This window comes from Mus caroli, unplaced genomic scaffold, assembly GCF_978045245.1.
Source record: "Mus caroli unplaced genomic scaffold, Mus_caroli_1 scaffold_20, whole genome shotgun sequence".
In the NCBI taxonomy this organism is placed as follows: domain Eukaryota; kingdom Metazoa; phylum Chordata; class Mammalia; order Rodentia; family Muridae; genus Mus; species Mus caroli.
Window position 1 is genome coordinate 9,192,501 of NW_028227275.1, and position 247,500 is coordinate 9,440,000.

The window sequence follows — 247,500 nt, forward strand, 5'->3', positions numbered from 1 at the left end:
AGCAAAACTCAAGCTTTCTGTGGTTCACTTTGGTTTTAGTTTGTCACTTGATAGATATTTTATCTACAACACATTTTATGAATAAAATGACATTCTTTTAACATTTCTCATTTAGCATACAGTTTTATTTTTCACCTTCATTAAAGCCTTACCTCACAGTTACTTTGGTGAACATATGCTTTTATTGCTCTCCAGCAAACATGTAGGGATACATACACACACACACACACACACACACACACACACACACACACTACACACTTCCAAGGTTCAATGAAGGAGTGCTCTGAAATGCTGTTCTCTGAGCATGACATGACCATGAATGAGTGCATGAATTCACAGCATCTCTGGTTACCTACACAAGATCAAGCATGACATTATAGCATCCTGAGCCCTAATCATAGCTGAGGATCTACAGGACTGTCTGTATCTGTATCTGTATCTGTATCTGTATCTGTATCTGTATCTGTATCTGTATCTGTATCTGTATCTATATCTGTATCTGTATCTATCTATTAATTTATATGTATATGTAAATATTAAATATAAGTTCATATGTATGAAAATATATGCATATATGAGTATATTAATATATGCATATATATGGGTATATTCATTAATTCTACTATTTGGTTTTTCTAAAGAACCCTACTAATACTTCCACCAACACATTTGCCTCCCAATTTTTCCTAATTTTATGTCTTTCTAATTGATTCTAATTACTGATGTTCATATGCATCACAGATATATAATATAAACATATAATATATATTTATATATGATATATGTATGCATGTATGTATGTATGTATTATGTATGTATTCTAGGTACAGTTATTCAGTGGCTCAGCTTCTTAACCCATCCAGTGTGTTTAATTCCTCAACCCTTACACTGCTGTGAAAATTAAATGGAATAATGGTTACAAACAGTAACTTACACCCAGAAATAACTGTATACATTGTAAATGAATGAATTCCCCTTCAGGAGATGCTGAAGACATGTCCCTCTTTTTTTTTTTTCTTCTTTCCCATCTATTCTTTTTTTGTCTTTTTTTCTTGTTTGATTTATTTTTATTTTTTATTAGATATTTTCTTTATTTACATTTCAAATGTTATCCCCCTTTCCTGGTTTCCCCTTTGAAAACCCCCTATTACCTCTCCCCTACCCTGTTCATCAGTCCACCTACTCCAGCTTCTTGGCCCTGACATTCCCCTATACTAGGGCATAGAAACTTCACAGGACCAAGGGCCTCTCGTCCCATCCATTTTTAACCACTCCAGAAAAAAGCTAGACACTTCTTTGCTGTTTGTAGGTACAAAGCATGGTGATGCGTTGTGTGACACCACTGATTCTTTGCTTCCTTTATCTTTCAATCTGTGCTTTGGGAAATCAGTGCATTTTTACCAGTTTACTTTGCAGAAATTGCAACATTCTTGTGAAATGTTGGCTTTTTCAATCATGAATTGTTATTCTAACATTTCTGGCAGCAGTACAGCCTCCTCCAATCCAAGTGAATTCCAGTTCCTCTACTGACATATCTAGTTCTGATGTGCTTAGGCCTCGTATTCAGCACTCTGGTATTTCATGCAACACGTATCTGTAATTACTGCTTTGACTACAGTGATGCTCCAGTTTTGGGAGCACTGTTTCTAGTTTTTAAAATGGGTCTGTGTCTTCCCTCAGGTGGAAATGGGAGCATTCATGAATCATTTATTAAGTCAAGGCCTCCCCAGTCTGCCCCTCAAGCACCACTGCAGTTAGGAATCATCAGCTGATGAGGAGAGAAGTGATTAGGAGGCTGAGGGGTCATAACGATGAAACCACAGGGCTCCCTTTTATGTGAAGGAGCCGACTATAGACAGCTGGGAATGGATGGGAAAGGAGGGATGAGGGAAAGCCCTTCCGAGCCTAAAGGGGTGTGAAGTAGCAGGAGGAAGTAAGTTAAACGATGCAGAAGAGAATTGAAAACTTTGCCACAGGGTCTTCCAATAATGGAAGGTTATCAGTGCAGTCTTAGATATTACTCTTGAATTTTCCAGAAAACAAATCACAAAGACTAGAGTGTAAATAGATTTACTTCCAATGGGTCAGGGGTTTCTCTCGAGGATCCCTCAGGCTACCTTCTCCCTGAGGGCCTGGTAAGAGTCAATGAGATCTAAGAAGCACCTATTCAGCTCTTTATAAACATATCCCACAGTTCTTCACTTTATACATTTTTTAAAATTAGACTCTTTTTGACTTAAATTGTAAGCATGAACACTGAAAAATGTAGTGCATAGTTCTCTATGCACTCACCCAACTTACCTTTCAACACTTCAAATTTTATACTCTATTTATGACAGAGTATTTTATACTCTATTTATACTCTATTTAAGACAGTATCTGTAGTACAATCCTCCTAAATATTTCTTTTTTTTTTTTCCTTTTTGGGTTAGTGTCAGGATTTCACACACTTGTTTCCCTGCATCCCTATGCTTCAGTTATATTTGAAAGTTCTTACAACTCCTTATTTTAGAAGACATGGGCCGTTCTTAGAAGTGCTGACAGGCAAGTATTCTGTGGGAAAGATCTCAAGGTGGGTGTGCCTCAGGTCTTTCTCACTGTTGAACCAGAGCTGTCTATTGTGGGCAAAAGCATGGAAAGAGAGGGTCCCAATCTTGCCATGTCATATTAGGATGCATATGCATGTTGAGAAGAGCATCAAATCCTATAACCTATGTTACAACAAAAATTGTCTTACTAGGTAATAATAAATAGACTATTGGTGTGTTCAACTTTTAATGGTTCAATTCAAGTTCTATTTCATAAACTACTCTATCATATATAGTTACCTGATTGAGAGGCCAATCCAGCAAGTGCTTTGTGTCTGACATCATCTGCTTTTCTGTGCAGCGCAGGTTCCTTTCTGATTCCTGCTTATCACTGTGGCCCGAGGGGGTATTGATAGTTTTCACTCTGTGAACGCTGTTCTTTCAGGAACTTCATTGTCTTTGTCCCCTTATGAGATTATAAAATCTTCCCAGTTTGAAATGATCTGGGTTTGGAAGCAAGGAGATAAGGGTGGTATCCAATTGTACCATCACCTGTTAGTGCCCGTTACCCTTGACGAAGCGTCCAATTATGTGAGTCTATTCAGTACTGTGTGAGGGACCTCGAATGGCATGGAGTGAATGATCCCAGCTGCTTCAAGGGAGAAGTTCTCATCTTTGAATAGATGACAAAAGGAGCCTTTTGATAACATTTAAGCAGTGAAGGCTCTGATTTCAAAGGCAAAGATAGTGGACTTTTGAAAAACCCAGCCTCCAAACCTCAATTACATGCACTGAATAGTCAAGAACTCCACTTTCAAATCTCACAAGCTTTCAAGAAATCGAGGCCATGAAGTAGCTATTGATTCATAAAGTGAAAGTTGAAAAACTGTCTCAGTAAGTGAGAGAAAGTGGTATAATGAGGTAGTTTAGTGGCTTCACATTTTCCCTCTGTCCTTTAACACAGCTGTTCTTAGCCACAAACAGGATACTTTAATTCAGACAATACACATTTAAGAGATAGCAGGGCACATATACAGTTCCTTGAGCAACGAAATCTCATATCGTTTCATTAGCTGTATGATGCATGGATGGGAACATTTGTGAAGAAACAATATCATTTAAGGGCTGTTTTAAGTGTTAAACATTTCAACATTAGTCTGGGTGTAAGAGTGCTTACTTTATATGGGAGAGTGTTAGGAGGTACATATTCTATAGTGCTGTTTTCACTGGAAGTATTTAATGGATATCTGATGATTTTTTTGTTGTTGTTGTTCAACACCCTCCCTCCATTTATTGTTAACAATATTCATGGTTGTCATTTGAGGAACAGATTCCTTCCAGTCTCTGTGTCTCAGTTAAATTGTCTGTTCTAAAGGACTTGAAAATATGACTAATTGGTTGGCTGCAAGTATCAACACCAATGCTGGTACAGATGCTCACAGCCAACCATCAGATTGAGTGCGGGGACCCAGTTTGGGGAGCTGGGGAAGCACTGGAGAAACAGAGGAGGATTGCAACCCCATAGAAAGAACAATGTTGGCTGGCCTAACCACCCAGTGCTCCCAGAGGCTAGACCACCCACCAAAGAGTGTACATGGAGGGATCCATGGCTCCAGATACAGATGTAGCAGAAGATAGTCCTGTCTGATATCAATGGAGAGACCCTTGGTCCTGTGGAGGTTTGATGCAACAGATAATGTGGAGGTTTGATGCAACAGGATAATGGTGAAGCGGTGGAGTGGGAGTGGGTAGATGGGATTGTAGAGTGGTAACTGGGACAGAGGATATCATCTGAGATGTAAATGAATGGAATGATTAATAGAAAATTTACAAAAATTAAAATATGACAAATTAATGTTGTCTGACTCATATAAGAATTTAAATATTAGATAACATGACACAAAAGTACAGGTAACACATGTCCCAGCTCCATGATATCTGTCTGGTCTCTTACTACTGTCTCTGGAATTGTCCTATCTCTGCCTCACTCATTTTTAGATCCCTAACCTCTTCCCTGATAATGACCTCTATGAAAGGCAGGTGGAAGCTCATAGCTTCAAAATCGTTTTATGTGTCTGGTTCTTTTAGTCATGTATAGGAACATCATTGACCTTTTAATATTTCAGAACATCTATAGAACATTAGGAGCTATTCAAACCCTGTACACATAGGGACAACCTTGTTTTCCCATTGTCTTTGACTTAAATCATTTCACCTCTTAGCCTTTCACACTTAAGATTTTCTTGCTTGAGTTCAATATCTATTCAGATAATGATCCTATGCCAAAATCTATAAGCAGAAGGAATGAAGACAGCTGTATATTGTGACTATATTTTACTAACTTTAGCAACCTCCCTGAAGAGACTTGGCCTTTCTTTATATTTAGTATTATTGCATCTCCTTACTCCCTCTATACCCCCCTCTCTCTCTCACACACACCTTTGTATGTATGTGTGTGTATCTCTGTCTCTGTCCTCTGAGAGAGAGAGAGAGAGAGAGAGAGAGAGAGAGAGAGAGAGAGAGAAAGAGAGAGAATGGCAACTTTACTTTAGAAGTTGCTTCTCTCCTTCCACCCCAGAGTTTGCAGAGGATTAAACTCTGGTCATCAATCTTGATGATAAACAACTTTATCCTCTAATTTGATTAGCATGAAGACTCCATCTTTGGTGGTCTTTTCTGATGACAGCTATATAGATGATAGATAGACAGACAGACAAATAGATAGATAGATAGATAGATAGATAGATAGATAGATAGATAGATAGATAGATAGATGCATAATACATATGTGGTTCATTCAGAATTTATATAATTGACTCTACTAAGCTTTATAGAATGCCTCAATGTTAAATGTTGTTTTATACGCAGTGATTAAAATTGAAAAACAAAAATCCTTGCTAGTAAGAAGATTTTAATTAGAAGAGATATATAACTGAAATATTGACAGTTAAAATTATTTTCAAATAAATATTAATGCATGGACCTTTAATTAATATTAATTATTGTTCATTTCAGGAAAGGTTTTCCTGACCTTCGGTAATCCCATTTCAGACTTCAATCTAGCAGCAATTACATACACAGACCACAGTTCAGTCCTTTCTTTAAATTTTATATTGCATATACATGACTTTTGGGTCTCACTAGTTTTCAAGGCAGACATCAATATTTCTTTACTTTATTAAAATATCTTTATGTTTTGGTATACACACTTGTGGTAGTTTGAATATGTTTGGCCTAGGGAGTGGCCTACAGTGTTTTTCCACTAAGTAAAATCTACACAGGGTAAAAAAAAATGGGGGGGGGGAGTCCTGAAAACGTATCTTTACCTGACAGGTGTCACTCAATCTGCTTGTTGATAATACTCAAGGGGCTAGAACTTTTTATAAAGTTCCCCTATAATGGTTGATAGGCAGCTAGTTTTTCAAGATTTCATGGTTGTAAGCATGTCCTGTTTTAAAATCTGTTTCAGAGCAGGTGAGAAAGGGTTATAGATAGAGCAATTTAAAATAAATTTGTAGTTCTAGTATGAATCAGGCTTTTTCATGAATAAATTATATTGGCTGTTGCAAGCATTTATTTATTTATTTCACCATCTTAAAAAGTTTGGCTTCTGGTAATAGTTACCAGTGATTTTTTTTTCACTCTTGGGAAGGAATTTTTTTTTCATAGATCCTTATTCAACTCAATTTGATTCATATCTGGATCATGAGGCTTAATTTTAAAACTCCAAAGTCACCTTGACCAAGGGTTGAGACATTTGTTAGCACACCTGCAAGGCTTCTAGGATACTTAGTATAATAGAGTCATCTCTCAGTCTTATAAAATAACAGCATCTTTTATTGCTAGTTTTCTGATTCCTTTCATCTTTTCTGAAGCCCAGTAAAATTAAACCATTCTATAGCTCCATTAGAAGGGGGAAAAGTGCCATTGGGTAAATCATTGATTAAGAATATGATAAAAGATATCTATCTATCTGTCATCAATCTCTCATCTATTTATATCTTTATTTAAATGTAACTATTTATATATTATAAAATAACCATTAATTTATATTGTAAAACAGCAATTGGAAATAAATGATGCTATAGTAACTAATGAGAAAATTGTTTCTACACAGGAAACTATAGGCTGTGTCCACCATATTTTATGTAAATTTAGCTACATTAGAGAATGTGACTGTTAATGAGCTTCTGAGATGAATAATGCTAGATTTAAAAAAATCTTCATTAAAAACCCATCAAGCTGCATGCTCCTGTGTTGGTAATTACACCCTAATATATACTATTTGTTATGGTAACGTTACCTTCATTACCCTGTTTGTAACTATGAAAATCTGTGGAAAACTAGAGCTTGACTGCTAGTTAATTATTGGAAACCTAAATTAACATAACATACTATATTCCAAGGTAACATTGAGTTTAGTTGGTTCTCAAGACCCATTGTTTTCATGAACTACTTATGCCAGTGAGAAAGGATTTAAAGCAAGATTACAAAGACTATTCTTTAGCCAGGGCTTGCTTTCACTGTTCATACACTGAGCAAATAAGTATGAAAAACAATGAAACTACCACTAGTACAAAAAGGCACAGGTGTGTCTGAGCAGGGTTGGTTTTGCAACGCTTCTGGAAGGATTTTATAAAATTGGGTAAACCAAATGAAACGAAACATCAAGAGAGCACTAAAACGTGTGAGTCCCTTGTGCATTTAGCTCATTGTTGCTTCTCCAGCTCTTGACAACAGTTGCTTTGCCATTTTAGTTTATTAGGAAGTGCGTACAAATTCTGCAAGCAGAGTGGATATTTATTTTAAAACGCATCTTTTCTTCAGTCAAAAAAAAAAAAAACATTTAGAACTAGTTTCCTTACTAAAAAGCTTAAGAAAATTATCAGACAAGATCAAAACATATAAAGAAAAGAGATAATAAAATATCTTAAATACATCTGCAACCTATATTTGAACTTAGTACAAAATATACAGTGATATATTACTTGGCCTGCCATCATGTTTAAAAGTAACATTTTATTTTATTTATTTATTTTTTCAAGACAGGTTTCTCTGTATAGCCCTGGCTCTCCTGGGACTCACTCTGTAGACCAGACCCTCCCCTCCCCCTCTCCCTCTCCCTCTCTGTCTCACTCCATCCCTCTCTCTCTCTGCTCTTTTAAGTCACCCCTCTTACCTGTGCATTCCTTTGAGAGTTTGCTGTGTCCTACCTCTGACTTATTCTTTCAAATCTTTCTTATTCATTACTCTGTCTGCCCTTCAATTAGACAGTACTTTCAAACACCACTGCATCTTTCCAGCACTGTACAATCTAACCTTGACTACGTTGTTTGGAATGAAAGGTGTATACTAAGGGCAAGTCTGTATTCTAGCCAGAAGGATTAAAGGTGTATAGCATGTCTGCATTCCAGCCGGATCACACAGACCTCAATGGTCTTTGAATGTATTTCCTTGCCAGAGCTTCTGTGTTGCTGAATTAAATTACTCTAGAATAATGTTTAATCATTAGTGAGTCTCAAATGACTTCTGTAGCTTGGGGTTGCAAGAAATTTATAATTATACTCACTACACTCTTAGAAAAATTATTATAATAGATTTAAAACATTCGTGGGGAAGACCTTAGCTCTCATAGCTACAATCTTGTTTAATTTTTCTACACTAGCACCATTGTTTCCCTACAAGAAAGCTTGTACTAGACATGATCATTCTCATGTGCAAATAATAAACAAAACTTAAATTGAATTTTGGCACTTAGATTATTTCAACAATATTGAACCCCATTAACTCTCCATATTGGTGTAAACTATAACAGATAGATCTATTTTTATAAACTTTGGCCAGTCATTCTGTTTTTAGGTCTCTTTTGGTCTCTCTGGGTTTCTCTCTCTCTCTCTCTTTCAAAATTGCCATAATTATTTTCCTAGATGAATCACTAGAAGAATCTAGACTTTAATGGGTTTCTATATTGGGTTTATTCCACTTGGTGGGTTATTTACCTGGCCCCCATAGACATGTTCTCCATGGCTATGGACATGAATTTTATTATTGTCTCAGCCAAACAAATGCTATGTTCTATCGTTTTCTCCATCATTGTTATCATGCCAAAGCATGAGTAATTTCTAGCTTAACTAAACTTCCCTGTCATTGACATGTGTAGTCAAAAACAAAAAAAAAAAAAGAGTAGGTTTAATCCATTTTTTGTTTGTTTGTTTGCTACCAACACAGAACATTGGGGAATATTAAACAACATGGATTTATTTATCATAGTTGTGGAGAATGTGATGGCCAAGATCAGTTTAAAATCAGTTTATCTTATTTACATAAGTTACCCAGTCCTTCTATTGTCCATACTGTTAATATCTTTGTTTTATCCCTTCTCTTACTTCAGATTACTGAAATTTATTCAAATTACTTCTAAGCTAGGACCTTATCCATCCCCTCCATACTGATAGAGAATGGTATTAATGTGTAAATAGAATTCTCTTGGCCACTTGATCAAAAATATTTTAACACAAATTTTACTAATGCACATGCCAACAAGTCCTGCATGTCAGGAGAGCCAAATTTTTTTGTGTGTGCCAAAAGAGACCAATTTTCCAGCTTTATCAACTACATGAAGTAATCTCTCAGCACAAAAGTTCAAGTAGGGACTCATACCTGTGTATTTCTGCTCATACAGTCGTTTTTGTTGAATTCATTCCTGCTTCTGGTTTAGTATAATGTTCTTCTTGCATGCCCATGTTGTAGAAAATGGCAAGACTCTCTTTCTTTATAATGATGGAGTGCTCTTGCACTATGTATATACACTGTATCTTTCCCTACTCACAGACGGAAACATCATTGACTCTACATCTTTGTATTGCGAACACAGCTTCAAAGAACAAAAATGAATAAAAAGCTCCTTGAGAAAGTGTTATTGCTTTTGGGTCTACACTTAAAATGGAATTGTTATGTCATGTTCAGGTTTTACTATTTTTGGTAATATGAGATACTTTCCTGTAATTAAAACAGACACGTATTCATGTAAGTCATATTAAATTAGCCTCTGAACATCTAAAATACTCATTTAATACCTTGTCTAGAACATCCCAATTAGTAATTAATATTTCTACACTGAATCTAGGCACAGCACAGTCAGGTGTGCTCTGAATGGGCTGGTGCATTGTGCCACGCCCCACAGCTTCACATTCCCTCAGCATTTAGGACTCTTTGTGAGTTTCAATCTACTCTATATCAAATAGATAGGTGGCACAACCAAATGCTATTCCTGGCTAGTCCCCCAACAGGGAGCTCAAGCTCCTTCCAGGGCAAAGACAAGGTAACCATGACACGCTGGGTTAGGACAGGGTGGTGCCACAGTAACTGCAACTAAGTTGTGACAATGCAAGGTTAACTGATTTTAACTGGTTGCAATGAAGTAAAGAAAATTGACATTTAGAATGTTGTTAATGTATTTTCTTCATTGGCTGAAAAGCAATAGAGGTTTCTAAAGACCTTCTGTAGATGCATATCAATCTTAATTTCTCATACAGAGGCTTGCTGGAGAATCTAGCAAGCCAGTTCCCAAGTGTGCAGGTGCATATGGGTGTATGGACCCAGCTCCACATACAGCCATCACCTTATACCACAGTGCCTAGCAAAGGCTTCTGTGCACTAATTTCTAAGTGAATGTGCATTAATTTCTAAGGAATAAAACACATTGAGGAAGTCACCATGGGCAGTGTGCCACAGGGAACTGCTACACTATCTTGGTTTTCAAGTACAAGTCTAATTCATTGTATCATGTCAACGATGCTAGGGGTGCAAGTTTTCTCTGCCCATGTTGTGGACCAAACTTTCAAAGGAGAGAAAATGTAAATTTTATGAGTTTGAGGAGAAGAGACCCAGTCAGGAGGGTGCTGGAAATGGATGCTGTTGGTCAACCACCATGCATATGCCTTGAAGGTCTCCCAGTGTGCCTGGAGAGTGCTGACCAGCCTCATAGAAGAACTGCCAGGGAGAGATTGAAAATGAGACTGTGTGTCTCCCAGGAGCCTTTCCCTTGCATTGTGCTGTCATGTTTCTTCCTATTATGATGTCTCTGAAGACAGGATGGAAGTAAGAAAGCCCAGCCCTGGTCTCATAGAGCTCAGAACAAAGGCTGTGAGCTCCTGAATGTCTTCCTTTATAAAGAATTTATTTATTTATTTATTTATTTACACTCCATATTTTATCCCCCATCCTTCCACATCCCATATCTCCTCCCCACCCATTCCTGTCTCCACATGGATGTCTCCACTCCTCACCCCACTTGACCTCTAAACTCCCTGGGGCCTCCAATCTCTTCAGAGTTAGGCACATCATCTCTGAATAAACATAGTCCTCTGCCGTATGTGTGTTGGGGGCCTCATTGCTGCTGCTGTATGCTGTCTGTTTGGTGGTCCAGTGTTTGAGAGATCTTGGGGGTCCAGATTAATTGAGTCTGCTGGTGCTCCTACAGGGTCACCCTCTTCCTCAGTTTCTTTCAGCCTTTCCCTAATTCAACAACAGGGGTCAGCATCTTTTGTCCATTGGTTGGGTGCAAATATCTGCATCTGACTCTTTCAGCTACTTGATGGGTCTTCCAAGTGCTGTCATGCCAGGTCCTTTTTTGTGAGCTCTCCATAGCCTCAGTAATTGTGTCAGGCCTTGGACTCTCCCTTTGAGCTGGACCCCACTTTGGGCCTGTCACTGGATCTTCTTTTCCTCAAGCTCCTCTCTACTTCCATCTTGGTAATTCTTTCTGACAGGAACAATTATGGATCAGAGTTGTGACTGTGGGATGACTCCCCTCTCCATCATTTGATGCCCTGTGTTTCTGCTGGAGGTAAGCTCTATAAGTCCCCTCTCCCTTCTGATGGGCATTTCATCTCAGGTCCCTCCCTTTGAGTCTTGAGAGTCTCTCACCCCCCCCCCAGGTTTCTGGTAAATTCTGGAGGGGTCCCCCAACCTCCTATCTCCCCAGGTTGCCTCTTCCATTCTTTCTGCTGGCCTTCAGGACTTTTGTCCTTTTCCCTCACCCAACTAAAATGACACATGCTGTAAGATTAAGAATTGATAAATGGGACCTCATGAAACTAGAAAGCTTCTGTAAGGCAAAGGACATAGTCAATAAGGCAATTTGGCAACCCACAGATTGGGAGAAAAAATCTTTACTAACACCATATACAATAGAGGGCTAATATCCAAAATATATAAAGAACTCAAGAAGCTAATCACCAAAAAAACAAACATCCCAATCAAAAAATGGAGTATAGAACTAAACCGAAATTTCACAACTGAGGAATCTCAAATGGCTGAGAAGCACCTAAAGAAATGTTCTAAGACCTTAGTGATCAGAGAAATGAAAATCAAAATGACTCTGAGATTCCACCTTATACAAATCAGAATGCCTAAGATCAAAACCTCAGGGAGACAACACATGTTGGAGAGGATATAGAGAAAGAAGAACATTCCTACATTGCTGGTGGGATTGCAAACTGGTACAACCACTCTGGAAATCAATCTGGAGGTTCCTCAGAAAACTGGAAATAGATCTACCTGGAGACCCAGCTATAAGACTCTTGGGAATATATCCAAAAGATGTCCCACCATGCTGCAGGGGCAGTTGTTCCACTGTGTTCATAATGGCCTTATTTGTGATAGCCAGAAGCTGGAAACAACCCAGATGTCCCACAACAGAAGAATGGATACAGAAAATGTGCTCCATTTACACAATGGAATACTATTCAGCTATTAAGAAGGAAGACATCCTGAGTTTTGCACACAAATGGATGGAACTAGAAAATAACATCCTGAGTGAAGTAACTCAGACCCAAAAGGACATGCATGGTATCTGCTCATTACTAAATGGATGATAGCCAATAAATAAATAAATAAATAAAACGAACCTAATACCGAAGTTACAGTCCACAGAACTCAAAAAGGTCAACAAGCTAAATGTCTTCTTAAGGCTATATTCTACTCATTCTGTGTCTAACTCCAGAAGTCAAGCCTTCTTCATCTGTATCTCAATGTGTTCTTCCAATCAGGAAAGGTGCTGAAAGTTTTTCTTTAGCCATGCTGGAAAGACCAGTTCCTCTGAGCAGCCAAGAATTCTAGTCCCATATAGCAATTCAGCTGCCACAGCAGCAGACTAGAATTATCTTCATTTGGGTGAGATACACAATAAAGTAAATTCATTGCTGAGGAGAAGGTGCCAATGTGGTAAGCAGCTGCCCTGTATTCTCTCTCATTAAGCTAGAAAGGGAAACCCTTAACTAGCAATGCCCTGCAGTAAACGTCTCTGGTGCTTCTCGCTAGAGGATTTTCAAGTGGGTCAAGTTTTGTTCACGCTCCAGCACAAAATGAAAACCATCTGCAGGAAAATTCACCCACTGAAGCCAGCGCCAGTAGAGGCACTTCACCAGATTCCTGCTGCTTCTGTGAAAAGAGCAAACTACTAATGCTTCCAGTCTTCTACAAAGTCACTGCAAAGTAAATGTGACTCACTCAGACTCCTAAGGGCAGGAGCCTCATGGCAACAATGAGAGGGGAATAAACCACTCTTTCATGGTCATTATTATATAGAGAACAAGTTTCAGCTGTATCGAAACCTGCATAGCCAGTGGAAGAAAAGCTTTTTACATTCTCTGATCACCCTGTGCCCCACCCTCTTCCCTACCTCTCATTACTTATACACATCGATTCCTTTGAATACCAATTCTGCCTGGGAATTTCTAGTACCATCTTGTTCTCCCTGTGTGTATGAATTATAGTCTTTTGGTAGGAAATTCACATGTTGGTAACAGTTCAGCTCTTCCAAGCACTAATTTAGCAAGATACCCTTTTGACAGATTTCCACAAGATTCAAGGAGATGCAAATTGTCTAATTGTGTGGTCTGCCACCTTGGGGACCCATCAGAATCTTCAGGAGATGCACATATATGAAATTCATGCCTGAGTGGTCCTAGGAAACATGAAATCTACCAGCTGTGTCCTTGAAGCTGAGAATCACTATTTTATCTCCATAAATGAAGAAATCTCTAATAGCCAAGGCAATAGTCTGGGATGCAGTGAGCTGTTATCAGGCAGTCTTCTGAAGTAGTATCATTTCCAATAAGGATTTGTACCCATCACCTCAGGGGAATCAAAGACAGAACCTTCTCTCATGTCTGTGAGGCTTCTCTTGTCTTGGTTAATTACCTTATATTTCTCCATTGAGCAGTCATATTCTAGACAGCAGGACTTGTTTGTTTGCTTGTTTTTTTTTTAATTTATTTTATTTATTTACTTTTGTGTGTGTGTGTGTGTGGTTTAAAGAACCTTTCTTAATTTTATTTATTTACATTTCAAAAGTTACCCTCTTTCTCATTTTCTCCTCTGCAAATCCCCTATCCCATACCCTCATACTCTCCTTCTATGAGGGTGCCCTCCTACCAATTACTTACCCACTCCTTCTTCACTGTCTCAGCTTTTCTCTACACTGGGGCATCATGTCTTCACAGGACCAAGGGCCTCCCCTCACATTGATGCCAGATAAGGCCCCTTCAGCTCCTTCCATCCTTTCCCTAACTCCTCCATTGTGGTCCCTGTGCTCAGTCTGATGGTTGGCTGGGAGCCTCTGCATCTGCATTGGTCAGAATCTAACAGAACCTCTCAGGGGATGGTTATATCAGGATCCTGTCAGCAAGCACTTCTTGGCATCAGTAATAGTGTCTGGACACAGACAACAGGACGCTTATACCTCCATATCTGTTGTTCTTTATATAGACACTGTGAAGACATGGTTCTAGGACCTTCATTGCAAATAGCATTCAAGATAGCTCTCTTAACTAATCTTTGCTACATGGTAATAAAATTATAAATATAATCTATGAATCTTCTAAATGAAATAAAGACTAGAATTATTTGCTATGAAGTATTTATGGGCCTGGAATGCAGAGCAATATTTTAGTTTATATTATGAAAAGAAAGCCAGATCTTCTGAGCTGATGCCAACTGAGTTTAAATGAAAGTACAGAGTGGCTGACCCTAGACCACTAACCTAACAAGATCCCTTATGTTACAACATTAGAGTATTGAACGTATCTCTAGACTCCCAGGTTATATATCCATCACTCACCAGTTTCTCTCAATCTTACTATTGTTATTTTATATTGGAATTAACTGATTTGTTTTTATCAAGGCTGTCATTTTTTATCAAAGATGTAGAAAAAACATAACAGGAATTCTAGAGGTTGTTATAAATTACAAAATGACTTAAAATTGTTGAAACAATTTCTCTACAAATAAAGGAATTGAAGTGCATCTCAGTAAAAATACTCCTTGCATTCTTTAGCAAAATTTAGCAAGACTTGGAAGGAAAGGTCTGTTTTTGAAGAAGTTAATTATTACACTTTTAAAATAAAAAGCAGAACCATAAGAATATTACCCACCCCCTTTTCCAACATCAAAATGTATAAAGAAAATAATCAAAGGTAATAACAAATTTAAGTAAAAATATTCAAAAGTCTAAGATTTGGGGTGCTGCGGACTGGACTCAGTCGGCTTCTCAACTCAAGGGAAAATCAGGGTCTCGGTACTTAGGTGGGCAACAGGTCGATGAAAAAAATGACAGACACTTTAACAGAGAGAGTGCTGTTTCTGAATGTAATTTCTCAAAGGGAGCATCAGACTTATATTACAGAAGAAAATAAGGAAGTTACGTGCCACTTCAGCCAAGGTACATTGAGGCTACCTGATTCTTAATGACTCTTTCCACAAAACAGAAGAATGCATACATAAAGACTGACAGGAACTAGGCAATGTCACAACTGAGACAAAGTCAGCCCTATCTAAGGTCAGCTATATTCTTAGAAGCCAGGTGTGAGGTCGGTATGCTCCTGGGGCAGGGACTTTCACTCCCAAGCCATAGTTCTAATTATGATTTATTGTTTAGCCCACCACCAGCCAGCTCTTAGTAAATACCTAACTATGCTATTCTTCTGGGCTAGTGAAAAATGTACTAGGGAGTTCTGTTTTTGCTAGCTGTTTCATGAATAATGCAATACTCTAGTTTCTCCTTAAATCACAGCCCAATCTTCATCCTAAACCATTTTAAATTCCTGTATATGGGAATGACTTGGCTGTTATTCAAAGTGATTTTGTGGGGGACTTTCTTCTATTAAGTAATGTAGTCTGCAATACATAACTATAATAAGAATTCTAGGTTCCCCAATCCCGCCTAGACTAGTCTGTGCAGGTGAGAGTGTGGACTAGAGAAGCTAACAGCTTCTGGGATAGGCAGAAGCCACAGAGCTTCTGAGGCAGACCCCATTTCAGGCTGCAGACATCCGGGTACCTTCCCTGTCAGAGGAGAGATGTGTACCCCCACCCGGGAGGGCTTTGCCAGAGCACCTGGGGTAGCCATCTTGGTTCCTGGATCCCCCTGAGACTAGTCTGTGTAAGTGAGAGTGTGGACTACAGAAGCTAACAGCTTCTGGATCAGGCCCTGTTTTGGGCCTTCATCTTCTTCCAGGAGACAGGTCTGAATGCCAGATATCTGAGCACCTTCCCTGCAAGAGGAGAGCTTGCCTGCAGACAGTGCTTTAACCACTGAAACTCAGGAGAGGGCTAATCTCAAAGGGCTGCTGATAGAGACTAACAGAATCACAAGAGGAACAAGTTCTAACCACAGACAGCTATAACAACTAACTCCAGAGATTACCAAATGTCAAAAGGCAAACTTAAAAATCTTACTAACAGAAACCAAGACCACTCACCATCATCAGAAACCAGCACTCCCACCTCAGCCAGTCCTGGGCACCCCAACACACCTGAAAAGCTAGACCTGCATTTAAAAGCATATCTCATGATGATGGTAGAGGATATCAAAAAGGACTTTAATAACTCACTTAAAGAAATAGAGGAGAACACTGCTAAAGAGTTACAAGTCCTTAAAGAAAAACAGGAAAACACTACAAAACAGGTAGAAGTCCTTAAAGAAAAACAAGAAAACACATCCAAACAGGTGATGGAAATGAACAAAACAATACTAGACCTAAAAAGGAAAGTAGACACAATAAAGAAAACCCAAAGTGAGGCAACGCTGGAGATAGAAACCCTAGGAAGGAAATCAACAACAGAATACAATAGATGGAAGAGAGAATCTCAGGTGCAGGAGATTCCATAGAGAATACCGGCACAACAATAAAAGAAAATGCAAAAAGATCCTAACTCAAAACATCCAGGAAATCCAGGACACAATAAGACCAAACCTACAGATAATAGGAGTAGATGAGAATGAAGATTTTTAACTGAAAGGGCCAGCAAATATCTTCAACAAAATTATAGAAGAAAACTTCCCAAACCTAAAGAAAGAGATGCCCATGAACATACAAGAAGCCTACAGAACTCCAAATAGACTGGACCAGAAAAGAAACTCCTCCCGACACATATTAATCAGAACAACAAATGCACTAAATAAAGATAGAATATTAAAAGCAGTAAGTGAAAAAGGTCAATTAACATATAAAGGCAGGCCTATCAGAATTACACCAGATTTTTCACCAGAGACTATGAAAGCCAGACAATCCTGGACAGATGTTATACAGACACTAAGAAAACACAAATGCCAACCCAGGCTACTATACCCAGCCAAACTTTTAATTACCATAGATGGAAAAAACAAAGTATTCCATGACAAAACCAAATTCACACATTATCTTTCCACGAATCCAGCCCTTCAAAGGATAATAACAGAAAAAAAAATACAAGGATGGAAACCACACCCTAGAAAAAGCAAGAAAGTAATCTTTCAATAAACCTAAAAGAAGACAGCCACAAGAACAGAATGCCAATTCTAAGAACAAAAATAATAGGAAGAAACAATTACTTTTCCTTAATATCAATGGACTTAATTCCCCAATAAAAAGACATAGACTAAATGACTGGCTACACAAACAGGACCAACATTTTGCTGCTTACAGGAAATGCATCTCAGGGAAAAAGACAGACACTACCTCAGAATGAAAGGCTAGAAAACAATGTTCTAAGCAAATGGTCTGAAGAAACAAGCTGGAGTAGCCATTCTAATATCTAATAAAATCGACTTCCAAACCAAAGTTATCAAAAAAGACAAGGAGGGGCACTTCATACTCACCAAAGGTAAAATCTTCCAAGAGGAACTCTGAATTCTGAATATTTATGCTCTAAATGCAAGGGCAACCACATTCATTAAAGACACTTTAGTAAAGCTCAGAGCACACATTGCACCTCACACAATAATAGTGGGAGACTTCAACACATCACTTTCATCAATGGACAGATCATGGAAACAGAAACTAAACAGGGACATAGTGAAACTAACAGAAGTTATGAAACAAATGGATTTAACAGATATCTACAGAACATTTTATCTTAAAACAAAAGGATATACCTTCTTCTCAGCACCTCATGGTACCTTCTCCAAAATTGACCATATAATTGGTCACAAAACAGGGCTCAACAGATACAAAAATATTGAAATTGTCCCATGCATCCTATCAGATCACCATGGACTAAGGATGATCTTCAATAACAACATAAATAATAGAAAGCCAATATTCACGTGGAAACTGAACAACAGTCTCCTCAACAATACCTTGGTCAAGGAAGGAATAAAGAAAGAAATTAAAGACTTTGTAGAGTTTAATGAAAATGAAGCCACAACATACCCAAACTTATGGGATACAATGAAAGCATTTCTAAGAGGAAAACTCATAGCACTGAGTGCCTCCAAAAAGAAACTACAGAGAGCACACACTAGTATCTTTAGAACACACCTAAAAGCTCTAGAACAAAAGGAAGCAAATTCACCTGAGAGGAGTAGACATCAGGAAATAAACTCAGGGGTGAAATCAACTGAGTGGAAACAAGAACTATTCAAAAAATCAACAAAAGGAGAAGCTGGTTCTTTGAGAAAATCAACAAGATAGATAAACCCTTAGCCAGACTCACTAGGGGGTACAGGGACAGCATCCTAATTAACAAAATCAGAAATGAAAAGTGAGACATAACAACAGTTCCTGAAGAAATTCAAAACACAATCAGATCCTTCTACAATAGGCTGTACTCAACAAAACTGGAAAACCTGGATGGAATGGACAAATTTCTAGACAGATACCAGGTAACAAATTTAAATCAGGATCATGTTAATGATTTAAACAGTCCTATATCCCCTAAAACTATAGAATCAGTCATTAATAGTCTCCCAACCAAAAAAGTCCAGAACCAGATGGGTTCTGTCAGACCTTCAAAGAAGATTCAGTTCTGCACAAACTATTCCACAAATTAGAAGCAGAAGGTACTCTACTCAATTCATTCTATGAAGCCACAATTACTCTGATATCTAAACCACAGAAAGATCCAACAAAGATAGAGAATTTCAGACCAGTTCCCCTTATGAATATCTTTACAAAAATACTCAATAAAATTCTCGCTAACCAAATCCAAGAACACATCAAAACAATCATCCATCTTGACCAATTAGGTTTCATTCCAGGGATGCAGGGATGGTTTAATATATGAAAATTCATCAACGTAATCCACTATATAAACAAACTCAAAGACAAAAACCACATGATCATCTCTTTAGATGCAGACAAAGCATTTGACAAAATCCAACACCCATTCATGATAAAAGACTTGGAAAGATCAGGAATTCAAGGCCCATACCTAAGCATGATAAAGGCAATCTACAGCAAACCTGTAGCTAACAACAAAGTAAATGGTGAGACACTGGAAGCAATCCCAATAAAATCAGGGACTAGACAAGGGTGCCCACAATATCAACATTGTACTTGAAGTCCTAGCCAGAGCAATTCTACAACAAAAGGAGATCAAGGGGATAAAAATTGGAAAGGAAGAAGTCAAAATATCACTTTATGCTGATGATATGATAGTATATATAAGTGACCCTAAAAATTCCACCAGAGAACTCCTAAACCTAAAAAAAAGCTTCAATGAAGTAGCTGGATATAAAATTAACTCAAACAGGTCAATGGCCTTTACACAAAGGACAAACAGGCTGAGAAAGAAATTAGCGAAACAATACCCTTCTCAATAGTCACAAATAATGTAAAATACCTTGGTGTGACTCTAACTAAGGAAGTAGAAGATCTGTATGATAAGAATTTCAAGTCTCTGAAGAAAGAAATTAAGAAGATCCCAGAAGATGGAAAGATCTCCCATGCTCATGGATTGGCAGGATCAATATATAAAAGTGGCTATCTTGCCAAAATCAATCTACAGATTCAATGCAATCTCCATCAATTTCCAACTCAATTCTTCAAGGAATTAGAAAGGGCAATCTGCAAATTCATCTAGAATAACAAAAAAACTAGGGTAGCAAAAACTCTTCTCAAGGATAAAAGAACCTCTGGTGGAATCACCATGCCTGCCCTAAAGCTGTACTACAGAGTAATTGTGATTAAAAACTGCATGGTGCTGGTATAGCTACAGACAAGTAGACCAATGGAATAGAATTGAAGACCCAGAAATGAACCCACACACCTATGATCACTTGATCTTTGACAAGGGAGCTAAAACCATCCAGTGGAAAAAGACAGCATTTTCAACAAATGGTGCTGGCACAACTGGTGGTTCATGTAGAAGAATGTGAACTGATCCATTCCTCTCCTTGTACTAAGTTAAAATCTAATTGGATCAAGGAACTCCACATAAAACCAGAGACAGTGAAACTTATAGAGGAGAAAGTGGTGAAAAGCCTTGAAGATATGAGCACAGGGGAAAAATTCTTGAATAGAACAGCAATGGCTTGTGCTGTAAGATTGAAAATCTACAAATGGGACCTCATAAGATTGCAATGATTCTGTAAGGCAAAAGACACTGTCATAAGACAAAAAGGTCACCAACAGATTGGGAAAGGATCTTTACCTATTCTAAATCAGATAGGGGACTATTATCCAATATATATAAAGAACTCAAAAAGGTGGACTCCAGAAAATCAAATAACCCCATTAAAAATGGGGCTCAGAGCTAAACAAAGAATTCTCACCTGAGGAATACCGAATGGCTGAGAAGCACCTGAAAAAATGTTCAGCATCCTTAATCATCAGGGGAATGCAAATCAAAACAACCCTGAGATTCCACCTCACACCAGTCAGAATGGCTAAGATCAAAAATTCAGGTGACAGCAGATGCTGGAGAAAGAGGAACACTCCTCCATTGTTGGTAGGATTGCAAGCTTGTACAACCACTCTGGAAATCAGTCTGGTGGTTCCTCAGAAAATTGGACATAGTACTACCGGAGGATCCCGCAATACCTCTCCTGCGCAATTATCCAGAAGATGTTCCAACCGGTAAGAAGGATACATGCTCCACTATGTTCATAGCAGCCTTATTTATAATAGCCAGAAGCTGGAAAGAACCCAGATACCCCTCATCAGAGGATTTAATACAGAAAATGTGGTACATTTAAACAATGGAGTACTATTCAGCTTTTAAAAAGAATGAATTTATGAAATTCCTAGGCAAATGGATGGACCTAGAGGGCATCATCATGAGTGAGGTAACCCAATCACAAAAGAACTCACACAATATGTACTCACTGATAAGTGGATATTAGCCCAGAAACTTAGAATGACCATGATATAAGATACAATTTGCAAAACACAATAAACTTTGTCCCTTCTTAGAATTGGGAACAAAACACCCATGGAAGGAGTTACAGAGACAAAGTTTGGAGCTGTGATGAAAGGATGGACCATCTAGAGGCTGCCATACCCGGGGATCTATCCCATAATCAGCCTCCAAACTCTGACACCATTGTATACACTAGCAAGATTTTGCTGAAAGTAACCTGATATAGCTGTCTCTTGTGAGGCTATGCTGGGGCCTAGCAAACACAGAAGTGGAGGCTCACAGTCAGCTATTGGATGGAACATAGAGTCCCCAATGGATGAGCTAGAGAAAGTACCCAAGGAGCTCAAGGGATCTGCAACCCTATAGGTGCAACAACAATATGAACTAACTAGTACCCCCTGGAGCTCATGTCTCTAGCTGCATATGTATCAGAAGTTGGCCTAGTCAGCCATCAGTGGAAAGAGAGGACCATTGGTCTTCAAACTTTATATGCCCCAGTACAGGGGAACGCCAGGGCCAAGAAGTGGAAGTGTATGGGTAGGGGAGTTGGGGGGGGGAGGTTGTGGGGGACTTTTGGGATAGCATTGGAAATGTAAATGAAGAAAATACCTAATAAAAATAATAATAATAAAAAATCAACAAAAACCAAAAACTTTCAGAAGAAATAAGCAGCATCCATAATTCTGTACCCTTCCCTAATCAATGTTAGCAAGTCTTTAGCTAAGCCTTTGGTGTTTTGCATTTGTTTTAAAAATAAACTTTGGATCCAAAAAAAAAAAAAAGGAATTCTAAACTTACTTTGCTAAGCTTGCCCTGAAATTTTCAACTCTTTGTAGTAGATAGTAATGCCTGATTTCTTACACCATCTCTCTTTCAATACTGGAGGCAATTCGTCTGAATAGGTAACATTCTTACTGAATTCCAAGTTCAGAGTTGGCTCAAGGACTGCCTAGGATATTGGTGAAGGCCATGAAGCAAAACCTTTAACCTAATTTAGGTATTTGTCAAATTATTCCTTCGAGGTACCTATAATAAAACAATACTGAAAGAATGCACACACTATTTCAAGGACAAATCTGAAATGCATCTGTTTATGGGGTGCCAGAACCTTTCCAGGAGACAAGTTTCTGTGAAACTTTATGTCTTGGGACTGCAGCCAAGCTTTTGGGCCTGCCACACAGTTTTTACTGGAGTGGGTGTGGCACTGGGGGACAAAAATAAATATAATTTATGTGTGAAACAGTTGTGAATACTTCTGTCTAGCTTGGCAAGCATTTCTTTTCTCCTCAATGAAAGTAGTTTGTGGAGTTCACAATCGGAGCCTTCTTCAAACCATAGTGAGAATAGACATCAGGTCTCAGATTCACAGAGCCAGCTACAGATTCACAGAGTCAGCCACAGATGACACGGAGCCAGCTGCAAATTCACAGAGCCAGCCCCAGGAGCTGGAAGGGTTCTAGTCACAGAAGTTTACTTGCTTTCTCTTCTGCTAAGTAATGTTGTCCATCTTGCTATTTGTCAGCTTCCTGGTTTGAAAGTGGCTGCTCCTTACCTTGGACTGTTATAGGGACAGCTCTCATTACAGAAACAGCTCTACCTGGTGTTGGGCCCCTACAATCCCAAAAGGTAATGCAGTCACAGCAGCAGAACTGTTCAATAGGATGAAAGAAGTAGCATACCCATGATGGAGTATGCTTAGAGTCTTAACATGAACTCATCTCCAGGAAGCCTCGCACTGCTGTAGACCAGGCTGCCATTCAGACCATCTGAAAAGTTCTACAGAGGCCACTCATTTCATGTAAACAACATTAACATCACCAGGTTTGGCCACAAACGCCATTCTCTTATGAAGAGCTCAGTGAAGCAGAGAAGAAATGTCAGTGTTTTGATTATTTTCCTTTTAGTTTGATGTTGGAGAAGCTACGAGGCAAAGCTTTCCAGTTAGTTTGTTTCAGTGAAGACTTAAGTGTAAGAGAGAAAAGCCATTTGCAAAACTGACTGGGCTTTTGTGACTTTTCTAGTAAAGAGAGCATGTGTGTATGCATGAATGGAATCCTTAATTCAGTTTTGGCAGAAAAAAAATAAGAGTTCCTATTAAAAAGAAAGAAAGCTGTTTTTATTTAATACAAATTAACTCAAAATTATCACCTGGAAAATTAGTAGTTATAGTGTCTGTGTCTTTGAATGGAAAGTCATTTTTTATTAGATATTTTCTTTAAATACATTTCAAGTCATGGCATATCTAGTGGTCTTCTTCCTTGAGTGAGGCATTCCCTAAAGTAGATCTCCCTATCTCTGTGTACCTGTGTGTCAGTATGTCTCTATCTCTGACTTTGACACACACACACACACACACACACACACACACACACACACAAACAAACAAACAAAAAAAAAAAAACAAAACCAACCAACCAAATAACAATGATAAAAACATACAGAAGATGTCAACCAAACCACAGCCATGGGAACTGGAGAAGGACAGAAGAAAGCGACTTGATTTCTCATTGGCATGTGATATGGAGTAGATTCTCTGGAGGTACTTAGTTGTGTAGAATGAAGAGGTAGAAGGACTTGTGAGATTGCTCCCACTGAAGCACTGGGTCAGGTCCTGCTCGACATCCTCCAACCAGTACACAACAAGTCTAAACTTAGCCAACTATGTTTTGATGCTCACCAACTTTACCTCCACACTCTGGTGGCCACCTTGGCAAGGAACAGGATTTTTGCGGATGTTGAAGAGTTTGTTTTGACTATAGAGTTAGTGATTCTCTTCCTTGAGTTCCTGTACCAGGGGCACATGAACAGGAGCCACGTGACTGACTCCTGAGCAAAGCACTGGAGACACTTGACATGAGGCAAATACATTTTGTTCTTGTTGTTTGTTTGCTTTATTTTATTTGTTTTTAACTGCTCATCTAAATTTTAACAAAATTAAAAAAAATCTAATATACTGTTTGCCTCTACTTTTTTTTTTTCCTATTGCCTCCCCCAGTACCAACCCATTGTACTTTTATATAATTAAAGGGTCTAACCATAACTTTTCTTAGGAGTGCATATTCTGTGGTGTAAGCAGAATGACTTACTTTTCTTCTACAACTCTTACTTCATTCTGCCTGGAACTATCCGGGCACCAAAGGAAAAGCAGGGAGTCCTTTGAAGACCACAGGCAGATATATTTGATAAACCTTAGCAATGTATAAATATGATATTCACAGAGCTGAGTTCCAAAGAAGTGAAATGAATCTCTCTCAGAGAGAGTCACTTCTAGCAAAAGCCAGGGGTTTCTTTTGTTACAAGTGACAAGGGACATGAAAATGAATAAGTCAGATGAAAGGGAAAAAATTGAAACAGAGTAGCGTCACAGATTCTGAAAATGGGGCTATCATTCCTGAACAGGGACAATAAGGAATTTAAGTAGGAAAAAAAAACCCTCAATAATTGAAATAAGATGTGACTTGTTAGAGAGGATCAAGGAGACCCACGTTTTCTCAGACGATGGTTATTTTTTTCCCCTCTAACAAAGAAAAAGGTCATTCTTGAGGCATGGAGATATAGAGATAAATCGTGCTCGACATAGTCCATTGTCAGAATCACAAGTGATGAAAAACGGGAAGTAACCAGCAGCGATGAACGGAGTAAGAAAGCGCTTAATTCTGAGCCTTGGTCATCAGGTGGGTGGATTGGAACTAGCTTTGAAATATAGAGCTACATGAGACCAGACACGTCCTCAGCGTCATGCTCAAAGGTCTTTGAGCAACCAATAAAGAAGCCATTCTGACCATTTGTGTGGCATTTGAACCATAGCAGTGAAGTTTGAGAGATCATGAGGGTGTAAGTAGAGCTTAGCTCAAAGTCTAACTCACAATGCACAAAACAATGCTGACTTTCTCCCAGCGAGTTGCTTATACCAGCGATTGCAAGGTAGTAGGAAAGTACCTTCCTTCCCACCTGTGGGCATGGATCAGGTGCAGTTTCCACCATCTCTGTGAATTGAGTTAGTGTTATAATTTATTTACAGGGTTTTTTTTTCTTTCTTTTCTTTTTATTGGATATTTTCTTTATTTACATTTTAAATGTTATCCCCTTTCCGGGTCCCTCTCTGAAACAGCCTATCCCATTCCCCTACACCCTGTTTCTATGTGAGTGCTCACCTACCCACCCACTCCTTCCTCACCACCTGGCATTTCACAACACTGGATCATCAAGCCTTCACAGGACCAAGAGGCTCTTCTCCCATTCATCCTCTGCTACATATGCAGGTAGAGCCATGGGTCCCTCCATGTGTACTCTTTGGTTGGTGGCTTAGTCCCTGGGAGCTCTGGGGGTTCTGGGTGGTTGGTATTGTTTTTCTACCTATGGGGTTGCAAACCCCTTCAGCTCCTTCAGTCTTTTCTCTAACTCCTTTATTGCAGACCCTGTGCTCAGGTCAATGGTTGGCTGTGAGCATCCACCTCTATATTTGTCAAGCTTTGGCAGAGCCTCTCAGAAGACAGCCATATCAGGCTCCTGTTAGCAGATGGATCCCCAAGTGGGGCAGTCTTTGGATGGCCTTTCCTTCAGTCTCTACTCCACACTTTGTATTTCCTCCCGTGAGTATTTTGTTCCCATTTCTAAGAAGAACCGAAGCATCCACACTTTGGTCTTCCTTCTTCTTAAGCTTCATGTGGTCTGTGAATTGTATCTTGGGTATTCTGAGCTTTTGGTCTAATATTCACTTATTAGTGAGTAAATACCATGTGTGTTCTTTTTGTGACTGAGTTACCACACTCAGGATGATATTTTCTAGTTCTATCCATTTGCCTAAGAATTTCATGAAGTCATTGTTTTTAATAGCTGAGTAGTACTCCATTGTGTAAATGTACCACCTTTTCTGTACCCATTCCTCTATTGAAGGACATCTGGGTTCTTTCCAGCTTCTGGCTAGAATAATTAAGGCTGTTATGAAGATAGTGGAGCATGTGTCCTTGTTATATGTTGGAGCATCTTTTGGTTATATGCCCAAAAGTGGTATAGCTGGGTCCTCAGGTAATACTATGCCTAGTTTTCTGAGGAACTGCCAGACTGATTTCCAGAGTGGTTGTACAAGCTTCCAATCCAACCAACAACAGAGAAGTGTTACTCTTTCTCCACATCCTTGCCAGCATCTGCTGTCACCTGAGTTTTTGATGGTGGCCATTCTGACTGGTGTGAGGTGGAATCTCAGGGTTGTTTTGATTTGCATTTCCCTGATGCTAAATAGGGTTTCCAAGAATAGCACAAGGGTGGTGGTAACGTCTAAGGCTTGAAGATAGAAATGAGGGGAAGGGTTTCTGCTCTGTTTTCTCTAAAGTTATATCAGGTATCATTGTATAGCACCAAAGACACCCTCTAAAAGTAACATTTAATCACAGCTTAAATCATTTGAGATATTCTGTGCTGGGCTGTGTTTCTCATACAGAAATGCTCATTCCTCCATTTGTCTTTCACCAAAGAAATTTTGATTTTGGAATTAAAAGGCTTCTTTCAAATGAAAATATATCTACTTTGATACCTGTTCATTAACTCAGCTGTATAAGATGGGATAAATTAAATGACAGTTCAGGTCCTGTGACACATTGGTTTATAAAGAACTACTGTACTCTTTCTCCATTTTTTTTTTTTTGCTAATCTTCTAATACGCAGTTTTAAAAATTTTAATTTCAGTATCACTTTTGAAAAAAAAAAGAATGACTGCTTTTCTTTGCCATTCCATGTTAATGACTCAGTTCCCCAGGTTCTGTTTTCTCATTGTTCAGTACTGTATCATGACAGACATTTGATGGCAGTGTAAGTTATCGTGATGTTTCTAATGATTATTCCAGATTCTCCTGGAAAGTCTGTCACCTCCCCTCTGTTGAAAATTCTCAAATAAAAATGGGGGGGGGGAGCAGCAGACTGCAGCAGTGTTCTGATAGATTTGACTGGAGACATGGAGGACTCTCACAGCACACATATGAAATAACGTATTTCATCTCTACCTAAAATTAATGATAAACAGTCACAGTAGACTGGAACAGGGGCATTATATATGCCCAGGAGTCCCAGTGGGTTTGGGAGTACTTGGCTCTGCCCTGCTGAGTATTGTGCATTCCTGTCAACACATGCAATACAGGTTGGTTATGTAAGTGAGACACAAGAAAGGTGAACCAACAAAGATGTCTGAGGAAGTTTTCTGTAGAAAGTAGGGTTCCATGGAAGTTCTTACAAACTTTGAAAAGATTTATTCTTAAAAAGTTAAAATATCTTCCCCTCTGGGACACTAATATGATTCTCTGTCAAAGTAAGAAGAAAAAAAAAGCTTCATGAATATAGAAACCATAGGAAGTTGATAGAGCTTGTAGGACCAGAGAATGTCAGTACTTAGTAGTCACACCCATGACAGATGTACGCTACAACAATAAGCTTGTATAAGGCCAGGCTTGTTGGTGATCAATCCTGAATCTGGATGACATTTATGATGCTCTCTCCCTCCTTTCTGAACCACTGACTCACTGACTGGGGGAAGATGGTCATTTTGTCATACATCTACCCATTTATATGCCTACCAGGTTCCACTGGATAGTTATAAACCCATAGTCACAAAGATGGCCCTAGTAAAACTCAGTAGGTCACGAAATAAAACAAAAAGGTATGTGTTGCAGGAGGGGTTTACAGTAACCAGTATGCGTCATGTACTTCTATGTAACTATCAAAGAAGGACCTAAATAATATTTGTCTACTAAAGTACATTTTTTCCTGAAACATTTCTAACAATTTCTATTCAAAATTTTAGAAATACAATAGAAAGGAAAAGGAAAAAGAAGAAACAAGTACACGCTGAAATTTGGAGTAAACATATATCAAATTTTAAATACTTAAAATGTATATTTCCAAATAGTCAATCTAAAGGGTGTTAATGTCCGTGTATACATGATGGTGCTGCTGATGACGACAATGGTGATGATGATGGTGATGATGGTGATGATGATTAGCACGGGACCTAACTTAGAGGCCTGATTTTTTATTATTAATGTATTTATTTACATTTCAAAAGTTGTCCCCCTTTCCCTAGAGATAGCATAGTTGAACATGTATTTTACATATATTAATCTTAGTTTTTAAGGTAAACCTATAAGTAGAATGCTAATAGCAATGGGTATTTATGTAAGAATAAAGTATTTCTCTGGGCTGGAGAGATGGTCCAGTAGTTAAGAGCACTGGCTGCTCTTATAGAGGACCCAGGTTCAGTTTTCAGCACCCACAGAGCTACTCATTTATTTCTCCAGTTCTATGAGATGAGAAACCTTCTTCTGGCTTTTTGTGAGCAGCAGACATTCACATAGTAAACATATACACATGTAGGCAAAACTGTCCTACAGATTAAAAATGAATATATCTTTTTAAAAAGAAAATCAGAAAGTACTTCTTAAGGAGGTATAGTAACTTGATTAAAGTTATCTTGTGAATAAACAAGTTACTGAAACTGAGATTTAAACTCATAGTAGACTAATTGCACACCTCAAAAATGCAGAAGCAGACCATCAACTAGTAAAGTTCTCTGAGTGGATGTTGAGAGTCATAGCAGCAAAAAATGCTATCTCAGTTGTGAATACAGAAATGTAAGGGCAAGTGTAGGGCAGCATGCTGCCTGAACTCCTACATCTGTTCTAGAATAAGTGTAATATAGCCTAGGCTAGAATTGGGCTCACTATAGACTCCAAGCTTGTCAAAGAGGGTCTTGAACTTCTGATTCTCCTACTTGCTCTTCTACTTCCTGGGAGTGCAGGCACATGCCACTACACTAAGGTTACAAACCAGAGAATTTAAATGTAGCTTTTTCTCCAGGTAACACCTTACAGCTTGATGTCTATATTTTATCCTCCTTTATGCTTGATCATTTATGAAAACTTATGTGGCTCACAGACTATTCATCTCTAATTTGAACATTCACTCACTGGGTTTGATCTCCTTTCCAGCCTTACCTCTAGAACTCACTCCAGATGTGCAATTCTTCTCTTTACTTTGTAAAAATTCCATCTTTTTTTTGTTTTGAGCAATGTTTTCATGTCAGATTCTAGTCTTTTTAGCTGAAATAGACCATGTCATATTCAAACTTTTAAATTTTTTAATATAGTTTATTTATTTTATATATTAAAATCATCTTTCAAAGATAGAAGTGTTAAATATTTTAACATACCAACACTTGCAGATATGTACCTAAGCTTTCAAAAATGGAATTATAAAATAGAAGATAACTTTGTGATTCATATTTAGTGCCTAAAATACATTTTGCATAGTGTAAACATTGATTTTTAGAAAGACGGACAAAAAAACATTTACACTTCTATGTGTCAGAAAGCAGATATTACCTTTTCATGGGAAAATTTTGAGTGAACATCATTATGAAATATAAAATTATCTAGTGCAGATCAAGGAACATAGAGGAGAAATATAAAATTATTTTGCAGAGCCCTCTTATATTTGGAATGTCTCCAATGCAGATTACTAGGCTCAGTGTTCAATGGATTGTTTTGTTTTGCTAAGAGAGAAATCAAGCTCATAAAAAATAGGTGGTAGTAGTTAGTTCTAAAAGGCTGGAACTTTAAAGGGTCATAGTCACAGTTTTTGCAAAGTCATCTTTAGGATAGAAATACCCCATACACTTCTAAAACACTTTTCCAGAATAATCCCCTTTTATTCCCTATTTGACAAAAATAAATAAATAAATAAATAAATAAATAAATAAATAGTCTGAATTCATCACAGATTAAATAAAAGTATTTCCAACCCTTGAATGTCTTGTAGTTAGATTGGTAATTTAATCATATTTTGTCATAGTGGCATACCAGGTGACAGTTTGGTGACTAGTCCTAGGGGTGAGGAAGCGATGAAGAAAGGACTAGAAACTGATGACTATTGCAATAACATGGGAAGGAATTAAGGGGGAATTGACTAAGGATAGAAGTGAGATGAGAGGGAGTGAGAGTCAAAAGGTATTTCCAAGATGCATATGATAGGATGTAGTAATTAATTGATTAGTTTTAATGAATCAGGCAATGATACATTTCTAGATTGATAATAGAAGAATTTAAATCTCCCATGCTTGGTCTACTGGTTTAGACTGCAATTAGGCTCTCTTTCACTTCTTAGCTCTGATTTTCAATGATATTTCTTAGAGCAATGTTTATGGTTTAATGTTTAAAATGCCTTAAATTCATCATCCACTAAATTTTTATTGCTGGCTATAACCATTCTTCACATGAGTTTGATGCTACTTTTGGAATACAATGCTCTGTTGAAGAACAATGGTTACAATTCATTTTTCATTGGCTGCTTATATATTCACATTTATGATAAGTGAGAACACATTCTCCAGCTGAAGCTAGAGAAGTCGAGTTTGTAGAGAGTAGATTACTAAGTTAGAAAGGTATATACTAAAAGGATAATTTAGAATCAAAATTTATCAAAAAACAAGTAATCCAAAATGTTATTTAGGAGATTGAGATCACATTAGTTATAGAAACATATACTCATATACAATGGCAGCTCACTGTCTACCCAGACTATTATACCCAGCAAAACTATCAATTAAAATTAAAGGAAAAAGTAAAGCATTTCCACAATAAAAACAGATTAAAGGAATCTATAACTGTCAAGACAGCTTGATGAAAGAGACTAGAAGAACAGATACATCAATTTAAATAGAAAAAAGAAACAGCAACACATTTATGATCACAAGTAACAACTAGACAAGAGCAAGATAGGTAATCAAAACATAGATAGAAAATACCACAGAGTAAACAAGATGGATTTTTAAGGAAGACACTTGAACAATATTCAAAGGGGAATAAACTGTTGTAAAATAAATAGGATTCTGAGGTATATACAAAATAGCTTACAAGGACATCTGGGTTCAAGTTCCCTCAAGTATGGGTTATGCTTAGAACTCAGGAGATCCTAAAAAAATATCACAGGATCATGAGTAACAAAGTTTAACTTTATTTTCTAGCAGTAGGCTTATTTTCTAGCAGAATTTTAGTTGGGTACTTAGTATATCAAAACTGTGTGCTAACATGGCCAGGTTTTTCACACTAAGCATCCTTATGGTATGGGATTCCCTTACACATAGTCCATGGTGGTTGTCCTTCAATTCATGCCAACTCCTGTGTCAGTCATATGCAGATAAGAATACTGGACTGACCTTCATTTATGCAAACCTCTCAGCACATGTGTATTTTTCGCCATTCACCTGTTAACACCTGAGATCTGTTCTCTCTATTGCTCTTGTCTATTGACAAGAAAACTGATATATTTTAGTGCTTTAGATATTGGGGAGAAAATGACTTTCTGTGAGTGATAAAGAGGCAAATGTAACAGGATAGAGGTCATTCTAGTTGATGCTGAAGAAAACTCAGTCAGCATGATTGGGTATCCTGTGGATCTGATGAGCCCAAGTGAACAGCTATTTTATGTGGGAAGGTATACTAGTTATTTTCCTTACTGCTGTAGTAGAACACCTTTATTTTTTATTGGATGTTTTATTTATTTACATTTCAAATGTTATCCCCTTTACTGATTTCTCCCCTAGAAACCCCCTCTCCCATCCCCTTCCTCCTGCTTCTGTGTGGGTGTGCCCCCACCCAGCCAGGCACTCCTGCCTCCCCACTCTCCCATTCCCCTACACTGTGGCATTGAGCCTTCACAGGACTAAGGGCCTCTTCTCCCCTTGATGCCTGACAAAGCCATCCTCTGCTACATATACTGCTGGAGCCATGGTTCCCTCCATGTGTACTCTTTGGTTGATAGTTTAGAGCCTGGGAGCTCCAGTTGGTTGATATTGTTGTCCTTCCTATGGGGTTGCAAACCCCTTCAGCTCCTTCAGTCCTTTCTCTAACTCCTCCATTGGGGACCCCATGATCAATTCAAGAGTTGGCTGTGAGCATCTGCCTCTGTATATGTCAGGCTCTGGCAGAGCCTTTTCATGAGACTCCTGTCAGCATGCACTTCTTGGCATCCACAATGGTGTCTGCATTTGGTGACTGTATATAGGATGGATCCCCAGGTGAGCCAGTCTCTGTATGGCCTTTCCTTCATTCTGTGCTCCACACGTTGTCTCTGTATTACCTTTAAAAGGCAGTGTAAAGAAGAAGCGGACCATCCTGACCAAAGTTTGTGGACCATGGTGGAGAAGTGTATAATGGTGGAGAAGGGATGGAGCCACATCCTTCAAGTCCCTGATCCTATTGCAGTGCAGCAGCAAGCAAGGACTGCTATGATTAACCCACTTTTATTTACTTTTAAAATGTATTCTAGGACACCAGGCCATAGAAAGTGTGCCTATGAGTGTGTTTGATGTGAGGCATTAAGTCTCACTTAATTTAGAGACTCCCTCTTAGACATGCATAGAGTTTCTTTCTAGATTCTGTCAAGTTGATAATCCATATTCACCATCATAGGAAGATAACATTCAGCCTATCGTAACCAGGTAGTATCTTTATTTTTTTAAAAAAGAAAGTCTTGTGCTTAATGATCTAAATTAATGTAAAAGAAAACAGCAAAGCCTTTAGCAATAAATAAGATCAAGGAAAATCCAAGACGTGCAAGTGCCACAAGGGTCGTATGAATGCTTCAGGTCACCCCTGTTTTGCTATAATGCAAATAAATGAGATCTTTTCCAAAGAAGTCTGAAGTAATTATATCTCACTGAGCCACTTTCTTTCTCAGCTTTGGCAACAATTACTAGAAACTGTGCTCTAGTCCCTTCTATAGTCCATGCAAGAAGTGTTAGTCAGATCAGTGATTTAGGGGAATAAATTTTACCAAAGGCAATTTTCTCTGCTTGCAGCATGTCTTTTGTTAGCAATATTATGCTACAGTTGTTTAATGGTGGTTATTAGAGACAATGTTGCGTCTCCTGCCTGGTTTCTAGAAAATTGGTACCTAGAGTCTTTGGAAAATCATTTTCTGCTATAATGTTCCTCTTAATCCCTACTGTAGGGATTTCACACTAAGGTATTCAAAAGTGTGTTTGCAGCTCTTGGCATTATGGTTCATGCAACTACTATGTCCAATCCCTACCAGGAAGTTTGCCATCATTATTTAGATCAACTTTTGATTTTACTTTTATGTGGGAAATAAACACAGAAGAAACTGAACAACTTCTGAGACTCGATTCAATATTTTGATGGACACATGATTCTCCTTTACTTTAAACAAGAACATTATTTAAAAAAATGAAAATCTGCTATGCATCTAGAACCCTGCCTTATTCACAAGAGACAATACACAATAGAACTGATTTCTTTAAACATGTATTCATCTTGGTCCAGTCAAATAACTCAAGACATACATGTAATTGCCATGTCTACCTGATAATGTGAGTTAATCCTCCCAGACTCCTAGTAAGATAGAACTCACTCACAATTGTTGTCCTCTGATTTTCACACACACAAACACGCGTGCGCACACACACACACACACACACACACATGATATTTCAAATGGGAAAATTAATCATGAATACTTGAAGTAAAACCTGCTTGATTTTGTTTGATGCTATATGTCTTCGTGTTGCTTATTATAATTATATAATGTATTTGCATGGAGCAGTATGTCTTATTAATGTTCATTCATACAACAATACAAGATTTTGAAATTAACAATGTAGTGAATCATGTAAACCGTTGAAAAGTATCCTTTTGTCTCGTCTACACTCAGTAAATGGAATATGACATTTCTTCTTTTAAGTATTGTTGGAGACAATCTGAGCCTACATCCCCTTCAGGGACTTTGGCTTCATTGTTGGAACCTGAGTTCTCTCTAGTAGAGAGAACCATGTGGCAGTACACTGCACATATCAACCACTCCAGGTCAAGATTCATATATGCTCATCATGCTCAGAAAAAGTGGATTCACATATGATACAAAATTTAAAAACAGTATATAGTATAATTATGGAGAAGATTGAGTGAAATGCTCATCAATATAGGTTATCTTGGTATTTAAAATATGCAGAAATATTGTTATTTTGTCACTAATGTTTCTATTCTATGTAAACTGTGCAAGGTTTTTGAGGCAGACAACTTGTCAAATGTATTCCACTAACATAACATTCATTTGCTTTCCCCCCTCTACCAGTAGCTATAAATAACAATTCAGTTGTAAGCCTTTACACTAGTGGCTAGGTTTTCACTCAGTCAACTAATTATTCACTAATTTGTATGTGTGTGTGTGTGTGTATGGACAAGATAAACCAACAGAAGGAAAAGAGCCCAAGTGAAAGCACAAGAATCAGAGACACACTCATTTGCATATTCAGGAATCCCTTAAAAACACTATACTAGAAGCCATAATGTAAGTGCAGAAGACCTGTATAGACCAGCACTGGCGTGTGCTTATTGCTACAGTCTCTGTGGATTCATACGCAATTTGTTAATGTGAATTTAGCAGGGCATGTTTTTTCGTGGCCTGAATCCCCTCAGGCTCTTACACTCTTTCTGCTCCTCCTCTGTGGTATTTTCTGAGCTCTGAAGGCAGTGATTTGATGGAGACACACCACTTCGTGCTGAGTGTTCCAAGGTCTCTCACTCTCTAACTCTCCGGGTCTCCATACACTGTTTTTTGTTGCTAATTTTTTTGTTTGTTTGTTTTTGTTTTGTATTTATGCTTAGTTTGGAAAGATTGTTTGCCAATAATATCTTCTGTTTGTCTCTTTAATAAATTATTTTTCTAAACATTTCTATTTGTCCTTTGTAAATGTTGAATTAATCCTTTCCTTATGAAAACTGTGAATTCCAGTTTTTGTCTTTTGAGATTAATCAGCCTCCATTTCTCCAGTATGTTAGTTATGGTTACTCTCAATTACCCATTTGTTAATAAAAAATGAATCATTTGTGTATCTAATTAGAGTATATGAAAGAGTCAGTATCAGCTCAAGAACCCCAAGACTGTTCTCAGCACAAAGGTGATTTATTTGCTCCAGTGGAGCAGAGAGCAGGGAATGGAGACAAAGACAGGATGTAGAGGATGAGGGAGATGGAGAAGAGAACAAGGGTGAGTCATGGGAGTGGGATGCTTGAGGGTGAGGCTGCCTCTGGATAGAGAGGATACAGGCATGGTCCATAGGCAAATGACAGTTTTCAAAGGTAAAGGGGGAGCCCAATGCTAGGATAAGGTGTCTAATTTTAATTGGACATGTTAATTAAGATAGCCAAAAGGGGCTTTTGAATGTTGGACTTCAAAACTTTGATAGCTTACCTAGTAGTCACCCTCAGAAGAAGAAAGTGTCCAAATAATGGAAAAGACCTTGGGAAATGCCATCTAATGGTTTTTAGCAGGACAGAAGGAACTGGGGAGAAGGGCAAGGCCTGCCAGAGCCATGTTTGCCTTGCTTGCATTGGCAAGAGTCCTTTTGGTGTGTTTTAGTCATATTTTAATTGATCACTTCATTTTCATTTATTTTAACCTTGAGTTGTAAAATCAGTTGCTTATTAGAATGGTGTGTACATGTCTGGTTTGCATTTTCTATTTTGCCAGTTTAAGACAGGGTTTTACTCTGAAGCTTAGGTTGGCCTGAACTTCACTATGTAGCACAGACAACCCTACAACTAAAATTAATTTCGTTGCCTCAGCCTCCTGAGTATTAGGATTACAGTTACAATGCTGTGCTTTCTTTTTTTTTTAATTTAAAAGCAAGTATTATATATAAAATGTGTATCCTCTAGTTATCTTCCTCTGGAGACATTCCCTTGTCTCTGAAATATAGTGTGAGAACTTGTTCTTTTTTAAGAAATGTGGGATATATTGCAAGGATCATTGAATGTCTATCATCTCTAGTTTATCAGTAATTTTTAGTCTTATGAATAATCCTCTTCATTTGATTGATAACATAGCAAATTTTTGTCTTCTTAACCTTAAAAGACTGGAGGATGTTCAATTAACCTTTTCTGATATATTGACATTAATTTTCATTTTTGGACTCTTGGAGCTTCAACTCTGGTAAATATGCCAGTGGCAATATTAGATAAGTGTTAAAGGAAGGCTTCCTCTTCATAGTGCAAAACTGTTTTTGAAGCTTAGCAAAATTATAGTTCACTTTACTGTTAATGAGGCCCTGTGGCATTCCATGCATGAACCTTAGTTATACTTGTGAAATACTTAATATCATTTAGATTTCCCATGATTCAGTGATGTTATCTTGGGTACACATCACAACCAAAGATATGCTAGGTATTATTTCCCAAGATACTATGTCTGTTTGAGACACACTGGTTCTTAGGCAGAATAGATTTGCCTTCAGTGAAGGAAACAATAGGAATTATTCTTCATTATTTTATAGAAACCCTCAACCAGTGGTGGTGGCACACATCTTTGATCTCAGTACAGGGCAGATAGAGGCAGGTACCCACCTCCCTTCCCATTTGGATCTATACACTTTCTTTCTCTCCTTTGAAAGCAATAAGGCATATAATAATAATTAATAATAATAATAATAATAAACTACAATAAGTTTAATAAACAACAAAACCAAAAATTGGAATATAACATATACATACAGAAGGCAGATAAACAGACAGACAGACAGACACACATACATACACACACACCACAAAGAAGAAAAACCCAAAGAAAAAGCACAAAAATGTAAATAAATACAGACACACATACATTTGTTCTCCTAGAGATTCCATAAAAATTCAATATTGGAAACCATAATAAAAGACCCTGTAAAGCAGACAGAAGAATATACACCAACAATATCAACAAAACAACACTCAGACTTAACATTATGAGACAGAGAACCTCAAATCACCGTTAAGTTTGTTTTGAGTTGACCATGACAGTCCCTGGGTCTCCCATCATCCTCTATATTTTGATACAATTTGCATATTATAGAGTTTGTCTCTGCTGCCAGCATGTTGAATGGTCAGTGACTTCTCTGAATTATTATTCTAAGCATTCCTGGGGTGCAAAGGACTTTACTTCAAACCTAGGAAGCAGTGGACCCCATATCTGAAAACACATTTTTATCCTCATTAGTTTTTAAATGTTTGTCCAATGTGTTTATCTCGTTTATGCATATCCCTCTTCTAAATGTGAATCTTTTCCACTAAGCTTTGTTGTAAAGGTTGAAAATGCCTCAAATGTTTTCAGGCAAAGATGATATCGATGGCATTTTTCTTCCAGTTCTTTCCCATGTAACTATGGTTGATGACAACATTTATATATGGGAATCCAAGTCCTAGCAATTATTATTTCCATCTATTCTGCTCAGTCCTGATGTTGTGGCTCATTTTCAGTTACTGATTATGCTACCACTCTAGCCGGTCTCAAATAAGTCCCTTGCAGTATCTAGTGAGTCTTGTACCAGCCACTAGCAATAAAGAACTCTGTTTCTCGCCTCACATATTCCATTATAGATATAGATTTTCTTTCACAAAATTCTATCTAATCGTGTCACTTCCCTAGTTAAAACTTTTTCATGAATTCCATTTTATTTTAAGTGTGCTCCATGACATGAATGATCCATTTAACACCTGGTTGTCAGCTTCATTTTATTAGTTATTTATTAATTTCATACAATATATTTTGATCATATTGATGTGAGAGTTGGAAAGGACCAACTCTTTTCAGAACCAGTCCCATTTCTCTACACATAGAACTTTACATCATTAAAAAAAATGATGTCATTAGAAGTCAGTTTAATGCTGTTTCCTTTTAGCAGAACAATAGTGTGTAACCACACTCCAGTACTATGAATTTAGCCAGTAAGAATAAAGCATCTAGATGAATATCAGCTTGCTTTCTTTATTTTTCTGTATGAGGTGTCTTCACCCATAGGCCCTTACTATGAAGTTTGGAATAAATATCATTGGCTGTAGCTTGTAATATTTGAGTCTGTGGGATCTCACTGGCCAACTCCAAAAGAGTAACTCATTCCTGGTGCTTCTTTTTTGTTTGTTTGTTTGTTTGTTTGTTTTGTTTGGTAGCCTCTGATGCCTAGTAGAGGTATTTTTCCTTATGACAGAGTAACTTCATTTTAATCCATTAAATAACACACAATAAGTTATTGACCTATGTAGCATTTATATGTCCCTTTCAAAAGGTCTTTGGAACATGCTCCCCCCTCCCCATTTATACTTTTATCATGTCCTTATGCCCCATCACATTTTCCTTCTTCTATTCCATTATCCACCTTTCACTCAATATTCAATATTATATCCATAGAGTCAAATATGTAGAAAGCTAGATTCTGTCTTCTTTTTCACTCTCATTTATTTGAGTCAAGCAAATCCAGTTCATATAATCTAATTGCTAATCTGTCTTTAGAGACTATTAAATGTTTATTCTCTAGGTTTTTAATCATTGTTTTTGCTTGTCTCTGTGCTGTGTGTATTTGTTTATGTGATATGTGTACATGGATATCAAGGTACCCATGCATGTGCATGCATGTAAAGGCCAAAGGTATCATTTTCAGTCACCTTCAACTGTATATGTTTTAGACAAGATGGATCTCTCAATGAACCTGGGTCTCACTGTTTGGGTGGGTGGCTGACCAGTGAGCTCCAAGAATCTATAACCTATTTAGATTATGAACATGTATAACCAGAGACAGCTTCTTATGTGAGTGTACTAACTGAGGTCTAAATAGACAGCAAACACTTACAGACTGTGATTTCTCTCCAGGCCTATCATCATTATTTTAATGAAGTTAGGCTCATTTAACTCATACAATATCCTTCAGCATACATGGTGATGCAAAATGTGAATTTTGCTAAATGTACACTGCCATTTTATAAGAGTTGCCTTTCCCTGTATTATCTTTAGGCTGATTATAATCTCAAAGCCTTCTCCAAATTTACAACCATTTTCTTATAGCACAACTCTTATTTAATTAATATTTAAATTATACTAATTAATATTGCTCATATTTATATTTTATTCATTTTTATATCATAATTATATGGCTAACAACGATGACATAATTATTATACATTAAATTAATGGGTTTGAGAAATATGTGTGGTGATTTAAATATACTTGGCCCGTGGAAGTTGCACTATCAGAAAGTATGGCATTGTTGGAGTAGGCATGGCCTTGTTGGAGGAAGTTTGTCACTATGTTGGCAGGCTTTGAGGACTCCTGTATTCAAACTCCACCCAGTACAGAAAAGAGTCATCCCCTGGAAGCCTGCAGAAAAAAGTCTTCTCTCACACGCACTATTGTCTCACCAGCAAGAACACATGCGTGAGAAACCGGATCCTTCTGCAGCAACTTTATTACATCAGTTTCAACATGAAGAGGAAGACCCCAAGCACCAAAAAGGTGCTGCATATATACACCTTAGTGTGACGTATCCACACCTGATTGGCTGCTCTCCCAGAGCCTCATCAGCAAGCCCCGGGATGGGCCATGACTTGGCACGAAAAAACTCTTGCACATGCGCACATTGCTTGTTTACCAATTAGGCCACGCAGGCACAGCAGAAACCACTTCCCACATCTCCCCCTTTTTGTTTTATTAAAACGAGGCTGGTCTAGGCCTCTGCAGTTATGCCCATCTGCTGTGATCCCTGTTTTAGGTCGTTCCTCTAATGTCACAGCCTTACCTATACACCTGCGCAGCTTTTATGTTAGTTGTGGCTTATTTTTTGGCAGAGAGAATGTCTGTCTTAGATTGCCCCTTGCAGCAATGCCCCTTACCCATCCTTGGGAGACAAACAGCATTGATTTGATCCCTGTCTTAGGTTGGTGACATGCCCAGGGAGTCTTATCTGTCACTGACTACTTCTCTATCATGCCAAGTCACACTTGGGAAGATTGTACTCTCTGCATGCGGCAGGTGCATCAAAAGGCCAGGATGTTAATCTATGGCCAGATTTTGATTGCTACAAACAAGCCTCATGGGTGAAGGTAGAGGTCTGATCCCCAGTGTGCAAGCATAGGGGCTCTACACAAAACCATCCCTTGGGCTCATCACCCAGAGAGGTCTTGGCCAGCTCCCGTGTCGTTTTTCCTGGGGGAAGGAAACTAGGACACTGAACCTTCATGCAATCAGACGTGTCTTCCACAGGATGCCAACAGCAAGCTATCCTCTGTGCAGTGCTTAGCCTTGCAACCCATGGCATAACGCAGCATTATAGGTTGGTCTGTGCACGAGGAAAGTTGCCCGTCTCTGGATACCACAGTGCTATGTGACAATAACTGCTAGATGGCCTAGGGTGAACTCTACAAGCAAGGCCAGCCAGGTTTTAAAGAAAAATTTTAGTGGAGAAATCATGATCACCCTTTCACATGCAATGAGGAAACCTCAGCGATGTGCAAGGGCTGATCAATGATCATTGAGTCTCTCTCATCCCAGTGCAATGGATCCGCAGATCCATGGGATGCAAGAGTAGAGAACTCAGATGCTGAACCAAATTTTAGGGGAGGCCCCTTATTCAATGGCCACAAGTGCTTGAGTGATAACGACATTGTCAAGTTTCTGTTGAGATCTGAGTTTGCAAACCAACCATAGCATAAACACTATCCCACAACATAAGGCTGCGCCAAACAATATAGCCCCCATCCACTCCTTAAAATAATAAATTATTACAAAGACAAGCCAAGAGGTAAAATCTTCAAGGGTCACTGGTTCCACTCTGGTCCCATTGAGGTTCAGGATCTGTATCTGCAGCCGCGTCTGCAACCTTTCCAGCTCCTGTGACCAGTTCCCCTTCAGGTGATTCAATAGGTCTGTACTTTGGTCTCAATCATCAGGAGCAAGAGGATCATCTTGGGGCTCATCTTGCTCTTTCACGGTCCTTGTCAGTCGCATCGAGATCTGCAGCTGTTGTCGATGATCCTGAGGAAACACAAACAGACCCTCTCTCCGAAACCAATTGAGAGCACTTCTCTCTTACCTGATTCAGTGCCTCATTGTCTCTCTGGAGTTCTGCAACACTGTCAACACCGGTGGGCAATGATTTCCATGCCTTTATGGCAGCAGCTGAAACCTGAGCGTATGCTCCCAATTATAATTTGTCTGATTAGCTGCATATGGTCCCTGACCCATCAGCAGATCAAATGTCCAATCTCTCTGATCACCTTCAGCTGCGGCATTAGCCCTTGCTTGCATTTGAGAGGCGTCATACCATAAGGCTTTCCATTCTAAATACTGCCCCATATTGGTGAGCACAGCCTTTGCCACCATTTGCCAGTCTCCCGGAGTCATGGCCAAAGTAGCAAGTCTTTCAACTTGAGATAAAGTAAAATTGGCACTAACTCCATAATTACGGACCGACTCAGCAAGTTCTTTGATCTGTATGTGCTCCACAGACGTGTGAACGCGTCCTCTATCTGCTGCCTCAAAGATAGGAAACATCTGCTGTAATTTTTGCTGCTCGTCTCGAGGGATAAAAGAATCTGAGCCAAAATTTTCTGCATAAGGTGGAGGGGCGCTAGGGCTCGGAGACCGAACCATGCCCTGACTTAAACCACCATTTCCTTTTAACTTCCTCCTTGGCTTGCTATTTTTACCCTCATCAGGGTGGTATCTTTCTTCCCCATAGTGGGCTGCTTCTTCCTCTAAGTCTTCTTCCTCCGAGGGACTAAGTTCTTCACTTGAGCTTGAGCTATCAAGTCTTAAACCCTCAAGTTCTTTTAACGAATAAAGGTTCTTCCTCTCGGGGGACTCCTTCCCCTTCTCTTTTCTCTTCTCACCTTTATCTTTCCTCCTCTTTCTCTCTCCTTTCTTCTTTTTCTCTCCCAGGGTGTCCTTTCCCTTTTCTCTCTCTCTTCCCCGGATCCAGAATCCTTGGAAGGGCCTTGTTTCTTAGATATACCTTTTTTTCTTTGAGCTCTCAATCTTTTACCCTGCTCTGTTTCTGACATGCTGTCTTGAACCTCCTCCAGCACTCCCTGTCCTGCTTTCACTATAAGGAAAAAGATAAGTGCTACAAGAACAATTACAAAGGCTTCCATTGCCCCTTCTAATTGTAGAGAAAGACCAGAACCAAACATGCCTCTCAGAACCTTAAAAAACCAACCTGACTGCAGTTCTGAATCGGCCCCGCTAACGGAGGGTCTCCTCGGCACTGGCGATGGTAAGGCAATTCCCAATTCCCGGGTTTCGGCGCCAATTCTCACACGCACTATTGTCTCGCCAGCAAGAACACACGCTGAGAAACTGGATCCTTCTGCAGCAACTTTATTACATCAGTTTCAACATGAAGAGGAAGACCCCAAGCACCAAAAAGGTGCTGCGTATATACACCTTAGTGTGATATGTCCACACCTGATTGGCTGCTCTCCCAGAGCCTCATCAGCAAGCCCCGGGATGGGCCATGACTTGGCACGAAAAAACTCTTGCACATGCTCACATTGCTTGTTTACCAATTAGGCCACACAAGCACAGCAGAAACCGCTTCCCACAGTCTTCTCCTGTCTACCTTTAGATCCAGATGTAGAACTTTTGGCTCCTCCAGCACTAAGTCTGTCCACATGATGCTGTGCTTCTCACCATGATGATAATGGACTGAACCACTGACACTGTAAGACAGCCCCAACTAAATATTTGCCTTTATAAGAGTTGCCTTGGCCATAGTGTCTTTTCAAATCTATGGAACCCTAACTAGGGCACTAGGTTATGTTGTTTTTTACTTTTATATGATTTTTACTGTGTATTTTTGAAAATGTCATGCAATTATAAAATGTATTATGATTATTATAAATACCTATCATAAAAATTCCCTTCCATTTATATGATCCCTAACATCCATATGAATCTTTCATACTTAGGACTTTCTGTTGTTTTGTTCTATTGAAACTATGGTAATCTATGTGACCATAGGCTTGGAACAATCCACTGGAGACTGGTGACATTCTCTGAAGACACAAAATTAAAGATGATGACTGAATATCCAATCTTCCCCAAATCTTTTAGTAGCTAGTGGTTCAGCATGGAGAGGTAGGGCTCTGTGAGTCTTCTTAATCTATGGTTTACTATTGGCTGGTCAAGATTATATAGGCCTACGGGACTTCAAGAAATCACGAATGCTGTGACATTATCATTTTAGTTACTGTGCCAAGTCCAAAAGACTGTAATTCATAGCTCCTCTATATGGCACTTACATTTTTTCAATGGCTTCCTCAGTGTTCACTGAGCTGCAGATGTAGGTAGCATATATATCTGGTTTTCTGGTTAAAAACTCACTTATTCTTAACATAGGTTTTGTGCAATAAATACAATATAATTGGTTATGTAACATTTCATTATGAAGCTCATGGTTTCTGGTTGTCTCTGCTTTTGGAAACATACTCTAAGTTAAATATGTCACTATTATTGTAATGGTAGCTTCTCTCCCTTGGCTAAAATGAGGCATGCGGCTAAAATGGTGTATCAGGTCTGTAACCCAAACAACTCAGGGTCCTCAGAAAAGAAGATTACAAATTCAAGGCCATTTGTGTAACTGGTGAGACCCTATATTAAAAGGCAAAAGATAAAAAGGGTTGGGAATATAACTGAATGGCATGATATTTGCCTGTTATGTGTGAGGATCTGAGTTTGGTTGCTAATACCTTTAAATGATAAATAAAAAATAAAGTTCAAGGCTTACACAATAAAATCGTGTATTAATTAGCACTATAATTGACATAACTATCACATGATCAGGTACAGACAGTATTTTCAATATTTGCTCTAGTAAATGAACATGAGTTTATGCATTTAAAACTTGTGTATTATGAATTGGTGACTGCAAATGGTTTTAGAGTTACCATAAAAAGGCAATATTCTTCTTGAGGACATGATCATACAGACTTTGTTTCAGTTGGTCCTCTTCCTTTCTCTTCTCCTTTTAGCTGGCCTCCCTCAACCTCTAGCTTTTCTATACCCAGCCTCATACTCACTCTCATGATGACTCTGATCCTCAGTATACTACATTAAGAGGCTTATGCCTATTACTTCTATAGCTGCTCTGAAATTCTGCCACAAGTAGTTGTAATCTCAGAAGATCTAAGTTGGCATGATTAACAGAATAAGTTTTTCTGTGTTAGAGACCTATGAGGAAATAAAGCAAGATTTGTATAGCTTAGGTTATAGCTAGATTTCTGTTAACCTGATGCAAACTGTAGTCACCAAGAGGAGGAAACCATGATTGATAAAAGGCCTTCACAAGGTTGGACAAGCCTGTAGAGCATTTTCTTCATTAGTCATTGATGGTAAAGGGTCCAGTCCATTGTGATTAGTGACACCCCAGGGCTGATTGTTCTAGGTTATGTAAAAAAACTGGCAGAGCAAGCAATATGGAACAAGCCAGTAAACACCATCCCTCTGCATCAGCTCCTGCCTCCTGGACCAGCTTGACTTGAGTACTGTTTCTGATGCCTTTCCATAATGATCTGGAAGTTTAAGCCAAACAAATTCCTTCCTCCCAACTTGATTTTGATCATGGTGCTTTGCTGCAGCAATAGAAATCCTAACTAAGATAGCTTATAAACCTGTGGACTTTCATCTTCCCCAGGTTGTTTTTGGGAGGTCTGTTCAGTGACTCCCTTCTCCCTTCTTCCCTCCCTCCATTCCACCCCTCCCTACTCCCTCCCTGTCTCTTTATTCTTTATTCTTCCATTAATTAGGCCTTACTATGTAGCTCAGGCTAGCCTCAATCCTACTTCCACTTCTGGGGTGCTAGCACACATGTGCAGCACCATTCCTATAGATTAGGGTGCGTCTTAGCTAATGATTTTCTACAGGTTCAAGGTTCACCTGAAATTTTAAATGATACCCGGTCCTTAGCTGTATTTAGATAGTAGTCCATTAAGAAAGCTTATGAAATGTAATATTTTTATTTAGTACTAAGATTGGGTTGTTCTAATTATATTTTTTCTCCTTATTCATAATACATATATCATTTACATAAATACATGCAGTTTTTATGTCTTCAGTGTTTATTTTTTTCTGTTCATATCATACAATATTAGCTTAAACAAAACTAAAATTTCCCTAATGTCTAATTGGAAAGAATATAACTTCACCTTCTTTTTCTCAGTGTGCAATAGAAGGTTCAAATGAAAAACAGGCTTAGGGTTATGCAAGTATAGGGCAATTCTAGTTTGCATTGATAAATCTTCCAGGCAGAGCTCATTTATCAAAACTAATTTACTTAAATAAAAACTGCTTTGTGTGCTCATGTACTAGTTTGTTTATCCAGTCCTTAGTAAATAATTCATCAAACTCACATTTGTTTGAAATACAAAATAAAAAGGGCCTATAGTAAAAAGTGAAATAAAAAATCTCATTTTTAAGGAATAGTTGAGGAAAATATTATTGCAATTCATCGTCACATCTTTATTTCGGAGTTTAACTCTAATGTCCCCAAGTCTATTTCAAAATAGATGGGATAAGTCCAGTTGAATGGATATTTGGAAAATGAAATTGTTTCTCAGATCCATGACTTTTTCTTGAGTCATGAGGGCCTCCTGCCATTTTGTTATTATAACTCCTGTTTTATAAATGGTCGCATTTTTCCCCCTTGTACCTGGCCATCCTGCTTCTGCCAAGTCTCCCCATTGCTCATGAATAGAAAACCCTACTGACTTCATTTTAGAGTCTGACCCACTAGTTTTCACCTGAGTGTTTAGGACTAGACTTTAGAAAACTGAAAGAATTCTGCTTTCTTTTCTATAGGACACTCAAAGGAATTTGTAGTTTATATGATTTAGGATTTACACACAAACAATCAAAAGCTGAGAATGGACATAATGGACAGAAATAGGAAATTTTGGCATTCATCCCTCTGGGCTGTTTCTATGGTTGTTTCTGTAGATGCTGTCCCATCCATTATGTGGAGTTAAACATCTTCTCATTAGCCACAGTGCTCAGGTCACAGGCTACAGCAGTTCGGCTGCTGCTCATTTCTAGCACTGAAGTATTGCTCACTTGAGCAGGTGAATTTGGACAGGCAGGGAACCTTCTTCTGCCTCCACTTTTTCAGCTAAAAATACCCGTCATGCATAATGTTTTAATATAATCTAAAACTCTCAGACACTGTGAGCTAGGTGACAGGTAAACTTGCTAATTTTGTTTTACCCTACAAAGACAATGAAAGGACTTGGATTCCATCCTCTTGCTGCCATAAGAATGTTCCCAATCTTTCAACATATGAACCATCCATGAATGAGGGACCAAGCTTCTGATTTCAGAAACCCATCTCTGTGTACTCATTTCTCTATCCTATAACAGAGCACAGCTGCCATAAGTAGTAATAAGAGAACAATCTCCTCTGCACTGCTAACTTTGGCTCCAGAACTCACAGACAGCCCTGCTGAACCATCCTTGTTCTGTCTTGGACACTTCCACCCACCCTTCACTCTTTCTCTTTCCTTCTTGGGCTGAGTCACATTGTGGTCTGACTCAGTGAAGGCTCCTTGGCCTTCCCTGGCTCCGCCCCATCTCACTGAATACTTGCTTTTCCTTTCCTTTAACTCCTCATGATTATTCCTGTTGTGGCATCTGCTTAAGGAGGAGTAAGAAATGATCCCTAATCTAGTGTCTCATGCAGAATATACTGGGGCTTCTTACCTTAAGATCAAAACTTTCTCACTTTCTGAGGCACTTGTGTCTGGGACAAGATATTAAGTTTCCTCCACAAAATACGTGGAGTCTGGAATGATTCAAGGTACCATGATACCTTGTAGCAACTACGTGGCTACGAACTGGTGATCCAAACAACCCAACTTCCTGACACAATGGTTTGGTCAGCATTAAAGGTCCATTTCTTTGATTCTTTTTAAAATCCAGGACCTAGATGTTCTATAGAAAACAACGCCTAACTTTAAATCTTTGCCATGTTTCCATGCATCATTTTCCCTTAAAAAGATAAAAACTGAATCATCAACCATAGCCATTGTCCTGCTGCAAATAGACCGATTCCAAGGTCCGAGACATATTCTTACTTCTTCTGTCATTTTATACTACATCTGTGTGACCCTCATAACCTTGTGATCATTATCCTCAGCTGGCCACACATAGAGAAGCCAAGTGACAGCTGTGACCAGAGGCCAGCCCCTCCGAGAAGTCAGCTGTGTGGCTGTTAGGGCTTCTTCATTACATTATGCTAGTTTGATTGAGCGTCCAGTATGACGTAAGCTGATTGCAGTGGTGGCGATTAATCAATGCGTAGTTTTCATTTGCTTCCTGTTATCAACTGCCCTAAGGATGGAGCAACAGGAATCCTGGGAAGGCAGCATCATATGGCTCAGCGGTGAGAAGTAATGGATGAACAGACTTTTGCTTGTTTTTGTTTTCAAATATTTTCCTGAGCATCTCCCTAATGGATGATGATCTAATTGACAGTTTAGAAATGAATTTTAATTTTTGTAAATACTGTATCAGGATTGTGGATTTTAAAAAATATCCACCTCGTTTGCAAACAAAGTATCTGTGATTTGGTACAAAGTGATTTATCATAATAGGCTCAGTTATGTTTTATTTTATCCACATTTTTTAAACAATCCTTTAAAACTTCTAAATAATACTAGATAAGGAGTCGCATAGATTTTACTCTCTATCTTTAGGCTCTCTCTCTCTCTCTCTCTCACACACACACACCTTCTTTTTACACATTTTTGTGCCTTTTAGAGATGTAAAGACTTGAGACACTCTCTGCGCCACTGTTCCTGAGCCCTCAAATAATGTTAGAGTCTGACCATAGTTAAAAGCAAAGGCCTGGAGCAAGCTGATATCAAAGCCAAGGGCAGTTTTGAGTTATATATGATATTCCCTGCAAAGCAACTGGAAAGTTTAAGCCAAACAAATTCTAAGAAGTCTGATAAAGTCAAGAACCACTAAGGCACTGGAAACTAAAGGAGAGGCAGGAAAAACACTCTCAAACACTACTGCTAATGTTCACCCTGAAGTATGTACTATCAAGTCTTCCTATGGAAAATTACTGTACATATTGTAAAGATGTTGACAAACCTGTGTTTCCATGAATACGGGAGTGATTCCTCTCAGCTTTTACTGTGACACCCACTGCATTTCAATATTATTAAGGTTTGTTATTTTTAAGCCCTATACATGGTATAAATTATATTTGTAATTTCTTTGCTTTAAATTCCAAGTAAATCTAGGGCCAATTGTGAATATCTATCTGGGCTTTGTTTTTAGTTTTTATAATGTCTATCAATTGACTACCAATCATCTATTATCATTACTCATATACTATTTAAGATTCTTGTTTTACTTATATGTAACCAATCTCTCTCTTTTTTAATATTATTAATTTATTACTATAATATCTCAGACTGTTTGCTCTCTTTTTTTTTTTTTTTTTTTTTTTTGGTTTTTTTTTCGAGACAGGGTTTCTCTGTGTAGCCCTGGCTGTCCTGGAACTCACTTTGTAGACCAGGCTGGCCTCGAACTCAGAAATCCACCTGCCTCTGCCTCCCGAGTGCTGGGATTAAAGGCGTGCGCCACCACGCCCGGCTAGACTGTTTGCTCTCTTGGGTCTCCTTCTTTGGGGATTATTTTGAATTCTGTTCATGAACCTAGATATTCTTTAACGGAAGAGTGGATAAAGAAAATGTGGTACATTTACACAACGGGCTATTACTCAGCTGTTAGAAAAAATGGTATTGTGAAATTTGCAGGCAAATGGATGAAACTAGACAATAAACCATCCTGAGTGAGGTAATCCAGACCCAGAAAGACAAACGTGTTATGTACTCACTTGTAAGTTGGTATTAGCTGTTAAGTAAAGGACAATTGCACTAAACCCCGCAGAGAAGTGAAGTAACATGGTGGTGGTGGGGGGGGCTCTAGGGAGAGACACATGGGTCTCTCTAGGAAGGGAAAATAGAATAGACTTTGTGGATGGAATGGAGGTCTGTGAGAGTGGAACAGGTGGGACTAGCTGGGGAAGGGAGGAGAAAGGGAGAGAGTACTGGGAGAGACAACTTAGGTGGGCATTTAAGGGGTAGTGTGGAAAGCTAGAGCCCTGGAAACTTCCAGGAACCTATGAGGATGACTACAGGGAGGACTCCTAGCAGTGGAGGATATGGAGCCTGAAGCAGCCAGGCTGGGATGCCAACTGAGCCACAAAACCCACGACCTGCCTGCTACAGGCAATGAGGCATGGTAGGTTACAGCTTGTGGCTGTGGCCAACCAATGACTGGTCTAACTTGACGCCCAAGCCACAAGAGGGAGCAAATGTCCTACACTGCCTGGATATCCAGGAACCTGAAGCTGGATGGCTCAGAGACCTAGGGTAGAAGCCAAAAACAAACAAACAAACAAACAAACAGACAAACAAAAACAAACCCGCGTCATCAAAAAGGTCTCCTCTGGTAGCTGGTAGGAACAGAAACAGAGACTCTCACCCAAACAGTAGGCAGAGCTTGGGGAATCCTGGGGAAGAGGGGGAGGAAGGATTGTGGGAGCCAAAGGAATCTAGAACAGCAGGAGAAAATGGCCCACAGATTCAACCAAACTCAACAGGACTACTGTGAGCTCCCAGAAACCGAAGCAGCAACCATGGGGCCTGATGGGTCTGAATTAGGCCTTTGGCACACATGTTGTAGTTGAGCTTGAAAGTTTTGCTGCACTCAATAGGACTGACTTTTCCTCGGGCTTACAGAACCCTTTTACTCCTACTGAGTGGCATCATCCAGCCTTGATATGAAGGTGTGGGCCTAGTTTTATTAAATCTTGCTATGCTATGTTCAGTTGATATCACTGGGAGGCCGGCTCTTTTCTGAATGAAAATGGAGGGGCAGTGGAACTGGGAAGAGAGAGGAGGTGGGGGGTGGGGTGGGGAGAGGAGACCCGGGTCAGGATGTACTGTGTGAGAGAATAAAGAAGTAGAAAATGTTTTCATTTCTCCCACATACTGCTTTCTGCAAATGAAGACTCCAGTGCTGTCTCCTTTTGCACTGTTAATCTTCAGATTTTTCTGTCACCTTGTTATAGACAGGCATTACTTATTTTGTGGATTAGAAAAGGGTTATTGTTTTGAGCAATTTTTATATTTTATTTTTCTAAATCACCGAGTAGTTTTAGAAGAGATGGAAAGGGGACCCTTGGGCTACCTTCCTCTCTCATCTTGACTGCATTTCTTTTATGCATGGATTTTTCTGATCTCCGCAGAAAGAAGTGGTGAAAACGTGGGGGATTCAATCAATCAGATTGCAACCCAGTCTGTGGGTAGTGGGCACAGGCAGGATGAGCAGCTCAGCAAGCCTTTGAAACCAACACGCCTGTCTCTGGATGTGCAAAACCATAGACAAGAAAACCGGAGAGCCCCAGAAAGTGTGGCATGGAGAACCAGCCCTTCAAGAGATCACCGCCTGGGTTCAGGCTTGGTGAACTGTAGGAGGCTTATAACTGAAGGGTTTGAGTAGTGTCAGAAAGAACTTGCACAGCTGTTTTTGAACATAATTATCGGCAAGCAACAATGCTGCAATCCAGCCTGTTAACTACAAGAATTCAGAGAAAAATATTTCTGTGTCCACTCTCTCTTCTCTGTGATGCTGCAGCTCTTCTGCAGGTTGACACTCAGTGTGTCTTCAGAGACACACTATGGCTTCATTAAGGGTTTGTGAGGCATCTGTAGACTGTATTTCTTTCTTTCTTCTTCTTCTTTTTTTTTTAAATTGGATAGTTTATTTATTTACACTACAAATGTTATCCCCTTTCCAGGTCTCTCCTCCAGAAATGCCCTATCCCATCTCCCTTCCCCTGACTCTATGAGGGTGCTTTCCCACACACTCATCCACTCCTGCCTTCCTGCCCTAGCATTTCCCTTCACTGGGGTATCCATCCCACACGTGACCAAGGGCCGCTTCTTCCACTGATGTACAACAAGGCCATCCCCTGCCACATGCGCGGCTGGAGCCATGGGTTCCTCCATAAGTAATCTTTGGTTGGTGGTCAGAAGTCCCTGGGAGCTCTGTGGGGGGAGGGGCGGGGAAGGGGTCTGGCTGATTGACATTGTTGCTCCTCCCACTGGGCTGCAAACTCCCTCAGCTCCTTCAGTCCCTTCTCCAACTCCTCCATCTGGGATCCCGCACTCAGATCAATAGTTGGCTGCAAGCATCCTCCTCTGTATTTTTCAGAGCTTCTCAGGAGACAACCATGTCATGCTACAGCCAGCAAGCACTTCTTCCTGGCATCTGCAATAGCATTGGAGTTTGGCGACTGCATATAGGATGGATCCCCGGGTGGGGCAGTCTCTGGATGGCCTTTCATTCAGTCTCTGCTCCACACTTTGTCTCCATATTTCTTCCTGTGAGTACTTTGTTCCCCCTTCTAAGACGCACTGAAGCATCCACATATTTGCCTTCCTTCTTCTTGAGCTTCATGCAGTCTGTGAATTATATCTTGGGTATTCTGAGCTTTTGGGCTAATATCAACTTATCAGTGAGTATGTACCATGTGTATTCTTTGAGACTCGGTTACCTCATGCAGGATGATATTTTCTAGTTCCATCCATTTGCCTGCGGATTTCATGAAATCATTGTTTTTAATAGCCGAGTAATATTCCATTGTGTAAATGTACCACAGTTTCTATATTCATTCATCTGTTAAGGGACATCTGGGTTGTTTCCTGCTTGTGGCTGTTATAAATATGGCTGCCATGAACACAGTGGAGCATGTGTCTTTATTATATGTTGGAGCATCTTTTGGGTATATATGCCCAGGAGTGGTATAGCTGGGTCCTCAGGTAGTACTAAGTCTGATTTTCTGAGGAACTGCAAGACTATATTTCTTATGGCATACTTGGATAATACTTACTGTTTGCATACTGTAGAAGAAAGGAAAACTTTCTCTTATTCCTAAGAATACACTATAGTGTAGACTCTTGGAAGTTTTAAAATTTGTCTCTAATACAGGCATCTTTGAGAGGCTAATGATTTTCTTAATGATAAAGATATGAATTCCAATTTCCATTTGCATGGAATCCTAAATACTTTTGTGGTTTTTATTTTAAGAATTAACTATTATTTTATTAGCCAGTTTGAAAATTAAAGTCAATCCCTGTTGACTTTATTTTTTAATAATCCCTGTATTATTCATCACAATAAATGTTAATTTTAGTAAGGATATTCAGATTCACACAAATCTCTATTCAGTGCAATTTTTTTATTCATCCATAAAGAAGGATGAGATTTTACTTGAAGGGAAGTGAATTAACTTGAAAGCTGAAGTCATCATTTTAAGTAAAATAAATCACACTGAGAAAAACAAATATCATTATTTCTCTCTTATAAGAAGCATTTACATATATGAGTAAGTTGAGAATAGAAGAGTGCTCTGTAGGAGAAGGAAGAGATCTATATGGATTGCAGGGGGAAAGGATTGTCAAGGAGATGGTAGATAAGCATTGCTTATTTTCTCTCTGTTATTTATCTTTCTATCATCTAACTATCTTCTATTTAACATCTATGTATCTATGTATCTTTGTAACTATGTATCTATATATCTCTGTATCTATCTATGTATCTTTCTATCTATCTATGTTTCTATCATCTATCTATCTATCTATCTATCTATCTATCTATCTATCTATCCATCTATCTATCTTCCCATCCATCTATCTATCTTCCCATCCATCTATCTGAAAAAAGCAGCAGTAGAATTATTTGGGAAAGAAAATGAAATATCAAGTAGAAGAAGGAGGAAAGAAGAATAAGAGAGAGTAATAAAGAGATATATTTAATACCTATGATGCATATATATGAAAATGTCATAATAAAAGTTATTATTTTGTATGATAACTAAAACTTAATCTCTATAAAAAAGTTGGGGCTTTTGCACGAGAAAAGTAAATATATATATTTTCTGTAAGATTGTAAAGGTGAAGATAAAATTATATGGCTGTTATTCTAGTCAGGAGTAGCTCAGTAGAATACATTAGAAATCATATTTTCAATCATTAAAATAATTAAATCACACTTGATAAAAATCTTTGCAACTGTTAGAATTTTAGATGTTATAAATTCATCTTTACAAACAAGATATAAATGACTTCCTATAAAATTAAATGTTTTAGTTAGAGTTAAATGGCAGAGTGAGGGGGAGAGGGAAACTTGGTCTGGAATTTGGTGTGGGAAAAAAGACTGAAGCCCTGAGGGCCAGCAGAAAGAATGTAAACAGGCAATCTAGGAAATAGGAGGTTGGGGGTTAAACCTCCCTCCCCCCACTGGAATGCACCAGAGACCTGGGAGGTGAGAGACTCCCAGGATTCAAAAGGAAGGACCTTAGATGAAACACCTGACAGTAGGGAGAGGGAACTTATAGAGCCCACCTCCAGCAGGAAGACAGGAGATCCAGTGAGGTTTGGGGTTGCCAGCTCACAGTCACATCTCTGACCCATAATTGTTCCTGTCTAAAAGAATTACAGGGATTGAAATGAAGAGGAGCCTGAGGAAAAGAAGGTGCAGTGACAGGCCCAAAGTGGGATCCAGCTCAAGGGGAGGTCCCAAGGCCTGACACTATTACTGAGGCTATGGAGAACTCACAAAAAGGGATCTATGATGACTGCCCTCCAAAAGACCCAAAAAGCAGCTGAAAGAGTCAGATGCAGATATTTGCACCCAACCAATGGACAGAAACTTCTGACCCCTGTTGTTGAATTAGGGAAAAACTGAAAGAGGCTGAGGAGAAAGGTGATCCTGTAGGATGACCAGCAGTCTCAATTAATCTGGAACCCCAGGATCTCTCAAACACTGGACCACTAAACAGACAGCATACACCAGCTGATATGAGGCCCCCAACACACATACAGTAGAGGACTGCTGGGTCTGTGTTCATTCAGAGATAATGCACCTAACCCTCAAGAGACTGGAGGCCCCAGGGCACTCAGAGGGGTGTTGGGGTGGGGGCATCCACATGGAGACAGGGTGGGGTGGGGAGGAGGTATGAGATGTGGATCAGATGGAGTGTGGATAGTAGGGGTGGGGAATGGAATATGGAGTGTAATAAATAAATTAAAAATAAAATTAAATTACGACAAAATATTAAAAGTTTTACATTTATTAAAGACTCACCCAGGAAACCACCATTGGAATTTTCTGCATGATTTGAATTTTATCAGTTTGCTATCATAATTAAATTGGATACCTATTTTGTTCCTTCCTTTAGACTTACATAATATTCTCTTTTCTGTTTATTAAATCTCTCCACTTCTTTCTATTTTGTACATTAAAACATGTAATTTTAGTCTACAGTTTAAGGGTATGATCTACCATGACAGAGAAGGCCTAGCAACAGATTTGAGGCAGCAGATGAACATTAAGGAAACGGGGATAAATGGGCATATTCTACTAGATTCACTATTCCAGTTCACTCATCGTGGGAAAATTAGTACCTGCTGCAACCAGAGGGTGGATCTTCTTCTTTTGCATAATTTGCCCTAGAAACACAATTATTCCAAATCTTGTCAAATTGACAATGGTTAGTCATTCATTCCATTTAATTACTAAGAAGGAGAGGCCGTTCGTTCTGTGAAGGCTCAATGCCCGAGTGTAGGGGAATGCCAGGGTGGTGAGGTGGGAGTGGGTGGGGAGCTCACTCATAGAAACGGGAGTGGGGATGAAATAGGGGTTTTGTGGAAGGGAAATGGGAAAAAGGTATAACATTTAAAATGTAAATAAATAAAATAATCTAATTTTAGAAAAACAATGGTCTAGCTGTAAAATAATCTGGTATTTTTCAAAGAAAGAGAGCAGTCTTATCTGTCTCAAGAGTCCTCTGAGAAACTCTCCCTCATGTCCTCCCTCCTGAGGTGATTGGCTGAGGATGCCTCCAGGGAATTTTGCCCTTGTGCTTTGCTTTAGATAGCCTATGTGAGACTTCATTCTAAGCTCTAGAGAGAGAAGCATTGTTCTAGAATGATAATCCAGGAGTTAATGACTCTGATTAGATTAAAATTTCCAAATCATATTTAATTCACTATTGTTCTGTTTACTTTTGAATAGCTAATGCATTTTTATTATTCATAATTCAACAACTATAAAACATAGCATGAAAACTTGACAACTTCCCAGTTACCTCCAGTCTCATGATCCTATTGCCTTCCCTTGAAGAAATGTTATTATTTACTTTGTGTATTGTAGCCAATATTGTCTTCCCTTAACTTTTATAGAGTCACACATTAATACAATTTTATTTCTGTTAATAACATTTCCTGTAGATGACTTCATAAAATTATAGAACATTTTGTTATTTATAAAAATAAATATTTAGTAGTTCATTATAAATATTAATGGCAAAAATGATTGGCCTGAGATTTGGGCTGTTCTGAAGATATTTTTGTTGGATCCAACTATTTATTACAGTTTTTGCAGACATGCATTCGCACATGCACAGTACTCAAAGGTACATGAAATAATCAGCAAGCATTTTATTCACAAAGAGCATGGTACAAAATCATTCTACTTGCAAAGAACGAAAATGTGACCTCTGTTTTCAGAGGAAGCAATGATGGCATCGTGCCCCTGAAATGACTAAAATGTTAGATGAACTGATAAACTCTGGATTTCCTTCTTCATCTGGTAAGTGCTTACAGGCTTAAAGTCACAAACCTCAGATTTAATTTCAGAATTTCTTTGCTCATGGCTCAAGGGATTATGGCTTTTATCATGCAACGCCTCCAAACCATAGCTTCACACTTTGCTTACTTTGCAGTTATTTAAAGAGAGATGTTAGATTTACTATTGCTCTGGTACAGATATAAAATGGGGAAATTTTCAGCTATTCATCTTTCCTTATATCTATATCATGAAGCTATTTCATCATAGATACATTGCTGTGTGGTTAAGAGCAAGGAAATCTATCAAGAGAAGAGAATTTAATCAAAATAATCCATTGTCAAAAAATACAAAAGGAATTGCAACATCAGCAAAGCCATGTCAGAACTGACATTATTTTAACAGAAAATGTTAGTCACAGAAGACTGTGGTTCTTCGTTTAGATTCTGAAAATTCAAAAAAAAAAAAAAAAAGTCTGACTGTACTTACAAGATTAGAAGAAGCACAGGAAGATAAGAATGTGAGATTGTGCAAACTATTGATCCCGGCACTCATGGGGCTATGGTGGGAGGATAGCCAGTCTGAAGACAGAGACTCTTGTGCTACCTAGTACTTCTCATTAGTTCCAAGCTACAAAGGGAATCTCTGTCTCAAAACAAACAACATCAACAACAACCACCTGACAGCAACAACAAAAACAAGACAAGAAGAACTAAAATAACATTAAAAAGAAGACTATAGAAATAACTTTGAAACAATATGTATTTTGTATAATGGGAATATTCATGTAGCCAATGTGCCCTGCCAAAGTAATATGTGGTATGCCTGGATCCAACTCCAACATTCCAGTACTCAGGGAAAGCTGCAGTGGGTGGCATCAGCAGGGGCCAAAAAAATTAACTCTCTCTTGTTATTCAGGAACCGAAAGCTGATATCTTCTGGCAATGGTACATGGTTTGGTTTTCATATTTTGATTATCCTTCAATCTAGAAAAATATTGTCAAATTTTTCTAAATTATGAATATATATGTATTCTTTCAGCAGATAGACATATATAAGTTTTCATGTTTAAATTACAGCTGTCTAAAGTTATTTATTGCCATGCTGTTTATAGCAGGATAGACTGAAAACAGTCTTTAGTCCATCAGTGAGGTTTTGTTACACTCTATGGTTCATCTGATGTTAGCAATAAACATGATATCTTAAAACATAGTTTCCTTTGCATTGGCAAATGTCTGCGAGGTATGCACAGCTAGGTGAAATTTAATATACCCCAGGATGTTGCAAATGACGCTATCTTTTATAAAAAAAAGAAGAGATTTTTATTGGCGTGTTTCCAAGTGCATTAACATTTTTATAAGGTTACAAAGGAAAAGGCTGCAGTAGCCAAACTATGTTACACAAACACAAACTGGGCTGGGAAAAGATAGAGGACTGAGGTTTTAAACTGTATTTCATTAGCCGCCAGAATGCAAAATGATATCTAAAATCCAACTTGGGAGGCTCAGCTCTAGTGTACTCGTGATAAAACCTTGGAAGGACGAGGCTAAGGACATGTACATTCGTGCATCCCATGGCCAGCTTCAGGGAATATTCTCTATTTTTTAAAGGAAGTTGGGTTTTTTTGTTGTTGTTGTTTTGTTTTCGTTTGTTTGTTTGTTTTTGGTTGTTGTTGGTTTTTTTCAGCACTCCCAAAGAAAACTATAAAAATACCACCATTGTAATTATTCAAACTTGCCTATAAGGTGAACCCAGGGACCACCTTTCCCTGGTGCAGTCAGAGGCGCATCCAGGAAATTACCTCATTTATTATATCTTAGCTCACTAGTTCACACAGTACAAGGATTCCAGACATTGGGATCTGCAGAATTTATTCAGCAGTTAAGAGAACTTGTTTCCCTTGGAGAGGATCAGAGTTCAATTCTAAGCACCCATGTGATGACTCACAACCTTCTGAAACCTGAACTACTACCAAACATAATGAGGGGCTCTTCTGGCCTAAACAGGTGCCAGACATGCACACAGTTTACACACATACATGAAGGTAAGATAATTCTCATACAAATAAAAAACAATAATTATTAAAAAGAAAATGACATTTATTGATTTCTATAGGGCCACATGCCTACTGCAATTATTACGTTTTTTTCTAGTAATAGAAAGTCTTATGAAATTACAATAATCCCTTCAGTGATTTTTCTCAATATTTCTTTTCTACATAATAAATGTCCATTAAATAGAAATAGCATTTCTTGAAAATATCATATATTATAACCCAACCCAATAACTTTAGAAATGAGCTCTTTCCTCATATTTTCACAGCTATCTTTCACAACAGGCATTTTTGTTGTTGTTGTTGTTGTTTCAACTGAGTGTCAGTACTATGGTACTGAGAGCATATGGCTATACTTGAGTGGTTTGCACACTGTTTCTCAAGCCTTAAGCCTGAATGGAGCTGCAAAAACACATGAAAAATGTCCATAACTTAGACGAATTAAAGCAACCCGGGGAATGGAGATGTCATGGGGAACATTTGCTGTAGAACAGAAACTGAAAACAGGCTGCTGCCCTCCCTCTGCTCTCCAGCTCTGACCGCCTTCCCCAAGCTCAGTTTGGGAAGGGGAAATGCACAGCCATGCACACACCCTCCTGACACCCATCACAGGGCAGAAATCCCAAGCCAAGGGCTCATGTTGCTGCATATTCATGGATGCAAATCAGACCCCTCAGCTCCAGCACTTGGCTCTGAGATTTCAAATGTGGGCATTAGCAGAGTTTCCCATACGTTTCAATGAATATTCACCACGAGAAGCATGTCAAATAGATAGCCAGTGTATGTTGAGACTTTTCTCCCAGTCTATGTGGAAAATGGATGTTTCCGGTTAGAAGAAGTCCAACTTCCCATATAGAAGGCCTGTATTTTGGTCACCCCAATGATGTCCTAAGATATATATATATATATATATATATATATATATATATATATAGGACAGTGGCTACTACCGTAGTATACCCAAGTAGCAAACATAGTGCCCTGCTCCTTGTATCACGTATCTGCTGCTGTATTACAAATGGAGGTCAAAAATAGTAACAGGTTTCTCACAGAATAAGATATGACTAAAGAGTCACTTCTAGTTCTAGGTTCGACACAGCCCTATAGCTCGTGAACTATAAACAGTTCCCGACTTGGCTGAGAAGGAACCACTTTGTCGTTCACTCACATGATCACTGGGAGGTGTGAGTGTGTGTGTGTGTGTGTGTGTGTGTGTTGCCATCCAACTGAAACTCTCCTGTTTCCTAATGTGGTGGCACCATTATATGTTGTACTGGCTATTTTTGTGTCAACTTGACACAGCTGGAGTTATCACAGAGAAAGGAGCTTCAGTTGAGGAAATGCCTCCAAGAGATCCAACTGTAAGGCATTTTCTCAATCAGTGATCAAGGGGGAAAGGCCCCTTGTGGGTGGGACCATCTCTGGGCTGGTAGTCTTGGGTTCTATAAGAGAGTAGGCTGAGCAAACCAGGGAGGCAAGCCAGTAAAGAACATCCCTCCATGGCCTCTGCATCAGCTCCTGCTTTCTGACCTGCTTGAGTTCCAGTCCTGACTTCCTTGGGTGATGAACAGCAGTATGGAAGTGTAAGCCGAATAAACCCTTTCCTCCCCAACTTGCTTCTTGGTCATGATGTTTGTGCAGGAATAGAAACCCTGACTAAGACATATGTGAACTTAGATGGACATGAGAAAGTTGGTTCTTTCCCCTGCCATAGAAATATTGCTTTATTTATTTGTTTATTGTCAGCAGAATCTATGGTGAGGAAGAACCTACAGGGGAGAGTTCGACACAAAAGACAGTTATGCTTCCATGTACAGTTGCATATCTTGCTTATAATTTTCCTATTTTGGCAAACTAAAGACAAAAGATACATTTTTAGATTTTTCATTCCGGTCCTCTGCAGTAGTTGTAAATTTTTTTCTTTTTTACAAATAAAGCACTATTCTAAAATTTGAAAGGTTTATTGAATCACTACTTTGCTAGCTACTTTAAAATGTAATTTAGGAGCTGGAGAGATGGCAGCCGTTAAGAACACCAGCTGCTCTTCCATAGGATACAAATTTAATTCCCAGCACCCACATGGCAGATCACAACTGTTTGTATATCTAGTCTGAAGAAATCTGGCACCTTCTTCCAGCCTCCACAGGCATCAGTCACTTATGTTGTGCTACAAAGAGAGACAGACATGCAGATTTAAAGAGGAATAGGAACAGAGGTGTGCCATGATGCTCCAGAAGACAAAAATTATCAAATGTAAATATTGTGTCAAGTGTGGTATACCTCCCAATGAGTTGTCGGTCAGAGTCTCTGCTTAGGCACCGGAGTTCACCAACACAATAGAAGATATTGCCATTTCTCTTCATTATCCACCAGAATGAGATGGTAAGACCCTATTGATAAAGACAACAGGCTTAAGTTGTGCAATGTTTAGAAATTAACCCAAAACTGGCTTGGCATCTTCCTTTCTGCTGGAAAGTTTTCATATTGCCAGCGATGCTATGTAGGCTGCCATGGGAGAGAAACCTTACCAACAGTCCTACCCAGCAGTGGAGTCTGCATGCTAGAATACTGACTCACCAGGTGCACTGCCCAGTGGAGTAATAGTGGCATAGCTTTCCTAAGAGTAACCAGTCACTTTCTGATAGCAGTTGAAGCTTTCTCCACTTGAGAGAATTAATGCCAATTTTTGGAAGACTCATTGCGAGCGTATGACAGGGAGGATGTATAGGAATCAGAGGGAATGTAGTACTATTTTATTCCAAAATAGACATGTTGTCAAGCTGCTTATAACTAATACAACATTAATGAAGCTATTCTTAGCTGGTCAAGCAGCTGAGAATAAGTGACTATCAAATGCTCATCTGAAAGCAGCGTACACATGTTACCTCCCAACCTCAGTCCCAACGTTCATGAAACATCTCAGATGTTATAACCGAGACAGGGGGAGTTGTGACGTGAAACACTACCATCTAGAGAAAAAAAAAAGTCACACTATTATGGCAGTTATTCTACTTAATACAAGGAAGAGAAGCTGTGACTCCCTTCACGAGACTGGACCCATCAATACTGAAGCATGGGTAGAAGAAAGGCTTATGAGACTATAACCCTAGCTGTGGAGCGACTAGGATCTAATGAATGCTCAGGAGCAGGGACTTACTTTTCTTCCGTGGTATAGCTATTGGTAAGAAGCCTCGACTTCAGCCAGTTCTCCCATAATCATTCTCATTCAAGCATCTCTAACTAAACCTCAGGAGTTCTTTAAAAATGAAGGCATGAAATAGGAGAAGAATTTGTTGGGAAGGAAAATGGGTCCACAGGAAGTGTGTGTGTGAATTACCATCCCACTGAAATTCTCCTGTCTTAATGTAGTGTCACCATTATATGTGAACTTAGAGACGAGGACTCGGGAATGATGGGAATGTTGGTTCTTTCCCCTGTGATTGTAATAATCAGCGTTCACCTGAGTTCCCAAGCATAGACAGTGTGGCTCCACACCACTTCAGCAGACTCACTGTGTCCCGTTCATGTCCCTAAACCTCTCCTGAGCCCCACAACCTGGATGGCTGTAGGAAGTAACTTGAAACCAGCAAGAAACCTGGGCTGCTGACAAAGCCTTTGCATAACCAAATCAACTCAAAATTTTAACTTAAATGGTTTAGAATTATTATTTCTTACCCCAGTCTTACACAGCATAAAATTTCACACAATTTAATATTAAACTATGGACTTAAAAATGTTTTACCTCGGTCTGTATATAGCAAATCTGGTTAGTTTTGTTTTCTAGATAATCAGTGATATTTATTTATTTATTTATTTACTCACTCAGTGAAGCATACCAGTGAGTAATGAATTGTGAAAATCACCACTGACTACAAAGTCTAGTCTTTATAGTTACCTGTAGTTTGTTGTTAGCATCTTCTTCTTCTTCTTCTTCTTCTTCTTCTTCTTCTTCTTCTTCTTCTTCTTCTTCTTCTTCTTCTTCTTCTTCTCCTTTTTTAAGTTTGGGATCTCTGTATTGAATCTTCAGAAGGGATAATAGTCATTCTCAAGCATTCATTCTTTCTTAAAAAATGTAACATTCTCTCATACAATGCATACTTACCACAGTTTCCCCTCTCTCCAACTCCCTTCACTCCACCCATGTCCCCACTTGCCTTCCCTCTCTCTCAGATCCTCTTCTCTGTTTCCCTTCAGAAGAGAGCAGGCCTCAGGCCTCCCAGGGATGTTAACTGAACACAGGATAACAAATTCCAATAAGACTATGCACAAACCCTCATATCAAGGCTGGACCAGCCAACCCAGAAGGAAGAAAAGAGTACCAAGAACAGGCAAAAGAGTCAGAAGCACCCCCACTCCTGCTGTTAGGTGTTTCACAAAAACCACAAGCAAACAACCATGATATGTATGCAGAGCAGACCAGTGCAGGCTCTGTGGTTGCCACTTCAGTCTCTGTGAGCCCTTATGAGCTCTGCTTAGTGGGTTCTGTAAATCATGTTCTCCTGTGTCCTTGACTCCTCTGGCTCCTACAATTTCCTTCCCCCTTTTCTGCTGGGTTGCTGGAGCTCCCAAGGGAGTGTCCAGATGAAGATCTCCAATATAGGGTCTATTTTCCTTTAATGTTGGGCTGTGGGTCTCTCCATCTGTTCTCAGGAGCTGCTGAAAGAAGCTTTTCTTATGACAACTGGGCTAGACACCTATCTATAAATGTTCATTCTTAGTGAAAGTTCAGATTTCCATCAGACCCTAAAAACAATGTGGCCAGTTGTTTTCCTTTGATTAAAGTTAACCAGCTGTCTTCAACTAGACTCAGCAGGAATCTGGTAAAGACAGGATTAAAGTACATAAAAACGGGAAACTATATTGTCAATAGTGTCGTGTGCTTCCAGCAATTTGATAGTATTTTCAGGCATACCTTATAGGAATATTTATCTGAATTTCCTCTATTTCTGAACACCCTTAGTAGTTATGGTGGGTGCTGAGGACAGAATAAGGCCAAGACAAGACTCTTAGTGGCTGTGGCAGATAGGTAGGACAGAATAAAGCCAGCATAAGTACTTTCTTTTAGTAGAAGATTTAAGTTCTAGGCTTTTTCATGATGGAAAGTACTAAGGTAAAGATCTTCCTGAACTTTTTATCTTTGAAACTTTTATAAACAGACTTGGGGTCTGACTAACCTGCAAATAAGAGATGTTTCCCCGAACCTCTTCTGTGGATGATACTTTCAACCTACTCCAGTATTCCCTTAACATTCTCTTTTGGCCTGTCATGTTCCCTGCTTTGAAGATGAGAATTATATGGTTGTGAGTTCTTTTACATATTTTTATCCTGAGAAATATAAAAGAGAGGGAACGTCTAAGCAGCTGTCCCATTGCCTCATGGCCTGACACACTACAATACCGTACACTTTACTCCTTCGTGGAGGTCGGGAAAGGCAAACTAAATCTTCACTTTTTTTCTGATTTGTACCCTATTAACTATGGAAGAGTTTCTGGAAAAGCACCATTAGTGAGAACCATGTAATGTTTCAGAAAGACTGTAAGTCAGGGTTTCAGATTACTACCATTTAAACCCTCAAGTTGGGTTAACTAAATTAATCCAAATTCATTGTATTGCAGAGAACTGGAAGGCTGTATCATTCGATCACCTCTATATCCTCAGGGAGAGACAGGAATATTTCAAATCAAAAATTTTAGCTACTTCAATGTCATGACATTTGTCCTGTAACTTTCTCCCTCCCTCCCTCCCTCCTCCCTCCCTCTCTCTTATTCTCTCTCTCTCTTTCTCTCTCTCCCTTCCTTCCTCCCTTCCTTCCTTCCTCCCTCCCTCCCTCCCTCCCTCCCTCCCTCCCTCTCTCTCTCTCTCTCTCTCTCTCTTTCTTTCTTTCTTTCTTTCTTTCTTTCTTATCCATTTGTAATGATATATATTACTCTATACACAGAACAATTTTGTCTCTTAGGCTGACTTATCTTCTGGAAGTCTGTGATGTTATCTCTCATTTTATCCTGTTTTAGATTTGCTGCTTGAGATGAACACCCTGGGTCAGGCATCATGGTTAAAATGTAGTTTGAAGTAAAGATAAAATAAACTCAACTATAACGACTGAGATTTAACTAAACTCGACTATAACGACTGAGATTTAACTAAACTCGACTATAACCACTGAGATTTAACTAAACTCGACTATAACCACTGAGATTTAACTAAACTCGACTATAACCACTGAGATTTAACTAAACTCGACTATAACCACTGAGATTTTACTGGTTTCTTTGACAAGTCACTGAATTTCAATTAATTTTTTCCCATGCAAAATACTTCATGATTCTTTAGTCTCCATTATTCTATTTAAGGGAAACACTACCTCAACTTCTTTAAATGAATCTATATAATATTCCTGCTGTATTTCACCAACTGTTAAATAGGAGTTATTATTTATTACCTATGTCACAAGTATCCCAGGATACTGTTTTCACAGCTGTCTCATCCTTGCTGACTTAGAGTTAATAAAGTAGAGTCTAAGATCCAGCCTGTAGTCCTCCTGACAAACTGTACTCTGGGACAAGACTCTCCTCTTTCTTTTTTCAAATTCAAAGTGAATCAGACCTTTTTACAGATAATTGTATCAGAAACAAAAGAAACACTGTTACATTTCTGATTCACACCAGAATGAATCTACACAAATGCAGAGTTTGAGTCTTGGATAGATAGGTTGACATGCCTAAGATAATATACACAATGATTGGGTAATTCAGAATTAATATCTTGTCTGTAAGGATACACCAGCTTGCTTATTTCTGTTTTTCTCTAGCCATCAACTGTGGTTACACTGCAGAAATATTTTCTAAGGAAAAGCCTGTGTGGCTTCCCTTGGCTCTACAACATTTTGAAAACCTTGCTCCCACGGTTTGTGTTTTCATTGGTTTCTTGAGGGATTTATTTATTTCCTCCTTAAGGACCTCTATCATGATCATCAAGGCTGGTTTGAGGTTTTTCTTTTGTACTTCTGTGCTGCAGTACCCAGAGCCTGCTGTGGTCTAGTTTCTGGGCTCTAGTGGAGACATTGTTCTGTCCGTTATTGATGATATGTTTATGCTGACATCTAGGCATCTGTGTTTAGGAAGATTTCTTTATTTTTATCTAATTGCTCTTTGGATTCATGTTTTCCTAAGAAATTTGTGCTGTCTGCTAATTCTTTGTTAGACTGAGTACCTCCTTAGAGGCTGAATTCTGAATCTCAATCTTACAATTATTTTGACCTTTCATGTGTTCCTGAGTTTTTTGTTGTCTATAAAAAGCACAAATAGTTTCTGGTTCATTTTTTATAGATTTTCTATTTTCTGTCCACTCTGCTGTAGTCTAATATTAGAATTATGAGTATTCATATTTGCTTTTAAAAAGTCTTCCTTAAATATTACCCCATCTCTTTCAACTAATTTTCAGTTTAAATTTATATATTTCCTATCATGGGATAGAAGAAAGGAAATTTCTTGAGGGCAGCTTGCCTTATAGCATGATAATAAGTTATATATAAAATATATACTTGACAAAATCACCACAACTGTTTTTAGCATTTAATTGTAAAATGCAATGAACATCCCACTGTCAGTGTTACTAAGTAAAAAAATGACACATTTAGCGGTTCAGACTCTCTTCCAAAATAGCTTGAGATCATTGTCACTTGCTTTTAGTCTTAATATGGAAACAGTGCTATTCTTCATACATATCCCGTGCTGAAACATTAACTGTACAGGATTTGTGAGCAGCAGTCACATTTTAACAGTTGATCATTCTGAACCACAATGCTTGCTTCTCATGCTTTCCATGAACACATTCAGTTTTCAATACACACAGTTTTCCCATTATTTATACTGAACTATTTATAGCAACATTCTTCAGGCACTCATATTTCTGTTATAATTTAGGAACTTTATGAATAGAATGTGTATTTTTAACCACATAGCATCCATAACATTCCTTCAGAGCTCACCTTAAGGCCACATATGTTTTACCTGTCAGCTTTCATCTTTGTAATTTCTAGAGATTTTTTTTTCCTGCTAATGTATTTGTGTAGTTAGTCCTTTTATTATTTATTAACAAACCTGTCTCTGAGTATTTTCTTTATTTTGATTTCTCCTCATGATTCATATAAATACCTGGAATATGAGTCCAAAATGAGATATTGATGGCCACACCCAAGTCTATTTCTTTTTATATCTTCTAGTCAAACTAATATGTTATAGCTACTAAACCTTTGCTACAGCGTACATACTGAATTCAGCACAAGGCTGCCCATCAAGAATGATCGTCCTTCAATGCTCTTTGTTTCCAGAAATAACTCTGCTCCCTGGTCCACAGTTCCACAGATTTCTAGATTATTGCATATAGATATTTTCCATAAGATGACCTTTTATTCTTTGTATTATTTACTTTTGGTAACCCAGGGTTTTGCAAGGGCTCACCACTAACATACAGCCTCAGGTCTCATTGTGGCTTAATGTAACTTTATTAAGACCTATGGCCTATACAATATTGAAACACTCCAAAACAGTGTTTTTATTCACAAAATAGAGTTTTACTTACAAGTTTTAATTTAATCTTTGAAGACTTTTTGACTAGAGGAACATGGGACCTGAGTCTCAAAAAAAAAGAACTGTGGTTTAAAGGAGAGAATTCATTACACTCACAATTCTGGCAGTTGTTCACAGCTTAAATGATTCCTTCTGTTGATCACTGATTAAATCTACTTATGTCTACAATAATAGAAGTCTTAGGATGTATAGTTTTTTAAAGGTTCTTTTCTTTTTAATCCCTTGCTCCAACTTTCTCATAAATGACATTATACTAATATAAAAAAATTAATTTTCTTACTTTTTCTCTCACTGAGACATGAATTCAAATCAATACTTAGTTTTCCTGGGTATTGGCAGGGGAATCTTTGTAGTCATTCATTCTCAGATACACTCTACTGAACTGTATGTCTGTCCATCATTACTTTATTTCATTTCACTTTATTTTGTTTTTGTTTTTTGTTTTTTTTTTTTCAAGTCAGGGTTTCTCTCTGTAGCCTTGGCTGTCCTGGCACTCACTCTGCAGACTAGGCTGGCCTCAAACTCAGAAATCCACCTACCTCTGACTCCCAAGTGCTGGGATTAAAGGCATGTGCCACCACTGCCCGGCTGTCCATCATTTTAATATTTATTTGAGACAGTCTTGTTAAAGTTAATCAGACAGGCCTTCAACTTGCTTCCTTCTTGCTGCATCCTTCATAGAATCTGGGATTAGTGGCCTGCATCACTCTTTGTATGAACGAAAGAAATTACTTTTAAAGTCACCTACATTAAATGAATGTCAGCCATGAAATAAACGCAAGTTTATTTTTTCCAATATTTTATAGGTATTTTCTTCATTTACATTTCAAATGCTATCCAGAGAATCCCCACATTTGATTCAAAGTGTCTTCATTACTGCCCCATGATTGCTGACTTCTGGACTTCACATGTAACAAGTCCTCAAGTGGCCTTGTTTGTATGGGAGCATTTTAAGTTATCCTCTTGACTTTGGCATGGTGATTGTCATGGAATTTCCCTAAGCTACTGCTTTCAATACATACCTTCTGCATTATTTGACGTAACCTGCTATTTTCCTTATCTTTATTTATTGGTAATGATGATAAGCAACATTTATTGATCATTAACTATATCTTGGTAATTATGTTCTTTCATTGTGTTAATTAATTGTTACTAACCTATATTTGAGAGTTAATATCATTACCATCTTTTCATAGGCAATGAGATCAGTTTTGAGAGAGATTGAATGCTTTATTCACAGCTGCATAGAAGTTTGGGGGGAATGAAAATTTGGGTCTGTGCTTTTAAAATCTACCTGCACCAATAAAGCAAATAAACAGCACTTAATGACTGATTGAGTCATCCATATACATATAGTGATTTATGTTCAAACTTGTCTTATCCGTAGGGCAACTTGTGGGTTTCCACTTTAAAAGCCCTAGAATTAGAAGTCAACGAAGGAGTTTGAAGTTGAAGTTAAAACTCGTTATTTCACAGCTGATATGTACTTAATTGAGAGATGACTTTAAAATTACTTCATTTGATTGAACCTGGTGACATAGGCCAGTAATCCCAGAGACTGTGAAAAAGTAAGGTAAGCAAGTACAATACATAGTTTGCACACCTATGCAAGCACACAAATACAAACATAAACACATACACACACACACACACACACACACACACACACAGAGAGAGAGAGAGAAAGAGAGAGAGAGAGAGAGAGAGAAATTTTGCCCATGATCTAGTAATAATACCTCCACAAGTTTCATGAAGGCAACTGTTACTAAACCCAGCATGGCCACAAGAAATTGATAGGTAGGTAGGTAGGTAGGTAGGTAGGTAGGTAGATAGATAGATAGATAGATAGATAGATAGATAGATAGATAGTTATGTAGATAGATACATAGATATATAGACAGACAGATAAATGATAGATGACATATAGATGATAGATTGATAGACAGACAGTATTAAATAGAGTGTGATTTTTAGATAATAGGGTTTTTATTGGAAGTATGTGGTATAATAAAGGATAATAAAGGTGTATATACCAAAAATACTAACTTCTAACTTGCAATATAGAGTAAACATCTACAATGATGAATAGTCACAGTTATGAACATGTTAAATGTTTTGTGTTCTAATGTATTTACCCTTGGCTTTGCATCTTTGAGCGACAGCAGAATATGTTGAGGAGTAGAACAGAGGAGCACTGGTGACACTTTTACCACAGGGGAAGTCAACAGCTGTCTAATTAGATGGAGAATCCATTTAGTAGGAGAAAATGCATGCCCAGTACTATAAACCTAACCAACTGCTCAAAGAGTCAGAGACCACAGAGCAGAACTTACTACTGCCATTGGTAGAAAGCAATATAATTTCTAAATGCATAATAAATAATTATCTTTATATTATACCTGCATATAAATGCTACCCTTCCATAATTCCATAATGAAGCTCCTTTCTGAAGGAGACAGATACTACTACAGGAATTTACAATTAGTCAAAATGCAGAGAATAAGTGACTGACCATGAGGTACCCCATCCCAATTGGCACATCTACAACAATCAAATACAAACAAACATTGTCAATGAGATCATGTTTTCTTTTCTTTTTTTTTTTTTGTTTTGTTTTTGGTTTTGGTTTTTTCGAGACAGGGTTTCTCTGTATAGCCCTGGCTGTCCTGGAACTCACTCTGTAGACCAGGCTGGCCTCGAACTCAGAAATCTGCCTGCCTCTACCTCCGGAGTGCTGGGATTAAAGGTGTGTGCCACCACGCCCAGCTGAGATCATGTTTTCAAAGACTGGCTTTCCCCTTTTAAAAATAAATGCTAGACAAACAAATGAATTGTGTGACCTTGTTTTAGGATATGAGTTTCTCTGACTCTGAGTCGTATTTTCTAATTATTTTACCTGAGATACCATTCATATCTGATAATAATACAAGAAACTTGTTTTGTTGCCCAGAGGCTAAGCTCCCATTTTTCTCTAGCCTTCTCCTAAAACAAAACAATTTGGTGAAAATCTAGAAAGTCTAACTCAGACTTGCCCAAATTTGCAAATGATAGAGTAGATTGTCAGTCAAAACCTGGAGTCATGGAGCAGATGTCTCTGTGTTTTCCATTAGTGAGAACTAACAGCCTAGTGATAGTGCATTGTTTAACAGCTTAGACTTCAGAAAAAAACGTGGGGTTAACTCAGGCATACTCTATTACCTGCCACACAGGCAAGTCACTTTGCATGCAAAATGTGACAACACAATAATAATCACTCCCTGAGGCTGAAATAAAAATTACATATGGTTGAGTGCCTAAAACAATGTTTGACATGCACTAAGTCAGCCAGATTATGGCCCCAATGCTTTCCTGTTGTTAGATATGATTGACAGTAGCATTGACCTTAATGGTTCAATGTTTTCACATATGAAAGATTCCATTAAATCTCTATCATTCAGATATCCAGATAGCTCTTTTCTTGCTTTAAATTTTGGAATTGTGAGGTATTTGGGTTTTCCTAAGGTTTTGGTTTTAAATAAAATTGGCACATGATCTATAGTAGCTACCGTCTTCAATGTATCGATGGCTTCACAGGTTGTACTTTCGTTAGAATGGGGCCTCCAGCTAGGTAGAATCTGATAATAGATTCACACAGGATTCCAAGTCTCACAGAAACAGTGGCCTTTCACATTTTCTGTAAACAAGAATTCAAGTATTAGTTATGAAACCACAACACATCCCTCTTGTCTACTAGGATAATTTAATAAAACTTCTGATTAAATAAAATAGTCATGAATGAAATAAAGAGCTTTCCTTCTCAACTTCTTCTATGTGTCATTTAAATGGTAGAAGATACTGGTAGAATCAAGCCGGTACCCAGGCCTCATGGCTTGTCTGAGATTTGACTCCAGGATATGACCTTCCTTGATGGACTAAACCAGTTCCACTCTCTGTAAGCTTGGTGCAGAGGTGATGTATTAGAGATTAGAGTAGGAGAGATTATCACCTGCTTCTTGACAGACAGACCACTTGCTTGGGGAAAATCTAATATTGCATAAATGGCTATTTATTTAAGACATCCAGTGTATAAATAGACCATATAACCACAAGTGTCTAGCATCAAATAGTAAGAGTTAAGAGTATGTTAAGATGTCTTATGCATGAATCAAAACTGTCCATTATTTGACTCTGTTCTAAAGGTTCACAAAATCCATATGAATCTATTGCTCTGCCAATCCATTTTAAGCCCTGACTCCCCACAGACTCTCTTCCCTCAACTTTTGCCCATATAAATTTGTCCATACAAGGAGGCATAACTTCTGGTTTAATGCTATTTGCAGTCACCACATGTCAAGATCAGTAGGCTTTTCCTCCTTTAACAGTAATTGTATCAAATCTAAACTGTAGCTGGTTCTTTACTGAACAGTGGCTGGAAACAGCTAATCTGGATGAGAAAATATTCTCCTTCATTAGAGAGGACTTGATGAAACTTCCAAACACTCTGTGTCTCAACTTTCTCATATATTAAACAATAATATAACAATAATGATATAATTGTGAAAGTCCATATTGTTTTCAGGGCAAAATTATCTTTCCTTTGTGTGTTATTCCTTTTAATAATACAAGCTTATTTATTTGCAGACAAGAATTATAACTTATGTATCTGCAGAATCAGAACTATTAGCAATGGGTTAATATTAAATATTAGTTTAATCATTACATATGTACTCACTGTGAATATAATGTACAATAAATTAGTTTTTCTTTCTATTTTGCATCCTTAGGTGATCAGTAATGTTGACCACATAGTCTTTTAATAGTATATATTAATTACACAACGTTTTGTTGACATTTTCTATGTATGAATACTGTATTTTGATCATTTTTGCCCTCCATTATTCTCCCCCTTGTCTCCCTTCTGATCCCTTTGATTTCACTGCTATTGCATCTCCATCCTCCCACCCACCCTCATTATCTTCTTAAAAAGTCCCCTCTCTACTTCCATGTAATTTAAGATGCTTTTTTGATATTTTTGAACTAGAATTCTATTATTTCACTCTTACCCTACCCTTGTGTCCTCTAAATTCTTCTTATCTCCTTGAAGTTTCAGAAGCTACAGTCATGAACTCTCACCAACATGGCTGCTGAAACAGAAAAGCCAACATGGAAAGGAGAAAGCTTATAGCCTTTAATCCTAGACCAAGAATTACAGGTGAGTGAGCAATTCTGACAGGGAAATAGTTTTCCCAATGGAAGAACATTTCATGTTTTCTTTCGCTAAAATCTGGACTCCATATATGAAAGAAAACAGCCACTATTATTTTCAGCTAGCTATATATTTTATTTCACTTGGTAATCTCCAGTTCTACCAATTTTTTTTTTTTTGGCAAATGACATAATTTTATTCTTCACTGATGAATAGAATTCTGATGCTTATGTGTGCAATAATTCCTTATTCATTCACATATTTATGGACACCTAAAATTGTACAATGACTTGTGTACTATGACTTTTACCACAGTAAAAACTGATACGCAGTTCTCTGTGGTGCAAGTGTGATTCCTCTGGAAAACATTAAGATTTATATTATATAGTTTGTTCATATGGTTGGTTTATTTAAGGCTTTTAATGTATATTTTTTCTTTGATAATTTTATGCAGGTATAATGTGCATTTTGGTTGTGATTTCCACATGTCTCTATCGTTTCCTTCCTGTTTGCTTCTTTCATCTTTCCCAAAACGTCCCCTTTCTACAACTACGACCGAATCTGTCTTTTGTTCTTTTTCGTTTTGTTTTGAGATCACTGTTTAATCAGGATAATCTGTGTGACGATGAGTTTTGAAATATTTCTAGGAATTTCTGAACTAATTTCCACACTGACTGAGATAATTTACATTATCATCCCTGTGGTATAAATGTTCCTTTTCTTCCACATCCTCACCAATAGTTTTATTTTATTGGTTATTTTATTTATTTATATTTCACATCTTATCTCCCTTCCCAGTTAAACCCTCTATCCCCTCCCACACCCTCCCTGCTTCTATGAGGGTGCTCCTGAGCCCACTCACTCATTCCCACCTCACCACTCTAGTATCCCCCTGTGCTGGGGCATCAAGCCTCCACAGGAACAAGGGACTCTCCTTCCATTGATGCCAGATAAGGTAATCCTCTGCTACATATGCAGCTGGAGTCATGGTTCCCTCCATGTGTACTCATTGGTTGGTCATTTAGACCCTGGGAGCTCTGGTTGGTTGAAATTGTTATTCTTCCTGTGGGGTTGCTAACCCCTTCAGTTCCTTCAGTCTTTCCCCTAACTCCTCCATTGGGGTCCCCATATGCAGTCTGATGGTTGACTGCAAACATGCACATCTATATTGGTCAGGCTCTGACAGAACCTCTCAGGGGACAGCTGTACCAGGTTCCTTTTAGTAAGTTCTTCTTGGCATCAGCAATAGTGTCTTCATTTGGTGTCTGCAGGTGGGATGGATTCGTAGGTGGGAATGGGCTTTCCTTCAGTCTCTGCCCCACTCTTTGTCCCTGCCTCGCCAACAATTTTTAAATGTTATTCATTTTGACTGGAGTAAAATAAACTATTAATATCGCTTTGTTTTACATTTCCCTGATGGTTAGACATATTGAACATTTTTTCATATACTTATAGGGTGTCTGTACTTCTTCCTTTGAAAACTGTGTGTTCAATTTCAATTGACTTTTTCCATTGATTAGATTGTTGGTTCTCTGGGTATGTAATATTTCTGGATATTGTTATCCTGTCAGATAAATAATTGGTGAAGATTTCCTTGTTTTTTTTATAAGTTATGTATTTGGACTACATGAGTGCAGATTCAATGGAGATTGAGACAGAGACCCACAGAGAGAATATCCAAAAGGCTTTCCTAGAAGTTTGATATATAAACAAGGTAAGCACAACTCACACCTCACAGCTCCTATTGAGGTAGCTATCTTTATATCCACTCAATACCAAATATTGGATACATTTTGAAGCAGGAAGATTCTGATGTTGCTTATAAGATCAGAAACCCTGTGACTCTCATGCTTACTCTTTCCTTCAACTCCACTGCCACGCAAATCCCATCTGTGAAGTCTCAGGCCCTAAAAATCTTTCTGCTTTTCTGATTCACTGCAGCACAGAGCAGACCTCACCCAGAGATCAAAGAATGTACAGCTCTCACATACACGCCAAGCAATCCTTGTTGCAGTTTATGGTCTTACAACTAGGTCTGAGGACATATATGCCCCATCACTTTCCTCAGCTAAGCGAGAATCACCTCAGCTACTTCACTGAGGACTAAGTGTGCCTTCATGATGAGCTTGATGCAGAACCTAACTAAGATATGATAAGCGAAGCTGAGAGAACATCAAGCACAGATCCAATTTCTTTCTCAATGTGGGTGTGCCAAGAAATTTCAAACGTCAAACTAGGCTCTGATTCACCAGGATAATAGCTCCAATGCAAAAGCAAGAGTAAAATGAAAAGTTCACGTCTATTACATTGAAAAGAAAAGATAAATTGATGAAATTTTCAGGAGGATAGATGGAGCTAGAAAAACATTCTACTGGATGTCCTCCCTTATTTTGACATCATAGCTTTTAGATCTGTGTGCTTAACTTGAATTTTTGATTGAGACCAGGACACAAGGGAGGAAATGAAGCCTGGGGTCATATTGGTAGTAGGGTTGACAGGGAGGAAGCTGGGGCTGAGAGAAGAAATAAAGGAAAGAATGAGGAAGTATTAACCAAGACTTAGGAAATGTGGAAAAAGCTGTATGAAATCAACAATTATTAAAGCCCAAAAGTTAAGAATAGCAATGGAAGCAGTTCATGAGTGAATAATGCTCCTCTCCGAAGCCAAGTGGTCTTAAGTAGAAATCAAGTTTCCAAATATGAGATAACACAGAACTGTTTAATCAAGGAGGCCTCAGAGACATAAAAAAAAAAAAAATACAGCCTTTGCCATAGTTCTAGGTTGCCTTTTAGTTTTGCCGATGCCATGACACACTTTGAAAGGAGGAACTAGTTTTCTCAGTGAGAGAAGTACTGTGCAGTAAACTACAGGAGGAACAACAATCTCATCATATATAGGGGGCTATAGGCTCCATATACTGCACAATCTTGACACTAGACAAGATGTGCTCAGTGGTGCAAAGGTTGTATGACTGTTATTGGAGTCACAAGCTGTTCGTTTTTAGGTTTAGGCCTGCTCAACAAAAGGGAGTTGATAATGTTATATAAACCTGGTCAAAAATCTCAGAGCCAGAGATGTCCCAGACATTAGATGTAATCTAATACTGTTGTTTCTGTGAAAGGGCAGGTTGTTAAACTGCCTTTTAATCTTTAGGTTTTATCCACAGATGAGCGCTATTCTTCCTTAGTCCGATAATCTTTCTTTGGCAGTGGTTAATACAAAGAGGGGATATATATATATATATATATATATATATATATATATATATATATATTTATGTACAAAGACCATAACTGGTCAATGTGCTGAGAATAAGTGACTGTGGAGTGTTCAGTCTTAAAGTAGAAATCTATTATCACCATTTCAGACTTAAAGAACATTAGGGAATAAGAGATAGAATGACTGGGAGTGACTGTAATTCACGGAGGATGTAGAAGAATATTGGAAAGTGCTGCTGCCTTCTGGATATAACATTCTTGAATTCATAGCAACTGTGGTTTCTCATAGATCTGTATAAGATTGAGCCCTTCTATATTATTTCACAGGAGGAGATGGTATAGCCATGGGGTTTTCCAATGCCCTAGTAAATAATGCCTCACCAATGTCCATGGAGTCAGCTGTAACTAAGCCCAGCATGGCTCCCAGAAAAAATGTGTGTGTGTGTGTGTATGTGCCTATCATGTATAGATATCATATATCATACATATGATAGATAGAATGCTATTTCAGATAAAAGTTGTTTTATGGAAGTAGAGGGATAATAAAGGGTAACGGGGCAGCCGGGTGGTGGTGGAACATGCCTTTAATGCCAGCACTTAGGAGGCAGAGGCAGGCAGATTTCTGAGTTCGAGGCCAGCCTGGTCTACAAAGTGAGTTCCAGGACAGCCAGGGCTACACAGAGAAACCCTGTCTCGAAAAAAAAAAAAAAAGTAAAATGAAATGAAATGAAATTACATTAAAAATAAATAAATAAAGGGTAATGGGAGTGTATATGATGAAAACACTAAAATGTACATGTGTAAAATGGTTAAAAGATTAATGACAAGGAATTGTATGTCTCAAGACATTCTTTAAGAATTTTTTGGTTAATATAGTCAGTTGTTTATTGTATCATATTTTTGTTATACCATTCCTAATCCAACAGGGAAGCCTACTTTAGGCTTTATCAGTCAATTGGCTGGCTTGTAATTTACCTTGAAACTCTGACAACCATGTTAAATTATAATATTTTTTGAATATATAATTTCATTTTATTAGATGGTCACAAAGCTTGGCTCAAAAACCAGGTTTTAATTATTTGCTGTCCATTTTAAGAATTAAAACAATAAACTGCCTTATACGTTGTTAAATATAAATGTTTGCCAAGAGATAACGAGACAAATGATATAATTATATTATTATCTCAAAAATACTCTCCAAGATTTCCAAGGAAAAAATTATTCTAGAAAATTAGCTCAGAGTCAACGAAGTATCTGAAAATTTAGGAAGGCTCGAGTTTACTCAGTTCACTGTTCAGCTATTTTCCATTGTAAATAATCAGCCAAAGTATTCTTTATTATATAACTGGGATTTCAATGTATCTCCACAAATGTTGAAAAGTTTTGGACAAATTTAGAGCAAGTTTAGCTGAGTCACATAGTTTTATTTGGTACCAGATTAGGCAAGAACCAGGCAGCAAATCATTTGTGACTTAATTATCAGGTCATATTAAAACCTGGTAATTTAGTTGCAATTAAGGCTATCATAATTTATTTATGAAATGCCACTCTATACATTTACATTTGACAATCCATTTACTTTCAGCCTGGTACTATGTGTGCTCCATTAAATTATAAAGTGCTAGGTCATTAACCTGCAATTCCATTTGTGATCATGTTATTAAATTGCATCCTGTCCCCTCTCTAGTAGAGACCAAATTGTTAGATCATTTATCTGTAACTATTTAATTTCCCTCTGAACTTCCCAAAGCTCTTATTATTGCTAATTAAGCAGGTGTGACCTGTGCAAAAAGCATTTGGCACTCCTGGAACATCTGGCAGGGATCCAAAATCAGGTCAGGTCTCTTTAGCACTCTAATTTTCCTCTTATTTGCTTTTGGTCATTAGTGATGTTGGCAGCACAATACATGTTTTCATGTTCAGGATCATTAGGGCTTGAGGGACTTTAAAGAGAGTACTTGGCTCATGCCCACATGTAGCCTGGGCAGACTATGACAGTGAAGCTCTCCCTCTGTTGGAAGCCTAGAAGCCACCTAGCTCAGCATTAGATGAGCACCAGTATTCAGCTCAGTGCTGTGAATAAGTGGTATGGGATCTGTTGAGATAAATTTATTATGTAGAATTTTCTCACAGACTAAACCTAGATCCATGTTCCTGAAACACATGCACCCTTAGTCCAGAATAGCCATCTTTCATGTCTCATTGATTGTGTGCATCTGGCCCAGGGAATGGACAGTTCTTTGGGAGGTTATTCAGAAGTGAAGAATGGAGAAAAGAGGAGCTACTGTGTCTGTTACTCCTACTGATATATTAGCTCATACTGGACATGAGCTTTCTTAAGTGAAGCACAAGTAAGTTTTATTATAATGATATGATAGGTATGTTACTATAAATCAACCTTATCAGACATCAGGGCCCAGGAGAGAGAAATGCATTTCCTGAAGTTCACACTGTTCTTTAACTTGTTCCTAAAGGTCTGCAGAACTCCATGGTGCTTGTCATGATTCCTGCACCCTCTAGAACACCATTGGCACAGCTCTCCTTGCCCATAGGGCCAAGCATCTTGTCTGAGGCTTAAGTATGTTTGATGTTCCGTTTTGATGACTTTACTTTTTGTTGACTCTTCACTGACAGTCATTTTGTTTTAAATATAGGCTTAGATTTTTCAAAACCTACTTTAAAAAGGGTTCTTAAATTCTTCAACCTCCCTTCTAGCCCATCTACCAGAGGTAGGGGGAAAAGAAAGAGGGATTGTGAACCTGTATGCAAATAGTTACTTGGGGGAAAATCTAATCTTCATTGTTAGGATATCAGTAATCCAGGCCAAAACATCAAACACAAATCAGTAGCAGCAGCTTGATCCAGAAGAAACCACAAGGCTCTGCCAAATCTACAGGAGTCCACAGAAGGGGCAAGAAGAAGACAGAAGACTATGAGGAGTGTATCTCTCTATGAAGTCATGAGAAGCAAAGATCAGCAATGACCAGAAAACTGTTGCAAGGAGAACAAATGCAAGAGTCTCTTATTATGGTCTGTAGGGTTAGATTTATATTCTTTTTAAACTTCATGCACTGTCTCAAGCATCTGCTCTTTCTAAACAGCATGCACTCTCTCAATTATCCACTCCAGCAAAACACCATATGCCTTGTCTGCTTCAGCAAAGCAGCCTCTCACAGGTTTGTTTCAGCAAAACATTCTTTCATAGGGCAACTTCCAGAAAAATATCACATGGCACAACTGAAAGGTCAAAGCAATTAGAAATTTCCACTTCCATTAAAGTTTTATGCACTGAAGGGAGGACAGAACAGCCTTTTGGAAAATACAGTCGAATTTCAGACACCAGAAGCATGTGACCAAAGCTACCTCATACATATATTTATGTCCTAAAGATTTGTAAGTGGCACAGGGGAAAATTTCCTGATCAGAATACCAATAGCTTATACTCTAAGATCAAGAATTGACAAATGGGACCTCATAAAATTGCAAAGCTTCTGTAAGGCAAAGGACACTGTTAATAGGACAAAACGACAAACAACAAATTGGGAAACGATCTTTACCAGCCCTACATCCAATAGAGGGCTACTATCCAATATATAAAAAGAACTCAAGAAGTTAGACTCCAGAAAACCAAATAACCCTATTAAAATTAACTAGAAGCTGGAAAAAACCTAGATGTTTCTCAACAGAGCAATGGATACTTCAAACCTCCTTAGAAAGGGAAACAAAATACCCATGGGGGGCGTTACAGAGACAAAATGTGGATCAGAGACTGAAGGAGGGGCAATTCAGAGACTGACCCACCTGGGGGTCCATCACATATATAGTCACCAAAGCCAGACACTATTATGGATGCCAACAAGTACTTGCTGACAAGAGCCTGATATAGCTGTCTCCTGAGGGGCTATACCAGAGTCTGACAAATACAGAGGTGGATGCTCTCAGCCAACCATTGAACTTAGCACAGGGTCCTCAATGGGAGAAATAGAGAAAGGACCTAAGGAGCTGAAGGGGTTTGCAGCCCCATAGGGAGAACAACAATATAAACCAACCAGTACCCTCAGAGCTCCCAAGGATTAAACCACCAACCAAAAAGTACACATGGAGGGACCCATGGCTCCAGCCACATATGTAGCAGAGGATGGCCTAGTCAGTCATCAATGTGAGGAGAGGCCCTTGGTCCTGTGAAGAAAGCTCTAAGTCCCAGTGTAGGGGAATGCCAGGGACTGGAAGCCGGAGTGGGTGGGTTGGTGAGCAGAGGGAGGAAGAGATAGGGGATTTTCAGAGGGGAAACCAAGAAAGGGGATAACATTTGAAATGTAAATAAAGAAAATATCTAATAAAAAGGATGAGTAAGTGAATGAATAAAAACAGTAATCAAATAATTATACTATTGTTAAAGTATGTTTGTATTCTTGTACCTTTTCTACTTCTACTGGGACAACTTAAACTTGAGGGGCAGAGATTACAACTCCTTTAACATTCTAGAATCTTCTGTCACAACTGCAAGGATCTTCATACACTCATAATATTTTATACTGAAATGACAAATGGGTTCCATAAATAATGCACGTTATATAATGTATTATTTGAATTATCTTTCTAGAGCTTCTGATATATGCTATTTATCCATTTATTAACATCTTGACTTTATCACATTTTTGTTTTTTACATTACAAATCTCTGTCTTTTGAAATATAAGCTGATACATATTTAGGGTCTTTTTTGGTAATATCTCTCAAACATAGGTACTTTCAGATTTTATTGTGAAGTGAGATGGTTAAGATACACACATTTAAAATAATAGGCTATATTCATCTGAGTATTAAATATAGAGGAGATTTGTAAGCTATAGAAAGTTGTAATGAATCTGATTTTTGAACATTTGGTGTGGTTAGTTCTAAGACTACATTGATCTTTTAAAGTGTTTTTACTTTTTTCTTAGTGGAACAACACATTCTTAAAAATGTTCAGTCTTTAACTCTCTCTCTCTCTCTCTCTCTCTCTCTCTCTCTCTCTTTCTTGTTTAAGGTTTGATTGGTATTGTCGTCATAGCTAGTAACTCTAAGACATTTGTTCTAACACATACCAAGTTATTATCATATTAGTGGTAATATGGTAATATTTGAGATGACTTGCAGGAAATATACCTGCTTAACTTGATTTGCTTGATTCTAAGCTCATTCGTTATTAATTTTTTCTTCTTCATTCATTAAACACCAAGGAAAGTATCCTTTAAGAGAAGTTGAATATCAGAAGGCCACTATCTTTATAGGAGGCCTTTAGAAAGTATCATTATTATCCACATTTTACAAAGGGAGAAAACTTTAAAGGAAAGAAAAAGAAGAAAATTTGAAGAGATGTTTACTTTTATCAATGTAATTGTGTGTCACTACATTAAACTTCATATTCATGGCGATGTATGCTGGTATTCTTCATTTCTTTCAAAATTAGTACAATTTATCTTCATAATAATGAAAGCTCAATTTTGTACTAACGCAGTTGCCATCTGGTTCTATGATATTTTCTTTGTTTTTGATCTGTTCTTCCTTAATGGACTTGTAATGGAACTTCACTTGCATCTAATCGTTCATCTGAACATGGATTCCAGTTGTATAGTTTTCGAATTGACTCGGTTGATGAATTCCAGACATTCCAGAGAATGTGAATGTCATCCTCAGAGTAAGGTAAATTTCTGAGGTGTCCTAGTTTTACATCCAAAATAATAAAACAGATGATACAGTACTGTGTGTCAGGTTAGACATCAGGTAAACTAGTTATGAATGTCTCCAGGACACCCTTAGCTAGGAAACCATTCCAGTGACAGTCTACAGCCTGTACAGGAGCCTTATCATTGAACTCTAAGAGCATAATAGGCAGTGTATCATGGCCCAGATACACAGTGATGGGAACCCATTATGTGGTTTCTATGGGTGTACCCCCATGGATGTGCCTGATTTCAGACAATTTGTATTCTGTTCTGTGTTCTACTCCACACTGTTCTACATAAATACTCAAGTAAAGATGTTGACTATTCAGAGCAACTATAAACTTCTGATTCTCTAGCACACTCCTCATCTCTACACAGTCCCTCGTCACTGGCATAGCACGCCAAGTCAAGGGGCAGAAGGATGTTTCAGCTCTATGTAGAAACCCATTCTCTTAGCCACTCTACAGGTCATGAGTTCAAGTGTCATTTCTCCCTGACCTTATTCATAGAGGCTGAACATGCAATTTAGATCTATGACAAATACCACTCAAAATATCCCCAGGAATTGAAGTGAATGCCAAGCTTAAACATTTGTGCTTAGAAGAAACAAATGCAATTGAAGGAGCTTACACTAGATGCTCTTTTGCTAGTTCTAACAGACAATTTTTCTGATTTCCACTTAGCAAGTGAGTAAATAAATATATAAGAATATATTAGCACCTCTGTGAGGAAGGGAATGTTTTGCTGATGGGAAGACAGAGCTGTTTCCTTATCTTTATGTGAGGAATTGCCTCTGGAGAGATATGTACTACTCAGAATGGGGGCTTTTCTCATAAAGCATCCTTATGAGAGAAGAGAGGGTGAATTCTCAGGGAAGCATGAAAGCCACTGACACAGATGTATAACCCAAAGCTCAGGCAGCAGGTGACCTAGGATATCTACAAATGCAGCCCAGCACAAAAATCTCAAACATGTAAAACAGTAGCTGATATTTTGTTCATTTTATTATTTGTAATTAAAATATACTTACATAATTTGCCCTTTCCCTTTTCTCTCTCTCCTGCCATGTACCTATGTACCCATCTCTTCCATCTTTTCTCTCTCTTAAATTTATGGCCTCTGGCCTCTTTTTTTCTTTACTGGTGTGTGTGTGTGTGTGTGCTTGTGTAAACAGAATCTACTCTCTCATATAGTGTTACTTGTATGTATGTGGTTTCAGTAGTGGGTACTTGGCCTTACATGGGTTTGGGGATAGAATCTACCAGGTTCATGTAGCAGAATGATACCCAACTGCACTATGACCACTTCTAAAAAAAAAAAAAAAAAAAAAAAAAAAAAAAAAACCTCAATTGTATGGTTCTAGAGCAGCCTCTGTAGATATTCCCCTGTGGCAGAGTCAAATTTCTGGACACACCTGGGCTAATTGTTAACACTTAAGTCTGTTTTTTTTCCCTTTCTTTGGGTTTTAGAAACTGGAACACCATAGAATATATCTTGCCAATATTTAAATATCTATTATGGTATATATTATATTGCAGGAATAGAGTACATGTATTTGAAAAAAAAATTCAAGCTGGGTATGGTAGATCAAACTTCTACAATTCTATCACTGAGGAGTCTGGAATAGGAGAATTGTTCTGGTTTGTGGTCAACCTGGTGGTCTACCTAGTAAATTCCAGGCCATTATGAGATATAACATGAAGTCCTATTTCAAGAAAATAAGTAAATACATGACAAACAAACACTCTGAAATTTTATGTTAGGAATGTTCTTAAGAAATAGATTAAAAAACAAAGAAACAAACCTGGTGTACATTTAGGAACAGAAATAGAGCTGAGCAGTCTACACACAGTGTTCTTCATGGACTATAACAAAGAGGGAGATGGCAGTATTACTCTCATACGCAATGTAAGTTAGGTAAGTTGTCTAAATTCATGTGACTAATGAGGATTATTTTGATTTCATGGAGCCTCCTACATTTTCTTGTGTCAACAGTAACTTTAAGGGAACAATATAAAAAAGATAATTTCCCAGCATCCACAGTATTTAAGAGCATTATTATGAAAACATCCATTCCAATATTATGGGTATTAAATATCCCACATGCTGGGTAGCAGTATAATCAGAAACTTTAGGATGGAGAACAAGAGATTTTAAAGGTCAGCCAATCGAGATGCCTTCTATTATGGTTGCTGGTGGAGAAGAGTTTCATTCTGAGCACTAAAGCCAAGAAGAAAACATTTGCATGTTGTTTCGGTCTTTAAATTCATACACAATTAAAAATTTACCTCTGGATTCATGACTTACTAGTTTTCTTGAGTCTTAAATTCAATTTGTTTTAAAATACTATTTTTGAAGTTTGAAATTTCTTATTTAAAAGAACTGTTCTAAGAAAATGCCACCAGTGTTGATCTTTGGTTTCTTAGTGGAAAAGCATCCAGGCTGGGACTGGGAAGGCATGGTCCATTCTATCCCTCTCTGGACTGACTGTACATTCTTTTCCATCATAGTCTGCCATGCTGCTTTCTGAAGTTCCACACTGGAACTAAACTTTGAGCCACTACAGTTATTTCTTCCCCTCAGAGAAAAGATCTTGAGAAGTGTTCTGGTTGTTGTTTGTTTGTTTGGTTGGTTGGTTGGTTTTTTTGTTTGTTGCTCACTTTTCCCCCCTCTTTATGATGACTCCATTCATCCCCCTAGTTTAGGTCAATATCAGCCTCTAGACTTTCACAGTTGAATTTGGCTCTGTCAGAAATTATAAAAATATCCGTTCTATGAATTATTTGACAAACTTTGTTCAATGATAATGCCACGAGTATTAGGCTTCTAATGGCATGATTATTGAACAGTTCACAATAACCCATGCACATGCCTGACAGTGTCTAAACCCTTGGAATATGCTCCTTCAGGGGTTTGCCACTTTGCTCGTGTGTGTATGCCAGTAAAATGCAAACTATTTTTTGATTAGTCATGTTTTTATTGGATATTTTATTTATTTACATTTCAAATGTTAACCCCTTTCCCGATTTCCTCCCACAGAAACCCCCTATTCTATCTACCATCCTGCTTCTATGAGGGTGTGACTTCACCCACCCATCCATTCCTGCCTCCCCGCCCTCACTTTTCCCTACACTGGGTCATTGAGCCTTCACAGGACCAAGGGCCTCTTCTCCCATTGATGCCCATCCTCTGCTACACATGTGGCTGGAGCCATGGGTCCCTCCATGTGTACTCGTTGGTTGGTGATTTAGACCCTGGGAGCTCTGGTTGGTTGATATTGTTGTTCTTCCTATGGGGTTGCAAACCCCTTTAGCTGCTTCAGTCTTTTCTCTAACTCATTCATTGGGGACCCAGTGATAAGTTTAATGTTTGGCTATTATAATCTGCCTCTATATGTGTCAAGCTCTGGCAGAGCCTCTCAGGAGACAGTTATATCAAGCTCCTGTCAGCATGTACTTCTTGGCATCCACAATAGTGTCTGCATTTGGTGACTGTATATTAGATGGATCCCTGTTGGGGGGAGGTGGCAGTCTCTGTATGGCCTCTCCTTCAGTCTCTGCTTTACACTTTGTCTCCATATTTGATCTCATGACTATTTTATTCCCTCTTCTAAGAAGCACTAAAGCATCCACACATCTGTCTTCCTTCTTCTTGAGCTTCATGTGGTCTGTGAATTGTATCTTGGGTATTCTGAGCTTTTGGGCTAATATCCACTTATCAGTGAGTGCATACCATGTGTGTTCTTTTGTGATTGGGTTACCTCAATCAACATGATATTTTCTTGTTCCATCCATTTGCCGAAAATTTTCATGAAGTCATTGTTTTTAATAGCTGAGTAGTGCTTCATGGTGTAAATGTACCACATTTTCTGTACCCATTCCTCTGTTGCAGAACATTCCTCTGTTTAAGCTGGGTTCGTTCCAGCTTCTGGCTATTATAAATAAGGTTGCTGTGAACGTAGAAGAATATGTGTCCTTGTTATATGTTGGAGCATCTTTAGGGGATATGCCCAGAGTGGTATAGCTGGGTCCTCAGGAAATACTATGTCCAGTTTTCTGAGGAACTGACAGATTGATTTTCAGAGTAGTTGTAGCAGCTTGCAATCCCTCCAACAATGGAGGAGTGTTTCTCTTTCTCCTCATCCTCACCAGTATCTGCTGTCACCTGAATTTTTGATCTTAGCCATTCTGACTGGTGTGAGGTGGAATCTCAGGGTTGTTTTGATTTGCATTTCCCTGATGATTAAGGATGCTCAACATTTCTTTAGGTGCTTCTTGACCAGTTGAGTTTCCTCAGTTGAGAATTCTTTGTTTAGCTCTGCAAACTTCTTATTATGGACCATGAGTAGACTGACTTAAAATAAGAATGCAGAGACCCTCTGAAACAATGAAGGTTAGAGTTACATCATAAACATCCCTTTATTAGGCTTTAGGGGATTGCTGAGTTTCACGTTTTATCTTTTAAGAGAGCTTCAGCACATATGGTGTGTTTTCGTGATTAATTGCATTAGCTGTTTCATGATTCAGTGAAATCGTAATAACATTTCAGATGAACAATCATTTATTATCCAAGCAGAGAGGTGTAGCTTTCTTCTTCCAGTTTGTACTTGATCAATTTAGCAGAAAAACCTAACCTCATAATCTTTCAAGTTCAAATATCTTGGGAGAAGCTTAATTACAACTCATCAACTGCCTCAGCAAGGGATAATTTTACCCACACTAAAAAAATAAATAAATAAATAAATAAAAATATAGAGCATTCCATGTGACAAATGATGATTGTTTAGTAATTAATATATTTGCATAAAATTAGAAGTTGCAGGGGATTAAATAAATTCTAAGTTAAATTTGAGCTGATGTATAGTTAGGTTCATTTATTTAATTTGAGTCAGATGTTTATACATTGTGTTCAGTTCCTCTCTCTCTCTTTCTCTCTCTCTCTGTGTGTGTGTGTGTGTGTTTGTGTGTTAATCAGGTATTAGAGTTTAACAAACACCGCTGCTTTATTGTTAACAAAGTAGCCCAGAGCCAAAATAAAAGCAAAACACCCCAATACTGGTTCCAATACTGGTTATTTTAATTGGGAAAACGGGCGTAATTTTTTTTCTTTTATTTCGCTTACAGTTTTTTATGCAACATATTTTGATGCTTTACGTTTCTCCCCTGTCTTCCCAGATACTTCCCTCTTCTCCACTTTTCCTACTCACGCAGCTTCATCTTCTTTGTTCTCTTAAAAAAAAAAAAAAAAAAAAAAGAGTTAAACAAAAACCAAACGGAAGTGAAGAAAGAACCATGGGGTGTGCCTCAGAGTGCGATTAGATTATCACACTCAGGGACAGTCCTATGGGGCAGAACTCATTTTGCTCTTTCTCCGGCAGCTATTGCCAAAAGCTTCTTCGGGGTTGAGATCTGTGTCGACTTCGTCCGCGCAACGCTGGGATTTTATTTGGTTTGAACCTATGCCGGTCTTGTGTGTGCTGTTATAGTCTTTTCAACAGATAATTTTTCCTTACTTTCTCCTTTTCAGGCATGCATGCTCTGTCTGATACAGGCAAACATGGGGTCTTCTCCAGCACTAACATTTTATGTTACTGTTCCTGTGACCATCTCTCAGCTCCTAGGCTTGGATGAACTCGTCTCTAAAATACAAAGGCTGAGACGAATTCCTGGGTCTAGCCAAGAAGCCATAGTCCAGGTGGCAGCATAAGTGGATGCCCCATTTCCAGCTTCTGTGTCTCTCTAAAATTATCCCTGCTAATTGCTACCTCTTCAGGACTCTTGCTTAATGAACATCTGCAGAAGCCCACAGCACCGCGGGTCAACCAGCAGCCCTCCTGCAGACACTTGTTTCCTTCAGGAAGAGGCTTGCTTTGTGCTTTTCTCATAAGGCAGAGTTAATACTGTTGAAGCTTATTATAATCTCCAGGCAGTTCTAAAACGAAAAAGGCACTCTGCATCACTGAGAGCATTCAGGTGAATATCAACCTGGTGCATAATGAGTATGGCAAGCTACAAAATAACTGGAGCTAACAGAGGCTTGTCATTCACAACAGCATCCACTGTGCCTTGGCAGGTTGTGGGGGAGCAGACTGCGGGTCGTTCTCACCTGATCAGAATCACTTGGGTGTGGAGACCCATTTCTGTTCAAGGAAAAATAATTTGAAAGTCTTTTCGATAGCAGAGTGACACGTTATAGCAAGAGGTCTTCCTTTGCAGTCATTTTCAATTTGCTCAGTGGCTCTTTCTCTTCTGCATCGTATATATGAACGTGAAGGTCCTCTTATACAAGCCTACAACATAATCCAATCTGCATATTTTGTGTGATGAGTGACTCAGACTTTACAGGATAATTTTGACAACATACAATTTATATGTTAGGATTTAGATATTGATCTTAACACTGGCCAAACAAGAACTCAATTTTTCTGTTTTGTTGTTGTTGTTGTTTGTTTTTTTAACCTTAAATGTTGACAGTCCTCTAAATCACTGATAATAATATGTTAGCTCTATTGGAGTTTGGGCTCTCTCATATTCTCTGGGTGAAATTTTCATATATATACTTTAGTAATGAAATTTATCAGTATCTATCTTCTTGGAAAATGTGCAAATTTATTAAAAGGCTTTGGTTTTCTTTTTGTTTTTTTCTTTTTATTAGATATTTTCTTCATTCACATTTCAAATGCTATCCCGAAAGTTCCCTATACCCTCCCCCTGCCCTGCTCCCCAACCCACCTACTCCTACTTCCTGGCCCTGGCGTTCCCCTGCACGGGGGTGGGGGGGGGGGAGGCATACAATCTTCACAAGACCAAGAATCACACATCTAGAAAGTGTTCTTTTGAAGTACATTTACAGACGAATAGAATATGTAGAAAGATGTTTATTTTGCTGTTTGCTTGGGTATTAAAATGTCACTGATAGATACATTTAAAAATATTTAGATATCATCCCATTTAAGTTCCAAGGAGTGAAACTGTCATTGTTAACACTGACAATAAGAAGCCTTGGATGGTGACTGGCTGTTATATCTTATTTCCAGTTTTTTTTATAACCTTTATCCTCTTGCAATCAATAGAACAACTTGTGTGTCCACCAAAATTAAATGAGAAAGACTGTGTCTTCTTAGATACACAATAAGAAGTGAAGCGAATTATGAAAATCAGATGGCCTCCATGATGATGTACTTTTCTACATTTTAAACCTAGGGATGTATTTGTGTGGAAGTGTCTGTGTGCCCACGTGTCTCTGTTTTTGAGTAGGTTTACAGGTGTAGCATTTGTTCCCTGAGAGAGAGTAAGTATCCCCTTGGGCCATAGAAAATCCTGAAGAAATTCTTAAAGCTACCCTTTCCCCACCTGCTTCCTTCTTCCCTGTTTCTCACAGGGCAGGAAATTGTTCAGCTTGCTTCTCATTGTTTTCGTGTACAATATTCTTATAGTTTTACCTTGTATTACTGTTCTTATAATATCAAGCTTTATCAACACTGAATTCATATGAGATCCATACGTTGGGTCTTCATATTTCTCCTAGAGACCCATCAATTAAGTACTCAATATATCAACTAATGATGATGGCCAGAGACATCAAATGAGTTGTACAGTCATGTTTAAACACAAATCCTTCTGATTACTGAGTCCATTCTCATAACCATTAAGTTGTCTGACAATTGTAGTAATAATAGAATATAAAAACAGTGCCCACGGATGAAGTCCCTTCCCTTGCCCCAAATTCTGTATTCTAGAGATAAGGTATATAAGGGGGAAAGAAATATTTTGATATATCATCTTGGAAGTTATAAAACAAAACAAAAACAAACACCACCACCAAAAACCACTTTATTTCTTGGCTTTCCATGTTACCCAGGCAACTTCTTAGACAAGAGATCCAGCCTCATGAATGGAATGACTTCTCTCTCCTCAGGGTAGAGGTGTCTTCTGTTTCTGAAGATTCCAGTCTAGTTTCCCTCAAAAATCACAAGAGTAACAAAGTATTGCAAAGTATCTCACTGTTTGGCCAGCAGGCATCTATGCTCACAGATGGGACACTTAGTCTAGCTCTGCTGTTTCTCTTGTTCCAGGTTTGTGACATAAGGATTAATAGCTACAAAGTCATTCCTGCCTGTGATTAATGGTCTAGAGTCAGAAGAAGCAACACCTAAATCTGCACACATTGCTTTTTCCAGCTAGCGGGGCACTAATTGCATTTCTCACCTTTTGGGTCTAACTTTGGCCATTATTTATATAATATTGTGGGCCAGTTTAGTTTCTCAGCTCTGTGTTTAGATCTGTGATTTTTTGTAAATAATTGTGGTTAATAAGGATTAAAAAATGTGGATAGATCAAGTCAGGATATAAAAGAATTGAACTATAAATGTGCTGCAGGAAGATGCCTGGACCCCTTGCCTTGGTCAGATCACTAAAGGATCTTCACTGTCTAGACTTTCCCACTATATTTATGAGAGGTCTTGCTGTTTGCCTAGGGACAGTCTCAGATTTTTGTCCATGCTAAGGAGCCATGGCTAGAAAATTGTGTCCTGTGGTTATCCAAGGTGTGTAGAGAGAGTTGGAATTAGCTTCACAGCATTTTGGTATCATCACTCCAGAAAGTGGATCTTCTAAAAGAGGATTTATTCCATGGAGCACAGAGAGCCTCCTTGGGACATAGCAGAGGAAGCATACTTAGAGTCATTTTCTTATAGTAGGGAGGGGCTGCAGTGACATCCAAAGGCTTCTAGATATAAGATGGAGAAATGTAATACTGTGAAGAGATAAATGGCACCTGCTCGTGTTGTTCAGGCTATTTGTTGTTCTCAATGCTTTTATTTCTATCTCTGTTCATTTCTGTCTTGGAAAGATTTCTATAAAATGATGGATGTGCAAACTTTGTGCCTTCTATTGATGCCAGTTGATTACAGTCTTAGGCCTCTTTTCTCTTATACCACAAAAGTCTGAACTTTTGTGCAGACAGGTTAGGGAACTGAACATGCTATATGATAATGTCTTTGACTGGAGAGTCCCTCTTGAATATCTTCATGAATCTGTAAGCCTAATAAGCCTCAAGCTAGATGTTTACAGATCCAGAGAACAACAATTCTACAGTGGCTAATACAACTGAGTGATAATTTTCATATTAAAAAATCCCAAGAATTCAAGCCAAGAACGAAGTATGATGCCTCTACAAGAGAGCACATCTATATGTGGGAATTTACACATACACACACACACAGCACTCACAGTTATACACACATACACACAATTACACATACACACACACAGACACACACACAGACACACACACCCATCTTTCTTCAAACTACAAAATAGAATGGCCCAGTGTCTTCACTAGTTTGATCCTTTGACTTGTACTCCTGCCAAAGATAACACTAGTATAAATATATTCAAACATCATTTTTAAATCTTCAAATAGAACTACCTTCCAGTTGATTTTATTTGAATTGGGGAAAACAAGTACAACTTATGTGTGGGAGAGTTAGTCAATGATATTCTTGTTGCCACCTGCAGCCTTCTTATGAAAAAGTAGCCAACTGGCAATTAAGACGTTATGCAGGCAATAACCCAGTATCTGGTTATGTATTCACATTGCTGAAAATGACAGCATCCACCTCTCATCTGCCTTAGTCTTCATTTGGTTCACAGTAGCTATCTAGGCTCTCTGTCTCTCTCCCCAATTCCCTTCTTCAAATATTCCCTTTTTATATACAAGATTTCTAAAACAAAACAAAACAACACAACAGCAAAGGACCAGTGTTATGGGGGGTGGGTGCCAGGCTTTGGAGGTCAAGGCAAGGAAGAAAATAGAGCAGAACAGTCAAGAATCTTTTTAATTTCTTACTTATGAAGCAAACATCACATTAACTGAATCATTTCAGCCTTGGTTTGTTTATTTATATATGGAGATAAAGTAGTTTAAGATCAGAAATTTACCTTTTGTGGGTGTGGTCCATGCTGAAGGGTGACTAAGAACTGGTCTGTATTTGCTTCTGATTTTTTGAGGAAAATGAGACTTTCTCAGATTCCCTCAATAAACTAGACTGTTTGTAATCTAGTAAAAGGCCATGAGCTTTTCTATTGTGTTAAAAAAATATTGTCATTCACATGAAAGAAAAGGTCATCTAAAGAAATGAGAGGGCTGATTACCATTTTAAGAATATAGAAGTAAATTGGCTAATATTCTTTCTTATTATCAAACTACTCTGGGGATACTTTTATTATCTAGAGCTGAAGTCCATTACATAATAATTTTAGAATAGTTTCAGAAATAGTCAACAGTGCCACAAGTTCACATTATAATTTATACCTTATCAAGACATACCATAACCACTAGTTCATGGAATCCTTAAGGTTATATTCAATAATTTTCTTCATGAAAAAAAAAATAAAACAAGCAAACAAAAACCAAAGAGGGGTTGTGACTTAGCAGATGTTTCACTGACTCCTTCCTACTGCGATGCTCCTTCAGGTACTGAGTTTTATAGTACACCAACATCAGTGCTGACTCCGAATAGAAACCATATTGAAGTAACTTAAGAATTTTATGTTTATTTTGATAGCTTCAAATGAAAAATTTCTTGTTTATCCTTAAAAATAAAGACAAGTCATGTCTCTTTTTCTTTTTCATGTTTATTTACTTTCTTTCTTTTTTTTTTTTTTTTTTTTTTACAATCCAGATTTTCTTCCCCTCCAGACCCACTCTCTGACTGTTCCACATCCCATACCTACTCCCCACCACCCTGTCTAAAGGAGGATGCCCCCACCCCCCACCCCCACCCCCACCACACCAGACCTCTAAACTCCCTGGGGCCTCCAGTCTTTTGAGGATTAGGTGCATCTTCTCTGACTGATCTCAGACACAGCAGTCCTCTGCTGTATACGTGTTGGGAGCCTCATATCAGCTGGTGTATCCTGCCTGGTTGGTGATCTGAGAGATTTCCAGGGTCCAGCTTGAAACTGTTGGTTTTCCTACAGGGTTACCCTCATCCCCAACTTCTTCCAGTTTTTCTCTAATTCAACCACAAGGCTCAGCAGCTTCGGTCTATTGGTTGGGTGAAAATATCTACATGTGAATCTTTCCGTTGCTTGTTGGGTCTTTCAGAGGGCAGTCGTGATAGGTTCCTTTGTGTGAGCACTCTATAACCTCAGTGTAGGGACTTGGGACCTCCCCTTGAGCTGGTTCCCACTTTGGGCCTGTCACTGGACCTTCTTTCCTCATGCTCTTCTCCATTTCCATGCTTGCAGTTCTTTTAGACAGGAATAATTATGGGTCAGAGTTTTGACTTTGGGATGGCAATGCATCCCTCACTCAATGCCCTATCTTTCTGCTGGAGGTAGGCTCTACAGGTTCCCTCTCGTCACTGATGGGTATTTCATATAGAGTCTCTCACCTCCCAGTTCTCTGGTACATTCTGGAACCCCCCACCCCCAACATCCTACTTCCCAAGGTTGCCTGTTACCATTTTTTTCTGCTGGCCCTCAAGGCTTCAGTCCTTTCCCCCTACCCAATACCAAACCATGTTCCCCTCTCCCCCAACCCTGTCCCTTTTCCCTTCCAGATCCTTCCCTCCCTCCCTCCCTTCCTCCCTCCCTCCCTCCCTCCCTTCCTCCCTCCCTCCCACCTTCTCCCTCCAAAGTAGGACTGAGGTGTCCTCACTTGAGCCCTTCAGCTTTTTGACCTTTTGGAGTTCTGTGAACTGTATCTTGGGTATTCTGTATTTTTATTTTTATTTTTGGCTAATATCCACTTACTAGTCAATACATACCATCCATGCCCTTTTGTGTCTGACTTACCTCACTCAGGATGATATTTTCTAGTAATATTCATTTGCCTGCAAAACACAGGATGCCTTCCTTCTTAATAGCTGAGTAGTATTCCATGGTGTAAATGAACCACATTTCTGTGTCCACTCTTCTGTCATGGGACATCTGGGTTGTTTTCAACTTCTAGTGGCTACAAATAAGGCCACCATGAACATAGTGGAACATGTGCCCCTGTGGCATGGTAGGACATCTTTTGGATATATGCCCAAGAGTGGTATTGCTGTGTCTTCAGGTAGATCTATTTCCAATTTTCTGAGGAACCTCCAGATTGATTTCCAGAGTGGTTGTACCAGTTTGCAATCTCACCAGCAAGGGAGGAGTGCTTTCTTTCTCCACATCCTAGCCTACATGTGTTGTAATCTGAGGTTTTGTTCTTAGTCATTCTGATGGGTGTAAGGTAGAACCTCAGGGCCATTTTGATTTGCATTTCTATGGATTCATTATCTAGATTTTTATTTTAATTTCATCCCAAGTTGTATCTCTACAACCTAGGAAATATTTTCAGTATTATGTACAGTTGACAATCAGTTAAAAAAGAAATAAGTAACAGTTCAGATATGGCACTATAATGGGCTACAAGCAAAATACAGCAAAACTACTTTATCTAATTTTTAAAAGAATTGATGAATCTAAATTGCTACAAACTATTTAGTTTGCTTTATTCAAGTAATGAGTACTAATCTTTCCCCATGTTATCCTCTATGGTAGTCTCTAAGGTAATAATAGGTGTATTGTGTGTATCTGTGTTGCAGGAAGAGGGAAGAAGCAAGGAAGGACGGTTAAGAAAGGGAGGGAGGGAGGGAGGGAGGGAGGGAGGGAGGGAGAGAAAGAGAGAGAGAGAGAGAGAGAGAGAGAGAGAGAGAGAGAGAGAGAGAGAGAGAGAGAGAGAGAGAGAGAGAGAGAACTCCTTGGATAAAACTTCAAAACATTCATTTTCTGTTATCTAGTCCAGTCCATCAAAAGGTATGAGGAATAACACACTACTATATTTTAAGTGAAAATATAATTTCTGTATATTAATTTCCAATTCAAATAGTTTTAAAATGCTTAGAGAGACGAATTTGATTGTGCTGTCAGTTTGTACTGGTTAGTCTTTTTGTCAACTTAACACTAGAGTCCTCTGGGGAAAAAAGGAACATCAATTGTGAAAATGTTTTCAAAATAATTGGCCTGTAGCTACACCTGTAGGAGCATTTTCTTGATTAATGGTTGATGTGGGAGATCCCCCGGACAGGTAGTCCTAGGAGACATAAAGATGGTAGCTGAACTTGAGCCTGAAGAGTCAGTACTCAGTGGTTCTCCATGACCTAGGCTTTGGTTTCTAAGCAGGGGCTCTCTATGACCTCTGCTTTGGTTTCTGTCTAAAGGCTCCTTCCCTGTTTGATTTCCTTCCATAGTTTTTTCTCAATGATGGACTGTGACCAGGACATGTAAGCTAAATAAATTCTGTCTTTCCCACCTTTAAGTTGCTTTTGTTCATGATTGGTATTATAGCAATAGAAAGCAAGCTAGGACTCAAGTCTAGCCATAGATGTGAATTACTCTTAATGCATCTCTGTGAGATTAAGTAACACACGATATGTCTTTAAGGAGTCTCAGAAATAAAACAGAAGTTTGCCATTCTTGGATTGAAATTTTACCTTTTTTGGCATGTCACATGTGTTCAATGCCTTTTCTCCTTTTTTCTCTATTAAATTATCATGTATTTTTTCATGCAATATATACAGATTATATTTTTATTCTTCCAAATCCTTCCAGATCTTCCCACCTATCAACTGCATATTCTCCCCACTTCCTGAGACAAACAAATAAACAAACAAAAACAGCACAAAGGAAAATCAAAACAAACAAGCAGACAAAACAAAGCAAGAAGACAAAATATATGGAACCAAACTAAAAAGCACACATGAATATGGAGTCTGTTTTGTGTTAGCCAATTATTAGGAATGAGGATTCCCTCAAGTGTTGCTAATATTCTAAGTGACACTTTAATGAAGAAAAAAAAAAATCTTCCTTTTTCAGAAGGCATCAATTGAAACTAGCATCCTAGTTGGGGGTGGACCATTTTTTCCACTGTCCCTACCCTGTGCTTGGATTTTGTGTGCTTTGGATTTATACAGGTATTGAGTGTGCTGTCACAGTTTTGGTGATCTCATGTGTAAATCTTCCCCTTTGTACTTAGAACACAGGCTTTCTTTGTAGTCATCTACTCTGTCTGTACTTTTCAATCTTTTCACTTCTATCTCTGACTCTTGAAGGGAAGAAGATAGAACTAAGGCACACTCCATTAGCAGGAACCCATATGAGACAATGCTAAATGGCCAAGAATCTGAGACTGTATAGGTCATGAACTCTAAAGAAAAACCTACTACTATTATTCTGGCAAATAAATATAGAGATAAAATGACTTCCACTGACAGATTGCTAGTCTCAGACACATTGCTGTAGCATCATCAGACAAGATTCTTCTTTCACTAAATGCTGGTTAGCATAGAAACCCACAACTAGGAAATGTATAGAATGAGAGACTTTGCAACACTCAGCAGCATCGATTGATGTCTTTGTAATTGATGTCTTTCCTTTGTTATTCTTTATTTTCTAATTTCATGCACTCATATAATGTATGTTGATCACATACACTCTCCTTATCCCTCCTTATTCCCTCTCCTACTGGTGAACCCCCTTTTCCAAAAAGTTGACTTTAATTTGTCTTGCTTGTTTGAGCATACATGAGAAATAATATTTGGATTGTGGGCTAACAAAAGGTTTCACATGGAAGAAAATGTCTCCTTCTCTCCTGGTAGCCTCTAACTACCAAAGCACCATCAAGGGGTAGGGGGTGGAGTAACACCTTCCAAGCTCATCCTGTATCTATGATGCAAAATGTTAAGGGACCCAGTCCTTTGCAGATCTTGTGTCGGTAACCATAAATGGTATATGTCCGTGAGTGTAGCATTGATGATGTATTTGGCAAAGAGCATTTTGCAAGATTCCTCCTCATCATCTGGATCCTTTGTATTCTTTCTGCCCTCTTTTCTGTGATGTTTTTTTCTCTAAGCTTTAGATGGTGTCTAGTTTAGAACAGAATACTCAATAGTACTTTGCTCATTATTTTAACTAGCTATGGGTCCCTGCATTAACCCTCCACTTGCTGTAAAGGATGCTTCTCTGACCAAGACTAAGGACATCATTAATTTGTGGGTATAAAAGCAAATATTTAGAAGGTAGTTTTCAGTCCAGCTCTGCAGCAAACCATGGTAGACTGCTCCTTAGAGTGTGCAACCTCTCTAATATATTAGCAGGTGTGAGATTAGCTTCCCTGAAACGACATCTTCAAATCGAATCAGCAAGAAATTGGTTATCCCCATAGCAGTTGTGCCCGTGGGGAACCAGTGAGTCCACTCTGAGTAGCACATTTGTATCATAGGTCAAGGGTTTTGTAGCTGAAGAGGAAATTTATGAATTTTTTTCCAGGCAACAATCGTAAGAATTATAGTTGTTTTGCAATAATTTGTCAGTTAATTATAATATCTAGTGGCATTTTCTCTTTAAAACTGTGGATTTTGGCTCTTGGGGATGACTATTATTATTATTATCATTGTTATTATTATTATTGAATTCTATACAACTTGGTTATTACATGTGGCTTCTCAGCAGGTGACCATAATTACTTTATGATTTTAGGACCAAACATGATACTGAGAATGGAAAATAAAATACCTTAGTGTGTCTCTGAAGCTAATACTTACCTCATCATCAGCCTGTTTACTGCTTTAGAAATGCTCTTCCAGAGATGAACTGTTTTTTTTTTCTTCTGTAAAACACTGAGCTCCTCTCTCTTCTATGCCCTCATTTTCCTAAAATCACATTTCAGCCATTCTTAGGAGACTATTTCTTGTTGCTCAAGACTAAATTTATGCCATGGCTACAGCCGTGTGCTACACTGAAAGACAGAGGAAGTTCAGGGCTTCATGTTTTCCTCAGCATATCATTCTAGCAGCATTTCAAACCAACAAATTAATAGGCACCAACTGGTGTCATACTGCATTATTAAGCTTCAGTATCAATGATCTGGTAAATGTCTATAATATTTTTAGAAATAACTTCATCTCAATGTTTATATAAACCTTTTAAGCATTGTGATGTGTCAGCATAATTTTTCTTTGTAATATCAGTATTGTATTCATCACCACCATATAAAGAGAGAAAAAAATGTGTTCATGTTACCAGGCACTGACGTAAAGGACTGTGCTTTCCAAAGCATTTAATACATGTCCAATATTTATCTTTTTTATGCATGAATCTCTCTCTCTCTTTCTGTGTGTGTGTGTGTGTGTGTGTGTGTGTGTGTGTGAGAGAGAGAGAGAGAGAGAGAGAGAGAGAGAGAGAGAGAGAGAGAGAGAGAGAGAATGTGGCAATCAGAGGACAAGTTTTGGAGATGGTTCTCCTTCAGCAATGAGGTTGCTGTGGGTTGAACTCTGATTGCCAGGTTTGGCCATAGACACCCACTGGGCCATTCACCAGTCCTAGGTATAATTAATTCTTTCATTCACACACACACACACACACACTTGTAATACTTTAGCATCTCCATTTTACAGGTGTAACTCACAATAGGCAACTTGTGTACACTGACTCAAAGAATAGTCCCAGCCTGTCTGTCCTTTTTAATCTGTCTGAGGTCTTAGCCATGTGGTTCACATTTCTCATCTAAAGAATATCTGTTTAAAGTAAAGGTTTGGAATCTGTCCCAGATATCATTTAACTTCTCCCTGTGTCCTTGAGACATGCTTGAATTACCCTATAGAAAGTAGCACTAACCTTTTAATATCCAAATCCTTTTTGTTTCTCTTCTCCAAAAGACGATAACTACAGGGGAAGTGAAAGTATTTGTCCGACACATTTTGAGCCAGGTGTTTTATATGGTTTATTATTAAAGCTATCTTGAAAGGTAACATAATTTTACAGACGGTGTAAGTGGAGTTTAGAGGGATGAAGTAACTTTCCTAGGGTTGCTGTAAAACTTCAGAGGATGAGCAGAAACCACAGTCCCCCTAGCCACCAAGAATCCATTTCTACCACTGCTGTTAGCAGTTACTGATCGGAATAAAGACATAAGCAGAAACATGGGGTTGCAACTACATGAATGAAAAGCTTAGAAAGATAAAAAGATGGGCTAATGAGAGTGACTTGTTAGGTAGCTGGATAAAGGTAGGAGATGTGTGGAATGGTAGGTAGAGAGGTTGAAGCAAGAGAAGGAAGGGTTAGAAGGTATAGAATATTTCTTTTAATGTTTAGCTCATATTTTTTTTCCAGGAAGAGAACCTTGGAGTTGGGAGCAAGATGTACGACAGCACTGCTCATAATAGACAGACAAAGAATATTGCCCTCCTTGTTTTGCTCCCTGTATCATAGAGTGATGAGAAAATTGGGATCATTGGGAGAAGGCTGAAGCACACTATTGGTTTTCTCCTCTTTCTGTTATCACTGTTGCTGCTGCTGAACCTGTGTACATGACCAGCTGTTTTAAGTAAGTATATACTGCAACAAAAAATAAACATCAAGAAATAAAAGAAAAGTGTTAATCACATAGAGTTTTTCCATAGTCACTTATCTCCTTTAATATCATCTTTTGTTGTCATAATGTCTATTTAAACTTGTATTTGTGACATCCATTTTTTTCTCATAAGCAGTGGATTTAGTGAATTAGAGGAAATTTAGTTTAAAAAACTACTAGTCAAATGGGCTTCAATAATTGGTGGTAATGTTCATTTTACAACCTTAAGGTTTGGCTGTTATCTAAAACAGTGTGACTTTATCACTTCTTGATTTGGTGAACAAATTGTTATAGAACTGGCTTGTGCAAGAAAATAAAATGAAATAATTTGTCAAAAGACAAAATATGTTAAAAGTAACCTGAGACAGAGACAGGTCAAAAGGATAGCTGTTTCTGAAATTAAGTTGGGAGGAGACAGCAGTCTCACCTGTCAGAGAAACATATCTCATGAAACAGAAATTTAATAAGTATTTGCTAATATCCACTTATCAGTGAGTACATATTGTGTGAGTCCCTTTGTGATTGTGTTACCTCACTCAGGATGATGCCCTCCAGGTCCATCCATTTGCCTAGGAATTTCATAAATTCGTTCTTTTTAATAGCTGAGTAGTACTCCATTGTGTAAATATACCATAATTTCTGTATCCATTCCTCTGTTGAGGGGCATCTGGGTTCTTTCCAGCTTCTGGCTATTATAAATAAGGCTGCTATGAACATAGTGGAACATGTGTCCTTCTTACCGGTTGGAACATCTTCTGGATATATGCCCAGGAGAGGTATTGCTGGATCCTCCGGTAGTACTATGTCCAATTTTCTGAGGAATTGCCAGACTGATTTCCAGAGTGATTGTATAAGCTTGCAATCCCAGCAACAATGAAGGAGTGTTCCTCTTTCTCCACATCCTCACCAGCATCTGATGTCACCTGAATTTTTTATCTTAGCCATTCTGACTGCTAGAGAAAGTACCCAAGGAGCTAAAGGGATCTACAACCCTATAGGTGGAACAAAAATATGAACTAACCAGTACCCCCCCGCCCCCGCCCCAGAGCTCATGTCTCTAGCTGCATATGTATCAGAAAATGGCCTAGTCGGCCATCAGTGCAAAGAGAGGCCCATTGTTCATGCAAACTTTATATGCCTCAGTACAGGGGAATGCCAGGGTCAAGAAGTGGGAGTGGGTGGGTGGGGAGAGTAGGTGGGGGAGGGTGTGGGGGACTTTTGGGATCACATTGGAAATGTAAATAAAGAAAATACCTAATAAAAAAGAAAAAAGATAAAAAATAAATATTTTTCTCCATTTCCATCCCTGTAATTCTTTCAGGCAGGAACAATTATGGGTCAGAGTTGTGGCTATAGAATGGCAACCCCATCCTTCACTTGATGTCCCGTCTTCCTCCTGGAGGTGGGTTCTATAAGTTCTCTCTCTCTACTGTCGGGCATTTCATCTAAGCTCTCTCCCTTTGAGTCCTGAGAGGCCCCTGGTGCTTTCTCCAATCTTCCGAGGTTGCCGGTTTCCATTCTTTCTGCTAGCTCTCAGGGCTTCAGTCCTTTTTCCTCACCCAATACCAGATCAGGTTCCCCTCTCCCCCACTCCCAAATGCAGAGGAGCCCAAGGAAAAGAAGGTCCAGCAACAGGCCCAAAGTGGGATCCAGGTCATCAGACGTCCCAATGATTGACACTATTACTGAGGCTATGGAATGCTCACAAAAATGGACCTATCATGACTGACCTTTGAAAGACCCAACAAGCAGTTGAAAGAGTCAGATGAAGATATTTGCATCCAACCAATGGGCAGAAACAGCTGACCACAGTTGTTGAATTAGGGAAGGCTGAAAGAAGCTGAGGAGAAGGGCGATCCTGTAACAGGACCAGCAATCTTAATTAATCTGGACCTCTGAGATCTCTCAAACACTGGACCACCAAACAAGCAGAATACACCAAATGATATGAGGCCCCCAACACAGATACAGTAGAGGACTTCCGGGTCTGCGTTCATTCAAAGATGATGCACCTAACCTTCAAGAGACTGGAGGCCTCAGGGAGATTAGAGGTCAGGTGGGGTAGGGGTGGGAACATCTATATGGAGACAGGTGGGTGGGGAGAGGTACGGAGTGCTGAACAATCGAAGGGTGGATTAGGGTGGGGTGGAAAATATGGAGTATAAAAATTTAAGTTAATAAAAGATAAGTATTTGTTAAATAAGTAAACACATATATAAATATATCAAGAGTGGATAAAGAAATTTTTGGCAAAATAAAATAATCTAAACTTCACCACTGAATGCATGCTAGTGTATACTTGTGGGAAAACAAATACACTAGCTGGAACTATTTATTGATTATTCTATATTGTGTCTTTCTTTATATTTATTTTTAAAAATAACATTTTATTATTTATTTATTTTTATTTAGTCACTTTACATACTGATAACATACTGTACTCCCCTCTCTTCCCAGTCCCTACCTCACATAGATCCTCTCCCCACTGTCCCATCCCCTTCTTCTCTGAGAAGGTGGCAGCCTCCCTGGGTACTAACTCACCCTGACATGTCAAGGCCCTGTAGGACTAGGAATATCCTCTCCCCCTGAGGCCAGACAAGGTAGCCCAGTTAAGAGAATGAGATACATAGGCAGGCAACATAGTCAAAGACAGTTGTTGGGGGACCTGCATGAAAACCAAGCTGCACAAATCTTATACATGTGCTGTGAGATGTAGTCAGTCCAGCTCATGTATGCTCTTTGGTTGGTGGTTCTGTCTCTGAGAGCCAGAAATGCTCTAATTTAGTTGATTCTGTTGATCCTCTTGTGGACTCCCTATTCCCTCGGGGTACTTCAATCTTTCCTGAAACTCTTCCACAAGACTCTCAGAGCTCCATCCAATATTTGGCTGTAGTTCTCTGCATCTGTCTACAGCTGTTTCAATCAGAGGACAGTCATGCTAGGCTCCTGTCTGCAAGCATAACAGAGCATCATTGATAGTGTGAAGGATTAGTTCTTGTCCATAGGATAGGTCTTAATTTGGGCCAGTCATTGGTTGGCTATTCCCTCAGACTCTACTCCATCTTTGTTTCTACACTTCTTGTAGGTGGGTTGCATTTTGGGTTGAAGGTTTTGTGGAAGAGTTGGTGTTGTTTGTCCTCCACGTCCTCCAATGAGTCCTGCTTGGCTACAGGGGGTGGCCCCTTGAGGCTTCATATCCCCCACTGCCAGGAGTCTCAGCTAGATTAACTCTCATAGGCTTCCTGGAATCTCCCCAATTTCAGGTCTCTGCTCTACCCCTACAGATTTAGTTAATTCTTTCTGCCCTCTCTCCATGGCTCCCTCTATTCCTGATCATGCACCACACCCCAAGTGCATGTCCACAAGGACACCTGCTCAGCTAAAGTTACCATCTAAAAGCTGCATGCCCACTGTTACAAACAAGGAATGAAATCTCCAAGAAATTAAATAAATCAGCTAAAGATATAGTTGAATGTACGATAAATCAGGATTCAAGCATTCTTTCTTCATATATTTGTATTCCTCATAGACAAAGCTAAAACTAGAATATGGTAAGTGAACAAGGTACTCACTCAGATAATCCCATGTCTATTTCTGAGCTGAGTTTCCAGTTTCTTTACTGTTTCTCTGCATTGCTTTCTGTAGCATTTTATACTCACTGTTTTATCACACAGGGCTGTCTTGCCACTTACTTATCTACCTTCAGATAAGGGCTCAGTTTGAGAAAATAACACTGGAACAATCATAATTATTTCTACTGAAAACACCTCAGAAAGAGAATTACTTGGAAGGGAAGTTATTTTACCTTTAGAAGCAATGGAAATGCTTTTCTCATACTGGATTTCATTATACTGTGGACAGTGTGGACTCACATACTTTGCATGTGTTAGAATGGGATAGAAGAGCTCGAGACTCACCAGCAGGAAGCTAGGGAGCCATAGGCACACCGATTTGTATTTAGGGAATATTGCAAATGTACTAGCCATGTGAAACAATCTTTTTCTCCTATTTGGTAGAAGTTGAAATAGTATTGAAAAAATGAACTGCTTAACAGGATTGCAGTGACACTCTGCCCTCTGCCTTTTACTGATATAAGCTAAGAGATGTGGTGTTCTTATTCTTCAAGGAAATGCATTTTGGGATTAGAACTAAGGTGGCAGGGATATTTCAGTTGATAATGAATTTGCTGTAAAGTTCCAAAGCAAAGCAGGATGAAATAGTCTCCGTATAGCATAATTTGTGACTTTGTGTGATGATAAAAAATAAAAAGTTACACACATACACAGTCACACACACATGCACATGCACACACAGTCACACAGATACACACACATACACATAGTCACACACATAATCATACACCCACATACATGCACACACACAATCACACACCTAGTCACACACACAGAGTAACATAAACAGTCACACACACACATATGCACACACATGCACACACATGCACACACAGTCACACATACATCCACACACATAAAGTCACACACCTGCACACATGCACACACACATACACACACATGCACAGAAACACACGTACACACACAAACACAATTATATTTAATAAAGATAGAGAAAAGTTCCAGACTTTTCTTTTTACTCAGATGTTCTTTTTTCTTCACAAAATGTTTTCTTTTGAATCATTTGTTTTTGTTTTTATTCTACTAATGAGGTGTGTGTGTGTGTGTGTGTTTGTGTTGGTTTTAGATTTGAACATTTTGAGCAACATTCAACAAATTTCAACCTTAAGAAAAAATGCTGAGCTTTTTGTTTGTTTGGTTGGGTTTTTTTGAGACAGGGTTTCTCTGTGTAGCAACTGTGTGTTGTAGTTTTGGGTGTTTGCCCTGATGCTGGCTCATTCTCAAGTGAACAGGGTTTTTCTGAACAGAAAAAGTTTAAGCTGTCCCCAAAATTGTGTAATGCTGTGTGCTACAATTCCTGCCTCTTATGTACTGTCCCTTCATTTTGAGAGGTAGGATGTTTTTTGAAGAGACACAATACTGACATTCTTTGATTGCAGTATATTACTAAAGGTATTTTGTTGTGATTGGTTTTAATCTCCTGCTATGATGACTTTAAAAATTCAATTTTGTCATGATTCATAGGAGAGGCGATTTCATAAAATCCTCGAACATTCTCATGAAGTCTTAGAACCTAGTGCCATGGATTAGTAGGAGCTAGGATATTATGGGTTATTTTATGTGTCCAAATAATATTCTATCAAGGGCTTATGTCATAGATTTTATCTATATGCCAGTTGATAAGCATCTGGGTTATATCTACTTTTTATTATTATAAACAATGCCCTATGAATTTTGCAAGACTTTTTAAAATGTGGACAGATATTTTCATTTGTTTTGAGTATATATTTGTATGTAGCATGCTGGATTATATTCCCACCCACCCAGTTAAAATTTGAGTGATTCTCAAAGTATATTCTGTAGTGGCTACATTATTTTATAATCCTATAAATAATATACATGACTTCACAGTCATCGCCATTGTCTTGAAGTCTTACTTGGGGTGTGGTGTGTGTAAGTGTGTGTGTGTGTGGGGGGGGTTCAAGTGTCTTGAGATGTGTGCATAGACTAACATAGGATAATCCATATCATCTTTATCACTTTCCACTGTATTTTGGTGAGGTAAGGTTTTTCATGGAATCCAAGGACAAGCTAGTGGCTAAGAAGCCCTAGGAGTCTTCCTGTCTCTTTCAACTTCCTCTGGCAGTAAGGTCACATGCATTCATACCTATGCCCACATTTTATGTGTGTCCTGGGAATTTGAGTTCAGGTCTTTGTGTTTGCAAGAGCAAGTGCTCTTTATCCACTGAATCATTTCTACAGCCCCTCACAAATATATTTTTGTCTTAATTATAGCCATTCTAAGAGGTATACTATATAATCGCTCCCATTTCCCAGTCACAGTTATGAGAGTAAACCCTTAATATTCTTTACTTCTTATAATTTTCCTGATATAATTAATTCTCTTCTTATGGAAATTACATTCTAATTTTCTTCTCTGAGGTTATGATAAATCTTACTTTGCATATACTCAACACCAAACACATACTGAACATATGCTGTGGGCAATTATATTTCATTAAACTATCAGAGTCACCCAGTCTCTGCTGGCAGAAAAGCAAATTATAGTACTGGTCTATTCTCTGACAATACTGAATAATCTATGTAGATTTGAAACTTTATTTTAAAAACTGCAGTGCCCCTAGGACCCTTGATTTTTGTCAGGGATATCAAATTCTCTTTTACATGTGTGTTCTTAAATATCCTATTAGAAAGGGACTTATTTCTTCAGAAGCCTTAGCACATGACAAATATGTGCCAAATTCACTCAATCACACAGAAGCCATAGGGTAAGGCCAGTAAGAAGGAGGGTTTTAATACAACACAATTTAACTAATGAGATCTTACTCCATAAGCCCTAATCACTCAATGCTGGAGGGTACCTGTGGTGAGGTGGTAAGATGTGAAGGAGAGGGGGGAGGGAGTGAGGGAGGGAGAGGGGGAGAGGGAGAGGGAGAGGGAGAGGGAGAGAGAGAATATAATATTTATTGATATAGTCTATATAATGGATTGGGTTGAAAATTGCATCAGCAAGATGAAAGAAAAGCACATGAATTTGTTAGGCAGAAAATTGCCATTATTCACTTCATCAATGATGTCAAGTTAATTTTTCGTCCTGAAGGTTGGATGCAAGAGAACAGAAAAATCTTCCATAATATTTTCTCATTGTGTGCTCTTATTCTAGAAATGTTTAAAAAGCAGTATGAGCAAGACTATTTACTAAAATGCTACCATGGGGTTCATAGTTTGCAATTTTCAAAAACAACAACTGAGGGCTGCTGCACCTCATATATTATGCAAAACTGAGCTTTGAGCAAGATGGAGAAAAACAGAGGCAAACCCTATATTCCCAGCAGGCAAAGTATTCTTTGCCATTTTTAATCATAACGAAGCACACAGCCTAGTGGGACGAAAGTAAAGCATTTCTGAATGTCAAATAACATGTTCCCTCTGATTATTTTAGATTCCTTTGTTAGCATTTCTGATTCTTACAGAATAATTAAAGTTTACAAAGAACACATTAAGTGTCTACATGACTGTGGAGGTGTGGAACCAGAAGGAAATGGAGAACTAAGTTCCTAGCCAGATTTGGGAAGGTATGGCTGGAATCTGTGTTTGGGTAGCCATTTCTTTCCCCCTGTGTCTCTCTTTCATGCAGTTTTGTTTCATTTTTTAGGATACATGGATGCCCCACTCTTGCCTCCCAAGACTTGAACATTATTATATAAAAGGAGGGAGGGAGAGGGAGGAGAAAGAGAAGACACAAGTACTGAGAGAAGAGGAAATATTTCTAAGGGGATTGAGAGAATGAAGATGAATATGATCAAATACATTGCCTGAAATTCTAAAAGAACTACTAAAAACAACAAACAATTGAAAGGCATGCACTTTCTGTCTTGTCCTAACTAACGAGCGTTTAATAACACACCTTGGCTTTCTTCCTCAAGAGTAACTCATGGACAGACAACTAAGATAAATATCATCTAGGCTTCCTATGGTGTTTGCCTGTGCTGCCTGTTCACTTGGAGCGACTGGAGGGTGGTTTGGGCTGTGGAGTGTGATGAAGATGATTTCAGATTCAGAATTGAGGCAACAGGCTATGGGTTTGATAGATGCTAATTATTAGGCACTATGAAGTCTAGTCAATCCTTAACATATTACTTTAACTCATTAAGAGCCCATCAATACTTGTGACTAAACTGTCACATTGGAGCTGGTATGGTGGCACAAGCACTTGGGATCTGGTGAGTTTAAGATGAGCCTGAGTCCTATACTGAGTTAAATTTAAGGTTTGCTTTAGATACAATGCAGATACTTGGGGTTGTTTTATTTGTTTGGTTGGTTTGGGCTTGTTTTTTTTTTTTTTAATTCTCCTAATATTCTATGTCTTGCTTGGGGTTTTGCATAATTTGGGGATAACGCCTAAGGTCCCATGCATAAGGCAAGCATTCCATTATCCAAGCTGTCACCCAAGACCCTGGATTCAGCTTAAAATAAGGCCAAGAGGACAATAATGATACAAAGACAAATTTTTGAAGCTCTTGTTTTATTGATATATATATATATATATATATATATATATATATATATATATATACACACACACCTTTTATTAGGTGATGATTTTGGTTTGCCTACTTTTATCTATGATATAGTTTAAAATTATTTTGGTGTTGTTTGTTTTTAAATTTTTCATTTATTTACATCCCAAATGCTGTCTCCTTCTGGTTCCCCCTCAATGATTTCCTCCCCTTTTCCCCTCACCTTCTCCTCTGAGAGGGTGGGCCTCTCATGTGTATCTCCCAACCCTGGCTCATCAAGTCTCTGCAGGATTAGGCACATCCTCTCACACTGAGGCCAGGCAAGGCAGCCCTGTTGGGGAATGGATTCCACAGTCAGGATATAGCTTGAAAGACATCTCAGGCTCCTGTTGCTAGGGGACCCACATAGAGACTGAGCTATATATCTGTTACATATGTGCTGGGGGCCTGGTTCCAGATGGTATGTGTTCTTTGGTTGGTGGCTCAGTCTGTAATAGCTCCCAGGGTTCCAGGTTAGTTGACTCTGTTGGTCTTCCTGCACAGTTTCTATCACCTTCATGGCCTTCAATCCTTCCTCTAAGTCTTCCATAAGAGTCCTCGACCTCTATCCAATGTTTTTCTGTGGGTATCTGCATCTGTTTCAGTCAGCTGCTAGGCTGAGCCTCTTAGAAGTTATGCTAGGCTCCTGTCTGCAAGCATGGCAGAATATCATTAATAGTGTGAGTACAGTTCAGATACTTGTAACAGTGGATGAAAGAGGGGAATCTCATGAGTGTACACTTCAGAGACAGATTTCCCAGTCTTTGGCTATTGTTGAACTAATGTTTTCATTGAACAGATAAAAGAGATTCTGGAATCTGATACTTGCAAGGTATGTGTTTGTAGGTCTACTCTTTTGATCACAGACCCTGTTTAGCCTAGGGAAGATACAGTGTTCATCTTTGTTTCTAAGGACTAAATACCTGCCATTTTTCAGGAACTCAAATATCAAAATAACAAATCTAAGTGCCCAAATGAATGGATGAAATTAAGATGTATTCACACATGGCTTCTTGAAGGGGTGTTGTCTTTCCACACTGTGGTTCCATGATGGAGATCTATGAGGTTGTGTATTCACAGGCACTGAATTCTAGGTAAGGCAAACCTTTCTATTTTAAAGCAAAGTTTGTTGCATTCCTTACTTGTTTCCAGAATCTAGTTATCTTTCTCTCACTGACTCCCACTACCACATTTGTTCAGTTGTACTCCTTCCAACACAGGCCAAGTTCTTGACTTGTTTCTCTTTTGTGGTTTTACTTTGGAGAGCCCAGCTAACCATCTTCCTTTGTAAGAGAGCGTGCAAGATTACTGCACCATGTTGCGATTTACTTTTATTAGATATTTTCTTTATTTACATTTCAAATGTTATCCCATTTCCCAGCTTCCTCCTGGAAGCCTACTATCCCATCCCCCCCTACCCATGCTTCCCCCAACCTTCTGCCCACCCACTCCCACCTCCTTGCTCTCGAATTCCCCTACATTGGGGCATTGAGCCTTCACAGGGCCAAGGGCCTTTCCTCCCATTGATGCCTGACAAGGTCAACCTCTGCTACATATGCAGCTGGAGCCATGGGTCCCTCCATGTTTACTCCTTGGATGATGGTTTAGTCCCTGGAAGCTCGGGGGGGGGGGTGGTCTGGTTGGTTGATACTGTTGTTCTTCCAATGGGTTTGCAAACCCCCTTCAGCTCCTTCAGTCCTCTCTCTAACTTCTCCATTGGGGACCCTGTGATCAGTTCAATGGTTGGCTGTGAGCATCTGCCTCTGTATATGTCAGGCTCTGGCAAAGCCTCTCAGGAGACAGCTATATCAGGCTCTTGTTAGTATGTACTTCTTGGCATCTACACTAGTGTCTGGTTTTGGTGACTGCATCTGGGATGGATCCCCAGGTGGAGCAGTCTCTGGATGGCCTTTCCTTCAGTCTCTGCTCTACACTTTGTATTTTCTCCTGTGAGTATTTTGTTCCCCCTTCTAAGAAGGACCAAAGCACCCACACTTTGGTCTTCCTTCTTCTTGGACTTCATGTAGTCTGTGAATTGTATCTTGGACATTCCAAGCAATTTCTTAATAAAGCAATAGAAAAGCATTGCAGAAAAGGACACATGCATTACTCGTGGCTGGGGCCTTCAACTTCTACCTAAATCTTGAGTCAGTGAGGAAAAGTTCTTCCATGCTTGTCCCTGCAAGTGGTGCTCTCTACTGATAAAGCTATTGTCAGAGTTCAGGCTTAAGACTAGAAGGCTTAAGAGTCTAGAGACTGCCATATCCAGGGATCCATCCCATAATCAGCTTCCAAACGCTGACACCATTGCATACACTAGCAAGATTTTGCTGAAAGAACCCAGATGTAGCGGTCTCTTGTGAGACTATGCCGGGGCCTAGCAAACACAGAAGTGGATGCTCACAGTCAGCTATTGGATGGATCACAGGGCTCCCAATGGAGAAGCTAGAGAAAGTACCCAAGGAGTTAAAGGAATCTGCTACCCTATAGGGGGAACAACATTATGAACTAACCAGTACCCCGGAGCTCTTGTCTCTAGCTGCATATGTATCGAAAGATGGCCTAGTCGGCCATCACTGGAAAGAGAGGCCCATTGGACTTGCAAACTTTATATGCCACAATACAGGGGAATGCCAGGGCCAAAAGAATGGGAATGGGTGGGTAGGGAAGTGTGTGGGGGGTATGGGGGACTTTTGGGATAGCATTGGAAATGTAATTGAGGAAAATACGTAATAAAAAATATTAAAAATTAAAAAAAATAAAGAGTGGCTCTTCGTAGGTGAGCCTAGTATCCTGGAACCCAGCTCATATGCACACCAAGCATTCTGGAAACCTCATCTTGATAAATATAGTGCTTTTATAGGTCCCAGAGATTAGGATTCCTCAACCTGTGACATAACTGATATAGCAGCTTGCTTTGGTCCTTGACCTTGGCCACTGTACATATCCCTGAGCCCAGAGTCCCGAAATTCTCAGCAATAGAATTTGATATCATGGGCTGGAGAGATGACTCAGCAGTTAAGATCACTGACTGCTCTTCCAGAGGTCCTGAATTCAATTCCCAGCAACCACATGATGGCTCACAACCATCTGTAATGGGATCTTATGCCCTCCTGGTGTGTCTGAAGACAGCTACAATGACTCAGAACTGGACATGCCTCTGAAACTCAGTGATCAGAGTCTGTAGTATGCATTTTCTCTCTTCCCTGGACTTCATTTCTTCATACCCCCTCATGCAATCTCTAAATTCATCATTCTTTTGATTTTCAGTTTCCTCTTGGTCCTATGGCCCCTCTAATATATAGCTCCTCCCCAGAGTCAGTGACTGCTGCTCATTTTGCTATCAGTGCTACATCTGAGGCTATCAGTTGCAGGTCTTGTGGCACTACCTCCTTTGGACTGTCTGTGCACAGATCCTGTGTGTGGCAATTACCCCTTGACCTGCCAGCTGCTCAGAGCTGCTTCCTTTTCCAGTGTCAAGGCAACAGACACTTTGCTGCTCTTGAGATTCAGGCTTCTAGCCACTCTGTAATCACTAATGCCACTCCACTGCCCCTGCTTGATATGGCGACTGGGCAGGAATCTCTTCCTGGGCCTAATGATGAAACATTTAGCAACTCCCATCCAGTTCCCCACGTGTTCCCCCCAAGCCTTTGTTTAACTAGGAAGGGGTGTTTTTATCATTTCTTTGACCATGCATCTGAAGGTCTTTGTTTATAAAACTCACTGCAGTAGTCCAAGCAGGCTGTCTGGAAACTGTTGGAAAGCAGACTCATCCCAGCCTGGGTGGAGATCATCCGTGGGAAAGACTGGTATAGCTGGCTTGAAACAGTTCTCTCTGGAATAAAGCAAACACTCCAGAGGCTTTCCTGTGTCATCCTTCCAAAATGCCTGGTTCCTGGTAGAAGGGTGGTTCAACACAATGTTCGCTTAACATGCAGCCAGAATAACAAGGAATGCCCATCAGCTGCATTCACTAGTCAACACACTCCATTCCTCTGATAGTTCATCTTCACTGCTCACTGTAAAATGTTTTAGGTAACCATGGAAACGCACCTTGAGATGTATTTATAAAGATAGTGCTAGAAAGTTTTAAGTGATCAAGGAAGATCTACATGTTCTGTGAGCAGCACCAATGCATATGAGGGTACAATAGACTTTGAAAATACTGTTAGAAGTAAAATTTATTCTTACAATGTTAAGAATACTAAGAACATTAAATGCAGCTCATATGTTATGAGCTTATCTTATCTGAATCCATATAACATAATTAGCCAAAAACAGAATATAAAAATACAAAGTATAAATTTTAAAACAGCAAATGCCTTAAATTTGTGATTTGGTACTTACACACCTATGTACAAACATAAAGCAAAATATATGCTATATGCTATTTTTTTGTTGTTGAATAGCAATCACGATGCATCTGTACATCCCATTAGGTTAAGGTGCTAAGAAGGAACACTTCACTTTTAGTGGTTGACAGTTCTGTATAGGATGAACCAAAATGAAAATAAAATTATCTCCTTTGATTCAGACATTTATTAATAAGTAGGGTTGTGTATTTCTTCCCTATTGATTTCATTCTATTCAGATATACAGTGACAAACAATACCAATGGATTCCCTACATTCACAGAGATTTTATTCTACTTAGAGGGAGAACCAGGCCTGGGATGGGAAAATGAAGACATAAGCAAAGAGATAGAGGATTAAGAAATTTGTAATAGTGGAATTAATTTGGATTTTTAATCCGTAATGAGCTACAATCCAAAAACAAAAAACACAGGCTTTTGATCTGCATCTTGAGAAACAGCAGCATGGTGGTACATACCTTTAATCTCAGGAGACAAAGCCAAGCTTAGGCCGTGAGGGAGCTGGAAAACAGAAAGCTGGTAATAGAACAAGAAGACCATATTCTGTCATCAGCAAGCAGCAGATTTTGGCAGCTTCAGCCATGTGGCTCTGGCTTCAGAGTCAAAAATAGAAGAGACTACTGAAACAATTGATGGTGGTTCACTGGAGCTAAGCAATTAGTGGTGATTAAGAAGAGACCAGCACCACTGAAGTGAAATCTTCTGGAAGTATTTTCTGAGATCAGAAAGGAGCTGTGTGTTCTTTTTGTAGTTCTTTGTGTAGTTCTTCAACAACGTGGATGCCTAACAAGAGCTGAACAAGTACAAGGCCAACAAGGATCCTAATATGGAAGAGGAAAGTCTTTTAGGTCTCCACTTTTACACAAAGAATTCCAGGCAATACTGAGATAGCCAAGGTTGTCTCTTTTGCTGTAGCCAGACTTGTTAATATGAATCACCCAGGAGGTAATGGTTTTGAAGGTATGATTAGGTCATGGAGAGCAGCTGAGGTTTGGACTTGTGAGAGGCTAGGGAAGGCTACTGGTGAAGGTGCAACCTCAGTTTCAATTGATAGCCCAGGACTGAAGTGGCCATTCAAATAATTTGAGGCTTGGCACCATGAAGGGAGCCTATCAGAGGCTATTGGGGAAGCCTAGTTGCAGTGGAAGACTCTGGCACATTGGAGATACCAATACTGAGAGATAATCACCAAGAATGGCAGCAGCAGTGAAGTAGTCAGCCAGATTCTAGCGTATTACAAAGGACAGATCTGGAGAATCATTGGAGGATCTTTTCTGGATCCCAGACATTGGTACAAGAGGCTGTGAAGTTGAAGTTGTCTTGGAGACCCTAGGATATTAGAGATGCCAAAGTCATGGGATACCTGCTGAGAAATGTTGCTATCAGGAAGGGGAATGAGTCCAAGAGAAATACATGTTTAGTCATCAATACTGAAAGAAGTTGGACATCAGACATAGAGCTGCAGAGTATAGAGTTTGTTGGCTTTTGGACTTCCTTAAAACCAGCATTTTATCACTATGATGCTTTGGATTGGTAATGTAGATCCAGTAATGTTGGAGGTAAATGATCTTTTTGATGTTGATTGTATAGGGGATTACCGTTAAATGATCAGATGGATCTTAGAAAAGACTTTGAACTTTGGACTTGTAACATTGTTGAGACTTTTACAGGCTATGGGACTTTTGAATTTGTACTAAAAATATTTTGCATGGTGGTATGCCTGGGTATGGCCCTCATAGACTCATGTGTTTGAATAAGCCTATGTGGGCTACAGAGCAGAATGTGGTGATTTGAATATGTTTAGCTCAGGGAATGGCAGTATTAGGCGATGTGGCCTTGTCAGAGTAGGTGTGGCCTTTTGAGGAAGTGTGTCACTGTAGGCATGGGCTTTAATACCCTTGTCCTAGCTGCCTGGAATGCATTTAGCTCTGAATGCATTTGGCTCAAGATGTAGAACTCTCAGGTTCTTCTTCAATGCCAGACCTGCCTGGATGCTGCCATGCTTCCTGTCATGATATTAGACTGAACCTCTGAACCTGTAAGCCAGCCCAAATTAAATGTTGTCACTTGTAAGAGTTTCCTTGACTGTGGTGTCTTGTCTCAGGGATGGAAACCCTAACACACTACTCACTCTACTTCAATGTTCCCTAAGCTTTGAGCATAGAAGTTGTGTTGTGGATTATCTACTGGGGCTAGGCATCCCACAATCAGTTGTTCTCTCTGTGTTGACCTGTCATGGTTTTCCATAATGTTCTCCATCTGCTACAAAAGGAAGGTTCCTTGATGGAGAGTAAGAGCTATATTTATCTATATGGATACAGTGTCACATAAGTGTCACTGATAACCTTCAGGGACATCTTGCCATGTTGGTCATTGCTATAGATCATGGGTGTCACAGACATACTGGTTCCTTCCACCACTTTGGAAGTCTGTCTAGCACCTTCAGGTGCTATGAAAGCTGGTCCTCTGGAAAAATTCAACTTAGATCTCCTGCGTCTTCCGCAACAGGGACTTACTTTCAACCTCAGGGAGACTGCAGAGGTCAATGGCAATAGCCTGTAGTGAGTTGGGAACTCCTTGGGCTCCTTTGGCCAAAATCTTAAATGGGGTGGTTCTTATGTCCAGTAGTTGTTTTAAAGGTAACACTAAGAGTCCTTGTAAACCTCTTAAAGAATTATATTGGTTTTAGTTACCTGAAGTTACACATAACACATATAAATGAGTGAGTGAGTGTGTATGGGTGTGTGTGAAAAACACATTTAAATACCATTTTCCACTTGGGACAACAATGCTTCCCTCCAGCGCCATAAGCTAATATTTGTGTATTTTCTTTAGAGAAATAGCTGTTCAAGTAACTCCTCTGCTTTGTTTTGCTTTGCTTTTCCTATCCTTTCTTTTCTGTTCTGTTCTTCAGGTCTGACATTCTTTTTCTCCTTCTTTTTTTTTTTAATTTGTTTTTTTTTGTTTGTTTTTGTTTGTTTGTTTGTTTTTGTTTTTTGAGACAGGGTTTCTCTGTATAGTCCTGGCTGTCCTGGAACTCACTCTGTAGACCAGGCTGGCCTCGAACTCAGAAATCTGCCTGCCTCTGCCTCCCGAGTGCTGGGATCAAAGGTGTGCGCCACCACGCCCAGCTTACTTTGTTTTTAAATTCTTCTCCCATACAATACATTCTGATCTCAGCCTCCCTTCCCTCCACTCCCCCAAGTTTTCTCTCTACCTACCTTCTCCCTTAGATCCACTGCTCCTCTGTTTTCTTCAGAAAAACAAACAAACAAACAAGCAAACAAACAACAAACAAGAGCAGTCCTCCCAGTGTGATCAACTGAACACAATATGGCAAGATGGAATAAGACTAGGCACATTGTCATATCAAAGTTGACAATGGAACTCATTTGGGGGAAAAGAGTCCAAAGAGCAGGTGAAAGAATCCAAGACACCCCTGCTCCCACTGTTAGGAATGCCACAAACTACAGCATGTGTGCAGAGGGCCTAATGCAGACCCATGCAGCCTCTGAGATTGCCACTTCATGATCTGTGAGCCTCTATGAGTACTGCTTAGTTGACCCTGTGGGCTGTGTTCTCCTGGTGTCCTTTGTTCTGCTGGGAAGATCTTCTCCCTCTCCCACCAGGTTCCATTAGCTCCACCTAATGTTTGGCTCTGGGTCTCTGCCTCTGCTGCCAGAGGAAGCCTCTCTGATTGGGCTAGGCACTGAGCTATGACTTTTTGTTGTTTTTGTTTGTTTGTTTGTTTCTGTTTTGTGTTGTTGTATTGTGTTTGTTTTTTGTGGTCAGTCTTGTTTGATTATACCCTAAAGACTCTGGGCCATTCACATTCCTGTTCCTGGTCATTTAGGTAAAGTCAGGCATGAGTTCCCTCTTGTGTTGTAGGCCTCAAAGTAAACCAGTCACTGGCTGGCCACTCTTATAAGATCACTCGACTGTCCAAATAGGCCACATTTTCTTTATTATTCTTTGGTTGAGGGACATCTAAATAGTTTTCAGTTTCTGGCTATTATGAATAAAACCACTATGAACATAGCTGAGCAAGTTCTTATGGGAGGATTGAGTGTCTTTTGGGTATATGACTAAGAATGGTATAGCTGATTGCTTTTCAGTTGAGTATTTTATGGCTAAGTAATTGTATCACTTTACAGATATTCTAGATATTAAACTCTCATCACACACACACACACACATGCATGTGCATGAACTTTGCTTGTGAGTGCGGTTTTGTTTATTGAGTCTTCTGGTTTTGTTTTTTGGTGTCTTATACAAAAAATAATCATAATAATATGCAATTTTGTGTATTTTTCATTATATACAATTTTATGTATTTTTCATATTATATATTGCGTTTGGGGGAATCTTTTTACTAGGTATTCCAATGTTTGTGTCCATATGTTAGTAGCAAAGCTCTGATTTCACACTGGTTTGGGTGAATATCAAAAGCAGTTATTTCAGAGATGATCTTTATTCTTGTGTACCTTTAGATACTTAAAAACATGATAAGTGTATAAAGAAATAGAATAAAATAGTTTAATAAAAATAGTATGTTGACTATTGTGTCTTGTTTATGGTTTAAACACAGCCAAGAGTAAAACATGTCAATGTCAAATTCTATCTTTTATGTTTTAGTTTTTATTTGTTATAAATGAAATTCTTTGATGCACTTGAATTTTATCTTTGTTAAAGATGGGTCATCAGATTAAACTTATTACTTCAGCTTTTTCTGGAACATTTGTGTTTATAACTGAGTTCTTAAATTGGACTATCCTACAATCTGACGATATCAATTAAGATATTTTAAATGGCATGAATTAAATGTACTCTATTGATTGGTATGTTTATACTGGTAGGGAAAAAATAAAATTAATTAATCTTTAAGAAACAGTGCATATTTCCTAAAGTGCTGTGTGTTAATTAGTATATTGGGTAAAACTCCAAACTTAATATAAAATACTGCATATAGGTGATGGAATAAAGGAGGTTGATTGAATACAAAAATAGCCAGATTGAACCATGGTAAGAGAAATGTATTTAAAATTACTGAGTTCCATGCTGGATAGTCTTTCAGATGTTACAGCATCCAGGTATGTTATCCAGGATATACAGACAGTAGCAACTCAGAAAGATCTATGTTTGGAGGGTGATGTCCACCAAGGAGTAGGAATTGATCCTACACATTTTTTAACTTAGAGGACTTTATTAGATCAAATCAACACAACTCTAAATGTAAAGATCAAATTAAACTAATGGTTCCACTCAAATTTCAAATCTATGAACAAACTAAACATGATCAGTTTAGGCTATGGGGCTTATATTGAGTTGATATTAGATTAAAATAAAACATGGGAACAGGACAAAAGAAAAGCTAGTAGGTGTTTGTATTCATTTTACTTGTATTACATTGCTATAAAGAGAAACCATGATCATGATAAGTCTTGCAAAGGAAAGCATTAAATTGGGGACTGCTTAGCATTTCACAGATTCAATCCCTTGTCACCATAGTGGAGAACACTTGTGTGAAGGCAGGCATGCTTCCTTGAGAGTTTACATCTAGCTAGATCCATAGGCTGAAGGAAGGAGTGGGAAAGCCACTGGTCCTGGTTAAGCTTACTGAAACGTCAAAGCCCACTGCCAGTGACACACATTCCCTACCAAGGATATGCCTACTTCAATAAGGCCAAAGTTATTCATTTCTCTCAAGTAGTGCCATCCCTAATGTTCAAGCATTCATATATATGGAAGCCTTTGGAAGTAATTCCTGTTCAAAGCAGAACAGTGTTGTTACATGTAAAAGTAACTTTTATTCACCTGATGGAAGTGTTGTCTAAAAGGCTTACTGCTGAATGCAGTCACCCTTCTTAGTTCTTTCAGAACATTGGCTGACTGGCTCAACTCAGTTCCTCTGGCTTAGGACTTCCCTCCAGGCTAACTGGTTCAAACCAACTTCTCTTGGCTTCTGACTGAATTACTCTCCTCCTCAAACTAACTCTGGCAATTTCTTCTAATCTTCTGGATCCTTCTCATTCTCTGGTTCATTCTGTCTTCACCTGAAACCTTTCCCTGTAAAACTGGCTCCTCTCTTTGCACTTTGCTTTTAAGTCTCCTTTTTTTCCTGTCTATTATCATGAGAGATGGGTGTATCTTATATCTGACTTATTCTGTCAAATCTTTCTCTGATTCATCACTGTGTCTGCCCTTCAATTTGACTTCACTTTCAAACATGGATGCTTCTTTATACAAATTAACTCTACATTAATTGTTAAGGATTAAAGGTGTATACTAAGAATGTGTCTGTATTCCAGCCAGATCATACTGTAATCCAAGGAATCTCTGCATTCCATCAGGATTACATAGACTTAGAAGGTCTTTAGATGTGATCCCTTGTCAGGGCAGCCATATTGCTTAATTAAAATTTATTTTTATTAGATATTTTCTTTATTTATATTTCAAATATTATCCCCTTTCCTACTTTCCCATCCTAAAAAAAATCCCCTATCCTCTCTCCCCTCCCCCTACTCCCCAACCCACTAACTTCTGCTTCCTGACCCAGGCATTCCCCCATACTAGGGCATAGAATCTTCAGAGGACCAAGGGCCTCTCCTTCCATTGATGACTGACTAGGACATTCTCAGCTACATATGCAGTTAGAGCCATGAGTCCTACCATGTGTTTTCTTTGATTGGTGATTTAGTCCCAGGGAGCTCTGGGGTTACTGGTTAGTTCATAATGTTGTTTCTCCTAGGGGGCTGCAAACCCCTTCAGCTCCTTGGATACTTCCTCTGGCCTCCTTCATTGGGGACCCTGTGCTCTGTCTAATGGATGACTGTGAGCATCCACTTCTGTATTAGTCAGGCAGAGTCTCTCAGGAGACAGCTATATCAGTATCCTGACAGCAAGCTCTTGTTGGCATCTGCAGTAGTGTCTGGGTTTGGTGCTTATTTATGGGATGGATTCCCAGGTGGGGCAGTCTCTGGATGGTCATTCCTTCAGTCTCTGCTTCACACTTTGTCTTTGTAACTCCTTCCAAGGGGATTTTGTTCCCAATTCTAAGGAGGAAGGAAGTATCCACACTTTTGTCTTCCTTCTTGAGTTTCATGTGTTTTGCAAATTGTATCTTGGGTATTCTGAGCTTCTGAGTTAATATCCACTTATCCATGAGTGCATATCACATGTGTTCTTTTGTGATTGGGTTACCTCACTCAGGATGATATCGTGTCCAGATCCATCCATTTGCCTAAGAATTTCATGAATTCATTGTTTTTAATAGCTGAGTAGTACTCCACTGTGTACGTCTACCACATTTTCTGTATCCATTCCTCTGTTGAGGGTCATCTGGCTTCTTTCCAGCTTCTGGCTATTATAAATAAGGCTGCTATGAACATACGGTTATACATTTTATTTATTTCACCTACTTTTCTCGTTGTTATCATTATAATATGTGTATTATTTATATAATTAAATGAAAAAGACATTGGATGACTATGCGTGCCTGTAGCATCTAGTTTTAAAATGAACCCATGTTAAATTTGGCTATTGTGCTGGCAGGAGCAGTTTCTGCCCACCCCCATGGCTAGATCTATGTGGCCATCTTGCCTGGAGCTATCTTGCCTGGAGCTTCCACTTACATTTCTCAGGTCATCCACTCCCTGTGGCTGGCCTGCAAAATGCCAGCTCACTCAGTTCTCCTTAGCCCTGAAAAAAAAAAATGAAAACACTACAGACTTAAACGAGGCAGATGTATAATGGTAAATCACTAACCCCAAAATGCTCATGCACACAACTCAATAATATAATTACAAGCTGCACACTTAGATTAGACAAATATACCACTTTACTACTCTACTACCAAGCTATGAAATTCCTAGCTACTTGTGACTCCTCTATCTTCTCCTCCCTTCTTTCTCAGTCTCATCTGACCCTGTTCTTATCCCGTTGTCTTCCTGTTCTGTCCAGAAGATATGGCCTCCATATCTTTGCCCAGTGATTGGCTTTTTGTTGTCTTTATCAGCCAATCAAATAACTAAGGGAAATTCCCCTACACTTGCCTATATACAATTTTGTGATTATGGCCTCTAACTCTATAAATATCACAATTAGATCACTTGGCTGAGGCATGACGAGCCTGGTAGCTCAAGGGACAATATAGTTTAAACGCAAGGAGTTAAACATCAAGCAATACTAATAATAGTGATCATAATATACAATATTATATTTGAAAAAAGAAAGTATATCTGCTACTGTGTTCCCTGAGATAATATATGCCATGTCACTGTGAGACTATTACAAATACAAGTGATACAGGCTATGTTATATTTAATTCATCTCAATGAAAACTGGCTATCTTTATTCTCACCAGAAAACCAAATTATCAAAATTTTTCATCTTATGATTTGATACACCAAACATATTTACTTATCATCTATTTTCTCCACCTTCCAAATATGTCTAACTTATTTCTAATCATAAGATTAGATAATATTATAATCATGTCCATTATAGCAAAAGCCTACACACCACCAACTCAGATGAACTTAGTAGTAAAGATTAAGGAGGAAGCCATATTAATGAGATACGGAGTTTATACGCTCATTAAACTTGAGTGTATTGGAAAAAAACAACCATATGTTATGGATTGGTCACATATTATGGATGTAATCAATATAAATGTGGCAATTTAGTTAGTGAGTAATTAATAAATAATGTTCATTTTCATTTAAATATTTAAATCCTAGAGAAAATGCTGAAATCAATGATGGGAAGTAGATGGATCATTTAATTTATTTCTCAATTATAGCTGACATGTTAGTTACAAAATCCTCATGTCATATTTTTATGACCCGTTTTGCAACTGTGCTTACTGTTGTTATAAATAGATGCATCATATTGTCTTATTAGAGCAGCAATGGAAATTTTGTTAGAAAAACCACCCACATACTCTTCCAATGCAAATATCCTAAAAGGAATACAGGGGCAGATGTAATCCAACAAAAGAATCTGTCTACTTTTGGCTAAAGCCAACAACAAAGACGCAATCTGAGAAGTGGGTGACATCTAGCTTTTTCCGAGTATTGATTCTTGAGGTTATTAATAACTAACAAAGTCTTTCAAGCCTCTGTGTGTATGTGTCCCCAGCAACAATGAGAGCCACCAGCTCAGAAGCAAATGATCAGATTACTACCTCACTTTCTCTGACGTCTGCAGTTCCCCATGAGTAGAGGAGAAACATAAAATAACATATTATGTGCCTGTATTCATACTTTTAAAGATAGTAGTGGGTTTACTTTAAGAAAACACAGAGGTTGTTCTATTGATTTTCAGATGAATTTGTCCAACAACAGAGGTGACTTGAGCTCCTGTGTTTCTTATTTCTGTGGTAAGGGCTCGTGCCACCCACCAGTGTCCCAGTGTGGCAAGTGTTTTCAAACTTAGAAGAGTATATACAATGTTGTCGACATGTCTCTACCCATTTACTTCCCTTGGGTGTTGTAATCTTGACAATTTTCCACATTAATACTCTTTGGTCTATGCTTTTCTCTTTAAAATGCTCCAGATAATCTGAGTTTTATAAGCTGAAGGTATTCAGCATGGAGCCAGCCACATATAGGGAAAGCAGACACTGGAAACTGCGTGAATTGAACAACATGATTCGGGCTACTTAGAAAAGGTTTTGGGTTTCTCTGTGTGTTTATAATAGGTAAACGTAGTTTTCTGGGAGACAGTGTTTTGTGAGACATGACGAACACAAAATAATATACCATACACTGAAAGATGGTGAGCAGAGAAGAAAAGAGTCCCTTATGTAAGTGACTTCATTTGCAAAAGGGGCAAGCGATTAGTTTGAGCCTAAGGGGAAGAGGATGGGACGACTTCACAATGTAGTATTCTGCAGGTCTAGAGATTTCATCCCTGATATTTCATTATTTCCTGAGCACTAGTCAGCACCGAGAACAAAATAGACTTTAACATTAGATCTGTGAAGAAGGAAGTGGGACAAATCAATTGTGTTTTAAATTTAAAATAGTAAAGTATCTTAAGATGTTCATACCCACTGTCTTTGGTTGTTTGAAAATTAGAAAGTATTACATTTCAACTGTATGGGAGTGAGTCAAAAATATAAGTCCTTGATCTTATGACAAGGACCGGAACTAATTTCAGATTGAGTTTTATTTCCTGATTTTTCTTCGACAGTCCTTTGATTCAGTGTACATAGTTATCCATTGCACGCAGATCTCTTGGTGGAAGGTTATCAAGTACAATACTTCTGATGAAGGGACTATTACTGTAAGTATTCATAGCAAAACCTTTTATTTGCCACATGTAATTGTCATCTCTGATGCTTACTGATGGATAAGCTCACCCTTGCTAGTTCTTTCTGAGCTGTGGCTGGCTGGTTAAAATCCAGTGTTCTGGCTCACACTCCTCTCCAAGCTGACCGATTCAAACAGCTTCTTTCAGTTTCTCGCTGGACTGTTCTGCATGGAAAACCTGACGCTGAGTTTCATGAACTGAACACCACTGACTGCATGAACTGAACAGAACTGCATGAACACAACTGAACTCCATGGTATTGCCTGAACCTAACTGTACTATCCAACATTCCTGACTTGCTCTGTGCTGCCCTTTTTAGTTCTCTCTTTCCTGTGCTTTCCTGTGCTGTTCTAACAGTTGGTTGAATTGTATCCTGACTCATTCTCTCAAATCTTTCTCTGATCCTTAACTTTGCTCACCACTCAGGCATTACTCTCAAACATGGCCTCTTCCTTCTACAAAATAACCTTACTTTCATTGTTTGAGGTTACAGGGACCTACGAAGGGCATGTCTATATTCCAGCAAGAGGGATTAAAGATGTATGGTATGACAGCATTCCAGCCAGATCACATAGTTCTAGAAGTTCTTTGGATATGATCCCTTGTCAGAGCAGCTCCATATGCTGGATTAAAATTCCTCTACATGTTGGTTTCATTTGTATTCTATTTTGGTGATGAAAATCTTCTTTTAGCACTTATGGTTTTAGGAAGGCAATTTTGGCTTCAATGTGCATGTAAATATATGGCTAATTATTCAGCAAGTCCAAAATTATTCGAAGTGATTTAGGAGCACTCTTTATAGAAAGTAGGAGAATGGAATTATTTACGTGTAACCTGAAGAATAAATACAATAAAGAGTAAATAAACTGTTAGTAGCAGGGAGGCAGGGAGGTACTTTATTGAGAGAAAGCACAGAGGACTAGGAAGCCCATTTCACAACAGCCTTTCTGCATACATCGAGTCTTGTGATAACACAGCTCCCATCCTACTCAAACTCTGATCATACTTAAAAATGCACAATGGCACACGCCAGCTACCGTATTATGAAGGGAGAATGCTGACATTTTGCCCTTGGTGTTGATTTTGTTTTCTACTGCTGCATACATATTTAACCAGCAGACAAATTTAGAAGCTGCTTTTAACTTAATTTGCAACTTCCCAGTTTTAGTAGCTGAATATTTACAAATACATATTTAATTTTTGATCCTTATGTTTGAGTCATACTTATTACAAATCCTCTATTTTGATTCTTCTCCAACTTTAAACTCACAGCTATTATTTTTGTCTTAGTTTTAGAAATCAAAAAATCCATTTGTCAGACACATTTGATAGCATCCCATGTGATCCTCACATTGTGAATATTATTACATCTTTCTGGATCTAAATGAATCTTAAACCTCATTTAAACTAAAAAAATAAATTCTTAAGAATTATGTAAAATCAAAAGTCCACATAAAGAAATCAACTATAAAAAGTTTTCAATATCCATAATCATAATTTAATGTGTTTTAGAAAACATTCCATGTGATAGAATGCCATAGCATTTTTTAAAAGATGAAGGCATAGGTCCAAAATGATACAGCTAATTATAACTCCAAAATTCTGAATATCAATCTTCGTATTTTCTTTCCCATGTTTTACACTTTTGTCTTTATCATTAAGCCTGGTCTAAATATTGGCTTGAAAAGATATTCAGTAATGAAGTGCATTCTTTAGAAAGTGAATATAGCCTGCGTTCAGTGGTTAATTAGTAAATACTGCTTGCAAGGAGTAGGAAGCTGAAGCAAACACATGGGTTCTCTGCCATCAGAAGGTTCCCAGTCTGATAATGTCATGTAAATAGACAAGCTCCAGTGTTAACGTGTAAGCATTCTTAATGAGCATACAGGGTAAAGGGGGATTATAGATAACAATAGTGATTATCTCACTCACTCCAGGAGAATTAGTTAAGGCTTTACTGTTGGACTTTACAAGTTGCTGGATTTGAAAGATTAGTAAGGGATTACAGGGTGAATAGAGATAGCTGCTCATTTGTAGCAGGGAGAGAAGTAAGCTCTAAAGACAGTGTTGAAATTTTACCCATCCGCTGTAATAATAATGACCACAGTATTATGGTGTCTTATACTTAGTGATCTGATGGAGAATTACTTTATGAGGAGAGACTAAAGACACAAGAAAGGAATTATGATTGCAGCCTAGGTATTTGTTCTTTATTTAGTATGTAGTTTTACATCAAGGTAGCTATGATATTTCTTCACATAGGTAATGATTGTTATAGTAACAGTTAGTGATGGTGGTTACAATTTGGGATCCTATGGTGATTTAAAATATTAATCTCTACAAAGGACAACACATATGTGTGAGTGTCCTCTAGGAAAGGTCTGGACCAGTGCCAGCCAGGACTCAAATAGTTCAGCCCTTTAGGCAAAATGCAACAACCAGGCTTCTCTACAGGAGCAATCTGGCCAGGTCCTGAGGGGTTTTCCTGAAGGTCTTCCTCTTTGCCTGAGTCCATGCAATAAGGAGAAACTGGGAGAAGAGGCAGAGCAGCAACTGGGATTAAAAACCCTTCTTCCTTCCTTTTCCTGGGCTTGTTTTCCCTTCTGGGTTTGACACGCTTTCCAAAGATACCCTCCTCTTTACCTCACTTGCCTGTATAGAGCTAATTAAAGCCTACCTGGGCCTATATGAACTAATATCTTCAATCCAGTCTCAGCAAGTTGCAGTCCAGGGATGGAGCTTCCAGATAGGGACTAAATAAATTAACCACAGAGGAAGCGTCTGAGACCTAAAAGTTGGCTGCATGACTTGTGAGGTGTGGCACTGATTTAGGTTCCCATTGTCCTTGCCATTCTTTCCACTGAGATGACACTCTTCCGTTTCTGGCATGGAACATACTCCTTTCCTGGAGTACCCACTCTTCCTGCTCCACAGACCTGTCTGAGGCTTGCCTTTCCTGGTTGTGTTGTAGTAATTTTATGGGAGTATCTGCCCCACTCTAGTCTAGTTAGTATCCTTATAAATGATATAGAGACATCCGATTTTATTTTACTTTTATTTTTGGATATTTTCATAATTTACATTTTAAATATTATCCCCTTTCCCCATCTACAAACCACCTATTCCATTCCCCCTCCCCCTGCTTCTATGAGGGTGTTCCCCCACCCACCCACCCACTCCTACCTCCCTGCCCTAGCATTCCTCTACACTGGGGCATCAAACCTCCCAATGGTGCCTGACAAGGCCATTCTCTGTTACATATGGGGCTAGATTTTATTAATAAGCTTCGGACACTATGCTGGGCAGGTTCTGAGCTACTCTAACCTGATTATTAATGACCAGATAAATGCCCTGTTACTTGTCAACTGAATCTTGCTCTGGTCCATGTGTGTCCTTAAGGTGAGCCTCTCTTGGCTACGTGTTCATGGTCTATCTTTTTTTTTTTTTAATAGTCTTATGCAATAGCCAGCTTTATTCAGAGCATCAGACAATTTGTTCGTTGAAGGTAAAGACGAGCAAAATGAGTTCTCATGAGGAAAATGCACAACCACAAGGGCAAGCCACATGTGGTGGCCAAGCCACATGCAGCAAAAACATGTTTCCCATAGAGGTACATAAAAAATAACAATAGCCCATTGTAATGAATAGTCTGTAGTAAACTCACTCATGGCCACTATACCTGTGAGAGGCACGGAGTGTATTCCAAGAACCATTACATGTTTTTCAAAAAAACTGTGGTCATAAGACTCATGTTTTAGTTTCTTGGAGTTTTCTTACAAGCACTCAGAAATCTCCGCACATGACTCCATTCTTGAACCATGTTCTGACACATGAATATTTTTCTTAAATACTCTCATTTATTTTTTAAGGTCATGGTCTATCTTATATCATGGCAATCTCCATCCTCTTTGTTCCTTTGTTTTTCTTCTTGTGGTTCCTACCTGATATCCCCTACTTTAATCAAAGTCACACATTCCTCTCTCCCTTACCCAGTCACTGGCTCAAACCTTGTATCACCAATCAAAGATTATTGAGGAGCATTTCTTAGTGCACATTGGTCACTGAAATGATAATATCTGGACTGCAACCTGATTTTGGGATGCAGAACCCAGAATCTGAATTCACAGTGCAGAAGACCAACATGGTTGCACTGATTTCTGTGTTGTACTTCTGATAAACAGAAAACTAAAGAGAAAACACAATACAGGAGAATCGGTGCACCCTACAAACAGTAAGACATAACTGACATCTTTCAAGCATCAGCCAGCCCATTTAATGATGCAAGAGATATTAATTGGATGGGTTTTAGCCTAGAACAATAACAAAAGTATCAATAAATCTGAAGACGGAAATCATTCGTATTTCCTTACTTAACATAGGATACTTGAGACACGGAGCACAGCAAACCAGCCCTGTCATTCTGATGATCCACTGCAGGACCTACAGATCTACTTGAAATATTATTCTAGAGTCCAGTTAGCAGTGCCCATCAGTGGACAAAATACATGTTTCCCTTTAGAAATGGTCCAATCAACACCAGAGTGACCCACTGAATTTCCCACTGTAATTTCCAAGTTCTTTTCTGTTAAACTTTTTCCTGCCAGCTTTTACTGCCAAATTAGCTCACTCAGTCCACTAATAGGCTAAAATGAGTACCTTGTTTGAGAATTTTTTTTTCTATTCTTCTATTTAATCTATGAGATTAGGTGATTTTCTTCAGGTTTAAGGAAACAATGCTTGAGACATGAAGAACAGTTTGCAAGTCTTTCTGCATTCTTATGGAATAGGACGTGGAACTCATTTTAATACCACCCCTACAGAACTTAATTCCTTTAAAAAATTAGGCCTTTTACCAATGATTAATGAATCATGGAAGATAAAATGTATATGTTAAAATTAATCTTTTATTTTTGCATCCTCCTCCTGGGAGAAGTATTACAGGTTTTATATATATAGAAAAATTAGGCTTTTAACATGGTGGATACTATATATAATTTCTAGTGACTTTATAGTCAATGTTCTTCATTCCTATTGACCTGACTCCCTGAACTATTGCTTGTACATTATTTAAGAAATAATCATTACTGTGATTAAAGGAAATTTCTCACCCTTTCTAAATAATTGATGATAAAGAAACAGGGAGATATTTTTCATATTAAGGACAAATAGCTCCTTGTTAATGAAATGCTGTTGTATGATGTGTTTGTGACAATCAAAGCCCTACAGTTTAAATGGCACCCATTTTATAGCCATAAAAAGTAAGGTATAGAACCAATGTAACAATGAATATTAAAGTGTAGAATTAGTTAAAAAATATGAAAATACAAATTTGTCATATTCAAAGGATTATTCCCACTCTTAACTGCTCAGTACACAGAGACACATATCTATATTGCCATACTTACACACAAACACGCAACCCTATTCTACTCATATACACATAGACACACATGCTCTCTGCTGTACATATACACATAGACTTATATGTAATATTGCCACACAAATCTACACTGGCACACGTGTATATTGCTACACAGATACAGATAAAAGCATACAGATTTGTTGGAACATGTTAAATTAAGAAAACTTTAGGAGTATTCAAACTAAAGATAGGAGAGCTTGTCAGCCTAGAAGTAGATTTCTAGCAGAGATATTGATGAGAGAGTGGGTTTGAAAGCAGTGAAATATAAATATTCAAAACCTGACTAGGTATGTTAATTAACTATTAATTAATAATTAACTAATAATTAACTAACTAACTAATAATTAACTAATGCTCATTTAGTGAATAACTTTAAGATGCTACATATTCACTAAGTACATACAGATCATAGTATCTTAGTTAATAATATACATATGAATATAACTATATGTGTACTTGTTGATATATATATATATATATATATATATATATATATATATCACCTAGCCTAAGCAAATTCAAAACTACAAAGTTTTTCATCTTAAAGTGTTTTTTATGGTTTTATCTGTGGATTTGGGGTACAGGAAAAAATGTTTTGGTTTCATAATTACATTTCCACAGTAACTTGTAAAAATAAAGATAATTATAGGATTTAATAGAACCTATTATTTTCCTTAGCATAAACAGGTACTTAATTCATTGTTGAAAGCTTGTTGGGAAACTATTCCATTGACTCATAGCAGAGCTGTTCTCTAATATTAAAGATCTTTATGCACGGGCAAAATATATATTTCATATTTTTTATTTTAAAATGTAATTTCTAAGGATATTTCATTTTATATTTTTGATGAAGAAAGAAAGAAAGCCATCTATTTGTTTTACATGTCCAGTAAGCACCAATTTTTAGCAAACAGCACTGAAATTATCATAATATTGTATTCTACGTCACACTGTGATCAAGTACATATATAAGAATCTTTTAGGAGTCATTTTCTAGTTTTTCATGGAGAGTTTGTGTGTGTGTTTGTGAGTGAGTGTGTGTGTGTGTGTGTGTGTGTTATAGACAGAGAGTGAAAGAGAGAGAATAGAATATTTCTCTTACATCATGACATTCATCTTAGATTATTGTCAAAAACATTAGAGGAAAAATCTTATATGCCTTACATCACAAAAACGTCTGAGATTTTTTACATGGCTAAAATCCCCAAGGTAGAAAGATATGATAATTGTAATTTTATCCACACACCATGGTGTCATTATCATTAATTAAAAAATAAACCAGCCAACAAACAAACAAACAAACAAAAAAGAAATGCATTTTAGACCGAGTCCTGTTCAGGGGAACCTGTCAGGGTTTGTAGAAAATAGATTTGACTTACTAAGAAAAGAAGTTAAGTACTTCCTATAAAATACGGTTAAGCTCTTTTCTGAAAGCATTGACAAGAAGATAAAAGTACATTAATCAGTCCAGCTAATATTGCCACCCAGGCAAGGAATTATGACAGTTCAGACCAGCAAATTTAGGATTTGTATGAATGCCATAGATAGGTCCTAAAAGAATATATATTAGACATTGATTTTAAATATGAAGGAGTTAATAAAAATATAAAAAAAGAGAGTTAGAATGAAGAAAAAGAAAGGAATTTGATGTATTATAATCACAAAATAATAAAATAGTAGCAAAAAAAAATGAAAATACGGTTAAGCTTGATTGTAATGCAAGACAGAAGTGTTACCTACTTGACACAATAAAGGAAGAAAGCATTCATCTTGGCTTTGATCAATTTTCAGTATACTCTGTTTTTACAAAATTCTTCCTATTGGTGATCGTGAACAGGGCACCCTAGACAAACTCCAATCACTTCTGTATTGAAGAATAAAATTACCTTCCTTCTGAATATGTCATGTTTCCTTATGCTTCTCGAAGCACAAATACACTTTATCTCTCCTTGAAGGTTGAGTTTTATTTAATTTTTAATAGGAAATACATTCTTTAAGTGTTTAAATCTTTAGCTATTCCTCATTATTTTGTAGTTCCAGTCATAAATTTTGACTCTTTTCCAGTTGAGTCAATGTGAGTTACAGTAGCTAAAAATCTATTTTGTTTTTCGTATACATTTTAATAGAGATGTTTTACTGAGTTTCCTAATATAATAGGCATTGTGTGGGCTAGAAATGATTAAAGATACATAAAAGAAAACCAGGCATGAGTAGGAGCTAACTCCGTCATGACAAAGAAGTATGTGAGGAAAAATATAGATGGAGTGAGAGAGAGGCACTTTACACCAAGACCTCAGGCGAGGAGAAAGTGACATTTCCCACTATGACAAGGTGGGATCTTTTGGTCTCCAAATAAAGGCACTCATCCAAATTTGTATTTGATGTCTGGAATAGTTTTAAATAATTGTGGGCACTCTCTCCAAGTCATCAATATTTACTCCTGAGGTGCTTGGCCTTTCAGTGGTATAGTTAAGTGAAGTTTAGAATACGATCCAGGAGATATTGGTATAGTGTTGTGGCTTTGAAATGTGATTGAAAGTGAGAACATATAACAATAAAAGAGCAATTATTTTGAAATGATTGACTCAATTTTTAATATTAAAATTTGGTATAGGCACATGATTAGATATTAAATTGTAAGCACTGCCAAAAGTAAAATAATATAAAAATCCTGGGACCAAATAAAATGAGACATTGAAATGAATAATGAAAGGACTCATGGTTAATTTGAACAGGAGTTAGCCTAACAGTCAATTCAAGCTTTCTGTCTAGTATGGAAAGAGCCCACCTACATTTTTATTAAAACTGTAATAAAGGTGGAACAGAAAAGATTGGATTGTGGAGAGGCACTTAGAGTTCTTCCGAAGTTTCCATCTTATCCGTTGGGAATTCTCTGTATTAGAGTTAACCCTTTCAGGAGAGTTTGGCTCTGCCATTATGAGCAGTAAGGATTCAAGCTTGACTACCTTGAGGTGGATGACAGGATTCTGTAATCTGCAGTGTACTTAAAGTCCTTTTTTTTAAAAAAAATATGTTATGTTTGTTAGCATTTTGCCTACATGTGTGTCTGTGAATGTCTGAAATCCAGCGAGGTCTGAAGCAGGCATCTGATCTCTTGGAATTGGAGTTGCTGCAGGCTGCCATTTTGATGCTAGGAACTGAGTCAGGATCTTCTGGAAGAGCACCCAGTTATCTCAAGATCTGAGCTATCCCTGGTAGCCCCTGTAGTGCCTTTCATCATAAGAGAATGGTATAGCATTCATGAGCCAAAACCAAAATAATATAGAAATAAAAAAATAAAAACCTTGTAATCTTATTAATAATATTGGGAGAAAACAATTGATATTTTATAAAAATTTTTTAAAGCCTTAAATGAGTCTAAGCATATATTCATTCCTAAAAGTTGATTTTGTATGTGTGTGTGTCCATGCACACATGTGCCATATGTATACTGGTGCCTATGAAGGCCGGAAGAGTCCATAGAATCAGTGTGCTGCAAGCCAAACTAAGACCCTGTTGAAGAACAGAAAGTGCTCTTAATCCCTAAGCCATCCCTCTAGATCCACCCCAGCCATTTTCAAGGGCAATAGGCAGTCACCTTCTCTTCAGAAGTTTTATAACAGTTTGGTCTTGGGTTGATAAAATTGCTCAATAATGCTTTATGTCCCAGTCTTTTGTTTCCCTGGTGACATTAATTCCAAGAAGATTTGTAGAATTTTGCTGTTAAAAGTTTATTAACAAGCTCCTGTGGTTTTTAAAAAAATGATAATAACTTGTCAAAGTATCTTCTTCCATCTCTTGCTTCTGACAGCTCCATGAAAGAGTTCAAAATATCTTAAGACTCACAACAGCATGTCTTCTCTCTCAAGCTGATTCCTTTTATGAATCTATAGCCACCTGGGAGAAATAAGCACAACTGACTATTGAATTTTTGTGGCATATCTATTTTTTTTCTGTCGTTTCTATGTGCTCTAGCTTAACTTTGATTCTAAGGAGAGTGTTTCTGACTCCAGATTCTCTTTGCATGGTCATATTGGGTAGAGGAAATGACATTACTGTGGAAGAGCATCAGGTGGAACCAACCATAAACTGCAACAACTTCGTGTTGTTATTGCATTATTTTCACCTGCTGTGACTCAAGCACAGGGCTATTTTATGCTACGGTTGTTATTTTAATGTCTCATCCTTTGACTTTTTGTACTATGAACTGCTTCCTGGCTGCAGCTTCTTTTCATGTGTTAGATGCTGTTGTTTTGGATCTTTAATAGAGAATAGATTTGAATGCCTGCTGCTCTTTTGGCATGAGTGTTAAGGTTGAATGATCAGGTCATGGCTCTGAGATCATATAAAAAAACTAGGCTGAAAAGCCATTGATTTGATGCTTGTTGTAAATTTTATATTTCTCTTAAATATAATATACCAAGGTCATTAAGTGTGGTGTTTTAACACAACACAAAAATACAAAAAGGAGAAGTATAAAAATATTGTAGGGTTCTAGACTACCCAATGTGAACATTAGGTCAGCAACACTGTTGAGCGTATGTAGCTCTGATGGAGAACGTTATTAGTACTATTTACATATTTATCATCATAATTGAAAGACAGGATCAGAGGTTAAGCTCTGTGATGGAGGGCTGATATACTTCTGTGTGGTGATAAAGCTAGTTCAAGAAACTCAGGTAAAGACATTGTTCTCCTGAAAACTCATTTTGCCTCTCCATCACCGATTCCACCATCATACTTCCTTCTGAAGATAGAATGTTGACACATGTCGCCATTGCCCTGTTTCTCCATGGCTTCATCTATAGTGGGATACAGTGGGCCTGGGAGCCATCATTTTTCTTCTGCAATGAAGTAATGTGGAATACTTGAAAGTATAGGCACTCCTCTAGAATGACCTCACAGAGTAAAGAACTTTCCACAGTTATACGATAACAGCTGTGGAAGAAAAAAGCAGATGATAGTGAGAACATATCAGAGAACCATAATTAAAATATTAAGGGTACCACTTCCGTCTGCCCCAATACCTACGCTCTGTGAACCTTAGGTTCCTCTCTCTGACATGAGGGTCACATCACCTCCTGGATCACGTTCTTTGGGAGGATTTTCATATCTGAAGTAGTAAAGTACATGATGTGCTGGTTGGCTTTGGTCAGTTGTCACAAACCTAGACACATCTAGGAGAAAACCTGAACTGAGAAAATGTCCTTATTTTATTGGCCTTTAAGCAGGTATATGGGTCATTTTCTTGATTTAGGATTGATGTGGGAGAGCCAAGCCTCCTATGGGCACTACTGCCCCTGGGTAAGTGGTCCTGGGAGATATAGAATGGTAGCTGAAGTTTAGCTGGAAGAGCAAGCCAGTAGGCACACCTGAGTGTAGCATGAGTAGGTCTCTGATCGTTTTGTCTTTGCTTAGTCCTTTTTCCTTCTGTTGGTTTATCTTATTCAACTATGATGTGATAGTTTTTGTTTTTAATCTTGTCTTTTATTTTGTTTTATTTTTAAAATGTGAAAGAATGAATGATCGAATGAATGAAAACCTGAGGAATTTCATGATCACCCCACTTCCCCACTCCATTACTCTATATCTAATCTCTGAGGTTCTATGGATTGTAGCTTTGTTATCATTGAATTAACAACTAATCTTCGCTTATATAGAAATAATACTATTTTTGTCTTTATGGGTTACCTAACTCAGGATAAATTTTTCTAGTTATATCCATTTATCTACACATTACATGACTTAATTGTTAACCACATTGGTAATATTGTCATTGTATAAATGTACCAAATTTTCTTTATTCATTCATCTGTTGAGGGACATCTAGGTTGTCTCTAGCTTTTCAGGGTATCGTGGATGAATGGGTCAGCAGTAAACAATGTTGACCAGTTGTCTCTGTAATAGGATGAAGCATGCTTTAAGTCTATGCTCACGTTTGGTAAAGCTCATTCTAAGCTCATTCTTGAAGTAGACCTAGTTCTGCTTTTGTAGAGAACCATCACCTTGACTTTTACACGGCTGAGCGGGTGCACAGTCTCCCCAGCAGTGGGTGAGTGTTCCTCTTATTCCATAGTCTCACTAGCAGTCACACTCATTGTTCATCTTCGCCAATCTCTGACTGTAGGCTTTTGTCATGAGTTCCTGTCCTAACTTCTCTTCATGATAACTTATAAACTGTAAACTGAAGAAAACCCTTTCCTCCACATGTTGCTTTTAGTCATGGTTTTTCATCACAGCTATAGAAATAATATGAAAGCACATGGTAAAAAGTGTTTATCTCCAAAATCTTAGGTCTCTATCTATGCATGTGCCAATTGAGCCCCATAATAATGCATCATATATATATTCATTTACCTAGCTGTTATCTGCCTGTCATCTCTTACCCATCATTCTTTGATGTATTGCTCTAGTCTTCCATCTCCAGATGCCTATGAAACCCTCTAATTTAGGCTCATTCCAAGAAACACACCAAAATTATTAAAGAAATGACAGGTGTGACTTTGATTTCTCTGTTTACCTGTTTTATGATTTTCATCAAGGAGGGAAAAATATCTACTCAATGTCTGTACATTACCCTCCTTCCTGCTGTGTATGGCAACAGTGTAGGGATTTCCTAAAATCCTACCATTTTCACATTTTTAATTAATTATTCAGCAAGTAAAAATTTCATTAGGAATTATGGATTTTATTTCCTTCATCTGTTGTTTGTCTATAAAGGCTATTGTTAGATTTGATTTTAATCACTTTCTAATTGCTGTTTTATGGCATTAATTGATATTGCATCAAGCAACTAATTTATTCTGCATAAGTCAAGTCTTCATAATCACACATGGCCTAGAGTTAGATTGTAGTTATCTGTTTCTCAACTCTCACAATAATAATTTATTTTCAACACAGATTTAAGGTGGCTTTTTGAGAGCCTCAATGTCTTTAAATTCTGTCCTGCTAAAAACAGATGACTACTTATTTCCTAAGGATTCCTTTCCTTGAAATAGAATTTGGTATGGTACTCCCAATTGCTAGCTCTGTATTCCACCTTTTATTTTCTATTATTAATTATTTTATTTTAAAAAAAGGCTTAACTATGAGTCAGGACACTGATGTCTGTGAAGTGAGTTTGATAAGCTGCTAGTTCTGTATCATCTTCAATGTGAAAATATATTTTCATCAAAAAAGAAAAAAATATAGTTTCACAGATAGCCTGGAAAGACAGAACATTTTAACGTTTATTCCACTAATTATAGGGGAAAAAAAAGACTGAAAGTAACAACAACAAAAACAACAAAACAAAACAAACAAAACAAAACAAAACAAAAGAATATGGCAAACATTAACTTGGGCTTGATGACAAACTTATAAGCCAAAAGAAAAGCAGGATTTTCAGAATTCTGTTTTGTGCTTTATTTCAGAACTGACTCGCCCTGTACTACAAAGTACTTGATCTCCATGTTTGTCTTTGTAAAGTATAACTTTGTTATATATATTTAAGTGCTTTTGGTTTTCATGCTATAAGAATAAGAATACATAAGACCAAATTCTCTATACTCTGTATTCATCCTTTGTCTAGGCTGTACTCTTTAATACCTCCATCTTCACTGTATTATTGTTATTATTAATTATTTTAACCTATCTCTATTTGCCATTCTTGTGTGACTTACTCAAGAGACAAAACTAAACCACAACTGAGCCTGTTCAGCTTCTGCCAATGTAGTCTAATAACCCATTCCTCCATGTGAAGCATCCTTTATTTCTTTCAGCAGTTAAGATAAAGGCTGATCTAGACACTTTCCAAACACTGGTCACTTAGATCTAAGAGCACTGTACAATATCTCTGTCTTTTCAAGAATACCTTGAAATAAGTATTCTAGATATGTGAGAGATATTCATGTACAGTCTAGGGGAAGGTGGACTAACAGGCTCTGTCATGCTCCCTTCTCTGGGGATATGCTGCCATGTTTCCTGTGATAGTGTTTCCCATGAGCTTGTCCAGGGACCTGCTGTCTGCTCTTCCTTCAAGGATTGCCTTAGGCCAGGCAGCTAATTCGATATCGTTTATAGCAACTTAAAAGAATGAAGAAAAACAAAGGAAACTTTGAAAATTCCTTTCATTCAGCAATAGACCATCATTTAATCAATTTGTAAGAAATTCTAAAATAATAAAATCTATGAAGTCTCTTAATCAAAAAAAAATAAGGAAAAAATTAATTATATAAATTTAAATATTTACAGCAAAATGGAGTGAGGTCTTTGACAATTTCAAATTTCGCTAAAGAAATACATTTATATTTTTAAAATGTTCATTAGATAGCTAGGAGGTAGTGGTACAGGACCTTAAGCTCTGCACTCAGAAGGCAAATGTCTGTGAGTTTGAGTCCAGCCTGATCTACAGTGAAAGTTTCAGGACAGCCAGAGCTACACAGAAAAATCTTGTCTTGAAAAACGATCAAAAACCAAACAACAACAACAATCACAACAACAAAACCTAAGAAGAACAACAAAAACAAAAATCCAAAAAACAATAAAAGTTCTGTGGTTTAGAATGCATATTTCACGTGTGATTGCTTTGGACTATAAATATTATAAATATGCTCTCATGATATAGAGGGTGTATTCACTCTAACTCATACCCTACCTCATCTCCATGTTTAAATTTTCTTCCTATTTTCTGAGTGGGGTTAATAAAATATTTTTTAAGTTTAAAATCTTTCTTAAAAATATTTTTACTCGCTTTACATCTTGATCATAGCTCCTATTACCCCTTCTCAAAACCCCACCCTTACAAATCCCTCTGCCCTTTGCTCCATCCTCTTCTCTGAGGAGAAGGGGAAGCCCTGACTTGGGTACCCCCCACCCCCGCCCCGGACATCTAATCCCAATAGGACTAAGCACATTCTCTCCTAATGAGTCCCAACAAAGTTGTTCAGGTATGGGAGAGGGAATCTAATGGCTGGGAACAGAGACAGCCCCTGCACTTCTTGTTAGGAATCCCACATGAAGAGAAAGCTGTCCATTTGCTACATATGTATAAGGGGTCTATGCTCCCTGGTTAGGGAGTCAAGTCTATGTGAGTTCTTACTGACCCAGGTGGGTTGACTCTGTGGATCTTGTTGTGTCCTTGACCCCTCTGGCTCCCCCAATCCTATCTTCCACTCTTCCACTTCTGCAAGACTCTCTGAGCTCCATCTGATGTTTGGCTGTGGGTCTCTGCAACTGACTTCATCTGCTGCTTCATGAAGCTTCTCAAGAGACAGTTATGCTAGGTTTCTGTCTACAAGCATAGCAGAATATCATGAATGTTGTCTGGTGTTGGCTTTCTCACATGGTATGGGGCAATCATTTCTTGGCTGTTTCCTCAGTCTCTGCAGTATCTTTATCCCTGCCCATCTTATAGGCAAGACAAAGTTTGGGTTGAAGGTCTTGCAGGTGGATTGATGTGTACCTGGAAACAAAACAAGATAACACATGAAAGCAAAACAAAACTTTTTCAGAGTACTGGTGTAAATAAAATAAAGTCTCTGATCTTCACATCTAATGGCACACAGCTGAGTATTTACCTATAAATTGAAATGAGTTGATCTGCCTAAAGTTTAGAAGACATGGCTCCCTAAAGGTGTGCATTCATGGAAGTCAGGAAAGACAGTGCTGACATTCTGACTCTCAGTATTCTTGCTGTCTTAATATATAGAATTTTTTTCCATTTATTCCAGATACCTCAACATTCTACACATATTTGAAAATGTTTTTCAGGGTTTAGAAATTCTTCTTGCTTTCCTCTACTGCTCTGTTAATTTCATCCTATTTCTAAAATTATTTTACATTTTCACAAAGCACATAATATGTTAGCAATATAATCTAAGCAAATGTCAGTATACTGAAGCATTTGATTTAATAGAAAATAAAGTACTTTCAAGAAAAGTTTTCTTGACATCTTGTTAAAATAAAATTAATTACAGTTATATCAAATGTTCCAAAGGAAAGTGTTACAGCCATTGCAAAATACTCAAATTTTCACTAGAGGACAAGTTGAATGAATTTTAAATATTTTAAAATATCAAATTATGAAGATATGTTCTTCCTTCTTTATGGAGACTGTAATATGCTACAGTAAGAGGAGGTAATAGAAGCTGCTACATTTGTATTGAGATAAATGTTATGAATTTGACTGCCATAAAATAGATGCAAGTATGGAAGACATATACTTTATTGGAGAGACAACTTAGAATATATAAGTCACTTTTTATGGTAATGATAATTTAACCACATTGTGAACTCAGTTCATGGATGCTCAATTTACATACAACAAATTGACCAGTTTTCAATGTATACTTCTTATATTTTTTTTGAAAATAGAATTGATTATGTCCCTACTGCTCCAAGAAGGAAACAAACAAGCAAGCAAACAAACAAAAAGCACATGAAAACAAAAACCAAAACAAAACCAAAAAAGTTTTTTATACCCTCATTTACTGGTCTACTTAACTATGTTGGAGTGGATCTTGGTTCTTTCTAACTTGGAGTCACCATAAATAAACCCTTATTACCACTCATGAGCACATCTCCCTGCGGACATAATTGGTGTTGTTAGTTGAATGGTATGATGTTTTGAAGAGCTAATTATGTCTTAATATAAAAATGTGCATATTCAGCCAGGCGTGGTGGCTCACGCCTTTAATCCCAGCAGTGGGGAGGCAGGGACAGGTGGATTTCTGAGTTTGAGGCCAGCCTGGTCTACAGAGGGAGTTCCAGGACAGCCAGGGCTACACAGAGAAACCCTGTCTCGAAAAACAACAACAAAAACAATAAACAAACAAACAAACAAACAAAAAACAACAACAAAAAAGTGCATATTTGACTTTTCAAGAAATCTGGCAAATTAAAAGTGATTATTGTGTTTTTGGATTTTTTTTTTATCCCTAATGCATGAGACTTCCATTTTCTTTACTTTTAAAAAAATATGTTATTTCATGGGTGTAAGTGTAATGTCTGCTTGTTTGTATGTAAACTTAGTGGAAGCCTGTTGCACAAGGATATCTCGAAGAAAGCATAGTATGCCTTAGCAATGGAAGCTTGGGTGCTTGTAAGCAATTACGCAGTGTTGAGAACAAAAGTCGGGACTTCTGCAGGAATATCAAGTGCTCTTAATCACTGAACTGTCTCTCCAGCTTCTTTATATTTTTATTAGTATTCACAGTGAGTTTTTTTTTTTTTTTTAGTTTTAGCTTTCCTACTAAAATTTATTGTGATTACTGATTTGTTTTAAAAATGCATCTAATTTTTCTTTTGATTCAAATATGGAAAGTGTATTATTATTAAAAATTGTTTAACTAGAATTTCAAAGTATTTGAGAGTAATGGATGTATGATGAAATTCAAATTTTAAAGCCTTATTTACAAACCTATTATTAGAAGGAAAAAGACTTTCAAAATAAAAGAACATAATTAGCTCAAATTAGCCTGAAACATAGAGCCACGTGATGTATTCTGTTGCATGCAGCTGAACCTGGGAAATGGAAAGAAGGGTAGGAATGAGCACTCTATTATCTTACAGCCCATCTCGAGATCCAAAAATCTGCTTAGAGGAAGAGAAGGCGGCCTACTACTCACATTCTTAGTAAATTCTCGTTTTAATTCATGTATTTTTGAAAGACTAACAAGTGTGGTGCTGAAGAGGGAAAGGAATTAGTTGCTGCTTCTAAGAGATAGAAAGGAAACCTGAGCCTGATAGATTTGTATCATCCTAAGGATAAATTGAATGTTCCTCTTCAGCATCATGCTGGGCCAAGAGGAAAGTGAAGCAGGGGTATACATCTCTTCTCTTTGTAAGCATCCTGGGGAGATCAGAGCCTCTGCTTCCCTGGCCTGTCTAAGTAAATACTGTCTAAGTATAAAGCTGGGATAAGCTTAAAGATAAGATACACCTAACATTTTCTTTGCCTGTATTTGCCACGTGTCAGCTGCTTTGAATAAATTAGCATGCACACCAAACATGTTCCATATATTAACCTCATTTTGTTCCTGAAACTGTCTGTGAATTAAGGATCTCCCTAAGAGCCCTGTCTCACACAGCAAAGCAAGTAAATAACAGAAAGATTCCAGTGGGTTGTTTCAGGCTACCTAGATGGAAAGTGGAGAGGTGAGGATTTGAGCAGCGGTTCTTCTCTCTCAGTTTCCCGTGTGTTTCCACCATTTACAGAGGTGTTTGGATGTGCTTTCTTACTAACCATACCTTAGTGGTTTTGTTGTAAAGTTTTTTAAGTCAGTTAAAGCTCTCCTTCTGAGTGACACTTTAAATTTCTGTCTGTTTAATATATATGTATATGTGTGTATGTATACACATACACACATATATGTATATGATGTATATGATATATATATGTATATGCATATACACACAAGCATACACACACACACACACACACACACACACACACTCACATACACACACACACACACACTAAATAGGAAAGAAGACCTGAACCCAATTTTATTGAATATTCAGGTCCTCAACTACAAGTTAATGTGGATCTAATGTGGTGGCCTTTCAGTTATCCTGGGTGCCAGAATCACCCTGAGCATGTGTTAAAGGTCACACAGTCCAGGACTCACACATTCTGACAGAGTGAGATTTATTTTATGAGATCCACAATCTTTTTACTTAATTTCTGTCTTTAAACTCTTTGCTTTTTTCACCATAAGAAAAATGTACTTATTGTGAAGTCACTGACCACATCTGTCTAAGTCAGGTTCACTTCAAAAAGTACCCAACGAGGCCCAAGGTCTACTCCAGCACTGATGGCTGGAGACATGGATGCCTGCAAACTTTGCTTTCTCCCTCTGTTCTGGAAGTCTTTTGAAATAATTTCTTGTAGATGTTACCTACCTTAGAAGATTTTATATGCTTGGAATCTTCAAACAGCATACTTGTGTATGGCTTCCACAGTTAAAGCTGTGTGTTTATGAATCATTGAATAAATGAAATAAAGAAGGCTGTACAATATGTAAAATATTATTGTAAGTGCTTTGATAGACATGAAGGTATTCCTAAGTGAGATCCGAGTCTCTCATCTTGACTGCCATATTATTAAACCAATTAATCCCAAAGAAACAGGAATCTCCAGTAAATCTAATGATGGAGGCAGAGAAAGGGCAAGGCCTAACAGAGCCTCCAGTAGCTTAGAGATTTTCAAGTTGTCTGCCTACCTTATAGGATGTGTGAGTGAGCCCTTGCATACATCACAGTCAGTAGGGAAATAAAATGTGAATAGGTAAGATTGGAAACTTGGTTCCTCTGGGCTTCCAGCTGGATCAGACTTCTAGAGGGTATGATGCTGTGCAGTTTACTGCCAGGATATTTAAATACAGTACAATTTGAGAAAAAGTTTTCTGGTCTAATACCATCCTGAGAGTACAAGGTAACATAAAAACTCATCTCAATGTGCATGTCACTTCCTCCAAGAAGATGGGATCTAGAGACAGGGATACATGTATTATCTTAAGGACTCAAGGGATGATCTTGCATGGTCATACAGATAGCATAGAAGTGATTTGGGCTATAAACAACCTCCAGTCTTGGCTGGAGGAGGGGAATCCCTTGGTAATACAGATAATGTAAGGGTCATTTAGACTACTAGCCATCTCTAATCCAGGTTGTAGGAACTTGAGATGGCCTGGCCCAGCAGATAACACAGATCACCGGATTATTAGTCACCCCTGATTTCCAGCTTTTGGAATGGAAAAACAGGGCATATGTCTTTCCTTTTGAAAGAACAGATCTATGTGCTTAACATTTCTGGTTTCTCTTGTGATTTGTGGGCTTGAAGATCTTCATGCTCCCAAAAAATGAGAGTGAAGTCCAGACAAGAATGGGTCAATGATTGTGAGGACCACACTTTGTCTAAACTGCTTAGTTATGCATATACCTTGCCTTCTATTTAAACCTTACCTTCATCTCAGGATCAAAAATGAGCTGGGGGGGAGGGGCATTAGCTCTGTCCCTCTTCCAAATGTCACAATTTTGAAGAATCTCTTTATTCTGCTTTCCACTCTCAATTTGGCTCTTTTAACTGGCTTACTGAGGACAGGTGGTCTAACTTGGCTTGTTGGACCATTGGCTGCTACCCCTAAATGTGGTCACCTTATCTGATGGCTCACTTCAGGAAAGGCTCATTTCAGGAAAGTCAATAGATGTCTCAGCCATGATCATGAGATTAATATTATGCCCTGTACTGGATAGTTGTATATCAACTTGAGTCAAGGTAAACTCATCTGAGCAGGGGGGACCACAATTAAATAAACATCTCCACCTGGGATCTGTCTCAAGTTGGGCCAGTCATCCATTGGCCATGGCCTCACATTTCTGCTTATCTTTATCCCTGTGCATCTTGTAGGCTGGACAAATCTTGGGTTAAAGTTTTTGTGGGTGACTTGATGTCCCTCTCCCTCCACTGGGAGTCCTGCCAGGTACAGGAAATGGCCACTTTAGCTGCTGGGAGTCTCAGCTAGGATCGCCCCAATAGATTCCCAGGAGCCTCCCTGATCCAATGAATCTGGCTAGTCCCAGAGATGCCCCCACTCATTTCCATTCTCACTCCAGGCCTTTACAGCCTCCCTCTCCTCACACCTGATCCTCACCCCCATACAGCTCCTCATACTCTCTTCTAGCCAGTTCCTTCCTTCCATCTACCTTCTATATCTATTTGACTTCCACTCCTGAGTGAGATTCATAAATCCTCACTTAGCCTCCTTATGACTCTATTTCTTTGGGTCTGTGGATTGTAGCATGGTTATCCTGCACGTTTCCATCCCATGAGAGAGAGCTAACCCCTGAAACTATGAATGATAGTCAGCTATGTGATAGGCACATGGGAGCCTAGCATAATTGTTTCCTGAGAGGTTTCACCGAACCTCTCTTGGAAAGAGATGAGGAGACCCACACTGAAACATCAGCCATAGCTTGGGAAGTGCTGTGGAAAAGTGGGGGAAGAATTAAGCCAGCCTGAGAGGGCAAGAACACCACAAGAAGCCCTACAGAGTCAACTAAGCTGGGCACATTGGGTCCTCACAGAGACTGAACCACCAACTAGAGTATGAAAGGGCTGGACCTAGCACCCCTACATACTTATAGCAGATGTGCAACTTGGTTTTCATATAGGTCCCCTAACAATTAGAGTGGGGGCTGTCTCTGACTCTATTTTCTGCCATTCAATCTCCTTCTCCTACCTGGGCTTCCTGGTTGGGCCTCAGTGGAAGAGGTTGTGCTTGGCTGTAAAGAGAATAAATAAATAAATTAATTAAGAAAACTCCTCTATAAGATCAGGCTGTAGGCAAACTTGCAAGGCATTTTCTTCCTTAATGATCAATGTGGGACAGTCTGGTACTATCCTTAGGCTGGTGGTCCTAAGTTCTATAAGAAAGCAGGCTGAACCAGCCATGATGACTGAGGCAGTAAATAACACCCCTCCATAGTCTCTGCATCAACTCCTGCCTCCAAGTTTGATTTTCTGTCCTGCTTCAGTTCCTGTCCAGACTTGTTTAAATGGTGGAAGTGTTATTTGAAATGGTGAGTGAAATAGACCCCTTTTCACCCCAAGTTGCTTTTGGTCATCACAGCAAAAGAAAGCCTAAGATAGGTTCTCTGCCTACTTTGGCCCATTCATCACCTTTTGCTTATTAATCACAAAACTGGTCATAATTATCATACAAAATTTTTTTCTCTTATTTTTTTCTCAAATAAAAGGCCATGTGGTCAGATATGGTTTGAATTTGGACCAACTAGTATGAGGAGCTACAGCTCTCATATAACTTCCAAATTAGTTTGTTTTCTAAGGAAAGAGAGAGAGAGAGAGAGAGAGAGAGAGAGAGAGAGAGAGAGAGAGAACATAAGCCAAATCACTTACAGTCCCTTGTGTGAGGTTTATTATAACAGTTCCAGTAATTTATTCATACTTGACTACATGCTTTAAAATATGAATTTGAAGCTCCTTCAATCAAGAAGTAGAGTATTTCTTGCCCCTGCAATCTAGATTGGCCTTTTGAATTGTATTGGAAATCAGAATGAGTAACGGTGACATTTTGCTAGTGCCAGGTCTAAGGATTAAGAGGCTTGTCACACTCCCACCAGCTCTCTGGAAAACCTGCTACCACAGTGTGAAAAGGCACAGGCTTGCCTGGAGGGTGATAAACAGGTCCTGCCAAGAGCAGCCACGCATAGCGCAGATCAGCAGAATCATTCTGTTAATCCATAGATTTGGGACAGTACAAAAATGCTAATTGCTATAAGCTATTGAGTTGTGGCTTAGTAGGTAATAGTTTAAAGAGTGGTGACTGATACTATACTTGCAGCCTCAGATGTGACAGTCAAAATGTCATTTATGCTTCCATTTAATTGATAAACAGAAATAAAAAGCCACTGCAGATAGAAAGTGTAATGGGAGTAAATCCAACTCTCAATACAAGAAGCTACAAATCACATTGTAGAATATGGGGATCCAGGGAGGGATTGTAAACAGGAGACGGTAATCAATGTAAGAGACTCTAGACTGTCTTTTTCCTTCCCTCCTTCTTATTTTATTCATTCTTCCTTCCTCCCTTTCTTCTTTCTATCCTTCCATCCTTATATCCTCTCTTTACCCCTCTTAAAACTCACACCTGGTACATCCTAGGGATGCTTGCCCCTCTCTCCTTTTCCCTCTGATTTCTGTTTACTCTCCTGGCACTCTCTTCTTGGGTCTACCTATATCTGATTCTCCCTCACCCACCTCCTTATCACCTTTCCCTTCTGGTTCCCTCCCTCCATCCACTACCAATGACAGTATTTTCTTAACAATTTTTTATTAGACATTTTCTTCATTTACATTTCAAATGCTATCCCAAAAGTTCCCTATGCCCTCCCTCTGCCCTGCTCCCCTATCCACCCACTCCTGCTTCGAGGCCCTGGAATTCTCCTTTACTGGAGCATATAATCTTTGCAAGACCAAGGAGCCTCCCCTCCCAATGATGGACAACTAGGCCATCTTCTGCTACATATGCAGTTAGAGACACAAGCTCTGGAGGTACTGGTTAGTTCATATTGCTGTTCCTCCTATAGGGTTACAGACACCTTCAGCTCCTTGGGTACTTTCTCTAGGTCCTCCACTGGGGGCACTGTGTTCCATCCTATATATGACAGTGAGCATCTACTTCTGTATTTGCCAGGAGCTTTCATAGCCTCAAAAGAGACAGCTATATCAGGGTCATGAGCAAAATCTTGCTGGCATAGGCAATAGAGTCTGTGTTTGGTGGCTAATTATGGTATGGATTCCAGGGTAAGGCAGTCTCTGCATGGTCCTTCCTTCTGTCTCAGCTCCAAACTTTGTCTCTGTAACTCCTTCCAGGGGTATTTTGTTCCCAATTCTAAGGAGGGACAAAGTATTCACATTTTGGTCTTCCTTCTTCTTGATTTTCATGTGTTTTGCAAATTGTATCTTAGGTATTCTAAGTTTCTGGGCTAATATCCACTTATCAGTGAGTGCATATCATGTGTGTTCTTTTGTGATTGGGTTACCTCACTCAGGATGATATCCTCCAGTTCCATTCATTTGCCTAAGAATTTTGTAAATTCATTGTTTTTAATAGCTGAGTAGTACTCCATTATATAAATGTACCACATTTTCTGTATCCATTCCTCTGTTGAGGGACATCTGGGTTCTCTCCAGCTTCTGGCTATTATAAATAAGGCTGCTATCGACATAGTGGAGCATGTGTTCTTATTACCAGCTGGAACATCTTCTGGGTATATGCCCAGGAGAGGTATTGCTGGATCCTCCAGTAGTACTATGTCCAAGTTTCTGAGGAACCGCCAGACTGATTTCCAGAGTGGTTGTACAAGCTTGCAATCCCACCAGCAATGGAGGAGTGTTCCTCTTTCTCCATATCCTCTCCAGCATCTGTTCTCACTTGAATTTTTTATCTTAGCCATTCTGACTGGTATGAGGTGGAATCTCAGGGTTGTTTTGATTTGCATTTCCCTGATGATTGAGGATCAATGCCAGTATTATTTCCCCATCTGAGTGAGAGTAATGCATCCTCCCTTCAGCCCTCCTTCTTTATAAGTTTCTTTGGGTCTATGAATTGTACCAGGGGTATACTGTACTTTAAGGCTAATATATACTTATTAGTGAGTTCATACCATGCATTTCCTTTTGGGTCTGGGTTACCTTACTCAGGATATTTTCTAGTTCCATCCATTTGCCTGCAAATTTCATGATGCCCTCATGTTTAATAGCTGAGTAGTATTCCATTGAGTAAATAAACCACATTTTCTGTATTTGGTTGAGGGGTATCTGAGTTGTTTCTAGTTTCTGGTTATTATGAACAAACTGCTATGCACATACTGGAACTTAAGGGAATCTATCTACAAGGGCAACTCTAGTTAATATTCCTAGCAGAGGGTGATGCATCCTGAAGTGACTATCTCCAGCAGCAAGGCAGAACTCCCAATCGAGGGAACAACACTCACCCACCCACCCACCCATAAATTCTTTGACCTAAAAGTTATGCTGCCTGCAAGAAGTGCAAAACAAAGATCTCATGGAGATTTAGAGACTGGCCACCCAATGACTGGCCCAAATTGAGATCCAGCCTGTCTTAATCAGGGCTTCCATTCCTACACAAATATCATGACCAAGAAACAAGTTGGGGAGTAAAGAATTTATTCAGCTTACATTTCTACCTTGCTGTTCATCACCAAAAGAAGTCAGAACTGGAACTCAACCAGGTCAGGAAGTAGGAGCTGATAAAGAGGCCATGGAGGGATATTACTTACTGGCTTGCTTCCCCTGGCTTTCTCAGCTTGCTTTCTTATAGAACCCAGGACTATCAGCACAGGTATGGCACCACCCACTATGGGCTAGGCCCTCCCTCCTTGATTACTAATTGAGAAAATGCCTTACAGCTGGATCTCATGGAGGCATTTTCTCAAGGGAGGCTCCTTTCTCTGTGATAATTCCAGCTTGTATCAAGTTGACACTCAAAATCAGCCAGTACACATCCCATGGATAAGAACCAATCACTTATACTATTAATGATACTCGACTTTTCTGGCAGACAGGAAGCTAGCACAACTGTCCTTTGGTGAGGCTCTACCCGATAGCTGACTGAAACAAATGCAGAGAAGCTGCAGCTAAACACTAGACAGAGCTCAGGAAGCCTTGTGGAGGATTTGGGGGAAAGATTGAGGAACCTAGAGGGGGTAGGTTCTCTACAAGAAGACCATCAGAGTCAACTAACCATTGGTGAATCTCAGAGAATGAACCACTAACTAAAGAGCATACAAAGGCTGGGCCTAGGCCACTCCACATATGTATCAGATGTGCAGCATGGTCTACATGCAGGTTCTTCAACAACTGTGGCAGGAGTTTACCTTGACTCTGTTGCCTGTTGGTGGATCCTGTTCCCCCAATTGGGCTGTGCTTGATTGGCCTCAGTAGGGGACAATTTATCTAGTCCTGCAGTGACTTGAGGAATATTTTACAATAAAATTGAGGATTCATTTTGCAATTAAAAACTATACCAGGTGTCTCTTAAATTCTTGCCAAATCAAGTTTATGCATAAGGGCTTTCCACAAGACAACAATTGTTTAGGCACATCCAATGATTTGGATAAAGATTATAAAGTTCTAAAAGACCCTTGCTTTTCCAGTTTATGCCAAGGAATTACCATTTGTGGGGATATCCCAGGAGAAAGAGGCTTCCTGTGCCAAGGACCTGTGAAACTTTCACTAATTCCTGTGAATGGAATGCCTACCAACATGGGGGCACCTGCCATAAAGACCCTGAGTACCCTGTCTGTATCTGTGCCGCTGGGTATGCTGGAAGATTCTGTGAAGCAGATCATAATGAGTGTGCTTCCAGCCCTTCCCACAATAGGGCTGTGGGCCAGGATGGAATCTATGGTTACTCCTGCTTCTGTGGATACCAAGGTAGGCATTGTGACTTTGAAGTGGATGAAAGCATTTCTGATCCCTGAATGCATGAGGCAGGATGCCTTAATGACATCGGACGTTACATGTGTGTCTGTCCTCAGAAGTAGTCTGTCGTGAACTGTGAGTTGGAAATTGATGACTGTGGATCCCAGCTGTGTTGTCATGGTGTCAGGATGCTTCTGGAGCTCACTGCTGTGACGCTGCACCTGGATTCCTTGGAGACCACTGTGAACTCAACTTTGATGAATGTGCCAGTCAGCCATGTCTCCCCGGAGGTCTATGTGTGGACAGAGGAGACAACTACTACAGTGACTGCACAGGGAGTGAATTCACAGGGACACACAGTGAGACTTTGATGCCTTATTGTTAATCAAAACCTTGTCACAATGATACAACATGGGCAGTCACTGCTGACAGCTATATTTGTCAGTGCTGGCCTGGACACACAGGTGCCCTGTGTGAGACGGACATAAATGAATACAGTGGCAACCCTTGCCAATTTGAGGGGCAATGTGCTAAGCTTTCCTCAGAGGGTCAATAGGGATATTTTGCAGGCCTGCCTTCCTTCTTCAACTACCTTGGAACCTCAGGCCATTTGTATCTGTCAGATTGGATTCATAGAAAGGAGCCTAGCATAACTGTCCTCTGAAAGGCTCTGCCCAGCAACCAACTGGAACAAATTCATTGGTTGGGGGAAAGATTGAGGAACCCAGAAAGGATAAGGACTCCACAAGACCATCAGTGTCAAATGACCTGTACCCTTTGGGTTTCCCCAGAGACTGAACCACCAACCAAGGAGCATAAAAAGGCTGAACCTAGGTTTCCTGAATATATGTAGCAGATGTACAGCTTGGTCTTCAAGAAGGTCCCACAACAACTGGAACAGGGCCTTTCTTGGACTCTGTTGCCTGCCTTTGGATTCTTTTCCCTAACTGGATTGTCTTGTCTGACCTCAGTGGGAGAAAATGTGATTAGTGATGCAGTGAGTGACTTGAGGTGCCAGGATGGGTTGGTACCCCGGGGGGAAACTCTCCCTTCTCAGAGATGAAGAGGAGGTCCTGGGAGGAGGAGGGGTCTGTGATCAGGAAGTCAAGTGAATAAATAAATTAATGGGAAAAACAAACAAAAGTCAAAAACCTTTTTCCTCTCCATCCAAAACCATAGACACTACTGTATATATTTTATAAAAACTGTTGTTCTTTCATATTTAAATATAATATTTTATTTTATTGAATAATTATTTACATTTAAAATGTTATCTCCTTTCCCAGTTTCCCCTCTGGAAGCCCTCTATCCCATCCTCCCTCTCCCTGCTTCTATGAGAGTGCCCCATCATACCTACCCACTCTTGCCTCCCCGCCCTGTCATTCTTCTATACTGCAACATTGAGCCTTCCCAGGACCAAGGGCCTCTCCTCCCATTGATGTCCAACAAAGCCATCCTCTCCTACATATGTGGCTGGAGCCAAGGATTCCTCCATGTGTACTCTTTGGTTGGTGATTTAGTCCCTGGGAGCCCTGGGGGGTCTGGTTGCCTGATATTGTTGTTCTTCCTATGGGTTGTAAATCCCTTCAACTCCTTCAGTCCTTTCTGTAACTCCTTCATTGGGAACCCTGTGCTCAGTTCAAAAGTTGGCTGTGAGTATCTGCCTCTGTATTTGTCAGACTCTGACAGAGCCTCTCAGGAGACAGCTGTATCAGGCAGGCTCCTGTCAGCAAACACGTCTTGGCATCTGCAATAGTGTCTGGGTTTGGTGTCTTTATATGGGATGGATTTCCCAGGTGAAGCTGTCTCTGGATTGCTTTTTCTTCAGTCTCTGCTCCATACTTTGTTTCCCTATTTCCTCCATTGAGTGCTTTGCTCCTCCTTTATTGAGAATAGTTACCTTTTTTTTTAGAAACACTAATGCAGACCTTTTCAACCCACATAGTTTTATTTTAGGTTACATCAAAATGAAACATGGGAATAAAACAAAGTATCATTGAGTACAGTGATCTTAAGAGGTTGTGGTGCTCTGCGTTGCACGCCTGCAAATTACACATTGCCTCACTCTCTTTGCTTACCACCATCCTTTTTATTAGATAAATGTACTATGATTTAAGTGAAGGGCAAGATTTCATTAGATATTCCCAGCAGAATCTTAATTATTAAAGATGGGCCACTTCCTTTCTAGGCAATAGTATTATAACTGACTTGATACTATAGAAGATTTTCACTAGGTAATGCAATATTTGTTTAATCCTGTGGTCATAATTATAATTGTAGGTATTTTCATTCCTCAAAAGGAAATGTTTTCATAAAGAAGTGATTGTTTTCACCCAGTTTCTACAAACATATCTCATTACTAATTATTGTATTCTTATTTGCCTTTGTAAAGCATAGCTTTAACAAAGACATGAAAATGCTTCATCCATGGCACTGTGACATTGTATTTTAGGCCAGGTCAGAGATATAACAAGGCGACCTTATTGCCTAGGTGACTCACAGGAAAGGGAGGATCCCTGCTTTCAGTGAGAGAGTAATCATTATAATCTCCTTGGTTATTTATTCGGTATCTCTTCTGTAGTAAGAAATAGGTTAACCAATAAACATATGCTTCAGATAGATTAGGAAACAGTATTTATGAGCCCCGGTGTGTGTCTTGTGTTTGATGCACATCATTCCATCTTTCAAATAAGCCTTATTATGCTGAGGGATTGAAAATCCCAAAAGTCTAGGTAGGAAGCTTAAGTGACTCATTCTAGATTAAAGTGTCAGCAAGCAATATATCCAGGGTTCAAATCCAGAGCAGCTACTTGTAAGGCAGGGCCCATTTAATCTTCCCTCAATTGTTTGTAAATGCTGCTAGAGTCAGGTTAATAAGGCAGCAAATGATTAAACAGTAGTAAAGTGGCATTAATTGGATAGTTTAGAATTCTATTTAGGAAGAACAAAGTACTTACTTAAAAGCTTGGCTCAGCAACATTTATGCATTGTGAGAGTCAACAAAATGAAAACGATGTTCATTAAACCAAGATGGGAGACATAATCTGAGTGTGATTTACTCCTGAGAAATGGAGATACCATCTCATGGGAAACTCTTTGATCCTCTAGTTCTTACAGTGTTTCCTAGCAAACTTCCATACTGATTTCTACGCCTTACATGTTAGAGTTGTATTATGAATGGATTCATAATGTTGGGGCTCTATAGCTCTATATTTAGATCGGTTATAGTACTTTGTAATGGGATGCCAAATGTCTCATATTCTCTCTCATCGGAGGCTTTTCACTCCAAATATTCAGATGTGAATACATATCTTGGAGTAACAATAAAAATCAAAAAAGTGTAGTCCTCCTCCCTCATTAAGAAAACTTCTCTTTCAACAGACAGAAAGTATTACAGATGGTGTCTCCCAGGAATGTCACAAGCTACATACATAAAGTATATTCTTTCTTAATTATATAGAAATCATGATTTTTAACTTTCAAATACTGTACAACAGCTACTAAGTCAATCCAAACAAAGGGTCGAATGGGGAATTTTCTTCAAAAGCCATCAACACCATAGATCTGGAAATTTAATAAAGGCCCTGAACTTGTATCTATCATGGAATCAATTTTCTATATTAGATATGTGTTTTGCAATGGAAGAATTAGTAAAATATACTTAAGGAAGAAAGGTATGATTCTGGCTCACAGTTCCAGGAGGTCATCAATCATGATGAGAAACTCACAGTGGCAAGAACCTGACATAGCTGGTCATGGGGCTTTCATACTCAGGAATCATAGAGGAATATATGGTACTGCTCTTCTATCTGTGTTTACTTAGTCTATCACTTGAGTCTTCCAACTTCAGTTAACCTAATCAAGAAAATCCCTCATGGATATTGCCATAGACTCATCTCCAAGGTGATTTTGTATACTGTCAAGGTGAACATATGAGTCTTCACAGAGTCATATCCTTTAGGGCTTTGTGGTGACTGTACCTGATATGCTCTATATCAAGAGATACTGTAAAACTGGAGATTCAGAAAGCAACAAATTCAGGATCACCTTGATTTTGTTTATTGTGTGGTGATTTACAAACATATAATCTCCAAGTTTCCCTCCATGCTCTAGAAATATCACAGGATGCTAAGGCCCCAAACTGTTATGACTTTCTATGTCAGTGTACAGTAGCTATGCATGTGAGCCCTTTAGAGTTTCCCTGAAAAGAATGGCCATTGCACATGCATTCTGCGTTAATTACTGTTTTTGGTCAGGAGACATGGGATTATAACTCAATCTCTTGGACATTTTCATTAATGCAATTTTAAAATATATTTCTTGATCTGATAATGATTATTTCCACTAAATTTAACAAATAATTTCGTATGAATGAATCATTTTAATGTTAGTTAATGTCAGCTTAATTGATGAAGTGATTTACTACATTATATTATTTCATACATTAACTCTCCTTCTCTATTAATAGAGTGTCAATGTAAATGAGCAAGCCATGTCAGCTTTATCTTCTTGATACTGAGTGGGTTAGTGACTCAGTCACTGGTAACATCCTTTTCAAAGAAGTTAAGAGTTAATGCACTAGATAAACTAATTCAAGCAATTCTACAAATGGTAATGGAGTATCTATTGTCAGATATTCAATTAAGAACTAAGGGAATAAAAACCAGTAACACAGTCTTGCTTTGGAGGAATAAAAATCTTAGTATTAAAAGAGGACTTAAAAAATATATGTGTGTGTACATACTTACATGCATGCATACAGACAGACACATAGATGATACATACATACATACATACATACATACATACATACATACATACATAGAGATAGAGAGATAGATCACATATGTATGTTAGAAGTGATGACACACACTTTTACTCTCAGAAAATAAGTAGGAGTGGGTAAATATCTATAAGTATAATCCCAACCTGGTATAAATGGTATGTTACAGGACAGAAAGGACTGCATAATCATAGTGAAATTCTATGCAAGTGTACTGGTGACCAGTGTGTGTGTGTGTGTGTGTGTGTTGCACAGCACAATTAATTTTAGCATGTTTGAGAACATGAAAATGAGCCAGACCTAAGCAAGAAGGAAAAAGGGCAACATCATATGTATGAGCTTTTCTTCAGTGGGGCATGTGTGTGTGTGTGTGTATGTGTGTGTGTGTGTGTGTGTGAACGGTTTATCATTCAATGTAGGATGGCCAAGCTGTTCTGTCTCTTATTGACATTGTACCCAGAAGCTCCTCTCAGAAGAACAAGTCCTTTTTAGTTGCAATCCTACCTTTGCTAGCAAATGGCCTTGCTAATCAGTCCCAAGTCTTATAAGTCTAACTCCATATTTTAAGCATCTGCAAAACATTCACTGAAATCTAGACTTTCTTTCATATCAAAGTATTCCTTCAAATCTCTCCCCCGTAGAAGCTACTACGTACATATTTCTCATGCGTACATATTTTTCATATGTGAAAACAACAGACTTCAGGTCAAGATCATAAACTACTTGCTATCTTTAAGTGACATTTTAGACATTCTCACATATAACAAAATATCCTAGGCTTGGTAATTTCTGAAAACATTTTTATTTCATGATTTTATGAATGGTAGAGATTTAAATAGCAAGGTAGAAACAGTTTGGTGTCTAGTGAGGGTTCAACTCTTTAACGATGGTCCATTTTATGAGCCCACACATGACGAAATGTGCAATGAAGAGGAAAAGGACATCTTGTAAAGACGCTACTCACAGTCACTGAGGCAGAGCTGTGGGACTCAATTACTTGTAAAGGCTACCTTCCTTAACATGTTCACACTCGATATCAGCTTTAAAAATAAGAATTGAGAGTATTTATCAACATTCAGAACACAGGGTCAGGGAATAGAGGAGTCATAGAGAAGGCAAGCTTCAGTGATGAGTGAAAGACAATAATTGATTCTATATATCTAATACAATATCTTTGTTAAAGGAAATTCGATGTGATAAAGGAATCCCTGAACTCATGAAGGAGGCAAAGAGACAAAACCCTAACACCTGAGTGGCATTGCCAAGGTGACTTGGTTGGGTAAATGGCAATGCCTAGGCAAGTTATACATAAATTCCACAGACACATATGTCAGAAGATGAAAAAGATTAATTATTAAGTATTAATCAATAAGTATTGATTAGCTATATTGGAAAAGGGAGAGTAAAATAAAGAATAGTCTTCAGAGAAAAATCAAATATTCATATTTCATGAATGAGAATTTCAAAAAGAACAATATATATGTATACTTATTTTAGAGGAATTAAGTAAATTACATAGTAGTAATGGCAAACTGGGAAAATCTGGTCCTGAGTTCAGCCTTAAATGAACAGATATTATTATATTTGTCTTAGTCAGGGTTTCTATTCCTGCACAAACATCATGACCAAGAAGCAAGTTGGGGAGGAAAGGGTTTATTCGGCTTACACTTCCACGCTGCTGTTCATCACCAAAGGAAGTCAGGACTGGAACTCAAACAGGTCAGGAAGCAGGAGCTGATGCAGAGGCCATGGAGGGATGTTCTTTACTGGCTTGCCTCCTCTGGCTTGCTCAGCCTACTCTCTTATAGAACCCAAGACTACCAGCCCAGAGATGGTCCCACCCACAAGGGGCCTTTCCCCCTTGATCACTAATTGAGAAAATGCCTTACAGTTGGATCTCATGGAGGCATTTCCTCAACTGAAGCTCCTTTCTCTGTGATAACTCCAGCTGTGCCAAGTTGACACAAAAATAGCCAGTACAATATTGTTATAATGTCACATCTATATATTTTATTTTAGCAATCTTCAAAAAAAAGTCTACCAAAATAAATGCTAAGGAGAAGTGATTAAGCATGTTCATTTTGCTAAATGTGATAAATATGCCGAGTAATGAAGAGCAGGGCTAAAATGTGAAGTTTCCTCCTATTCTAACTTCTTTATTGGAAATATTTACTGAGAGAGTTACTACAAAATTTACCAAAGTGTTACAAAAAGCAGATGAAAATGATGACCTAGTACAATGATAAGTACCTTAGACTCAGCTGATTGCCATCTGACCTTGTGTGTGCTGCTGAAAAAGTCCAGTGTTTTGTAGAACCTTGACTTGATGAGTTAAGTAAGGAATGGATGAATATATGGACACAGATTTTGATTGCTGACATTTCTGTCTAGAAATCTTAACACCTCTTTCCCCGAATTATCTCATGGTTTTCCAGCAGGAAAGGTTTGCTCTTATGCTGAGCTAGTGCCTATTATTTTGCCTGGCTTCTGAAATGAGTGTTTCTTCTGTGTAATAGGTCAAATCCATCTCAATAGGACAATGAGTCATTGACCCTCTTCTAGATATCCAAAGCAATACAAAGTAATAGGCAGTTCCATGATTACATAATAACAGCGTAACATAATCTCTACCCTTTTATTCTGAAGAAAAATCACTCATCTTAAAAAAAAAAAAAAGAAAGAAAGAAAGAGAGGGAAAACATTTTGTTTTGTCCATGGACAAGTTTTCAAACCACTCTCTCACTCCTGTTGTCCTGTGATAGCTGTTACATATAGTTTCTTCCCAAGGTGATCTGAACTAGTCCTTGCATGGTCCTTGATGGACAGCTTGCTAGCACATGACAGTGTAGAAACAATAGTAAAATCTTTACCACAAAATGCACTGCACTTGAATCCTTGCTGCAATGTGTGGACCACAATACTCATCTCCTGGGATTGCTATGATAGGGATTTTGTAAATTAATTGGCATTATGCTTGATGTAGGTGAATCACGGAAAAAGAAAGAATGAGGAGAAATATACAAAATTCTTTACCAACTATTCTGCTGTTCTAGTGTTGGTTATTCTGCAACCTACTGGAGAAAAGAAGCCAACAACCCTCTCAGGATTGCCTCTGAACTTCATTATTGTTAAGTTCAGCTTCCATGTCTAAATGCTGTGTGTGCGTGTGTGTGTGTATGTCTGTGTGTATTTGCACATGTATGCATTTTTCTGTTTTTACATATACAAACAAAAAATATTTTGTATCTAAAACTTTCTGCTCACTATTCTACTTGATATATGTTTAAGGAATAGATAGTCACTCTATTTCTTAGCTGGATTCTTTATGTTTTTGTTTTGAGACAAGGTCTCATGCACATCAGGATAGACTTGACTTTAACTGCTCTGTAACCAAAGATGACCTTGAACATTTTCATCTGCCTGCCTCCACTTGCTTTATGTAACATTCTGAGCTTTGATGTGTATTCTTTCCTCTGCTGAAAATCATCTGGATACTGCTAAACCTACCTTCTAGACTTCCACCCAGGAAAGCTACCTTTACATTGAAAGAGACTGCTATACTTCAGCACTAGTTATCTCATCAAATTGGCAGTGAACTTTAAACATCAGATAAGATATGTTGAAGTCTGCAGTAGGGAGATAGAGATGCCTGAGGAAAGCATTCTTTTTTGCTCCATGTATGCTGGGTTTTTAAAAATATTTTTCCTGGTTTCAGTTATTATCTTTAACACTGCCTTTTCAGGGATCCTACCAAATTCTTATAATCCCTGCTCTCACAGACCAAGATCCTATATTACATCCAAGAGTGTTATATTGATGCTCGTTTTATTTTGTAACTGAGAAAAGGTGAGGTCATTTCATAATTAAGTCAATAAATGAGAGCAGAGATTGTGGTATTTTAAATGCATTTCTCTTGGAAACTGAATGATGTAAGTCTTCCAGAGTTATTATGCCATGGTTACAGCATCTCAGGAGATAATCTAACATTCAAATATGGTGGGAGAATATACCTAGTACCAATCCATATTTATAATATTTTTTTTGGAAAAACAAAGTTTAGGCAGCATTCTTGAGCATGAATAAGGATTGTTATTACTGTTTTCAGTACGGTAAGAATATCTCTGCATGCTTTCATTGAATCACTGAGGTGCAATGCCCTTGGGAAGTCCTGTATTTGAATTAACAGGTTAAAAAAATTTTCTGTTTGAACTATTTCAATCATTTTTTAAAAAATACCTTAAGACGAAATTTCTGGCCAAAATACAAGGGAAAGATCATTGTTTTTCTTGGTAAAAGCCATCTCTCTTATTACAGAGGCTTTGATCATAGGCCCTTAGGGAAATAATTTATTCTTGGTATGGTCACATATTGTACATTTGTGACATAAAAATGATGTTTAAGTTAAGCACTGTTCCTGAAGTTCTAGTCTTGTCTGGTCATTTCCTAGTACCTAATAACATGTAGTGACATTCTACTTATATGGCTCTTTAAAACTCAAATGATGTTGCTCAAGGGCCAAGACAAAGGCATGGAGAATTAGGAGCTAATCCTTTCTCCTGGAATTTTCTGGTTGCTTTTCTTGTGCTTCTTGGGAATGTGAATGCTGAGTGAGGGCAGAACTAACTTATGGATTAAGCTAGGTGGCTTTCATCTTTTAAAAGGCAGATTAATACTCCTTGGAAGTTTCCGAATACCTTAGACAGCTGAAGTTTCTGTGGGTACTACTTTTGGGAAAGACTTTATAAATCATTTCTTCTCATACTCTTCCTTCCTTAACTTTTCTAAGCCTTGTATTTTGGCATACAAATTTGGTCAAACTCAACTTCTCAGTTTGAAATTCTAACACTCTTTAGTTTTCCCATCTTATGCACAAATAAAGAAAACTGGGCTGAGTTTTCCCCTCCCCATTTTATTTCCTAAAGTGGAAAAATACTATGCTTATATTAGATGCCTTCCTATTACTATAAGCATTAGACATGTCAATTCACATTTCCATTTTCTAAAATTCTGCAGTCAACTATGAGAACATCACATGCAAGTACATTACACTACAAGTTATGTCACAGGCAGTATATAAGTGACATTGAGATTAATAAAAAAAAAGACCCTAACAGCATGGTAGAAATATTTATAGGGTGTTTATACATAAACTTTCTATTTACCTAGCATGTGTAGATTGATTGTGGTGCTCTACATTTGAGAAAATTGACATAAAATTGTTATGGCCAAATATCATTAGATACCCTATCTAATGTGTTTATACTGTGATTAAACACCATGAAATTCACCTCATCTCCCCCAAATCCCTAACGCAACCAACCAGCCAAGCAAACACATGAACAATCAAAACCCTTGTTGAAGAAAAGTTTATTTCAGGATAGAGTCTAGCACTGAGGGAACTCAGGGCAGCAGGAAATCAAGGCAGGAGCTGAACTGAAAGCCAGGAACGTATTCTTTGCTTTCTTCTTTCTTTGTTTGTTGCTTTTGCTTAAAAAAAAACAGGGTGGGGTGTGTTTGTTTTTGTTTGTTTGCTTGTTTGTTTGTTTTTACATAGCTGTCTGTCCTAGAACTCACTCAGTATATGATATTTGTCTCTAGCCCAGAGACCCATCTGACTTTGCCTTCCAAGTCCTGAAATATAAGGCATGCAAAGTGCAGCTGAATAGTAACGAGGAATTCTTTACAGCAATCATTAGGGTTTTACTAGGGAAGAAGTTGCTTAATTTCAACTCACACTGAATGCCACTCAAAAACATAAAAGATGCTATTACTGGCAAACCGCCAGTTGTGCCAGCACCATTTGTTGAAAATGCTGTCTTTTTTCCACTGGATGGTTTTAGTTCCCTTGTCAAAGATCAAGTGACCATAGGTGTGTGGGTTCATTTCTGGTCTTCAATTCTATTTCATTGATCTACCTACCTGTCACTGTACCTGTACCATGAATTTTTTTTTTATCACAATTGCTCTGTAATACAGCTTGAGGTCAGACATGGTGATTCCCCCAGAGGTTCTTTTATTGTTGGAAAGAGTTTTTACTATCCTAGGTTTCTTTGTTATTCCAGATGAATTTGCAAATTGCCCTTTCTAACTCAGTGAAGAATTGAGTTGGAATTTTGATGGGGATTGCATTGAATCTGTAGATTGCTTTTGGCAGGATGGCCATTTTTACTATATTAATCCTGCCAATCCATGAGCATGGGAGATCTTTCCATCTTCTGAGATCTTCTTCAATTTCTTTCTTCAGAGACTTGAAGTTCTTGTCATACAGATTTTTCACTTCCTTAGTTGGAGTCACAACAAGGTATTTTATATTATTTGTGACTATTGTGAAGGGTGTTGTTTTGGAAGGAGTTGCAGAGACAAAGTTTGGAACTAAGAAGAAAGGAATGACCATCCAGAGACTGCCCCACCCCGGGGGTCCATCCCATAATCAGCCACCAAACACAGACACTATTGCATACACCAACAAGATTTTGCTGAAGGGACCCTGATATAGCTGTCTCCTGTGAGGCTTTGTCAGTGCCTGGCAAATACAGAAGTGGATGCTCATAGTTATCTATAGGATGGAACACAGGGCCCCCAATGGAGGAGCTAGAGAAAGTACCCAAGAAGCTGAAGGGGCCTGCAACCCTATAGGTAGAACAACAATATGAACTAATCAGTACTCCCAGAGCTCATGTCTCTAGCTGCATATGTAGCAGAAGATGGCCCAGTCGGCCATCATTGGGAAGAGAGGCCCCTTGGTCTAGCAAACTTTATATTCCTCAGTACAGGGCCAAGAAGTGGGAGTGAGTGGGTAAGGGAGCAGGACAGCGGGAGGGTACAGGGGACTTTTGGGATAGCATTTGAAATGTAAGTGAAGAAAATATCTAATAAAAAATGTGGGAATAAAAGATGCTGTTAACCTGTAAACCCATCTTGCTTTCAACATTTATGTGATATTTGTTGTCTAAGTTTGCATTCAACCTGTTGACTGCTTCTAGCAAATAACTAACACACACAAACACACACATATATATGTATATATATATGTGTGTGTGCATTTATAATAGTCAAGTATGCATTTATCTTAGGTTGTAAATATTGATTATATGAGCAACCCCAAAACATATTTATGGTGTCATTATTCTTTTACAGGTGGTTATACTTAAACCAATTGAATATACATAAGAATATTATGTTAAGTACATAATGTTAAATTATCAAAAGACATATTATTAACTTGACTGCAAGGACCACAAAATTTGAGTCTCCTTGGGTTCAAGAGATAGTCTGAAAAATGTGTCACCAGAATCTGTCAAGCTCTACAGTGCTGGAGTGTCTGTACATAAAACAAGGATAAAATAGGTTTCAGTTACAGAGTTCAAGGTTTGTTTTATTGTAGGCAGTATGCTATTTAAAAACCCTTTTCAATAATTTCGGTTTGAAATTTTATTTTTCTGCAATAGAAACAGAACATGAAAATGAGGAAAATGCCTATAATTTGCATAAAAGTTCAATCAAGTGTCTTTTCACTGTCCATTGTTCTTGCAGGAAGATCTCAGCAGACTTTGCCTGTCATGAACTATAAGTTGTTTCTTCCACCAGGAAACTTTTTCTTTTCAATCTGTGATATGGAAGGCAGTAGTATGTGCCATGAGTAAAAAACGTTTGAGATTACCAAACTTTAATTTAACAGAGTTCAGGTTCCAGGTTGCAGGTTATCAGGTTTGTTTCCTATGAAAAGAAATATCTGAGTTTTTGAGAAGAAGGAGATCAAATATTCAGTTCATTAACTTGAGGCATTAGAATGTGGGAACAGGAAACTTAATCCTAAGAGGATGCTGCAGGAGGTCAGCAACACTTCAAGATTCTGGAGGAGAGAGATAAGGATATACATTGTTGATATCCTGACAAATGGAATAAATGATTTCAGCCAGCTGAGAAAAGAGAGAGTGTCTCCCAAACTTTTGCTAAACATTGGATTGCATATTTTTAAAAGAGATATTGAATACTCAACAAGAACATCAAGGTAGCATCCATATCTCTAGGCTTCAGACATTGTAGGAAGAAATTCATGAACTTTTACTAGAGGTATGGGTCATCTGGCTTAAGGCTCTACTTCAAAGCCATTCAGTTGACAAAGGTGGAATTGAAATGAAGTTTAGAAAACATCTATTGATGTTTTTATTCTATAAACTACTCTGGCTTCATTACAAGGGTGGTCTCTACCAAACGATGGCTATATCAGATCAAGATTTAGATCACATTAGTTGTAAGTCAGCAAAAGAAATGTTCCTTTCAAAGTGGGTCAAATAATACTCCATGAAAAACAAATCTCAAGGACTCAGGTTTTCTTTTCTTTCTTTCTTTCTTTTTTTTTTTACAAGTTCAGTAATTATTATATCTTTAATTATTTTTATTAATATTTTTATTAGGTATTTTCCTCATTTACATTTCCAATGCTATCCCAAAAGTCCCCCATACCCCCCACCCACTCCCCTACCCACCCACTCCCACTTCTTGGCCCTGGCGTTCCCCTGTACTGGGGCATATAAAGTTTGCAAGTCCAATGGGCCTCTCTTTCCAGTGATGGCCGACTAGTCCATCTTTTGATACATATGCAGCTAGAGACTTCAGGGGGTACTGGTTAGCTCATATTGTTGTTTCACCTATAGGGTTGCAGATCCCTTTAGCTCCTTGGAAACTTTCTCTAGCTGCTCCATTGGGGGCCCAGCTATCCATCCAGTAGCTGACTGTGAGCATCCACTTCTGTGTTTGCTAGGCCCCAGCATAGTCTCAAAAGAGACAGCTATATCAGGGTCCTTTCAGCAAAATCTTGCTAGTGTATGCAATGGTGTCAGCGTTTGGAAGCTCATTATGGAATGGATCCCCAGATATGGCAGTCACTAGATGGTCCATGCTTTTGTCACAGCTCCAAACTTTGTCTCTGTAACTCCTTCCATGGGTGTTTTTTTTTTCCCAATTCTAAGAAGGGGCAAAGCGTCTGCACTTTGGTCTTCGTTCTTCTTGAGTTTCATGTGTTTAGCAAATTGTATCTTATATCTTGGGTATCTCAGGTTTTCTACCTTGAGTTGCAGACCTGTTCCTCAGCCAATCAGATGAGATGCCCTGCATCCTCATGTATTACCGAGTCATGAATTAGTGAATGAAGGTGAGAGTAGGGTAACATATTTCTTTATATCTTAGTCTCAACATAATTCCAGGCTGGAAAATATGTTAGCAGCAAGAGTATACCAGGTGGATAATATAAAAATTGGTGATAAAGTGACTGTTGGTCAAACAAGAACAACTGACTGGTCTATGCTGTAGTGCTTTACATATGCTTGCCAAACAAAACAATGGCCACAAAGGAATATTTTGAAAATACATTTTCCCTCATCTAGTTCACCTCAAGATAACATGCAAAGCCCTCTCTTCTTAGTCTCATGACTCCTTTACCCTTGCCTCTGAGATCACCAGTGTTCCTCATAACATTGTGTTCCTGGACGATCACTAACCTCTTCATTGAGTGCTGTTGTCTGAAGGGTTAGGTTTTGTTTTCTCCCTGGGATCCTATTTCCATCCCTAGGGCTAGCATAACTACAAGGACAACAATGACTTTAACATATATGTAAGCTTGTTTTATAATATATTTCTACATTCTAGCAATGACAACGGAGATCTATGGGTCATCGGAATCTTGCCTGTGTGTTATATCAAATATCAAGAAATCCATATAACCAACAGAGTGGCAGATCATGACCATCAGATTACTCAGTTTATAGTGGAACTAACAAAAGTGATAGTGTAATGTTTGTTAACAAACTGACTGAAGCAGAATTGAAATGATGACTATTGTGCATCTCTGAGAGAGTTTGACTTTAAAGAAAAAGTCAGTGGCAGAATAAAAAACTTTTATGTGAACTCAAGTATCTAGAACCCTGTAGCAGAGAAAAACTTAGGATTGCACATTAACTTGAAAGCAAGCAATGGAACAAGGCAAGTTTCCTTGTGCCTTGCATTTAAATTCTGCTACTTAAAAATACTCAGTCTCTAAACTCTAAATGTACAATGCACTATCCATTGTACCTGAGTGAGGTCGCCCAGACCCAGAAAGACATACAGGGTATGTACTAATTTGTAAGTGGACATTAGCCATAACATACAAGATAACCATGTTACAATTCACAGACACAAAAAATTAATAAGGAGGACATAAGGGTGGATTCATGAATTTCACTCAGAAGGAGAAATAAAATAGACTGTGGAACTGGAGGGAAGGAGGAAACTGGGTATGATAGGTAGTTAGAAGGGGAACAGGGATAGGAATCAGATTTTGGGTAGAAAAGGAGCTGGAGAGGGCTAGGAGAATGAGAGAGTGGAAATAAGTGGGGGCATCTCTGGGCCTAACCAGAGACCTGAGATGGTGGATGCTCCTGGGAATCTATGAGGGTGACCCTACTAAAACTCCTAGCTGCTTGGGATATGGACAATGAAGTTGCCACTTCCAGTAGCCAGACAGGACTTCCAGTGGAGGAAGTGGGACATCAAGAAACCCACAAAACCTTTTAACTCAAAATTGCTGTGCCTTCAAGATGCTCAGGGATAAACAAGGAACAGATATTGATGAAATGGCCAACTAAGTGACCCAATTTGAGATGCATCCCATAAGAGTGAACTAGCCCCTGACACTATTAATGATACTCTGCTCTACTTGCAGACAGGGGCCTGGTATAACTGTTTCTGAGAGGCTTAGTTCAGCAGCTCATGTCAACAAATGCAGAGACCCACAGCCAAACATCTGGAACTCAAAGACCAGATGGGTCAAGCATACCACAAGAAGACCTACAGAGTCAACTAATCTTGGCTCACGAGGGTTCCCAGAGACTCCAGCCAAAGAGCATGTAGGGACTAGCCCTAGGTCTTCTACACATCTGTAACAGATGTGCAGCTTGGTCTTAATGTAGGTCCCCTAACAATTAAAATGAGGGCTGTCTCAGACTCTGTTGCCTGCCATTGGATCCCCTTCCCCTAGCTCGACTGCATAGTTGGACCTCATAGAGAGGATGGCTTAGCACGGTTGTGACTGAATGTCCCAGAGCAGCAAGGTACTATTTGAGGAGAAGGAAAGGGGGTAGTGGGGGATGGGCTTTGTGAGGGTGGGACTGGGAGGAGAGGAGGGAGAGGCTGCAATTGGGATGTAAAGTGAATAAAATAAATTAATGAACAAAAGAAAGAAATGGCAAAAACACTTCAGTCTCTAGTAAAGAATCTAGTTCTACATCACTTGTGACATTAAGAGAGAAGAAAGAGTAGCCTTGCAAGCAGCAACCAGGACATATAGAATTCCTGGTGCTAGCTTTCTCTACTCCAGTCCTACCCTCTGGGTGATATATAGATGTCTCAGAGATGCATGTTAGAAGGAATCTAGTGGCACCATACAACTTGCCTGTATTTTAAAATATGCTTGAGATTCTTTCTCTCTGTCTGTCTCTGTCTGTCTGTCTGTCTGTCTCTCTCTGTGGTGTATCTTTACCTTTTCTATGTATGCCACACATGGGAAATTCATGTGCTTGCAGGTATATGAAAAAGTATGTGGAGAGTAGAGGACATTGTCAGTCCTCAGGATTCTTCAGTCTTTCCTTATATAAGGAATAGAGTTTTTCTATGGCCTTGGTACTCACAAGGAAAGGCTGACTACCAGCCAGTCTCAAGAAACTATTCAACTCTGTCTCCCAGAGTGTGTGTATGCATGTATACATTTCTGTTGTATGCTTATTTCCTAATGGATGCATATATTGATTTCACGTGTTGGTTATTTTGAAAAACGTTATTTTTCTAACGGCTACACTAATTTATACATACAAAAATTCTTATGGTCTTTAAGTATCTGTTCACTTTACATAGTATGTGGCACACAGGGGAGCTGAGCAGCAATTGGAAGCAATGAACGGTTTTATGTTCTTGTGAGAAGGAGAGGGAGAGAGGGGGAGAGGGGGAGAAGGGGAGAGGGAGAGGGGTAGAGAGGGAGAGAGGGAGAGAGAATACCTAATAAGTGTCATAATTTGCACCAGAAGTCCAGAGGAAAGCTGTCTTTGGAGTACTGATTCAAGGCATTAATTTTTCAAAGAATAAAGCAACAGTGAGCATAATGTGTAGGTCTGTAGGGTAAGAGGCACTTTAAGCTGTGAATGGGGCAAGGATGCCACTGGACATTTCCTTCCATTCCTTTACCCTCTTCGGATGCTGTTACTGATTCTAACCCTGAATATATCTACAATCATGGTAGAGAAATCTTAGAAGGCACTTGAAAGAACATTTGTCATGTCTTTTCAAATGTTATTTTCTTGCCTACCTTCGATCTATTCCTCCTCTAAAATTCAATTCCCTCTCTGAGCAGTGTTTCAGAAGCATGGCATCAGATGGCATTTCCCTGCCAGGGATGTCTGATAGGCTCCTGCCATGTGCTCTAATCCAATTACTGGTAGCTGAGGAAGAGGCTTCTGCTCAGTAAAAAGTGACTGATAAAACCTTGGACAGGGAAGAGAGGGATTGTCGTTGCCACAGAGATGTGTGTCTTTTCTCATTTTAAGAAGTATCCTATGAACTAGATGCTCTCATAATGGGAAAATTTGCTTCGGATAATGTTCTTGGTTATAAAATACCCTTAATTCCTGCGCTATGAGACAATAGTACTAACTGAGATAAAGTTATAAAATAGTCATGGAGGGGCAATTACTGGTCGATAAATTGCCAATGGGTTTGTCTTAGTACCAGCTCATTTGAAATCTGGATGGGCATTTTGCACACACAGTTTCATTTAATCACCACAATGATTCTTTGGAGTAGCTATGAATGATCCTAAGCATTGACTTGTAAGGTCAAAATCAGGTAGTTAAAACTAAATTTATACACACCAAGGAAACATTGTAGTTCCAATTATCTTCCATGACTACATTTAGGATGTTGCCTTTATGAGACCAGAAAAACAAATGGGCAGGATGGTGTGATGTCCATGTTCATCTATGACAGCATAACAATTCACTAAGATTGTCCTGCTGTGCTGGTTTAGAGGCCATCTGGAAGCAGTGAGCAGCTGTGTGTACTTGCCTTTATCTTCAGAAATATATTGCATAACTCCAATGAAAGTGATATTCTATACATCCCATATTTTTTTTCTGTTTAATTAATTGCATACATGGTTTTATTTTGTAATTTTTTGTACTTTTGGTTCTTTTTCATTCATTCATTTATTTATTCGCTTTACATTCCAGTATCAGCCCATCTCCTCCCAGTGCGCCCATCACAAGCTCCCCTTCCCATTTCCTCTTCCTCTTCTCCTCTGAGAAAGGGGAGGAACCCTTGGGTACCACCCCACCTTTCCACATCAATTCACTGCAGGAATAGGTGCATCCTCTCCTACTGAGGCCAGATGAGGCAGCCTTGTTAGAGGAATGAGATTGACAGGCAAGCAACAGATTCAAGGACATATCAGTTGCATTTTTTTTACATTATATGCAGCAGGGTGCATAGGTCCAGCCTATTCGTGATCTTTGGTTGGTGATTCAGTCTCTGGGAGTCGCTAGGGATGCAGGTTAGTTGACTCTGTTGGGCTTCTTGTGGAGTCCCCATAACCTCTGGTTTCCTCAATTGTTTCCCCAATTCTACCACAAGCCCTCCTTGAGCTCCAACTAATGTTTGGCTGTGGGTCTCTGCATCTGTTTCCATTGGCTGTTCAGTGGAGTATCTGAGAGAACAGTTAAGCTAGAATCCTGTCTGCAAGCATAACAGAGTATCATTAATACTATCAAGGATTCCTTCTTGCCCATGGGATGGGTCTCAATTTGGGCCAATCATTGGTTGGCCATTCCCTCAGTCTCTGCCCCATCTTTATCCCTGAGCATCTTGTACAAATTTTGGTGTAAGGTTTTGTGAGTGGGTTGATTTCATTATCCCTCCACTGGGAGTCCTGTATGGCTACAGGAGATGGACACTTCAAGCTCCATATCCTCCACTGCTAGGATTCTCAGCAAGATTCACCCTCTTAGACTCCCTCATGCTTCCCCCTCCTGCCCCTGGCCTCTGGCATATCCTAGAGATACCCTTTTGTCCATGGCTAATTTCTGTTACCTCCTCCACTTTCCCTAAACTTGGTCTATCTGTTGTGTTTCCCTTCCCCACTCCCTCTCTCACCAAATTCCCTGCCTCTGTCCATCAGCCATGTCTACTTCAGAATAAGATTCAACTATCCTCCCTTGGAGCCTCCTTATTATTTGGCTTCTTTGGGTCTGTGGAGTGTAGCATGGTTATCCTGTACTTTATGGCTAATAACTCTTTAGTGAGTATATATCATATATGTTCTTTTGAGTCTGGGTTACCTTACTCAGGATCATATTGTCTACCTCCATCCATTTGCCTACAAAATTCATGACATCCATGTTAATAACCGAGTACTATTTTATTGAGTAAATATACCACGTTGCCTTTATCCATTCTTCAGTTGAGAAACTATCTGGGTTGTTTCCAGTTTCTGGCTATTACAAATAAATCTGCTATGATCATAGTTGAGCAAATGTCTTTGGTATAGGGGGCATCCTTTGGGTATAGGCCCTGGAGTGGTATAGCTGGTTCTTCAGGTAGAACTTGTCCAAATTTTCTTTCTTTAAGAAACAATCAAACAAACAAACAAACAAACAAACAAACAAAAGAAACCAGCAAACTGATTTCCAGAGTGGTTGTACAAGTTTGCATTCCCACCAGCAATGGAGGAGTGTTCCACTTTCTCCACATCCTTGCCAGAATGTTCTGTTCTTGAGTTTTTTGATGTTAGCCACTGTGATGTGCATAATGTAGAATCTCAGAGTTGTTTTGATTTGCATTGCCCTGATGATTAAGGAGAGTGAACATTTCTTTAATGTTTCTTGGCTTATTAGAAATTCCTCGTTTGAGAAATCTCTGTTTAGCTCTGTACCTATTTTTCTTTTTCAAAAATTTCTTTATTAGATATTTTCTTCATCTACATTGAAAATGCTATCCCGAAAGTTCCCTATACCCTTCCCCCACCCTGCTCCCCAACCCACCCACTCCTGCTTCCTGGCCCTGGCATTCCCCTGTACTGGGGCATATAATTTTCACAAGATCAACGGCCTCTCCTCCCATTGGTGGCCAACTAGGCCATCCTCTGCTACATATGCAACTAGAGACAGAAGCTCTGGGGTGTGTGGGGGGGTACTGGTTAGTTCATATTGCTGTTCCTCCTAGAGGGTTACAGACACCTTCAGCTCCTTGGATACTTTCTCTAGCTCATCCACTGGGAGCCCTGTGTTCCATCCAATAGCAGACTGTTGAGCATCCACTTCTGTGTTTGCCAGGCACTGGCATAGCATAGCAAGAGACAGCTATATCAGGGTCCTGTCAGCAAAATCTTGCTAGTGTATGCAATAGTGTCTGGGTTTGGTGATTGTTTATTGAATGGATCCCTGGGTGGGGCAGTCTCTGGATGTTCCTTCCTTCCATATTAGCTCTGAACTATCTAACTCCATCCATGGGTATTTTGTTCCCCATTCTAAGAAGGAGATGTCCCTCAACAGAGGAATGGATACAGAAAATGTGGTACATTTACACAATGGAGTACTACTCAGCAATTAAAAACAATGAATTTATGAAATTCTTAAGCAAATGGGTGGGACTGGAGGATATCATCCTGAGTGAGGTAACCCAATCACAAAAGAACACACATGATATGCACTCACTGATAAGCAGATATTAGCCCAAAAACTTAGAATACCCAAGAATTTGCAAAACACATGGAACTCAAGAGGAAGGAAGACCAAAGTGTGGATACCCCATTTTTCAAATTTGGTTATTTTGGTTGTTGGTGTCTAACTTTTTGAGTTCTTTACAAAATTGGGATATTCGCCCTTTGTCAGATGTAGGGTTGGTGAAGGTATTTTCCCCAAATCTGTAGGCTGTCATTTTATCCAATTGTTGGTATCCTTGGCCTTACAGAAGCTCTTCAATTTCATAAGGTCCCATTTATTAATTACTGGTCTTCATTCCTGAGATTTGGGTGTTCTGTGTCTCCTGTACCAATGAGCTCAAGACTTTCCCCCACTTTCTGTAATACTAGATTTAATTTCTCTGGTTTTATGTTGAGGTTTTTGACCCACTTGGACTTGAGTTTTGTGCAGGGTGATAACTATTGATCTATGTGCATTCTTCTACACGTGCACATTCAGTTAGAGCAGCACCATTTGGTGTAGATGCTTTTCTGTTTCCATTGTCTGGTTTTGACTTCTTTGTCAAAAATCAAGTGTCCATAGGTGAGTAGGTATATTTCAGAGTCTTTGATTTGATTATATCGATCACTCTTTCTCTTTCTATACCAATACCATGTGGGTTTTATTATTATTGATCTGTAGTACAGCTTGAGGTGAAGGATCGTGATACCTCCAGAATTTCTTTTATTATACGGGATTGCTTTAGCTATCCTGGCTTTTTGTCCATATAAAGTTGAGAATTGTTATTTCAAGATCTGTAAAGAATTGTGTTGAAATTTTGATGGGGATTGTATTGAATCTGTAGATCTCTTTTGTAAGGTGGCCATTTTCACTATGTTAATCTCATAGATCCATGAGCATGGGGGATCTTTTTGTTTTCTGATATCTTCTTCAATTTCTTTCTTCAGGAAACTTGAAGTTTTTATCATACAGGTAATTCAATTGTTTGGTTACAGTTACATCAAGATATTTTATATTACTTATGGCTATTTTGATGGGGCGTAAAGGGGGTCTCTTGATTTCTTTGAATTAAGTTTGTATCTAGCCACTTTGCTGAAGGAATTTATCAGCTGTAGCAGTTCTTTGGTTGAGTTTTTGGGGTCACATGTATATTGCCATATCATCTGCAAATAGAGGAACTTTGAATTCTTCCTTTCCAATTCATATTCACTTTCATGTCTCATTTAGTTGTCTTATTACTTTGGCTAGAACTCTGAGTATTATGTTAAATAGATATGGAGAGACTGGGCAGCTTTGCCCTGCCCCTGATTTTAGTGGAATTGCTTTAAGTTTCTCTCCATTCAATTTGACGATGACTGCTGTCTTGCTGGGTATTGCCTTTATAGTACTTAGGTATACACTTGCATCCCTGACCTCGCTAAGACTTTTAACATGAAGAGGTGTTGGATTTTGTCCAAAGTTTTTTCAGTATCTAATGAGATGATCATGTGGTGTTTTGCTTTCAGTTTGTTCATCTGGTGTATTGTGTTGATTGATTTTCATATATTGAACCACCCCTGCATCCCTGGGATGAAGCCTGTTTCATCATAGTGGATGACATCTTTGATATGTTCTTGGATTCAAGTTTTTTATTGAGTATTTGTGCTTTAATGTTTATAAGGGAAATTGCTCTGAAACTCTCTTTCTTGGTTGAGTGTGTAGTTTAAGGTTCTGAATAATCACAGCCTGAAAGAGTGAATTTGGCAATGTTTCCTCTGTTTCTATTTTGTGGAAAAATTTGTGGAATAGTTTGAGAAGTATTGGTATTAACTCTTGTTTGAGTGTCTGGTAAAATTCTGTGCTAAATCCATCAGACCCTGGGATCTTTCTTCCTTTCTTTCTTTCTTTCTTTCTTTCTTTCTTTCTTTCTTTCTTTCTTTCTTTCTTTCTTTCTCTCGTTTTCTTTTTCTTTTTCTTTCTTTTTTGGTTGTGAGACTTTCAAAGAGAGCTCTCATTTTTTAGAGGTTATGGGACCATTTGATAGTTCACTGGATCTTGACTTAACTTTGGTAATTAGTATCTGTCTAAAACATCATCCATTTCATTTAGATTTTCCAATTTTGTGGAGTACAGGCTTTTGAAGTAAGACTTAATGATTCTTTGAATTTCCTCAGTGTCTGTTGCTATGCCTCCTTTTTATTTGTGATTTTGTTAATTTGGGTATTGTTTCTCTGTCTTTCAGTTAGTTTAGATAAGAGGTGTTTTATCTTGTTGATTTTCTCCTAGAGTCTGCTCTTTGTTTCATTGATTCTTTGTATTGTTTTCTTTGTTTCTAATTTATTGATTTTAGCCCTGAGTTTTATTATTTCCCACTGCCTAGTCTTCTTAGGTGTATTTGCTTCTTTTTTGTTTGTTTGTTTATTGGTTTCTTTTTCTAGAGCTTTTAGGTATACTTTTAAATTGCTAGTATGAAAACTCTCCAACTTCTTTATGAAGGTACTTAGTGATATGAACTTTCCTTGTAGCACTGCTTTCATTGTATCCCATAAGATTGGATATGTTGTCCCTTTGTTTTCATTGAATTCTAGAAAAGATTTGATTTCTTTATTTCTTTCCTAACACAGTGATCATTGTGTAGAGAGTTGTTCAGTTTCCATGAGTATGCAGCTTTATTTGGTTTCTGTTGTTCAAAATCAGCTTTTGTCTGTTAGGATTCAAGGAATTATCTTGTATCTGTTGAGGAAGGTTTCATGGGATCCTCAGAAGATGATATAATCTTTTGTGTTTGGGTGAAATGTTCTGTAGACATCTGATTCATAACCACTGTTAGTTTCATTATCTTTCTGGTTAGTTTCTGTCTCTAGTAATACCTGTCCATTGGTGTGTGTGTGTGTGTAGGTGTTGAAGTTAAGTCTCTCACTATTAATGTTTTTTAGATGTATGATTTAAGATTTAGTCATGTTTCTTTTACAAATGTGGATACCTTTGCATTTGGGGCATTGGTGTTCAGAATTGACACTTCATCTTGGCAGTTTTTCAATTTCCATGAAGTTTTGCTGTTTCACTTGATAGACATTGAAAATCCTAGGAAGAAGCCTGTATTGGCAGAAATATTTCCACTATACCGGTTGCATGGTATAAAATATGCAAGATTGGTAAATAATGTGAAGGAAACAAATTAAAGGTCATTGTTGTCTTAAGTTTGCTGAATGGAACAGATTGAAACTCAAAATAGGAGTAGCCATGGCAAAGTTCCATGTCACCAAGAAACTTAGTTGTCATTTCTATCATCTCAGAAAACTGGAAATGAGTTGGTGGGGACTTTTCCCCTCTCCTCCCTCCCTCCCTCCCTCCCTTGAAACCCTGGCCATTCTCTTTTCAAGCCTCTTTCTCACATTCACGTCTTTGCATTTTTATTTCATGGTTTACTCTATGTAACTTCACAATCTATGTGATCCTGGGTCATTGGATTCTAGTGGGCTTACTTGTGTCTATTCCTGTGCAAACAGCAACTGCCTGTTCCCTAGAATTCTCCAGTAGTCAACAGTTCAGTAAGATACTACACTGTGTTTCTATTTTGTCTCCTTACCCTTACCTAATAGGGAAAGTCTAGTTGATTGCTTTTGATTCTGCTATATCCAGCTGGTCTTTTCTTAAAAAGCATTATCTTCTGCTCAAATTGTTTAAAAAAACTTCCATATTCTGGAAAGAAAGCTTCTAGAACTGAAAAAAAAAATAGAAAAAGAATGCACTAGTAATATTATTAAACTAAAAAGCTGTAATTTTGTTCTTTCACATAATTAATGAGTGATAGAAAAGAACATAAAACTAGGTAAAAATAAATGAGAAAACCATGAAGAGTCTAGATATAACTGAATCAAAATAAAATAGAATACTTGTGCAGAAAGCACCTTGATATAATGAGGGAGATAGACCTTTGTGTTTTCAGGACCAAGGTTCACACTTTTCTTTATCCAGGTGAATATATATATATATACATATATATATATACATATATACATATACATATATATATATATACTTTATAGGAACATGGGTTATAGAAATGAACTGCAAAGAAAAGGCCACTAGCAAAGGATTGCTATCAAAGAGACTCTAAAACCTTTTAGACATAAAGAATAGAAAATAGTTTAAAATATGAAGTGCAAACTGTGGCCACAAAATCTGTTAAGTTGAAAGATTTTTGCTAGATTTAATCTTAAATGTCTTTTAACAGAAACAGGAGAGGTTGTGATGGCTACAAAGAGATGATAGTAAGCAAACCTGCTACCAGCCAGATGGACCTTACAGGTAGAGCCAGCCTGTACGCTTACATGAGTGCAGTGTGCTATTCTTCCTCAGCCTTCACTGTCATCTTTATCTTCTCCTTTAACCTCTGTGAAGCAGCAGTATAAGCAGGGGTGTGAGTGTATTTTTCCTACTAGGCTCTATGTCTCTATGCTCCACAAATAAAATTATGTTGTGTTTTGCTTGTTTGTTTTGTACACACAATATGTTTCTATTAGGAACTGTCCTCAGTTGAAAGGATGATCATCATTTGGAAATGATCCTGGCAAGAAATACTCAAAATAGCCTCACTCAGCTACCTTAACATGCATTATTTCTGATGATCTGTGTTCTGGCCATGAAACGTCCTGTTTTAACATTTCCTCAGTGTTTATCTATTGTTTTCTGCTTTTATTCCTAAGTTTTAAATAAAGCACAAGTACACACTTTCTAAGACAGACAAATGAACAATTTTGACTTTATTGGAAAAACTACATATTAAGTAATATATAATTACATTATTTTCCTTGGTTCCTTTCCTTGAGAGTGGTTTCCATTTTCCAGCAACTCTCAAGTCCCCCCATGTCCTCCATCCCCACTCACTGTTATTTTGTATGTACAATGGTCTCATTGTGCTTAAATTGCTTTTTCTCCATGTCTTCCATTGCCTCTGACTCTTTGACTCTTTCTGCCTCCCCTTTCCTAGGGTTCACAGAGCTGGGAGGGGAGGGATTTGATGAAGTCATCCCATTTAGGGCTGAGCCTTACAAAGTCTCTCACTCACTGCATATTGTCTGGCTGTGGCTCTCTGTATTTGGTCCCATCTGTTGCAGGAGGAAGATTTTCTGATGATAGTTGAGTAGGGCACACAGATTTATGATTATGCCAAAATGACACTAGGAATATTTACTTCTATGTTTTCTTAGCTGAAGAGTAGTATTTGGTTTCACCATAAATCCCTGGGCAATTCAGTCTTAGGTTCTTGTTCAAGTTCAATTAGGGGATCCATCTCCTGGTGTGGGCCTTAAGTCAAATCAGATGTTGGTTGGTTACTCACACAAACTCTGTACCACCATTGCAATAACATATCTTGCAGGAGGACACCATTGTTGATTGAGGGTTTATAGCTGGGTTAGTGTTTATGTTTCTCCTTCAGGAGACTAAAACGTACCTTCCAGTACCAAGAAAAGTAGTTTGTTGGGGGCGAAGGCTCCAGGTAGGTGTCAGATCCACTTCTCAGTGTCTAATGGGTTGTCTAGTATTAGTGTCAACAAAAGAGCTTTCATTTTGTGGAGATCTTGGCAATAGCTGGGGTTGTTTGGTGGGTTTTAATGGGACCTCTTTAGCCAATAAATCAATTACATGTAACCCATTGCTGTTAATGGAAGGTCCATTGGTTGCCAAGAAATGTCTAGCTGTTGCCCTGTCTCCTTCATTATTTGGCCATTTCATTGAGAATGCCTTCATATATGTACATATTTTAGGAAACTTCTCCATAGGTTTCCACAGTACCCCTCACACTGCATTGACTTTCAGCTGTCTCTCTCCACAACCTATCCCACCCCCACCTGATTTTTCCATTGTAGTTCACCTTGTGCCATCTATCCATAATGATCTCTTTTCATCCTCATTTTTAACAAGATCTATGTGCCTTCTCCAGTCCCTTGCTTTATACTGACCCTCTGTGATTCCTGGGTTAGGGTTAGGGTTAGGGTTAGGGTTAGGGTTAGGGTTAGGGGTTAGGGTTAGGGTTAGGGTTAGGGTTAGGGTTAGGGTTAGGGTTAGGGTTAGGGTTAGGGTTAGCCTGCTGATCATTGACTTACCAGCTAACATCCACACATAAGTGAACACATGCCATATTTGTCTTTCTGACTGAGTTACCTTTCTCAGGATGATTATTTTCCTCTTTCCATTCATTGTCTGTGAATTTCATTTTTTTAATTTACTTAGTAATATTCCACTGAGTAAACATAGCAGGTTTTCCTAGTCCATTTACTCATTGATGGACAATTAGGCTGTCTGCAGTTTCTGGCTATTATGAATAGAGCAGCAGTGAGCATGACAAATCAAGTGTTTCTGGAGTAGGATGAAGCATCCTTTGGGTTCATTCCCCAAGAACGGTGTAGCTGGAATTTGAGGTCGATCCATTCCCATTTTCCTGAGGAACTGCCACATGATTTTCACAGTGGCTCTAATGTTTCCATTCTTGCCTATAACAGATGAGTGTTTCTCTTACTGGACATCCTTGTTAGCTTGAGCTGTCACTTGTGTTCCTTATCTTAGCCATTCTGACGAATGTGAGATGAAATCTTAAAGTAGTTTTGATTACATTTTTCCAATGATGTAATATGTTGGACATTTCTTCACATGTTTCTCAGCCAATAGAGTTTCTTCCTTTTAGAATTCTCTGTTTAGAGTAATTCAATATGAATACTACCTTGACAGGCAAAAGAGTTAATCACTCAATGGCAATACTTAGAGTGGCCAGTTTATCAGCCTGCCTCCTTGATTTAAATTATGTCTCATGGGTTTCTAACTAACATTAATTCAAGGGGAAAATAATACAGGTAAAAATACTAAGAAAACATAGAACGTGTATTTTTGTAATGGCATATTGGCCCAATTAGTTTCCCGGGTTGTTTGTCCTTGGATAATGCAACTGTGCTCCCAATGTGATGTGGTTCCTTCAGACCTGCATGGCTGAGTAGAAATATGAACAGCATGTAGAACAGCTAAATAATATAAGCACATTTAGCGTGGCCCATTACAGAGGAGAGGCCAATGCCTGAGGTGGTGCACATTTTCAATTTCCCTTGCTACCACATCAAAGCAAGTCAATGTGGTCTCATGTGATTAACAGGCAGTTCTGCCCACCTCTCTACTCCTTCCCCCAGGTCAGGAAAATGGAAATAAGAAAGTCACTTTTCACTTTTTCTTTTTCTCATTCCAAGCTGATTGAATTTCTCTAAATTAAAGTGGACTCAACATATGTAAAGGTCATTTTAGCTCTGTATTATCTTCATTAATACAAACTGAACTCTATCTGTCTTTGCTTTCACCCACTCATGATGCCTGAGGATGCTGTAAGCAAGGCCCAGTGGAGCACAGAACCACAGACACAATCAATCCCAGAGGAAAGGCAAACATGACTTTAGTTCACAATGTTTAGCTTATATTGATATCAGAATTTTGAATGAAATTTCGCTGGGTTTTACAGCATACTGCTTCTTTAAACTTGAGGAGTTTCTCTAGGAGACAATAAAATCATTGTGCTACACATTTCTGCCTACTCAGACTTTGTGGTTCCTTTGTTAGAAAAAAGGCAGCCTTTGTGACCAACTGTGGTTCTTTCTCTATAGGAGGTTCTTTGTCTCTATTAATATATTTCCTATGATGGGAGTATTTAGCCTCTCTAGAGTGATCAGTTAAATATCTATTAATAAATATAGGATAATGTTATTTTAACAGAATGAATAGGTGCTGATTCAACAGAACAAGAAAGTGTGAAGGGGAAGCAGGATCAGATGCATCATCTAGATCTGACTTAGGCTGAGTGGATTGTGGGAAGAGATGATGTGTTATACATTTTGTAGAATTTAATATTTAATTGGTGTACTGGCTAGTTTTGTGTCAACTTGACACAGCTGGAGTTATCACAGAAAAAAGAGCTAAAGTTGAGGAAATGCCTCCATGAGATCCAACTGTAAGGCATTTTCTCAATTAGTGATCAAGGGGGAAAGGCCCCTTGTGGGTGAGACCATCTCTGGACTGGTAGTCTCGGTTCTATAAGAGAGCAGGCTGAGCAAGACAGGGGAAGCCAGCCAGTAATGAACATCCCTCCATGGCCTCTGCATCATCTCCTGCTTTCTGACCTGTTTGAGTTCCAGTCCTGACTTCCTTTGGTGATGAACAGCAATATGGAAGTGTAACCCGAATAAACCCTTTCCTCCTCAACTTGCTTCTTGGTCATGATGTTTGTGCAGTAATAGAAACCCTGACTAAGACAATTGGATATAAATGTCAGGTTAATAATAATATAGTACTATACACAATAAAATAATATTGTATGTAAAGAACTAATTTATGTTATATAAACATAAATTTTATAATATATAATTAATAAATGATAATAAAATAAGAGGTTACTCTCAAACTTACATAAGTATAATATATAGAAAAGTAGATACAATAAACCAGTTGCTAAACATGCAAGTTCATTTATAGTGAAAAATAAAAGCCAAATAATTAAGTATTAAATACAAATTCCAGAGAATGTATCTGTAAGTGTATTAATTTGGCCTATTCCAATGTGTTAGTTCTTGCTTTACCTTATTATGATTATGTTTTATTATTTCTTTTTGTTTTCTAATGACAAACAGAAAGAGAGTGGATACAGATGATAGAGAGAGGAACTCAGGAATAGAGGGAAAGGGAAATGTAATCAGAATGGGTTAGATACAAAATATTTTATCTTTTAAAATTAATTTTAAAAATAGAAAACAAACAGTAAATTAGAAGACTGAATTTTTCAGAGACACATTGTATCTTGATGGAAGACAGATGGGACTTTCTCAACAAATAATCTAAAGCCAGATTCCCATCAGATGCTGGGTGACTGTTCCAAGAGGAAAGGCTTCCTTGCCTAGAAAAGTGAGTCCCATGGACTCCTCAACGTTAAGGAATACATTTATTTAACTCATTTATTCAACAAGCATTTATTAAATACCTTATGTGTTTCAGACAACACATGACAGACTGGGCTTAATGAAATGAGAGAGATATGGTCCCATCAGAGTAGGCTCTCAAGGTCCCATTTATAATGATAAGCCAGATGTCTGAAGTTAGGCATCATAAGGCAATCAGTCACAGTATATCATGGAGAAATATACACATGACTCAAAAACACCCTTTTAATGTTAATGCTAGAGTTGTCATCTATAAAATTTTCAACAGATTACATAATTCTTATTTTGCATATTCCTTTCTTCCAGTATAGTTTTTATTGTTTGATATGTCTGTTTTTGAAATTAAGTCTATTTTTGATAATAAAGTTTTTTTTTATATACAGCATATTCTGATTATAATTTTACTTCCCTCAACTCCTCCCAGAGCCTCCATACTACAAGTATGGTTTATATAATGAGTGAGACTCCCTAGTGTAAACTAACTTTTCCTTTTCCAGTGGTTATCAATTAGAGATAGAACCTAGGTTAGTGATAGGGGCTCCTGTCCACCCTCTTTCAGACCTGGGATCCCATCTGGTTTAGACTTGTGCAGGCCTTGTGCATGCTGCCACAGTCTCTGTGAGTTCATATGTGCATCACCCTGTTGTATCTAGAAGGCATTGTTTACTTGGTGTCTTCTATCCTTCTTGGCTCTATCTCCTCTTAAACAGAGGTCCCTGAGACCCGAGAGTTGGTGTTTTGTGGATATATCCCATGTAGGACTTGGTTTCTCAAGGTCTCTCACTCTGTGAACATTTTCCAGGTGTGAGTCTTTGTATTTGCTTCCATCTACTGCAAAGGAAAACTTCTCTAATAAATAGCTGATAAAAAACAAAAACACTAATTTATGAGTGTAGAAGAATATTGTTAGTAGTCATTTTGTTGCTATGTCCTTAGCAAACCAATAGTATTCTGTTTTCCCCTAGCTCTACAGCCTGTCTACTCTCAGATTTTGATTGTCACAGTAGTGTCCTCATGGCGTGGAGCTTGCATCCAATCAGATAGCACTTTCTTACTCCAATGACTTTGTGCCACTCTTGCAGCAGCCTATCGTACAGATGAGTCACCACTGTAGAGTGTGTAGCTGGCTTGGTGTTTGCTTTTCTACTCTGTGGTAGTATGCAGAGTACTCTCCAAGTCAATAAACTCTGTGAGAGGTTAAGGCTCTAGGTAGGCAACTGCTCAACTTCTCTGTGTTCAATGATGTATGTAGTTGTCCTTTGTAAAACAGCCTTACCATTAGCTTGTGTAGATTGCCCCATAGTGGAGCAATAGCCTTATTTGTTTGTGAATTTCCATGGGATCCCTTTGGATAAGACCAAAAGATACAAATATTGTATGTATTTGCATATCTGTAAATATTAACTGTTATGTCTTCAATAAACAACCTACACTTCATGAAAGTAGGCAATATTTCTTTTATTTCTATTTTGTATAATGATTTCTGATGTACTGACATTAATTTCTTGTTGAAAATTCTGTGGAATTCTTAATTGAATTCCTTTGACTATCAGAATTTTTGGTTGGGAGATTTTGAATCACTATTCCCATATCTCTTTAAGGTATATGTCTGTTTAACTTGCCTATCTAATTTTGCTTTTACTCCAATAGGTGGATATATCGAGAGATTTGTCCATCATTTTGGTTTTCCAGTTTGGTTGGGTACAAATTTTAAAGTATGTCCCACTGTTTCTCTGGATTTCATTGGTGATTTTGTTATCTCTATGTCTCTAATTTTATTAATTTCAATATTTCTTCTCAATAATTTAGTTAATTTGGATAAGGGTTTCATTCTTATTAATATCCTCTAAAAACCATCTCTTCATTTCTTTGATTCTTTGTTTTGCTTTTTTATCTTATGGATTTCAACCCTGAGCTTATATCTTCCCATATACACCATTTGCATACTATTACATCCTTTTGTTGCAGAGCTTTTGGGTATGCTGTTATTAGTATGAGCTTTCTCCTTTTTTAGGAAAAAAAAAATGTGGGCACTCATTGTTTTGAAATTTCCTCTTAGCACTTTCCTCTTAGCACTGCCATCATTGTGTCACATCAGTTTGGATCTGCTTTGTTTTTATTTTTATTCTATTCTAAAAAGCTTTTAATTTCATTATTAATTTCTGTCTTGACCCTGTTTTTCATTCAGCAGTGTGTTGTTCAGTTTCCATGGTTATGTAAGCTTTTGTTTGTTTGTTTGTTTCTATTGTTATTGATATCTAGCTTTTAATCTATTGTGGTTAGATAGGATATAGGGTGTTACCTCAACTTTAGTATCTACTTATTCTTGCTTCATATTTGAGCCTGTGGCTGTCTTTGGAGAAATCTCCCTGAGTTGCTGAGAATCAGGCATGTTCTTATGTATTTGGATGAAAAGGTCTGAACATATTTATTATGTCTATGTGGTTTATAACATCGATCTATGAAGCTCATTTACTTTTTTTGTGGATGACCTGTTTCTAGGTAAGAGTGTGTTGTTGAAGACTCCCACTATCAGTGCACGGAGGCAAATATGTGACTCAAGTTACTGTGGTAACAAAAGAAGGAGTATTTGACCAACTTATTTGACTCCACAGTATTTTCATGTTCTTTTATTTGGTTACATTTTGCTGGGTTTTTGGAAAGGGGATTGTAGTTTTGTCTTTTTGGTTTTAGAGGCTTTCATTGTTGAGTTGGGTTATTGTTTGTTTTTGGGGGAAAGAATGTAGAGTTGGGTTGTTGGGGAGGGAAAGAAGATATGGATGGACTTGGGGAAGTGATAAAATATAATCAAATAAATGAAATTTTAAAATGTTTTATATATTACAGATATAACAAAAAGAAAAAGGCAAATTAAAATAACTATTATTTTGAAGGGTTCACAGGCGTAGTAAAAAGAATGCAAATTCCTTTTAAGTCAGCAAAGCATGTCTCTTGTCCATAGAAAAAGTATAACTGCATACTTAAATAATGAAGAGGAATACCATTCATGCTGACATTTTGGAAATGTTGGAATTATTACAGGTCATGTGCCTAGCATAGTATCTGGTGGTCAACTAATGATTACAATTCTATAACTGCTTTTTAGACTGTAACTGACATGTTTACCCAAAATTCACCCAAAGGCTCCCAAGAACTCTTCCAGATTTCTACACCCTACATAAATTTCTTCTCACTATGCAGGAGCTTCATGTAATAACTGAAGACATATTTTAAAGAGTTTAAATTTTACAGTATGACATCCCTCTTATTATCTTGTGATTTCAGGTATAACCTAACTAGTTAGAGCTCAATTTCTCTAGGAACAAAAAATGTACTAATACCTTCTCTATCACAGGAACCTTTAGAAGACACTAAATAATTAAATGTCTGCAAACAATGTAAACACTTCATAGTATAACTAACATTAATATGATAAGTAGCAACAAAATAAATAATTCTCAGATATTTTTTTCTATAATTCATGAGTTATGTTTGTATGCTTTGTTCTGCTAGCTTTGTTATTGTTTGTTTGTCTATAGTGCTAATAGTGCTATGCACTGGTCCCCAGCCTCAGTATATACTAGATGAGTTCCCAACACTGAGTAACATCCATAGTCTTTTTGTTAAATTGTAAGACTTGTTCTCATTAAATTATTCACACTCATCTTGAGTTCAGTTTTTAATACAAGTTCCCCTTGAACTTGAGTTCCTCTTGTTCCAACCACCAACATTGCTAAAATTTTAGGCATGTGAGATCATAACCAGAACAATCTGTGTTCATAAATATCTCCAGACTCTATCTATCTATCTCTCTATCTGTCTCTATCTATCTATCTATCTATCTATCTATCTATCTATCTATCTATCTACTATCTACATATCTATCTGCTATCTACATATCTATCATCATCATCTATCAAATCTATCATCGATATCTCTTTAGCTATCTATCTAGTTATTTGCCATTACCAAGCAAACAAACTTGTTTGTTTGCTCATTTGTTTTTTAAACTGTCTATTTATTTATGAATCCACTATAATCTATTTTTGTTTTAAATTAGTTCAGATTTGCTTGGGATTTTCTAATCATGTGTTTTCTAAGTTTAACTAAAATATAATTACAGTAATTTCCCACTTACTTTTCCTCTCTCAAACCCTTCTCATACAATTTCCCTCTAACATCCTCTGTTACCACTTTGCCTCTCTCAAATCTATGTTCTCTCTCTCTCTCTCTCTCTCTCTGTCTCTTTCTCTCTCTCTTTCTCTCTCTCTCTGTCAGTTATTATTGATACATATATATCTACAAATAAATAATTATATTTCTGAAAATTAAAACACTTTTCTTTATGTGACAGATTTGTTACTGTAAATGAACTGAATTGTGGAGGGGCATATGAGCATGAACACAGGAAAATATAGGAGGACTCAGCAGCAGTGGATCCTCAAGAAGACAGAAGAATGCATTTACACACTTTCTTTATACTTATAGACAAGATACGATAAGAAGATGGGAGTGCTTCAGAAAAATTTAAATCACCTAAGAACATACTTAAGGAATATCTACTCATATAGAGAATTTTAAATTTTTATTTTCAAGCTAGTATTTTTATTTAAACACATACTGAAACTTGCACTGACATTTTCGTTATGTAAAATTGAATTTCAATTTTTAGCAAACTACTTCAAAGATAATAACCATGAGGCATTGTACTACAGTAAGTGACTGTTTAAAGGGGCAGAATTTAAAGTAAAAGGTTTAGGTACTAGAAATGTAAGACTATCGTTTCTGTTTTAGATATTTCTTTGTTCGATAAATAAAGTATCACCTAGCTGTACAAGGGCTGTGCATGGCCTGCCCTGACAGACAAATCTTCCTTTAGGTCTGCAACTTGTCCTGGGGCACAGCCAGGACTCCAGACCCCCTCATACCCAGAGACAGCTTGACCCCCAAGAGGTCCATCTCAGCCAGGCTCACAGTTGAAACACACCTCCAATACAACCTAGGACATGCTCCCCGCCTCCCCCCACAGTGCCCAACAGACTAAGGACCACATGATCCTATTAGATGCTAAAAAAAGCCTTTGACAAAAATACAACACTCTTCATGTTAAAAGTCTTGGCAAGATCTGGAATTCAAGGCACATACCTAAATATAATAAAAGCAATGTACAGTAAACCAGCAACCAACATCAAATTAAATGGAGAGAAACTTGAAGCGATCCCATTAAAATCGGGGACAAGACAAGGCTGCCCACTCTCTCCCCATTTATTCAATATAGTACTCAAAGTTCTATCGAGAGTAATTAGACAACAAAAGGAGGTCAAATGGAAACAAATTGGAAAAGAAGTCAAGTTATCACTATTTGCAGATGATATCATGGTATACATAAGCAACCACAAAAGTCCCACCAGAGAACTCCTACAGCTAAAAAACATGTTCAGCAAAGTAGGTGGATGTAAAATTTTATTTTTATTGGATCTTTTCTTTATCCACATTTCAAATGTTACCCCCATTTCTGGTTTCCCCTCTGAAAAACACCTTACCCCTTTACCCTCCCTGTGCTCCCCAACCTACCCACTCCAGCTTCCTGACCATGGCATTTTCCCACACTGGGACATAGAGCCTTCACAGGACCAAGAGCCTCTTCCTACCATTGATGTCCAATTAGGCCATCCTCTGCTGCATATGCAGCTGGAGTAATGAGTCCCACCATGTGTACTCTTTGGCTGGTGGTTTAGTCCCTGGGAACTCTGGCAGTACTGGTTAGTTCATATTGTTGTACCTACTATGGGGCTGCAAACTCCTTCAGCTCCTTGGGTACTTTCTCTAGCTCCTTCATGGGAACCCTGTGCTCTGTCCAAAGGATGACTGTGAACAGCCACTTCTGTATTTGCCAGGCACTGGCAGAGCCTCTCAGGAGAGAGCTATATGAGGCTCTTGTCAGCAAGCACTTGTGGGCAGGGTGGATGTAAAATGAACTAAAACAAATCAGTAGCCTTCTTCTACACAAATGATAAACAGGCAGAGAAAGAAATTAGGGAAGCAACAACTTTCACAATAGTCACAAATAATATAAAAATATGTCCGTATAACTCTAACCAAGCAAGTGAAAGATCTGTGTGACTAGAATGTAAAGTCTATGAAGAAAGAATAGCTCTCACAAGATGGAAAGCTCTCCCACATTCCTGGAACAATAGGATTATCAGAGTAAAAATGGCCATCTTACCACAAACAATCTACAGATTCAATGCAATGCCCATTAAAATTTCAACTCAGTCCTTCACAGAGATAGAAAGAACAATTCTCAACATCATCTAGAATAACCAAAAACATAGGATAGCAAAAACAATGCTCAACAATAAAAGAACTTTGGTGGGAATCACCATCCCTGGCCTCAAACTATACTGCATAGCAATACCATGTAATACATAGTATTGGTACAGAGACAGACAGATAGATCAATGGAATGTATTTGAAGACCCGGAAATAGATTCACACATCTATGGTCACTTGATCTTTGTTATAGAGGCCAAAACCATACGGTGGAAAAAAGATAACATCTTCTTTCCTTTATTTTTTCATTTTTTTTCTATGATTTATTAAAATTTGGTCTGCTTCTAGTTTGTTGTTTTCCTTGTTCTAAGTCACTACTTTAAAAAAAAAGGTTATTTATTTATATATCACTCCATATTTTATTTCCCCTGCCCACTTCCCCCTCATTTGCCCTCATACTGCTCCACATCCCATACCTCCTCCCCATGCCCCAGTCTCCATGTGGGTGTCTCTACCCACCACACCACCTGACCTCTAAACTCCCTGGGGCCTTCATTCTCTTGAGGATTAGGTGCATCATCTCTGAATGAGCACAGACCTGGAAGTCCTCTGTTGGATGTGTGTTGGTGGCCTCATATCAGATGGTGTATGGGGCCTGTTTGGTGGTCCAGTGTTGGAGAGATCTCGGGAGATGAGATTAATTGAGACTGCTGGTCTTTCTACAGGCTCACCCTCCTCCTCAGCTTCTTTCAATCTTTCCCTAATTCAACAAAAGGGATCACCTGCTTTTGTCCATTGGCTGGGTGCAACTATCTGTCTCTGACTCTTTCAGCTGCTTTTTGGGTCTTCCGGCATGTAGCCATGCTAGGTCCTTTTTGTGAGTGCTCCATAGCCTCAATAATAGTGTCAGGCCTTGGGACCTCCCCTTGAGCTGGATCCCACTTTGGGCATGTGGCTGGACCTTCCTTTCCTCAGGTTCCTCTCCATTTCCACCCCTGCAGTTCTTTCAGATAGGAACTATTATGGGTCAGAGTTGTGACTGTGGGATGGGGATCCTATCCTTCACCTGATGCCCTGTCTTCCTGCTGGAAGTGGGCTCTAGCATTTTCAACAAGTGGTACAAGTCTAACTGGCAGTCTGCATGTAGAAAAATGCAAATTGATCCATTTTTATCTCCTTGTACAAAGCTCAATTCCAAGTGGATCAAGGACCTCAACATAAAACCAGATATGTTGAATCTAATAAAAGACAAAGTGGGAAAAAGCCTTGGGCACATCAGCACAGGGGCAATTTTGTGAATACAACTCCAATGGCTCAGGCTTTAAGATCAACAATTGACAAATGGGATCTCATGAAACTGAAAGGTTTCTATAAGGCAAAGGACACTGTCAATAGGACATAATGGCAACCTACAGATTGGGAAAAGATCTGTACCAACCTTATATCTGATAGAGGGCTATATCCAAATATACAAAGAACTCAAGAAGTTAGACTCCAGAAAACCAAATAACCCAATTAAGAGATGGGGTACAGAACTAAACTAAGAATTCTAAACTGAGGAATCTCGAATGACTAAAGAAATGTTTGACAATATTAGTCATCAGGGAAATGCAAATCAAAACAACCCTGAGATTCCACTTTACACCAGTCAGAATGGCTAAGGTCCAGAACTCCGGTGACAACACATGTTGGAGAGGATGTGGAGAAAGAGGAACACTCCTCCATTGCTGGTGGGATTTCAAGCTGGTACAACCACTCTGAAAATTAATTTGGCAGTTCCTCAGAAAATTGGTCATAGTACTTCTGAAGACCCAGCTATACCACTTCTGGGTATATACCCTAAAGATGCTCCAACATATAACAACACACATGTTCCACTATGTTCATAGCAGCATTATATATAATGTCTAAAAGCTGGAAACAATGATGTTGTCTCTCAATAGAAGAATGGATATAGAAAATGTGGGACATTTACCCAAAGGAATATAACTCATTTATTAAAAATAAAGACTTCAGGAACCTGGAGGCAAATGGCAGGAAGTAGAAAATATTATCCTGAGTGACCTGGTATGCACTCACTGAAAAGTGGATATTAGCCCAAAAGTTCAGAATACCCATGATTAAACTCACAGACCATATGAAGCTTAACAAGGAGGAAGGCCAAAGTGTGGATGCTTCAAACCCACTTAGAAGGGGGCACAACATAATCACTGGAGGCAGAAGGAGTGAGGAACCAGGGTGGGAGTGGAGAGTGGGAGGATAAAAAGAGGACCAGGTATTAGAAGAGAAGTGTGAAGTCTAGACGGCCAGGAGAATAGAGACAAGGAACAGCAGGGAGGTGTGGAACTTGGGGATCCACTAGAAAGTCCCAGACACCAGGGATGGGAGAGGCTCCCAGGACCCAATGAGGATAACATTAGCCAAAATAACCAACAGCAGGGAGATAGAAACTGAAGAGACCATATCCAGTAGGTAGACACATCCCCTAATAGAGGGATGGGGCCACCCACCTATCTCGAAATTTTTAACCCAGAATTTTCCCTGTCTAAAGAAAATGTAGGTAAAGACACTTGAGCAGAGGCTGAAGGAAAGACCATGCAGAGACTGCTCCACTGTGCAATCCATTCCACCATCAGACACCAAACTCCAACACTAAGTGGATGGAGAAAGAAACATACCGGGTCCCTCAAAAGCAAGGGCTGGTTCAGTATATTAACTGATCCAGAAGATGAGTTTGTGGGGACCCTAAGTTGTAGCTACTTGGCCACAAGTTTTATAGTCTCAAATTCTGAGTAGTGTGTGAAAGGGGTGTGTGTCTTATAGAACACACTTAGTAGTCAAGAATGGGTGTCCAACATGTCCAAATGTCCTCCCTATCTCCACCTGGCCAGGTCTAGGATAACAATGTTATCCGACCACATTTTTCTGAAAACTGAACTAAGGTCCTTTGGCCTTAGGCCAAAATATGTAATGGCCATCTTTAATTTTGCATATAAATAATTTTGTATATGATTTTGGTTTGACTTTTGCTTTATCTAAGTAAATGAATAATTGATTTCTGATTTCACTAGCTTGAAATATGAGGCAGCTACCTTTTAAGTTTTGTACTTACACAAAGTATAATTAACATGCTTTAAAATGTTACCATTTTAGAATATATGGTTATTTTTTCTCATAAAATTTGCAGGTCTATCTAATTTCACCTCAATCTCTCAGTCCAACTATATAAATATCTGTATAAGTCCTTGGTGACCATTTATATTCAATCTATAGTGCTCTGTCCTACCTTAAACAACCAGGATTCAAGTTTTATATCTACAGGCTTTGTTTTCTTAACATTATTGTATGAGTGCAATTATACAATAATTGGTCTTTGTGCCTGACATAATGAGGCAACATAGTTGAGATTCCTTTAGTTTGTATTTGTGTCAAACTAAACTTTTTTTTGTGATAAACTTTTTTTTTTATCATTGCTGAGTAGGATTCTAGTTTATAATTACATATCCTTACTTATCAAGAATTAGGAATTTGAGGTGTCTATAATTTTAAGGCTTTGAAAGTAATTACTTATAACTTCATATATATATAATTTTATATGAAGATAATATTTTAGAGTATGTCAGAAAGAAAATCTAGGTAAAATGATTCATGCATTAACGTTTTGGGGATCACTGAAATCACTGCGCCATTTTATGCTCCCACCCGTTACCATCTATTTTTTTTTTCATTTTTCCCTCTGTGTTTGTCTGTTTTAATTTTAATCATTCTTATCCAGTAGGATAATTCTACTTTAATATTACTTTATAAAGACAATACTGAGCACTTTTTAAAAAAAATTCACTGCTTGTTATTCACACGTATTTTTTGTTATATAGTTACTTCTAACTCTCGCCTATTTTCCTCCACATATGCTTCTCATTTAGTGAGAAGACTAGAGGCAGAGAGGAGAGACACAGACTAAAGATTATGTTGTCTCTTCTCTTGCCTCATTTTTTGGGTGACCCCCACCAAAACATCCTTTGTTTTTCTGAGTGCTTTTCTCTCGTTTTCAAAGTATTACACGGTTGCATTTCCTCAATGTTAGCCAACCAATGGCTCAGGATCAGTACATATGACAATTTGGCATGATTTTCCACATAAACAGACACAAAAATATTTCACTTTCTTTTTCTTTCCAAGTCCTTCTTTAACAACTCTAAAACAAAATGTTATTAAAAAAAAAACAAAAAACAAAACAAAACAAAACAAAAAACCCTAGATGTTTCTCTACCTTAGGAAGCCAAGGAAGCCGAATCATAAAAGTGACAGAAGCCATCTAGAAAAAGCTATAGCAAGCGGTCTTCTGGAGATGTCCCACTGTTTTTACATGGCTGTGTTTGGAACACCCTGAGACGCAGGTTCCTCAGAGACTTCATTCCAGGATTGCTCTTTCCTGCCACTACTGTATAGCCTAATGATCCCTGGGTGCCAGCCCATCCTATGGGCAAATTTCCTACTGATGAACATGAAGACAAACTTTCATGAATTGATGCCATTTAGATTAATTAAGGACTTTATAGAATTTTTGAATTGAGTCAAATAATCTTAGGAACAAATTTTAAGGAAAAGGTTTTAGTTGTTTTGCCAGCAGTATGTAATACAGTTAGAATCAAGAATATGATGTGCCCCCTTCTTATAGAGTAGTAAGTAAATGCTGCATAATAAGGAATATACTCAGATTTCATGAATTACACTGAGAAATACAGGCTTGGGACAGATTTGTTATCAAGGAAAGACATTCATCTAGGTCAGGTTCAAGGGTGAAGCCACAGGTGTGCACTGTGACAAAGCAAAGCCATGTGAAACTCTTGCTTTGCACTTGTAATGAGCTTACAGAATAAAACACGGCTATGAACTTACTATCAACATCCTTCTGGAATTCCACTTTTGTGTAAAAGTTTATCTATAAATTAATTCTTTCTTACATAGAGAACTCTTTGTCTAAAAGCTGAAATAGCAGTGCTAAAGTTTTGATGTAGGACTTTTTCTGTTTCATCTAGTATGCATGTTGTCTATGTTCCTGAATTTCTTTCTCTTTCTCTCTGACTCACAAAGAGATAACAAATTGCCAGCCTCTGCCTGGCCAGCAAAGATCCCTAGAGCCATAGAGAAAATAACCCAAATAACTAAGCTTTTTGTCTTAATTTCCTGCTGCTCTCAGCAGGGGTTATATTCCAGAAGCTACCAGTTTCTGGCCTCTGAGAAAGAGTTAAATTTCCAGAAGCCAGCAGTTTTGGGTTCCAGAATGGTAAGAGGCCATAAAGGTGAGAGGAAGTTGGATTTAAGTAGAAGGCATTGGAGGCAATAAAAGGAAGGAAAAAGTAAAACAACATATGTAACATGCACAAAGGAAGCAAATATATACAGTCAAAATTCTAAATCAGTAAACATGGTTTCCATAGGCTGAGGCCCAAAGATTGGAGATGTTGGACATTGGATGTAAAGTTTCAATTAAAATAAAAGCAATGACTTCCAGAGATTTGTTATATATTACAGGGCCAAGAGTTAATACACTGTATATTTGTAAATTTCTAAAGACAGATTCTAAGTATTTCCTCTCGTGATTATAAATTTGTGAGGAAAAGCATAGTTCAGTATCCCGATCCGGCATTCCATGGCATTCGCGTGTGTCACAGCCTGATATTTACACATCAAGTGTAAATAGTCTCCTCTTAATGACTCTAAAACACCATGCAATCCACTTATTAGCTTCCTTATAAATATATTCACAAAATGATAATGTATAACCTCACAAAACTGATAAAAACTCTTAATTATGCTTCAAGACTGATGTTTAAATTGACTTTCTGTGTTTTTCAATTTATACAAAGTACACCCCAGGCTACCACCCAGAAGCATTGCCTGCACTTATGCAATGATGCATTGCCATATCGCATGAAGCAGCACTGCAGTTATGTAAAGGTTCTTGTGATACCACACTGGAGCCGTATTGTCACATTCGAGCTGAAATATCTCAACGCACCATTGGCACTGTACAATAGAACATTTCCTGTAAAAATGGAACAAAAAATGCTGCCACGATGTAGCATTTTGTACAGCAGGATTCAATGGATAATTTCAATTCAGTGACCGTACATATGGTTAAACCAAATGTATCACAAAACAAAGACAAAATCATGCCTCTGGGAAAGAGGCTGGTAAGGCTGGTAACGGCAACGGATGGGAATGCGAGGGAGATAAAAGAGGCCTCTAGGAGGCAACCAGAAAACATTAGCAGTAGCTACAACAAAGTGCTTGATGATAGGATTCACAAATATGAACAATATATAGGACCCTAAACTTCCAGAAGTTACAGTCCAGCATATTAGCAATGGAAATGGTATAACACCCACAATACTGAACTTTTCTCTGTAACTGTTATGGGTATTTTAAAGGAAGAATGCATAATTATAAGGCATTTTCCATATTTGCAGTAGGACAAAGCTCAATCATACATGTATATGGGTTCCATTTCTAATCTGCCAGCTTGGTTATGGTCTGTGGCACACAGTGAAAGAAAAAATGCTCTTGATACAAGGTGTCATCAAATTGGAGCCCGTCTCCAACTAATTCCAAGCCAATCCCCAACCCTTTGTCTCTTTTTTAATGTTGCTTTTATAAAGGTTTATGTTGGTTTAATAACTATTTATTGATTATTTTCCTAAATAGGCAGTACTTATTGTTTTGCACAGTCTTTAATGACAGAAGTGTACCAAAATGGGCTGACTTCCAAGGATAATTCAGAAATTTTATGCATTGAATATAGATTCATAATGGAACAGACATTGGTACAACTCTGGGTGCTGTTGTTATTACTACTACTATTATCATTTTGCAAAATGAAATAGTTGAAAATGTTATCTGCATCAGCAGAATTCTTATGTTCACATCAGCCTTATATTATAATTATAAAATAATAGTTTTATAATATTATAGAACAAACTATTAAACAATAGTTAAGTAAACTTAATTACCTTGTTATAAAGTTGGCTCTACAAATAAGTCTGGCTGCTAGTAATTTATTTTTAACGTATTTGTGTTATCTCTCTTCTTTTGTCTATGTGCATATCTGTCTTTTGTCTGTCTCTCTGTTGGGCCCCATTTTGGCTCCGGTTTGGGCCTTGAGGACAAACCTGAACCTGGCTCGAGTTTTGAGGCCTGTCTCAGTCACTTCTATATGAGGGGGATTCAGCAAGACCTGTTTGGCCCCGCCATTGCTGATGTAGAGCTTTGCCATTGGCCCTGTCAGTCACTCCATACCCTCTGTCACCCTTCCCCACCTCTTACGTCATCTTACCCCACCAAAAATCCCCCTCCTTATGTTCTGCACTTATATAAGTGAGAGGTTAATGTCATAAAGTTGAGTTCCTGCTTTGACAAGACTCCCAACTCAGTGTGTTTCTTTTGGGCCATTGACCTTTGTCATTCTGCTCAGCCACGGAGAAATCTGGTGGAAGTGTGCCTTTCTCCTGGACACGTTGGCAAGGAGCTGGCATCTTTCTCTCTTCATTTCTGTTTCTCTGTTTCTGTCTATGTCTCAGTCTGTCTTGTCGCCCCTCTCTCTCTGTCTGTCTGTCTTTCTATCTCTCTCCCTCCTCCTCCTTCCCCTCCCAGCCTTCTCTCTCTCCTTTTCAGGTTCTTATTATGTAGCCCAGGCTAATCTGTAACCCAACATGTTTCAGCCTCCCAAGTTCTGGGCTTAGACAGTGCTTAACTTTCATTAGTAATCATCCGTTTCACCCATTTAAAAATCACCCCACTGTCCCCATCATGACTGTATCATGTAAGAGGCAATGAATTTGGTGCTTAACTTTGCAGGTTCCTGTTTTACCCACCACAAGTGTCTCCCATCCATGTGTCTGATATGGGCATCTTTTCCTCTCAATGCTACAACGAGAACATTTATCTCATGAGGGATTTTAACAAGGACTCTCCTGTGCTCTTAGGCTATGGTGAGGTGTGCATGCTAATCATCGCTGTTCTTTCTTGTTTCCTTTGGATAGAATCTGCATGTACGCTTTTCCTATATGAAACACTCCAAATGATAATTGTAAAGAAAAAATGCTGAAAATAAATACATTTCAGGAAAGAAATATAATGGCCACAAAAAAAAAGAGACAGAGACCTACCATTTCCAACAAAGTATCTCTTAGATATTAATGTAAAAATTGACCTGAGTGAGAATTCTTGATCCTTCATCGTCAGTACGAAAATATGTACGCCTACAAATAATTCAGCGTGGCTTTTGCAAACCTTGGTTATTCACAGACCTGAAGGGTCCTTTGCATTTTGCAGGGACTCAGAGCATTATTGTGCATCATAGTTCATTTTAAGTAGAATTCAATATTTAAAAACCGAATCACCACCGACTTTGCAGGAACATGGCTATTACTCCTGCATAAAGCCCAACCAAAATGACATTAAAATCTGTAGCCCAGTAGGGTAGCTTCTACAGGAGAGGAAGTCCTATCAATCCCAACCATTATTTTTCAACACAAGCTATTCTAGTGTGAAGTTAATGTCAGGACCCAGAATGTTCCCAACCAGACTCTCGCTAGGAGTCAGCAATTTAGATCTGGGGTTCTTCGTAATGGGCCCAGACAGAGAAAGAATTCTTAAAGAGTTTAACTACATTTAATAAACATAATTGGGCAGTGAAAAAATTGTTTTATACTTAGCAATATTCCTACTCCTGTAGGAATGAGCTATTTAAAGATGCTTGAAGTGCATTCCTTTGTAGTAAGCTATATTTTCCACAAAATGGCATAAACCTGGCTCGTGGGGTTTTGTGCCATTAAAACATGGCCTTTATATCTTGGGAAAGATATGTTAATGCTGATAGATTAGTGATAAAGAAGAAATAAATCAATAAAATGCAACATCATCAGCCATTAGCATAGAGCATATATATTAGGTTTAATATACAACCCAGTAATGTGACCCTTCATATTTATGGGTCAATTTATTTTAATTGGCATGTTACATGTTTATGGGTTAGAGTTGCAATTTGGCACATGAGACACAATTTATGAAGATCAAATCAAAGTAATGCTTATTTCAGTCCACCTATGTACTATAATTTCTAGGTTTGGATATAATTTAATGGTGAAAAGCATGCCTAATATTAATATGTATTAGTCCTTGGGTTCAATTTCTTGTATGGTATATGGTAAACAATGTATAAATACACACACACACACACACACACACACATATGTATATATATATATTCTATCTATCACCTGTCATGCTTCTACCATGCATCTCTCTAAATATATAATCTATCCTTTGTACTGCTGTATATATAATTTATATACTTTCATTTTCATTTAGTTTTCATGTTTAGATTTTAATAAATTCTTTTATAATACTCAATGGAAAATGTTAGTTAAATGGTCATTTTCAAGCTTGTTGCTTTCACAGTTTATTTTTGCCTAAGGTTTTCCCTTTGGAGTTATGATTAATATTAAGAATTCATGTATGAAATCAGCCTTTTAGAAATTCTTGTTTTTATTACCAAGAGTCAATTATCTGTGTGCGTTAGCTTCTTGTTTAAAATGTAATTCGAAGGAATATTTATAAGCCCTCTTAGAATCAATCTTCCTAAGCAAGGTACAATCTCTGTGTACACAGTGAGGTCTACCCATCAGAAGGAAGACTCCACTGAGGGAAGGACAGTGTGTTCCTCGAGAGAATAGACTGCTTCCCTCATGCTCATTTGGGGCTTGCCTGAGGAAACTCTTCTCTCCTCCTAGCGATGGTCTCTCTGTGTGTGGTATTACTATGAGGAGGTTCTGAGTACGTGTCTCTGCATAGACAAGTCTCCTGTGCTTGGGAGACCATTACGCTTCAAGGCACGAGACAGATTGTAACTTCCTGTTGTAATGTGTGAGAGAGCATATGTGTCCGTGGGTTATTAGTTATGAGAGAAAGATAAAAGAGGCCTGTAGAATGTAGAGCAATCCAAAAACATTGTAAAAGTATATGAAATTTCTTTTTTTTTGAATACTATATTTGACATGTAATAAGCGTTAAAATAATCGTTCTTAGTTTTCAGCAGTGCTAGGTTCTGGGCAGCCTGTGAGTCCTGAGTGCAGGAGTTGATTCTACCATGAAGCTTCTCGGGATCAATTAAATGCACAGGTATGCATCAAATGACATCACTACATTCAAGACTGATCGCTTGTTTTCTTTTAACCTCAGCCATCTTGGCTTTCTACTTCCCCTAAACTTTCTTCATGTTATCCAGCCTCATTGAGGAAATAATTGAGATTGAATACTTTTTATATGCAACATATACTGTGTGATGGTTTGGTATATGTAAACTATAAAGTGATAGTACAATAAAATCAGTATATCTAATACAATATAATTACTATACACATACACAAGCAGTGAGGTTACAATAAATCAGAGTCAAATGTTATGCTTTATAAACATTTCAAACAGTGGGAGGTTTTGCCTGATCATTTTATATCATATCCAAAATTTAAAGGCCACATTCTAACCTCCTTGGAACTGGTAGTTTTCTTTTGAATGAGTGCCTGTAATGACAGCCATAGGCAGAGGGAAGGCTCTTAACGCATTAACTTAAAAGAATTGCCAGTGTCCAAATACTGCAGTGTGTGACTTGTGATGTTTAGAAAAATTTGATCTCCTTATTTCTTCTTTAGATCAATTTTGCTTTTCATTCATGGGTATCTGAAAGAAGAACATGTAAATGATACCTTGATTCACTCTCTCTTTTCAATAACCTAACACAATGTCCTTCATGGAATTTGTAGGCACCTTTTAGCTAGTGTTTTAATTCAATAATGTGTTAATTAATAAATGGGTATTATTTCTTTTAACTACCCATACATCTATAATCTGCAACCCCCTTACGTCATTCCATATCTGTTTCCTCCTTGCTGAACTGGCAGATAATACAACAGTGTGCCTGAGCTCCAAGAGTGTCTGACCTAAAGCCAAATCTCCAAGTGTGAATCATCATGGCTTCAAATAGGCCTTTTGAATTTCATACAGATTTTTGAATGACTCTAACATAGAGCCTATGGGTTTGGAGTCTGGAACATATACTTTTAAATAAATTGCTACAACACAAAGATATAAGGGAGATCACATTACATCCTGACTGCTGTAAACAGTGTGTATCTGTGATACAAAGAGTTTCTGTTGTGTTTTATTTTATACCCCCCCAAATGCTAATAATTGAAATCAAAGTTAATCTCAGGATTAATAACTGAAGATGTTCTCCCATAAATGGCCATCAATCCCTAAAACCTATAGTAAGTTTACATGATGAGGATCCATTTAAGTACACAACTTAGCAAGGATGCTACCACGTCTGCCTGCCTGCCTGTCTGTCTGTCTGTCTCTCTCTCTTTCTTTCTTAATACATATAACTGTAGGCACAGGATGTCACACATATGTAGGTCAGAGGACAACTCATGGTAACTGGCTCCCTCCTTTCATCATGTGGGCTATGGGGATTAAACTTGGTTCACCAGACTTGATCATAAATTCCTTTGTCCATTGAGTCATCTTACCAGCAAAACATCAAAGAACTGTCTTCTTTAGAAATTGCAGGTTTCTAATTGTCATGAATAACCACTAATGACATGAGAAATTTTGAAGTCAGATAGTTAACAGATGGTGAGCTGTTTAGGAGACTTGTTTTAGATTTTTATTTGTTTTTTTAAATTAAATATTTTCTTTATTCACATTTCAAATGTAATCCCCTTTCCAGGTGTCCTGCCTTGAAACCCCTTATCCCTTCTCTCCTCCCCCTGCTTCTATGAGGGTATCCCCCCCCACACACACACACTCCTGCCTCCCTGCCCTCAAATTACCCTACATTGGGTCATCAAGCCTCCACAAGACCACGGGCCTCTCCTCCCATTGATGCCCAACAAGACCATCCTCTGCTATATATGTGGCTGGAGCCATGGGTCCCTCCATGTGTACTCTTTGGTTGGTGGTTTAGTCCCTGGGAACTCTGAGGTGTCTTTTTGGTTGATATTGTTGTTCTTCCTATGGAGTTGCAAACCCCTTCAGCTCCTTTAGTCCTTTCTGTAACTCCTCCCTTGGGGATCCCATTGGGGAACCCCATGCTCAGTCCAATGGTTGGTTGTGATCATCTGCCTCTGTATTTGTCAGGCTCTGGCATAGCCTCTCAGGAGACAGTTATACCAGGCTCCTGTCAGCATGTACTTCTTGGCATCCACAATAGTGTCTGGGTTTGGTGACTGTATATGTGATGGATCCTCAGGTGGGACAGGCTTTGGGTGGCCTTTTCCTCAGCCTCTGCTCCACACTTTGTCTCCATATTTGCTCCCATGAGTATTTTGTTCCCCTTTCTAAGGACTGATGCAACCAGATTTTGTGCAAGTTGGTACAACCACTCTAGAAATCATGGTTCCTCAGAAAATTGGACATAGTACTACCTGAGGACCCAGCTATACTACTCCTGGGCATGTAACCAGAAGATGTTCCAACATGTAACAAGGACACATGCTCCATTATGTTCATAGCAGCCTTATTTATAATAGCCAAAAGCTGGAAAGAACCCAAATGTCCTTCAACTAAGGAATGGATACAGAAAATGTCTCCATGAAATTCTTAGGAAAATGGATGGAACTAGAAAATATCATCCTGAGTGAAGAAACCTAATCACAAAAGAACACACATGGTATGTACTCAGTGATAAGTGGATATTAGCTCAAAAGCTCAGAATACTCAAGATTCAATTCACAAACCACATGAAGCTCAAGAAGAAGGAAGACCAACGTGTGTGTGCATTGGTTATTTTATTTATTCTTATGATTGGATGGCTAGGATTTCTGTGTCTTCTCAGTGAACAGCTTTTCTCTGTTCTCATCTGTGTTGTTCACAGTCCCAGTTCCTCCTCCTTTGGTGCAGCTCCCTTAGTAGCTTGATGAAACATTGTTCAGCTTCTCCATCCTGTGTTACTAACCCTTCTCCCATTTTCCTAACGTCCTCTCTTACTACTTAGTAACTCTACAAAAACTCAACTAATAAAGACAGGAACATTTCAGAGATTAGACAATGCAGGCCAAACTTCACCTTGGCAGTTTTTATCTCAGAGATTATTTTTGAGGAATTGAATGACATTTTTTGTTTATTTTTCTCTCATACATTATATTCTAACCACAGTTTCTCCTCCTTCAACTCCTCCCACTCTTCCTCCTTCTACTTCTACTCCTCCTGCTACCCTTCAGGAAACAAAAACAAAAACAAAAACCAGGCTTCACAGGTATATCAATCAAACACAGCATAAAATGTTTTAATAAGACTAGGCATAAATCCTCATATCAAGGCTGGATGAGGCAACCCAGTAGGAGAGAAAGGGTCCTGAGAGGAAGCAAGAGAGTCAGAAACACCTGCATCCCCACTGTTAGGAGTCCCACAAAGCTACACAATGGGAACTTATATGCAGATGACCTAACACAGTCTCATGATTAGAGCTTCAATTTCTTCAAGCACATATGATCCTTGCATAGTTGATACTGTGAGCTGTGTCCTTAAGGATTTAAGGACCAACCTGACTCCTAAAATCCTTCTTCCCACTTTCCCTTTGAGTTTTCTGAGCTCCACCTAAGCATTAAGAGGGGCTGGATGACTATAAAAGAAACAGAAGACATGTCCAGAGTCAATGGAAGTAGGAAAATAGAAGCTTGGTAATTCTCTTCACCGAAACAAGTCTGTAATAGCAAGCAAAACCGAAATCCATTATGGTAAGTTTAGAGAGGAGATAAGTGTAAAATGGGTGACGTGGGAATGGCACCTGGCTTTGAAATGAAGCCATTAGGAAAAAGAAGGGTTGAGATTCTTAGCAGCCAGTCAATCGGAACTGTGTCTGAGAATTGATACCAGAATTACTAATTAAAAAAAAATCAGTGTCCTTTGTTTATTTTTAAGTATAGTGTTAACACTGTGCCTCAAGACTCTTACTGCTATAAATGAGATGCTGGGTAATGTAAATGAACTTCAAAGATTGATCCTAGAAACAAAAAATAAAATGGAGTTGGAACATTTAATTCTTATTATTTTTAGTCTCTAATATTCCCAGGGAGTACTAATGTCTTTGACCAATGTGTTCTTTCTCAATATTCAGAAAACTCATACCCACTGTACCTCGATCCAATATCCCATAGCCTTATCAAGGCCTTGAGATTAAAGACATCTAGAGTAATGTCCCTTTCTCATTTTTAATCACATATACACAGCAACTTTTGTTCCAGAAGAAAAAGACTTATGGACTCTGTGAAATAGGAAAATGGTATCTTGCTTGGTATTGAAGTATTATTTTCTTCAGCTCAGTGTGATTTGTGTCTGTCCCTTCATCCCTGAAGAGAACTCTGAAGCTAATGCTCTCTAAATCTTGAAGAAGCTGGATATAGATTGTGTCATGTGACTGCTGCTGTAGAAATGGGGAAGACATGTTTTGGGGCAGAAAATTAGTAGGCCATTGTTTTAGTTATGATTTCTATTAGCATGTTAAAATATCATGATCAACTTGGGGAGGAAAGAATTCATTTGGCTTTTACTTCCATATCACTATTCATCATGAAAGGAAGTCAGGACAGGAACTCAAACAGGGCAGGAACCTAGAGGCAGGAGCTGATGCAGAGGCCATGTGGGGATGCTGCTTGCTTAATCAACATGGCTTGTTCAGCCTTCTTTCTTGTAGAACCAGGACCAACAACTTAGGGATGATACCACCCTCAATGGACTAGTCCCTCCTGCATCAATCACTCAAAAAATGTACTATCAGGCTTGACTACAGTCCAATCTGATGGGGATATTTTCTTAATTGAGCATCCCTTGTTAAACTTGTGTCAAATGACATAAAACTAGCCAGTGTGGCCATTATGTGAGAGAAAATAAAATACCAAGATTCATGTGGGAAACAACATAGTTATTCTTGATAAATAATCCACATATTATGCCTGATACACATTGTAGTAGACTGCTCGTGGGATTCTTATGCATGCAAGGCCTGTTAATTTTGATCTTTTAATTGTCCTATAACTGTAGGAGCATGGAGACTTTACAATTAGGTTACATTATCACTATCACCATCCCTTCAAGACTTTTTTTTTTTAAAGGGAAAAGGGTTTTAACTAGTCTAGAATAAGAGGAATAAACTGAGATTTTTTCTGTTTTGGAAACCAGGTTATGAATTTACTTAATATAGAGTCTGTGACACGGTTCCTAAACAAATTTGTTCCAGCTACAAATGATGAGAATTTTCACATTTATTTCAGTATTTGGAAAGAAATTGAAATGTGTAAAGGGTATCAAAATTAACTTTCAGTAAATGTTCCACAAGGGTGAAGACAATTAATTAACTTACAGTATTGGATTTATGAAATCTACAATAGTGGGAAAACAATCACTCTAGGGAAATTCCTGAAAAATTATATAGTTATTAAGTACATAAATTAACCTATTCTTCAATATATATGGTAGATATCTATTAATCTCTTAAGATATGTCTGTCACAGTGCTAGGACTTGAATTTATGATCATGATAGAGGTATTGTTGACTGAAAAGAGATAAAGACCAAAACAGCCACCTTAAAGGGGAAAGAAATTATTTAACATATTAGCAACCATTTCAAATTTTGGCAAAGATAAGGGAGCAGTGAAGTGGAACAGGGGCTGTGTCCCGATCTATGCCATCTCTGAACATGACGTCTGAGGCTTTCATTTGTACCCTAGTATGAATCAGTCAAGAAGCCTACACTATAGTATGGCACATCCCACGTAGCTTTCAGGAAAACAAGTCTGAGGACTGCCTGATCAAGATCTCTGAAAGAATGTAGAATCATTTTAAGGACAATGATAGCTACAAAGAATTCTTAGCAATTACGCTGCATTTATTATAGCTGCTTTTTTTGGATTTTAAATTTATGTATACATGCCTATATAATCCTACACTAATCCCACTTGCTGGCCCATTTGTTAAGAAAAGTATAATAAAGCTATAATGTGTTAAGTAGTTAGAAGGCCATTTTACTAGCCAATGCCGTGGTTGGGATTCATACCCATGCTGACTCTAGAAGGTAGTTACTGCACACTTATGTCTTAAAGAACAGAGCCAGAAGGAAGGCAATAAATCTGTGAGAGAAATTCTTCTCGATCATCATTTTTCAGATTAGATTTTTTTTTTTCAGAATCCAGATTGGAAAAACCATCAGAGTGCTGTGACCTGCATGTCTTTGGAATTGCCCTACCTGGGACAATAGTTAACAGAGAAACTATAGTCACAGACACAGGAAAACTGGGATTGCGTTGTGTGTGCATGGTGATGGCACTGCACCAGTAGCAGCCTGGACACCCAGTACTTTCATTGTATGGAGGAGCGGCGAGGAAGGAGCTGGTTAGTCAATCATAGAAGGCGGTCTCTGTAGGGGGCTTCAGTCTCATGCTGAAGTCATCCAGGAGGAGGAAGTTTTGGTGAATACTTTCTATGTTCACCATCTATACTTGAGCTTGGGAAGGCTATGCCATTCCAGGGCTCTGAAACCCTGGGTCCTTGAAATGGCTTTGTTCATGTCAATTATACATATTCACTCAGAACTTCATCTGAGACTCACATTAGAGAAGACTACGTGGCCCATAATTTTGATCACTAGATGTGCAACAGTAACAGCTAAAACAGTTTCTAAGCATGGCCCTGTTGAAACTGAAAACAATATGCTGGCTGGGGTTGGTGATGCATACCTTTAAGGTAGAACTCTGTGAGTTCAAGGCCATTCTGGTATACAGACAGTGACAGAAGAGACAGGGTCACTTATTGAGCCTTTATTTCAAAAAGCAAAGCAAAATCAACAACAACAACATTTATCTCAGGATATCTTGAAGTTGAGATAGGGGACAGGACAGGCAAGTAACTGGCCAAGCACATGAGGACAATCCAATTAAATTTATTCCAATTGAACATAAACTTGAGCACAGTACCTTGTAAAAAAAGGGGGATTTTTTACGAGAAACTCACTGACTACTGGACAGATAATTGAGTAAGAATGATTTGTACAATAAATGTGTCTAGACAAACACACACCACAATGAGAGATTGTTCACTCCATTCAGTTCTGCAGCTTTTATCTCCTGGGACGTTCCTGACCCACCCATATATTCCTTCTGTTCTCTGGTTATTTGCAAATGCAGAAGTGTTTGCATTTTCTGCAGCTTTCCCCTAACCTACTTGTCTGTGAGCCACTCTAAAAACAATAGAGAACAGAGTGATTTAAAGGGAAAGAGCTGACTTGAGGCTCTCTGTTGTGGCCATCAGACCTGTGCTGATCTGTTTCAGCACAAACACCTGAGAAAAGCATTTAAAGAAACCATGTTTCTTTCTTTGGAGCAGGTGGTGAAAAAGTTCAGCCTGAAGAGGCATTTGCTGCCAAGTCTGACCACCAGTGACTGAAGCCTGGAACTGGAAGGTGGGAGGAGACACCTGACTCCTGCAGGTTGTCCTCTAAACCTCTACAGGTATACTGTGGCATGCATGGACCTACATGTGAGTATTGACACAAATATATGTATGCATGATTTGTTTGTTTGTTTGAGACAGGGTTTTTATGTATAGCCTTGACTGTCCTAGAACTCACTATGGAGACCAAGCTGGCCTATAACTCAGAGATCTGCTTACCTCTGCCTTCCAAGTGCTGGGGTGAAAGGTATGTGCTACCATTGAGTGGCATATGCATAAATTTTTAAAAGGAAGAAAAAGCTTATTTGACCCATGCCCATGGTTGACAGGATCCATTGCACTAAAGCCTATGGCAAAGCAGCCATGTTATTGATATTTTGTAATATAGCACCATAATGTGGTGGGAGGGGGTGCCACCCCCTAAGCTACCAGTCATATATGATGAGTCTATGGTATAAAATGAAGTCTATTTGGGGTATGTGAAGAGGAGTGAGAAGACAGTGGAGGCAGAAAAAGAAAGGGAACAGAGAAGGACAGAAAGAGAGAAGAGATAGAAAGAAGGGCTGGTCTCTCCTCCTCCTCCTCCTCCTCCTTCTCTCTCTCTCTCTCTCTCTCTGTGTGTGTGTGTGTGTGTGTGCCTTTCTCTGTCTCTACTCCATCAACTCCCCTCCCTTTGCCCTAAATCCTAAATAAACTCTATTCTGTGCTATATCCTTCATATGGCTGGTACCTGGGGGGGGGGGGGGAAGGAATGCCTTAGCATGGGCCTGCAGAGGCACCTCCTTCCCTGTTCCCCGCCCCCCACATCATATTGGGCCTCTACCAAATGTACCCATGGCTTCCCTGGATTTTTTTATAAAACAGGAGAGAGAGAGAGAGAGAGAGAGAGAGAGAGAGAGAGAGAGAGAGAGAATTGCACAACATCTATGTTGGAATATTTTCAAGAGCTAATGACTATGCTAATGTACTCTATTATTTTGGTTAATTTTCCAAGAGTCTATGGAGGTAGGTATTATTTCTGCCTCTGAAAAAATTAAAAGATGAGACCAAGGCTGGATATGTAACTCTCTAGAGACAATGCAAACCATGAAGGAGCTGACAGCAGCATCCATCGAAGAAGGAAGTATCTATCTTTCAATCACTTGTAGGAACCCACTTGGTTTCTTTTTGCATCTTTCATAAAGGCACAACCTTCTTCATGGTTTTCTGGAGTCTGAAGTATAGAGAGTGCAAACACAATTTCATTTCATTCTGTTCATGGAAAGGAGCTCAAGGCCACACCACTGAGCAAGTCCTGGCTCCAGCTATGTATCAAAAGAAAAGGCCACACAGAGTCCAAGAGAGTTGCATCTTTGCATCTTGGCCCCTCATAGCCAAGAGCCCTAGAGACACCTCAGAGGTGACAAGGGCAGGACTAAGGAAAAGAGACCTAGCGTCCCTGCTGAGAAACAGCAGGGGATGGCTTGCCAATGAGCACTGTGACATTAATAGTGTCTGTCACCTATCCCTAGCTGACCTTTCTATCATTAAAAAAGGAGCTTTGTACCTCCAGCCATGCCAGTTTTGTGGCCACTGCATCACCTCTTAAAATAGGTTAATTTATAATTTATACAGGATTATTTTAAGTCTTCCAAAGAAATCCACTTACTTCAGAACATTTAGTAAGTCATAAAATATACTACCAGTGTGTTTTATAGATACTCTTATTAGAAATAAAATATTTCAATTGTGCATAAGAATTAAATTATAATACATTTGAAGGATTAATAAAGAATCTTGTTTTCAACGATTTTCTCAACTTAGTTTTGTAGAAAAACTATAAAAATATGTTTCAATCTCTTTTTTGTCAAAATAAAACCCGAGCCTGAGACACTTTGAGCTACATGTTATCACATGCGTTACAGTTGTCTTTCTGGTACAGAAATCATGACTCGTACCCACTACTCCTTTACAATAGAACTGCTAAGAACAGCAAGACACAGTTTTCCAGTATTCATACAGGCATTCCACAAACAATAACTAAATTTACCTTTAAAGGGATGCTGCCAAGAATGTTAGCACCATCTTCTAGGCTCCATCCAGTGGTTACCTAGCAACATCCAGGTAAGAGTTTGGCTTGCTATAAAAGAACTGTTTTTTTTCTCTCTCTCTCTCTCTCTCTCTCTCTCTCTCTCTCTCTCTCTCTCTCTCTCTCTCCTCTCTCTCTCCCCTCCTTCTCTGTGTTCCTGGCCAGCTGCTTCTCCTCTTTCTTTCTCCCCCCTTTCTGTAACTCTCTGTCTCCTTTCTTTCCCACACCTCCATTCTCATTTCCCAAATAAACTTCATTTTATACTAGACCTATTACATGGCTGGTACTTCAGTGGGGGAATGCCTTGGCATGGGCCTGCTAAGGAACCCCCCTCCCACCACATCATTCCACCACATTTCAAATTACATCAATGAATGATAAACAGAGTTTACTCAACAGATGAATAAACTGGAGACAGACAGAAAGCTTATACTGTTTGTCTGAAGAAACATGGGAGCTTAGTGGCTGAACCCCAGTGAAAAGTTATTCTTGAGTTTTCAAAAGAAGATATATCGGGTAATGAACTCCATTTGGACATCCCTAGCAATCAGGAAAACATAACTGAAACTACTTTAAGATTACCTGTTAAGCCAGTCAGAGTAGCCCATCCACAATAACCATGACAGCAAAAGCTCACGTTTTAGTTGGGATTTCTAACTGCAGTGAAGAAACACCATAGCCATAGCAACTCATAAATGAAAACATGTAATTGAGTTTAGCTTACAGTTTTCAAGGTTTCTTTCATTATCATAATGAAGGGAAACATGGTGGTAGCTAGGCAGACATGGTGCTAGAGAAGAAACTGAGAATTTTAAATATTGATCCATAAGCAGCAGGAAGACAACTGACTTGATGTTCAAGACTTCAAATCCCATATTCTCAGTAACACACTTCATACAGAAAGGCCATACCTACTCCACCAAGGCTATACCTGCTGGTAGTGCTAATGGCTATGGGCCAAGCCTTTAACACATGAGTCTATGGAAGCCATTCCTATCCAATCCACCACAGCTGGCACTGATGCAGAACAGGTGTCCCTTATGTGATTATGTTATGCCTGTTCCTCATAGCTGTAATTTTTCTCCTAATTAAAACATTTGCTCCAGGAGGCAGACATGGCCTCAGGAACCTCAGTAAGTCAGCAAAGTCACCTTTCAGAAAAAAACTGTAAAGCTCCACCAAGCAGTGAAAAACAAAGTAAAAAGGCAAAGAATAAAAAGGGGAGGAGCAGGAGGAGGGAGAGGAGCAGGAGAAGGAAGAGCAGCAGCAGGAGGAGGACAAAGAGAAAGAATGAATGAACAATTTATGGGGGTGGGGACTGAGAAGCCAAACTGCAGAGAAAGAGAGGTTATGATTTAGATTGTCCTATGAGCTGGGGAATGTTCCATGTTTGCAGTTACACTGTCAGTCTTTATAAAGCATTAGGATTGACTCCTGTAGTAGTGGTTTGAATAAAAATGGTCCCCATAGGCCTATAGGGAGTGGCATTATTAGGAAGTATGACCTTGTTCCAGTACATTTTTCTTTGTTTTCTTTCTCTCTCTCTCTCTCTTTCTTTCCGTTGTCTACCAATCTGGATGTAGAACTCTTATCTGCCTGTGTGCCACCATGATTTCTCCAATGATTACAGTTGGCTAAACCTCTGAACTGTAAGCCAGCCCCAACTTACATGCTTTCTTTTATAAGAGTTGACATGGTCATGATGTCTCTTCTCAGCAATAGAAACCCTAAGACAGAAATTAGTACCAGGAATGGGGTACTACTGTGATAGGCTGGACCATGTTTCTGTTTTGAGGAATGTAGACTTTGGGATAAGAAAAGCAGTGAGAAGTTATATATATATATATGCATGGTTTCATGGATAATACTAGTAGGAGGATGGAAGACTGTGATGCTGAGGATGGTTTGATTCGTACAGTACTGGGTTAAGAGGTTTCAGAGGAGAAGAATAGTATGTGTCATAGAGACTGTTATTGTGATATTTTGGCAAAGAATGTGACTGCTTTTTGCCTTTTCTGAGAAGCCCTACAATGGTGACTAGCTGGCTAGATATGTTTCTGCAATAGTGGTACAAATATGGCAGTATGCAATCACTATCTGATTAGGTTTAGGGCTTATTCTATGAGATGAAACAGATGCCCAACCCTGCTGAGGTGGCCAAGAACCTGAGACTAGGTCAGCGTGGGCATAAGTAACAACCAAAATGGAAGAGTTTTGGATTGATTTGCTGACAGAAGAAATGTCAAATTACTCTAGTATGGACTCTATACTATCATTAGTAGTATTCACTCTTATGCAGATCTGCAACAAAATAGAGCAACTTGAACAGGGAAAAATATAAAATGTGCAGTTCTAGGAGAAGGGACACCAGGAAGTGGAATGAAGCTAAGTCCTATGTTCAAGGAGATAAACAGATTAAAGAAAAGCCCGATATTAAATGGAATAAAGGGAGTAGTGCCCTCAGCACAAGATTCCACCCAGCTAAGTCAACTTTTGAGAAGGAATGAAAAGAAAAGTGAAAGGAATTGAAGAAATGCTCAGTGCTCTGCCTGATAGTACATAACATTAATTTCAGCATTTAGAAGACAGAGGGTAGTGGATCACAGAGGTCAAGACCAGTCTGGTATATAGAGTGAGATTCAGGATAGCCAACCTTAAGCAGTGAAGAAAACCATCAAAACCAGAGAGCTGATAAAAATATTTTTGAATAAGAAGGCCATTTCCATCCTTGACAAGCAGCAGAACCTGACAGTTTCAGGAACATGACTCTGGCTTAAAGTCAAGTATACCAGAGAGGGGTTATAAAATCTCCCTCTATGACTAAGAAAAGCTGCTGAGGCCAGTCACATGTCAAGAGTGTCCTTGCATGAAGACCTAAAGAGGCCACTGCATGAAGCTGTGACAGTGAAGTCTGTATTATTCTGGAGACGCCACAGATCCCAGAGTCATGGGGTACGTGATATTTCCCAATGCCAGGAGAACTGATAACAGGAAGAGGAGCCTGCTCAGAGAAGATAAGTGTATGGCAATCAACAAAGCTGAAAGGAATTGGAGTTCTGAGGAGTATAGTCAGAACATGGTCAAAAGGGTGCTGCATGGTGAACAATGCCTTGGAGAACTGAGAGAGGCTCTAGGCAAGAAGGCAGGGGGCCCCTTACCTCAGGTGCACTTTGTTCCCTGAATTTTTCTTTTTTTTGGATATGATTTAGTGATTCTGGCGTTAAACATTCACAATAAATGCATAAGGCATGCTTGTTATTATTGGATATCAGAACATAGCTGTAAGCCCAATCTGGTGAAACAGTATGCTGAACACTGTCCTCAGGTACCCGGAGTCTAGATAGGGTTTTCTGCCTTGCTTTTGTGCGTTCTCAGATAAATTCCCAGGGCATGCACACAATTGTGTTTAAAACTGTTCAGTCCTAAAAACATTCTGGAAAAGGCTTGCTCTGTCAATATTTAGCATGTGCTTACTAGCATTTATTTATATCTTCTGATTATGTGGTCATTTTTTTTTAACTCAAAAATCCTTCCTTGGATCATGGCTTTGTTTGCTACATTTATGTTTAAAAGTACCCTGAAAGTGAAGTAAGTTTGTCTACAGTAGTAGACTGCAGTCTGCCCATTCTTTTTTTAATTTAATCTTTTATTTGTTTGTTTATTTGTTTACACTCTAGAATTTATTCCCCTCTTGGTATACACTCCAGCTGCTCCACATATCATCCCTCCTCCCTGGTCCCCTGTCTCCAGGAGGATGTCCCCCCATCCCCTTCTCCACCAGACCTCTAAACTCCCTGGGACCTCCAGTCTCTTGAGGGTTAGGTATATCATCTCTGACTGAACCTAGACCCAGCAGTCCTCTGCTGTATATGTGTTGAGGGCCTCATATAAGCTGGCATATGCTGCCTAGATGGTGATCCAGTGTCTGAGAGATCTCAGGAGGGTCCAGGTAAATTGAGACTGCTGGTCCTCCTACAGGGTTGCCTTCCTCCTCAGCTTCTTACAGCCTTTACCTAATTCAACCACAGAAGTCAGCAACTTTTGTCCATTCAGTGGGTGACTCTTTCAGCTGTTTGTTAGGTCTTTCGGAGGGCAATCATGCTAGGTCCCTTTTTATGAGTTCTCCATAGCCTCAGTAGTAGTGTCAGGCCTTGCTTGGGACCTCCCCTTGAGCTGGATCCCACTTTAGGCCTGTCACTGGACCTTCGTTTTCTCAGGCTCCCTCCTTTTCCATCCCTGTAATTCTTTCAGACAGGAACAATTATGGGTCAGAGTTTTAACTGTGGGATGGCAAACCCCTCCCTCACTTGATGCCCTCTCTTTCTGCTGGAGATGGACTCTAAAATTTCTCTCTGTACTATCAGGCATTTCATCTAATGTCCCTCCCTTTGAGTCCTGAGTTTCTCTTACCTCCCAGGTCTCTGGTACATTCTGGACAATCCTTGCCACCTAATATCTTCCAAGGTTGCCTGTTTGCATTCTTTCTGGTGGCCCACAGGGCTTCAGTACTTTTCCCTCACCCAATCCAGATCAGGTCCCCCTCTCCCTATCCCGAGCTTTTGTCCCCGCTGGCAAGAACACACTCTGGACAACCGGAATCTTCTGCGGCAAAAGCTTTATTGCTTCTTCAGGAGGGAAGACCCCGACCCCAGAAAATGGAGTCACTTATATAGCCCTCAGCCATGGCGTTTCAGCACCTGATATGGCGTGTCAGCTCCTGATTTGTTGCTCGCCCATCACCCTACTACTAAGCCCAGAGATGGGCAGTGACTAGGAGTGAGTTCACTCTCGAGCACCTGAGTACAAGGCTTGTTTACTAGTTAGGCACAGCGGAGGCCAGCACCATCTTATAATGGCGATTGCTTGCTGCTCGTGATTGCTCTCTCCACGGCTCTCCACATCTCCCCCCACCTGCCTTGTCCACTTTCCCTCCCAGCTACCTCCCTCCCTCCCAACTTGTAATTGCTTTATTTTCCCTCCCAAGTGGGACTGTGGTGATCTCACTTGGGTCTTTCAGCTTGTTGACCTGGTTAAGTTCTGTGGACTGTATCTTGGGTCTTCTTCTTCTTCTTCTTCTTCTTCTTCTTCTTCTTCTTCTTCTTGTTCCTCTTCCTCTTCTTCTCCTTCTCCTTCTCCTCCTCCTCTCCCTCACCCTCACCCTCCTCCTTCTTCTTCCTTCTTCCTTCCTCCTTCCTCCTTCCTCCTTCCCCCTTCTTCCTTCCCCCTTCCCCCTTCTTCCTTCCCCCTTCCCCCTTCCCCCTTCCCCCTTCCCCCTTCCTCCTTCCCCCTTCCCCCTTCCCCCTTCCCCCTTCCCCCTTCCCCCTTCCCCCTTCCCCCTTCCCCCTTCCCCCTTCCCCCTTCCCCCTTCCCCCTTCCCCCTTCTCCCTTCTTCCTTCTTCTTCTTCCTTCTTCTTTCTTCTTTTTCATGTTTCCAGAATCATGTTCCTGAAACTGCCAGGTTTTGCTGCTTATCGAGGATGGAAATGGCCTTCCTATTCAAAAAGATTTTTATCATCTCTCTGGTTTTGATGGTTTTCTTCACTGCCTAAGTCTGGCCATCGTGGAACTCACTCTGTAGACCAGACTGGTCTTGACCACAGTGATCCACTAGCCTCTGTCTTCTGAATGCTGAGATTAATGTTGTGCACTATCAGGCATGGCCTGGCCATCTCTTCAATTCTTTCAATTCTCCTTCTCCTTCTCCTTCTCCTTCTCCTTCTCCTTCTCCTTCTCCTTCTCCTTCTCCTTCTCCTTCTCCTTCTCCTTCTCCTTCTCCTTCTCCTTCTCCTTCTCCTTCTCCTTCTCCTTCTCCTTCTCCTCCTGCTCCTCCTCCTCTTCCTCAATTCTCCTTCTCCTCCTTCTCCTCCTTCTCCTCCTTCTCCTCCTTCTCCTCCTTCTCCTTCTCCTCCTGCTCCTCCTCCTCTTCCTCCTCCTCCTCTTCCTCCTTTTCTTCTGACTAACATCCACTTGTTAGTGAGTACATATCATGCATGTCCTTTTGGGTCTCAGTTACCTCACTCAGGATAATATTTTCTAGTTCCATCCATTTTCCTGCAAAACTCAGAATGTTGTCGTCCTTAATAGCTGAGTAATATTCCATTGTGTAAATGAACCACATTTTCTGTATCCATTCTTTTGTCGTGGGACATCTAGGTTGTTTCCAGCTTCTGGCTATCACAAATAAGGCCACTATGAACAGAGTAGAACATGTGCCCCTGTGGCATGGTGGGGCAATGTTTGGGTATATTCCCAAGAGTAGTATTGCTGGGTATCCAGGTAGAAGTATTTCCAATTTTCTGAGGAACCTCCAGATTGATTTCCAGAGTAGTTGTACCAGTTTGCGATCCCACCAGCAATGGAGGAATGCTCCTCTTTCTTCATATCCTCTCCAACATGTGTTGTCTCCCCAAGGTTTTGATCTTAGCCATTCTGATTTGTGTAAGGTAGAATCTCAGAGTTGTTTTGATTTCCATTTCTCTGATCACTAAGGACTCAGAACATTTCTTTAGGTGCCTCTTAGCCATTAGAGATTCCTCTGTTTTGAATTCTTGTTTTAGTTCTATAACCCATTTTTTGATTGGGTTGTTTGTTTTTTTGGTGGTTAACTACTTGAGTTCTTTATATATTTTGGATATTAACCCTCTATTGGGTATGGAGTTTGTGAGGATTTTATTCCCAATCTATATAGAGTGCCGATTTGTCTTGACAATGTCCTTTGCCTTACAGAATTTTTCCAGTTTCATGAGGTACCATTTATCAATTCTTGGTCTTACAGCATGAGCCATTGGAGTTCTGTTAAGGAATTTCCCCCTGTGCCAGTGAGTTCAAGGCACTTTCCCAATTTATCTTCTATTAGATTCAGTGTATCTGGTTTTATATTGAGGTCTTTGATCCACTTGGACTTGAGCTTTGTGTAATGTAGCAAATATGGGTCTATTTTCATTTTTCTATAATCAGACAACAAGTCAGATGAGCACCATTTATTGAAGGTATTTTCTTTTTTCCATTCTATATTTTTGGATACTTTGTCAAAGATCAAGTGTCTCTAAGTGTGTGGTTTTATTTCTAGGTCTTCAATTCTGTTCCATTGATCAATGTGTCTGTCTCTGTACCAATACCATGCAGTTTTTACCACTATTGATATGTAGTAAAGCTTGAGGTAAGGGATGGTGATTCCTTCAGCTGTTACGTTATTGTTAATCATTGGTTTTGCTATTTTGTTTTTTCTTTTTTCTCTTCTTCTTCTTCTTCTTCTTCTTCTTCTTCTTCTTCTTCTTCTTCTTCTTCTTCTTCTTCTTCTTCTTCTCCTCCTCCTCCTCCTCCTTCTCCTCCTCCACCTCCCCCTCCTCCTCTTTCTTCTTTTTGCCTTTCCAGATAAATTTGAGAATTACTCTTTCCATGTCTTTGAAGAATTGTGCTGGGATTTTGATGGGGATTGCATTGAATCTGTAGATTGCCTTTGGTAGGATGGCCATTTTTGCTATATTAATTCTGCCAATCCATGAGCATGAGAGGTCTCTTCATTTTCTAAGATCTCCTTTGATTTCTTTTTTGAGAGACTTGAAGTTATAGACATACAGACCTTTTACTTGTTTGGTTAGAGTTACCCCAAGATATTTTATATTATTTGTGGCTATTGTGAAAAGAATTGTTGCCCTAATTTCTTTCTTGGCCTGTTTATCATTTGTATAAAGGAAGGCTGCTGATTTATTTGAGTTAATTTTATATCCAAACACTTTGCTGAAGTTGTTTATTAGCTGGAGAAGTTCTCTGATAGAATTGTTGGGGTAGCTTATGTATGCTATCATATCATCTGCAAATATTGATACCTTTATGTCTTCTTTGCCATTTTGTATCCCCTTGATCTCTTTTTGTTATCTTATTGTTTTAGATACCACTTCAAGTGTTATATTTAATAGATATAGGAAAAATGGGCATCCTTGCCTTATCTCCAATTTCAGTGGGATTGCTACAAGTATGTCTCCATTTAATTTTATATTGGCTGTTGGTTTGCTGTATATTGCTTTTATTATGTTTAGCTATGGGCCTTGAATTCCTGATCTCTCCGATACTTTTAACATGAAGGGCTATTGTATTTTGTCAAACGCCCTTTTGCATCTAAAGAGATGATCATATGATTTATTTTCCTTTGTGTTTTTTTAACATAGTGAATTATGTAAGTGGATTTTCATATATTAAGCTAAACTTGCATCGCTGGAGTGAAGTGAACTTGACCGTGGTGAATGATGTGCTCTTGGATTCAGTTTGCAAGAATTTTATTGAGTATTTTTGCATCAATAGTCATAAGTGAGATTGACCTGTATTTTCGCATCACTATTCATAAGTGAGATTGCTCTGAAGTTCTCTTTTTTGTTTGGGTCCTCATATGGTTTACGTAGCAGAGTAATTGTGGCTTCATAGAATGAATTAGGTAGTGTTCCTTCTGTTTCTATTTTATGGAATAGTTTTTAGGAATATTGGTATCAGGTCTTCTTTTAAGGTTTGGCAGATCTCTGCACTAAATCCATCTGGCCCTGGGCTTTTTTTTTGGGGGGGGGAGGTTTTTAATGACTTCTTCTATTTTCTTATGGAATATTGGCCTGTTTAAATTGTTTATCTGCTCTTGATTTAATTTTGGAATGTGGTATCATTCTGGAAAACCATCCATTTCATCTAGCTTTTCTAGTTTTGTTGAATATAGGTGTTTATAGTAGGATCTGATGATTTTTTTTTAATTTCCTCTGTTTCTGTTGTTATGTCTTCCTTTTCATTTCTGATTTTGTTAATTTGGATACTGCCTCTGGGCCCTTTAATTCGTTTAACTAGGGATTTATCTATCTTGTTGATTCTTTCAAGGAATCAGCTTTTGGCTTTGTATTGTTGTCTTTGTTTCTATTTGGTTGATTTTGGCCATGAATTTGACTATTTCCTTAGGTAGACTCCTCTTGGGTGTGTTTGCTTCTTTTTGTTATAGAGCTCTCAGGTGTGCTGTTAAGTTGCTAGTATAAGATCTCTCCAGTTTCTTTACCAGGGCACTTAGTGCTATGAGTTTTCCTCTTAGCCCTGCTTTCATTGTGTCCCATAAGTTTGGGTATGATATGTCAACATTTTCATTAAATTCCAGTAAGTCTTTAATTTCTTTCTTTATTTCTTGCCTGACCAAGTTATCATGGAGTAGTGAGTTGTTCAGTTTCCACCTGTATGTGGGTTTTCTGATGTTTTTGCTGTCCTCCATAGGAACTGTAGGTCAGCAAGGCTCTGAGGACTCTGCACAATACAGGCCATTGCCCTTATTCAGTGTTACCCACCAAAACTGGAGGACATGGCCATATTACTGAAGATATCGCAATTCTCAATTAAAACTCATAGAAAAAGCAAGCTGGAAATGAGCTGGCAATATCATCCCTGCTAGATAATTTTCAAAGTGCCAAAAGTGTGATGCAGATATCTGGGCAAGAAAATGCATCATGGACTTGCCTAGCTATGAATCTTACAAACTATAACACATACTTACCAGGTAGAACATGCCCACCTCTACATATGACATATTTTTATGCATATGCTAGGGAGTCATCCAGCTGTCTTCTGATTTGTTCTGTGGCCCTTTACAGAGAAAACAATCCATTTCTAATATTATATGCCTGTATACAAACAAACAGCAGAAAAATATGATAACCAAAGAGCTCATAAGCCCAGTCCTTTAACTTATTTTTGTTACATAACTAAATTGACATAGCACCTAATATCTTCTAAATATTTATATTTATGCCAACAATCAAAAGCAACCTGCAGCTTTAATCAAAAAAGCTTGGTTTATTTTCCAGTGAACAGGTGTAAATACAGAGACTCAGGAATACACAAGATGCTAAGTATAAATGATTGCTGTGGTTATGCAATACATAAAATCTCACAGTGCCTACAAAAGTCAGAGGGAACTTGGAGAGACAGTATTATAACTCATTCAGGTTTGATGGAACTGAAGGTAGAATGAAAAGTGCAAATGGAATAAATGTTAGATTTAAGTTCTGCCTTGATTTCAAAACTGTTTCTTAGATGTTGCCAATTTTATTTTATTTTATTATTCCCTCATTGTAATAATAAACCCGGACAACCACAAGATTGTCCTCATACACAGTCATACAAAACTAAACACAGTTCTGGGGAGGTGACTTTGTCTATGAATGCTAGTTTGGCAGCAAAGGGACCCAAATTCAGTCTCTAGAAACCAAGGACAAAAAGCTGATCTGCAAAAATCTTGGGACTTACTGATCAATCAGCCTAGAACACATGTTGAAAATTGAACCAACTAGAGACCTGTTTTTTTTTTTCTTTTTAGTGAAGGGAGATAGAGTTCTTTAGGAATAACGTTCAAGACTGAGTTTTGGGACACACACACACACACACACACAGTGGAGATCATGAAAGAAAAGAGGAAGGGGGAGGGGAGGGAAGGAGGGAGAGAATTGGATTCTAGCAACCATCCTGTAACAATGATTTTGTGAAGACTATACTTTGAGTATCTGGAAGATTTGCAACTAGACATCTATTCTGTCACTTTATCTCCTTTCTAGCAGCCTATCTTTTCCCCTCAAAAGGCCAAAAATCAAAACACCATAAAGATAACAAAGGTCACCCACCAGTTTCACTCTTACCCGAGGCAGGGACTTACTGTGGCAATATAGCTACTAGGAGCTCCTGATACTCTTGGGTGACCTTTCATTCTCTAGGAAATCCATCCTTACACTGTGCTCAAATTTCCCTTCAAGTCTCAATTGCACCATTGATCAGGCATACTAACCTCGAATATTTCTTTAATAATCAAAGCAGTCGAATAGGTCTTCTCTAAGAAGATTTCTGGCATTCATTAGACATAGTGGCCACTAAAAAGGCTACATTCTCACATCACGCAATTTTTACTTCAGAGTTTTAAAATTTTTTTTATTTTAAGGATTTAATATGAAGATGGAATGAAATACGCTATTATTCACATCTCATTTACCTGTCAAGCTGTGCCCATACCCCTAACACAACTCCCTCCAGCGCCTCCCCCTTGCTGAAAGCCCACTATATCAAATTAGTGTTGTCCATTTGTGCATATAAATGGTGGATGTGCTACTGTCCATTGGGATATGGAAAATCTATCAGTGAACAAATCCTCAGCAAAGAATGATTCTCTATTCCCCAGATATAGCCGCTGCACATGCTAGCAGAATGGTGGGCTTTTTTAGACCATTTTCTTACATGCTTGTGCTTACTTGGCTCATAAAACACTCTTATTATCTCCACATTTCCTTCCTTTACTCTCCATTTGTCCTTTCTTTCAAAACAACATTCAATCTATCTTCATATGTATTAATCACTGTGCTATGTATATCCTACCTCAATCAGTTGTCTATCTATCTATCATCTATTATCATCTGCCATATATTTATCAATTATCTGTCATCTACATATTAATCATGTGTATATTATCTATCTATTATATTTGTCTCTGTGTCTTTATCTATTTATCTATGTATCTATCTACCTACCTATTTACTTATTGGTCTACCCTCTATCATCTATCTATCTATCTATCTATCTATCTATCTATCTATCATCTATCTCTATTCATCTACTGATCTATCTATCTATCTATCTATCTTTAACTTGCAAACACACTCAAACACAGCTATGTATGAAAAAAATTATTTAATCCTCATAGTATATGTCTGGATTGTTTCACTTAAAAATCATGATCTTTGTTTTCAACTAAATCAGTTTGATACTTTTTCTGAAAATCTAGAATATCTGTTGCTTTTTCTCATATTCTTTTTTAGGTCAAGTCAAATCATACCTTTTTATTCTGTTTCTTCCTCATGTTTTATATATATATATATATATATATATATATACATATATATATATATATATATATAATTTACATTATATTTTAGTAACATTCTCTTATTTATAACATAAAGCACTCATTGACTACTTGGGCAAATTGTCCCTGGCAGACCTATGCTCTTATTAACATGTACATACCTTATTCAGACTATATATACTGAGACTCCTTCATACATAAGTCAAAGCCATCTTCATTTTCCTCTCATCTTTACCTTCTAACTAAGTATCTAACACAAAGGAAAAAGACAATATTTTTAAATAGCCTATTTGAATAACAGCATAATATTCCATGGGACATTTTTAATTTAATCTGAAATTAAGGTTCTATAGTCTTAAAATTCTTAATGCCTTTTATGAGTACCACCTCCTTAACATACTCGTTCATATAAAATCTTCATGCATCCTGTGATCTGGAACTTGGAATAATTTAATATCACAGATGATGTTTTCACCATCACTTTATATATGGTTAAATTAATGGAAAAATTAAAGTAAGCTTCTCAGATATACGAAGCCTAACATATTGAATCCTCTTTTTTTGTGGATTCATACCATTTATCTGTCATTTGATTGACAGTAGCTGATCTCTTCCTGATAACGTGCCACAACTGTAAGAGTCACACTTTGATTCCAGGAAGCTCGATGACAGGCTTTCTTAAAAAACAATATTTATTTTTTTCAACTATTTGACTACTTTCTCGGATTCTGCTCAAATCTAGACCAGGTTAAGCTGCGTTAGTCTTGAAGAGGAGAGTAACAGCTGAAAACGCTTATCGCCAGGATACCAAGGAGGAGCGTTCTTCTTACCTGAAGTTTCTGGCAAGTGCTTGTTTCCTAGAGCAGAACTTCATATATAAAATTAAAGGGTTTAGGGTCATTACTGGTTTAATGTCATTAGATGCCAGGCTTCAATCACAAAATTGTTCATGTAGAACGCATAGAAAAGGGATGTGTATGTGTGTTTCTGTAGAATTGAGATGTGTATGTGTGTTTCTTTGTACATGTGTACCTGTGTATGTTGTGTGTGTGCATACATTTGTATGTCTGTGTATCTGTAACCATGTGTACAGTTTTTAAATTTTAAAGACATTTATCTTTATCTTACTGATATCTCCAAAACTAGGAAATTCTTTCTGTTGTAAAACAAAAAGAGATTTCACTTTTGAAGCATTCATAGGTTTAAGAGATCTCAGCAGAATTTTATTTTTCATGGTGGGTCTTTTCTGAGCAAAGTTGGATAGATGGAAAACTTTACTGGAGAATGCTCAAGAAAGGTATTTATTACCCATGTAAAAGATGACACGTTTCCCTTTTCTAGTAGACAGCAGATGTGTATTCCAATCTAAGAAGTGGGGAGGGGAGAGGAGAGAAGAAGAGATTCCTTTTTATTTAGGAAGAATGTACTTGGACAGGGAAAAGTTCTTCAGTGATTCCCAGCCTTCTCCTTCTGATACATTACAGTCAGATGTTTTGGTTAGAGACTCAATGGACTCTAGGAGTCAGAGATCACAGTGTCATAAAGTTGTGAATCTGCTGATTAAGTTGGGAAGCTTCAATTTAGGCCACATGTAGGTCAATCCAACTTAACTCAGCCTAATGGAGAGAGCATCCATGAATAAAGAACACTGGCCAGGATAGATGGTGTCTAAGTTCGACTTTGCAGAAGCTCTGACTCACAGTGACTTTTAGAACGATCAATCAATAGGACTTTGTATCCTTCATAAAAGAATAAGTGTTGGACTATTGATCCTAAAGGACTTTCCAGCTCCAGAATGCTGCACAAATGAAACCGTGTAAAACACAAAGAGAAGTATCTCGGCCAGTGTTGCCCTTCCCTCCCACATGCCACCTTATGAGTAATCAGAGCAAGCAAAAAATCAAACTACATATCCCTCCAGGCTTGCTGTTTCTGAGGAGATCTGAAGTCAGCCACACAACCAGGAGAAGCAGAACAAGCTTGTAACAGAACAAGCTTGTAACAGACCCTTTCTACACTCCTATTGCAGTCACAAGAAGGAAATTAACTGGACTGCTAACAAGCAGAGAACGATCAAAAAGTTGTGAGGCACTCCATCTTTACCCTGAATCAGCCCTTCTGAAAAAACAGATAATATATATGTTACAAAGATAAACACAACCTAATAAGAGGAGATGGAATGAAAAGAGATGCTGTTTTTTGTTTTACTGATAAACCTTTAGAAAAAGTCCAGTTTGGTGTGTCTAGTGTTTTTTAAATAAAGCAATTTTATAAATCTGTTTCAAGACCACTATTTTGAGTATTAATAGGTTTCTGAAAACAAACAAACAAACAAACAAACAAAAAACAACCTGACCCTAATGTAAACTCAAGCCCAGACCTGGGTCAAGAAACGACAACAAGAAACAAAAACAAAACAAAACAAAACACTACTAATTCCTGAGCACACCCCCCCCCCAAATCCATGATCTTTCTCTCAAATTAGGCCACATAACTCATTTAGTCTTGGGCCACTCTGAAGAGCTCTGGTTCCCAAGAAACTATATGAGCTCTGTCTTCCTCTCAGTTCTCTGATGTTTCTTGTCAAAGCAAAGGCTGCCATCCTCTTCTGTTTTTTCCTTCCCAGTAAATCTCCTGTGGGAGGTTTGTTGTGCTACATGACTTCATGGTATTCCTTGCCTCCCAACTGCCAGGACGTTTCTTATCAGAACTGAACACTGCATTAGGGAAACCACTCTCTAGGAAAAGAGTTCTAACACTTCCTTTAGGGAAGCCTGCCCCCTCAGAGCTACTTCTGAGTAGCTAGAGACTTATCCAAGATATTGGTAAATTCAGGCTCACAAATGCAAGACAGTAATAAACACTTATTAAACTTAATTACCAAAAATATCCTTCTTGCTCTCCAAAAGCATTTATCATTTTTCTAACACTGTTTTGTTGAAAACATGTTACCATAAATAAGAACAACAAAAGAATGTGTAACTACAAAATGTCAAGCATTGCCACCAAACTTTTTGTATATGATTTTCCTTGAAATTGCAACATTCTGTCCCTCCAGATGGAGAGACATTTGTTCTTGGGAAAGAAAGCAAGGCTCCTGAGCCTCAGAAGATAAGCAAAACTTCATATGTTGGGAGGCAGACATTGGAAAATCCACAAGGCCTCAGCAACTGTATAGCAGGTGAGATTGAACAGGTGTAGGGTGTGAGGATTCTAATCTGCCTAACTGAGGAGACCTGGGTAGGGAATGTCAGGCTCCATGCAAACTAGGTAAAGTACCCCAGAGTAACAGTTTTCTAGAATGAGCTGCATTGACATTTGAATCATGCTTGATTCCTTGTTAGTAACCAGTTACCCATACTCCTGGTAGTAATGCTACTAAAATAACTTATTGATTCAGCTAATAGATATTGGTATAGTTTTTAGTTTGGTCAGCATGGCCCCACTTTCTGGGGTCAGTAAATGTGCTTATATAAAGTTGCCCCAGAAAAAAAAAATCTGTCCTATAAATTTCACGTTTCTAAAAATAGGTCAAAAATATATACGTTTGTTTTATTTTGAGTCTAGGGCACAGCACCTGATCCTGTGGGATAGAGGCTGGTAAAGGATTTTATTAAAAGTAAACTGGAATCCATTCTCTTCACAGTGGTATGGGAATGTATGTATTAGAGATTTCTCTTTTAATGGGGTAAATAGAACTTATATTCTCGGGAGAGAGTTCACTAGGAAATGGCTGATGTTTGAGAAAACACTAAAGTCCATTGTCCTTAAATACTCATTAAGTTCAGTTGTATGTAGTTCTAATTAGTTTCTTTCTTTGAATTTAATGAAACCTTCCTGCAGATTCATGCCCTTCACATGAAATTTGGCTCAGTAACAGTCTTAAACTCTCAAGTTTTTGCTGTGAGAGATGTTTGGTTTTATGGAACCAAGGAGAGGCCAGTTCCTTGTGAGGCCCCACATTGTGGAGTTTTGAGGGGTAGATGATGTCTTCAGGCCATAACATTAACTGCATTAATGTGGATCTACGGCTATATAAGCATTGTATCCTCTAACCTGGTTACTCATGTTGAAAATGGAGATGATGAAATCTACTGCATGAAGCTCAAAATGCACTAAGCGGGGTAAATGCATACAATGACATTATAAGCTGGAACACATTAACTCCTGAGTGTATTTAAGTAATGATTGTTACTCTCATCTCTCTGCTTCAAACCTAACCCTAGGTTCTAATTTGGTACCCAGAATTCTGTTTCTGAAATGCCATATTTCTGGTTAATAGGCTGACTCCTATTAAAGCCCACAAGTTGAATATAACTATTGGAGATTAGGAATGAGGAAGCAGAAGCAAAGATGAGCTGCCATCTTAGCTTCCTGCAGTCAACCTATGTCTTTTGCTTATTATTATTATTATTTATCTATTCTGTTACTAGCACAGCAGAGAGACTCCACCTCAGCAGTAACACTTTGTTCCAATTTGAGCAGCCAATTCTGTACTCTGAGTTCCTACACTTGCCAGAGTTCTTTCTCGTCCACAGCAGTCGGTCTCAACTCACATACTTTTCACAAGTATGAACTTCTTTGGAAAACTCTAGTTATTAAAATCAAAACAATCCCTACCTCTTCTGATTGTTCCTTACCAGTGGAATCTGTGGATGCTTTCTACAGTAACCTATCTTCTGGTATGTTCAATATACTTTCTTGTTTCTTGCTTCCTAAGCAGTTCTTCAAATAATATTCCCTTGGGGATGGAAAGAGAGAGAGAGAGAGAGAGAAAGAGAGAGAGAGAGAATGTTCTCTATTTATAGTATAAATTTATGAGCCAGGATGTCTTTTTATCCATTTATTCTTGATTAGATACTTATTCACACAGGGATACTTTACCATCTATGGGGCATTATAACACTCTGGTTGGATTGTTTATCAGTTTCTGATCAGTGCACAGTTAAATTCTTGTTTTTCTAGCTAAAGGGTCTCACTTCAACTGAGACACGAACCTAGTGATTACCTACTTTTTTAGATCTGAGAATGGGAAAACATTTGTATTTAAGGGAAGAGAGGAAGTGTCCTTTTACTTCACAGTTACCTGCAAAGTGTCCATGGCTACAGAGGAAGTCTTTGTTGTGACCACAGCTAACTCAAGACAGGAGGTATGTAATTAGCATTTCCAACTCCTTATATGTTTTCTACAAGGACACGGTTCATACTTTCACTTGTGTCTCTTCACTTTTGAGTGTTGACCACTTTTGAAGTTTGCCAAACCCTGGGTCTTCTCAGTAGAGGACATAGAAGTCCACCTGTGAACTGGGCTTGCTCCTCTGGACATCAGAGGCAACTTTTATTTGAAGAAATTCATATCTTATAACTGACAGCCTAAAGTGGATAACTATTATCCCACCTCCTTTGTGGAAATGATGATAGTAGAAGAGGAACAACATCCTCTAATCAAGAAGATTTAGTTATTAATAGAAGCAACTGATGAAATAATTACGGTCTCAAAAGGATCTGTTGCTGAATAAGTGCTCTCTACTCTAGAACAATTTAGGAAAGTGTAGCATTTGCAAGAACCTCTGTTGAGAACTTTTAGGAATTGAGGTAAAATTAGAATAAAACACTCATAAAACATTATTTCATAATCACTTGAACATAATTAATATTTTATTCCAAATGTACATGCCAGCATACTAATAGCATATTTTACATAGATAATTCTTCAAGCATTATGCCTACTTGTATGAGGAAAAATGTCCTTCATGCAGGTTATAACTTTTAGTTTAAGTTGACAGATGTCTCCAAAAAATGATCTTTTCGGAATCAGGTCTCCAGAGCAGTTTTAAGGAAAACAAACAGCACCTCTATAGATTAAGAAATATATATATTTTTTGTATATGGTGACTGTAATCAGAGGTTTTCTTTCTGAAGTGTAAATCAGTTTTTAATCATTTAATTAGCAAATTGATCATTTAAATTATTTTTTTCTATTAATGGGTTTAAAAGGATCTAACATTGCACGTTTTCCTTGACTTGAGTATAAAACCTCTTCATAAACGTGAAATGAGCAAGTGACTTTTTTTTTTAATATACCCATCCACCAATGTACTTTAAACCAGTTCTACCTGTAGACCGTGCTAATAATGTTGGAAAAAGCACAGAAATAGGACTATCACCTCAATATCATGATTTAAATTATTTTGGAAAAGTATTCAGAAACTGGATGATCATAAGATTTCTTAGTTTAAAATGACTTAGCATGCTCACGACTAAAATGCATCTGTACAATGAAGCACTATAAAGCTATTGAAATTAAATCCTGAAATTTGCAGATTTGTGAAATGGGTTATTATTTTTATTAATTTTTAATCTTGATGCCTTAAAATAATTCCTTTTTTGACTTTGTGTTCATTTCAACTGGATCAAATTTTGATTTTAATAGTCTGCATTAATGATGAGTTTATACATTAATTGGAAAAAATGATAATATAAAACTTTTGAATGGCATGTTCCACTGCATGACAACTTGCCTTCCATTGAAATTTTCATTCCACGAGGAAAGAGGAGACTCACCTGTGTGAAAGAACAAAAGTTTGTAAGGTTCTTGAGGACCCTGCCATTTAGTGTAAAGAAAATAAAGTCTCAGGGGGTGAAGACTCCCATCAGTCCCACTACTGAAAGAAAGCTGTCTAGACTGTAGATAGGGCTTGTAAACTGCCTGGCAGACTCCATGGATTCTGCTTCCTGGCGTCCCCACCCATGTTGGGGTGGGGTTTTTCAGTGATGTGGTTCCTTTTGAATCATCCATACTCCAAATTAAATACTCCTTGGCTCATCAAATTGGACATTGGTACAATCTAGTTACTTTGGTCAGCTGTAGGCTCCCTTTCTGGGGTGAGTAGAGTTTTCTGTGTCTCTCAGGAAAAGCCTGCCATACAACAAACACCATCATATCTCTGTCTAAACACTCTAAGAATTCTATCATTTATTCCCTAAACATTGTCTTTAGGATCCAGCACATAACAGGTATCAGAGCAGTTTTAGGGAGCTTTCTTTAGTGTGATGGGATTTTTGATGGAGGGAAATAATCCTCACTATACTATGGATATTATTTAGATATGCCCAAGAGTTTAAGGGACAGATGACTTTGATGACTGGCCCAAGGAAGTTGCAAAAGGGATTTGGGTGACAGCAAGATAGGTAAAATCAATGATAAACTGAATCTGGATCTGGTAGAGTCTCACACGCGCTATTGTCTCGCCAGCAAGAACACACGCATGAGAAACCGGATCCTTCTGCAGCAACTTTATTACACCAGTTTCAAAATGAAGAGGAAGACCCCAAGCACCAAAAAGGGGATGCTTATATACACCTTAGTGTGGCATGTCCACACCTGATTGGCTGCTCTTCCAGAGCCTCATCACCATGCCCCGGGGATGGGTTGTGACTTGACACGAATTTACTCTTGCACCTGAGCACATTACTTGTTTACCAGTTAGGCACAGCGGAGGATCATGATGGCAATTGCTCACGGCTCTCCACAGTAGAGAGCATAGATATTCCTAGAATATATGCATAGATTTTAACCATAAGAAACAATTATGTGATATAACTTCAGGAGCCAGAGGAGAATCAAATACACAAATTTGCTTTTTTAGTTATGAGGTTGGAACATGTAATTCCCTCCCATAAACTCAGTTGTTTGAACATATGATCCCCATCTGGGGGGGGTGTTCTTTTGGAAGGTTATAATACTTTTCAGGTGTGTCCTGAGAGAAGTGGGTCAGTTCATGGCAAGTCTTAAAGTTTTCTTACATAGCCCTAGTTTGTCTGTTCTCTGTTTCCATACTGCAGACACAATGTGAGCAGTCATCTCCGTTCTCCTTGCCATGATATGACATAACTCCTTTATCTATAATCTAATAGAGACCTCCTCTTAACTAACCTCTTACCACATATCTGAGCATTGAAAAAGTGGTTAATATTGATGACATCTAAGAGTCTAGATTAGATGGTCATGAGAAACCAAGTATAAATAGACATATTGCCTTGCTCTTATATAAACTTGAAATATTTGTTATTTTAAGAAATATTCTTGATCATCTTTATTTTTTTTCTATAAAATTTCATCTTATACTACTGACAGGCACATTGCTATTTTTACAATAATTTGATAACTTGTCCCAAGGAAGCACAGAGCAAGCCTGAGAGAATAAAACACAACAATTAAAAATAGGCAATTTCAAGCTCTGCTACTTCACACCATATTAAAACCCACTTTAATAAAAGAATTGGGGGCTATCATTATGGAAACCTCTTTGGAAATGGAACTAGACAATCTGTATATACTTTGTGCTCTAAAGAGGTATATAATTGAGAGCATTGTGTTTTCAAAGATAGCCCAAAGAGGAAGAGAGGCAGGAATCAGGAAAGGAACTATCAGACCATCATGTCAACTTTACCAAAGACTTCCAAGGAATAGCATGCAAGATTACCTACTGGAATTTTACTTTTCATGTTGGAATGAAATAACTAGAATCCCACCAAGCCATTGGCAAGAAATCTAGCATAGTTCAATTACTGGCTAGGAGCTCAGCAGAAAGATACACTCTCAACTACCACTACCTTCGTCTGACTGTGGTGGAGGTCATTTTCTAAGCAGTATGGTGTCAGCTTCAAGGCAAAAATGGATCTTTAAGGTATCAATAATAAGACTATAGATACTACATTACAAGAAATAGTCTGAAATGTCATTTCTTGAGTAGGAATCTAAATGATGCATCATACAAATGTCTTTTAATACCAGTAGGAACTAATGGAATTATTTTGTTGGGCATGGGAAGTTGATACAAGCATGATTGCATTCCCATTTCTCTCATAAAAACCTTGTATATTATCCTATCCTTACATATTTTCCCCATTATCAGACCTGGATAGCAGCAAACATTTTATGAGGTACCCTCCCACATACTCAGATGTTTGCTAATGGATATCAAATTGTTTCCATTCATCTAAAAGGCAATATGTTCTAGAATGAGAGTTTACTGGGACAGAAAGTATCAAACTAGAGGAAAGTGGCTTTAATAATGAATTGTGATGGGCTAGAGAGATGGCTCAGTGGTTATGAGCACTAACTGCTCTTCTGTGGGTCCTGAGTTCAAATCCCAGCAACCACATGGTGGCTCACAACCATCCATAGTGAGATCTGATGCCCTCTTCTGGGGTGTCTGAAGATAGCTACAGTGTACCTACATATATATATTTTTTAAAAGTAACACTATTAAATTGTTAAGGATTTTTTTTTTTTTGCTAAGCTTGAAAGAAGGCAAGCATGAACTGAGTCACTGTAAAAAGTGACAGAACACACACCAGAGAAAGTTTTGACACTCAAGTCAACCTACTTTTAAAATCTAAAATATGTATTTATAACTGTTCATTTTCTGTATGTGTATATGAGTTACAGGTAAAGGCAGAGGACAACTTTCAAGAGTTTTTTTTTTTTTTTCTCCTCTGCTGTGTTTGTTGGTCCCAAGGATTGAACACAGGTCAACAGGTAGACAGAAACTCACTAGTATCCAAGTCAATCTCTAGTCTCATTGTGCCTTGTTTCATAGTAGTAAATTAATTCATTTATCTCTAAGAATAACTAATTTTATAAGGAATATATCTTAGTATGTCATTGAAAAGAACATCTGGTTTAGTCCTTCAAAATTAAATGTCAACTTAACAGTTATTTTGGCAGAGATAATGTTGGAAATAGATAGGACCCCAAAATGCTTCTAGAACTAGACAATGTTTGTTGTTTGTCATATATGATGTACATACATGATTTTATAAGTTTATACCAAAATAAAAAGGCTCATAGTTTTTCCAAATCTGAGGAAAATGCCAGATATAAATACTAATATCTATACATCCTGCCCTTCATTCCTCACTCTGGTTCCAATTTATAGAGGTTACTAGTGTTCAAATGAGATCCACAGTAAAGAAACTATCAGACATCATAAGAATAGCAGCAGTCACCTTAGTGCCAAGTCAGAATGGGATGTTCTTGGGAATAAATTGTTAGTTAAATAATCATTTAATGCAATATCTCTGTTTAAATAAGACCCAAATTCTTCATGATCAAGTTTATTGTATTAAAGCATGCTCTGGGGCATTGCATATTTAATAAATACCACTTATGGAGCATTAGACGAAGCCTGTGGTTATCCAGAGATTAAATTCTCAGAATCCACATTATTGCCCTGTGTGTTAGTACCCTGAGGAAAAAAAGAAAACACATATTATGCTTATCAAGACAGAGGGACACAAGAAACTGTGACTCAGATCACTATCTGTTGTTGAGACAGATAACATTTAGATTAAAGGAGTCCTTTACCTGCCATTAAGGTGAACTTTCAATTATAGTAGAAGGTGTGTTTAAAATGAAACAGCTCATAAAAGTTGAGAGTAGAAAATGAGTCACATAAACTTTGGAAACTAAACAACCTCAGCGTTTCCAGGTCATGAAATAACATTAAAGAGAGGGAATCCACTCAAAGAAAATGAGCTTGAGCATCTCTATGCGAGAGTGAACTACTACACATAATAATAAATCTATACGTAAAATATGTATACATAACAGTGAATGAGATCCACTCCCTTTTAACAAATTGAAAGAAATAATGTCTTCACATATGTCAGAGTCTAAAAGGCTAAAAATTAGTATCAGAAAAGGGTAGTTTTATAAATTGTAAAACCCATTTGGAAAGCTGTCTGGAAGACTGTTATAAAATTGAAGATATACTGTTACCTCCTTCCCCTGAAATGATGAGTGGACATTTCTTTGAATTTTCTGTGAGGATGCAGGGAAATAGTGTAGATATCAGGGGTAAGAGTTTCAAGACCTCATAACTGTGCACTTGCAGGTTTTCTGCTTTCTGTAGGTAAGGCTGGTGGCTAACATTCAGAATTCAGGCATCCCAATCGAAGCATCAGTCCTAGTAGAAATTTCAGCCTTTTTTCTGTGAGATGTCCAGTCACTATTCAGGCGTCAGCCAGGTGGACAGGAACAGCCATTCACCCTGTCATCTACTCTGGCATCTCTTTGAAGAACTCTTGATTTTTTTTTCAAGGTTTTCTTTGACTTTCATTTACTTTTTGAATGGAAAGATGATGTCCAAGATCTTTATACACCATGATGTAATTGATGTCTTGTCGACAGTTAAAATAGAGTCAACTTTATCTGAAATAAAATCATGTTGGGTAATGTGATTGTCCCATATGGAGGACAAACTATGGTAAATGAGGGCCTTGTAGGCACTAACAGAATTCTAACACAGTAGATATATGTCTTTTATTATATGCATACTATGTTTCTTTTCATGGTGAAATTCATAATTTGCTAATGTTATAGTTACAACTAGATTGTCTTAAGTATTTTATACAATGCATCAACTTCTGTGTAAAAATGTTTGCTGTTCATTTTATGTTGTTCCATTGACTTATTTAGAAAAGTAAGTTAAAACAAAAATATTTTAACTCACCTAACATAAATCAGGAATCTACTTACTGATGAATGAAATCATATTGCTCTCTATCACTTGAACCTAAAGTATAGAAAGTATATCTGTTTGTCTACCATCCAATTATGCACCCTCCGCCTATTAATCTATCTATCTATCTATCTATCTATCTATCTATCTATCTATCTATCTATCCATCCATCCATCCATCCATCCATCCATCCATCCATCCATCCATCCATCTATCTATCTATCTATCTATCTATCTATCTATCTATCTATACTGGCTGGTTTTACGTGTCAGCTTGACACAGGCTGGGGTTATCACAGAGAAAGGAGATTCAGTTGGGGAAATGCCTCCATGAGATCCAACTGTAAGGCATTTTCTCAATTAGTGAGCAAGGGGGAAAGGCCCCTTGTGGGTGGGACCATCTCTGGGCTGGCAGTCTTGGGTTCTATAAGAGAGCAGGCTGAGCAAGCCAGAGGAAGCAAGCCAGTAAAGAACATCCCTCCATGGCCTCTGCATCAGCTCCTGCTTCCTAACCTGCTTGAGTTCCAGTCCTAACTCCCTTTGGTGATGAACAACAGTGTGAAAGTGTAAGCTGAATAAACCCTTTCCTCCCCAACTTGCTTCTTGGTCATGATGTTTGTGCAGGAATAGAAACCCTGACTAAGGCTCTATCTATCTATCTATCTATCTATCTATCTATCTATCTATCTATCTATCTATCTTTCATATTGCCATATTCATAAAATGTAATAAAGGAATGGAGTAGCTCTGGTGGATAATCTATAACTTTAAATACAAAAGTTCTGAGTATTTCATTGTACTACCAAGTATTTAATGGGCACTTTAAAATGATTATTGAACTTCATAAAACAGTTAACTTTAAAATACTTGGGAGACAACTACTCAGAAATACAATCTGTGATTAAATGTTTTTAGGATATACTTGATCTACTTTAGCAGATCCTATTTTCTCATATTTTTTGAAGCACATAGAAAGTCGATGTGACCACTTCATTTGAGAGCAGATTGAGCTTGTAAAAACTGTTGGCTATGAAGTTTCTTACAGACCTAATACTAAGTTCTGTGTGAATAAGAAGTCAAATAGAAACTGTACAGGGGAGGAAACAGTAGCAAAATGAGCTTCATTCATTTGTTTTGTTGTTGTTGTTTGTTTGTTTGTTTGTTTGTTTTTGAGAACAGAGAACTAATCAGTGGATTATATTGGAAACTGAACAAGAGGAAAGACTGCAGGAGACCACTGAAAGGAGTTTTACATAACAGAGGTGTGATTGCCATATGGCTATTCTGGGCAGACTGCAGAGTGATGTCAATGTGACAAATGTGTATGAATATATGGTGTATGTGTGTAGGTGTATGATATAGATGAAGATTTAGATGTGTGTGTATATATATATGTGTGTGTGTGTGTGTGCATATATATACATACACATTGGCATAGGTGTAGATGTGGATGGTGTATATGTATGTGATATATATGTGTATGTAGGTGATATATGTGTATTTGTAGATGTAGGTGTAGTATAGCTGTATGTTTATATGATGAATATGTATATGTAGATGATATGGATATAGATGTAGTATATGTGTATATGATGACTATATATCAGGATGTAAATGTACATGATGTAAATAAATATGGATGCAGATGTATACCTATGGAAAATAACTTCATATATACATACGTATGACTTTTAAAGAAGGAGAGCCCGATTTACTGAAATTTCCAGTTTTCAGATGAGTGAGCCAAATGGAGCCCTCTCGGTTACATAGGGCGTCCCTCACATTGTAGCAGAGCAGAACTGGATCCTGATTCGCATCCTTGCTGTAACTCTGTGCTCCTGTTCTGTATTCATTTGTACAACACAGGAAAAACTGTGAGAAGCAATACACACATCATTAAAAACAGAAGGTTCATCATTTCTTAACTCTGTATTCAGTGTTTTAGGTCCCCTTCAAAATTTAGCTACTCTGGAATATTGTATATCCAAGAATAGCTTCTACCTGTCATCTAACAGGAAAGAATAAAGCATTTGCATTTTGTATTAAAGACAAACTTTTAATATATTGAAACTGGGACAGTAGGTTAAGAATTAGCGATGAGGCTGCTTTCTGCACAGCCAGAGCTCTGTTGGAATGAGTCTCTAATTCTTGGAGTTCAGGATGTGGCCCAGGCTGTGAGGAGGTCAGAGCTGTGCTCAGGTTCCTTCTCAGTTATATGTCAGCTGATGCTGAGGCCGGTGCTCCATTTCTTTCAGTCTTAAGTGCTGGTTTCTTTAGGGACAGGGTGAGCCATAGCTCCTCTTTTGGAGCAATGGGATTAGTACAGGCTCAAGTATTCTTGGCATATTCCTGAGCTCCTGTAGATTTGAAGATACGAGGTTTCCCATCATTCTAGGGTAGACTTGGAACAGGTTCCTTTTTAGACGGGGATAAAATACCACCATGATATTTAAGGTTAAGACTGAATCTAGAATCAGTTTCCTTCTGTCTTCCGTCTGGCTCCTTTCAGTAAAGTTTTTTCCAGGGTTCCGTCAGGGTCATAGGTGAACTCAGGCTCAATTTAGGAACCCAGCTGGGATCTTAGAATGCAGAATTTTCTCTTTTTCTATCTTAGGCCAGGCTTACTTTGGATCAGGGTACATCCAAGGTTCCAAATCTTTGTTTGTGTCAAGGATGGGAGAAAGAGTCTATTTGTGGGAGGGGGCAGGGGAGGTCTGCTGGAATCAAGAGTGAGACAGAATCCCTTTCTGTCAGCCATAGCCCAGCTCCCTCAGGGACAAGGATGATCTCAGATTCTTTTTTTTTTTTTTTTTTTTTTTTCAGTTTTTAACCCTGTATGAGAGGGATGACACCAGCTCCACAAGTCCACAGCATTTTGTCCTTTGGCCAGGGTTAGTATTAGGTCTTTGACCTTTTAGTTTGAGAGTAATACTAGCCTTTCATTTCTGTGTGCAGTCCAGGATCCTTAAAGGTTGGTAGGAGGCTGCCTCCTCCCCCTCCCCTCCCCCTCCTCCTCCCTCTCTCTTGCTGCCTCTCTTGCTCTCTCTCTCTCTCTCTCTCTCTCTCTCTCTCTCTCTCTCTCTCTCTCTCTCTCTGTCTCTCTGTCTCTCTCTCTTTCCTTCTCATTTCTTTCTTGTGTCCTTAACCCAAACTACTACCTGATCATGGGCTATCATGGGCTCTAGCTAGCCTGGGCTCTATTTTCCAGTATTAAGAACAGACTGGGCTCCAGATCTCTCTTTTGGTTCTCCATTAGGGCTAAGGATGGCCTGGATCCCATGTTTTGCTCTTTGGCTCATTCTCCTTCTGAGTCAGGAATGAGCCAACGTCCATTACTGTTCATCATCACCCTGGTTTCCATTAGGGTCATATGGGAGCTTGAGTTCCATTTCTATCTGTCTTTAGCCTGGGCTTCTTTAGGGCATGGGATAAATAAGCCTGGCCTTTACTTGTCAGTCTTCAGTTCAGGCTCCTTTTAGGTCAGCTATGAGTCCATGCCTCAGCTCCATCTTTGACCTGGACTACTTTAAGGACAAGGATTTGCCCAGACTTCTTTCTGTCTTGGGCTTAGGCATCTTTTAGACCAAGAGTAAGCCCAGATTCTTTTTATTTTATTTTATTTTATTTTTCCTCTTTGATCTTCAGCTCCCATTCCTTTATGTGAGTGACGATCCTGGTAGAATGCTTTTCTGTCTTCAGCCCAGGGAAACATTAAGTCAAGGATGAGCCAAGGCTCCAAATCCTGCATTGTTTCAGTGAGGCTCTTTAAAATCAGGATTCAGGGATTCATTTCTTTCGGTGTTCAGCCCTAGTTCCCTTTAGGGCAGGAAGGAGCTTCAACTTCAACTTCCTTCTTTGTTCCAGGCTGTTTTGGGTCTAGGATGAAAACAAGCTCTGTTAGCCTTCAGTTCAGACTCATTTAATGTCAAGCATAAGCCCATACTACATTTTCACCAATCCTGAGCCTTTATGGCCAGGAGGCAGCCAAGTCTCCACTTCTTCCTGTCTTGAGCCCAGACTCCTTTAGAGTTATGTATAATCCCAGGACTGATTTCTGATAGTGAACCCAGGCTCCATTAGGGTTGAGGTGGGCCCAGGCAGCACAACTCTCTGAGTTTGGCTCAGACTTCTATTGACTCAACAGTGTGCCTGGTCTCCATTTATCAGTGTTCATCCCTCTCTCCTGATGGTTCCAACATAAGCAAAAGTTGAATTTGGATCTTCACCTCAGGCAGCTTTAGGGTAAATCTAGTCTCCACTTTTCTGTCTCCATCCCCGGGTGCTTTCAGAGTCAGTGGCATGCCCCAAGTTCATTCTGTCCCTCTCCACCCTAGACTCTGTTTAGGTCCAAGATATGGATGTGTTCATACTCTTCATCATCCTGCCTTTGATTCCGGGTCCTTTTAGGTCAGCAATGAGTCCAGATGCCGCATGCTTCTTTCAGTCTTTGGCTGCATTTTTGTTAGGGATGGACTCCTGCCATATCTTTTCCTCTATTTTCAACCTCAGCTTCCTGAAGTATAGAAAAAAAAAGCCAGGGATCCGAAACTTTCTTCATCCAGGCTTCTTTGGGGTCACGTATGAGGCCACCTACCAGATCGTTGAGTCTTCATCTTGGTGTCCTTTAGTTTCAGCAGTAAACTCAGGCCACACTTGTATATTCTCAGACTAGACTTATAGTCATGGGTTGGCTGGATTCCTTGCCTATGTCACTTGCTCCAAACTAATACTCAGTGTGGGGCCAGCCCAAGCTACATATCATTTTCTCTTTTGCCCTAGCTCACTTTGGCTAATAATGTAATCTTCATTTCTTTATGTTTAGCCTGGACTCTTTTTGTATCAGATTGAGGTAAACTGTACTCAATATTTTCTTGGCTCAGGCATTTTAAAGGTAGGTAAGACTTTAGCTCTTTCATTTTCTACTTTTGGTCCATGTTCTTTTTGAATTGGGTTTGAGCCCAGGATCCATTTACTTCTAAATTAGGTTTGGGTTCCATGGGATGAGGTTGGCCTTGTATCCTTACCATTCTTACATCTTTCTGTCTTGGGCTTCTTTTGGTTCAGGGATGAGCCAGGTTCTAGTTGTTGTTGTCATCATTGTCATCATCATCTTCTCTGCTCCCTTCTAGTTTCAGGATGAGTTGGAGTTATATTTCTTATTTCTTTCTGTCTTAAGCACTCTGGGATCTCTCGATAACCAGACAACAGAGCCCCATGAATCTATTTATATATGTTCTTTTAGTTACTCCATGGGTTCTTTTTGTATATTATGTATATTTGATGTTATAATGGCATTTCTGAGTGTGCAGATGAGGACATCTTTCAGTCCATATGTGTTTCCTGGACCTTTTCTTGGAGTCTTTTGCAAGTGTTTGTTTCATGCTCTTCCAATATATATGATTTTGTTTTATCTTTATTAAAAAAAGAGAAAGATAATTTCCACATATAAGCCCTAAATTATTGTACATTAAGGGAGAAAGAAAGAATGAAAGAAAGAAAGGAAGGAAGGAAGGAAGAAGGAGCAGTCTCTGTTTTTCTTAGAATATAGTTCCAACCTTCTACAGTCCTGTTCTTGTCATTCATCATTCTGGGACAGGCTAGTTTCTGTTCAGGGTGAGCTATGAATGGTGGAGGCTGAACTTTCCCTGTTGTTGTTTCATTTTCTAAGCGTTCTTTTCCCTCTAATGATCAAGTGGTTTTTATTTTCTGCCACATGCACACCATCACACATCCATTGTTAAATATTGCGGATCGGCTCACTAGGGATTCTAAGCATTGGTGTGGTGTGTGTGTGTATGTGTGTGATATCAACCATTTTTAATTGTGTTGATTGTGTGATTTTATTTATTACAGCAATGATGCTATCCTTTACATTAAATACTAATATGGTTAATTTTGAATGTCAGCTTGATTAGGTTTTGGAAGACCTAGAGAATTGACAAGGCATACATCTTGGTGTGTTTGAAAGACTATTTCCAGAGAGGGGAAAGTTTATCCTGAATGTGATCAGGACTTTACCTTATGCTACAATCCCTGACTACAAAAATGTACAAATGGAGAAGCTGCTGGGGCATCAGTATTTGTATCTCCTTGCCTATGTCTTGAGAGCAATGTGAATGCTTCAAAATCCCAGTGTCCAACCCTTCCTGACAAGAAGGGATGAATCCCCTCAATTGTGGATCACATAAACCCTTCTGTCCTGAGGTTATTTTTATCACATATATTCTCTTAGATTTGAGAAAAGTAAGTAATACAAAAGCCTTTCTGGGTTGCTGAGATTCTGACAGATTTATCACCTTCAATCCTGTCCTCCTCTGAGTCTTTGAATAGCTTCTGTTGGAGTCACGTGATACACTTCAGAAAGATCTCCATGTCCTATTTTTATCTCATTCAAATTGTACAGTACTCCCATGAACAGAATTAAAATAATATCCTAAAGTTAAAAGCAAAATTCTGTGCCATGTGAATTCTTCCTATGTTCCAGGTAGAGAAAAATTAGCTGGTGATTAAAAAAAATTTTTTCCACATATTCAACATGTCTCATTATTAAGCTCAGAAAGCAAAGCTGTAAAATTTCTTAATAGTGTTGTAATTAATAGCCTCTGTGTGACGTCTCATTTTATTAAATTTATACTTAGCATACTCTCAAAAAATGCAATAAAAGGGAAATTTTTTAAAAAGAGGGAATAATTATTAAAACAATTTTCCTCTGAAATATGACTTTAAGTAATATTTAGCTACTGTAATGTGTTTGAGGGCATTTCAAGATTATATATTTTATTACTAACAAATACTTGAGCTGAGGTTTCTTGAATATGGAACAGTAAAGCTCATTATATGTATCTAATCCTTTCTTTTTAGTTTGAAAGGTTAGTTTCAAAATAAAATACTTTGATGCCCTTCTGCCACTGTAGCAGCATAAGGGAGCTGCCTTCAGAAAGCTATGGAAGCACTGAAGGAAGGAAGGGAAGTCACACCTGCTCTTAGACTCCAGCATCCTTACGCTAGAATGGACTTCCTCAAGGAAGAATTCTTTTAAGTCACAGAATGGTCTCAGGCATCCCATTCACTGGAAGCCATAGGACAAATTCTGCTTTAAGGGAGGGGAAATATGTTGAAAATATGCTGCATGACAAAAATATTTTAAAACTTACAGAATATATGGGAACTTCTGTAAAATTTTATCATGACTACAGCTTCTATTATAATATTTTTATTTCTTTCAAATTTTTATATAATTTTTATATTGTACTTTTGGTAATATCAAATTTTTATCAATATTTTGATAATATTCACTGTATTCTTCTCCTGGGTCTACTGAGTATCCCCTACTCAACACAATATTCTCTAGTTTTTAAATAACATGGTGAGTTGAATCTGTGGGAATCTATACATTCCTGGTGTGGAGCCATTTACTGGATCATGATTTATCTACAAAGGGCTATGGCATTAAACAGAACTGACTCTCATTCTCATAGAAATCATCAAGTGTTCATAGATTTTTGGTATGAAGTAGAGGCTCACACACTCTTTGCCACTTCATGTTAAAATACTGACTACCTTGACCTCGTGCAAGTCCTATGTGTATAACACAGGTGGTACACGGGCCATGAGTACAGTGGTCTTGTCAGGGTCAGAAGAAAATGTTTTGCTTCAGTTATCTCAAGCCTCTGGCTTTTATTATCTCTCTGCTTCCTTTTAATTGTTGTCCCAGATCCTTGGAGGTATGGTGTTGTATAGTTGTCTCATTTGCAAGTAAGCTCTCCACTAACGCTTATTCTCTGTGATCTAGTGAGGTGTGAGTTTCTGTGCTAACCACCATTCCTTGCACAAAGACTTCTAAGCTCTGAGAACTGCAATCGTCTATATGTTTAAATACATGAGTTTAAAGGTGAGTTTGATACCATGTTTGTTTAGCAGAATAATAACAGTAACTTCACCCTTGGGACCTGTAGTCTTTCCAACCATGGAATCTTAGCCCATTTGCAGTACCAGTAATGTGTTTTTGTCTATGAAGTGAGCTTTATATTCAATGAAAAAGTAGCTGGATAATAGGACATTCATGCTACCCAGTCAAAGTTGCAGTTTACAGTGTTCACAACAGGGCAACCCTGCTGAATACACGCCCACACACATACACACACCTCTACCCCATCATCTTGCACAGAACATTTAGTAATATGAAAGATAGCCATCAGGGAGGAAATTTCTGACTAGACTTCTCCATGTCTTCTGAACAACGTGTGCTGTGTCTTCATCAAAAGGATCTTACTATCAAGTTCTGTCGGATGTCCAAGAACAATGACACCAACATGTATTGTTTGATGGTCAACAGGACACCTCTGTCCAGGAACTAACACTATTATTGCTAATACTGCTGCTACTACTACTAGTACTACTGCCACTACTGTTGATAGTACTACAAGTACAATTACTACTAAACACACACAAATACACACACATATATACACACACATACACACAAACATATAGGCACACAAAGACACGAGCATTTACAGATACATACACACATATAGTCATGTACACACATATGCCCACATACATAAACAAACACATATAGTCACATACAAACATGTATGCATCTACAGGAAAAGTTATACACACATACCACACACATATATACATACAGAGATACTCACATATATACACATACACAAATACACATGGATGTACACTGATATAAACACACACACACAATTTTGAGCTAAAAAAAGTACCAAATGTCTGTACCTGATTGTGTTGTATAAACAACAAACTCATTTTAAAATAATATTTAATATCATATTTATTTATTTGTTTACATATTTATTTACTCAACATTTAATAATAACATTACAATTAATGTTAAATAGTTAAATCTTTCGCCATTAAAACATCAGTGAATGGATATTCAGTATTCGTTCACCAGTGAAAATCTACCTTCTAGAAGTAGCTTAATCCCTTTTTCTAACGTATTCATGTTTAAGACAATAAACTGTCTTAGAAAATTCCTTATTCTTAAACTTAGTCATAACTTTCTATTGACAGAAAAGAAATAGCAAAGGAATTCCAGGGAGAGGCACATTAACACTGGTACCTTGCCTCAGAGGAGACAAATACATTAATGCTACTGTGATGAATTGCTTAAGAATTGTTAATGATCGAAATAAATGCTCACTGCCATGAAAAGACTGATGTGCTAGTCTTTGTACAGGGCAATAACTAAGTGTTGATTGCTGCTGTGAAGAAATAAATACAATCATTGCAGCTGGAGGTGTTATTCTTAATCATATAACGTGGTGTCTTTGTTTACTTTTTACATAGAAGTTGAATGTCACAGGGGGAATATTGTGATAAAGAAAATATGATTTTCAGTATCTCCTTGTTCATTCTCAGTATTATTTCTGCACAAAATGTAAATAAGCCACATGGATCATTTACTAGCATCGCAGGCATATCAAACCTCCAGCTTTTGTAATTATACTTTGATTATATAGATTTTAAATATTTAGAGAAGTTGCTTAAAGGTATTCTTTGTTTAAAAATGAAACTGTGTTTTAGGAAGACTTAAGCTTTTTCTGTCACCAGTGGACAAGGAGTGATAAGTTTGGATCTGACAGATTAAAAAAAAAAAAAAAGCCCAGTTACTCCCAAGAGTCATTTCTGTCACTGTATCTCTGCCTGTTATCTAGGACACTCTAATCTATTAAAGGTCATAGGCATGGCTTCCCAACTGCTACTGTGGCCCTTTCCAAGACCTCCCACAGTGTGTAAAGCAGTGAACCTGCATTTTAGAAAGGTGGTCACCCCTGGGAATGACAGTCATCTATTGCTCTGGGGCTCAAATCCTACCTTGACTTGTAGAAAATGGGAGGTGAGAGGATTTACTGCTTGAAACTCTTCTTAATAAATCGTTAGCAAGCAGAAATGTCTTTCTCTAATTTATAGTGGAAGTGATGAATCACTGGAAAATACATTCTTCCTAATAAAGGGAGTCACTGGCCTTTTGCCTAGGCCAAGGTCCACTCTGGCTATGATGAAGTCAGTGTCCTGAGAAATGAGTGGAAGCAAGCAGGTAAGCTGCTACTTTCTTTCTTTCTTTCTTTCTTTCTTTCTTTCTTTCTTTCTTTCTTTCTTTCTTTCTTTCTTTCTTTCTTTCTTTCTTTCTTTCTTTCTTTCTTCTTCTTCTTCTTCTTCTTCTTCTTCTTCTTCTTCTTCTTCTTCTTCTTTTTTCTTCTTCCTTTTTCTTCTTCTTCCTTCCCCTCCCCCACCCGAGTGCATGTGTAATACATTCCATATTTGAGATCAAATATTTATCAGGAAGTTTTGGACACTTGGTGATGAACACTCTTCAGTTTCTGAGGGTAGTCTAAGAGATTCACACTTCCAAACCTCTACTTTTCTTGTAGAGGACAGGGAAAGAGTCAGACATGTGTGGTGGCTTGGAAAAATAGAAAAGAAAAAAAAAATAGAGCAACAATAAGGAAAGAAGAACTTCAAAGAAGTTAAAGAGAAGTCACTTTTCTTCAAAATTATTCAAATTATGGTGATTGAAATGTAGAATTTCAATATTTCCATAACTGCTCAGTGAACCACTATACCATTCTGAATTCTAATGCCAACTTACTTTTAATTACTCTGTTAACCACCAGAAAAGCATTGTGTGGTTCTGGGTTTCACCAGGCAGCTGGAGTGTGGGAACCCTGCAGGGTAGCAAGGTAGACAAAATGCTGAGATGCTAGACTGCATTTAGCTTATGCCTGCTATCAGATGCTGGGGTTGAGAGATGCAATGATATAGCACTTGGGGGTGGGAAAATGCAGCCTAAGATGTGGGAAGCGGGAGCTGGGGTTCCCTCACTCCCTGGAGTCCAGTCACCATTGCAAACCATGCAGAAGAATCAGGAATGGAGAGTCCAGGTTGGGGGGGGGGGACACCAGGCTGCGATGAGGAGCCTGAGGCCAGGGGTTCCCAAACTCCTAGGCATCCAGACGCATCTGGGTCATGGGGAGTTGAGAATGGAGTTGGGTCTCTGAGGACCCCAGCATCAGGAGGATGGAGAACTTGGTTTGGCTTAGCAGTGGTATTCTGGGCATGCAGAGGGGCCTTCTTCCAGAAACTTGGATATAGGCTCTGTAGAGGGAGACTTCCTCCATACTCCCTATGTTTTTTCTTGATGAGAGAGATAGTCCTTGGTTCCAAAGTGTTTATTGATTGGTCATCGTGGGAAATAGGTGCACACCACCTCCTCAGGGTAGACTACAGATTAAATACCTTGTGAAGGAAGGAATGTCCAGGAAGGACATTTATTGGTTAAAACCTCAGGGCCTCTAAAATCAGCATTAGCTTGAAAACTCTGTTCTGGGCTATGTGACCTTGTTCAGGGACAGAAACTAGTAGGGAGCAGAGAGGCGCCTATTGTCTCAGATGGGAGCCTGGGCTCGGGATCTCTAAACCCATTCAACTTTACCAAGTTTCCTGTCATGGTTCACTGGCCCACAATATATCTGTTCTATATCTTCTAACTAAATTAAAATTTCCCAGGCACCCTGAGCACCCGATGGACAGCTGAAGTCACACTATATTAAGCTCCCTAGAACTATTCTAATGTACCGGAAACAGGGTTAGATTATTTGACTATCTGGCTATAGGTCAAAAAAAAAATAATCTGTTACTTGAACATAAGACAAGATAAAGTCTGTGTATGTGAATAACTGAGAACTATTTCTTTTGAGCTCTTCCCAAAGATGTCTATTACAGAATTGCATATCACCTCTTCCTTTCTGCACTTGGAGTTTAACTTTGGGGTTCAGCAATAATGTCCAGAGAAGCCACTGCTTCTAATTGACATGTGATACTTGCTTTTACTGCCAAGATGTCCTGGTAGTCTGTTTCACTGAGTTAGAAATTCTTTGTCTCCTTTTATATCTTTGTCAAATTGTAATGGTCAGTTCTATTTGTAAGAGGTAAAGAATGCTGGAAATTTCTGCATACCATTCTCATGCCCCAGAAAGAAGCACTTGGAATATTGAAATTTAGTTCATGGGATTTCTGCAAAAAAAATTTTTTTTTCTGTTGTACAATCCACTCTCCTACTTCCTCTTTCCTCATTTCACTTTCACTTTCCAGGAGACAAGTGATCCTGCGTATTTCTTTATATCCGTGTAATTTTCTATTTTCACTGGTGATACTATTATTTCATTCAAGTTTTACGTTACTTGGTCAGTGAAATTCAGTTTATATATCAACCTTTTAGAAATACAGTGGTATGTAGTACATTCACAATTATTTATTCTTTATTCATTTTTGACAATTCACATATGAGTACAGAATTGTCAAATTCAGAGAGTGCACCATGCATTCTGTGTTCTCCAGAGAGGTGATGATACTTGAAGTCTGGGGACAGCTGCATATATTCCTCCTCAGCCACTTTGGACCTAGAACCCAAGATTCCTCTTACATTTTCTTCAAGCTTATTTCAGAACAAGATTTTTCTCAGTAACCAGAGCTCTCTTTTCAGCATACCTTTTTTTTTTTTTTTTTTTTTGCTGAAGTCTGTGGTGGTTTTGTTGTTGTTATTGTTGTTGTTGTTTTGTTTTTGTTTGGTTTATGCCCATATTCGCTCATTATGTTCTAAGAGCCTCCTGCCTTCACCACCACCATTCACTCAGTCCTCAGCTTGCCATGAACCCTAGTGCTTTTCCTCCCATTTTCATCAATATACAAAAATAATGGCTATGTTCTGTAGATTCAATTAAAACTACCATAAAACATATAGATAGAAAAGACAATAAGTGGACTCAGTTGTTTGTTTGTGTGTGTGTGTGTGTGTGTGTGTGTGTGTGTGTGTGCGTATGCATGTGTGTGTGTGGTAAATAAAAAAAAGGTCATGAATTTGATTAAGAGTAGGTGGGACACAGGTACAGTTTGAATGAGAGGAAGAGTTAGTGATGATATGAAACAGTTCTCATATGTGAATTATCAAAAAAATAATCGTGAATGTACTACATACCATTGTATTTCTAAAAGGTTGATATATAAATCGAACTCCACTGACCAAGTAATGTAAAACTTGAATGAAATAGTAGTATCACCAGTGAAAAAAAGAAAATTACACATATATAAAGAAATACTCAGGATCACTTATCTCCTGGAAAGGGAAAGTGAAAGAGACTCTGTTATTACCAACTAACCTGACTATAATCTCTATTGATTTCAGGCAAGAGGCACAGCAGCAGAGGTTTCAATTGCTAGCAGTTAGGACTAGAAAATGATATAACTATTTTGGAAGAAAAAAATCAATAATCTTTCTCAAAGGGTCAATGATATGCTTAGCACGATCCAACAATCACACTCCTACATATTCATCCAAGTGTTTGAAACTTTCATCTTTATAAAAACAAAGCTTAATGTGCTTTATTATTATAGTGAAAAAAAAACCTCCACAATATCGGTGGGAAGCAGTGAGAGCATCAGATTGGATAAGCTGTGGTAGATCTCTCTGTTCCACTGACTTTTATCAACAAACAGACATTAATGACCAGAAAAGGTGAGTGAAAAAAAAATGTGTACTGTTAAATAAACAAGGCAAGTTTTAAAAAGCCCCTTCATACACACACACACACACACACACTCAAAAAAAAAAAATCAGTCAATATTTTGAGGAATGTAGAGAAGAAAGCTGAAACAGAGCTTTTAGGGACATGAAATTATTATGCAAAATAATTCAATCTCACAATTTTAAGTAGTATATATTTGTAAAAAAAATACTTAAAACTGCACAAGACAAAAAGTGTTATATTATTTATTGGGTCCCAAAGTACCACAAGAATGGCAAATTGACAAAACATTACCTACATAAAAATATGAAAAACCTCAGTGAACTGGATAAAAACTAAAGGACCGAGTAAGCGGGGAGTGAGAGGAACCTTTAATGGGAAATTGGCAATCACAATTGTCTTCTGTCACTGGGAACTGCTTAACTGTTTTTGATACTCTTACTGCATTTATTGCAAATGAAAAGTTGAGTTAGTCCAAATCTTTAATATTTTATAAGTATGGTGTTCTTATAATCCTAGTTAAGAGTAGGTCACTTCCTACACAAAAGCTATGGTTTGTATTCCACCTGTATCTTTGTGTATCATACTGTAGTTTTAACAGCTACACAAAGGTCAAATTAAGACAAGACAGTTAACTTTGACCAGGTTTTAGGCAACATAGCACACTTCTGATGCTGGAAAAACAATGACAATAAAAATAATTCTTCCTTATTTGAAGGACTGGTCTTATGTAGCAATTTGCTTTTCATTCTGGTGCGTATTGGAATTGATTGGGAAACATCTGCTGATTGGAGCAGCTATTTTTTGTTTTATTTATCTAGTTAGAGTTTTCATCTACTGTCTTCCATGAGATTAATTTCCTGGTGTTTCATAAATGTTATCCGATAAACATTCCTTTGAAAATGTATAGTTGTAGAGACAAGAGATGGCTCTGTGGTTAAGAGACCTTCCTCTTCTTCCAGTAGACCCCAAATCAGTTTGCAATGCCCATCTCATGTGGCTCACAACCTCCTATGACCACCCAACACTCTCTTATAGGCTCTGTGGGTACACACAGACATGTGGCATATATTCACAGAAGATAGGCACACAGACACATACACGTAAGTAAAAGCAATCATTATACAAATTACTGTTATGAAAAATCTATCAAGCTCCTTCTAAGCACAGGTGCCATAGTCTGTGTTACAGAGCATCTTCATATCTCATTCATCACTAAGTATTTATCTGGTCTGAGTTTTGTGTTTAGATCTCTCAAGTTTTTAAAAGTGTGTTAATTTCCAATTTTGAGAGTATTCTAAAATTTTATCTATTACAATTTCAAACCTGATATTTTTAATGTCATGAAATTCCATCTGACTATAGTATTAGTAAATGTATTGATTTAAATTAAATAATAGTTTCAATTCTGGATAATGTTTCATAACACTTGGCGATATATTTGAATTCTGTTGCTAGTGTGTGACTTTTTGCATAGATATCTTTTATATCTCCTTAGTGACTTTCAAATCTTCTACTTAATTGGTGACTTCCTGTGTAGTTATTTTTTTAAATATTTAAATACTTTTTAAAGTTTCAAGTTACTGTTGTATAACTTTGCATTTCTCATTTCTAATAATCTCAGTGCATTTAACTAACGTATTTAATGCTATTTTTATGTTTATGTTGGCTTATATGTTCCATGTCTCATCAATATAGTTAGTCTTGTCAGAAAACTATTATTCTCTGAAACACATTATTTTCATTTTTAGTTATGTGTATGTGTGCATATTTGGGAGTATGTTCACATGGGTGAAGAGCCATGGAGATGGAGTTACAGGAACTTATGATTCATCCACTATTGGTACTTGCTATCTATCTTGGGTCCTTTCAAGAGTAGTACATGCTATTAATGGTAGAGCCATTTCTCCATCCTGTATCTTTTCATGAATGTGTTTTTGCTGATGCTTGTATAGGTATTTCAATTGTCTTTTGATAGATGTTGACATTTTATTTATTTTCAACTTTTCTGTTTCTTCTTTTAACTTTCAAGACCTTCCTTCATTTTTGAAGATTTATGTGTATTGTTTGTTAATTATATGTGTGTTTGTCTCTGTGTGGGTGTGTACAGTTGAGTACAGGTATCTGCAGAGTCCTGAAGACAGTGTTGGCTCATCTGGTTCTAGAGGTAAAGGCACTTGTGAGCCTTCCAACCTGGTATAGGTTTTCTGCAAAAGCAGTATGTGCTCCTCATGGTTGTTTTAGCTCTCAGCCCTGACTTCCAAGGCCTTCTTGTGTTTGAATCTAAAATGTATCTTCATTGCAGGACATGATGTTAGAGCTTTAAAGAGATCAAGTTTATAATCTCTGTCTTTTGGAGTAAAACACTTAATCCATCTAGATTTAAACCCATCACTGCTATGTGCAGACTTATTCCTGTTGTTTTGTTGTTTTGTGAGTCTTATAGATTTTGCTCCTTAGTGCTCCTTTATATCTTGTTTCTTTTAATTGCATAATTTTAATTTTTCATTTTCAATTCTGTCTTTTATTATATGTTTTCTCTCCATATAAATATTCTTAAAAAGCACAATTATTTTATTAAATAGTATATATTGGGATAATATCCATTTAATTTTGATTTAAACTGTATACTCTTCTTCTTATATAATATGTTATTCCCTTTTATATTATCAGATCCATACAAGCTTCAATTTTACAGACCATAAACCAATAAACTTATTTTTAATCTTCATTTGATTTAAAAATTAGGTACAGTAAATGAGGACTAATAAGTTCTAGAATCTTTATTTTTTATTTTATTTATTTTATTCTTTTTTTTTTGAAGTTGTATTCAATTTTATTTTTATTTTTTTTTAATATTTTTATTACATATTTTCCTCAATTACATTTCCAATGCTATCCCAAAAGTCCCCCATAGCGCCCCCCACTTCCCTACCCACCCATTCCCATTCTTTTGGCCCTGGCATTCCCCTATATTGGCGCATATAAAGTTTGCAAGTCCAATGGGCCTCTCTTTCCATTGATGGCCGACTAGGCCATCTTTCGATACATATGCAGCTAGAGACAAGAGCTCCGGGGTTCTGGTTAGTACATCATGTTGTTCCAACAATAGGGTTGCAGATCCCTTTAGCTCCTTGGGTACTTTCTCTAGCTTCTCCATTGGGAGCCCTGTGATACATCCAATAGCTGACTGTGAACATCCACTCCTGTGTTTGCTAGGCCCCGGCATCGTCTCACAAGAGACAGCTATATTTGGGCCCTTTCAGCAAAATCTTGCTAGTGTATGCAATGGTGTCAGCGTTTAGAAGCTGATTATGGGATGGATCCCTGGATACGGCAGTCTCTAAATGGTCCATCCTTTCATCACAGCTATGAACTTTGTCTCTGTAACTCCTTCCCTGGGTGTTTTGTTCCCAATTCTAAGAAGGTGCACAGTGTCCACACTTTGGTCTTCATTCTTCTTGAGTTTCATGCGTTTAGCAAATTGTATCTTATATCTTGGGTATCCTAAGTTTTGGGCTAATATCCACTTATCAGTGAATACATATTGTGTGAGTTCTTTTGTGATTGTGTTACTTCACTCAAGATGATGCCCTCCAGGTCCTTCCATTTGGCTAGGAATTTCATAAATTCATTCTTTTTAATAGCTGAGTAGTACTCCATTGTGTAAATGTACCACATTTTCTGTATCCATTCCTCTGTTGAGGGACATCTGGGTTCTTTCCAGCTTCTGGCTATTATAAATAGGGCTGCTATGAACATAGTGGAGCATGTGTCCTTTTTACCGGTTGGGACATCTTCTGGATATATGCCCAGGAGAGGTATTGCTGGATCCTCTGGTAGTACTATGTCCAATTTTCTGAGGAACCGCCAGACTGATTTCCAGAGTGGTTGTACAAGCTTGCAATCCCACCAACAATGGAGGAGTGTTCCTCTTTCTCCACATCCTCGCCAGCATCTGCTGTCACCTGAATTTTTGATCTTAGCCATTCTGACTGGTGTGAGGTGGAATCTCAGGGTTGTTTTGATTTGCATTTCCCTGATGATTAAGGATGTTGAACATTTTTTCAGGTGCTTCTCTGCCATTCGGTATTCAGGTGAGAATTCTTTGTTCAGTTCTGAGCCCCATTTTTTAATGGGGTTATTTGACTTTCTGGAGTCCACCTTCTTGAGTTCTTTATATATATATTGGATATTAGTCCCTTATCTGATTTAGGATAGGTGAAGATCCTTTCCCAATCTGTTGGTGGTTTTTTTTGTCTTATTGATGGTGTCTTTAGCCTTGCAGAAGCTTTGTAGTTTCATGAGGTCCCACTTGTCAATTCTCGATCTTACAGCACAAGCCATTACTGTTCTATTCAGGAATTTTTCCCCTGTGCCCATATCTTCAAGGCTTTTCCCCACTTTCTCCTCTATAAGTTTCAGTGTCTCTGGTTTTATGTGAAGTTCCTTGATCCACTTAGAATTGACCTTAGTACAAGGAGATAGGAATGGATCAATTCGCATTCTTCTACATGTTAACAACCAGTTGTGCCAGCACCATTTGTTGAAAATGCTGTCTTTCTTCCACTGGATGTTTTTAGCTCCCTTGTCGAAGATCAAGTGACCGTAGGTGTGTGGGTTCATTTCTGGGTCTTCAATTCTATTCCATTGGTCTATTTGTCTGTCACTATACCAGTACCATGCAGTTTTTATCACAATTGCTCTGTAGTAGAGCTTTAGGTCTGGCATGGTGATTCCACCAGAGGTTCTTTTATCCTTGAGAAGAGTTTTTGCTATCCTAGGTTTTCCACTTTCTCCATACCTATTCAACATTGTACTTGAAGTCCTAGCCAGAGCAATTCGACAACAAAAGGAGATCAAAGGGATACAAATTGGAAAAGATGAAGTCAAAATATCACTTTTTGCAGATGATATGATAGTATATATAAGTGACCTTAAAAATTCCACCAGAGAACTCCTAAGCCTGATAAACAGCTTCGGTGAAGTAGCTGGATATAAAATTAACTCAAACAAATCAATGGCCTTTCTCTACACAAAGAATAAACAGGCTGAGAAAGAAATTAGGGAAACAACACCCTTTTCAATAGTCACAAATAATATAAAATATCTTGGCGTGACTCTAACTAAGGAAGTGAAAGATCTGTATAATAAAAACTTCAAGTCTCTGAAGAAAGAAATTATAGAAGATCTCAGAAGATGGAAAGATCTCCCATGCTCATGGATTGGCAGGATCAACATTGTAAAAATGGCTATCTTGCCAAAAGCAATCTACAGATTCAATGCAATCCCCATCAAAATTCCAAATCAATTCTTCAACGAATTAGAAAGTGCAATCTGCAAATTCATCTGGAATATTTATTTTATTCTTTTAGCATGTGGATTTGAATTACCATCTAAGATTCTTTCATTCTGCCAGAGATATGTTGTCATTTTAAAATATTACATTTATTTATTGATTGGTTTATTGGATTGAGTCATTCATTCATTTGGTGTGTGTGTGTGTGTGTGTGTGTGTGTGTGTGTGTGTGTGTCTGTGTGTGTGTCTGTGTCTGTGTCTGTGTCTGTGTCTGTATGCACATGAGTGCCATGGTGTTTGTGTGCAATATCATGCATTTGAAGATCTAAGGAGAACTTGTGCAAGTTTGTCTCCTTCCACAGTTTTGACCCCTAGAATGGTACTGGGATGGTCAGACTTGGCAGCAAGCACCACAATCTATTAAGCCATCTCTTGATTATTTATATGTTTAAAGTTTAGTATTTAATAATTCCTATGTAGATAGAATGGTTTCAAATGAATGGACTGTGTCTCTGTAGAAAGAATATTGAATTCAGGATTACTGATTCAATCTGAATAATTCTATAGTATCGTTAAATCATAAAAGGACAATGGTTAGAATAGAGGATAATCAAATTGGGGGAAGAAAATAGGAATCTTTTGAAAGATAAGTACCAAAGGTAAATAAAAGTGGGTTACTTTTTATTTTCTTAATTACTAGCCATGTATCTTGAAGAAATAAGTGCTTTTCTTATAATAAAAACAGCTATGGCACTGTAATTAATAACATGAGATTAATCACATGTAATTGAAAATAAAATATCATGACTTTCAATTATCATACTGGGTATTCAAGTTTAATAAACTTTGTGTTCCTATCAAAGTTATGATAGGCTACCCTCTAAAATCCTGTTGTGTGTGGCTGTTTTCTCTCTGTTCTTATTCTCACTAGGGGGCAAAAATAGGCAAGTGAGATTGTTCAAACCCAACAAATCAAGGATAAAATAATGAAGGAAGGCCAACTTACAATCACACCATTGTCACTGCTGGATCTAAATTGGTAAAATGTAGATTTATGAATTAACCTTTCAGCCCTAATTACCTCATCAACTTGGATCTCAAGTCATTTGTCATTGGCTGGTAGAAGAGTCTAATATGGTATTTAGATTTATGGGACTTATTTCAGATAGTTAAATGATCTTTATGGTTAGGTTATATTAGTGAATATTACTGTGAGGTTTTAATAGAAAGTGGTCGGTTCTCAGACATAAGGGTGGGAGAGTGGACCTGAGAGGAATGGGAGGGAAGTGTGATCAGGTACATTTAACGAAATTCCCAAATAATAAAAATAAACACTCTTGAAATCAATATGATGCTGTCTTAGAAAATTGAGAATAGTTCTACCTCAAGACTCACCTCTATTATCCTACAAGGCCACTTGTTCTATTATGTTCATAGCAGCTTTATTTGTGATAGAATCTGGAGACAACCCGGATTCTCCTCAACTGAAGAGTGGACAAAGAAAATGTGGTTCATTTACCCTATGGAATACTACTCAGCTACTTAAAATAAAGACATCATGAATTGGCAGACAAATGGATGGAACTAGAAAGCATCATCCTGAGTGAGGTAACCTAGACTGAAAAGTACTTATAAGTGGAGATTAGACAGAAAGTAGAGGACACACATGCTATAGTCCACAGACCCAAAGAAGATAAATACCAAGGAGGGAACAAGGCAGGATGCTTGAATCTCACACAGAAAAATAAAATAGTCATTGTATGTGGATGGAGGGAGGGAACTGTGTGGGAGAAAGGATGGGGAAGAGAGTGTGGTGGGTGTTTCAGATGTAAGGAAAGCCAGGAAGAGAGCCAGGAAAGCAAAGGAAAATTGGGAGGGGTTTCACATCTCTAGGATGTGGTAAAAACCAAAGATCAGGGATGGGGAAGATCCAGAGAGTCTATAAGAGTGATTATAGCCAAGACTCCTAGCAGTGAATGATATGGAGACAAAAGTCGCTAGCTACCTCCTGTAGCCAGTCAGGACTCCTTGTGTAGAAATAAGGGCATCAATCTACCCCCCCCCCAAACCCTTCTATCCAAAGTTTGTCCTTTCTACAAGAAATACAGTGACAACAATGTCTCAGACACTGAGGGAATGGCCAAACAATGGCTGGCCCAACTTGAGACCCATCCCATGGGCAAGCATCAATCCCCGACACTGCTATTAATGATACTCTATTATACTTGTAGACTGGAGCCTAGCATAACTGTCCTCTGAGAAGCCACCTATCAGCTGACTGAAACAAAGGAAGAGACCAACAGCAGAACATTACCTCGTGCTATGGAAATCTTTTGGAAGAGTTTGGGAAAGGATTAAGGGACCTAGAAGGGTAATGGACTCCACAAGAGGACCATCAACAAAGTCAACTAACCTGGAACCTTTTGAGCTCCCAGAGATTGGACCACCTACCAAAGCGCCTACAAGGGCTGGACCTAGTGCCCCTTCATATAAGTAGCAGACATGCAGCATGGTCTTCATGTGGGTCCCCCAGAAGCTGGAACAAGGGCTTGTCTTCTCTTTTGCCTGCCTGTGGATCCTGCTCATAACCGGGCTGCTTTGTCTGTCTTCAGTGAGAGAGGATGTACCTAGTCCTGAAAGCGACTTGAGGTGCTGGAGTAAGTTGGCTCCCTTGGAAGGAACCACCTCTTTTCAGAGGTGAAAAGAAGGGGGGGCTTTGGGGGAGGGGATAATAGCAGGAGAAGGGGGCTGTGATCAGGCTATAAAGTAAATGAATAAGTTAATTAATGGAAAATGTTACATTGGATTGGAAAAAATTAATTTGTTTTGAAATTATTTGAGGGTAAATAATGTATTTTTCTTAGGTTGTGGAAATGGGGGTGATGGGGTTCACATGGTAATGCGGGCACCTCACTGGTGGGAGGCGAGGTAAATGTCTCTACTGTTTCTAGCTGACTGAGAGCTTACTATCAGTGTGCAACTCCTGACACTGTCCGACTGAGAGGCAATGCTGCTGTGTTTAAGTGGTATTACACAAACAAACTGGGGCTCTGTTGTCTCCCTATTTTTCATGCTTTTTTAAAAGTTTGTCTGTGTAGAGAAAGCTGTATAGTGTTCTACTCTTTGGCTTGTAACACCAGTTCCGCTGAATATTTTCAGTTTGGGAACTCTACTGCGGGGATATATTTGTTAGTAAGGCATTTTCATCAATAATTGTAACTGAACATTGGGCCTAAGCCACAGAGCACAAGTCCATCTTTCTCTATCTTCTCCTCAATTCCTAACTTTCATTCCAGTGGTAAGCAGGCTGTCTCTAGACATGGAATTGTTTTTAGTGTACTACTTACATAATTGTAGAGATGGGAGAGCAAATAAAGGCAGAAAGCTCTCCGTTGGTTTTATACTGTCAACTTGCACTTGTCTTGATGGTTAACCTCTCATAGTATAGGGTTCTCATTAGTAATATCCATTCACAAAGAAGCATATTTATATAAGTAAATAAATGCACGAGTAAATAACTGAACGAATGAGTGCAAACCTAAAGAAAATAAATCTTTAAAAGATCCAGGATAGGGACATGGAGATATGGCTCAGTGGTTAATAATGCTTAGTGCTTCTGAAAGTCCACATTCCTCATGATGTGAGGCTCAAAGAGTCTAGGTCTAGGGCACCTGAGAACTTCACCTGACTTTTACTGCACTCATGTACACATTCATTAAAAATACAATAAATCTAATTATAAAATTGGTGATGTTATTTGCGTCAGTAAGAGAAAGTTGAAGTAGCATACTCCTTCCAGCCTTAGAAAGAACAAAGAGCATGGTGTCTAGTGCATCCCTGAAAACCAAAAGTTAATAGCTTGTACAGCCAACTTTTAATTATTAAAATGGTAATTCTTTGTAAAACTTCCACAGA

The 247,500-nt window shown here is 38.4% G+C and overlaps 2 pseudogenes; one reads left to right on the forward strand and one right to left on the reverse strand.

The window, feature by feature from the left end:
* Positions 1-41,129: 41,129 nt before the first annotated feature.
* Positions 41,130-42,115, reverse strand: LOC147000121 (igE-binding protein pseudogene; annotated as a pseudogene).
* A 37-nt stretch (positions 42,116-42,152) lies between these two features.
* LOC110285333 (uncharacterized) lies at positions 42,153-146,696 on the forward strand (annotated as a pseudogene).
* The last annotated feature ends 100,804 nt before the right edge of the window (positions 146,697-247,500 follow it).